Source organism: Atractosteus spatula, chromosome 14 (assembly GCF_055471065.1).
Source record: "Atractosteus spatula isolate fAtrSpa1 chromosome 14, fAtrSpa1.hap1, whole genome shotgun sequence".
Taxonomy (NCBI): Eukaryota; Metazoa; Chordata; class Actinopteri; order Semionotiformes; family Lepisosteidae; genus Atractosteus; species Atractosteus spatula.
Genome location: NC_142719.1, coordinates 34981627 through 35217538, shown reverse-complemented (window position 1 = coordinate 35217538; position 235912 = coordinate 34981627). Strand labels below are relative to the sequence as shown.

General features: G+C 38.8%; 26 protein-coding genes and 8 pseudogenes across 34 annotated transcripts; all 34 read right to left on the bottom strand.

The window, feature by feature from the left end:
* Positions 1–22669: 22669 nt before the first annotated feature.
* Positions 22670–195844, bottom strand: LOC148821226 (protocadherin gamma-C5-like). 4 transcript variants are annotated; one of them, XM_088932528.1, is made up of 4 exons: positions 193319–195844; positions 33627–33685; positions 29099–29187; positions 22670–26220 (listed from the first exon to the last, which is right to left on the bottom strand). In XM_088932528.1, the coding sequence occupies exons 1-4, from the start codon at positions 195734–195736 to the stop codon at positions 25928–25930; spliced, it is 2859 nt and encodes a 952-aa protein (XP_088788654.1). In that variant the 5' UTR covers positions 195737–195844; the 3' UTR covers positions 22670–25927. The 4 variants fall into 4 exon arrangements, with proteins under 4 accessions (XP_088788654.1, XP_088788655.1, XP_088788653.1 ...); XM_088932529.1 differs by lacking the exon at positions 193319–195844 and adding an exon at positions 87959–90545; XM_088932527.1 differs by lacking the exon at positions 193319–195844 and adding an exon at positions 57694–62077.
* LOC148821251 (protocadherin gamma-C5-like) lies at positions 40949–48075 on the bottom strand. The gene is made up of 4 exons (XM_088932367.1): positions 45628–48075; positions 42775–44391; positions 42298–42408; positions 40949–41071 (listed from the first exon to the last, which is right to left on the bottom strand). Exons 1-4 carry the CDS (start codon positions 48073–48075, stop codon positions 40949–40951), a joined length of 4299 nt encoding a protein of 1432 aa, XP_088788493.1.
* On the bottom strand, positions 48306–51953 carry LOC148821250 (protocadherin gamma-C5-like). Its single transcript, XM_088932364.1, has 2 exons — positions 49515–51953; positions 48306–48365 (listed from the first exon to the last, which is right to left on the bottom strand). The coding sequence occupies exons 1-2, from the start codon at positions 51951–51953 to the stop codon at positions 48306–48308; spliced, it is 2499 nt and encodes an 832-aa protein (XP_088788490.1).
* On the bottom strand, positions 52720–57404 carry LOC148821249 (protocadherin gamma-C5 pseudogene; annotated as a pseudogene). Its single transcript, XR_016094111.1, has 2 exons — positions 53928–57404; positions 52720–52854 (listed from the first exon to the last, which is right to left on the bottom strand). The product of XR_016094111.1 is annotated as a protocadherin gamma-C5 pseudogene (transcript).
* Positions 60113–79206, bottom strand: LOC148821248 (uncharacterized). Its single transcript, XM_088932357.1, has 3 exons — positions 77821–79206; positions 65043–67523; positions 60113–63352 (listed from the first exon to the last, which is right to left on the bottom strand). Exons 1-3 carry the CDS (start codon positions 79189–79191, stop codon positions 61439–61441), a joined length of 5766 nt encoding a protein of 1921 aa, XP_088788483.1. The 5' UTR covers positions 79192–79206; the 3' UTR covers positions 60113–61438.
* LOC148821247 (protocadherin gamma-A11 pseudogene) lies at positions 72241–83371 on the bottom strand (annotated as a pseudogene). Its single transcript, XR_016094115.1, has one exon. The product of XR_016094115.1 is annotated as a protocadherin gamma-A11 pseudogene (transcript).
* LOC148821246 (protocadherin gamma-A7-like) lies at positions 84721–87120 on the bottom strand. Its single transcript, XM_088932356.1, has 2 exons — positions 86828–87120; positions 84721–85540 (listed from the first exon to the last, which is right to left on the bottom strand). Exons 1-2 carry the CDS (start codon positions 87118–87120, stop codon positions 84721–84723), a joined length of 1113 nt encoding a protein of 370 aa, XP_088788482.1.
* LOC148821245 (protocadherin gamma-A8-like) lies at positions 91119–94507 on the bottom strand. The gene is made up of 4 exons (XM_088932354.1): positions 94423–94507; positions 93179–93457; positions 93100–93102; positions 91119–91888 (listed from the first exon to the last, which is right to left on the bottom strand). The coding sequence occupies exons 1-4, from the start codon at positions 94505–94507 to the stop codon at positions 91119–91121; spliced, it is 1137 nt and encodes a 378-aa protein (XP_088788480.1).
* Positions 95143–97584, bottom strand: LOC148821244 (protocadherin beta-4-like). The gene is made up of 2 exons (XM_088932353.1): positions 97239–97584; positions 95143–95951 (listed from the first exon to the last, which is right to left on the bottom strand). Exons 1-2 carry the CDS (start codon positions 97582–97584, stop codon positions 95143–95145), a joined length of 1155 nt encoding a protein of 384 aa, XP_088788479.1.
* Positions 98661–101078, bottom strand: LOC148821243 (protocadherin gamma-A11-like). Its single transcript, XM_088932352.1, has one exon. The coding sequence runs from the start codon at positions 101076–101078 to the stop codon at positions 98661–98663; it is 2418 nt and encodes an 805-aa protein (XP_088788478.1).
* Positions 101931–106651, bottom strand: LOC148821242 (protocadherin beta-4-like). Its single transcript, XM_088932351.1, has 3 exons — positions 106612–106651; positions 104048–104320; positions 101931–102763 (listed from the first exon to the last, which is right to left on the bottom strand). The coding sequence occupies exons 1-3, from the start codon at positions 106649–106651 to the stop codon at positions 101931–101933; spliced, it is 1146 nt and encodes a 381-aa protein (XP_088788477.1).
* On the bottom strand, positions 107418–110688 carry LOC148821241 (protocadherin gamma-A8-like). The gene is made up of 3 exons (XM_088932349.1): positions 110364–110688; positions 108301–109076; positions 107418–107555 (listed from the first exon to the last, which is right to left on the bottom strand). The coding sequence occupies exons 1-3, from the start codon at positions 110686–110688 to the stop codon at positions 107418–107420; spliced, it is 1239 nt and encodes a 412-aa protein (XP_088788475.1).
* On the bottom strand, positions 111552–113951 carry LOC148821240 (protocadherin gamma-A8-like). The gene is made up of 2 exons (XM_088932348.1): positions 113627–113951; positions 111552–112339 (listed from the first exon to the last, which is right to left on the bottom strand). The coding sequence occupies exons 1-2, from the start codon at positions 113949–113951 to the stop codon at positions 111552–111554; spliced, it is 1113 nt and encodes a 370-aa protein (XP_088788474.1).
* LOC148821239 (protocadherin gamma-A11 pseudogene) lies at positions 114266–117459 on the bottom strand (annotated as a pseudogene). The gene has a single exon (XR_016094116.1). The product of XR_016094116.1 is annotated as a protocadherin gamma-A11 pseudogene (transcript).
* Positions 117968–120829, bottom strand: LOC148821238 (protocadherin gamma-A11 pseudogene; annotated as a pseudogene). The gene has a single exon (XR_016094113.1). The product of XR_016094113.1 is annotated as a protocadherin gamma-A11 pseudogene (transcript).
* On the bottom strand, positions 121579–131813 carry LOC148821237 (protocadherin gamma-A11-like). Its single transcript, XM_088932347.1, has 7 exons — positions 129399–131813; positions 127500–127790; positions 125720–125841; positions 125242–125323; positions 124378–124719; positions 123961–123999; positions 121579–121725 (listed from the first exon to the last, which is right to left on the bottom strand). The coding sequence occupies exons 1-7, from the start codon at positions 131811–131813 to the stop codon at positions 121579–121581; spliced, it is 3438 nt and encodes a 1145-aa protein (XP_088788473.1).
* On the bottom strand, positions 134855–137314 carry LOC148821236 (protocadherin gamma-A4-like). Its single transcript, XM_088932346.1, has 2 exons — positions 136962–137314; positions 134855–135674 (listed from the first exon to the last, which is right to left on the bottom strand). The coding sequence occupies exons 1-2, from the start codon at positions 137312–137314 to the stop codon at positions 134855–134857; spliced, it is 1173 nt and encodes a 390-aa protein (XP_088788472.1).
* LOC148821235 (protocadherin gamma-A11 pseudogene) lies at positions 137658–141167 on the bottom strand (annotated as a pseudogene).
* LOC148821234 (protocadherin gamma-A11 pseudogene) lies at positions 141316–144675 on the bottom strand (annotated as a pseudogene). Its single transcript, XR_016094114.1, has one exon. The product of XR_016094114.1 is annotated as a protocadherin gamma-A11 pseudogene (transcript).
* Positions 145531–153715, bottom strand: LOC148821233 (protocadherin gamma-A11 pseudogene; annotated as a pseudogene).
* Positions 154405–156891, bottom strand: LOC148821232 (protocadherin beta-15-like). The gene has a single exon (XM_088932345.1). It carries the CDS (start codon positions 156889–156891, stop codon positions 154405–154407), a length of 2487 nt encoding a protein of 828 aa, XP_088788471.1.
* LOC148821231 (protocadherin gamma-A11-like) lies at positions 157013–167274 on the bottom strand. The gene is made up of 4 exons (XM_088932344.1): positions 167109–167274; positions 162858–163025; positions 159037–161225; positions 157013–157060 (listed from the first exon to the last, which is right to left on the bottom strand). The coding sequence occupies exons 1-4, from the start codon at positions 167272–167274 to the stop codon at positions 157013–157015; spliced, it is 2571 nt and encodes an 856-aa protein (XP_088788470.1).
* Positions 168954–173169, bottom strand: LOC148821230 (protocadherin beta-15-like). Its single transcript, XM_088932343.1, has 3 exons — positions 173148–173169; positions 172441–172499; positions 168954–171290 (listed from the first exon to the last, which is right to left on the bottom strand). The coding sequence occupies exons 1-3, from the start codon at positions 173167–173169 to the stop codon at positions 168954–168956; spliced, it is 2418 nt and encodes an 805-aa protein (XP_088788469.1).
* LOC148821229 (protocadherin beta-15-like) lies at positions 171814–175987 on the bottom strand. Its single transcript, XM_088932342.1, has one exon. It carries the CDS (start codon positions 175985–175987, stop codon positions 173543–173545), a length of 2445 nt encoding a protein of 814 aa, XP_088788468.1. The 3' UTR covers positions 171814–173542.
* Positions 176154–185155, bottom strand: LOC148821228 (protocadherin beta-15-like). Its single transcript, XM_088932340.1, has 4 exons — positions 182744–185155; positions 179425–179852; positions 177990–178194; positions 176154–176204 (listed from the first exon to the last, which is right to left on the bottom strand). Exons 1-4 carry the CDS (start codon positions 185153–185155, stop codon positions 176154–176156), a joined length of 3096 nt encoding a protein of 1031 aa, XP_088788466.1.
* On the bottom strand, positions 187336–191616 carry LOC148821227 (protocadherin beta-15-like). Its single transcript, XM_088932339.1, has 2 exons — positions 189205–191616; positions 187336–187470 (listed from the first exon to the last, which is right to left on the bottom strand). Exons 1-2 carry the CDS (start codon positions 191614–191616, stop codon positions 187336–187338), a joined length of 2547 nt encoding a protein of 848 aa, XP_088788465.1.
* A 1354-nt stretch (positions 195845–197198) lies between the features above and the next one.
* LOC148821225 (protocadherin beta-16-like) lies at positions 197199–199655 on the bottom strand. The gene has a single exon (XM_088933448.1). The coding sequence runs from the start codon at positions 199653–199655 to the stop codon at positions 197199–197201; it is 2457 nt and encodes an 818-aa protein (XP_088789574.1).
* A 641-nt stretch (positions 199656–200296) lies between these two features.
* LOC148821224 (protocadherin beta-16-like) lies at positions 200297–202808 on the bottom strand. The gene is made up of 2 exons (XM_088933447.1): positions 200403–202808; positions 200297–200305 (listed from the first exon to the last, which is right to left on the bottom strand). Exons 1-2 carry the CDS (start codon positions 202806–202808, stop codon positions 200297–200299), a joined length of 2415 nt encoding a protein of 804 aa, XP_088789573.1.
* A 1180-nt stretch (positions 202809–203988) lies between these two features.
* LOC148821223 (protocadherin beta-16-like) lies at positions 203989–211001 on the bottom strand. Its single transcript, XM_088933446.1, has 4 exons — positions 210201–211001; positions 206565–206841; positions 204579–205277; positions 203989–204014 (listed from the first exon to the last, which is right to left on the bottom strand). The coding sequence occupies exons 1-4, from the start codon at positions 210999–211001 to the stop codon at positions 203989–203991; spliced, it is 1803 nt and encodes a 600-aa protein (XP_088789572.1).
* Positions 211002–211366: 365 nt separating this feature from the next.
* On the bottom strand, positions 211367–213672 carry LOC148821222 (protocadherin beta-15-like; annotated as a pseudogene).
* A 1802-nt stretch (positions 213673–215474) lies between these two features.
* LOC148821221 (protocadherin beta-16-like) lies at positions 215475–217898 on the bottom strand. Its single transcript, XM_088933444.1, has one exon. The coding sequence runs from the start codon at positions 217896–217898 to the stop codon at positions 215475–215477; it is 2424 nt and encodes an 807-aa protein (XP_088789570.1).
* A 1180-nt stretch (positions 217899–219078) lies between these two features.
* Positions 219079–221554, bottom strand: LOC148821220 (protocadherin gamma-A10-like). The gene is made up of 2 exons (XM_088933443.1): positions 219214–221554; positions 219079–219095 (listed from the first exon to the last, which is right to left on the bottom strand). Exons 1-2 carry the CDS (start codon positions 221552–221554, stop codon positions 219079–219081), a joined length of 2358 nt encoding a protein of 785 aa, XP_088789569.1.
* A 129-nt stretch (positions 221555–221683) lies between these two features.
* On the bottom strand, positions 221684–225179 carry LOC148821219 (protocadherin beta-15-like). Its single transcript, XM_088933441.1, has 2 exons — positions 222759–225179; positions 221684–221764 (listed from the first exon to the last, which is right to left on the bottom strand). Exons 1-2 carry the CDS (start codon positions 225177–225179, stop codon positions 221684–221686), a joined length of 2502 nt encoding a protein of 833 aa, XP_088789567.1.
* Positions 225180–225567: 388 nt separating this feature from the next.
* On the bottom strand, positions 225568–228837 carry LOC148821218 (protocadherin beta-16-like). Its single transcript, XM_088933440.1, has 2 exons — positions 226432–228837; positions 225568–225600 (listed from the first exon to the last, which is right to left on the bottom strand). The coding sequence occupies exons 1-2, from the start codon at positions 228835–228837 to the stop codon at positions 225568–225570; spliced, it is 2439 nt and encodes an 812-aa protein (XP_088789566.1).
* Between the last annotated feature and the right edge of the window lie 7075 nt (positions 228838–235912).

Genomic DNA, 235912 nt, shown 5'->3' with positions numbered 1-235912 from the left:
AGGAAGTGAATAGGTGGCGCTGTAAGACCATGAATGAAAGTTTTCTCTTCCAGTGACCTCTGCCCTGGTAGTGCGTCAACAAAAGTGTCACAAACTCTCTGCAAGGACAAGTCAGGATGTCAATCTCCGATCAGATGTTTTTTTTAATCCGTATTAATGAACAACTCAAGCCGATATTTTTCTATCATCAACAGGCCTTTTCCTGAACATTGTAACATGTTCAGGAAACTGGCCTGTTATAAATATGTGGAATGGGATATTAGTTACTTCTGAAAATACAACAGTCAATGGAATTGCAAGAGAACATCATCATGATGGGTTCACAGTTGGGTTCTTCCCTGATGTCACACGCTCAGTTTGTTGTAGGGATTTGAAGCTTGTCTTCAACCAACCAGGCTTTTTGAAAATGTACAGTATATTATTCTTCATATAGTATATAGACCCCTAATTTCTTACTGCTAGGTATGGGGGATTTTCTGATTCATTTATGACTGATATTCAGTGGAACATGCATACTGTGCATACTGTATAACCAGTCTGGCACAAGGTTTACCATTCAATATTTTGAAATATGTTTATGCTTTGGATTGTAAGTAATCCTGTATAATAGCTTTTATATACTGTATATACAGAGCATTTCAGCCATGATCATACTTATTTGGTAAAATAACACCATATTACCTGTAGAATATGACAGGTGTGCAGTTTCATTGTGTTACAGTACATAAGTGTGTGCTACATTATCATATTGAAGTACATTAAAGACTGTTGTAAGTCTTCTGCCAACTGCATCAGTTTCCATGGTGTGCCAAGTTCTTTGAATTTTACATCAGTCAGGATAAATACTGTATATCATTTAGTCTTGGAACACAAGGTACTGTTGTAGGGATCATGCTTTATGTTAAAATTTCTTAAACAAATGTGGTTTTACATTTTACAATGCTTTTATTTTGTTTGTTTTATTTCCTATAAGTAAGAAGTATTTTCATGCTGTTTTTAGAATGTCATGTTTTCACGTTGCTCAATTTGCTGTTTCGTAAGGCATTCCGACTTTGGCTTTGTTCTTTGTTCAAAATTCTTATGATGTTTTTGTATTTTTTTGGTCTTTCTCAGTCCCAGCATATATATATATATATTGGGATGACATGTGGCCAGAAAATACTGTAATTACATGAACGCTTTGTCCTTTTAAAGCATATGTTGTCTTTGAATATGGTGTGCACTTTGATCACGAATGCTGTTGCATCAGATTGCAGTTGGAATGTTTATTGTAGTAGTGGGAGTTTAATTTTCTGGGCTTTTCATTTGTTGGAATCTGACTCTATGAATAGTTTTTTGGCAGGGAAAACCAGTAACCAAGACAGCTCTGCTCTTCACTTTCAAGTGTCTAAGATGATGTCAGTATAGAATGCAGAGGGAAAGACATTGTCAAAAAAAAAAACAGTGGGGGATAGTGGGAGGGCGCTCGTACTCCAGGATCATGATGTCATGAACCCCACACTGTTGTTATCCATATGTCACAATAGTCTCAGACACCAGATCTCAACCCAGTCAAGGGAATGATTGTTTTCCAGTAGCTAAGCCAAGGCAAGGCAGCCTTTTTATGTTATGAAACAGCTTAGTAGTTATACCTACAGTAAGTTACTGAACAATATGAACAGATCAATAGAATTTAACCTACAGTACATATTATATGTCACTGTGTAAGGATTACAACTATACTAAGAAAGAAGTTCTTTTTTTAAAGTAATAATACACTTTTAGTCTTTCAGCTGTCTAAAACAGCAAAGTACACTATGTGAGTGGATTATCAACCCCATATATGCTCTGTTAGTTCCAAACATTTGAAGGGAGATGAGCTATATTTTTGGGGTCACATGTCCCTGTAAAAGAAGAAAACAGTTCAAATGTGTATGGGTTTTTTTATTGTAAACCAGCAAAAAGAGAAAAGAATCATCTGGAAACCTGGCTGACCTGCAGAGAAGAGAGTAAGAGGGAGATTGAGAACTTTTCAAACAAACTGCATCAACTATTTATGGAAACTTCTTTAGGAATTGTTATTTTTTATTCACTATTTTTACCTTAGAATGGCTGAGCTCTGCCCTTGCCCTAAATAAACCATCCAAACTATTCCTTGACATGCTGTAGGTCTAAGGGATGACTCGATGTAGATTCTCGTGAATAGAATCAAGTCTCTATAGGCCAAGGAGAACCATTTCCATAGAGTTTATGCTTTCAAAAGTGTTCAAAGACCTGGGTTTTGGATACTCCTAAATAATGCTCCAAGGAAAGGGTCCATACCTTAAAAAAAGATGGATGAAATTGGTATATATTTTTATAAAGATCTTTGCAGCCAGTGCATAAAATGTGCCAACCAGCCTGATCACGCAGTACCGAAAAAAAACAATACTTATGTGAGAGAAAATATTCCACAGCAATGTTTTTGATCAAGTGAAAGTGTTCCTATACCATAATTATGCTTACAGTAACTAGTTTTAACCTTCACTTTATAGTTTTTGTTTATGCTACCTGCATGTCCTCTTTTTATTTGCTGTTGCCATTTTGATTTTACTATCTCAATCCACTGGGAAATCCAGAATTGGCCAGAAAATTGGCTGCTGTCTTGTTCCCAGTTATAAAAATAAGTTAAACTGCTGCTATATAAATTATGCGTTGTCGCCGCTTGATATTAAACCTAAAATTTCCATTGTTGATTGCTTCCCTTCATATGCATTTGATTATGGCAGTGAATTTTAAGTTACTGTAGAGTGCTGAAAGGCTGATCACAGTCTCCAGAAGTGGAAAACTGTGTTGTTAAACATTCAAGCGTACACCCCTATTTTAATTAAATCTTGTATTTAAAAATTTGTTGGTATATCTTTGGGTTGGGGTTTTTATGTTCCCTAAAAGTTATTATAGAGCTCTTCAGAATGGTTCAACAGATGAAGCAATGCAACATGTGCATGCTATCTGTGTTTGAGACTGCATGATCTCACTGTCACATGGAATCCATATAACTCACCATAACATTTTGCTTTTCTTGTCACTGGCCCAGCTATAAGTAGAGTTTGGCAGAGAGTATTTTTTTCCTTTCCAGTCCAGATTTAAAAACATATGGAAATGCATTTTAGTTCCCCAGCATGTTTCATCTGATATTAATCACATCGTGGCAGTTTGGAAAACAAATAAATACATTGAAAAACCACCCTATTTATCATTCATCCATTTTCACTACAGATTTTTTTAAAGAAATCCAATATTGTAGATGAATGCCTATTTTTTTCTACACAATCCTAATAGCAGACATATGGTTATGTGAATTAAAAAAATACCTATATAAGTAACAGAGTTACAATGGAATCTTTTAGGCTTCGCATTTTTTCTGCTTCAGATGTGAACCAGCAATGTCCCATGACACCAAGAAAACACACTTCCATTCTTAAGTATTGTCTTACATTCTTAAAGTGAAAAGCACACACGCATTCAGTTTTGTCTCCTTTCAATTATCCCTCATTGCCGCAAGAGAGGAATTTTTAATTAGTAAAATAATAGCCTTATATTAATCTTCCTGCTTGGATATTTAGGACTAAAGGAGTGCGTCACATACCTCACAATAAATACGGTTTTTCTCCCCCAAAACAAACAGGGAGTATCCATAATGAAGCAATTAAATTGCATATGGAAAAGTCATGTGAAGATTAAAGGGTGTGTTAATCTTATTTCCTACTGAGACACCTTGATCAAACCATCCGCTCACGGGAACTCATCAGAATCACATTGCTTGTAAAGCAGCAGGGAGATGCCAAGTGGAAGTGGCTTATGGATCTAAATTGCGACCAAAAATTCAAAAGGGAAAGTCCTGTGTGAAAAACGTGTTTTTAACACTCCCTGTAAAACTATCAGACTGGGAACAAAATGAATTTTCAAATGAATAACAAAGTTATTGAAGCTCAGTGAATACAATCTGTAAGGTTAAAATGTTAATATCTCTTGATTGGATGGACTGAAATATTCAACTCTGTATTAGTGTTCTTCTGTTTCCTTGACTTTGAGAGGTTTGACCTTCTCGCAGAAAACATATTGGATAACATTGCTAGTTCATGCCACTTGTTTATTTGCTTTGTCATATAAATAAGATGAAAATCTAGGAAAACTGATTTGTGAGATATTTGAGGTGGTAAAAATATTTGCAAAAAGGCTTTGTGAAAGACTTGTTCTTGGTCAGCTTTGTGTTTCTCATGTGAATACGTATAAATATAGCTTAATTTTCAAGTTTATCAAAGATGTCATTTGGAATGATAAATATTTTCATCAGGATCTAATTAACAGCTTCGTAATTCAGGTTTGAACAATACTACCCACACTTGAATGCCTTACAGACTCCAACCCAAGGAAAAAAATATAATCGGGCTTCAGATTCAAAACAGTTAGCTATATTGTAGCAAGCTTGCATGATTGTTTCTTCTAAATGGAAAAAAATACTGTAGCAGGGTATTTTAAAAACAAGTCCTTGTGTTATTAAGCTGCTGTTTGTGGAATAGCTGGAGGACAAGTCCTCCCACTTTACTTTTATTTTTCTTCCCCCTATCAGTCAGCAAAGAAGCTGCACATAATTGCCAGCCTAATCATGCCCAGACAACACAATGGGCCCTGAATTTATAAAGTAATGAACTGACTAGTTCAAAGGAGAAATAATTAAAGCAGGCTGTTTTCTCAGGATCTGCTTGGCAAGCTTGTGCTTCTGTGGTCTCCAGGTAGCAGGCTTGTCGACAGCGAATATTTCCACTGTGAACTGTCCATTGTGTACCCTACTGAGAAGAAAGCAGTAGGAAATTCTCTATAAATAGATCCACAGTATCCTACATTTTAAACATTTTAAATCTGATTTTTTTGCTAATATTAAGAAGGTGGACAATCCTCTGTTTTATCGTGGCACTGGTTGTGTTAAATTGTTTTTTTCTCAGTTCTGTCAAAAAGCTGACGTAAATACTGTTGGCTGTAATTAAGCAAATCTCAGTGTTCATGTCATTGACCTGGGTTGTGTCTGAGTTGCTTCCTATTTTGAAGCACTAAGAGTTTCCTTTTCAGGGGGTTCCTCAGTGCTTTAGCTTAGTAAACTGATGGATGACATGAAGCAGGCACAGAGGGCTGGCTTCAGAATTGCTAGTACAAGATGAGCATTAAATTGGAGCCCCATAGTGACTTAAATATTATTTAGGTTTATGGTCAATAGAATTAGCTTTTTTTGTCTCACTATTGCAAAATCATTCTTTGTGACAAGGGAGACCAGACTAGGAATGAACTCTCTTTCCTTTAGATTTTAGTGGCTCATTATCGGCCAATGGTTGAGAAAAAAATTCTAGCAATAGGAATAGGGATAAAGTAACAGATCTGTTCTCAATCAGCCCTTCTCTATAAAAGTATACATTGTTTTAGGAAAAACTGTCATATACACTTTGTTGTGTTCGGAACCACATCTTTTAGCTCATACAGAAATCTGAGAGTCCCCAGAATGGCCACCTGTGTGGGAGAAGGTCTAAGTAAATGAAGTGACTTCAAGTGAAGGTTGTAAAATTGTGAATGAAACTGAGTTTTTCTGCTGGAGATCTGACAATCATGGTGTTCTGCTTATCTAATGGAAAAAATATCTGCAAAGCATTTGTTGCTGCTGAATCTCAGAGCTTATTAAAGGCTGGGTTGATGGTCATTTAAGCAATAAGAATTGTGGTTTCCTAAGATGCTTATCCAAAATAATTATGTACCAACATGTGTAACAAATACTGCAGAAAATCTTGACTCAAGGGTGATTAGCACAGGATGAGGTCAAGTGAACTGATTTGCCACCGTATCATCAGGCAAACAAAATGACATCTTACTCATGTCAAGCTAATGTCAAAACAGCCAAAGAGGGCCAAACCAGCTTAGCGAAAACATATAGTATTGTACTAATGAATGGAACAGCTAATAAGCTAATAAGTGGAATAGCTTAGCGGAAGTGGATAGTGAAAGACATTTATGTAATTCCTTAATTCAATTTTACATTTCCATAAAATCTAGTCTTCTAAGTATTTACAGTATGTCAGCTCTTATTGAAAGAGTTGTACTGTTGCGTCTTTAATAGTTGTATTTGGTAGGTATATCAGCTTCATGTTAGTCACCCTATTCAACACCCAGTAAGGGAGTTACAGTATATGAGAGAAATTCAGTAACTGAGAGAAAGGGAGTCATAAAGTACAGCACAGATGTAAATTAGTCCAATTTATAAGTGAAACCATAGCATGTGTTAGCCTTTTGTGTTCTTAATCTTTAAAAACTAGATTTTTTTTATTTAGAGAGCTGCCTTAGATCTATTTTCTCTGTTAAACAGTATTCCTGTTTTAGCAAAGTTAAAAAATGTTTCCCCTTCACATGAATATTTTGATAAACGGTTTATGATTGTCATGGTGGTTAACAAAGCGTGTGACACTAATGAAATGCAATGGTGCTCTAAAGATAAGAGCTCTTCTGAACTGGATGCTAAAGGAGAATAGCATAAAATGAATTTCACTGTGACTTCCAATTAGAGCTTTATCATAAAACCACTTTGCTGGAAGTCAACTGAACTTGGCCTAGATTTCATTCCAACTTGAGCTATTTCAGATGTTAATCAAAGCACAAAAAAACTGTATACAATTACTGGATAGATCAAACACTTTGATACACAGAATGTTTGAAATTAGGTCCTCACAACTTTTCAGAATTTTTTTAAATTATATATGCAATAAAGAAAGGAAAGAGGCATTTCCTCTATTGTTTCTAGTAGAAGAGAATCAGAAAGTATTTAAAAAGTAAGCAGAGAACCAGTGTTATCCACATGAAATATTATCTGTTCAATTGCATTTTGACCAACAGATTGACTGATTAGATTAACAGACTGATGTAGTTTTAAATTATCAATTGAATTAAATGTATCTGCTAGTGCTTCTCTCGCTTACATAAAATACATCTTTAAAAGAGTTTTTTTTTCCTTTCTTTAAAGAAAATTCAGGAAAACAAAGATTTTGTTGTAGACAGCTACACTGTTCAGTTATCATTTTGTATGAAGAATAGGTTTCATTTAATCCACAAACTAGGTGATTGATTGCAAAAAGTAAATGAGTCATTTTCATTGCACCACAGCCTTGTTTCACTTGGCTGTCTATAAATGAACTGACAAGTGAAGGAGTAGTGCCCTATTATCGGATTGTTTTATTTATGAATAAATCTTTTCTGCAGCAGAAGCAGGTGACGTCGATGAGTAAACCTTTCATTTTTTTCTTTTTACACAGTCTGAAGACTGTGTTTGAAGGAGTTGCTTGTGCATTACCCATACTTGACAATCCTCCCATTGTGTACAATAGAAGACTGCAAAAGATCCTTTAATACAGTACATTTCTATGCTTTGGACTTACATTGAAATGGAATATTAATCTGAAATGGAACCACCATGCCACTAGGGTTAAGAGGGAATGAAGAAAGCCCTCCAAATGTCAGCTGAATTATTTTTTGTCCTTGACAGGCGGGTTACATTCAGCAAGGAGTGGCACAACCACATATATTTTATTTTTCGCTTTGGACTTCAGACATGATCAATTTGATTGTTTTGCATAGCATGCAGTGCATTTGAGCTGCTGGAAAAGGATTGTAAATTAGGTGGCTCTCTAGATAAAGAGTGCCCCCTGATCAGCTTAGGAAGTAGGAACATGTGTAGAATACCAATGACTTTCTTCCTCGCCTGAGAAATCCCCCATCTTTTTTTTCTAAATATGCCGCTTCTAAATATAAAAGAAATGCTTCGGAGTCTCATCATGAAAGTGACCAGCAATGACTCCTACTGCCCTAACAAGGGTATACAGATGGTCTGGATAGTGTGAGTGAGGCTAGTGACAATATTTCGCTGGGTTCTATTTAATTTTGATCCTCTGCTTTGTTTTTACTGAAGGAAGCATTTCGGCTATATTCACAGAAAATGTGCCTGGATCTGATCCAGCTATTTCCTCAGCTCAAATATACCGTGTAGCTCAGCATAATTCTGAAATGCAGTTTGGTTTTTGTTTTGTCTTTATTGCTTTAATCTCTAAGGCATTTTTCCTGTGTGGATAGTACAGATATAGTGGCTTCCTTCCACACTTCCTTCCAGACATTTACACATCTGGATTCAGCTAAATGCATTGTCCATTATACTGATAGTTTCCTTACCACTGTGAGGATACTGTACTGTATGTGCTTTGTTATTCACATATTGATCTCTTCCTCTTGGCCTGAGACAGGTGACTGAATTGTCACTTGAAGGAACTACATGTTTTGAGATATTTCTATGACTGCAGAATGTCTGAAGGAAGTGTACAGCACACAAATGAATGGACATTCCTCTTTTCCCCTATGCAAATGTTTTGGAGACATGCACACTCTGGGTGAAATCCGACACTCATGTGAAAAGTTAGCATGTGGCAGTTCGCTCAGGACCGTTTCCATCTGTCGTGAGTTGCAGCTGATTATGAAAAGAAAAGTTTCAGCTTCTTGCCAGCGATTGCTCATTGCTCATGTTATAACTGAAATGTTCAGGCAACAAACACATGCCGTTGTGTAGTGTAGATCTGCCTGGTGGCTTAAGGGGTGTTTGATTGCTTCCCAGTCTTTTTTTGTATTTGTGGCTTCTTGCTCTTTTTGGTTTGGTTTTGGTTTAGTGGTATGTTCTTACGATAGAATCAGCATTGAGACCACCCCATGTCACTTTCAGTGTGGTCCATATTTTCATCGCACCCATATAAGATGGCAAAATCCCAGATTATTTGATTGAAGTAGTTGTATCTGTGTAAGTAGATAATTGAATTATTGGTTAAAATGTGTAAACATAACCATGCATCTTCCTCAGATGTCTAGAAAAACAAAAATTGCTGACAATTATTCTTGTGTGATGACTTTCTAATCAGCCTCAAATGCATACTTGCAGATGGGTTATAGATATTAGCATAATATCTGCCTACTATCATCCATTGTATAATTCTGAACTATTCATATTGTGCTGAGTTGTAGTTCAAATAACAGCAAAAAGTACACCCTTCCCCACAGTTTACTCCCGTTAAACTCATTTTAAAACAGTTAACATAAACAGAACAAATTTAAATTTTATGTTCATAAGCTTCCTAGAGATTGAACTACGTCTTGGAATGTCAATTTTAACTTGACTGAAAGTTACGTTATACTTATTTTCCCTCAAAAGTATAAGGACTGTACATTCATTCTTATTAATTATTGTTATAATGCTCGGTTTCTTAAAGTTTGCAGTGTGAAAGTACTTTATATGTCCGTTTTACCTTACTACTTAACATTTGAACAAGATATTGAACTAATATATGGTATATAGGCAGAAATGTAACCTATTTTGGATCAGTGAAATTTAACACTACTGCTCTCCAGTTTTTTTTATGATCTTATAACTTTTTAATTTTTGAGAAGGTACGAAGGTATACTGATAGCTAGTGTGTGGGGAGTGTACTGGTGCACTACGGCTGCCTTCACATCATCCAGGTGGGGCTGCACATTGGTGGTGGTAGAGGAAAGTCCCCATTACCTGTAAAGCACTTTCAGCGGAGTGTCCAGAAAAGTAATGTATAAGTGTAAGGAATTATTACTAATTGTTTTCTTCCTGGTTATGCCATTAAATAAACTCAAATACTATTTTAGCTTCTTTGATTACAGAATGAACTTCATTTTACTTCATCAAAGCTGCTGCTGAAGTTCTTTTACATTAAGGATTAGTGTGTGTCAAGGATTGGGGAGATCCAAGTTAAGACTTAGATAAACAGTGCTTTCAGAATAGATTTGAGGATATTAAACAGGCCCTTTCAATGCATGACTCTCTAAAGGTGTACTTTGAACACTGACTTCCTTTTTTGTGTGTTTTTTAGAAGCTGTCTGTCCTGTTTTGATAATGGAAAATATTTAATAGATAATGAAGTGTTCTGAAATGCAATCTCAGAATACATAGTTTGTGAAGCAACTTCACATCAGGAATGCCAGTTCCTTTTTGGATTTGAGTCATTTGAGTTTTAATCGTATAATACAATTGATGATTGATATGCATGGGGACGTGTTTGAAAGCCTTGTTGAGATTTTTCTGGATTTGCTCTATTGGGTTGTATTCTTCTGACATTTCTATTTATGTCAGGGATTAACCTTCATTTACCTTCAAGTCAGCTTCCTCAGACGCTGAATAGCAGAACTCTGGAATGTTGTGGGTGGCAATGAATATGTATGGAAATATATGTACCTGAATGTTTTAAGCCTGTGATTAAAAGCTTAGTGACTTCAAAGCCAAACTTTCAAGGACTGATAAATAAGCAGACAGACCAAAACTGAAAGATTAATTCCAGCTTCATTCCTTTGCAATGCAAAACACACCTTTCTCTATTCATTTTGGTTTTGCAGGGCAGGAGAGGGAGTGCTCAGAGATTTAATATATAATTGTAATGATGATTTAATCAAGGATGTCAACCCCACCCATCCTCATCCCCACTGCTGCTGCAGAACCTCAGCAAAATGGTTTATTAGGTGATTGACAAAGCGGGACATCTCCACTTTGTGTCTGTTACCATAGCAACCACTGCTTTTAACTGGTGATGAGCATCATTCTGCAGTCAGCTTAATATATGGTGGTTATGGGGGTAGCAGAGCTTGGATTAGCTTGTGCAGGAAAATACAGCCCAAAAGCAGAAAAGACTGAGCCTGGAAATCTGCAGCAGTGGTCCTCATTCCAAACCAAAAAGAGATGGAAAATGCAGGGGAAAAAATACCCCTGATATTCATACAGACCACCATACTGCCTTTACCTGTATATCCTATACATTATACTATGTCAGAAATCCCATTGCACAGAGCGAGTTTTAGTTTCTGTTACCGTTTAGTTTGATATGCAGCATTTGCAGTATTGTTCTGTAAAGGATCATGGGGAAAATATCTGCCGAAAGAGTGTTTTCACCAGCTGTATATGCTCGTTTGTGCAAAACCCACCACACAGAACAGAAAGATGACCAAGAGGACCTTTGATGTTCCTTCCACCTCTGATCTTAATTACTTGGTTGAAGTAATTATATGAATAAAAAGTCTAACCACCTTTTTATGCTTTGTTAATTCATTGCTAACTGAAAGTACTTGTAAGACTTGCAGGACTCTGATCCTTCTGGACTGAAGCTGCCTATCCCCAAGCATAGCATGTGAAATAAGCTGCCTATCCCCGAGCATAGCAAGTGAAATAAGAAAGAGTATTGCTGTTAGACATTATTCACCACACTATTCAATGAAGTTTGCTGATTTATAAAGTGTTGAGTATTCAGCTGTCATCAGATCTGTTTCATTCATGTCTCAACAGCTAAAAGGGAAATCTGGATTCTCATACACTGCACGCAGCCATTGTATTTTTCCTTTTACTTTTTAATTAACGAAACAGACAATAAGGACATACTGCATGTTGTTACGCTGGTTTCAAACTTTCAAAACACAAACTTGACAGAGGAAGAATCACTTGTATTTTGCATGTGTGGAGTGTTTTTGCAAGGGCTGCATCACAGTTAATTCAGTATTCAGGTTATTCAAGTTCTTAGGGCATTGTTCTTCTGTGATTTCTGGGTGGACTGTTTCCGATCAATAAAGCCGTCAATGGTTTAGTGACTTATACTTTTTCATTTGTACTGTGTCCGCAAAAAAAGGAAGGAAGAAAGGCATCGAAACAGTGTAATCAACCAAAGTGAGTTGCCCAATCCCTTTTAAGATATAAGCAGATTTTATAGTCTGCTGTGGCACAAACTTGCATTGCTAGATGGTTGGTGCATGTTAGGTGGTTATTGACTCACTTTGTTATTGGGAGAAACAAAGAAATGGTTGAAAGAAAACTAAAGGATTGGTTGATCACAATATGCAAGACAACAAAATTAAACAGCTGTCCCATATCCATTTTGTTGTTTGCATAATACTCCCCCACTGGGCAAGCCAGTAAATCATATTTGTGACAGCCTGTAAACAGCAAATTACTTGTATTCAAACATGCCTGTCTACTACAGTACTGATCATCACCTTCGCTTTTACTGAGGAAAATGATTTCAGGCAATTCAACCAAGAAATAAAGTAGGCTGAAGACTGTTTCTATAGCAACAGGGGCCAAGGGAATACTGGGACATGAACACATCTCCTCGGAAAGTGATGAACTATTTCACATTCCAGAGAGCGTCTGCCCCATAAATATTTGAGCAGGATGAACCAAACTCGAAACTGTTACACATTCATTTCTTTGGGATCGCTAAAGCATAACAAAAAGAGACAAAAACTGGGACATCTTATTCTGGAGGAGACTGTGTGGGTTTAGTGCTGTCACAACAGATCATTTCTTTGCTTGGAGGAAAGTATAATGATTTTGTATTATAAATATCATGTTTTTCTTTTTCCAAATCCATTCAGATTGTTAGGGTTGTTGTAGTCAAGCTGTTCCTTTTTTAGCAATAAAGTTAGAATTGCATTAATGAGTCGTGACTTTCAGCTACTGTCATCTGCAGTCTGAAATTAATGCATTACTTTTATACTAAAGTATTCGTATTTTTCTATGCCCGTAAAACCTTCATTAAAGTTTTTATACAACAATAAAAAAATCCATACCCAGATATATATTAAACATAGGTTGTACTGTAGCTATGATCTGACCTTGACTTGAACAGCTGATTTTATGGTTCTGTTTTTGCATTTCCAGGAAAGAAATTGAATCCATTGAAGTATCTGCTGGTAACAGACCACAATTGTATGGAACAGATTTTAAAATCCAAATTATCTTGCAATGCCTTGTCCAGTTCGCACCGAAGGCTTTTCCCAATTAAGTGCTTTGTCGCATTTTTTTACTTCATAATTTTGAATTTTTGGAGACTTCCAAACAACATTGTAATTTTGCACAACGTTACTCCCCAAAGATGTAAAATGTTGCATTATTTCTGCTGTCTCCAATGGTTCCAGAATTCTGTAACCCTATTTAAGCAGAAGGGCTTCGCACACAGTGGAGCTCTCAGTTCTACTCTAGTGTGGGACTCAGTGAGATCCCTCATATTTCCCACGATGGCCATCCTAGGCAGGAATTTGGCTTGTATATGTTTTTCTTCACATATGGATCAGAGGTTCCAGGCAGACTGACCTCTTTGGGACACATAGTATGACAGAGGTTTAATCACCTCAAGAAAGAAAATAGTGATCAAAGTCATTTATTTGCTTAATGTTTTTGAACTCTCTCTACACATTTCGTGAATGCAGTCTAGGGTTGTTTTTGCTGGGCTGGTGCTTAGGTAAACATTTTTCTGGTGGGAAATGTAGAAGGAATAGTATCAGAGGGAATAATGATGGTTTCCTGAAGGCGATAAATAGTGAAATATATCAGATACCCTCAAACACAACAAACTGCCAATCTAGATGCACAACAGACTGTATTCTAATTGCATTTACCTACTATGAACTGGTTTTCAGCTGAGCTGAGCAGTACAATAGCATGGAGTTACAAAACGATGACAAGTATACAGTATTAAGAATGGTATTGTTTTATTTCAGAAAATTATTTAAAAGTATCAAATGTAAAACATGCTTCATGTTTCTGGATTGACTGAGGACTAGATGAATTACTGAGACAGGAAAGACATTTTGCTCTACAAGCCACAAAACTATGATGTGGGAAAAAAATTGCAAAAGGTGAATAAAGAGGTAGAGCACACTGAGAAAAAAACATTTAAAAAGAATACCACCGTGCATTTGAACTTATAAATTTAACTATAAATATTTTAAGAATTGTTTCCTTTGAAAGTCATTGTGGTTTTCCCAGAAAGATGAAAAGTAGCAATGCACCCCCTCATCGAAGCAAAAGCCGGAAAAGACAGGGAGCTACCCCTCTCTCCAGAAAGCAAAACAAAAGCTATGGTTTGCCCTGGTGTGTCTTTTCATAGTGCTCTCAATACTGATATATAAATAAATATATATAAATATATATTGGAAGCTTTGAGAAAGGTCAAAGTGTGAATTAGCCACAAAACAATCAAACCTTTGCTTGCCTAACTACCTTAAATTCAATCAAACAAACAAAAATGTCTTTAATCTCCTCTTCTAATTCAGAAAATAAAGATTTGCACCATTAAAATTTGATCTTTAATTCATTCTGAAAAAACCTTTTTTTCTATTTTCGTTTTGTTAAAAGAAACAGGAGCAGTAAGTATTGCTAGGATATTTGTAAGAAGCCCGAGTTTTGTATCATAGGCTCTCAGTTTCTATGGCAACCTAAACCAAAGGCAAAGTCGATCTCCTAGACTATGCTGAATCCCTGTTTACCACAGGACTTGGGCTCTGTCCCCTGGAGCTTTGTAAATACGAGTACCAGATGGATATTTTATTCCACAAGAATGGCTGGGTTGAGTGATATTCACCATATCTAATTTTAATTAAGCTGATTCTGACAAGGTCTGAAACAGTTCCTAGAAATAAATATATCTCTTTTGGCCAAGTGGATAATCGAATTCCTTGCAAAAAAAAATGAAAAATCATATTTTTGTTGAGAAAATATGACTCATTTCTCAAGATTTTGGAATTTTCTTGTATAAACATGCACAACTTCTCAGTTTTAAATTATTTTTTAACTGCTAATATGCCTAAGGTTTATTCCAATGTGGAATAAGTAGGTGTATACAAAAGAAATTTAACATAGTGAAGGTTTTTGCTGGGACCTCATTTTGCCAAGTCACAATATGCAATTTCACTTACAGTACCTCATACAGTACATCAGCAGGTCATAAGGAAAGTGACAAGCAGTCATTTGTAAAAAAATAACCAACACTCAATGAGTTTTTGCATTAAAGTGGGAGAAAATGTATATACTGTAGTTCACTGACAGAATATAAGGGATTGTTTTTGCATTTCAATATGGAGTTAAAAGTTTTAACAAACTTCCTACAACAATCAAATTTTTGTGTTTGAGCTGGAAAAATTCAAAGGCAGATAAATATGAGCTACATCTTGCATAATGTGTTTGCCTTCAGGATCTGCTTGTTGTTAATTTACCAAATGCTCTGATTTCAGCAAAAACTGACAATTGTTTAGAAGTGGTTAGTACAAGTAGAACATTCTATCTGCAAGACCTAGATTTCTGAAGTGTATGCTGCTCTTTCCCCCAACATGTTGTGGATGTTCAGTGAAATGAAAATGTGGCACGGCTGAAATAAGATCAAAAAGGTTTGATTTGACTATGTGTAATTGAAATCAGGCCTTTTTAGCTTAGCGTGCAGCATTAGATTGAGGGCCTGTTATTTTTTAGCTGTATAGGAAGCACACGACCCTCTAAGACTCTGTGAACTTTGCTTCCCACCTCTTTTAGGGAGGTTAAATATCCCCATCTGGTAGACCAGAGCCAGAAAGCAGATGGGCCCATGACTCTGAAAGAAGACGCCTGTTTGTCTTTTGGAATGTGGCCACACTTAGGACAATGACACATAGTCACAGTGTCTAAAGAAACATCTGCTGAAACAGTCCATAATAAACAGCTACTGTGCTGCAGATGATGACCATGAATAAAGACTGAACACTCCACTGCTAATCTCAAAACCCTCAGCAACAGAGCAATGAACCTCATTCCCCCAGTCACCATTGCAGACACACAACGAAGTGCATCCTTCCTGGCTTCTCCCCTTGAGCCTGTACTGTACATGGACCAAAACTACAGTCAAAAGACCTCACTTGTTCTTTCATAAAACCACTTGAAATCTGGATACAATAATTTCCTTGTTATTCTGGTTTTAAGTGTCTGTTGATATGAAATTTTGATTTCTGGGGGGGGGGGGGGGAGACGACTGTAGGATTTAATTTTTGCCAGTGAAGTGTTGCCTAAGAAATATGGAAGAAATTAGTATTATACTTCTAGTATAATACCACAATCCAACAATGTCAGACCACACACTGTATTCTATCATATTAGGATATACCAAACTACGATATACCAAGCCAGACAAATCAGTTTGTACTGTTTTTCCTATTTTGAAAAAGACATATACAAAGAATTGTTAATACAGTCGTATTTTCACTTTTTTTTTGTTTTTCTGTCCAGCTTTCCTGTCACAGTTTTGCGACTACCTACAGTAAGTCTATTCTATTTTACTTTTCTACTCTAGTTAATAAAAAAAGATCTCCGTTGATTCACATATTGTTTCCAGTGGTGTTTCTTTTTGTCTTTCATGTGTGTGGTTAACATATGCTCTCCCTGAAGCCTAGTTCAGTGATTGCCTAATTGAGGAACTAAACCATGTTTAATTGTGTCAAGTTAAAATGAGGGCAAATGGCTGTAACTACAAAACAATCCCCCCTTTTAAAAGATGTGAAGCACAGTGCCTCCCCCCCCCCCCCCCCTCCGGCCCTGCAGCTATGCCCCACATCCTGCCATTGGGCTGTGCACCATTAATCGAGAGTGACTGGTGACTCTCGTGGTTTGACACAAGGCTGGGGTTTTGTCTTGGCAGTAAATCCAAGTGGTCTTTTCAGTCTGAGGTTCATGTGCAACTTCCTTTCAAATACTGAATTGGAACAAAAAAAACTATCCACAATATGATCACTTTCTCTTTCGTCACCTCTTTTTAAGTCATGATATCCTTGTGTTCTTTTTCATAAGATTATTGAGGGAACAAGGATGCCAGTTTTATCTGTATTCAATGCTTGTTTTTTTTTTTAGGATACAAATGTAAAAGGGCTATTTTTTAATGTTTGGTAATATGTCACAAAAACTAAAAATGAACTCATTGTTACCTGCTCCTGATTTAGGTACATCAGGCCAAATAATGAGAAAATTAATTATTGTAAAAAATAACTAACAATAAGAATATCTAAGGTTTCATATACATTACAGTACATAAATGCTAGTCTTTCAATTAAATGTAAGTTTCATTCCTCTTACAGCTCTTATAGCAAATATCCTCAGATACTGTAAGTGATACTATTGTATTCATTTTCAAAACTGGTATTATTTTTTTTCTTCTGTTCTTTTTAAACTTAATAAAGAAACATGGTACTGCGTATATCAAATGATATTGAGATTTCTTTTAAAATTCTCTTCTTCTCTGTGGTTTCTGATTATTTTCAGTGGTTTTAAATTTATGTTATGCTGGACTAAATTAATAAGTGAATGGGAATTGCTTTTATATCATGACGTTAATCAATGAAAGATCCCAAGGACTTCCACATATCCTGAGCAACAAATCACCTTGGCAACTGCTGCAGTGCAGACTGCTCTGAAGAGAAAATTGTCAGCCATTTTATATCAGCAGACTCCACAACACCTCAGTTTAGAAACATGGGAACCTGCAAGGGGAAAATGGAGATTTGTGTACAATTTATTTTTCTGGTTTCCTATAGAATTTAAGCCAAATATAATTTAGAACGAATTAAACCAATAACAGTAAGAACTTTCCTTTATATTCCTACATGGTTTTCACCTGCTTGTATAACTTTGCAACTAATATTAAAACAATGATTTTATTTCTCAGTGGAATAAGCAATATTAAGATAAGACTCAGAAAATGTCTGGGAAACAAATGTACATAACTGGGTAATATCCGGCCATATTTGTAACTTACATCTTTTTTTTTTCAATTCAGATAGGTCTTGAGAGTTAGATTCCTGGATAATATTGCCGGAATAGTTTGTCCCCGTGAATGCAGGAAATAATTTTAAAAGTTAGTTTGATTCATAGTCCACAACAGCTTCAGGCGTCAGTCAAGCATTCTGAGCTTTATCACCCAAGCATAGTAGACTGCATTCTCTACATGCATAGGACAACAGGGCAATCAGGCCTCAAAGTGGTATGAAGGTAATAACATATTTTTTTATTTTTATCTGGTGCAACTTTAATGTGGTACACTAACTTCACTAACTTTGCCCCATGTCCCCAGGGGGTCAAATGAAGCTTTAATCTTTCCATTCTAACAGCAGCAGCTGCTCAGCAGCTCATTATAATTGCACTGCCAGGATCATATGATGTGTTCAACTGCTAGACTGCTTGGATTTGTGCAGCAGGAGCTCTGTTTTTTTTCTCACATTATTGGATTGAATTAGCTTCCAACTATTAGTTCATCACTCTTTCCTCATCTGTTTTTCTTCTTACATCAACAGCACTGCTTATACAGGAGGGCCTGAAACATCCTTACAACTGCAGATTGGTTTGCTTAAAAAAAGGATCAAAATAAACCACAGATAATCACACTCAGATTTTATTCCGGTTGTTGCAGAAACTCCCAATCAATAAAAGCTGAGAGTTACAAATTTCAGTCTATGATCTGCCATAGATATGACACCAAGCAAAAGAATAAATACTTTCCCCCAAAAGACTATTCAGAAAGTTAATTCTTTAGTAAAGTTGGCCTCTTTATAGGTTTTTCTATTTTCCTCCCACACAGGATGTACATAATGTTTTTGGCCATCTCCCATCTCCATACCAGATGTCTGGTAAGTGACAAAAAATACTTTTCTGTCATCCGTTTGGAAAGTTGCCCCTAAAAGAAAAAAAAAGCATGGGATCACGGTGCTGCTGCTATAGGAATGGTTTGCAAAATAAAGTTTCTGACTATCGTTCAAAGCACTGAAAGTATCACTAAAAACTTGTATTGTCTTGATAACAAGAACGTACAGTTTCCATTTTACACCTTGTCCCAATTTCACCATCTTCAGATTTTCCAGGAATACTTAAGTCTTTCTTTAATACGTTTCCATGTTAATCCAATAAATTATCATTCTAATAACTTTATTTTTCCAGGTATGAAGCACTTAATAATAATTAGGAGATACAGTATCTACAAAATGGAGTGCTGAAATTAATTGCTTAGGGATTAGAATTACACACTGGTATAACAAAGCATTTTTCCCTCAAAATAGCTGTACAAGCATGAAATCGTAATAGTATCTGCATTTTCATTTGAGTGGGCTTGTGCTGTTATGCTTCACAAGAGCAGTAATCAGCACAGGTACACTATATCTTAATACAGGACTCCACTAAAATCAGAAGTCCAGTCAGATGATTGAATTTTTTCAATGTGCTGCATATATCTTTGCTGTTTGTTTTTTTTCCACGACTATCAAAGGAGGAGTCAATTCCTCAATATTGTAAGATACAACCCGGTTTTGAATTCCCAGACTATTTCGAAAATAATTATTTTTAACTAAGATGTAAGTCAGAATGCCTATTTTTCTTTGAATCAAATAATTGGTTCCCAGTTGATAACTAATGATAAAAGCATTATCTGTGATCAGCATCACATTGGTGTTGTAGCTGTTTAAGACCCTTACATTTCCTTGTATATGACCACTTCTTGTGCTGCACTACCCTTAAAGGCTTCTGTGGTACCAATCATTTTATATGATAACTTTCTCTTGACTTCCATATCATACATTTGAAATACATTAGAGCACCTCTTAGCAATCCAAATGATCATTTCTTCACCCCTGATTACGAATGAATTTAAAATTTGAAAGCTTCTTAGAAAACATTATAAAAAAATAGAAAAGAGTTTTTTAAAAAAAACAACAAAGTTATTCTATGTTTCTTCTGTTCAGGGAGTATAGGAAACCAAGCAAAGAGAGAGCACTGTGACTATAAACCACAGAAACTCCAAATGATTCATTGACAGTTCTTTTCTGCTGAACTGGAGGGCAAAGAAGAAACACAAAAAAGTATTTCTGTCCAATTCAGACACATTGAAATGGCATACAATATCCCCACTGAAAACATGCATTATTGTAAGTTCCTTAAGTGACTTTCCTTCCCTTCATGCTTTATCAACCTTTGATTCAAGGGAAAAGTGTTTGAGGGCTTTTTTTTAGCTGGAGATTTCAGCTCACCATGTCATTCTAAAGTGAGTCATCAGACAACTTACATTTAAAGTACAGTATGTATCCCATTGCGTAGATGTTTATTTTTAATATGCCAGAAACGTGCTAAATACAGAACATATTTGTATCTGTATGTCAGTGTGGATAACACATCAGAATCAAATAGGTTTTTGCCATATTTCTAAAACATGCAATTGCTTGTTTTGGGTTGAAAATGCAGTATGTGCAAAGAAAGGTGAAAATGTTATAATTACAATAATTATATTTACATCACTTTTGGTGTTCAGTATGCCAGGCACTAAAGGGGTTAATGCCCTATTTTTGCAAAGCTCAGAGGCGCCTCTGATTTCCTTTTTATGTTCCAGCATTTCAATTTCTTTCTGAACGCCGTTGAGCTTGCTTGAGATTAATGCAGAAAAAAGTAGGTCATTCCAGAATTAAAATGGTATGGATTTAGAAGTCAACGGTACATAAAACTTCTATTTTTCATAGGCAGGAATTGAATGATTTCTGTTTTATTTTCTGTCAATATGTTCTGCTGGCTGTTGTAGGATACACGTTAGTTGGCCTTTCTTAGCAAATGAATATTACAATTAGAACCTAACTTCTTTTATCCATTAGGCACCCAGAAACACAATAAACAAGGCAAGACAAGACTATACACAGAATGTTATTCCATTGCAGGGTGCACTCACGGACACAATTTGGTGACACAGATTAATCCAGACCACATCATTAACAGAAAACTAGATCACCTGGAAAAAAATCCCCCACACACATTGATATCATGACATTTTATTTTATATAGAACTTTGAAATATAGCATCTAAAAGAGCTTTACAGTAGATTAAAAAATCAGTTAGAAAAAAAGCATTGCAAATTATATACAGTATAAGAAAATAAGAAACACAATAGGTTAGAGGTGCAGCAGGAGATATAAGGTCATTAGAAAATGGAGCAGACATGGGCACTAACTAAAAGCTCTTTTGAAAATAAAATGTAAATGCACTCAGGTCACTCTCGGATGTCCTTGTGGATACAGTTCCAGAGCTTTGGATTGTAGCAGGAGAAGGCCCTGTCACCCATAGAATGTCAATGAGTTTGGGGGACATAGAAGACCAGAGACATACAAATGCAGATTGTGAGGTGAGAGTAGACAGACAATAAAATACTGTAGGTGCTGAGCCATGTACATGAAGGAAGAACATTCAAACTCCACACAGGACTCAAGAGCTGTGAACAATATCCTTTTTGATAGTTTTAATTGTATTTTAAGGAGGGATGGGGGTATGATTTAATTAAGTGCTATTCAACATATTTTCTCCATTTACTTTGTTTCCAAACTTCACTTGGTCATGATTATCATCAGTATGAGGAGAAAAAGAAATTACAATTATATACTGTAAAAATGGGCATGTTGCAGCTAAATTATTTTATTTTTCGACTGTGTGTGTCAAGGGGAATTTGGAAACTTTCAAGACAAATGAATGTAAAACTGAACCACTTTTTGTGATTTTTTTAGAGATCATTTCAAAAGCTTGTCTATAACATTGACAAAATGTATTCTAGTCCAGACAGCATCAATTGTTCACAGTTTATGGTTTCATTCATTGGTAAAAGCCTGCGTTTGGGGCTTTGTAATGATTTTGGTGAAGACCAATTTACACTGTGATGGAAAAACAGGAATCAATTTGAAAGGGCATAGTGTTCTGCAGTGTCACCCTTACGTACTCAGTATAGAGCAGAAAAAATGAAATTTCTTTCCATAAGACTCCATCATTACAGGTCAGATATTACATACAGTATGTGTCAGCCGACAGCAGTCACCACTGAACTGCTATCACCTTTGTAATTGAAATCACCTGTCTCTTTGAACCATTTCAACTGCTTGGACTGGTGCTTTTCTTTTCAAGCTACCCTCAACACTGAATTATTTCATAATCATTACCATTACCAGTACAGCAAATAAGGTGCTAGATCTATTACAGAGCTACAAAGGACTGGAAAGGTGTTGAGGGGCTTTCTTGAATTTGTGCAGCACTTATTTTTCATATAACAGCATCAACAGAATAAAGTATTTCCCTATTCCGAAAATTGAAGAAAAATGCTACTATGTAACTTGAGCTTAAACCTACTGAACTCTTGTTTGGAATCTTCAGTACTGTCCCGTAGTAGTGTATGATAATGACGTTTATAGTTCCCCCTTGTTATTGTACTGGTGTCCCTGGTCTCTCGAGATTCCCATCCACTTTGGCTTTTCAGGTTCATGTTCAGCTTTCCAATAATTTGGCATATACAGTATACTGTATCTTAGATCTTAGAATAAAAACTAGGAGAACCCTATATTGGTCTGGAACCAAGGTTCGGGATCCATATTTAACAGCAGTGCTTGAGGCCTGGGTATCAGCAGCTTTTAAAGATACTCTATTCACATCTGATTAAGACCTAAAACAAAACTGGTGATGTGACATGTAGTCCAAATTTCTAGTTCATAAAGGAAGATGGAATGAAAGTTGGAATGAAAACCAGTGGGCTCATGACTTTCCTGTCCTAGATTTACAAATTTACATTAAAAAATACTTTATTGCGTTACTAATATCTGCTGTATTTTGTTTCAGTAAAGGTCTCAGTAACCTACAGTAACTGAATAAGTTACTAACTTGAGTTAAATAAAAGTATGTGTTTTGCCCGTGAGAATTTCATGTGGATGCTGCAGATTTGCAAATTTTGTACAGCACTAAAAATTACATCAATCACAAGCAAGAGAAGGTCATGAGTTCAGAAGAAACTTTTATTTGAAATGTCAGTGTTCAAAGAGAAAATAAAGCAGCAATATAAATATTAGCATATAAAATATGGGTGTAACACAGAATAGCACTGATCTATGCATTTATAAGAAAGATATTTAGGTATAATATAGAAGTTTAGTTCATCAGCAGACGTATATATATTTATATGGGACAGAAAGGCATTCCATCAGCACAAACACTTATTAATCACAAACACATATAAAAAGTTACAGCTGAATAGAAACACAAAATGTTTTTTTAACATTTTTACCTTTTATGTTTTTTTTAGTATTGGGTGGTAAAACAGAGAAAAAACACTAAAATATGCACATCATCAATCACATTTCTACTCTACTCTTGTGTGTTATTTAAATGTTATGTACACTTGTTATTAATCAGTGATCTTAATGCTCAGTTGCTATACAACTACACTTGAAGACATTTCTGTTTTTTTTTTTCATTTTCTGTTTTTTTCTGAAAAATATGTAAAACATTCCAGTAGTAGCCACATCTGGGGGCTTTTCTCTTTCCTTTTGATTATTTTCTTTTAAGTGGTCCATACAGACAGCTGGTCCTCCAATGACAATCTGGGATTATTTACACAGAAAAATAAGGAATGGAGACAAATTGATGCAATAAAAAGTGACAAATGAAATGTAAATTGGGGGTAGATACAGAGCCTGTGAAGGTATTTTCCATTGTAGTCTTGCTGTTACAAACTTGCTGTCTCCATTACTGGTGCTTTGACTGGTTTGTGCGTTAGCCCAAAATAGGCTGCTCTGCCTTCTTCCCTGAATTTGCAATGCAAACACTGTGGCTTCGCGGGCCTCTTGCATCTGCACTCTGATGACCAATCAAACAAGACAGAGCTCTTATATGTAATCCACATCAGGTGCAGCAAGAGTGACTGGAATCACTGTACAGGCTATGGTAAACTCATCTGGCCTAAAGTGGGAGTGGTGAGGGGGAGGCATTCTCATCCCATGTCAGGAGGTGAAATGTAAAGGGAATGAAACACTGTACACCCTCTTCTTTTTTTTCCCCCCACAAGATATTTGATTTCTAAAGACTCCTAAAAAGAAAGGCATCTACAGAGGCCCCCAGTGTTTTTTCTAATAGCACTGGCCAAATGTGTGTTCGGCAGAGCTGTAAGGCATTGACTGTTAAGCCACAAATATCATGTCTCACCTCTTTCAGGTCAGTATCTGATCACCACATTTGCAACTGTCAGACAAGCTCTTCTCTATCCTTCCACGTGCACATCATCTAAACTGCCCTTACATTTCTGATCCAGTATGTTGCTTTATAAAAACCAATTCTTTACCTTTGACATCATGTCAGTGGCATACACCCAGTATACTGTAGTCAGAATCACAAGCAATAAAGCAAACTGCTAAATAGTGCCAAGTTCTACATTTATTAGGTTAAATGAATTATGGACTTAATTACCACAAATGAGCCTATGCATTGAAGACTTCAATCTCTGTACAAATCTGTAAAAAAATGTCTTTGCCTAGAAGAGTTATTCAAAGAGCAGTTAACATGGACTTTTTGGGGGAGCACAGGGCTGTCTAATAAGGCCTGATATTATTATATCCTTGGCAGTCCACGTTTGGCCTCTTCTAGCTTTCTGGTTTTGAAATCACAATACAGAACATTGAAAACATCTTGTCACTTCTTTGAAATACTCTTTAGGATTGGGCAGCACCTGTGTTTTGTGTTAAGTGATGCAACAGCCCCAATACACAACATTTACTTTTCCCACACTTCCTACTCCTCATAGTCTTTAAGAATTAAACTTCTAGCCCAATCCCTAAACCAAAACAAGATTCATTCAGCAAGCAGTGCTTTAGACTAAGTAGTTGCTTGGGGCCCTAGTGTTAATTTGTGTATCTACAATATCTCAGCCTTCATAACATCCCATTGAGTCCTCCTTCTTCATGCTGTCTACTGAAATCAACCTGTAGGCTCTTGCAGCTTGGTTTAAACATGGGCGTGGCCATCTCATGCAGCGTACTTGTCTCATGCAACACATTGCAGAGTCTTAGTAAAGCGAAGCTGTGTTACAGTGCGTGTAAAATGTGACATGAATGTGATGCATGCAATAAACCGCTGGAAATGCAAAGCTTTATATTGTTATATACTGTAATGATTCCAACAAAAGGTCAATGCAACTTACATCTCAAAGGCTTCTGCCAGGAGATTATCAATGTCAGCATTGGCCGTGCCAGTGGTAAATTTCAATTTTGATTGACATGTGCTCTATATATATATATGCAGTACCACTGTTGTGTGTGAAAATCCCATGGCATGGCACTGATTACCAAAATTACTCTTGCCATGTAATTTTGAAACAGCTCCATTAGGACAGTTTTATATGGCATTCAACACTTCATCTGGTATCTGCAGCAAAATTAGTTTTCAAAAGAACTTGAAATTTGAAGTTTCTGTTAAACAACCTTAGGAGGTCTAAAACAAACCCATATTTTTCTTTATAAGCTATATTATTTTAAGCAACATTATCTATAGTTAATACTACTAATGCATTTTTGAGAAGATATAGCAGTTTCTTCTGCTGGTTTATGACATCTCTTCTTACCTGTCAAACACTGTTTTTTTTTATTTAATGCATAGTTTAACTTCTGTAGTTTAATTCTGTAGTCAAGAAATGGATCATGCAAGCGTCTACTGTATTTTATTTCTAGGAGCTACTGCAAAATTCTTAAAACTGATTCTTTTCTGAAAAAAACTAAATTCAGTTCAAAATAAAGCCACTCCTTTCCCACTAGAAGCATCTACTTTGCATTTTGTCACAGTCAAACAAAATCCATAATGTGGCATATACTTTGTAAATGACTCATATTCACACTAATACTACAACATAGGGCAAAGCCCTGAAGCTCCCATTTTGATTTTATTTACTGTTAACTTCATACCTTTAAATCCATCTGGATTCGTGAATCACTTTTTTTTGTTCCAGGAATAATACCTCTACTATTAAAGAACTTCATGTTATATTCAAATAACGATGAACGCACACTACAGGGAGTCCTACAAATAAAACTGACTAAAAACCCACGGCTTACTAAGCTCCAAGCCACTAATAACAACTGTGTAACATTCAGGTTAAAGAGCGAAAAATACAACAAAAAATGAAGGTGTAGTCTTTTGCCTGTGTGTGTTTATGTGTGTATCTGATTGAAAGAGATCTTTTGTAACCTAAGCTCTGTGTCGGCGGCTCTTCACTTCTTCTCCTTCTTTCCAGACTTCTTCTTGTTGGCCGGGGTCTGGGCAGGTTTAGGTGCCTCTACCGCTGCGGGCTGTGGCTGAGGCAAGGCCTGAACTTGAACCTGCGCCTGGGTCTGGGCCTGTGGATTGTTGCCGGTCAGTGTTGCAGTGCTGCCTGGGATATAGATGTTCTGCCGGTAGTCTGGAACGTGCTGGAGGGTGAACTGGGGGCTGTATCGTGTGCTCAGGCCCATGGTGCCGGGTCCCAGGGTACTTGCTCCCAGAGTGTTTGTGGCTTCACTCACCTCTGAGCAAGAAAAAAAAAAAGCCAAGGAAAATGACATCAGACAAAAAATTTAAAAAAAAACAGGAGAAACAGACAATCAGTTACACTTTTGCAGTTTTATCCATTTGTAGTTCAGTATTTTGATGTTTCCTCCACAATGAGAGTAAAAGTTTCCTTAAATATGCCTCAAGGTTTTATAAGAGAGATGGGTATATTTTGAGGAATTAACCAGGAAGGCAGTCAGTGAATAAACAGAGAATGTGGTCAAAATTTTCCTCCAGCATTGTTTTACTATGCTGTGCAAAAAATGATGGTTGAAACAGCAATTGGAACGTAAAAATGCTGGTAAATGGGGTAAAGGGACAGTCTTTTAAATTCTTTAATTTAGAATTATTGTACTTTCAGTAAAAAATAAATTTGATCAGAGTGGTGAGTATGTTAATACTTAGCAGACATCTTTCTCTCCATTTGTTTTCAGCCTTGTACAAGAGTTAGTGTCATTGTAGAGATTCAGAATGTAAACATAAGATTCCATTAGAGATTCCTTCCATCCTTACCACAAACACACACACTTGACTTTTTCAGCCACTGGCCCTACACCTTCACATCAGGTCTTACCAGTCTTTGAGCCAAGCTTTCAGGTTAGAGATCTTTGTTAGCTCTCCACTTCAATGAAATCCATGCAGCTGAAAGTACTGGGCATGCACCTCTAATGACTATTAAAAAAGGCATGTTGTAACTTTCTCTTCCTGATGTTAAATCTATCAATAATCCAATACCGTTTTATTAGCCCAGATTTTTTTATTGTAGAAGATCTGGACTAGTGAATGATAAGTGATCACCATAATTACAGAACCCTGGTTTTGTGGCTGTTCATACTGTATAGTCCCGTGCTATAAACAGGAGAACTGTAATAAAGCTGTTTTTGTGGTATTGCACTCACAATGTAGGCTAAGCCACTGCAATGCAGCTATGGCTGTTTATTGTGCTGTAAACTGAACAGCTCATGTATGAACTACAGCTAGCAGGAGCCCCTCCTCCACCTCTCCCCTCCCCCACATGTACAGTGTGTAACTACTGCCCAGCAGGAGATGTTATTTTGAGGCTGGGACCACCTTTACCACTACAGAAGACTCTGATTAACATTCTACTTACTGCAGAAAAATAAAATGAATGTAGATATAGAGCATCACCCATGTTAAGTAGATTCCAGAGGTTGACCCTACACAGTGTAACTGTTGCACTAAAAAAATATGATAGGCTATTGAAAAAAACATATAAATTACATAGCAGAGTTTTTAAAATACTCTACTCTATCTTGATTTTAAAAAATTGATACAACCAAGGTACAGCAGATAAGGTATATTAAAGACAATATCAATCTCCTTGACACTATGCCTGTAAAGGGCATTATATATTTGGATATTTGCTCTAAAGCCAGTTGGTTTAAGTAAATGGATTTGTGCATGCATATGTCCTACTATGGCACTTTTATTTCTTTCACATTTCTGAAGTAATTCTATAAATCATAGAGCATATTGGAAAAAAAATAGAAAAGTGAACAGTGATATTCATATAAAAGGAGCAAGAGACCAACAATACAAAGTTTGGAGTCTTTAGCAGAAATAGCAAGCTCCTCTTAAAATGAAATGTTCAATACTGTGACATTTATAACCATTTTTATAAAATGGATAGTTTCGCGTTGGGCACCTTTTAACTGTGACTATATCCACGATATAGCACGGCCTCTCATGCCTTATTGCTTAAATAACAGCTTTACTAGACAGAAGTCTGCTTCTTCTTATGCCTTCCATGTTTTCAAGGTTACCTACACAGGGCCTCTTATAAAATGTATGTTTTCCACAGACGTAAATGGAGAGATGTTGAAACAAATGGCTAAAGAGAGCTGTTTGTTTATGAGGTTTAATTATTTTAGGCAGATGTCCAGTATTGTGTGAGACAGAGTGCTTCATGTTCTCCCCACCCCCTCATATAATTTCACATAATAGCCAATGATTGTTTCTATAGACAGAAGTATAATTAGAATTCAGAGGTGTCTGCTTCTGATCAGCAGTCTACAAAGCTGCTGGCAGAAAAGGTTGTTTGCAAATTATCTGTCTGTTCCCTCCTGCAGTGTATTACAAGACTGAGAAATGCAGCTTCCACTGTGCTCTGTCAAGATCTCGAAACTAAATACACCTTCTCTGTGACAACAGATTGACCACAGCAGGCCTGCTTCACTCAAGGTAGAAACTGAGAAGAAGGATATGGAAGCATTTTATCTTTTGAGTGACAACATATATTTCATGCCTGTTGTAGGTAACCCAAACAAAACACAGGTTTTGTTAGAGTGCAAGGTACTGTATAGAGTGCAAAATTTTCCAAACGAGTTAACTGAGAAATACAAAGAAATCTCACATTTAAAATCAGCAGTTATGTTTTGCTATATTCCAACCCAGTTTGGAGTCACTCTACAGTATATGTCTACATTCTTACTAATAACTCCCTTACCCACACTGTGAGAATGAGCAAGAGCAGACAGGCATCTTAGAACTGCCCACCCATTCAGCCATTCATCCTTTTACACACTACAAGCTCTGCGGTGACTTACAGGATATTCTACACTGACATCACCAGACACCTGCAGGTGTCCAGAAAGTTGCAGGGATTTTCACCGAGGAACCCTGCCCGACCAATCAAACTAGACACTTGCATCATGGAACTCAATGTGTGCTCAGAGAGTGAAGATAGGAAAGGTTAGAAATGAGTGGCTATTTAACCTGTTTGGAAGTTTTGTTCCCAGACCTTTAATTTCTGTGTTTTTTCAGCCTCTATATGTCCTGAACACTGAAACATAGACCTGGACATCTTGCTAGAGTTATCTGAAGAAGCCTCTTACCATTGGCAGCTGCCATAAGAGCCTGGAGTTGCTCTGCTTCGGTTGGAGGGTTGGGCCATGGTCCTGCTTCTTCTGGCCGCTGTGCAGCCCTTAAGAGACAACACCAGACATGGTTTCAGCAGAAGCAAGATGAAGTACAGAAATCTCCCATTAGATACAGCAACATACAGTACAACACTGTGGAGGAGTCTCCCCACATTTGTAGTACGAGAAGGGATTTCACCTCAAAGGTAGAAAACACTGACACCTATTCTGCACTCATTAACTACAATTTAAAAATGAAATTAAAGTAAGGTGGGGTACATTGGGGTTTAGATCTAGCATTTGTTATTAAAGTTCTGTTAAAATAGAAAAAGAAAAGCTACATTTTCTGCCCACAGGGGTCTTGCCTGTGGAATAGAGTTTTACAGAGCATTCATTTTTTGTTCCAGCCAACAATTATTATCTTTATCAGCCCCGGGTGACCTTCATTGTTAAATGCCAGTAACTGATACTCAAGAATATATGTAGCCTGAGGATTTTAGTGTTTTTATGTGTTTAATGTATTATAGTGTTTTAACTGGCACAGTAACAAATTGAAACAGGTGGCTGGTATACAAAAACTAACAAAAAAGAAGCAATTATTTTGTCGAAAGATTACAAAGACACCAAACTAAATACACACAAAATGACAATAAATAAGTAAAGGTTGATTCCGTGCAGAAAAGAGAAGAAAAGAGAAACAACATTTTGGCTGTGGAGCCTTCTTCATGTGTGTTTCTTTTCTTCTCTTTTCAGCATGGAATTAACCTTTACTTGTTCCTTTGCAGTCTACACATGCTGACGCAGCTACCTACTTGAACTAAATGACAATAAAGTTGAATACTTTTGGGGTATACGATATATGTAAAATGAATGTCTATTATGTTTATAGGGAGCGAAACAGTTCCATTACCCAGTTTGCAGTGCTTATTTCATGTTTCCACATTGAATAAATGCTGTATTGGCAAAATATTCAGAGATGTTCCATAAGAGGATTACTGAAATAAGGAACAAGGTCTACAAATTACATTTAGAATTTGACAAAACCGTCTTCTATTTTGTAAAAAAAAAAGGATCCTCTTTCTCCCTCCCTTTCTGTCTTCTCATATATTTTGATATGTACGTACCATGTAATCATTAACAATTAAACAAGTCCATGTGTGTTGTTTTTTTTCCAGCTTGATTCCTTTCTGGCTTTCAGCTCAGATAATTAAATAATGTTAATGCACATGCTTTAGATTTGATTAAAGGCTACTTTTAGTTACCTAAAAGAAGCTTCCAGAGTTTTTTTGCATTGTCAGAAGACCCAGGTTTCTAAAGCATTGTTGCCGTTTTATGCTTCTCCTTACAAGATGAATAGGGCTGCTAACCTTCTTGTAACTATGTTCTTTACTGTTATGAAATATTAAGAAGTTAAAAATGAAGGCCATTCTTCCATTGCATTATTGTTAATGGCAAATCACATAGCATTTAAACTGCAAAGCATCTGCCTCCCTTCAAAGGGATGTGTTTAACTGCATACGTATTTGCGTTCAAGTGGAGAACCAGCGCTGTTTTCTATTATCATCTGTCTCGTTTTCTTTGAGAAGTACAGCACTTATTGGACTATGGAAAGAAATCTGTTCAGTTCATACTGAGGAACTCCCAGGGTGTTATTTGATGCCTGTTTCCACAAGCAGCAGCTAATTTCCTCAGTTAACCCCTTAGCTTCTGCTGTGTATAAAAAGGGTGGGGGAAGAATCTGATGAGGATCACATGCAGGGTTATGGGGATATTGTAGACAGGTCTGTTTCCTGCCTTATATGAGGTGCAGTAAACTCCTTCCTTTGGTGTTGGGTTTTTGAAGTTAATTAACATGGGGCCTGAATGGCTCGGGACAGTCTAGAACATGGGCTCTCACTCACACAGAGAGCTGGAGGAAGAATAAGAAAAACGAAGCGGGAATATGCCGAGCTGCCAAACGCACCTGAATGAAAGCCAAATCCAAAAGGAATGGAAACACCAAATGAAAAGACAAACTAAACCCATGAATATATGGTTCTAATCTGTGACAATACACAAGACAAGATCAAAAATGCAACAAATACAATGTGGTCAAAAGCTCTGGATTGCTTTAGCACATGGTTTAGAAAACGGACTGGGGGAAGGGCATGTATTTCTCTTCACCCCCAGCTTAAACCCCTGGCTGACTACATATCTCTTTTTCCTGACCAGATAATGACCTCCTTTTCACAAATATAAAACGCTGCAGAAATTGATGAGGTAGCTAGTTTTCAACTACAACAAAAGCCCAACATGTCCACTGTTTGCTACTGTATGACAGCTTTGCAACTAGTAATTTTGTGAGTTTTCTTTGTGTGTATTTTCCACAAAATATGTTGTCTTTTATGCTCCAACTATTTTAGATTTTCAAATCTTCAGAAACATTTAATGAATCATTTGTTCAAAATAACTATACACTTATCTTTTATGGTCTTTTATGGCCTTTGTATCCATCTTTTTGGAGCATTTAGATTCCGCTCCAACGCTACAAAGTGTGCTGCTCAAATGGTACCACCATGATTGCCATAAAACCAAATTTATTGCGGTCTGTGGCAGAATGTGCCAAGCAATCACGTTTGATCAATCAAATGAAAATTAGTAATAAAAAATGAATCCTTATATTTAAAGGTGAACAAATAGTTCAATAATTTGTTCAAACAATAACTTGAGTGCTTTTATCATTTTGGAGATTTCCTCTACTTCTAAAAAACAAAAAACAATTCCCCCATGAGACCCCTGCTGGACATTAGTAGAATAGTCATCCTGGCTCATCCATTAGTTGTGGAGAAATCAATTTTGTCCAAGAGTCTTTACACCCTCATAAAGAAAAGTAAAAAGACGATCACCAAAGGGACTATAACACCGTCTGAGAAATAATTTGCTATATTCTTCAAAATTCTGAAGACAAAATATATTACTTAGCTCCAACCACTACCCAAATTGAATACTTTGTTTTCAGAAGACTTTAGTGCATTTGATAGTACATACAGTAACATCCCATATATTCCATTCCCAATTGGATTCCACCAATTGGGTAAAAAGTTCAAGTTTCTTGTCAATATTTTATAATAATAACATTTGTATGATATTTAATGTTCTCATAAATCAAGAAAAACATTTCAGACATTGTCATCATGCCATTACATCAATATCCAAAAGAAACAAACAAGTGTCATAGCCTACATCTGGGGAAAGAGAATCATTCATACAGCTCAGGAAACCTCCTGCATCTTGTGCACATTAGGTAGAAACTAAGCACATCCACGTTTCACTGTTGTGCTTTAAAGACTATCACTCATTTTCCCATATGGAAACAGTCTGAATAGACTTCCTTCCTAATCTGTGTGTAACCTGTCTGAGCTGATGTAAGAGCTGTAGGGCTGTCTTACCAGTCTTAAGTTATCATCTCCAACGGCCATTAAGTTTTAATTAAAATTTAAAAGATTAGACAGAAAAGAGAATTTAACTCTCGGGACACTACAGTCTGTCCCTGCCATAAATCTCTAACAATGCATGAATACATTGTAAGGTAGGAATCATTTAGTATTTTACAGAAAAATCTGAAAATATAGAACAGTGTAAATGAACAAAAAAGTAAAAGTGAATAATATAACGAAAAAAATATTTTATCAAGGTATACCTGGTCATGTGTTATTGAATAAGTGATATTTTACTCACTACAAGGGCTCATGTTTATCCCCCCAGATAAAACATCCCTGTGTACAACTCATTATTGCAAAGTTAATTCTTCACTTATTAATTTTACTTACTGTATATATTTAAGCCACATAGTTCAGTGCTGTATAAGTTTTCAGATTAAATATTCTTATTACGGACATAAAGCCATCTTGGATCAAACACATATATTCACAGGTAGTATTAAATCTTTTAAAAAATGTTACATTCTTTAACCATTATGTTATAAAGAAATATACAGAATAAAGAACAATCACTTGATATTTGAGCAAAGAGGGGCAATCCAATGTTTAACACATTTGCTAAGAAATCATTAAGATGTTTAATACAGTTTTCTGTTACTCCACAATGTAATTGAAATACCAGTGCTAAAACCGATCCATTTTCATTTCAGACAATACAATTCTGTTGAACAATTTAGAAAATTAGAAGCAAAGTGAAGACTTCCTTCAAAGTGCTTTAATATTTGTGTACATGAAGTTGAATGACATTATCAAATGTATCTCATGTAGTTGTTTTCGGCTCCTCTGCGTAGAAAAAGATAGATTTAATGAAGCTTTAAAGCAAATTAGTATGTCCACCTGCTGCTTTGTGGGCAGTGAGACTGCCTTTGGCAATAAAGGTTATTTTGGTAAATTGAATGTACAGTATTTCCAAACAGCTGCACCTATATATGTATTCATGGCCATTGTTTGTTACAGACACCAGCTGCGGGAAATGCACAACAAATTGTAAATCCTTATATGACTGAGCAAACAAATGAACTTACCCACTAGGTCCTGGTCTCTGTCCTTGGGAGAAACGCCAGTCAGTGTTTGGAGGCTTTTGCTGCAAATAAAAAAGAAAAATCATTTGAAGTGTGAGTAGACAGAGGGAATGCAGGGACAATGCACATCCCCAGTCCGTGTATTAATATGTTCCAGGCTTCCTCTGAGTGTAGAGAAGATTCCGGATCTTCAGTCTTCGTTCTAAAATGGAAGGAAAATCTTCCTAGAGAGAAGATGTAGGTCAAATAATACCAAGAGCCTCAGCAGAATAATGCACATTGTTCTTTCCCACTCTAAAGACAAATATAACAGATAAACAAAAGCAGTTACAGTATATGTGTTATATGGGAAGACAGAACATTTGTATTTTTACCAGCCTTAAATAATAAACCTATATTCAACCATTTTGCAGCCATTTCACTACATTATGGCCTTTAAACCATGCTGGTTCATGTAAGAATGTGGAGCTTTGTTTTCCTGTCGCATTGAAAAGAAATGACTGTATGTACTGCTTACATGATTCATGTTTCTCGGTTACAATCAAATTAAGAAAAAAAACATCAACCAAAAGTACACTGAGAGGTTGAAAAATAAAATTTTCACTGGAATGAATGAACAAATGTAGTGACAATTAAATAATGTTTACTTGTGCATTTACACTTACAAAGCAACACATTTTTTTAATGAAGAATAGATCTACTTTAGTTCCTTCACCAGCTAGTTTAAGTTGTTTTGCAAAATAGTCACATCCCACACATGGAACTAAAATTTCCATTTTACAATTGGATTCATCATTAAATCTGAGTATAAAAATTCAAATTGCCTGACAATAACACATAACAGTGGTTCTAAAATGTAATGTTTTTGCCCCTTAATTCTTAAACAAGGTTATATTGTCACAATTGCCTAGATAACATTTGTAAATGAACATGCAGTTGAAAACATTCAGCAAGATACTGTATAAAGTAACAGACTACATCGGCAAACTTTTACATATAGCCTGGTTCAGAACAAAATGAAAATAACTGTAAGGAATAAAACCATGAAGAAAAATATCTGATCTAAAAATGGTACATCCATAGTGACACAGAATTTTACACAAAATCAAAACAACTACAACAGCTTGTGAGCTTCTGTTTCACAGAAGCCAGTGGACAGCTTGCCAAAGCTCTTTAATTTGAGCTTTAAATATGTCTGCCTTAATAATATAAGCCACCTACAGATTTGAAGAGCCATACTAAGCCTTTGCTGTTAGTACATCCAAATGAAGGCCCCAATTAGCATTTATAATTTACCTCCAGCAGTCTCTGTGAAAAACTGAAGTTTTTCTTACAAATTAGGACCTGGACAAACATGGAGGAGAATTAACACTATCTTGACTTATATACACAAATACACAGAGAGTTCAGTAATATACACATAAGCACCCATGACACCCTTGACAAGAGAAAGCACCTGCAGCAAAATGCCATGCACATCAGTGTCTGACAAACCAAGAACCAAGAAACTGGCTCTGGTTATAATGTCTACATACTGTACAACATTCCATTTTCTACTGCTTTTTCCAGTTGAGGGTCACAGGGTAGCTGGAACCTATCCCAGCAAGCAATGGGTCCAATTTAGGATATATCTTGGACTGGACACCAGTCCACCCCAGGAGCAGATGCACATACTGTACATATAAAGTACATACACTGTACGTGCATTAAGCATTTTTATGTTTGAGAGCCATACAAAAATAGACTGAATGCAATGATATTAAGGTTAATTTCTCTCCCATCAGCACACTACCTTTATGTATGCATTTCATGCTAAATATGAAAAGGGACAAAGACTGATCATACAGTGAATAGGTCTTTAGAGCCCTACCCTACTTAACAACAGATTATTGAAAAAGCTTTCTGTGAAAAAAAATAATTACAGACTTGAATTACAGCTTCAAGTAACAAACTACCTGATAATACTAATTTTATTGTTCCAACCCTATAAATCATATTTGTCTTAATGTCAGGGATTTCTCCACCCATTTTTTAATTTCATCTAACTCAATGCTAAGCAATTTCGCAGATAAAAAAAAAGTATGCTCTGTATATCAAAGTGTTAAAATCTGAAACAAAATCTTTGCATAATCCACTGCCTTCCTAGATAAAACAGATCTATTTTGTAGATAAACTAGTATTTTAATACTAGTAACAGTAATACTTTTTTAATACAGTACAGTACACAGCTGTAGGGATATAAGCATTTCCACAGTGCTACTACTACAAAACACAAAAATGTCAAGTTGTCTTTTTGGTGAAATTACAAAGGTATATCCTTTTAATCTACACTTTAACAACGTATCTATAGCTAATATTTATATAACAGTGATGACCCTGTTACTGACATGACTGCTAAGAAAATTATATTGTTAATGGAGAATCAGTACAACACATGTACTGTTTGGCCAGACTTTAGCCTCTGGGATATACACTGTAGCACTGAAACCCTGAAGATGTGATTATATTTACACTTAAGCACTGTGATGTACTAGCTGTTACTCAAAATATCTCAGTTATCAGCACCAGCAAGGTCTTTTAGTATACAGAAGTGTCCATAAACAAGTAGCTCAGTGTACACAGCTTTTGACATAAGAAAGGCACTAATCACTGTGGAAGACTGAAATCCACATCTGGATTGCAAGTCTCCCATCTGTGACTGACTGAAGCAGATTTCCATTCTATCCTCTGAATCAGTGCGGTTAACCCCTTATGTGTCATGTCTGTTAAGACCAGAGTCCTGAAACCAGTTACCAGGTTATTTATACTTTTAGCATTTTTAACTATTAAAATTCAGTTCACTATGCAAAACCTCCACAGGCAACAGTTCACTAGAAGAGAAATGAATTATGCTCCATATTTTTCTCACAAGAGCACAGTAAGTCCTTTGATTTTTATATTTAATTAATCCGATGGAAGAAGCGGTCACAAACTCAGGGATCAATGCACAGCCCCACATGTTGTTTTCAGGTACATTTTTGGGAAGAAATACACAGCAACAGAGATTTTTGGACATTTCAGCAATAGTTACTGAATGCTGACCAGGTTGAAAAATCTGGTTATAGATTTTAAACTATGAAGAAGACAATTGAACCTTACAACTGAGAAGAGGCCATTCAGTCCATCTGGCTCATTTGGTTGCTCGTGGCTAATCGATCCTAGAATTTCTGAAAAGGGTCAGATTATCAGCATTAACAACATGGCTGGGTATCTTATTCCAGACTCCCATAAAATGACGACTGCCTGTTCACAGTGTTACATGCAGTTTCCCATTGTTTCTACTTGTGTCCTCTGGAATTTCATTGTCCATTCTGGAGACATCCATTGGGCTGACTTTGTTAGATGATTTTTTGAAAGTGAATCAGATCCTCTTGTATCATGCTAAAACCGATGGTAACAATCCTACCAGTTACTAATGAAGATGACTCAGTGTTCAGATCAAGAATGTAGCATGTTTTACTACTCAAGCCACTGCAATATAGAATTACAAATCTCACTCACACACTGTTTACATTTTATGTCAATATTAAAAAAACTGGAAGAATCTGAGACATCACAATTTATACCTCCGATAAAGGTTCAATTGAATGAGATCAAGTTACTGTGATCCAAGCTTCCATACAAAGCACAACAACCTGAGAACTATCTCAAAAGACAGTCAAGTTTCACAACAGCAGCAGACTGCAGATCCATCTGCCACAAACAACATATATGTAGCAACAGAAAGATCTGTTTGTGAGGTTTTAAATGTTAGTAAATTTAAATAGGCCAAATGTGTGAAAAGAAGTCAGTGGTTCACATTAAAACCCAATCCTATTTGGTAATGCACTTATTTTAATCAGCATGGGATATCTTTCATTATAAGTGCTTATGATGCACTTCTCTACACTGTTTTTAAAACTCAGATGAAAACATATCTTTATATATACAGTATATTCAAAATTCATCATCAGGTGTGTTCTTCAGAGAAGGAACTACGAATGCTGCTTTGCAATTTCTAGCTCAAGGTGACAAATGCAATGTATTACTGAGCTTCAGAGGAAAACAGGAAGTCAAAGGTCAACTGCTGAACCAAATCCTGTTATTAGGACACCCCCTTGACTTTGTATATGGAATATATGGCTGACTTCCCTGTGAAGCACAATACACTCTTTTATGCACACAAAAGATGTTTCACAGGTACAATCAATAGATTTACCTTAAATACAAAGTACACTTTTTTCAAACCACTTAGATAACAGTGAAAAGAGATGTGAAGTTTAATAGTTGCTACATTGTAGGACTGAATGAATGATTCAATTAAGACTGAGGTAACAAACCTGAGTACATTTTTATTTACTTTAAACTCAATAAACCCACGTATTGCTCTACATGGACTATCAAAAAAACATATTTTGAACAAAACTATGCTTGCAATGTACTACTGGTTATCTCCAAATTACACAAACATGAAGCTATTAAGTACTCTTAAAGGGAACACTCATTATTTCTATTGACGGCATACAAAATACAGCTTTTGTATATCTGCACACACACACACATATATATATATAATACAAAGCATTTTGTAGCCACTTTTGAACTTCAATGAGCAAAGTGTTGTCGGACATGTAAAACCATCGGGAATGCACATCACAGTTGCACAGGGACAGATAGGGTTCTCACCTCATTAGCTGTATTAATTAAGTGTTTTCTAGATAAAGACATGTTCAAGGTGTTGGTTTTGCTCATCATGGGCGTGGCAGGGCTTTTGATGAACACAAAGTCACTTCTGTTTGACAGAGTCGAGTAGCAGGGCCTATAGCCTTGCATATGAGTCTCGGGAGGGCCCCCTACTACCTCCAGGTATTTGATTGGCCCATCAGAGTTTAACTGCAAGTGGAGGTTTTTGTGGGACCTCTGGTAGGTGTGCCTGGACCGCAGCGAGTGCCTGCTATAGCAGCAGCAGCTCTCCAGACAACTGCTGTAATCATCTTTCTGTTTAAGGCACTTAACCATGAGAATCACAAATGTCAGAAAGGAAATGGCAGAAATGCAGGCTAGAGAAATAATTAAATAAAGAGTAATGTCAGACATGCCGCCTTTCTTTGCAGATACGTCCCTTATCTCGGAGGACATCTGTGAGCCCTTTTCCTCCACAGTTATGGTGACAGCCACTGTGGCCGAGAGTGCAGGCTTCCCGTTATCCTTCACTACAACCACAAGATTGTGCACAAACCCTTCCTCCTCCTGTAATTTACGGGTAGTCCTTAATTCCCCCGTGTGGGTAGCAATTTGAAACAGCCCTGTGTCATGGCTTGGGTGGATGTTGTAGGACAGCCAAGCATTGTGACCACTGTCTGCATCAACACCCACTATCTTATTGATGAGGTAGCCTGCACCAGCAGACCGGGGCACTTTCAGCTGCAGAGAAGTCTCTCTGGGAAACACAGGGTAAACGACTACAGGGGCGTTGTCATTTTCATCCACGACAAACACGTGCACGGTCACGTTGGACCTCAGTGGTGGGCTTCCTGCATCTTTCACCTGCACTTCAATCTGGAACACGTTCATTTGCTCGTAGTCCAAAGACCGCATGGTGTAAATGTTTCCGTTCTCTGCGTTAATGTAGATGTAAGATGAAATAGATGTACCCTGGACTTGGCTCTCCAAAATCGAAAAAGAAAGCTGAGAGTTCTTGCCAATGTCGGGATCAAACGCAGAAACTGTCACAATAGGGGTGCCTGGGGCATTGTTTTCTGCTATGTCCACAGTGTAGGATGGCTGTGAAAACACTGGAGCATTGTCATTGACATCTGAAAGACTGACATGGATGACTGTCTCAGAGGAGAGGGGAGGTGAGCCCATGTCAGTGGCTTTAAGGACAATATTGTACTCGGGAACTTCCTCCCTATCAAGTTGACCATCAGTTATTAAGGTATAGTGTTCTTTAAAAGCTGAATTCAATTTGAATGGCAGACCCTGAGGGATCTGTAACAGCACTTCCCCATTCTGCCCAGAGTCCAGATCCCTGACACTAATCAGGGCAATGACAGTGCCAGACACTGCATCCTCCTTAACTGGAGTATGGAGAGATGTTATTATGACGTCTGGGGCATTATCATTCACATCAGTGATTTCAACTTTAATGTTACAAGACCCTTCCATGGCAGGAGTTCCTTTGTCTCTAGCTTGTACAGTAATATCAAAAACGCTGGTCATTTCATAATCGACCACACCATTCACACGGATTTCGCCAGTCTGGGAGTCTATACTAAAAAGCTGCAAAACTGCGGCTGACGTGTACTTGCTAAACAAAAAGAAGATTTCGCCATTCAGGCCATAATCCACGTCAGTAGCGTTGAGTTTCGTCACTAAAGTCCCAGGAGGGGAGTTTTCTAACAAGCTTACCCTTTTCACCTGCTGATCAAACACCGGCGCGTTGTCATTCACATCAAGTATTTTAATAAAGACAGTTGTAGTTCCAGATTTCTCCGGAACCCCTCCATCAACTGCAGTGAGCAGCAGGCGGTATACCGCTTGCCTCTCCCTGTCAAGAGCCTTTTCCAGTACCAACTCGGGGAATTTCGTACCATCGCTTTTTGTTTCTACACTTAAAACAAAACAATGGTTTGGACTAAGAACATAGGTTCGCAAAGAATTCGAGCCAACATCTGGGTCGTGCGCACTTTCGAGGCGGAATTTAGTTCCAGGCGCTGCAGCTTCGGAAATCTCCAGAGTTATATTTTTGGTAGGAAACTGAGGTGCGTTGTCGTTTACATCCAGTATTTCCACTGCAACACGGTGTATGTCCAAGGGGTTTTCAAGCACTAGTTGAAGGTGCACTGAACATGTTACACTTAATCCACATAAGCGTTCTCTGTCCATTTTCTCTTTAATAACTAACATTCCGTTTACCGTGTTCACTTCAAAATACTGAGCACTAGAATCTGAAACCACCCGCAAGTTTCTTCCAGCAATTTTCAGTACGTCGAGTCCCAGATCTTTCATTATATTCCCGACGAATGCCCCTGGTTTTAGTTCTTCAGTGACAGAATACGTAAGCTCAGCCGACGCGAAAATCCAAGTAAAAGAAAAAGACAGACACAGCGTGTGCCAGTCCAAAGCCCGTTTCCTTTTTCTGCATTCCATTGTGAAAACCCCGTACTCGCAAAGAAAAAATAAGTTTACGGTAATAAATCCATCGAAGTGATTAAAAGACACCACCTAGCCATTCTTAGAAAAACCCAATCACACCGAAAACACAAATTAAACGACCCCATGACGCCTTACTTTAGGAAGCGATACTAGAAAAAAAAAGCAATAAAACAAAACTCCATCTCTCTTTGCATGTAGTTCCCAACACTGAAGTGCTGCTCTGCTTTGGCAATGGGCGGAGGGGACTTGGACGCGTCACAGAGGCCAGCACCCTATTGGTGGACCACGTAGCGTATTTTTCCTCCAAAGGACTTCCCAAAAAAGTTAAAAAAGAGACTGCAGTCGTACACACGGCCGGGTCAGGACTTACAGGCATCCTGTTAAACATATACCAAAACCAGACTGCGCTCAAGCTGTTCTGGTCGCAGTGAACTGAACATGAAACCGCATTAAACGCTGCAGAGGAAACGGCCCGTAATAATGGGAATTTGTGTGGAAGAGCGAATTAATGATCTGCAGCTGCTCCCCTTGATATTCATGGTACATATAACAGAAGCTACACTTATTTTAACATACATACAATTATTAGCAAAATAGGTAAGAGTATTAATTAACTATTTGATACACATGTTTAGGTAAATCACAAGAGAACGTGAACTATGTGCTTATGGTTTTTCTGTCATAATTCAACGTACCACAAGGGGTCGTAGTGATTGTATTACTTTCACTAGATTTACGAACTGCGTTTGTAAAATACTCCGGGGCTCTGGTTCTATATTTTATTAGAATAGCTGTTGAATTTGGATTTTGTCCCACATACCTACAGTTATTCCCAGTAAATAGCATGTAATTACATAATACTTATTGAAAAGAATGCATACTAAGACAGCTAAAGCACCAGCTGAGGAAAAAAAGACACCACTATATTAATAATTTACAGTATGTAACATTCAACCCCAGAAACGTTGTAACAACACAATCATAATATTCATTTTGTTATTTTCCTAATTTAAAAAATACCCATAGAAAGAAGCTGGCAGACCTCCAACATCTATAAGAAATGTCCCCGTTTAGTATTTCACACGTTTGTTATTTGGTTCAATTGGACAGCAAACGTTTGTTTCATTTCTCACAAGAATTAAATCAAATACAAAAGAAAAAAAAAGGATACCCGTATATAAATATTAACACACTATATCCAATGAATGTGTGTACGTCTGTGTGTTTGGTGACACTGACTGCTTATTTTCGGTTAGTTTCAATCTTTAGTTTTGTTATATTTTCAATATTATTTCAGCAGAAGTGAAGAATACTAATACAGGTACAGTTCAGTGTTTGGTTCCAGGTGAACGTTTGCTTTACTTTTGTAATTACTCAACTTCACCATTTGAAAGAAACAACACAATGTAAACGCCGTGAGAGTATGATGTGTAAAGTTAAGCAAGTTAAAAAGCAGGACAAAGGTTAGAAATTCTATTAATTCACCATTCTTGCTCACCTGTTGACTTTCAAAAGTCCAGGCATTGTCTGGTAAGGACGCGTCAAGCACGTTTATTATCTCTTTAAAGTCTGTAGTGCTGCTGGGTTTCACGAAGGTGAAATCACTGATCTCGGACATGGGAGAAAAGCAGGATCTAAAGGACTGGCTTTGAGATAACATGTCACCTCCCAGGACCTCTATGTACTTTATAGGCCCGTCAGTGTTCAGCTGTAACTGCAAGTTTCTCTGAGGATTCTTGTCGGCACGTTTGACACAACAACACGCAGCACCTCTGCTGTTCCTAACGCACTTCACTGCTAATATGACAAACGTCAGAAAAGAAATTGCAGACACAGATGCAAGTGAAATTATTAAATAAAAAGTAATTTTGCTCGATTTGTTACTGGGTTCTTTCGATTTCTGTCGGAAATCCAAAATAGGTTCATGGACACCATCTTCTAATGAAATATCTATTGTGACTGTAGCGGACTGTACTGGCTCTCCGTTGTCCTTCATTTCTATAACAAGTCTCTGAGTGGAGTCATCCTGTTCAGAAACACCACGTTTAGTCCTGACCTCTCCAGTATGGAGATTCACACTGAACAGAGTGTAGTCTGTGGCCTCAACAAGCTTATAAGAAATCCAGGCGTTGTGACCAGAGTCAGCGTCCACTGCTGTCACCTTGGTAACGAGATGTCCCGCTTTAGCAGACCGGGGCATCTTCTGATGAGGAAGAGATCCCATATCTGCAGACGGGTAAATGACAGCGGGGATATTGTCGTTCTGATCCAGAATAAAGACATGAACAGTCGCGTTGCTTTTTAGAAATGGAGAGCCTTTATCCTTTGCCTGTACCTGAAACTGGAATACTTTAAGTTTCTCATAGTCGAAAGAATGCATGCTATAGAGGCTGCCATTATCAGGGTTAATGTAAATATAGGAGGAGACAGACACGTCTTGCACCTTTGTATCTAAGATGTTATAAGTGATCTTGGCATTGTCCCCAAGATCTGGATCGGAAGCAGATACCGTACACAGAATTGTACCTGGAGCGCTGTTTTCATTTATATACACAGCATACGAATGACGAGTAAACTGCGGAGCGTTGTCATTGACGTCCTCAACGCTGACAGTCACGGTTTTCTTTGTTGAAAGCGCTGGGGAACCCGAGTCAACAGCATTTATTTCAATATTATACTCAGAGAGGGATTCGCGGTCAAGGTGCGAGTTAGTCACCAAGGCGTAATGGTTTTCTATGGAGGGGGTCAATTTAAAAGGACAATCTGGAGGAATATGTACAGTGACTTTCCCGTTTTCGTGAGAATCTAAGTCTCTGACGTTTATTAAGCCGATTACTGTCCCAATTGCAGCATTTTCAGGAACAGGACTTGTCAAAGATTTCAGTATTATCTCTGGGGTATTATCGTTATCGTCAATAATGTTAACTTGAACACTGCAATGACCCTCCATTTGGGGGCTGCCTTTGTCTTTAGCCACCATGTCAAGTGCATAGAAACTGGTCTGCTCGAAATCCAGTCGCCCCTTTACCATTATTTCACCTGTTTGCGAATTCACACTAAAAGCATTAAGCACCATATCTGAAGTGTGATCACTGAAGGCGTATTGAATTTCTCCATTCAGTCCCTCGTCTAAGTCTGTAGCGTTAAGCTTAATAACAACAGTTCCAGGAAGAACATTTTCATGAAGTGATGTTTGGTAAAATTGTTGATCAAACTGTGGCGCGTTGTCATTTGCGTCTAAAACGTGGATCTTAATCCGCGCTGTCCCAGATTTCACTGGATTGCCCCCATCAACAGCTATCAACAACAGCTCATGAGACGGCTTTTTCTCTCTATCCAAAGATTTTGCCAACGTTAATTCGGGTACTTTCCTGCCATCCTGCAGAGTTTTCACATTCAGGGTGAAATGATCGTTGCTCTTCAGGACATAGGAGCGCAAAGAATTGCTACCAACATCAGGGTCCTGTGCGCTTTCTAGCGGAAAGCGGGCACCAGGAGTTACATGCTCCGCTACCTTTAGCACATGCTCCTTTGTAGTGAAATTGGGAGAATTGTCATTAATATCTTGGATTTCCACCTCAACGCGATGAAGCTGCAATGGCGATTCAATAATTATCTCCAATACCAATAAGCAAGTGGCGCTTTGTCCACAAAGATTTTCCCTGTCGATTCTTTCACTCACAATCAATTCTCCCTTTCCCAAATCCATACTGAAATACTGCTTACCAGACTCAGATGCAATTCGGAGCTTGCGATCCGCAATTTTTGCAGTATCCAAGCCCAAGTCGTTAGCTATATTTCCAACAAGGGAACCTTTAGCTAATTCTTCTGGAATGGTGTAACGAATCTGTCCATTGATTGTACTCCACAAGACAAAGAAATAAAACGACCGCAGTGTCGGCCATTTCACGATCCCTTTTCTGGCACAGCTTTCCATTTCTTTTCAATGCGTTTTATATAAACTTTCATCTGATGTCACTTACGGAAAATGAAATAGCTGAAATAAATTTTAAAATAAAATAACACAATATCGTAACGCATATCTATGCCCATTGTTTGTATCTGTAGATGTGCGTTCATCGGTGTTCATCCCCTGCATTAAGCTTCAGAAGGGTTACTGTGCTGTGGCTGTGGTAAGAGAGTAGATCTCTTTGTACAATTCTGCATTTTCATTGGAGTGCAGCGCCGCACGTTCTCAGCCAATGAGAGCTTAACTGTGCCTTAAAGATACAGCTTGTTCAGTTTATTAAAACACACACAAGAGAATACAGGTAGTAGGATGCAAAAAAGAGAGAATATTCTAAATATTGGGAAAACCTAGTTCCATCCAGGGTTGACATACATATCACAAAAAGTAATCCTCTTCAACTTGTATTATTTCTATATAAACAATGGATTTCAATATCAGTGATTATGCCAAACGTTTCAGGGCGCACATGTGCTGATTCGTCTGGTGGTTTCCTTTCCTTTCTCCTTCAGGTGAGGTTTCATTAAAACCACCAACAAGCTGAAATATTCCAAAACTACATTACGAATATTTCAGACTTTTGTAATGTGCATTACCTACCATATTGTTCTCCCATACCTTAAGGCGTTTTGTGAAACAGTTCCATGTTTGCAACAAAAACACACCTCATAAACCTTCTGATTGGTAAGAAATAAAAACAAAAAGACACTCAATAAACATTCTGAGGAGAAAAAGAAAAAAAAGACTAAAATTCAGATTTACATTTTAACGAAGTTCGACAAGCTGAACTTAAGAAGCCATCGTCAATTGTCTAACAAACTGAAACACGTTAACCACTGATTAATATTAGTCAAAGCTCACCTGCTGACTTTCAAAAGTCCAGGCATTGTCTGGTAAGGATGCGTCAAGCACGTTTATTATCTCTTTAAAGTCTGTAGTGCTGCTGGGTTTCACGAAGGTGAAATCACTGATCTCGGACATGGGAGAAAAGCAGGATCTAAAGGACTGGCTTTGAGATAACATGTCACCTCCCAGGACCTCTATGTACTTTATAGGCCCGTCAGTGTTCAGCTGTAACTGCAAGTTTCTGCTTTGATTTTTATTTCCAGGATCGTGCCCTCTGACACAGGAAAACGAACTGCATTTCCAGTTTCTAATGCACTTTACTCCCAATATAACAAAAGTCAGAAAAGATACAACAGAAACCGATGCAAGAGAAATTATTAAATAAAATGTCAATTTGCTGGATTTGGTATTTGATTCTTTAGATTTCTGTCGAAAATCTAAAATGGCTTCATGGACACCATCTTCTAATGAAATATCAGCTGTTACTGTGGAGGACTGTACCGGCTCCCCGTTGTCCTTCATTTCTATAACAAGTCTCTGAGTGGAGTCATCCTGTTCTAAAACACCACGTTTAGTCCTGACCTCTCCAGTATGGAGATTCACAGTGAAGAGAGTGTCGTCTGTAGCCTCAACAAGCTTATAAGAAATCCAGGCGTTGTGACCAGAGTCAGCGTCCACTGCCGTCACCTTGGTAACGAGATGTCCCGCTTTAGCAGACCGGGGCATCTTCTGATGAGGAAGAGATCCCATATCTGCAGACGGGTAAATGACAGCGGGGACATTGTCGTTCTGATCCAGAATAAAGACATGAACAGTCGCGTTGCTACTCAGAGGAGGAGAACCTTGGTCTTTTGCCTGCACTTGAATCTGAAATACTTTAAGTTTCTCATAGTCAAAGGAATGCATGCTGTAGATACTGCCATTATCGGAGTTAATGTAAACGTAGGACGAAATAGATATATCATTTAGCTGGCTGTCTAAAATGGAATACGATATTTTTGCATTCTCTCCAAAGTCGGGGTCCGACGCTGTCACTGAACAGAGCAGAGTACCCAAAGGATTATTTTCTATCACATATGCGTTATAGGAGGACTCCGAGAAGCTCGGGGGGTTGTCGTTGACGTCCACAATATTAACTGATATTATTTTTTTCGTGGCGAGAGGTGGGGAACCTGAATCATTGGCAATCACTTCTATGTTATACTCTCTGAACCTTTCTCTGTCTAAGACTCCGTTAGTAACCAACGCGTAATGATGGGCAAAGGAAGGATTTAGTTTGAAAGGATAACCGTTTGGCAACTGCAAAATCACCTTCCCATTCTCGCCCGAATCTAAATCCCTTACAGTTATTAAAGCGACAACTGTCCCAACCGGAGCATCTTCACGAACAGGATTTGGCTGAGACGTAAGGACGATTTCTGGAGAATTGTCATTAACATCCACAATATCTATGTGCACGCTACAGTGACCTTCCATTTCAGGATTCCCTTTGTCTCTGGCTCTCACGTCGATTCTGTAAGCACTAGTGCCTTCGTAATCCAGTTCCCCTTTCAGAAATATTTCCCCCGTTTTTGGTTTGATATCAAACTTGTTACGCACCGACTCTGGAGTGTGCTCAACAAATGAGTAATCTATTTCACCGTTTGGACCTTCATCCGAATCCGTGGCAGTGATTTCAATTACGAGGGATCCCGGAAGAGTGTCCTCACTGAGATTTAGCTTATATGTGCTTTTTTCAAATACGGGGATGTTGTCATTAATATCAAGAACAACAACTGTGATTTGCGAGGTGCCAGATCTTGCTGGATTGCCTCCATCTACAGCCGTCAACAGCAGATTATGAACAGACTGCTTCTCTCTGTCAAGTGTCTTTTCTAATACCAGTTCAGGGACTTTTCTTCCGTCTTCGAGATTCTTAACCTTCAACGTGAAACATTCATTTTTGCTTATCGAATAAGACTTTAACGAATTGCTGCCTACATCGGGATCTTGTGCACTTTCCAAAGGAAAGCGTACACCTGGAGCTGTAGACTCGGCGATTTTTAGAGTACGTTCGTTTGTAAGAAACAGGGGCGAGTTGTCATTGATATCCTGGACTTCAATCTCGACGCGGTACAGCTGTAAAGGCATTTCAATAATAACCTCCAAAGGCAACAAGCAAATGGAGCTTTGTCCACACAGATCCTCTCTGTCGAGTCTCTCACTCACTACCAATTTGCCCTCTCCCAAATCCACACTGAAATACTGCTTACCGGCCTCAGAAGCTATCCGCAGTTTGCGTCCCAAAATTTCTGCGACATCCAGCCCCAGGTCTTTAGCTATGTTTCCGACATCAGAACCCACTTTTAATTCCTCCAGAACCGTGTAACGGATCTGCCCGTCTATTGTACTCCAAAGAAGACAGAAAAGCAGCGACCACAGCACCTGCCACCCGCAGCCGCTCTCTCCAGTCCGGCTTTTCATTCCCGGTCCGTTTAATATTTGTTTTCCATCAAACAATGGGGGTTAATTATTGCAATCGAATAACGCAATCCAACGGAAGAGCACGACTATCACACGGATCTAAACTGTGCATTAAGCTTCTGTTTTGTGTGCGTGAATGTACTGTATGTACAGCCTCCTCTTTCTCATGCATAAGCTCCGTAAGGGTTACGGTGCTGTAGCTGGGGGAAGGAGTAGATCTCTTTGTACAGCTAGTGCGCCTCATTGGCGCGTTGCGCGAACTGGATTATCCAATGGGAGGCGTGCTGTACCTTAAAGAAACAGTTTCCTGTCCCGCTTCAAGCTTGATATTTGTTGTGTGTAAAATGTTCCAAAGATACCCATGGAAACTATGTAAAATAGAAATAATCGTATATGTATTGCACATGTATCAGGACTGTACAGAAAAATCACAAGCTAGCTGTGTGACATTGTAGGGATCTCAAAAACTGTTCTCAGTTTTGGGGTTGTTTATTTCGTTGCAAGAAGGCACATGGAAATGATAAATTAACAACAGAAGGTTGTGAACGTGCTTAAATAGGATTTGGGTGTGCTTGTATTATAAACTTTCTAAGAACTGTAACTGTTTCAATCTTTTAAAATAACATACTTCGTTTCAAGTCAATACATCAGTTCCACTCAGCAAATGCAAGAAGTAAACATTGTAATCATTGAAATAATCCACAGTTGAGACTTTATCTCTGGCATTTAATTGCAAATTAATTACGTTTGACGTTCCTGGCGAAGTACACTTTTTTCATGGCTAATAAAAAAACTTTTTAAAGTTTAAGTTATAATATTGGTAGCCTGTAACACACTTTTTTTTCAAATGCCAGGAGGCACATATATGTATATGTAACTGAGAAATATTTTTTTATGTAGTCATAAAAGTTTAGTGATTACAATTGAATAAAAAACATGCTCGTCTAAACAGCTAAAGGACTTTTACAACAGGTTTAGTTGTGAAAAACGTGTGAAAAAGTAATTTCCTTTTGGACTGCTTTATTAGGACATACAGTAGCAGGTCAGTCTCCTGTATTTATATTCATTTGATTTCGGTTAAGGCATAAGCGCTTATAAAAGTGTACTGTATGTGCGCCAGAAAAAGAAAAGGCAAAAGAGGGAGTATATAAGGAAAAAAATAGCAGGAAATGAGATTACGCATTTCAGTTCAGTTACAATATACCTTATACACAATATTTCATATTAGATTAAGCAATATAAAAATATACACAATGTATACAGTGAACCTGATTAATATCTCACTTCCATCTTTGACTAAACATTTTCTCTAACTGTAAGAGGGAAATAAAGTATTTCTGCATATTCTGTTTAAAGATTTATCTCTGGCTTCAGATTGTTTACTCACATAATTGCCTGAGTAACTGAATGAGAACCATCAGTTTCCATCTAGTGCTCACCTGTTGGCTTTCAAAACTCCAGGAGTTGTCAGGGAGCGAGGCGTCAAGCACGTTTATTATCTCTTTAAAGTCTGTAGTGCTGCTGGGTTTCACGAAGGTGAAATCACTGATCTCGGACATGGGAGAAAAGCAGGATCTAAAGGACTGGCTTTGAGATAACATGTCACCTCCCAGGACCTCTATGTACTTTATAGGCCCGTCAGTGTTCAGCTGTAACTGCAAGTTTCTCTGTGGATTCTTGTCGGCACGTTTGACACAACAACACGCAGCACCTCTGCTGTTCCTAACGCACTTCACTGCTAATATGACAAACGTCAGAAAAGAAACTGCAGACACAGAAGCAAGAGCAAGTATTAAATAAAAAGTGATTTTGCTCGATTTGTTACTGGGTTCTTTCGATTTCTGTCGGAAATCCAAAATAGGTTCATGGACACCATCCTCCAATGAAATATCAATTGTGACTGTAGCGGACTGTACTGGCTCTCCGTTGTCCTTCATTTCTATAACAAGTCTCTGAATGGAGTCATCCTGTTCAGAAACACCACGTTTAGTCCTGACCTCTCCAGTATAGAGATTCACAGTGAAGAGAGTGTCATCTGTAGCCTCAACAAGCTTATAAGAAATCCAGGCGTTGTGACCAGAGTCAGCGTCCACTGCCGTCACCTTGGTAACGAGATGTCCCGCTTTAGCAGACCGGGGCATCTTCTGATGAGGAAGAGATCCCATATCTGCAGACGGGTAAATGACAGCGGGGACATTGTCGTTCTGATCCAGAATAAAGACATGAACAGTCGCGTTGCTTTGTAGAGAAGGGGAACCTTGATCCGCAGCGTGTACAGTAATCTGGAAGACTTTTAATTTTTCATAGTCAAAGGAATTCAAGCTAAATATAGTCCCGTTCTCAGAATTAATATAAAAATACGACGAAACATGAATCCCATTTACCACAGAATCCACGATCGAATACGAGATTAAAGAGTTCTTTCCCGAGTCTTTATCGGAGGCGGACACACAACACAGCGACTCGCCCGCTGGGCTGTTTTCTTTCATGTACACGTCGTAGGAAGGCCGTGAGAATAACGGAGAATTGTCATTTACATCTAAAACTTCGACGTGGATGAGTTTCTTCGTCTGAAGGCGAGGTGTACCGGAGTCCGTCGCAACTATTTCTATGTCATAGTCGGATGTGGTTTCGCGATCTAATTGCGAATCGGTTACCAAGGAATAATGGTTTTCGAAAGAGGGCTTCAGTTTGAAAGGGTAGCCCGGGGATACCTGTAGATCCACCTTTCCATTTTCCCCAGAATCCAGATCTCTCGCGTTAATTAAAGCTAACACGGTACCTACTGGAGCATTTTCAAGGACTGGGTTCGGCAATGAAGTGAGAATGACTTCTGGTGGGTTATCATTCACGTCTAAAACATTGACTTGAACAGTACAGTGACCTTCCAGCTCTGGGATACCTCTATCTTTACCTCGAACATCAAAAGTATAAAATTTACTCTCTTCGTAATCCAGGTCTCCTATGACGCTAATCTCACCCGTGTCAGAGTTTATAGCAAACAATTTCTGTACCACATCAGACGTGTGAGTACCGAAAGAGTACTGTATTTGTCCATTTGGTCCTTCATCTAAGTCGGTGGTTTTAAGTGTAACAATAACAGTCCCCGGCGCAGTATTTTCACTAATAGATGCTTTGTAAACTGTTTGATCAAACTGTGGCGCGTTGTCATTACTATCTTGGACGACAACCTGAATCAAAGTGGTACCAGATTTGACTGGATTTCCTCCATCTAAAGCGGTTAATACGAGATGGTGAAAAGCCTGTTTTTCTCTGTCTAAGGATTTCTCCAAAATCAATTCCGGGGAAATTCTGCCATCTTCGAGACTTTTAACATTCAACCGAAAATATTCATTAGCATTTATAGAATAAGAACGCAGGCTATTGGTACCAACATCAGGGTCCTGTGCGCTTTCCAACGGAAATCGCGCCCCTGGTGTCATAGATTCTGCAATTTTTAAAATGTGCTCTTTTGTAAGGAAATTCGGAGCATTGTCATTAACGTCCTGGATTTCAATCTCAACGCGGTGCAGCTGCAAGGGCGATTCAGTAATAAGTTGCAGAGGTAATAAACAGATAGTATTTTGTCCACAGATATTCTCCCTGTCTATTATCTCGCTCACGACCAGTTCGCCCTTTCCCAAATCCACACTGAAATACTGCTTACCAGTCTCAGAAGCTATACGAAGCTTGCGGTCCGAAATTTCGGCAACGCTCAAGCCCAAGTCTTGGGCTATATTCCCGACAACAGAACCCTCTTTTAATTCCTCCGGAATCGTGTAGCGAATCTGTCCGTCTATTGTACTCCACGACGCAAAAAAACAGAGCAACCACAGCGCCTGCCATTCCGAGATCGGATTCCTTGTCCCGCTTTTCATTTCCCAGGGCAAATAAATTGCATTTCTATCAGAGCATCCTTTTAAAACCCACAACAAAATCCTTCCCCCAAGATGTTATGAAAAGGACACTGCTGAAAATAAAAAAGGAGTACTTAAAAAATCCCGATATTTAAGTATTATGTCCATTGATGTGAGCACAGCCCCTACATAAGCAGCAATGAGCATTGTAGGGGGTTATAGTACTGCAGCTGGAGGTGGGGGAAGGGAGTCGATCTCTTTGTACAACTCACCATTTGATTGGTGCAGAACGCAGTACACGTCTATCCAATAGAAATGCTAAAACGTCTTAAAGTCACATTTCGCTGACATTATTCATGCCTACCTATAAGCGAGCTGTGATTAGCATTTACGGGTTACAGTCAAATGTTAATTCAGTGCACAGTGACAAAGATTGAAGAACAAGTTAACACATGTATTTCTTCATAAAAATAGTTCATTAAAATAGACTAAAATAAAAAAAATCACGTTTCTTTCCTTCATAAACGCATTAAGTGCTCCCTGTGAATTTTCTACTTTTGTTTTCAGACATTGTTAATATGAAAACAAAACGTATAAAACATTTCTGATACAAATCCACAGAAGGATCCATTTAATTGCTATTGTGATTAAAGGATAAACTAAATAACTCTCCTTTAGATATTGAATCTTTAAACCCAGGTTGACTGGACGTAAGCCTACACATCGCTTAATAACAGCAGGGTTTTTTTTGTCAGAAAGATTCTCTGTCCTGGAAACCACAGCACTGTCAGATGAGTCCCTGTGTGGAGCTGTCCATCTCAATGGTGCTGAAATTCGGGAACACATCCATGAAACAAATTAGTGCAGTGGACACCTGAGCTCTGTAATTCCCTCCTTTAAGCCCTTGCTGCGTGAGTTGTTGCTGGCACGTGAAACAAAAACTTGAACTTTAGTAGTGTCAACATATAAAACTATTTTTTTTCTACCAAATTGTAAACAGCACCAGTTACTAGTTACACTGAAAGCAACGAGGTTCAATTAACAGAGTATAGAAACTGCATGTGATATCTTTGAATTAATCGACTTAATGAAAAGCTTCATATAATATAATCACTACATTATCAAATATATAAAAAACAATTTCAGACACGACATATTTCTTTTAAAAAAGGCATATACATATATTGGTTTCCTGTTGCAATGGTAATAATGATGATATGATAAAACTTGTAGTTTTTGACTTTAAAGCTTAGTTTCAAAAGTTATTTTCTCAGCTTCTGCTCATTTTAAAGGTCAAAAACATTGAGCCCAACCGAATGTGGGGTGAAAAACACCCGATCTGTTTGTGATCAGACCATGGAATGGAGGAGTGTGGTACCTTCTGCACAAGCAATGACAACGAATGGGCCCAATCGTACAGGTGGTACCAGCTGGCTGGTACCTGCTGAACCATTCAGTAGTCTGGGAGGTGCAGCAGGCCCCTTCCAATTGTACAACCTCACACTGATAATGACCCATTCCCAATTTCTAACATAACCACTTTAATTTCATATCCGTTTTGAAAGCATACTTTTTTCCCCAAAAATACTTATTTGTTATGCTGTAAAATCATTATTTCTTTTAAAAAGCATTGATATATAATTTTTGGTTTAAAAAGACATCAAGAATTTGAACATTGATTACCTTTAACCACCCAGAATAAAACAAAATACAGAAGAATTAATATTAACAACCATTAACACGTAAATTAGTGAAGCTTATTACAGATGGGGGTTCAAATAATAAGACTGATATTAATCATAGTTATTTAACTATGGACACTCAAAACAATTGCCCACACAGAGAGATATATTTTCCCTGTAGTCCTTATTTAATCTCTGAAGGGAAAAAAGAAAACAATCACTATGAGATTATTACAGAATTACCAAAATAGGAAATACTGATTCATTTTCTCATCTGTTCAGAAACAAACTTGGCTATTTAAAGAATTCTTACCTGTTGGCTTTCAAAAGTCCAGGCATTGTCTGGTAAGGACGCGTCAAGCACGTTTATTATCTCTTTAAAGTCTGTAGTGCTGCTGGGTTTCACGAAGGTGAAATCACTGATCTCGGACATGGGAGAAAAGCAGGATCTAAAGGACTGGCTTTGAGATAACATGTCACCTCCCAGGACCTCTATGTACTTTATAGGCCCGTCAGTGTTCAGCTGTAACTGCAAGTTTCTCTGTGGATTCTTGTCGGCACGTTTGACACAACAACACGCAGCACCTCTGCTGTTCCTAACGCACTTCACTGCTAATATGACAAACGTCAGAAAAGAAATTGCAGACACAGATGCAAGTGAAATTATTAAATAAAAAGTAATTTTGCTCGATTTGTTACTGGGTTCTTTTGATTTTTGTCGGAAATCCAAAATAGGTTCATGGACACCATCCTCTAATGAAATATCAATTGTGACTGTAGCGGACTGTACCGGCTCTCCGTTGTCCTTCATTTCTATAACAAGTCTCTGAGTGGAGTCATCCTGTTCAGAAACACCACGTTTAGTCCTGACCTCTCCAGTATGGAGATTCACACTGAACAGAGTGTCATCTGTAGCCTCAACAACTTTATAAGAAATCCAGGCATTATGACCAGAGTCAGCGTCCACTGCCGTCACCTTGGTAACGAGATGTCCCGCTTTAGCAGACCGGGGCATCTTCTGATGAGGAAGAGATCCCATATCTGCAGACGGGTAAATGACAGCGGGGACATTGTCGTTCTGATCCAGAATAAAGACATGAACAGTCGCGTTGCTACTCAGAGGAGGAGAACCTTGGTCTTTTGCTTGCACTTGAATCTGAAATACTTTAAGTTTCTCATAGTCAAAGGAATGCATGCTGTAGATACTGCCATTATCGGAGTTAATGTAAATATGCGAAGAAAGAGATATGTCTTGCACCTTAGTGTCCAAAATAGAATACGAGACTTTGGCATTCTCCCCCAAATCTGAATCAGAAGCTGAAACTGAACAGAGTATTTTACCTGGAGTGGCGTTTTCTTTTACATACGCTGTGTAAGAAGCCTTCGAAAACACCGGGGCATTATCGTTAACATCTAAAATATTAACAGTTATTATTTTTTGCGTCCTAAGAGAAGGTGAACCCGAGTCAGCTGCTTGTATTTCTATGTTATATTCTGGAAACGTTTCACGATCTAAATTAGAATCTGTAACCAGTGCATAATGATTTGCAAAGGAAGGTTTTAATTTAAAAGGATAACCCGGAGACACTAATACGTTTACTTTCCCATTGTCTCCTGAGTCTAAATCTTTGGCGGTGATTAAAGCAACTACAGTTCCGACTGAGGCGTCTTCCCGAACCGGGCTGGGTAATGATGTGAGAACTATCTCCGGGGCATTATCATTCACGTCCAGAATTTCGACGTGCACACTACAATGAGTTTCCATTGCTGGAGTTCCTTTGTCTGTAGCACGGACATCAAATTCAAACGAGCTGGATTCCTCATAATCTATCTGATCAATTATTACTAACTCCCCCGTCTCGGCATTAATATTAAATGTATTGAGAATTTTGTCCGAAGTATGATCAGCAAATGAATACAGAATATCTCCGTTAGATCCTTCATCTAAATCAACGGCTTTAACAGCCGTGATCACTGTACCTTTAGGCGAGTTTTCCTGCACTGGTATTTCATATAGAGCTTTCTCAAAATGAGGCGCATTATCATTGTTATCTAGAACGTGTATAGTTATCTGTGTTGTCCCTGACCTGGCCGGATTTCCACCATCTATAGCCATGAGCACAAGCTGGATAACAGGCTCGTTTTCTCTATCCAGAGCCTTTTCTAAAATCAATTCTGGAACCTTCGCCCCATCCTTGTTAGTTTTAACATTTAAAACAAAATTGCCATTTTTATTTATCCTGTAAGAACTCATTGCATTCGTACCGACGTCGGGATCTCTTGCGTTTTTAAGTGGAAAACGCGCTCCAGGCGCAGTTGATTCTGCGATGTTTAAGACTTGCTCGGTCGTAACAAAAGAAGGTGTGTTGTCATTAATATCTTGGATTTCAACCTCAACACGATACAACTGCAATGGCGATTCAATAATAACTTCCAGCGGTATCAAGCAACTGGCGCTTTGTCCACACAGATTCTCCCTGTCGATTGTTTCGCTCACAACCAATTCGCCCTTTCCCCAATCCACACTGAAATACTGCTTACCAGCCTCGGAAGCTATCCGCAGTTTGCGATCCGAAATTTCTGCAATCTGCAGCCCCAAGTCCTTAGCTATATTTCCGACAATGGAACCCTCATTTAATTCCTCTGGAATCGTGTATCGAATCTGTCCGTATATTGTATTCCACAAGAGAAAGAAACAAAGCGACCATAGCCACCGCCATTCCAAACTCCAAATCCTCGTCCCGTTTCTGTATAAACTGATGAATTGCATTGCCATTAATAAGCTTTTTTTTCCTTCAAAAAGACAAGAGTATTTAAACAAATCATGCTACAAACCATAATAAAAACAACATATTTCCAGTATAAGCACAGAATCTATTCTGAATATCCTTGAATGCGTGTATAGCCTTCTTTCTCCCATATGTGTGCATTGTAAGGGTTACGGTGCTGCGACTCGGGGGAGGGAGTAGATCTCTTTGTACAACTCAGCATTTTATTGGCGCACACTGCCTCACTAGCTTATCCAATAGGAGTTGAGCAGTACCTTAAAGAAACAGTCTTTCCTTTAAAGGAACACGAGATATGACGCTGAAATGCCCAAAGTTAAAGTAAAGAGCAATGCAATCTCATTCATTCGAAACAATTTGTAATACGAAGCAAGTTGTCCAACTGACATTTGTGTCTGATTAAACAATTACATTAGAAAAAATACCTGTATGGCCAAATACTGTAACGTTCTCTCTGACTATTAAGACAGACAGCTTGTATGTCCATATGTCTATTTAAGATCTGGTGAGAGACTCCTTCAAGCTAGGATCTTTGCGCATCCTAACCTGTAGTTCAGCCGTGATCCTCCAGGGGTCCGTGTAGGCACTATAATCTAAGAGATCGTGTGTCAATCAACACAGGGAATGAGGTTAATCATACAATTACAAAGTAATGTGATTAATTTACGTGTGCAAATCATTAAATTGGCGAAATAAGACAAAATGGTGATTTAAATTGAAATTGATTTAAATTTGAAGGCCGAACTATATATATAAAAAAAACATTTAATTGTATAAACCAGAGAAATTACATCCAAATTATATACATGAATGGCATTTGACACTAAAATGAAACAAAATAGAAATCTTTTTTATCAAAACAGATACAAATGAACCATTCTCTCTCATACACAGAAACTCTGCAGTCCTGTCTTAGTGAGCACAGACGTTCTATTGTTCTTGGTGTAGTCCACCAAAATGAAAATTCACACGCAACGAATATAAAACTGGAATATTTTGGCACATTAAGATTTAAGATACCATTTGTTATAAAAAAGGCAATTTACATTATGTCGACATTCGCTGTCGTGAGTTACTATATTATACTATATTAGAAGATACTCCCCTTTGATTGCCATTCTGCTTTAATTAACTACTCTGAAGCTAAAATCCGAAACGTTTTTTAAAATTAATGTATTTATGATTAAAGCTTTCAAAACCATTATGTTAGTAAAAGAGAATAAAAGCCTTTCTATGAATAAATATAAATCATTGCATTATGAAAAGCTCAATAGTTTCATTAGCAATGCTCACCTGTTGGCTTTCAAAACTCCAGGAGTTGTCAGGTAAAGACGCGTCAAGCACGTTTATCATCTCTTTAAAGTCTGTAGTGCTGCTGGGTTTCACGAAGGTGAAATCACTGATCTCGGACATGGGAGAAAAGCAGGATCTAAAGGACTGGCTTTGAGATAACATGTCACCTCCCAGGACCTCTATGTACTTTATAGGCCCGTCAGTGTTCAGCTGTAACTGCAAGTTTCTCTGAGGATTCTTGTCGGCACGTTTGACACAACAACACGCAGCACCTCTGCTGTTCCTAACGCACTTCACTGCTAATATGACAAACGTCAGAAAAGAAATTGCAGACACAGAGGCAAGTGAAATTATTAAATAAAAAGTAATTTTGCTCGATTTGTTACTGGGTTCTTTCGATTTCTGTCGGAAATCCAAAATAGGTTCATGGACACCATCTTCTAATGAAATATCTATTGTGACTGTAGCGGACTGTACCGGCTCTCCGTTGTCCTTCATTTCTATAACAAGTCTCTGAATGGAGTCATCCTGTTCAGAAACACCACGTTTAGTCCTGACCTCTCCAGTATAGAGATTCACACTGAATAGTGTATCGTCTGTAGCCTCAACAAGCTTATAAGAAATCCAGGCGTTGTGACCAGAGTCAGCGTCCACTGCCGTCACCTTGGTAACGAGATGTCCCGCTTTCGCAGACCGGGGCATCTTCTGATGAGGAAGAGATCCCATATCTGCAGACGGGTAAATGACAGCGGGGATATTGTCGTTCTGATCCAGAATAAAGACATGAACAGTCGCGTTGCTGCTTTTTGATGGAGAGCCTTTGTCATTTGCCTGCACCTGAATCTGAAACATTTTTATTTTCTCATAGTCGAAAGAATGCATGCTGTAGATACTACCGTTAGCAGAGTTTATATAAATATATGAGGTTACTGAAACGTCCTGAACTTTGGTGTCCAAAATGGAATAGGAGATCTCGGAATTCTCTCCTATGTCTGGGTCAGAAGCAGATACTGAGCAGAGTATTAAGCCAGGGGGATCATTTTCCTTCACATAAACCGTATAAGAAGATTGTGAGAAGCGCGGCGGGTTGTCATTTACATCTAAAATACGGACTGTAATCACTTTGCTCGACGAGAGAGGAGGCGAGCCCGAATCCGACGCTTCTATCTCTATATTGTATTCTGGAAATTCCTCACGGTCTAACTGCGAATCAGTAACCAATGTGTAATGATTGGAAAAGGAGGGTTTTAATTTGAATGGACATTCCGAAGGCAACGTTAATGTGACTTTAGCATTGTCCTCGGAATCTATGTCTTTGACACTTATTAATGCAACTACAGTACCAATAGGCGCATCTTCTCGAATAGGTTTAGGAAAAGACGTAATTATGATCTCCGGTGCATTGTCATTCACATCTAAAACGTCCACCTGAACGCTGCTGTGTCCTTCAATTGCGGGGACACCTTTGTCTGTGGCGCGAACATCAAATTTGTAGGAAGTACGCGTTTCGTAATCTAACTGCTCATTTACAGTTATCTCACCCGTATGCGGATTTATATGAAAAAGGTTTCGCACTGCCTCTGAAGTATGTGGACCAAAAGAATACACAATTTCACCGTTCTGACCCTCATCCAAATCAATGGCTTTAACAGTCACTACTACAGTACCATTTGACGTGTCTTCCTTCAGCTGAGTTTCATACAAAGCATTGTCAAACACGGGTGCATTATCATTGATGTCTAGAACTTTAACTGTGATCAGTGTAGTCCCAGATTTCGCTGGATTCCCCCCATCTACTGCTGTCAGTACGAGCTGATGAATAGGCTGCTTCTCTCTGTCTAGGGCTTTTTGCAATATCAATTCTGGGACCTTTGTTCCGTCTTTGTTAGTTTTAACGTTCAAAGCAAAGTTTTGGTTTTTATTTAAATTATAGGAACGTAGAGAATTTGTGCCAGCATCGGGGTCTTGTGCAGTTTCCAAAGGAAATGTTACGCCAGGCATAGTGGATTCGGCGACATTAAGAACGTTCTCACTTTTAGAGAATTTCGGAGAATTGTCGTTAATATCTTGGATTTCAACCTCAACTCGGTACAGCTGCAATGGTTCTTCAATAATAATTTCCAAAGGTAACAGGCAACTGCTTTGTCCACACAGACTCTCCCTGTCGATGTTCTCACTCACCACTAATTCTCCCTTTTCCATATCCACACTGAAATATTGCTTACCATCCTCAGAAGCTATCCGCAGCTTGCGATCTGACATTTCGCCAACGCTCAATCCCAAATCGTTAGCTATATTCCCAACAGCTGAACCCTCTTTTAATTCCTCGGGAATTGCGTATCGAATCTGTCCGTATGTTGTATTCCACAACAGACAGGAAAGAAACAAGAATCGCGCCTGCCATTTGAAAATCTTTTTCCTAGTCCGACTCTTCATGTCTCTGTTTTATAATCCTTTAATAAACCGTTTTCTTAAAACATCCAAGTCCTAAATAACAAAAGGAACGTAACGTTATTAATTTATGACGCGTCAAGCTGGATTGTAGTTAAAAATCATCTCGGTATCCGCGAGGGCGAATGCAGCTCTCCGTCTCCCAGCAAAAGCATTGTAAGGGTTACGGTGAGGCTGCTGGGGGAAGGGAATAGATCTCTTTGTACAGTTCTTATCGTTTATTGGTGCAAAGCGCTGCACTAGGCTCCTCCAATAGCAGCTATGCTTTGTTTTAAAGAAACAGTCTTTTCTTTTGCTCACTACAACAGGTATTCTATATGACACAGCCAACATCACTCGCCTAATACAGGTGCTAACGCTTAGCACTGCTGTTCCTAAAAGTTCACTTGTTTTAGTAAATAAAAAAATAATAATCATTATCTACAGAGCTAAATGAAGAAGCATATACCATGTATGTAAACTTGTTTTAAATAAACGTGAGGGAGAAGTAACAACGGAGTTATTTGCTCACACCACATACTTAAATTGAACCACTTAATTCAATAATGAAAGTAATCATGTTTTCACTAAAAGCTTATTATAAGCCTGTGCTAATAGATTAATTCATTCTTCAATTTAATAAAGTGTAGTGATTTGTAAGTTTTCCATAAATCTAATTATCAGCTTTAAAGAGGACTAACAAAAAAAGAAGTGGAAGAAATCGCGTAATGATGTAGTGTACTGTAGCTGTGAGTTATAAACAAAGGGTATTCTAAATCTGGTACTGCATTTGTATTGCTTACCATTCCGGTAATCAGCGACTCACAAATTATAAACGTGCTAAAAGATAGTTTACCAATTGTGAAACAGGATGGTAAGAAAAGGGGCTATGGTAGGGTGGTGTAAACATATTTTCTCTTTCTATATATACTGTACACAAAAGTCAGGATACAAAGGTCATGACCAAAGACGCCAAGTGAGAACGCAATCGATTAAAATATGCATAGAGAGCACCGACCCCTTTTCACGAAGCATGCCAACAAACAAGATATAAATAAAAGTTTATGTATACAGTAAAAGCTCTCCCTCAAGCCCAACAGCATATTAACAGTAAAATGCGCAAACTGACATTGTCGTCGTATATTAGAACAATAAAAACAGTTATTACTTCACCCATATTCAATGCATCACAACAAGGCAACACAAACAAAAGTACATACTGTAGATACAAATGAAAAACGAGCACTGATCCATTTATATTTTTACAATGGAACTGTAAACACTATAAACAGCTACGTTGGCATGTTCCTCTAAATCATTTACTGTACCTAGTGCTCACCTGTTGACTTTCAAAACTCCACGAGTTGTCAGGCAGCGAGGCGTCAAGAACGTTTATTATCTCTTTAAAGTCTGTAGTGCTGCTGGGTTTCACGAAGGTGAAATCACTGATCTCGGACATGGGAGAAAAGCAGGATCTAAAGGACTGGCTTTGAGATAACATGTCACCTCCCAGGACCTCTATGTACTTTATAGGCCCGTCAGTGTTCAGCTGTAACTGCAAGTTTCTCTGAGGATTCTTGTCGGCACGTTTGACACAACAACACGCAGCACCTCTGCTGTTCCTAACGCACTTCACTGCTAATATGACAAACGTCAGAAAAGAAATTGCAGACACAGAGGCAAGTGAAATTATTAAATAAAAAGTAATTTTGCTCGATTTGTTACTGGGTTCTTTCGATTTCTGTCGGAAATCCAAAATAGGTTCATGGACACCATCTTCTAATGAAATATCTATTGTGACTGTAGCGGACTGTACCGGCTCTCCGTTGTCCTTCATTTCTATAACAAGTCTCTGAGTGGAGTCATCCTGTTCAGAAACTCTACGTTTAGTCCTGACCTCTCCAGTATGGAGATTCACACTGAACAGAGTGTCGTCTGTGGCCTCAACAAGCTTATAAGAAATCCAGGCGTTGTGACCAGAGTCAGCGTCCACTGCCGTCACCTTGGTAACTAGATGTCCCGCTTTAGCAGACCGGGGCATCTTCTGATGAGGAAGAGATCCCATATCTGCAGACGGGTAAATGACAGCGGGGACATTGTCGTTCTGATCCAGAATAAAGACATGAACAGTCGCGTTGCTGCTTTCTGACGGTGACCCTTTGTCGGTTGCCTTTACCTGAATCTGAAATACTTTTAATTTCTCATAGTCAAATGATTGCATACTGTAAATGCTGCCATTGTCGGAATTGATATATACATACGAAGAAATAGAAACATCTTGCACCTTTGAATCTAAAATAGTGTAGGATACCTTTGCATTCTCTCCCAGATCGGGATCAGAAGCGGACACTGAGCACAGAACTGCTCCAGGGGCACTGTTTTCCTTCACATACACTGAATAAGAGGGTTGTGAAAAACGAGGCGGGTTGTCATTGACATCCACAACACTGACAGTCACGGTTTTCTTAGTTGAAAGAGGCGGAGAGCCGGAGTCTATTGCAAATATTTCAATATTATACTCCGGAAACATTTCTCGATCTAACGAAGCGTCAGTAACCAAAGCATAATGGTTAGAAAATGACGATTTAAGTTTAAATGGATTACCTGAAGGTAGCTGCAAATTTACGTTGCCGTTTTCCCCAGAATCTAAATCTTTTGTACTGATTAAAGCAACTACTGTTCCAATGGTAGCGTTCTCCAAAACGGGACTTGGTAAGGAAGTAAAAACTATTTCTGGGGCGTTATCGTTTATGTCAGTAATTTCTACATGCACTGTACAGTGCTCTTCCATTTTGGGGTTACCATTGTCTATTGCGCGAACATCAAATTTGTACGACTTAGATAATTCATAATCTATCTGGCCTTTTACGACAATTTCACCCGTGAGGGAATTTACCTCAAAAAGCTTTTGCACAGTTTCCTGTGTGTGATCCCCGAATGAGTATTGAATTTCCCCGTTAGGACCTTCGTCTAAGTCTTTCGCTTTGACTTCAACAGCGACTGTGCCTTTACTGGTGTTTTCACTCAACGCAATTTTGTACACAGGCTTTTCAAATCGTGGAGCATTGTCATTGGTGTCTAACACCTGGACAACGATCTCTGTTGTCCCTGACCTAGCCGGTTTGCCTCCGTCCACCGCAGTCAAAGTCAAGTGGTGAGCAGCTTGCGTCTCTCTATCTAGAGCCTTTTTCAAAATTAGCTCAGGGACCTTCGTACCGTCGTCATGACTCTTTATATTCAAAGAAAAAAAATCGTTAGGGTTCAAAAGATACGAACTCAATGCGTTACTACCAACATCGGGGTCCTGTGCGCTCTCCAATGGAAATCGCGCTCCAGGAGCTACATGCTCACCGATGTTTAAAACGCGCTCCATTGTTTGAAAATCCGGTGCATTGTCATTAATATCCTGGATTTCAACCTCCACACGGTATAACTGCAGTGGTGTTTCAATGATAATTTCCAGCGGTAAAAGGCAACTTGCCTTCTGCCCACAAAGATACTCCCTGTCGATTTTCTCGATCACAACCAATTCGCCTTTGCTCAAATCCACATTGAAATACTGTTTTCCAGCTTCAGAAGCTATCCGCATCTTACGGTCCGAAATTTCAGTAGCACTCAAGCCCAAATCCTTTGCTATATTCCCGACAAGTGAGCCCTCGTTTAATTCCTCTGGAACTGTGTACCTGATCTGTCCGTCTGCTGTTATCCACAAGAGAAAGAAGTGAAACAACCACAGCGCCTGCGATTCCAAAAATATTTTCTTCGCTCGATTCTTCATTTCTCCGAACCCCTCGTTTAAAATCCTGCACCAACGCTGTTTTTATAAAGCATAGTAAATTGCCGATGCATGCCCAAGAGAGATGGACATCACTCTGATGTTTTACATACAAATAATGTTTTTTTTTCTCATTAATAATAACATTTCTACTGTATCTTTTTAAACCAGACGCCATGCATACAACCCTTCTTCATCTTGCTCTGAGCATTGTAAGGGTTACGGTGCTGCGGGTGGTGAGGGGGGAGTAGATCTCTTTGTACAGTTCAAAATGGGATTGGAGGACAACACCACACAGGCTCATCCAATAAGATACATTCTACGTTTTAAAGCAACAGTATCTTTACAGATAGAAGAAAGTGCTTGCTGTATGCTCTAATTGAGGACACGCCGTTTTGGATTTCACAATATTATACAATTTTGAAACACACTGATCAACATAATTCTAAATTCTTGAGACATGGTATTGTAATTTTCTAAACAGCAGCGCAGAAACGTAATACTGATGCTTTCGTACGAATATAATGAAGTCATATAAACACTGGGTTTATATTTTACAAAAGCCGCCTATTTCAATAAATATTCCAGCACCTTTTTTTCGTACTCGCTTCCTGTAATTGGATATTATTTTTAAAATATTTTTTTTTACATTATGACTAAATTTAAACTCGACGAACAGCGGACTAGACGGTATCAATATGTACTGGATTGTAATAGCCAATAGTTCACTTTAGCAGGAAACTTTAAAGTCATTCCATAATAACAGTATCGTGGCTTCATTTTCCCCCACAAATCCACTAGTAATTGGGTATATTATGTGCATTACTTCTTAAACGTGTCACACATCATTACAGCTCAGAATATCACAGATCAAAGATCACCTTCAAAACCAAAACCTTAATTCAAAACAGGTGTGTATAACTGTTTTTTGTATAATATTGAATGTCAACCACAATTCAATCGACGTTGCATACCAATTGTTCTTCCTTTACACCTCTCGCATTTTAAGAAATATTGCAACACGTTTATTTATTATCAATGTCCGCCAAGTTAGCAAAAGGTAAAAGAAAGAACTGTCTTTTGTAAATCATTGCAAATATGACATTTTGTATGAAGCTAAATACGTGCATTATACAGTGCTCACCTGTTGACTTTCAAAACTCCAAGAGTTGTCAGGCAGCGAGGCGTCAAGCACGTTTATAATCTCTTTAAAGTCTGTAGTGCTGCTGGGTTTCACGAAGGTGAAATCACTGATCTCGGACATGGGAGAAAAGCAGGATCTAAAGGACTGGCTTTGAGATAACATGTCACCTCCGAGGACCTCTATGTACTTTATAGGCCCGTCAGTGTTCAGCTGTAACTGCAAGTTTCTCTGTGGATTCTTGTCGGCACGTTTGACACAACACGCAGCACCTCTGCTGTTCCTAACGCACTTCACTGCTAATATGACAAACGTCAGAAAAGAAATTGCAGACACAGAGGCAAGAGCAAGTATTAAATAAAAAGTGATTTTGCTCGATTTGTTACTGGGTTCTTTCGATTTCTGTCGGAAATCCAAAATAGGTTCATGGACACCATCTTCTAATGAAATATCTATTGTGACTGTAGCGGACTGTACCGGCTCTCCGTTGTCCTTCATTTCTATAACAAGTCTCTGAATGGGGTCATCCTGCTCTAAAACTCCACGTTTAGTCCTGACCTCTCCAGTATAGAGATTCACAGTGAAGAGAGTGTCGTCTGTGGCCTCAACAAGCTTATAAGAAATCCAGGCGTTGTGACCAGAGTCAGCGTCCACTGCCGTCACCTTGGTAACGAGATGTCCCGCTTTCGCAGACCGGGGCATCTTCTGATGAGGAAGAGATCCCATATCTGCAGACGTGTAAATGATAGCGGGGACATTGTCGTTCTGATCCAGAATAAAGACATGAACAGTCGCGTTGCTGCTTTGTGACGGTGACCCTTTATCGTTCGCCTGTACCTGAATCTGAAACACTTTTAATTTCTCATAGTCAAAGGAATGCATACTGTAGATACTGCCATTATCACTGTTAATGTAAACGTATGAGGACACTGCTATCCCTTGCACTTTGCAATCCAAAATTGTGTAGGATATCTTGGCATTGTCCCCAAGATCTAAATCAGAAGCAGACACTGAATGCAGTATTGTCCCCGGGATGGCGTTTTCGTTTACATATACTGAATAATGAGATTTTGAGAAGCGAGGTGGGTTATCATTGACATCAGAAATGTTCACTGTTACAGTTTTCTTTGTAGACAGGGGAGGTGAACCCGAGTCACTTGCTTTTAGTTCAATGTTGTATTCTGAGTGAGACTCGCGGTCTAACGGGGCATTTGTTATCAATGTATAGTGATTTGAAAACGAAGACGTTAATTTAAATGGTGAAAACGGGTCAACTTCTATAGCAACCTTTCCATTTTCTCCCGAATCTGCATCTTTTGCACTAATTAATGCTATTACTGTCCCTATTGCGGAGTCTTCCGGGACAGGCGTAGTTAATGAGGTCAGAATGATTTCTGGAGAATTGTCATTCACATCAGTAACTTCTACTTGAATACTACAATGACCCTCCATTTCTGGATTGCCCTTATCTTTAGCAATTATATCAAATTTATACAAATTTGTTTCTTCATAATCCAGTTGCCCCGTTACTATAATTTCACCAGTTTGTGAATTTACCTCAAATAACCTGCGAACGACAGCAGGTGTCTGGTCTCCAAAGTTATAATGTATTTCTCCATTAAGACCTTCGTCTGAGTCAGTGGCCTTGACTTTTAATAACTCCGTGCCCGTGGGTGTATTTTCAACTAAAACGGCTTCATAAAACGTTTTTTCAAAGTGGGGCGCGTTATCGTTATTATCAAGCACCATCACAGTAATTTGTGATGTCCCCGATCTAGCTGGATTCCCTCCATCTACAGCTGTCAGCACAAGCTGGTGAACAGCCTGTTTCTCTCTGTCCAGTGATTTTTCAAGAACCAACTCAGGGATTTTGGTACCATCCCTGTGAGTTTTAACATTCAAAATAAAATTGTCGTTCTGGTTAATATTATACGAACGCAATGTGTTTCTGTCTACATCCGGATCCACAGCGCTTTCTAGAGGAAACCTAGCGCCGGGGGTTATTGACTCCGCAATCTTTAACACACGCTCATTAGTAACAAAACTAGGAGAATTGTCATTAATGTCCTGGATTTCAACATCCACATGGAACAGCTGCAGTGGTGTTTCAATAATAACTTTTAAGGGTAGCAAACAAGGGACGCTTTGTCCACATAGATCTTCCCTGTCTATCCTCTCGCTTACGAGCAATTCGCCTTTTTCGAAATTCACACTAAAATACTGCTTACCACCTTCAGAAGCTATCCGCAGCCTGCGATTAGAAATTTCTGCAATTCCCAATCCCAAATCTTTAGCAATATTTCCAACAACTGAATCTTTATTGAGCTCCTCTGGGATCGTGTAACGAATCTGTCCGTCTATTGTATCCCACAAAAGAAAAAAGTGACACAACCACAGAGCTTGCCATTTGAAGATTCGATTCCATGTCCCGCGTTTCATTGCCCAGTTGCAACAAAAATATTTTTCTTTTACCCACGTGTTTGCCTTAAATCCATTCCAAAACCAAATATGCCTAAATGAAGCTTGTCCGTTTAAATCAACACTTGCCGATTATTCTAAAAGCAATTTTTTCTCACAGTAATTGTGTGCACAGCCCTTCCTCCTTCAGTTATGAGCTTTGCAAGGGTTACGGTGCAGTACACGGGGGGAGGGAGTAGATCTCTTTGTATAGTGCAGAAGTTTATTGGTGCGCACATCGGGCTGGTTCATCCAATCGGCAATGTACAGTGCCTTAAAGGCACAGTTCCACTTCACTCTAAAGGTATGTACCCACACGACATATACAGTATATGCATGCAATTGCTACTGACTTTTTTTCCTGCGGCGCCCACATTACATTTTGTTTTGAATATCATTTGTGTTTGGTAGCATTGTTTGTGCATTGGCATTTGCAACAATTTCTATCAACGTTTTGCTATGTTATTCTACTTTCTCTTACTAATAAACATATTTACGCGTTGTTCCCTTTGTGCCAGCAAATACACTTTTCTAAACACTTTGCACATTAAACAATTTATAATATTCTAATATTTTTTTGAAAAAAGAGATTAACCAGGTCTGTTAAATGCTAGTTCTGCATGCACCTTTTAAAGCCACCTTCTCCTTTCTCATCAATAAGCGCACACTGTTATCTGAATAGAAAAAAGTGACATCATAAAGTGCAGTATTTTATTTTCCACTTAGATTTAGCCTGGTCATTAGTCATTATGGTGATGTCTGGCTAATTAGATGTTTTATATATCAGACAATTCCCTTATGGTATTGGCTTACTGATGGTAATGTTCTGAAAGGAACAGTGCAGCTTCAATTTAAGATACATTTTTTAATACGCTAACATAAATATAATAAATTAAATGGTGTGTTTGGTTTATCAAGTGAAATAGGGAAGGCAGAAAAAAAACAAGCTGATGTGCTAGAAACATCATTCACTGAAGTTTTTTGCCCAGCTTAAGTTCAGACATTATAAACGGAAGCTTAGCTTGTGTGCGTGTTATCATAGCGCCTCACTAGGCTAAGGGTGTAATTATTCTCTCTCATTAATCTGCTATAAATAGCCACAACTCTCTTTCTTTCAGTGCTGAAGACGGAGAGTGAGATCGTACAAGCAGGAATTAAATTTCTCTCTAAATTATGCAGTTAATATAGAAGGACTTACAATTGCTGCAGCACGTACTAATGTATATGTGATTTGTTGATTCTACAGTATATGATTTAACCATTCAAAGCATACACGAAATTTAAGTTTAACAAATCAGCAGCCATATTTTTAATAAATTCCACAAAATGTACTTTTCCATTCACATCTGAGTATATGCATGTGTACACTCACATATAAATATGCATGCATAATTTCAGAAATTTGATTGTAAAAGCTTATTTACTGGAATTAATATAATGAACCTTTTCCAGCTCCTTTGGCTACATAAAATTGAATTTAGTCGTATTAAGACGATAGGCTGTATTTGGCAATTTCTTCATAAAAATATATCTGCAGGGCTAAATAAATGTCAGTGTTCTTATCTTATTGTAGCAAAAGAGATTGCTTGTGATTGCATGAATAAAGAAAGGAAGATTACAGTCATGTAAACCACGGAAATATTGTCGGAGACCGCTATTTACGAACAACAATACATAAATTAAAATAGATATGTATTAAATACAGCAAGTATATAACGAGCCTAAAACTGAATATGTTCTTATAGATCACAGTTTACAATTGATATTTCTTTCACTTATCTGTAATATATATATATTTCAATCGATATAAGTCACTTAGATAAGTAAATAAATCCTAATGTCTGTCGCGCAATGAATCACGGCTTATTAAATCTGTGCTATTTCTGGCAAAATAGAACAGTGATTCCGCCCAGCAGAAGCAAGCAGAGCTCTGTTTCAGCACCAACATGGTGAACAGCGCCACACAGGCGACGACTTCAGCGGGTGCGGCTACATGCTGCACTAGTAAATAAACAGATGGAGAGTACTGTATACCAAGCGGTAGTCCCAGGGAATACGCAAGAGATGCACGTTTTTAGTGTTCGTTCACAAAATTAATATTATAACATCACTTCATTTTCTTTCTTGCAATCCCCCAGTCTCTTCTATAAGCTTAGTCTTACACGCTTTTTACATTTTTTCCCCTTCAAATAAGTCTTTTAACCTTTCGGATATTTGACTGTCGAATAACAAAACATTAAACAAGGCTCACATTGGCACATAGATAAATTTATATACACAGCAAGCACACAGACCTACGGATATGGTGATGGACAAAGCTGTGTTAGAGCGATTCCTGCATCTGATTATTTCTTAGCACACTGAGATGAGATACACAGATAAGACACAGATGCAGACACTACACCGTGTTTAGCAGTACAGAAAGCCTGCATTTATCTGTTTAATCGGACTTGCTTTTTTTTAAATTCCCCTCCCCAGTTTCGCAGTTGTTTCAAGTGTGCTTCTTATTGTTCACATTTGAAAAGACCAGTTAGATGCTTTTGCACACATCTAGAAGTAGCTGAATGAAAAATTTAGAATGCAGATCCTAAATTTGGAAACAAAATGTCTATAGTATGTATTTCATACTACGGTGCTCGAGTGAATGGCATGCAGTTGTGAAAACAGGTGGATGATAACTTTACAGCGTGCCGCTGAATGAAATGTTCAAAGAGCTTAATATGAGTAATTAAAATAGTGGCTCATTCATTTTCCTCACCTCTGTATACTCCTCGTGCACCCTATGCCACAGAAATTCGATTACATGTACATATTAAAAGCACAATTATCTACAAATAAGGCACAAATACCAAACAAGAATATAATTTTAAAGTGATGGTGGCAATTTCTGAGGTTTCCTGTATGTTATCACTCAGTAGTAACATCATTCACCTGCCTCCACATGTGAGAAAAGGGATATACAGGAACTAGTCTTTTCAAATGTGAATGAAAAGAAAAAAAAAACTCTTGATGTAACTTAGAAATTGGTGGAAAAAAAATAAAAAGCAACAATGAAGTCCAATCAAATGGAGAAATACAGCTATTCTGTTATTTAGTTTTCACAACTGTTTAACTAATTATCTCCACATCAGAACAATTAGAATGCAGCTCCCTTTTAGAAACCAAAATATTCTGAAATTTCTTGAAAATGTTCAATAATTAAAAAATTAATGTGGATGTTCTTCAAGACAAAGTTAATGCATTTAAAAGTACATTTTAAATATAAATGTGTGCTGTACGTGAGTAAATCTTGCATTTTTATCACCATTTTACACATGTCATTTAGCAACTATAAATAGTCTTGATCCTATGGTAATTAATATGCACTATATTCTATGAATTCCTAAACTCTTTTGTATGTATAAAACAGTACAATATTTACCATTGTTTTTTTTGTCTAATAATTTAGTTAAGCATTACCAATACACAGAGATAAAACCCCAAGGGCTTCCTTTTGTTGAAATGCTGTCCTAAGGAAGGCTACAATATCACAGCTCATAAGGGGGATGTTTCACCCTGGTTTCATGCTTTCTGGTTACAGCACTGAAGCATGCACTTTTCTGCATCCCCCTGTTATAGTTAGATGGTATAGCCTTCAACATGAGTCAGCCTGTTTCCATGGCAACACATCCCACCTCCTGTTCTGAGGGCTTGCAAAGGAAAAGACAGCACTAGCTGTCTGCAACACACATTCTAGAAAAACAGATCATGCCATAAATATAGATGTACATAAAGATTTATACAAATCAAACATAATAATATCCCTCCAACTGCCTAAAACTCATGGTACTTAGATTAGAATATAATTAAGATAGCCTAAACAGCAATTTTACAAGGTGTCTACTAAAATAAAATATTTCTACATCATATTTCTTCTCCACAATTATGTCCTCCAGCAGAAAGGCATTCTTAACATCTTGCAAAGTACATGAATACCATACCACAAAGTCTGCCCTTTTCATTTAAGTGTTAGTACGGAAAATAGCATGCCCATCAGCAATAATATAATACACCTTTTCCAGCACAAATCAGAGACGAAAACCTTCACTTATTTAAAATATAAATGTTTACACAGTTTAGAAAAAAAAAACTCCTGTCATTGCTGAAGCCAGCATAAAAGGTGAGACAGCAGTATGTGCAGTTTGCAGTCAATGAGTATTATCCCAACACGACTGCAGTGAGGGGATGGGGGAGGGGTCTGAAGCTGAAGAAAGCTGCTTCTGCTCCATGAGCATTGCAGGGGGAAGGTGCACATGGAGCAGACGTTTAAAAATAAAAGGATAAAAAGAGAGTATTCCTTATACTTTTTAAGTGTCTTAGCTGAAAAAAAAGCCGTACTTGACCTAATTCATCCTAAGAGGCTAAGAATGAAGTAATCTGTCATGATGAATATGATGCAAACAAAAATCCATTGTATTCTATAGGCTGATGCATGATACTGAGATTGTACTAAAAACAAAAACATTCAGTAGCTCACCATAACTAGGCCTGCATATACCGTGAGCTCAGACTCCACTGGCTACGGACTACTTTTTGTTGTAAACTTGTGAATTATTGCTTCCAGATGTAATTAACGAGAATGTACACATCATTCCAGAATAACCCCTGACATACTGATATTGTAGCTCACTTGACTGAGCAATGGAACACAAATACAAAGAGCAGTGTTCTTGGGCATAGCAGTACAATGGGATGAAAAAAAGCCTTTTCTTTTTGGTTCTTCACATAATTTAAAGTTATAATCTTGTAAAATTATTGCCACAAATGTATACTAAAGCACATAGATATGTTTTATAATTCATAAATGTAGTGTCATGTATCAAAATGATTTTCCATCCATCACTTCCTAACTGCTGTATTCAATACAAGGTCACAGAAGGGCTGGGGCCTATTCTGGGAAGCAACAGGCACAAGGCAGACACACACTCACACTGGGGACAAATTTCCAGAAGCCAGTTAACCTACCAGTGTGTCTTTGCACTGTGTGTGGAAACCAGAGAACCCAGAACATAGGCTATACAAACTCCACGCAGATATCACCCCAGGAGTTTAACCCAGCTCCCCAGTGCTGCAAGACAGCAATACTAACCACTGCACTACCATGCTGCACCAAAAGGATTAGATTTCAAAAATTGTCTTGCAGAAAATAAAACTACAAAATTTGCAATCTAGGTACTGTGCTGCAGAGGTTACCACACATGCCAGAGAAGGAAATTATTCCTTCTATATTTCTTATATTGCCTGAATGCCAAAATGTTCAGCCTATGTCAGCTTTAATAATGTTTTTAAGATATAAACCAAGATTGGTTCTTTATACAGTACATTCATATTTGGAAACAAGGGCTTTAATTCTGCAATTCGCAACCTGTCAATCAACATTGGTAAAAACTCACATTATAAATGACATGAAACCAATTGCACAGCATAATCACCTACAATATAATGCACTTTAAATGCACACGTTTACAATGTTAAGTGTGACTGTCTTTACATTCATCTGTGTAAATTTCAGGCACATATGGTACATGAATATACTGTATATTAGTGACAACAAGCTTGTATCAGAGTGAATGTACGTGTATTTTAAGGTGGTAGTTTAGAAGCAGTGTATTAATTTTATTCTCCTATTAAACTTTTTGCACCTACAGTATGTTATTTTCAACTGGCATTCAACATTACATTCTGCAAGCTTTAATTAAGTATATAGAAATAGCTGAACCTTCCTGAAGGTTGTTTATAAGCAAAGTTTATTGAAATCACTGCAAGGAAGTATCTAACAGGGCCATTTGAACACCAAGTAATAGAAAATCTCTTTCAATAATATAGATTCTATAAATGAAATTGAATTGAAAAATTACTATACAAACATGACACCAATAGTACACAAGTCATTGCAAGTACATTAAGATAATATACAGTACCAACACATTATATACTGTATACAGTTCTCTTTGTCACTCAAACAATAAAGCTATGGTTAACTTTTAAAAGCTTCAGTTACATGGCATTACTGTATGTTTAGTAAACAAAAATTTAAACATTTTAAGATGCTTGAAAAACTGGAAATTAACTCTCCCTAGCACTCATCTATAAAAAACTTTAGAAATTATCTGCAAAGGTGAAACAACAAACCAGTGTGCCATCTTTTTGGAGTAAGATAGTACAACACCTAGTTTCTGTAATTGCAAGAAATGTATATCAATCTACAGTGGGTCCTAAATCACAGTTAGTTCACTAACTTTTTTGTAGAATCTCTGGGTGAAACATCTGCTCCCTTCCCCCCTACCCCCACAGACATGCTTGCTGTAATGTGACAACCACAGAGTCTATTGCTGGAATTTTACTTTTAATAAGTAACAGAAGACACACTAAACAGCTAAATGATGAAGGCTAGAAAAGCACTGCTATGCGCTACAAAGGGTTATGGTAACAGCACAGAGGATCATAGGATGAGATTTACCATCAAAAACCCAACCATCCCGGCCACAAACTGTTCTCCCCCCTACCCTCTGGCAAGCGGTACCGCACTGTTAAAGCAAGGACCACTACACTTAAGAACAGCTTCTATCCCACTGCAGTGCACATCCTCAACAACTGCTAACTGCAGGGCCTCAGATTCAACCCACATCTGCACTCTGCATTTTTTACATAGTTTACCCTTTTGTTTCTGTCTCACTACTACATATTTATTTTTCCACTGTATATTTATCGTTCCTGTTGTCTACATTGTGTAGTGTTGTCTTTTGTACTGTGTATGACCCGAGAGATCAGAGCGATTAAGAATTCCAATGTATTTGTACATATGGCAATAAACAACCTAACTCTCCCTGTTGCAGTCCTGTTCATGTTGCATTGTATTGTAAATCTGATATACAATGCAACACAGACAGGACTGCAAAAGCAGTGCTTTTTTAGAAGTAAGATATTGATATACTGATGCATGTTTCAAATTGATTCTGTTTGTCTATCTGCAGAGTGTACATTAATGTATTGTAACACAAATGGAACCAGCTCTCAATTACACTACTGTGTCAATTTCCGATCACAGCCTCAAAGGAAATTTCTGTGTTAATCCTAACAACTATTCACTACTGAGATAGAATGACCTGATTTTTTTTTTTTATTATACTGGAACTTAGCACTTCTAGCTGAAATGCAATTCTAAAAATGTTTTTTCTTTCCACTGTGTAATGGTTTTGCTACTTAATTTGTAATAGTGGGTAAACCACTACAAAATCTGCAACAAACTGTATATTTACATCCAACAATTGGAATAATGTATGGGGAGGGAGGATTTAGTGTGTTTTTTGTTTTTGGTTCGATTTTGAAACTTTAAATCAGCAAAAAACAGAAAATCAGTTCCACAATGGTTGATACCTTTCTGAGCCCTGATCTCAGAACCTACACATGCATTCATATCAGTTTCTGGATAGCAGGCCTCTCAGGGAGTTCAGTTTACTTGTGGAATTGCTGCCAGTGGACCAGGAGGTGGCATTATTCTCAATGAGACATAAAATTCAGTCCAATCCCTTAGCATAGTGCCAAAGGGCACTGTGCTAAAGGAAGTATTATCTTTGCAAAGGACATGTTGAATTATGTATCCATGTTCATAGTGTGAGCATTACGTAAGCCATTGTGCTAGCTGTGGTGAAAAATGTATGTTCTTTGGAAAATATCAAGTGAAACCCCAAATCACTAACATTTTCTGATGTTCCAGCTGCTCTGTGGCATGCTGGAAGAAAATGCTGTTGAATGTAGCTATTAAATTAAATCCCAGTTTGCTGCACTTCAGTGTTCTTTATTGCTCTTACATAGGATATAATGCGATAGGATGCAAGTTATTGCCAATTGTGAAAACCAGAGAAAAGAGTTTAATGTGACTTGCTTCACCGATGGCATGGTAGCAGAGTGGTCAGCATTGCTGCCTCACAGCGCTGGGGCCCTACATTCAACTGTGACCTGGGATGCTACCTGCCTGGAGTTATCAAGTTCTGCCTGTGTTACTCTGGGTCTCCTCCAGGCTCTCTGGTTTCCTCCTACGGTCCAAATCCATTCCCACAGGTTAATTTGCTTCTGGCAAAATTGGCCGTGGTGTGAGTGCGTGTATGTTTGTGTCTGTGTGTGCCCTGCGATGGACTGGTGCCCTGTCCATGGTGTACCCCACCTTGAGCCCATTGCTTGCCATGACAGGCTTTGGCTCCCCCATGACCCTAATTTGAAGGAAGGGGTTAGAAAATGGATGGATGGACTTGGTTATCTTTACAACAGTACTGTACCTTTATCTCCACTTTTAAATTGGTGCATTACCAACATTTTATTAAACATTTTCCCTACACATTAATGAATCCTTTTCTTCACTAGAATAAATCATAAATAAAGAAATTGGACCAAAACCAAACAAAACTACAGCAAACCTACCAGCCTCTTTTAAAGCTTTACTTTTTAGCGACATTTGGCCTAAATTAGGTTTTGCCTAAAAATATAAACTACACAGAATACAAATATCTAAATATTTACCAAATTATTCTAATGAACTTATTAATTGATTTTTGGGTTAAATATACCATAACAATTTATCTGATTTAACAGAATGTGGCTTCTGACATGGTCCAAAACCAAATGGCAGTGACGGTATTTAGGATGTACTGTATATAGTTGTAAAGTGACCAACATATTGAACCTGTACTATTTTGAACCAATGCTGACTTGCTTTCCTCAACACAATTTTTATTTCATTTCAGAAGCTATTTTCCTGACCAAACCACTAGTCTGTGTAATGACTATACTGTAGATGCAACACAGAATGACATATACAACAGTATAAGTATTGTAGTAATTTGTACAGGAGATTCATCAAGAATTATATTTACCCGAGGAGAAGAAAACTATGAAACACATTTTTACTGTAATCTATTTTACAAACTAACTTTTGAAAACAGATTTTATCATGCATACAGTATCATAATTTTAGCATTACATCCAATTCACCTTCTGTGCCTGATTCTGTACTGATAAAGGAGATAGAACATACATTGAGAATATATTCCATAGTTTACTGTTTATTAGCAAACTCTATTTGGAAACAAGGGCTTTAATTTTAAAGTTCTGCGATTAACAACCTGTCAACCAACATTGGCAAAAACTCACAGTATAAATGACATGAAACCAATTGCACAGCATAATCACCTACAATATAATGCACTTGAAATGTACACTTTCACAGTGTTAAGTGTGACTGTCTTTACATTAATCTGTGTAGATTTACATGCACATACTGTAGATGAATATACTGTATATTAGTGACAACAGGCTTGTATAAAAGTGGAGGTAAGTGTATTTTAAGGCAGTAGTCTGAGAGCAGTGTATTTATTTTATACTCCTTTCAGTTCAGAAATAAACTTGTGATCACTTGAATTTTGCCCTGAATGTTGTGCATAATTCATGATTTTCACTGCGTGCCCCCTGATGTGCCCATTCATGCATCTGTACTAAAGGCATATATAGTGGTGATTTTCAAAATTTATATAGAATTTTTACAGTTAAAATAAAGGATGAATAAAAATCTTAAGGTCTGATGTTCACATCCTGTTTGTACAAAGAAGCTGTATACAGTATGCATACTGAATGACTGTCTAACTGTCAAAGTAAAAATGTCTTCATTGATTGTCTTTCAAAATAACAATTTATATGTAATGTACTTTAACTCTATGAACTTCACTGACTTTATAATTGAAATAGTTAAAGTACATGTTCTATATACATAAATAATGAATTTGTACTATCTATATCTATGTTAAAAGTGAATATATGATGATCACACAAAGGAGGCCTACACAGGTCCTGGATGGCAAGTGTGTCTACAGGTTTTCTACTGCATGTCTCTTTAAAATTGCCCATGAAGAGTCAAGAGAATCAGTTAAACATGTCACATCAAGAGAGTACCCAGCTGGTTAAGACAGTTAAGAGCTCTATTAACTATCTTACACACACTCACACCTGCACTCCACAATTAAAATTGGGCAAAAATGTAGAAAATTTTCATAACATAAATCACCAAAACTTGGAATCTAATTCCACCTAAATCTGTATCCACTATCTTCAATGGAGTTATTGTTCAGGTTTAAAATGTTTTAAACTAACTTTTTAGAAATGAAATTAAACTGAAAGAAACAAAAGAAAAGAAACAAGAGAACATCAGGATATCAATATACAGAACAAATAAACGTTTTCTTAGCTTTCCTGAAATGAGAATATTTGGTCCACTGAACAATTAGAAATGACTCACCTCTGTGCTAAGGCCTGAGTCTTCCTTCAGATTGTTTTCCCTCTGTACTGTTTCCATGCCACTGGGGGCAACATTAACAGTACTGTCACTACATGGCCGGACACACTTGAAATCACTCTTTCTGGAGTCAGTTGTCAAACACACCTCGTAATTATACATGCGCTGTAGAGTTCCAGTACCACCAATATCTGCATAATAAGGTGGGCAATATGCAGTTGGAATAACAGGGAGATTCCCATTGGATTGATAGAACAGCCTAGTATGTTTCCATCTGTAAAACTTCACAGACAAGAAGACTATGATGGAAACAATGAAAAGAAAGGACACTACTGCCAAAGACAAGACTAAATAAAAAGTCAGGTTGTCATTGTAATCCTTGTCCTGGGAGAAGTCAGTGAATTCCGAGAGCACTTCAGGGAAGCTGTCCGCCACCGCCACGTTCACATTCACTGTAGCTGAACGGGAGGGCTGCCCGTTGTCCTCCACTACAACAACAAGCCTCTGTTTCACAGCATCTTTATCAGTGACCTGACGTGAAGTTCTTATTTCTCCGTTCTGTAATCCCACTTCAAACAGCGCCCTGTCTGTGGCTTTCAGCAGTTTATATGAGAGCCAGGCGTTCTGTCCAGAGTCAGCATCGACAGCTACAACTTTAGTGACAAGGTAGCCAACATCTGCTGAACGAGGCACCATTTCAGCCACCAGAGACCCATCAGTGTGCACTGGGTAGAGGACCTGTGGAGAGTTGTCGTTCTGGTCTTGGACAAAAATATTAACAGTCACGTTGCTGCTAAGAGGAGGAGAGCCACCGTCTTGAGCTTTAACAACAATTTTGAAATCCCTGACCTTTTCGTAATCAAAAGGTCTCACAGCATAGAGTGTTCCACTGTCTATGTTTATTGAAATGTAAGACGACAGTGGTATGTCACTTAAATTGTTTTCTACAATAAAGTATGAAATACGAGCATTGGGTCCCAGATCTGCGTCTTTGGCTTTTAAAGAAAATAAAGATAATGAAGGTGAATTGTTTTCCATCACATATGCGCTAAATACTTCCTGATCAAATTCAGGTGCATTGTCGTTGACGTCAGATATTGTTATGGTTAATGTCTGTTTACTTGTTAGTGATGGAACACCCTCGTCAGCAGCAGTGATTGTAATGTTATATTGTGAGGTCTGCTCCCTATCCAGACTTGTGTCAGTCACCAAACTGTAATAGTTCGTCAAAGACGATTCTATTTTGAATGGCAGATTTCTATCAATGGAACAGGTAACTTGACCGTTCTTTCCCGTGTCAAGATCCTGGACATTAATCATGGCTATTACTGTACCAGGCACTGAATCTTCAGCTATGGTGCTTGAGAATGACATTAGCGTTATTTTAGGCATATTATCGTTAATATCAATAATATCAATTACTACCTCAGTGGAGTCCGTTAAACCGCCCTGATCTTTTGCTTTAATTTTTATCTCATAAAGTTTACATTTCTCGAAGTCTAATTGCCCCACCACTCTTATTTCACCAGTACCGGGATCTATTTCGAAGACTTCTTTGATACTGGGTGAAACGTGCTCAAAATAGTACTGCACATACCCATGGTATTCTTCATCAGCGTCTGTTGCACTTACTGTAGTTACCACTGTACCTTTTACTGCGTCTTCTGGCACTGACGCTTTGTAAACAGACTGGCTAAACAAAGGAGCATTATCGTTGGCATCTAGAACTCTTATATGTATTTTAACCGTGCCAGATCTTTGAGGATTTCCGCCATCGATTGCAGTCAATGTCAAATAATGCTCTTCATGCTTTTCTCTGTCCAGAGCAGTTTGGAGCACCATTTCTACGTTTTTACTACCACCCGAACGACTGTGAATTTTTAAATTGAAATGATCAGTGGGTACAATGGAATAGCTTTGGAGAGAATTAGTTCCCACATCTGGGTCTACGGCACTTTCCAGTGAAAATCGTGCTCCTGGTGATGCGGATTCGCTTATTTCCAGTTCTATTTTACTCTCCGGAAATAGAGGAGCATTGTCATTAACATCCAGTATTTCGACAGTAATACGATGGAGCTCCATCGGATTTTCCAGAATAATCTCGAAACTAAAACTGCATACAGATATTTTTCCGCATAACTGTTCCCTGTCTATTCTCTCTTTAACAATCAAATGTCCGCTTTGCTTGTCCAGTTCCACATACTCACTGCTGCCCGCGGTAAATATCCGAGCTCTTCTGTCCGTTAGCCTTTTAAGATCCAGTCCCAAATCTTTTGCAATATCACCGACGAAAGAACCCACCACCATTTCTTCTGGTATGGAATATCGAACCTGCCCACATATCATGTCAGCCAAAAACGCACAGACAAAAATGAGAGATACTTGCAATTTTAAGGTCCAGCTTTTCTTTCTCATGGCGATATCACGTCGACTAAATACCAAGTTGAGTATACTGCGAAAAGCGAAGTCGTGTAACACTAAAATCCAAAATAAAAACACGAAACCCGGATAAAGGTCCTGAAATGATTATCACGTTTTCTGTGCAGTCTAAAACCGATTTTCGTCACACAGTTTCTGTTCTGTAATTGAAGCACAAAGCATAATGCAAGATGCAGCTACAGTATGTCTGCCTTACACAGCGCAGGGAGATGGGAGGTCCTGTCCTATTAGTTTGCAGAATATCACCACTGATGAACAGCGGCACTTAGGGTACAAATATAGAACTGCACACCTTGTTAGACTAAAACAGTTTTGTATGTTTTTGTTTTTGTGTGTATGTTACGTTCTCTGTTTTAGATAACCCTAAGAACACATACCATTATGAAAAACAGGTATCATGAAAGAAAAAACGAATTTATGTTTATTGCAATTAAAGATGCAAATGAATGCAACTTGTAAAATACCAAATACCGCGAATGATTCAAAGAACTGGCTTATTTAACATTACTGATTTAATTAAACCTATCTTTAATTTGCATGAATGTCTGGCTCGACAATGATATGGTGTAGTGCTAGAGAAAGAGAAAAGACGTGGAAATCTAACACAGAACACTATTAACAAACGATATAAACAGATCAGTTAAGATACGATCCATTTAATACTAACAACTTGTAAAGCACTGCTGAAGAATATTTGTTTAATAATTAAGTGGAGAAAGCTCACCTCTGAACTTAGCTGTATGTCCTGCTTCATGGTTTGTTCCTTCTGTAGTGTCCCTGTGCCACTGGGTTCAACATTAACTGTACTGTCATGACAAGGTCTGACGTATTTGGAATCGCTTTTTCTCGAGTCAGTGGTCAAACACACCTCGTAATTGTACACGTGCTGCAGAGTTCCGGTTGCACCAACATCTGCGTAATGAGGTGGATAGTGCGCGCTTGGAAAAACGGGAAGATTCGCATTGGAATGATAGAACAGCTTGGTATGCCTCCATTTATATAACTTTACGGACAGCAAGACTACGATTGAAACTATAAAAAGAAAGGACACGACAGCCAAAGACAAGACTAAATAAAAAGTCAGGTTGTCGTTGTAATCCTTGTCCTGTGAATAGTCTCCGAATTCCGAAAGCACTTCAGGGAAGCTGTCCGCCACCGCCACGTTCACATTCACTGTAGCTGAACGAGAGGGCTGCCCGTTGTCCTCCACTACAACAACAAGCCTCTGTTTCACAGCGTCTTTATCAGTGACCTGACGTAAAGTTCTTATTTCTCCGTTCTGTAACCCCACTTCAAATAGCGCCCTGTCTGTCGCTTTCTGCAGTTTATATGAGAGCCAGGCGTTCTGTCCAGAGTCAGCATCAACAGCTACAACTTTAGTGACAAGATAGCCAGCATCTGCTGAACGAGGCACCATTTCAGCCACCAGAGAGCCATCAGTGTGCACTGGGTAGAGGACCTGTGGAGCGTTGTCGTTCTGGTCTTGAACAACTATTTGAACAGTTACGTTGTTGCTGAGGGGTGGAGAGCCACCGTCTTGAGCTCTAATGTGAATCTTGAACTCTTTAATTTGCTCATAGTCAAGAGAGCGCACAGCATAGACCATGCCACTTTCTGCGTTTACGGAAATATACGAAGATACCGGAATTCCATTATATTTTGTTTCTTCTAGAAAGTAAGAGATTTTAGCATTATGCCCCCAGTCAGCATCATCTGCTTTGACTGAAAATACCGATAAACCAGGGGAGTTGTTTTCCATCACATAAGAAGTGTATACATTTCTCTCGAAAACTGGTGCATTATCATTCACATCGGATAGTTTCAAACGTATTGTCTTATTGCTCGACAAAGGCGGAGAACCTTCGTCTCTGGCAATGACTGTGATATTATATTCAGAAATCGTTTCTCGGTCCAAAACACGGTCTGTCACAATAGTGTAAAAGTTAAGAGAAGACGATTTAATTTCAAACGGAATATCCTGATTGATGGAACACCGAAGCTTCCCATTGTTTCCTGAATCACTGTCTTCAACATTAAGCATGGCTAAGACGGTGCCAGGCAAGGAGTCTTCTGGAATGGGGCTGGAGAACGACATTAGCGTAATTGTGGGAGCATTGTCATTCACATCTTTGATTTCAATTATTACCTTACTGGAGTCTGTTAGACCTCCGTGGTCCCGTGCTTGGATATTTATTTCACAAGATTTAACAGTTTCATAGTCTATGTCGCCTACAACCAGGATTTCACCAGTATGTGGGTGTATACTGAAAAGCTCTGAAACGCTGTCAGTGGTGTGCGAAAAGGAATAGGTTACTTCACCATTTGAATCCGCGTCTGCATCTGAAGCGCTAACTGTTAGAACAACGGTGCCCTTTGCAGCATTTTCCGAGACAGTTGCCTTATACAAGGCTTGTAAAAATACCGGGGCATTGTCATTGGCATCCAGTACAATAATGTGTATTTTCATTCTACCGGATCTCTGTGGGTCCCCGCCGTCTTTGGCTGTTAAAATCAGATTGTGCTCTTCTTGTTTCTCTCGGTCTAGAGGTGCCTGAAGCATCATCTCCACGTATTTACTTCCATCTGCACGGGCGTGTAACTTTAAAGCAAAATGATCACTCGGTTCAAGAGTATAGCTTTGCAATGTATTTACTCCCACGTCCAGATCCACTGCACTCTCTAATAGGAAACGAGCTCCAGGCACAGCTAACTCAGTCATTTCCAGCCTAATTTCTTTTTTAGGAAAGGTGGGCGCATTGTCGTTTACATCTAGTATTTCCACAATCACTCGGTGTAGCTCCATTGGGTTTTCTAACACAATCTGAAAATTTATACTACAAGGAATTGTTTGTCGGCATATCTGCTCTCGGTCTATTCTGTCTTTGACAACCAATATTCCTTTATCGAGGTTCAGCTCAATATATTCCGTGCTGCCACCAGTAAAAACCCGAGCTTTGCCAGATTTAAGTCTTTTAATATCAACGCCCAAGTCTTGCGCGATATGTCCTACAAACGATCCCTTTGTCATTTCCTCCGGAATAGAATATCTTACCTGACCAAAGACTACATTCGCAATAAAGAAGCAGGAAACAAACAATCGTACTTGCCATTTCATTGTCCGGGGCATATTGCTGCTGACGATTTCACCTCAAGAAAATCCAGTATTTGACACAAAAATCATTGAAATCTGTGCAATACCGCGAGATAGAATAATTAATGATACATTTTCCTTGAACGCACTTCTAAGAAGCAGATTATCCGAAATGGTTTTTATATTCTGTAAACGCGGTTTCTGTTTTGTAATCCAAGCGCTCTAAACGTTGAATTCCCTTTTCAGTCTGTGTTATAGAGTGCAATACTGGGAGGTCCTGCAGGATCGCTACATGCAATGAGCTACCACCACTATTCAACAGCGGCACTTAGAGTTCTAATACAAAATTGCAATCAAGCGCTTAAAAAGTGTGTAATACTGTAAATATTGAAATAGAAAAGCAGGCACAGGCTTCTGTTCGTGGAACAGAAACACAAATTGAAGGGAAGGAAATAAAGGCAAGCGCACTTTGCAGTTAACAGCTCTTAGAAACAACAACAGTGAGCGCATTTTAACTTCAAAATACCATACTGTATATTCACTGAGAAGGAAATCAACGAAAGACAAAAATCCTTAATTCACAACGAATCGCACATAAACTTAATAATACAGTTAAACCCAATTAAAATTACACCACAACTGCCTTAGAACTTTTGAGCCTAATTTCGTCATACTTATTTTAATGAAGGGTACACATTTACTACGTGCCACTTACATACGTGCATGCTGTATAATCCTTCAGCTTCAAGAGAAAATGTACAGTATCACATTTTCTGACTCAAAACTCAGTGCGTGAGAACAATTTGCTCCATAAATAGCACGGATTTGTAATGAGTAGGCGTACAACATGATCTTGTCCTACACCTTTTAAAAGTTAAATTGTCGTAATACCAAAACGTTATATTTTGATGCTGCTTTTATATTTATAATACTATTAATTTGCTAATGGAACTCACGGCTCTGTGAAACAAATTCATTCTCAAAACAATAATAATAATAATAATAATAATAATAATAATAATAATAATAGTGTAAGCTTAGGTCCTGTTATTGTTGTTTTATTCAGTTAAGCAGTTTTAAATGAGCTAAATAGTTTTGAGTTATGTAGAATTATCTATTTCAATTTGTAGCTAGATTAACGTTAATATAACTTCCTGTGTTTCCTGATTGGTTACGGGAAGAACGTGATTGGGAAATAGGATCGAGAGATCAGGAAGAGAGAGAGTGAGAAGGCGGTAGGTGATCAGCAACGAACTGTAAAAAAGAATATCCATCTCCTTCTAGTTCCCATTCATACAGTCAGAGTGTATAACCACCATCTCATGAACCCTACAGTTACAACAGAATACAATTCAATATTAGTTCAATTACATTTAAATTATATATTTAATAAGCACAGCGCTCACCTCTTGGTTAAGAGCTGTGTCCTCATTAGAGTCTCTCTCCTTTTGCATATGCGGGAGCGTTTGCGTAACAAGACTAACGATACTTTGACTACAGGGTCTGGTGCTCTTGGAATCACTCTTTCTCGAGTCAGTGGTCAAACACACCTCGTAATTGTACATGTGCTGCAGCGTTCCGGTTGCACCAACATCTGCGTAAGAAGGTGGATAATACGCAGTTGGAAAAACGGGAAGATTCCGGTTGGATTTATACAGGATGAGAGACTGTCTCCATTTGTAGATCCTTATTGATATCAAAATTATGACGGAGACAATAAAAAGAAAGGAGACAATAGCTAAAGACATAACTAAATAAAAAGTCAGGTTGTCGTTGTAATCCTTGTCCTGTGTGAAGTCTCCGAATTCCGAGAGCACTTCAGGGAAGCTGTCCGCCACCGCCACGTTCACATTCACTGTCGCTGAACGAGAGGGCTGCCCGTTGTCCTCCACTACAACAACAAGCCTCTGTTTCACAGCGTCTTTATCAGTGACCTGACGTAAAGTTCTTATTTCTCCGTTCTGTAATCCCACTTCAAACAGCGCCCTGTCTGTGGCTTTCAGCAGTTTATATGAGAGCCAGGCGTTCTGCCCAGAATCAGCATCAACAGCTACAACTTTAGTGACAAGATAGCCAGCATCTGCTGAACGAGGCACCATTTCAGCCACCAGAGAGCCATCAGTGTGGACTGGGTAGAGGACCTGTGGAACGTTGTCGTTCTGATCCTTAATGAAGATAATTACATCCACAGTACTACTCATTGGCGGAGAACCTCCATCCTGCGCTTTGACTTGAAATTGTAACTCTTTAATTCTCTCATAATCAAAAGAGCGCACCGCATGAATGGAGCCGCTCTCCGAATTCACTGAAAAATATGACGAGACCGAAATTCCACTAATTATTGTGTCCTGCAGGAAGTATGAGATATGAGCATTAGGCCCGGAGTCCGCGTCCACAGCTTTAATTGAAAATATAGATACCCCGGGTGAGTTGTTTTCCATAATATGTGCACTGTATATTTTTTTCTCGAATACAGGAGCATTATCGTTAACATCCGATATTCTGAGAGTCAGGGTTTTGTTACTAGAAAAAGGAGGCGACCCCCCGTCTATTGCAATAATCGTAATATTATACTCTGAGATTTTTTCACGATCCAAGACCTGATTTGTGACCAAACTAAAAAAATTAGAAGACGACGACTTAATTTGAAAAGGTTCATTCTCGCTAATAGAACATCGAAGCTCTCCGTTTTTTCCTGAATCAAAGTCTTTGATATTTAGCATTGCTATGACAGTGTCAGGCAAAGAATCTTCCGGGATAGGGCTGGAAAATGACATTAGCGTTATCACAGGAACATTGTCGTTCACGTCTAGAATTTCAATTAACACTTTACTGGAGTCTGTTAAGCCTCCTTCGTCTCTTGCCTGCACATTTATTTCGTAATGTTTAGATTTCTCGAAATCTAGCTTCCCATACACTTTCACCTCACCAGTAATGGGATTTAACTCAAACAGTTCAGAAGCACTATCCTTTTTTTGAGAAACTATGTAAGTCACTTCTCCGTTAGTTCCATAATCAGCATCAGACGCACTGACCTTCAACACCACTGTACCGATCTCTGCGTTTTCCTTCACGCCTGCTTTGTAAATAGCCTGACTGAAAACAGGGGCATTATCATTTGCGTCTAATACAAATATATTTATCTGAACTGTACCAGACTTCTGAGGGCTTCCGCCATCTACTGCAGTTAAGACTAGTTTGTGCTCTCTTTGTTTTTCTCTATCTAGAGCAGTCTGTAGCATCATTTCTGTGTATTTGCTGCCGTCAGAGCGAGAGTGCAGCTTTAATACAAAATGATTAGTAGGTTTAAGTGAGTAACTCTGGAGAGAATTTAGTCCTACATCAGGGTCGACTGCGCTGTCTAATAAGAAACGCGTTCCGGGAGAAGACGACTCGCTTATTTCCAAATTAATTTCTTTGTTTGGAAAAACGGGAGGATTGTCATTAATATCTAGTATTTCCACATTAATACGGTACAACTCCATTGGGTTTTCAAAGATAATCTGAAAATTTAATGTACATGGAGACGTACTACCACATAATTCTTCCCTATCAATTCTGTCTTTCACTATCAGTGTCCCTCTGTCAGTATTCAGCCCAATATACTCACGGCTATCTTCGGTAAAGATCCGAGCTCTACCCGATTTTAATCGTTTAATATCCAGTCCCAAGTCCTGTATGATATTCCCCACAAAGGAACCTTTCGTCATCTCTTCTGGTATAGAATATTGAACCTGCCCGTATGAAGCTTGTATCGCACACGCAAAAAACATAAGTATCTGTAATCTCCATTCCGATATCCATGCTATTTTTCCGATAGCGGTTTGAAAGTAAAGTAATTCCATGCCTTTCCTCTATTAATTCGGATGCAAAAAAAATTAAATCCACGCTGAGTGGCCCTTGTATTGCCTGTTACAATTTAAATAAAATTAGTAAAATATTGTTCTCCTGGAAGGTGGCGAATTTCTGGTTAGCAGCTCCTCTTTTGTATTCTAAGCGCAGACAACGGTTAGCTTCCCTTTCTGTGTATGCTTTACTGTGCTCTGTTAGGGAGGGCCGAGGGAAGAATATCCTCATATTGATCAACAGCGGCACTTGGAGCTCCGAGGGAAAATTGCAATGCGTTTCTCAATGTTATACTGGAAATATTGCAATTAATGTACAAATGCGTAACAGAACAGCAACTCTTAGACACACAGTATGACTATTAGTCATATAATAATAAAATGATTATTAATCATCATCTTTGTATCGCACGATATACGCGAATACATTGTAAGGAATACAGGGAAATCAAGAGGGAATCAGAAGTTAAGTTATTTTTTAACTTAATTAAATCGCAGGTAAAGATTGCTCCTGCCTCTCCCTGTCACAGTGGAACACGGGGTGTACCCAGTACCTACCTACTGTACAAATGCTTTTTGTAAAAAATACGTTTTGTAGGTTTTCTTTGTATTTTTACTACTTTTGTTTGGCTCTGTTGACAAACACATTACGCATACAACCAGGCTCACAGATCATTCACCTAATGATCGGATACAGTGTACACTCCCACATGCAAATAAAAACACTGGGAATCTATAACAAGAAGCTGCTCTCCCTAGAGCTCACCTGGACCTGGGTATCCTCGTCAGGGTCTTTCTCCTTCTGTGCGTGAGGTATTGTTTGAGTTCCGGCAGGATCAGGATTTAAGATCTCCGGCTCTGGCCAATGACTCTGGCTACACGGTCTGATATATTTGTAATCACTCTTTCTAGAGTCAGTCGTCATGCACACTTCATAATTATACACGCGCTGTAAGGTTCCTGTAGCTCCAGCGTCTGCATAACGGGGAGGGTAAAAGGCACTTGGAATAACAGGGAGATTTACGCTGGACTGGTAAAACAGTCTCCTTTGCCTCCATCTATAAAAAGTCACAGCCAGAATTAGTATTATTGAGGCGATGAAAAGAAAGGAAACTACGGCGAGAGACAAGACTAAATAAAAAGTCAGGTTGTCATTGTAATCCTTGTCCTGTGAGAAGTCACTGAATTCCGAGAGCACTTCAGGGAAGCTGTCCGCCACCGCCACATTCACATTCACTGTAGCTGAACGAGAGGGCTGCCCGTTGTCCTCCACTACAACAACAACCCTCTGTTTCACAGCGTCTTTATCAGTAACCTGACGTAAAGTTCTTATTTCTCCGTTCTGTAATCCCACTTCAAACAGCGCCCTGTCTGTCGCTTTCAGCAGTTTATATGAGAGCCAGGCATTTTGTCCAGAGTCAGCATCAACAGCTACAACTTTAGTGACAAGATAGCCAACATCTGCTGAACGAGGCACCATTTCTGCCACCAGAGAGCCATCAGTGTGCACTGGGTAGAGGACCTGTGGAGAGTTGTCGTTCTGGTCTTGAACAACTATTTGAACAGTCACGTTGCTGCTAAGTGGTGGAGAGCCTCCGTCCTGAGCTCTAACATTAATGTCAAAGGTTTTGATTTGTTCGTAATCTAAGGAGCGCACTACATGAACAACTCCACTGTCAGCGCTGACTGATATATATGAAGAAACAGGCGCCCCGTTAATTTTTGTTTCTTCGAGAACATAAGAAATTTTAGCGTTTTGATTCCAGTCAGCGTCTCTGGCTTTCAAGGTGAATATAGAGATGCCTGGTGTATTATTTTCCGTGATATGTGCCATAAATGAGCTCTTTTCAAAAACCGGTGCATTGTCATTAACATCTGATATTTTTAACGTAATTGTCAGGTTGCTGGAGTGAAAGGGAACCCCATCATCCTTTGCAACAATTGTAATATTATATTCGGGATCTTTTTCGCGGTCTAAAGTATTTTCAGTTACTAAGCTATAGAAACCATTTGAAGACGATGTGATCTTAAAGGGAACGTCTTCGTTGATGGAACATGTGACATGTCCATTATTTTCCGAATCAGGGTCCTGAACATTGATCATAGCAATAACGGTTCCGGGCGGCGCGTCTTCTTGTATTGAACCTGACATCGACATGAGATTTATGACAGGACTATTATCATTTACATCAATAACGCTGACGATTATCTTACTAGAATCAGAAAGACCCCCGTTATCTTTTGCCTGTATATCAATTTGATACAGTTTAGCCTTTTCATAATCAATTTCACCAGTTATCACTACCTCACCGGTGTTTCTATCGATTTCAAAAAAATCCGTCACACCGTCTACAATGTTAGAAATTGAATATGTCACAAGCCCGTTAAAACCTTTATCTGCATCTGATGCACTCACTGTAGTCAGTAGTGTGCCTTTTAAAGCATTCTCTATAACAGTTGTCTTATATACTGCCTGACTAAAAACAGGTGCATTGTCATTGACATCCAGGACAGTAACATGTATTTGAACAGTGCCAGACATGTGAGGGTCCCCACCGTCCATGGCTGTTAGTAATAAAGACAATTCGTCTTGCTTTTCGCGGTCGAGAGCTTTCTGCAGCACCATTTCCACATTTTTACTGCCACCGGGCTGATTTTGTAATTTTAGGTGAAAATGATCGGTTGGTTTTAGCGAGTAACTTTGAAGACTATTAACGCCAACGTCTGGGTCCATGGCTCTTTCGAGCACGAATCTAGCGCCTGTTAAAGCAGACTCACTTATTTCCAGCCTCACTTCGTTTTTTGGAAAAGCAGGAGCATTGTCATTTACATCTGTAATTTCTACTGTAATGCGATAGAATTCCATAGGATTTTCAAGAATGATCTGGAATTGTAAAGAGCACGGTGAAGTCTTTCCACAAAGCTGCTCCCTGTCTATTCTCTCTTTTATGAGAAGTATCCCTTTCTCCTTATTTAGCTCAATGAAATCGTTGCTGTCAGCGGTATATATACGAGCTTTACCGGTTTTCAGTCTTTTTAGATCTAATCCCAAATCTTGGGCAATATTACCTACAAGCGATCCTTTTGTCATTTCCTCCGGTATAGAGTATCTCACCTCCCCGCACACGGCTGCGGTAAAAAGGACAAACAGACAGAACTGTACTTGCCATATCATTGTTCTTTCCCAGATGCTCCTGGCGATCTGAAAGCACGCAAAACCGTTACTGTCCAACACCGTGTGTATTATTTAGGTTTGACTGAAAGGACCGGGAGATATTTTCGCAGGAGTTTCTCTTGATAAAGAAACAGAGGTTAGAATCCACGGTTTCTGTTTTGTAATCCAAGCAGTGCGCACTGAGAGGTGGTCTGTCTCCTACACGCAGAGATTGAATGGGAGGTCCTGCTGGAAAACAGCTAGCAAAATATCATCCCATTGATCAACAGCGGCACTTTGAGTTCAAGTAGAGAACTCCAAGCAATTTCTTTCCACACACCTACCTACTGTACAGTATGTATAACATGTGCATCTTATATCTATAGACAAGTGAGCATCTCCTGCTTTACTGTAATACCAGAGAGGGACATTTTAGTATTTTTCTTTGATGCATACGATTGCTATTATCACCATTACTATTACGCACAATAAGCAATTGAATTGATATATATATATTACACCACCTTCAATATAAATGAATTGTCCTTACTCCTTTATTTCAATGCTAAAATATCTGAGATGAGAAACACGGCATAACGGAGAGAGACATTTTCTAAACTATTTTTTCACTCTTTAAAAACAAAAAATAAATGCACCCCCTATACTTGCAATGTAAAACACATGAAACATACAGTGTAACACCACAGCATTGTTAATTGGAGTAAAAGATATGTTTTTGCACAACCTGATGAAAATGAACGTTTTAAAGATTCTAGAACTGCGGACTCACCTCCTGTGATGAGTCCTGCAGCACAATCTCTGGACCAGTGGCATCAGCGTTTACAATACTTTGACTAACCGGTCTGATATATTTGTATTCGCTTTTCCCAGAGTCTGTTGTCAAACACACCTCGTAATTATACACGCGCTGTAGAGTTCCCGTAGCGCCAACGTCTGCGTAATGAGGAGGATAATATGCGCTTGGAATAACTGGGAAATGTCCGTTGGAATCAGAGAAAAAATGAGATTGTCTCCATTTGTAGAACTTCACTGAGAGAATAACTACAAGTGACGAAATAAAAAGAAAAGAAACTACAGCCAAAGACACAACTAAATAAAAAGTCAGGTTGTCATTGTAATCCTTATCACTTGAGAAATCTCCGAATTCCGAGAGCACTTCAGGGAAGCTGTCCGCCACCGCCACGTTCACATTCACTGTAGCTGAACGAGAGGGCTGCCCGTTGTCCTCCACTACAACAACAAGCCTCTGTTTCACAGCGTCTTTATCAGTAACCTGACGTAAAGTTCTTATTTCTCCGTTCTGTAATCCCACTTCAAACAGCGTCCTGTCTGTGGCTTTCTGCAGTTTATATGAGAGCCAAGCGTTTTGCCCAGAGTCAGCATCAACAGCTACAACTTTAGTGACAAGAAAGCCAGAGTCTGCTGAACGAGGCACCATTTCAGCCACTAGAGAGCCATCAGTGTGCACTGGGTAGAGGACCTGTGGAGAGTTGTCGTTCTGATCTTGCACGAAAATGCTAACTGTCACGTTGCTGCTGAGAGGTGGAGACCCTCCGTCCTGGGCTCTCACGCGAAGATCAAAGCTTTTGAGTTGTTCATAGTCAAAAGAGCGCACTGCATGGATGACTCCGCTGTCAGGGCTGACGGATATATATGAAGAAACAGGTTCTCCGTTAATCTTTGTTTCTTCAAGAATATAAGAAATACGAGCATTCTGGTTCCAATCAGCGTCGTACGATTTCAAAGTTAGAATAGACAGGCCTGGTGTGTTATTTTCTGTTATAGATGTTATAAATGAGCTTTTCTCAAAAACGGGAGCATTATCGTTAATGTCTAATATTTTCAGTGTTAAGGTTATATTGCTTGACAGAGGAGGCACACCTTCATCCGTTGCAATAATAGTAATATTATATTCTGAGTTTGTTTCTCGGTCCAAGATTTTATCAGTCACCAAGTTATAAAAGGTGTTTGAAGATAATGTGATCTTAAACGGAATGTTTTCGTTAATAATACAATGGACGATTCCGTTAGTCCCAGAGTCTTGGTCTTGAATATTGAGCATTGCTATAACAGTGCCAGGCAACGCATTTTCAGGTACTGCATTCGAAAAAGACATGAGGGTAATCTCCGGAGAGTTGTCGTTTACGTCGACAACTTCGAGTAGTATTTTACTTGAATCCGTAAGACTGCCGTCGTCTTTTGCTTGGATGTTTATCTGATAATATTTAGATTTTTCAAAATCTATTTGCCCAGTCACTTTTACTTCCCCACTATGCGGGTCAATTTGGAATAATTTATCTATTCCATCTGCCACGTGTGACATTGAGTATGTGACTATACCATTTGAACCTTCATCAATATCGGTGGCACTCACTGTTGTCACCAACGTGCCTTTCACTGCATTCTCAACGACAACCGCTTTGTAAACTGCCTGTGTAAAAACAGGAGCGTTGTCATTGGCATCAAGCACAGTTATGTGAATTTTAAGCGTGCCAGACATTTGCGGATCCCCACCATCTACAGCTGTTAATAATAAAGTGATTTTGTCTTGCCTTTCTCTGTCTAACGGCTTATTAAGCACCATTTCTACTTGTTTACTGTCATCCGGCTGTGAATGTAATTGTAAAACGAAATTATCGGTGGGTTTTAGCATATAGTTTTGCAGTGTGTTAACACCCACATCAGGATCCACAGCGCTCTCTAGGACAAATTTTGCTCCTGGCTGAGCAGACTCGCTGATTTGTAATGAAATCTCTTCTCTGGTGAAGGAAGGAGCATTATCATTAACATCGGTAATTTCAATGGTGACACGATATAATTCCATTGGATTTTCCAAAATAATCTGAAACGCCAGAGTGCAAAGGGATGTTTTTGCGCACAGCTGCTCTCTGTCTAGTCTTTCTTTTATAACCAGTACTCCCCTCTCTATATTCAGCCCTATGTACTCGCGGTTGTCTCTGGTAAATAAACGAGCCCTCCCCGATTTCAGCCTTTTGAGATCTAATCCCAAATCTTGCACAACATTACCGACAAACGACCCCTTTGCCATTTCTTCTGCTATAGAGTACTGTACTTGCCCCACTGCTGACTCTACGGAAAACAGACACAAAATAAAGAAGTGTACTTGCCATTTCATTACTGTGCTTGACATTCTCCGGTCGATTTGATAACAGACAAATCCTTTTGTTTTTTAATCGTAGATCGAACTATGTAAACCGTGGTAGAAAAAAAAAAGAAACTCCGCTATGATAATTGCACAACCATTCCAATATCTCCACAAAAAGGCAAGGTTTTGTATCCGCCGTTTCTGCTTTGTAATCCCAGACCTGAGCTCATACAGTATATCGCTGCCTTTATCCCTGACTCGCAGAAATATGGGAGGTCCTGAAAACCGTCTAAACCTTCTAGCAAAAAAGAAAAACCCACCATACTGATCAACAGCGGCACTTCGAGTTAAAACTATGAACTGCAAAACCCATTAATATAAAAGCATACAGTAACTTTTGCAGTTCAGAAACAAATTTGCTGACATGTACACAGATTACTATTCAAATACTCGCGAAATCGTGACGTTTGAATGCTCTGCGCAATTTCACATTCTAAAGAGATGGATTTGAAAGCTTGTTTATGGTTTTAAATTTTTTAACAGGAGATAATGAATGATATAATAATTAAGAAATTAATATAAAACAAGGGTTTTCTTAAAAATATATATTTGGCCGGAGTGGTGATCGTAGTAACAACAACAACAACAACAATACTACTACTACTACGAATCACTCAAGATGATAATCCAGTCATTTTCTAAGATTGCTTTAACTAGTATAGCGTTACATGGGTTAGCCAAGCACAAGTAATAATGGGCGCAAAGCAGGATGTACCCTGGATGGTTTGTCAATCCATCGCAGGACACGCACATCAGGACCAATTTTACAGAAGTGATTTAACCTACCAGCATGTACTGTATTTGAACTGTGGGAGGAAATCGGAGCACCCAAAGGAAACCCATGTAAACACGGGGAGAACATACAAACTACACACAGATTGCATCCCACGTTTTGAACTCAGGGCCCCAGAACTGCAAGCAATGATACTCACGACGTCCGGTGCCGCCACAATACTTCTATTAATACTACACATCTTATCTAAAAGACCTACAGGTATCATTTACAAAGTACCGTATTATTTTATTTATTACATCCCCTCATTCTCCATTTTTGTTTTTAATTTAATAATAGTTTAAATTTTTTCAAATTTTGTTTTAACCACCCTAGACAATAATAATATTCAGACATTCCTTATGTTAAATATACAATGCCTGAACCATGCATTGGGTAAACAGTTCTAGAAAATACACCGCGAGAAAGAGATAATGTGGGAATACTGGAAAATTGCTACTTAATACTGGCATTTGAATTCACATGCATACAGTACTAGAATCTCTGCCACAAAAAAAAAAACCCACAAAAAAAGAAAAAAACCTCCAATACACAATCAATGTTCAACATAAATACATACAGTACCTTAATATGGACAGACAGGCAAATAAAAAAAAAATATGATACACAAGAAGAGTAAAAGGCACTAAGGAACTAAGGAAAGGAGTGAAAATCGTGTTAAAATATGCAAAAAATCAATACAAAGAGGTAAGGCTAAATTGTTTCATACGTATGGGGAAAACGCATAATGCAATTGAACTTGTTCTGGAGGAAAATAGAAAGGACAACTGTTTGTGTAAGATCGTGTGTCATAAAAGAATACAGATTAGAGAACATTTAGATGCATTCAGAGCTCACCTCCACTGAAGCGTCTGGGCTCTTTGTTACGGTCTCCTCATTTTGCGCGTGTGGCAATGTTTCTCTACCGCTGGCGTCAACACAATCAAGATTTTGACTAAAGGGCCGAATGTATCTGTATTCACTTTTCCCAGAGTCTGTTGTCAAACACACCTCGTAATTGTACACGTGCTGCAGAGTTCCTGTACCTCCAACGTCTGCGTAACGGGGAGGATAATATGCGCTTGGAATAACAGGGAGATTCCCTTTGGATTCATAGAACAAACGAGTTTGTCTCCATCTGTAGAACTTGACTGAGAGGATAACTACAACTGACGAAATAAAAAGAAAAGAAACTATAGCTAAAGACACAACTAAATAAAAAGTCAGGTTGTCATTGTAATCCTTGTCCTGGGAGAAGTCAGTGAATTCCGAGAGCACTTCAGGGAAGCTGTCCGCCACCGCCACGTTCACATTCACTGTCGCTGAACGAGAGGGCTGCCCGTTGTCCTCCACTACAACAACAAGCCTCTGTTTCACAGCGTCTTTATCAGTGACCTGACGTAAAGTTCTTATTTCTCCGTTCTGTAATCCCACTTCAAACAGCGCCTTGTCTGTCGCTTTCAGTAGTTTATATGAGAGCCAGGCGTTCTGCCCAGAATCAGCATCAACAGCTACAACTTTAGTGACAAGATAGCCAGAATCTGCTGAACGAGGCACCATTTCAGCCACCAGAGAGCCACCAGTGTGTACTGGATATAGAACCTGAGGTGCATTGTCGTTCTGGTCTTGGACAAAAATATGAACAGTCACGTTGCTACTAAGAGGCGGAGAGCCTCCATCCTGAGCTCTGACGAGGATCCGAAAGTTTTTAACTTGTTCATAGTCAAAAGAGCGCACTGCGTGAATAATTCCACTGTCAGAGTTGACCGATATGTATGCAGAAACAGGCGCTCCATTAATTTTTGTTTCTTCAAGAATATAAGAAATACGGGCGTTCTGGTTCCAATCAGCATCACTTGCCGATAATTTAAATATAGAGAGCCCCGGTGTGTTATTTTCTCTTACATATGTCGTAAACGAGGTCTTTTGAAAAACGGGAGAGTTATCATTCACATCTGATATTTTCAAAGTTAAGTTCAAATGGCTCATGAGAGGAGGCACTCCATCATCACTGGCAGTAATGGTGATGTTGTACTCAGCGTCTGTTTCTCGATCCAATAAGCTTTCAATTACCAAGCTAAAGAAATTATTTGAAGATGATTTTACTTTAAGTGGTACGTTTTCGTTTATGGAACAATGGACATTGCCATTATTCCCCGAGTCCGAGTCCTGTACATTAATAACACCTATGACAGTACCAGGTAAGGAGTCTTCAGGTACAGAACTGGAAAATGACATCATGGATATAATCGGAGTGTTGTCATTAATGTCCTTAACCTCGATTATTATTTTACTAGAGTCTATAAGACCACCTCCGTCTTTGGCTTGGACATTCAGCTGATAGTGTTTAGTTTTCTCGAAATCTATTTGCCCAATTACTCTTATTTCACCAGTGGTTGGATTTAATTCGAATATTTCACCTAAGCTCTCAGCACTCTGTGATATTGAATATGTTATATGTCCATTTATTCCTTTGTCGGCGTCAGAGGCACTTACAGTAGTCACTAAGGTACCTTTAGGTGTATGTTCTATGACAGAAGCTTTGTAAATTCCTTGCGTGAAAACAGGAGTGTTGTCGTTAGCATCGAGCACAGTGATAAGTATTTCAACAGTACCTGACATTTGCGGCTCCCCACCATCTATAGCCGTTAAGAGTAAAGAAATCTCTTCCTGTTTTTCTCGATCTAACGACGTTTGAAGCACCATCTCTACATGCTTTGTGCCATCGGTCTGTGAATGTAGTTTTACACTGAAATTATCACTTGGCTTAAGAGCATAGGTTTGGAGTGTGTTTACTCCCACATCAGGATCCACAGCGCTCTCTAGCACAAACCTCGCACCGACCAGCGCAGATTCGCTGATTTCTAGTCTTATTTTATCTATTGGAAAAACGGGGGCATTATCGTTTATATCTAAAATTTCAACTGTAACACGATGAAACTCGATTGGATTATCAAGAACAATCTGAAAATTGACAGCGCAAGGTGATGTTTGCCCACACAGCTCTTCCCTGTCTATCCTCTCTTTGACTGCCAGTATTCCTTTTTCGCGGATAAGCTCAATGTACTCGCCACTGTCTCCGGTAAAGATACGAGCTCGACCGCTGATCAGCCTTTTAACATCTATTCCCAAATCCTGAGCGATATTGCCTACAAACGAACCCCTTGTCATTTCCTCCGGTATAGAAAACCTTACCTGGCTGAAAACTGCCTGAACAGAACACAGACTTATAATGAAGCACCGTACTTGCCATTTCATTGTCCAGCTCATCTTTTTCATTGCGATTTCGAACCAAATTAATCCCATATTTTGAAAATAACAGACGATGCGCTCTATCGTGTCCTTGAAACATTAACGTTCTCCACACCAGTAAAACATCAATTGTTTCAGTATTCAGTCCGAAGCTGTTCTGTTTCACCGATATCTGTTTGGCAATCCAGGCTCTGCACAGAGTACAGTGTAAGCTGCGCTTTTGCAGCGTAATAACATGGGAGGTACTGTGGAGCCTGTATGCACAGTCACCCCAACACACAGTCACTAACCAACAGCGGCACATTGAGTCCAAATTCAGAACTGCAAACATTTCTTTCAAGGTTTTACCGATTTTCACAGCAAAGTTAATCTTAAAGAAGTGTTACTGGTCTTCACTACACGAATTCGTATGCTGTTCAAATGCTACTGGGAAACGAACTAGACAAATCAAAATCAAATCTGAGAAACAAATACATGCCAGTTTCAATTACATAAACGCTACACTACACGAAGTAAATCTAAACTCGAATATGATAATGAAAAGTAATACAGTACATGAATAATAAAACAATGTAAGAACTACTGACGTTCCTGTATACTGTACGTGTGATATTAGTCCACTTTTTAGTCAGGAGTGCAACATTTTAAAAATGTGTATTACGTCTCTCCATTCTGTATATACAGACATCTGTACAGTATATACTGCATATAGGTTATAGTATTTATATAGTATCTACAGTATATAGTTCAGGTGGGTAGCTGCGTCAGCATGCGCAGGCTGCAAAGGAACAAGTAATAGGTTTATTCTATGCTGAAAAGAGAAGAAAGAAAACAACGTTTCGGCTGTGGAACCTTCTTCGGGTGTCTATATAGTCTATATGTCTATACGTCTGTATATACAGTAAGGGCAGTATGCGTTCTGAATCCTGAAGCAGAAAGCCTGCATTCTAATTTGTGAAACACTGGGAGGAACAATTCGTATTCATTTGTAATACTAAGTAAATACAGCATAATTTATTAAACTTATTTAAAGAGACGGATGCACAGAAAGTCAAACGCTCTGACAGCAGCTTCCTATGAAACAAGTCATGAGACTGTTAGTATCACGCTCTCACCTCAGCTGAAGAAAGTGCGCTTCCTGCGGGAGGACAGTCCTGCACGCGAGGCATTCTCTCGGTTTCACTGGTTTCCACGTTCACAAGATTTTGACTAACGGGTCGGATGTATCTGTATTCACTTTTCCCAGAGTCTGTTGTCAAACACACCTCGTAATTGTACACGTGCTGCAGAGTTCCTGTGGCCCCAGCATCTGCGTAACGGGGAGGATAATATGCGCTCGGAATAACAGGGAGATTCCCTTTGGATTCATAGAAAGAACGAGATTGTTTCCATCTATAAATCTTTACAGCTAACAAGGAAATTACTGAGACAATAAAAAGAAAGGAAACTACCGCCAAAGACAAGACTAAATAAAAAGTCAGGTTGTCATTGTAATCCTTGTCCTGTGAAAAGTCACCGAATTCCGAGAGCACTTCAGGGAAGCTGTCCGCCACCGCCACGTTCACATTCACTGTCGCTGAACGAGAGGGCTGCCCGTTGTCCTCCACTACAACAACAAGCCTCTGTTTCACAGCGTCTTTATCAGTGACCTGACGTAAAGTTCTTATTTCTCCGTTCTGTAATCCCACTTCAAATAGCGCCCTGTCTGTCGCTTTCAGTAGTTTATACGAGAGCCAGGCGTTCTGTCCAGAGTCAGCATCAACAGCTACAACTTTAGTGACAAGATAGCCAACATCTGCTGAACGAGGCACCATTTCAGCCACCAGAGAGCCATCAGTGTGCACTGGGTAGAGGACCTGTGGAGAGTTGTCGTTCTGGTCTTGAACGAGTATTTGAACAGTAACGTTGCTGCTAAGAGGTGGAGAACCCCCATCCTGAGCTGTTACGTGAATCTGAAAGCTTTTGACTTGTTCATAGTCGAAAGAGCGCACCGCGTGGATAATTCCACTGTCAAAACTGACAGACACATAAGATGAAACAGGCGCCCCGTTGATCATTGTTCCTTCAAGAATATAAGAAATGCGTGCATTCTGGTTGCAGTCAGCGTCGCTGGCTTTTAAGGAGAATATGGATAGTCCAGGAGTATTATTTTCAGTTACATACGTCATATATGAGCTCTTTTCAAAAACTGGCGCATTGTCATTAACGTCTGATATTTTTACAACTAATGTCATATTGCTGGAGAGAGCTGGCAGTCCTTCATCGGTGGCCGTAATAGTGATATTATATTCTTGTACTGTTTCACGATCTAGCACGCTGTCAGTCACCAGTGTATAAAAGGTATTAGACATTATTAATTTAAAGGGAATATTTTCATTAATTTTACAATGGAAAATGCCGTTGTTCCCGGAGTCTTGATCTTGTACATTTATAATGGCTACCACAGTTCCAGGCTGGGCATTTTCAAGAACTGAGCTTGAGAAAGACATCAGAGTTAATACGGGGTGATTGTCGTTGACGTCGATAACTTCAATTAGTATTTTGCTGGAATCTATAAGGCCACCATCGTCTTTTGCTTGTATGTTGAGCTGATATTTTTTAACTTTTTCAAAATCTATTTTCCCAGTGACTTTGAGCTCTCCGGTGTCTGGATCCAGTTTAAACATTTCACTAATGGCATTGGCCAGGTGTGAAATAGAATAACTCACATGCCCATTAGCGCCCTTATCGATATCAGATGCACTTACTGTTGTTATTAATGTATTTTGGGGTGCATTCTCTACTACAGTGGCTTTGTAAACGGACTGACTGAAAACCGGAGCGTTGTCGTTTGCATCCAGCACTGTAATAATAATCTTAACGGTGCCAGACATCTGCGGATCTCCACCGTCAATGGCCGTTAATAATAAAGATATCTCCTCTTGTTTTTCTCGATCCAATTGCTTATCTAACACCATTTCTACGTGTTTACTGCCGTCGGGTTGTGAAAGCAAATTTAAAACAAAATTATCCGTGGGTATAAGCGTGTAGCTTTGGAGTGTGTTAACACCCACATCAGGGTCCACGGCGCTCTCCAGAACAAACCTGGCGCCAGGAAAGGCAACTTCGCTAATCTCTAACCTCACCTCATCAGATGGAAATGCCGGCGCATTATCATTAACGTCTGTGACTTCCACAATAACACGATACAACTCCATTGGATTGTCCAGAATAATCTGATACGTTAAGGTGCACTGAGGTTTCTGTTCACATAACTGTTCCCTGTCTATTCTCTCTTTCATAAGCAGCACCCCTTTCTCTGTATTCAGCTCAATATACTCGCTGTTCTCTGTGGAAAACAGACGAGCTCTTCCTGATTTTAACCTTTTGAGATTCAATCCTAAATCTTGTAAAACATTGCCAACAAAAGATCCTTTTGTCATTTCCTCAGGTATAGAGTATCGAACCTGCCCGTACACTGCCGGAATTGAGAACAGACAAATAAAGAGCTCTACTTGCCATTGAATTGCCTTGCTTGACATCCTCTCTTGCTAAATTGTGGAGCAACGGAGTCCAGTATTTTACACCATACAGGATAAAACCCCGGTAGCAGCAAATGATGTGGTGGTTGCGCCGATTTACACCTCAAAGTTACGATGTTTCATATGGCTCGTATCCACGGTTTTCCGCTCTATAATCCAAGCTCCCAGTACTGCGAGCTGCTCTTTCTTACACAAAGAAATTAAATGGGAGGTCCTGTTGGAAACCAGCTTGAAAGCAATTCAAACCCCACGATCAACAGCGGCACTTTGAGTTGAAAAAGAGAACTGCAAAACTATTTAATTCAGAACAAAAATGCGTTAAACAGTAATATGTGAGGATTGCTGTAAACCCCAACAGGCTTTTCAGAATATATTCCACCACAAGCACTTGCGGCAATTATATATACTGTATATATTCTTTCTTATGTGTACAATATTCTAAAACCTGCCTGAATAAGTCCCAATATTCATTAAAATACAACCTTAACGACCGCTGCTTCCCGTAGCTTCAGTGACCTTCTATCATTACAAAGCGCGTTTGAAATGAAACAATGCAACAATTACGTCATTTGATTGTATGCATCAATTAACTATTTTTTTAGTACTTGGCTGATCAAGTGAAATCCAGAGTTCAATTACCTTCACGAAAATAAATGAATAAAACTAATTTTAATTGCTTTCTGCATAATCGAAAAACGTTTAAAGAGGTATTAGAACAGAAGTTTTAAGAATGTACTGACGGTAAGAAAAAAACACCGGAGACATACAGTAGAAAAAATAATAAAAGGAAGCCAAGTTAAAAATAAATAAAAACAAAAACAATGAGGACAACAATAAGAAAAACAGTTGCCGTTATGATATCTTTACATTCAACCAGGTATGAAGAACGTAAGTGCTCACCTCTGAATGATCTGCTGAGTCTTTCGGAGTCTTCTCCTTCTGCGAGTGCTGCATTGTTTCATTACCACTTGTGTCTGCATGCACAAGGCTTTGGCTAACGGGTCGGATGTATCTGTATTCACTTTTCCCAGAGTCTGTTGTCAAACACACCTCGTAATTGTACACGTGCTGCAGAGTTCCTGTACCACCAACGTCTGCGTAATGGGGCGGATAATACGCACTGGGAATAATGGGGAGATTCCTATTGGATTCATAAAACAGCCTCGTTTGTCTCCATCTATACAGCTTCACTGACACAACGACAATGATTGACATAATAAAAAAGAAAGAAACTAAAGCCAAAGACAGCACTAAATAAAAAGTTAAATTGTCGTTGTAATCCTTATTCTGTGAAGAGTCACTGAATTCCGAGAGCACTTCAGGGAAGCTGTCCGCCACCGCCACGTTCACATTCACTGTAGCTGAACGAGAGGGTTGCCCGTTGTCCTCCACTACAACAACAAGCCTCTGTTTCACAGCGTCTTTATCAGTAACCTGACGTAAAGTTCTTATTTCTCCGTTCTGTAATCCCACTTCAAACAGCGCCCTGTCTGTCGCTTTCAGCAGTTTATATGAGAGCCAGGCGTTCTGTCCAGAGTCAGCATCAACAGCTACAACTTTAGTGACAAGATAGCCAACATCTGCTGAACGAGGCACCATTTCAGCCACAAGATATCCATTTGTCTGCATAGGATATAGAATCTGAGGAGTGTTGTCGTTCTGGTCTTGGACAAAAATGTTTACAGTCACGTTACTGCTAAGAGGTGGAGATCCCCCGTCCTGAGCTCTGACGTGAATCTGGAAGTTTCTGATTTGTTCGTAGTCGAAAGAGCGCACTGCACTGATGACTCCAGTGTCAGAATTTACAGATATGTAAGACGACAAGAACTCCGCATTGACCTTCCCTTCTTCAAGAATATACGAAATACGAGCGTTCTGGTTCCAGTCGGCGTCTTTGGCTTTTACTGAGAATATTGAGAGCCCAGGTGTGTTATTTTCTGTGACGTGTGCCTTATAAGCGCTCTTCTCGAAAACTGGAGCATTATCGTTAACATCTAAAATTTTCAAATTTAAGATCAAGTGATTTGATAAAGGAGGCACTCCTTCGTCGCTCACAGTAATAGTTATATTATACTCTGGGTCTGTTTCACGATCCAGTACGTTGTCAGTCACTAAGCTATAGAAATTATTTGAAGACGTTATTTTAAACGGGACATTTTCGTTAATAGAGCAATGAACTTGACCGTTGTTACCAGAATCCGAATCTTGTACCTTAACAACAGCTATAACAGTACCAGGTAAGGCATCTTCAGGTACAGAGCTCGAGAAGGACATGACAGATATTGTGGGTGTATTGTCATTAACATCCATAATGTCGATTATTAATTTACTGGAGTCTACAAGGCCACCTCCGTCTTTGGCTTGGATATTTAGTTCATACTGCTGATTTTCCTCGAAATCTAATTGACCAACAACCTTTACTTCACCTGTTGTTCTATTTATGTCAAATACGTCTCCTACACCATCTATATTGTTTGTTACTGAATAGGTTACATGTGCATATGAACCATTATCGGCATCAGACGCAGATACAGTTGTTATTAAGGTATTTATAAGTGCATTTTCTACAACCGAAGCTTTATAGATTCTCTCCGTAAAAACAGGAGCGTTATCATTGGCATCGAGCACAATTATGTGTATTTTAACTGTGCCGGACATCTGCGGATCTCCACCATCGACAGCCGTTAAGACTAGATAAACTTCGTCTTGTTTTTCACGATCTAATTGTGACTGAAGCACCATTTCTACAGATTTTCTACCACCCGACTGTGAATGTAGTTTTAAATTGAAATTATCCGATGGTTTAAGATTATAGCTCTGAAGCGTGTTAATACCTACATCAAGATCCATTGCGCTATCTAACACAAACCTCGCTCCTGGCAAAGATGACTCGCTTATTTCTAAAGTTAACTCATTATTGGGAAAAGCTGGAGCATTGTCGTTTACATCTGTAATTTCCACCGTTACACGATGAAACTCAATTGGATTATCAAGAACAATCTCGAAATCTATAGAGCAAGGAGATGTTTTCTTACACAGCATTTCCCTGTCTATTCTTTCTTTGACTGCCAAAATTCCTTTATCTCGGATCAGCTCAAAATATTCTCCGCTGTCTCCGGTGAAGATCCGAGCTCTCCCACTGACCAGTCTCTTAATATCTAATCCTAAATCCTGAGCAATATTACCCACAAACGACCCCTTTGCCTGCTCCTCTGGTATAGAATATCTAAGCTGGCTGAAAACTGTTTCAATACAACAAAGACTTACAATAAAGCACCGTACTTGCCATTTCTTTGTCCATTTCGCTTTTCGTCCGGTTTTAAAGCTTATTATTTCCATGATTTCAATGCAAATAGAAATGAAGTCTTTTTCAAATCGCAAATACCAAAATCCAACTGAATATAATCCTTAGTCAGATGTGGATTCGATATGTCAGAATCTAAGAGGTTCTATGTCCACAATCGCTCGTTTGTGATCCTTTTTCTGTTGTACACTGGAAACTGCCCCGATCTCTCTTGTACAGCGCAGTAAGATGGGAGGTCCTCCAGATTTTACTCGAACACACCATCACCTCAGTAATCAACAGCGGCTCTCTGAGTCCAAGGACAGAACTGCACATACTTTTCTTCTGTTTATGCTACGGGTTTCGATTATGTTTTAATCCCAACAAAAGTATGATCAAATTATAGAACATACTTCTCTTTTTTTAACTAAATAATGCAACACAAAAGAACGCTAAAATCAATCAAAGTAAGGCGAGCTCACTAGAAAGTAAAAGCAGTAAAATGGAGTTTCTCAACAGAGAGTTTGAGGGTGATGGAAAACACTAAAATAGTTTTGGTTTTGCAAAATGCAACTTACCTTATTTCCATGAGAATTATGACTGCAAATGAATGCACCCACGTGTGGTTTAAAGTTCTCTCACTACCCCTGTAACCTTGATGAATACATTTGTGGATATAGTTACAGCAGAACACATGTTTCTTTACTGTCTAAAGGAAAGAAATATCTGTGCCAATGTCATACATTTCAATCACACATTCTTTATTTAAGCAAACCTCATTTTACAGTTATGAGCTTATTATTATTTTATTATTGACAAAATAAATATTTAGTCTATGAATGAACTAAACATACATATTTAAAAAAAGGATGTGGTGCAGTGTTTCAGTAAAAACTTTGCAGAGTACATTTATTAAAAAACTATTGATTCCATTAATGTACACCCATGCATTTAGTAGTGTTCTGAAAACATATTGGCCTCCTTTCTCTATTTTAAGTTCTAAAAACTGTAACAAATAATATTTTATCAATCTCAACACTTAGACGAGGATCAGAAAGAAGACAAAAATCTCAGTATTAAAATTCACACAAAATGAAATACTGAATTGGTTTTAGAAATTACAGAACTCAGATCTCAGTAACATCTCTGACTGAGTATTGATTTCATTAACAAGTGGCTGTGCCTACAATCCAAGAAGAGGAGATTCTTCTTCTATAGTCACATTGGGTAAATCTGACTGAGCCTCCTCAAGCCTGTGAACACCATTTCTGGCCACGATCTCAATAAAAACAGGCTTATAAGTTACACTGACCAGGCTGCCAGCTCAAAAGAAGCTACAGAAGTTTTAGCAGTAATACTTCAGTAATAATATATCAGTAATAATATAGCAGTATTCCAGTTATTCTCATCTGTATGCAATAAACGGCCAACCTTTGAGACCCCCCTTCCCACCCGATGTGTTTATGATCAGACTAAGGGATGGGGGAGAGTGGTCCTGCCCTTCCTAACTAAAATACCAGAACAACTAGACAACTGTAGAATGTGACAGTTCAGAACAAAACTGTGTACTAAGGACTTCCATAGAAACTGACCCTCCCAGTTCTGTATCACTACAACCACTACAGCTAGGAAGCTACAGTACAGTCCCCCCAGGAACTGTACAGGTGTGATCCCCAGCAAATCTCTCAACAGAAAAGTATTTCTTTTACCCCATTTCAAACAGATGACACCTTCTCAGACATATCCTTGTTCAAACCTGAGTGTGTAAAATCCTGGCGAGCACAGTTACATCATCTGCACAATCCACCAGTTTTAATGACTAAGAAATTTGAAATAGACAAACCATGTAAGTATGATGTATGCTGTTAAATAATTCCCCTGATCACAGAAAATAAAGCATGGTTTAAAACTAGAACTAAAAAAGAGCTAAGAAACTGCAATCGGATCATATACTGTATTAAATTATTATCAACATAGATCAGTCCAGTGCATAAAATGCTTGATTAGGATGCAGAATAAAGGCTAACATGGTCTTCAGTCCATAAATCAGTACCTTGGACAGTGCACTGTAATCTGAGCACAAGAGACTTCCATTAAACCATTTTAATGTAACATGATTCTTGCCTTTTGTGCAACAGAGTCAAAACTGCAGGCTGGCAGTTAATTATTTAGAATGCTCTCCTCAAAAACCTCACAGAGGAATCTCCCATTCAGAAGCCTTGTAGAACTCAACAGACAACACTTCAGTACCTGGCACTTTAGCACTGACAAACACATTCATAGCAGGCATGAAGGTATGAAAGCTCAGTTCTTCCTCAATCAGCTTATTCTGCTCTTCTTAAAAGGGATTTCCAATACCAATATTTATACTACTCTCTCCATCATTTTAAGCATATACATTAATTAACACCCATGTCTTCATCCCCACTCATACCTGACTTAGTAACTATCTTTAAAACACTACAACCACATTAAAAATAATTGGAATAACTTTTTGAACAAATATAATACATACATCTAGTGTAAAATTAAAGTGATCAATGGCTTATGATTGCTGTGCCTTCCTACTCACTAGCCTAGTCTGTGTAAATAGTAACTGTGAGTCAATGTGAATTTCCTACAGAGAGTGACTTACTCTTTTCTGTACAGAAGATACTGTACAGAAGTAAAAGGTACTGTACAGAAAGAGAGCTGCTCTCTTTAATGTATCTCTCTAACCATTTACATTTAAAGGTTATGCATTAGTTTGGTTTGGAAAAGTACACTGACACAATACAGATAACTTCATAGAAAAAAAGAAAACAAAGAATGTGATAGAAAAAAGCCCAATCAAAATATGTAAATGTTTTTACACAAGGATAAACTCCATGCTGTACTCTCCTCACAAGACCTAAACAGGAGAAAGCTCATGAAAAGAGGAATCAATATCACAGTATTACCAACACTTTCCCAATGGAGTTGCTTCATAATACAAAAACCTCATTCCCTTCCCCTTATCACCATTCCATCTCAGTATTTACCATGTTACTCTCCCTCTCCAACTCCTTAGACTTAATTTACCACTCCTCCAGACTGTCAGTGATTCTTTTCTCAATCTGAGACCCCAGCTGCCTCACTCCCAGCCCACGCTGCACTGTTTGCTCAGCAGACATCGCCTCTTTTGAGGGTGTTTCTACTACAGAACTGTGTTTTCCCTGTTACAGATTACAATTTCTAGCTTTATGCCTTTCATAACCACATTCTTAATGAAACGTACATTTCATTTCTTCCAAAGTGACAAAAACAATATTATCACATTAAATTAAGTCATTCTGTATTATAGGATCCTACACAACTGTCTCCTGAATGAAACAACATGTTTCAATTCTAGAGATCTAAAGCGATCATTGAATTCCTGACATGATCTATCCATCTGTGTCCACTGTGTACTCTCACAAGCAGCTCATTCTGAAGAAACAGCAGGATTTTCAACACAATCATTTTCTTTGCCAGTACTGCAAATGGCAAACAAGAGCCCCAACAATTAAAACACCAGCCTGTTCTGCATATTTAAAAATGAAAAAAGCAGACTATACGTTAAACCCCTGTATCCCAATTTTACCTACCTCACCAGCGTGTTTCCACCAGGAAGTAGGAACTCGGATAACTGCAGCTTAACTCTTAACTGAGTTCCATTTGTTGCAATCATAGTGGACAAAAAGTCAGCCAAATCATGTAACAAGCCTCCTCAAAAGAAAAGTTTTATCATTTCAAAACCCTACACCATAGAAAAAGGGAAAAGAAAGAATCTAGAAAAAAAAAGTCCCTCACATCCACACATGAACCCACAGGCCACCATTCACACAAACAGAGAGAACTACAAGTGAGAGGGCAATTTGCATCACATCAACTATTGCTGAGTAAGTACAGTGGAATATGTACAGCACAACTAATGCTCACCTCCGCTGAAGACTCTATTTTCTCTGCGGGGCTCCTGTCCACATGTGGCAATGTCTCTGTGGCATCAACACTCACAAGGTTTTGGCTAACAGGTCGGATGTATCTGTATTCACTTTTCCCAGAATCAGTGGTCAAACAGACTTCATAATTGTACACGTGCTGCAGAGTTCCGGTTGCACCAATGTCTGCGTAACGAGGAGGATAATATGCACTGGGAATAACAGGGAGATTCCCACTGGACTCATAGAACAAACGAGATTGTCTCCATCGATAGATCTTCACTGATAACAGAACGATGATAGAAACAATAAAAAGAAAGGAAACTACAGCCAAAGACAAGACTAAATAAAAAGTCAGGTTGTCATTGTAATCCTTGTCCTGCGAAAAGTCTCCAAATTCCGAGAGCACTTCAGGGAAGCTGTCCGCCACTGCCACATTCACATTCACTGTCGCTGAACGAGAGGGCTGCCCGTTGTCCTCCACTACAACAACAAGCCTCTGTTTCACAGCGTCTTTATCAGTAACCTGGCGTAAAGTTCTTATTTCTCCGTTCTGTAACCCCACTTCAAACAACGCCCTGTCTGTGGCTTTCAGCAGTTTATATGAGAGCCAGGCGTTCTGCCCAGAATCAGCATCAACAGCTACAACTTTAGTGACAAGATAGCCAACATCTGCTGAACGAGGCACCATTTCAGCCACCAGAGAGCCATCAGTGTGTACCGGGTAGAGGACCTGTGGAGAGTTGTCGTTCTGGTCTTGAACGAGTATTTGAACAGTAACGTTGCTGCTTAGAGGTGGAGAGCCCCCATCCTGAGCTCTAACATGAAACTGAAAGGTTTTTATTTGTTCATAATCAAAGGAACGCACTGTGTGGAGGACTCCACTGTCTGAGTTGACAGATATATATGAAGAAACAAGTGCTCCGTTAATCTTTGTGTCTTCAAGTATATAAGAAATGCGCGCATTCTGATTCCAGTCAGCATCCCTGGCTTTTAAAGTAAATATAGAGAGCCCTGGCATGTTATTTTCATTGACATAAGCTGTATAGAAGCTCTTCTCAAAGACAGGGACGTTATCATTAATATCTGTAATTTTTACAGTCAAGCTCAATTCGCTCGACAATGGAGGTACACCTTCATCAGTAGCTGTAATAGTTATATTATATTCTGGGCTTGTTTCTCGATCCAATGTGTTTTCAGTAACAAGACTATAGAAATTATTTGAAGATTGTGTAATTTTGAACGGGATGTTGTCATTTATAGAGCACTGAATTTGTCCGTTAATCCCTGAATCTATGTCCTGTACATTAATAACGGCTATAACTGTACCAGGCAACGCATCTTCGGGAACTGAACTTGAAAATGACATAATGGATATAATCGGGCTGTTATCATTTATATCAATAATCTCAATTAGTATTTTACCAGAGTCTGTGAGCCCGCCTTCATCTTTAGCTTGAATATTGAACTGAAATTGTCTATTCTTCTCGAAGTCGATATGACCAGTCACTTTCACTTCACCAGTGCTTGGATTAATATCAAATATTTCACCTAAACTATCCGCACCATGTGACAATGAATATGTGACATGCGCATTCGACCCTTTGTCTGCATCTGAAGCACTTACTGTTGTCACTAAAGTGCCTTCAGGCGAATTCTCTGTTATTGACGCTTTGTAAATTCCCTGCGTAAACACAGGAGCGTTGTCGTTGGCGTCAAGTACTGTAATGTGTATTTTAACAGTGCCGGACATCTGCGGGTCTCCACCATCAAATGCTGTTAATGTTAAGTAAATCTCCTCTTGCTTTTCGCGGTCTAACTGCTTTTGTAGCAGCATCTCTACATATTTTGTACCATCAGGCTGTGAATGCAACTTTAAATTAAAATTATCCGATGGTTTAAGGCTATAGCTTTGGAGCGCATTCATTCCTACATCAGGATCCACGGCGCTTTCGAGACCAAATCTCACTCCTGGAACAGCTAACTCTGGAATTTCTAAATTAATTTCATTTCGAGGAAATGTAGGAGCGTTGTCGTTTACATCTACGATTTCTATAGTGACACGATAAAATTCTATCGGATTATCTAGGACAATTTGAAAATTTACATTACACAGAGACATCTTTCCACAGAGCTCTTCCCTGTCTATTCTTTCTTTGACTGCTAAAATTCCTTTATCTCGAATCAGCTCAATGTACTCGCCGCTGTCTCCGGTGAAGACACGGGCTCGACCGCTGACCAGCCTTTTAATATCTAAACCTAAATCTTGTGCAATATTGCCTACAAACGAACCCTTCGACGTTTCCTCGGGCACTGAATATCTAACATGGCTGGAAATGGCCTCAATAGAGCAGAGACTTAAAATGAAACACCGTACTTGCCATTTCATTGTCCAGTATATCATTCTCCTTGCGAAACTGAAGTAAAGCAATCCCATATTATGCGCTGAAGTCAATACTGCGCTGTGTCAAAGCATTCCAATGTCGATTCTCCCCACAGATGTTAGTGGATTGTTGTTTTACTCTGTCTAAAACCGAAGTGTTTGTGTGATTCCAGTCTCTTTTTCACAGTACATCCTCAGTATTAACTGTGAGCTGTTCTTTCTGCTCCTCCACAGCTACGCAATATTATGGGAGGTCCCCCCTGAGTCTGTCACCCCACTGATCAACAGCGGCACTTTGAGTCCATATTAAGAATTGCAAATACTTCACTATCTTTTTTTCACGTTTGATCTTAATCTTTCCATATTTTATTCCAACACTAATAATCAAATAATACTTTTATAATATATATTTATGATAAAAGTTCAAAAACTACAGGATAAGAAGTAGTAGATTCTAAACAGTAATAAACATATGGTTACTAAGAATCATAGAAGTATGCCAGACTTGCCAGGGAGAACGAAAATAAGCCTCAAACGCTGTAACATACTGTAGGAAGTATGTGATAAAGCACTTCAAGAAAGCGCGGAAGGAGTAAAATCCAAACATATTACAGTAGCAACAGCAACTATAATAATACTAATAGAGGAGGGTTATTATTATTATTATTATTATTATTATTATTATTATTATTAACAACAACAATAATAATAATAATATTCAGAACTACTTTCTGCATAAAATGTAAAGTCGGATAACCACAATGGCAAATTGACAATTACTGATGCACTCAAAACAATTCGAAAAGAAAATACAGAGATAAAAGATTACAATATCCAAATAGACGAAGCAAGTTTTCAGCAAAAAGGTCTCATCTCACCTCAGTTGAAATGTCAGTGGTGTCTAACGGGGTCTTCTCATTTTGTTCCCGGGGCATTGTCTCTGTGCCACAGTTGACAAGATTTTGACTAACGGGTCGGATGTATCTGTATTCACTTTTCCCAGAGTCTGTTGTCAAGCACACCTCGTAATTGTACACGTGCTGCAGAGTTCCTGTGGCCCCAACATCTGCGTAACAGGGTGGGTAATATGCTCCCGGAATAACAGGAAGATTCCCTTTGGAGTCATAGAAAAAACGAGATTGTCTCCATCTGTAGAACTTCACCGATAACAGAACGATGATAGAAACGATAAAAAGAAAGGACACTACAGCCAAAGACAAGACTAAATAAAAAGTCAGGTTGTCGTTGTAATCCTTGTCCTGAGAGAAGTCACTGAATTCCGAGAGCACTTCAGGGAAGCTGTCCGCCACCGCCACGTTCACATTCACTGTAGCTGAACGAGAGGGCTGCCCGTTGTCCTCCACTACAACAACAAGCCTCTGTTTCACAGCGTCTTTATCAGTGACCTGACGTAAAGTTCTTATTTCTCCGTTCTGTAATCCCACTTCAAACAGCGCCCTGTCTGTCGCTTTCAGCAGTTTATATGAGAGCCAGGCGTTCTGCCCAGAATCAGCATCGACAGCTACAACTTTAGTGACAAGATAGCCAGCATCTGCTGAACGAGGCACCATTTCAGCCACCAGAGAGCCACCAGTGTGAACTGGGTAGAGAATCTGAGGATAGTTGTCGTTCTGATCTTGGACAAGAATGTTTACAGTCACGTTACTAGAAAGTGGAGGAGAGCCCCCGTCTTGAGCCTTAACGCAAATCTGAAAACCTTTTATCTGCTCGTAGTCTAAAGTGCATACTGCATGGATGACTCCACTGTCAGAGTTTATGGATATATATGAAGAAACGGGCACCCCGTTAATTTCCGACTCTTGGAGAAAATAGGAAACACGAGCATTTTGGTTCCAATCAGCATCTCTCGCATTTAAGGACAAAAGAGACATACCCGGCATGTTATTTTCCATTACATATGCCGTATAAGATGCCATTTCGAAAACAGGGGTATTGTCATTAACATCTGATATTTTTAAGAATAACGTTATATTGCTCGACAGAGGAGGCACCCCTTCATCAGTAGCAATAACAGTGATGTTATATTCAGGTTCTGTTTCACGATCTAATAACGTATCGGTCACCAAGCTATAGAACGTGTTTGAAGAAGATATTATTTTAAATGGCACGTTTTCAAGTATAGAACAATGTAGGAGACCGTTATTTCCAGAATCGAAGTCCTGCACATTAATAACAGCTATGACAGTCCCTGGCAACGCGTCTTCGGGTACTGAATTTGAAAATGACATGACAGATATAACCGGACTGTTATCATTTATATCAGTAACTTCAATTATTATTTTGCTGGAGTCAATAAGGCTGCCTCCGTCCTTAGCCTGAATGTTCAGTTGATAGTGCTTCGTTTTCTCAAAATCCAGTTGGCCAATTACTTTTACCTCACCGGATGTTGGGTCTAATTTAAACATTTCACTGACACTATCTGTGCTGTGCGATATCAAATATTCTACTAGCGCGTTTGATCCCTCATCAGCATCAGTGGCGCTTACAGTAGTCACCAAGGTGCCTTTAAGAGCATTCTCTGCGACAGAACATTTATAATTTCTCTGTGTAAAAACAGGAGCGTTGTCATTAGCATCAACCACTGTAATGTGTATTTTAACTGTACCAGACATTTGCGGTTCCCCTCCATCAATAGCTGTTAATAACAGAGAAATCTCTTCTTGGCTTTCACGATCTAGCTGCGTCTGAAGAACCATTTCTACATATTTATTACCATTCGGCTGTGAATGCAGGTTTAAATTAAAATGATCTGAGGGTTTAAGGGTATAGGTCTGGAGAGTATTAACTCCCACGTCAGGATCCACCGCGCTTTCTAGCACAAATCGCGTTCCCGGCAGAGACAGCTCACTTATTTGTAATTTTAATTCGGTATGAGGAAAAACCGGAGCATTATCATTCACATCGATAATTTCGACGGTAACACGATGAAACTCTATAGGGTTATCAAGAACAAGTTGAAAATGTATAGAACAAGGTGACGCTTGTCCACACAGCTGCTCTCTGTCTATTTTTTCTTTGATCACCAATGTTCCTTTATCTCGAATCAGCTCGATGTACTCACTACTGTCTCCGGTGAAAATTCGAGCCTTCCCGCTAACCAGTCTTTTCAAATCTAACCCTAAATCCTGTGCAATGCTGCCAACAAATGAACCCCTTGCCATTTCCTCCGGTATAGAGTATCTGACATGAGTATAAACCGCCTCAATGCAACAGAGACCTATAATGAAGTATCGTACTTGCCATTTCATTGTCCAGTTCGTCTTTCTCCTTGTGTTGCCAAAAAACATTAATCCCACTGTGCATACAGTATAACTAGATGAACGACTCTTCTATTTAATTCCAACAACCGAATCTTTACACGTAGATGACGCAGGAGTGGTTTCGTTGTGATAAAAAATACAGCGGTTATGTGTCATTGATCTCCGTTTTGTAATGCAGGTTCTGCACAGAATGTAAGCTGCTTTTTTTCTGTGTTATAATATGGGAGGGCCTTCTGAGATTGTTAAAACACAATTTCCCTATCGATCAACAGCGGCACTCTGAGTTCATATGCAGAACTACATTTATTTTTCTCTCTTTTTACAAATTCAGAAAGTCTCCTTGCTTTTGTCATCAAATAATTTGTGAAACACGGGTTTTGCAACGTCTTCTGTCTCCTCAGTACTTTCATCTTGATGATATCTACAGTATGATAGTCACAGCAACAACGACCAAAATGCAACCCTCAGTGTTGGGCAAGGGGTGATTATGGAATCTTCAGAGGCACATAATGTCCCGAATATCTGATTTAATCTTTCCAGCTGAATATCAGAGTATAGTATACTTCAGGAGAATAACAGGCCGAACTGTGATTCTAGTCTGTTTTCCCCTTTTTTTGCATGCCTCTCACAATTATTCGGCTAAACACAAAATAGTTGAACTTATTTATATATATAAATATATGGGTAAAATGAACATAATATAATTACGAAAATACGAATATGCGAAGCATGCAAATTATTAAATAAATAAAACTACAACACTGAAGATTAGGAAAACACCAACAATAATTAAAACAACACAACTCAAACTACAGTAGCTGTAGAAACTAAACGATATTGTGAGTTTTTAATGCTTATTTCACAGCCTTTGATGTGTTAACTAATAAATAACTAGGTAATATTAAGAAACTGGAGAATGATAGAAAAGGCCGTGCTGAAAAAGGTGTGGATATGCAATATCGGTCATTTACAAATGATTAACAGTCGATTATGTTGGTCTAATTGCAGTTTCACTTTCATTTGGTTCAGACAGTTAAAAGGTAAAAAGAGCGTATTATAACAAAATCACTCATGAATTGATAATGCAACCAGTGCTCACCTCCATTGCAGTGTCCGTACTCTGAGGCGTGCTTTCTGCCTGCAAGTGCCGAATTGTCTCTGTACCTTTATCATCAACGTTCACAAGACTTTGACTATTAGGTCTCGTGTATCTATATTCAGTTTTCCCAGAGTCAGTGGTCAAACACACCTCGTAATTGTACAGGTGCTGTAAAGTTCCTGTAGCGCCAACATCTGCGTAACAGGGTGGGTAATATGCTCCCGGAATAACAGGAAGATTCCTATTGGCTTCATGGAACAAACGAGATTGTCTCCATCGGTATATCTTCACTGATAACAGAACGATGATAGAAACAATAAACAGAAAGCAAACTACAGCCAAAGACAAGACTAAATAAAAAGTCAGGTTGTCATTGTAATCCTTGTCCTGTGAAAAGTCAGCAAATTCCGAGAGCACTTCAGGGAAGCTGTCCGCCACCGCCACGTTCACATTCACTGTCGCTGAACGAGAGGGCTGCCCGTTGTCCTCCACTACAACAACAAGCCTCTGTTTCACAGCGTCTTTATCAGTGACCTGACGTAAAGTTCTTATTTCTCCGTTCTGTAATCCCACTTCAAACAGCGTCCTGTCTGTCGCTTTCAGCAGTTTATATGAGAGCCAGGCGTTCTGTCCAGAATCAGCATCAACAGCTACAACTTTAGTGACAAGATAGCCAGCATCTGCTGAACGAGGCACCATTTCAGCCACCAGAGAGCCACCAATGTGAACTGGGTAGAGAATCTGGGGATCGTTGTCGTTTTGGTCTTGGACAAAGATATTAACCGTCACGTTGCTGCTAAGAGGTGGAGACCCCCCGTCCTGAGCTTTAACATGAACTTGAAAGGACTTAATCTGCTCATAGTCGAAAGTGCGTATTGCGTGGAGGACTCCACTATCAGAATTGACCGATATATATGAAGATACTGGTGCTCCGTTCAGGTTTGATTCCTCAAGAATATAAGACACCCGAGCATTTTGATTCCAATCAGAGTCTTTGGCTTTAACGGAGAATAAAGACAGGCCTGGTATGTTATTTTCTGTGATATATGCCGTATATGAGGTCATTTCAAAGACCGGGGAGTTATCATTAACATCTGATATTTTCAAAGTCAAAGTCAAAGTGTTTGACAGAGGAGGCAACCCTTCATCATTGGCAGTAATAGTAATGTTATATGCTGAATGTGTTTCACGATCTAACATGGCATCGGTTACTAAACTATAGAAATTATTTGCGGAGGATAATAATTTAAATGGGACGTTTTCATCTATAATGCAATGAACCTGACCATTGCTCCCAGAATCTGAGTCTTGTACATTAACAACAGCTATAACAGTCCCGGGTAAAGTATCTTCAGGTATAATATTAGAAAACGACATAACAGATATTATAGGAGTATTATCATTAATGTCAATAACCTGAATTAGGATTTTACTAGAGTCTATGAGGCCACCTTCGTCTTTGGCTTGGATATTCAATTCATAATGTTTGGTTTTCTCAAAATCTATCTGACCCGTCACACTCACTTCTCCAGTAGCTGGATTTATGCTAAAAATCTCACTGACACCCTCTTTAGTGTGTGAAATAGAATAGGTAATATGCGCGTTTGATCCTTTATCAGCGTCAGACGCGCTAACTCTGGTCACTGCGGTACCTTTAAGTACATTCTCCATCACCGAGGCTTTGTACATTCTCTGAGTAAAAACAGGAGCGTTGTCATTAGCGTCTAGCACATCAATGTATATTTTAATTGTGCCTGTCATTTGTGGATCTCCGCCATCAGCTGCCGTTAACAGCAACGAAATCTTCTCTTCTTTCTCTCGATCTAATGGTTTCTGTAGCACCATTTCTACGTGTTTACTTCCATCAGGCCGTGTGTTTACATTTAAATGAAAATTATCAGATGGTTTAAGCATATAGGTCTGCAGTGTGTTAACACCCACATCAGGATCTACGGCGCTCTCTAGCACAAATCTCGCTCCCTCCACAGCCAGCTCGCTTATTTCCAATTTCACCTCGCCTTTTGGAAAAACTGGAGCGTTGTCGTTCACATCTACGATCTCCACTGTAACACGGTAGAATTCTATTGGATTGTCTAGAACAATCTGAAATTGAAGATTACAAAGCGTCATAGTTTCACAAAGCTCTTCTCTGTCAATTCTTTCTTTCACAACCAATATGCCTTTATCTCGATTCAGCTCAACATATTCGCTACTATCTCCGGTGAAAATACGAGCTCTACCACTGATCATCCTTTTAATACTCAGTCCTAAATCATGAGCAATATTTCCCACAAAGGAGCCCTTTTGCATTTCCTCTGGAATAGAATATGTAACATGGCTGAAAACTGCCTCTACACAACAGAGACTTACAAAGAAACACCGTACTTGCCATTTCATTGTCCAGTTCATTTTTCTCCTTGCGAAAGGAAAGCGCCAATATGCCATATTTCGCATCATGATACTCGGTGTTCTCTATTATATCATTCCAGTGCAGTCAATATACAGAGAAAATATCGGAAGTAAATGCTTTTTCTTTCCAAAAAGCAGCGCCTCTCTGTTTTAGTCCTTCACATGTACTCCAGCCTCCGTGTTCGCTGTGAGCTGTTATGCCTGCCTTTTCCACAGCACTGTAACAGGGGAGGTCCTGGTAAGGCAAAACTAACACAGAGCCGCCCTCCTGATCAACAGCGGCACTTTGAGTTCAAGTTCAGAACTGCGCAATCATTTCCTTGTTTTTTACACTTTAAAATCAATTTCTCAACGTATATTAATAATATCAACAACAACAACAACAATAATAATAATAATAATAATAATTTAACGTGCGTAACCATTACAAAAGAGAAGACAATCGGTAGACAAAAATGTAATTATTACACATTTCTCAGCTACACAAAGATTTTTTTTTTTTACTTTTCATAAAGGAGTTCAAAACGGAATACAATATGATGTTTAGAAAATAAATTTCAGCGTGTTTGGGTAATATATTATTCTCGGTTAATACTGTAAAAAGTTCTTAAAAAAATAAACAAAGATAACATTTCATTTCAGGTAAACAATAACTTAGAGCGTACATGACTGCCTAAAAAATAGAAAGTAGTTAATGAAATCTCGGTTTAATGTCTTAATTCTCACCTCTGACTTTCCGTCGGTGTCTTCTTTTAGACTGTTCTTCCTTTGCGCCATCCGCATCGTCTCTGAATCACTGACATCAACATTCGCAAGATTTTGACTAACGGGTCGGATGAATCTGTATTCACTTTTCCCAGAGTCTGTCGTCAAACACACCTCGTAATTGTACACGTGCTGCAGAGTTCCTGTGGCACCAACGTCTGCGTAACTTGAAGGATAATATGCGCTCGGAATAACAGGGAAATTCCCTTTGGATTCATAGAAAAAACGAGACTGTCTCCATCTATAGAACTTCACTGACAACAGAACTATGATACAGGAAATAAAAAGAAAGGAAACAGCAGCCAAAGACAAAACTAAATAAAAAGTCAGGTTGTCATTGTAATCCTTGTCCTGTGAGAAGTCACCGAATTCCGAGAGCACTTCAGGGAAGCTGTCCGCCACCGCCACGTTCACATTCACTGTCGCTGAACGAGAGGGCTGCCCGTTGTCCTCCACTACAACAACAAGCCTCTGTTTCACAGCGTCTTTATCAGTGACCTGACGTAAAGTTCTTATTTCTCCGTTCTGTAATCCCACTTCAAACAGCGCCTTGTCTGTCGCTTTCAGTAGTTTATATGAGAGCCAGGCGTTCTGCCCAGAATCAGCATCAACAGCTACAACTTTAGTGACAAGATAGCCAGAATCTGCTGAACGAGGCACCATTTCAGCCACCAGAGAGCCATCAGTGTGAACTGGGTAGAGAATTTGAGGAGCATTATCGTTCTGGTCTTGGACAAAAATATTTACCGTAACTTTGGAGCTTAAAGAAGGAGAGCCTCCATCTTGTGCTTTTACACAGATTTGTAACTCCTTAATTTGTTCATAATCAAATGAGCGCACAGTATAGACAACTCCGCTGTCAGAGTTTACAGAAATATAAGAGGATACCGGTGTTCCACTAATTAGAGTGTCTTCTAAAAGGTAGGATATTCGGGCATTCTGATTCCAATCAGAATCTTTAGCTTTTACAGAAAATACAGACAAACCTGGAGAGTTGTTTTCAGCTACATAAGCAGTATATGCAGACTGTTCAAATACAGGAGCATTGTCGTTCACATCTGAGACTTTCAGAGTTAAGATTTTACTGGTCGTAAGAGGTGGAGATCCTGAGTCTGTGGCAATTATTGTTATATTATATTCAGAAGTCGTTTCCCGGTCTAAAACTGCATCAGTTACCAAGGTGTAATAGTTAGTTAACGATGATGTTATTTTAAAAGGAAGATTGCGATTAATGGAACAACTGACCTGGCCGTTTTCGCCCGAATCTAAATCTTTTACGTTGATTATAGCCACTGTAGTTCCAGGTGCTGAGTCCTCGGACACAGGACTAGAGAAGGACATAACAGTTATAACTGGAGCATTATCATTGACATCAATTACCTCCACTACAACTTTACTGGAATCCGCAAGACCGCCGTGGTCTTTTGCTTCTACATTTATCTCGTATTTCTTTTCTTTTTCAAAATCTATCTGACCAACTAAGTAAATCGCACCAGTGTTTTCATCTAAATTAAATATGTCTCTTACATTACCCTCGAGGTCTGAAAACGAATAAGTTACATGTCCGTTTGAACCGGTGTCTGCGTCACTTGCGTTAATAGTGGTGATGAAGGTATTTTTTAAGGCATTTTCTAAGACAGTAGCTTTATACACTGACTGATTAAAGACAGGGGCATTGTCGTTTGCATCTAGAACAATGACATCTATATTAACAGTGCCAGACCTCTGAGGATTTCCACCATCCACAGCAGTTAATGTTAAAGAGAGTCTGGGCTGCTTTTCCCTGTCCAAAGGCTTCTGAAGCACCATTTCCGCATATTTTCCACCATTCGGACGCGCATGTTGCTTCAAAACGAAAATATCAAGAGGAGTTAATATATAATTCTGAAGAGTGTTAACTCCTACATCTGGGTCCTGCGCGCTCCCCAATAAGAAACGCGCTCCCGGAGCAGCTGATTCGCTGATTTCTAATTTAATTTCATTTTTTGGAAATTTTGGAGCATTATCATTAATATCCAAAATTTCAACTGTTACACGATGCAGCTCCATTGGGTTCTCCAGAATCACCTCAAAACTAAAGCTACATGGAGATATTTCACCGCACAGTTGCTCTCGGTCTATCCTTTCTTTAACAACCAAAAGCCCTTTGTCTATCTTTAGCTCGGTATATTGAATGCTGTCTTCAGTCACAATACGAGCCCGGCCGGCTCTCAGTCTGTTCAGATCTATTCCCAGGTCTTGTGCGATATTCCCTACTAACGAGCCTTTCTTCAATTCTTCTGGAATCGAGTACCTAATCTGTCCAGTAACTACCACGGATTTGCACAAACACACAATCAACAGCAGTACTTGCCATTTTAAGGTCCTGTAATTTTTTCTTTCCGCCAGTGCAGATCGAGTTAATCCCATCGTTTCCAAACTCTTCACCCCGATCGATTTCAATTCAGTCTCCAATGGTTTTACCCATCACTCAGATAGGATACGGAAATAGAATAAATGCATGAAAATGTAGGAGATTTTTATAGACTGAATCTGTTTCATCCCAGAGCTGTAAAGCTAGTCTGCGCGTCTTTCTGTATCTGTCTCTCCAGTACAGCGCAATAATATGGGAGGTCCTGCTGGCTTTCTGCTAAGATAATATTGCTCCATTGATCAACAGCGGCACTTAGAGTACAAATAATGTACAACAGAAACTTGAAAATGCCGAAGATGGTTTTAATATTGTGATTTCAATTCCGATTAGCTTGTATTATAAATAGAAGTCGGGGTTTATATATAATATAAATGTTATAAAACAATCAAATTAAACCAGCAATACAGAAATATTAGTACTAATTCACTACACTTTAAAAACTATCTGCAAACCTCATAGAACTTTAAAAGAAAGGGTGAAAAATAGATCTTAAGTTATTGTAACATTAGTCATGGAAGTCTAAAGTATATTGTAGACATTCAATTTGTAAACATTTTCCAAAGCTAAATAATAAAAATAAGATGTCTGAAATAATTTTGCTTTCAATACAGCAGGTTTTCATGTTTTTAGTGCCGTAAAGTGTCGTATAATACAATTAATTTGAATGTACAAACTTACAAACAATATTTAACAATATTTAATTCACTAAAACATTAATTTTAACATCTACATATGCGACAGCAATTCCAAGAAACGGGCGTAATTCATTATGAACTTTTGACTACTCGGTCTAACATACTTAAATGCGCTCTTCTCAGCACCAGTAGTTAAACAAACCTCATTATTTTACACGTGCTTAAATGCTTTAGTTGTGCCAGCGTCTGCGCAACCAGGAACATAATAAGGTCTTGATTAACAGGAATATTCTCTTATTCCTCTGTTTCAACAACAAGCCTCTGTTTCACAGCGTCTTTATCAGTGACCTGACGTAAAGTTCTTATTTCTCCGTTCTGTAATCCCACTTCAAACAGCGCCATGTCTGTCGCTTTCAGCAGTTTATACGAGAGCCAGGCGTTCTGTCCAGAATCGGGATCAACAGCTATAACATTAGTGACAAGATAGCCAACATCTGCTGAACGAGGCACTACTTCATCCACAAGAGAGCCACCAGTGTGTACTAGGTAGAGTATCTGAGAAGGGTTGTCGTTTTGGACTGGGACATACATTTTCATAGTAGCTTTAGTTCTCATCGGTGGAAAGCCACCATCTCGAGCTATAAGCTCAGCTTTGCAGTCTTTCATTTTTTGTTTTGCAATCAAAAGACTGCACAGCATAAATAATACCGCTGTTAGAGTTAACATAGACGATGGAAGAAGAATTGAAAATAATGCCGGTGTTCAACTAATCGTCGATAAAGTAAGAAATACTGGTTGGAATCTCCGTTTGTGGGTTTAAATGAAAATATAGACAATACTGGAGTATTATTGTCTGCAATAAAAAATTGTATCTACTATGTTCAAAGTTGAGTGAATTAACAGGCACATCTATACTGTTACTTTAAGACTTAACCTATTGTTACCGGAGAGAAGCAGCGAGCCTGCGCCTGTAGCAGTTACTTTAATGTCCTACAGTATCTCTATTTACATAGAGAGAATACATTCTCCCTATCTAAAACTGTGGCTGCTGCCAGCATGTGACAGAACAATTAAGGACGATTATTTGGATTAATTAAAGAACTCACCTCGCTATTTCCGCGGAAACTAGGTCTTTTGCTTTAATAACACTGCAGTTATTGTTGTTCCGGTTGAGGAATCAGCAAGCACCGGACTTTTAAAAGACATTGCAGTCATTACTGGCTCATTGTCATTTACACCCCAAACCTCAATGATAACTTTACTTATGTTGTTGAGGCCCTTCAAAACTTTGCTTTCTTCGTCGATCTCATAATATCTGACCAGTGCTATCTTACCAGTGATTTTACCTACGTTGTACGTGAAACACAAACGCAACATCATATTAAAAGTTTAACAACGAATACATGAACAATCCATTCGATGCGGTCTCTGCGTTGCTTGCGACATGGAATACTGCATATTTAAATACATTTCCCATTGGCCCTTACCAATCATGGCTTCCTAATTATTCCATATCCATGAATTGGCTTCATTACTCTGCTCTCCTCCCCACTGAGAGCTGGTGTGTTGAGCGTTCTGGCGCACTATGGCTGCCGTCGCATCATCCAGGTGGATGCTGCACATTGGTGGTGGTGGAGGAGAGTCCCCATTACCTGTAAAGCGCTTTGAGTGGAGTGTCCAGAAAAGCGCTATATAAGTGTAAGCAATTATTATTATTATTGTTCTTAAAACAGAAAGTTCAAAATATTCTAATTTCACTAATACGTTAGATATGATTGGAATCCTTGGAATGTACTGTATTCAGAGTGATACGTAAGAACATGTGTACATTTTTACTGTATTTGTTTTATTATATAAAGGAAAGATATAATAAGTTACATTAATGTTACTAGCTCTGCATCTACTGTAAAACATTAAGACCTGGCCTACTGTGCATTTTGCCTTAGAACAATACGTACTAAAAGAATGATGAATTCATAAAGAAAATAATATTCACGGGTATATGCCTGAACTGAAGTCGATGGAACTTGACGCTAAAAGTTTCAAATTATTATGTCATACCAAATAAAAATAGACCATTTAAGCCATCGGATAACCGTATTAGAAAGAGTCATCACAGGAGGAATTTATACATATCTTGTTTTGAAAGCCAATTAAAATCAAACTTACTGTAAATTCAAACCGATTTGAAATAGTACAACTTTATAGAACTTTAAGTAAAAATATATTATTTCTACTTTAAAAAATTATTAACAACAATCCCTTATGAGAAAGCCATTGCTTGCTTGCAAGGGTGGGCCGATCTTTTTTCGGAGGTAAGTGATTTATAGCTGAACAACAAACTGAGAAGCCAGTCCATAGTAGGAAACACACAGACACAAACAAACAAAAACAAAAAAAACTAGGACGATTCTGAAACAGCATTGGAGACATGTCTTTGAATGTGGGAGGACACTGCTGACCCAAAGAAAATTTAATAGGACCTCAGGGAAAAAAGCACTTAAAAGCGAAAAATTCTGGAATCTAACTCAAAAACAAAGAGGCAGAGCAAAGTACTGTGCTGTCTTGCCTTTTGGAATAACATCATCAATATAAACATATTGTAAAGCTTTAGTTTAATCAATTAAATTAATTGCTGAAATTGGTAGATTTCCTGAATCTTTCAGGAACACTCACCTCTACTGAATCTGTGTCATCTATGAGATTCTTCTCCTTCTGCACATGAGGCAGAGTCGCTGACCCGCTGGCATCAGCGTTAAGAAGACTTTGGCTACATGGTCGGATGTACCTGTATTCACTTTTCCCAGAGTCTGTTGTCAGACATACTTCGTAATTGTACACGTGCTGTAGAGTTCCTGTAGCTCCAACGTCTGCGTAACGGGGAGGATAATATGCGCTTGGAATAACAGGGAGATTCCCATTGGATTGATAGAACAAACGAGATTGTCTCCATCTATAGATCTTCACTGATAACAGAACGATGATAGAAACAATGAAAAGAAAGGAAACTACAGCCAAAGACAAAACTAAATAAAAAGTCAGGTTGTCGTTGTAATCCTTGTCCTGTGTGAAGTCTCCGAATTCTGAGAGCACTTCAGGGAAGCTGTCCGCCACCGCCACGTTCACATTCACTGTCGCTGAACGAGAGGGCTGCCCGTTGTCTTCCACTACAACAACAAGCCTCTGTTTCACAGCGTCTTTATCAGTAACCTGACGTAAAGTTCTTATTTCTCCGTTCTGTAATCCCACTTCAAACAGCGCCCTGTCTGTCGCTTTCAGCAGTTTGTAGGAGAGCCAGGCGTTCTGCCCAGAATCAGCATCAACAGCAACGACTTTAGTGACAAGATAGCCAACATCTGCTGAACGAGGCACCATTTCAGCCACCAGAGAGCCATCAGTGTGGGCTGGGTAGAGAATCTGAGGAGCATTATCGTTCTGGTCTTGGACACAAATATTTACCGTAACTTTGGAGCTTAAAGGCGGAGAGCCTCCATCTTGTGCTTTTATACAAATTTGTAACTCCTTAATTTGTTCATAATCAAAAGAGCGCACAGTATAGACAACTCCGCTGTCTGAGTTAACAGAAATATAAGAGGATACCGGTGTTCCACTAATAAGCGTGTCTTCTAAAAGGTAGGATATTCGGGCATTCTGATTCCAATCAGAATCTTTAGCTTTTACAGAAAATACAGACAAACCTGGAGAGTTGTTTTCAGCTACATAAGCAGTATATGCAGACTGTTCAAATACAGGAGCATTGTCGTTCACATCTGTGACTTTCAGAGTTAAGATTTTACTGGTCGTAAGAGGTGGAGATCCTGAGTCTGTGGCAATTATTGTTATATTATATTCGGAAGTCGTTTCGCGGTCTAAAACTGCATCAGTTACCAAGGTGTAATAGTTAGTTAACGATGATGTTATTTTAAAAGGAAGATTGCGATTAATGGAACAACTGACCTGGCCGTTATCGCCAGAATCTAAATCTTTTACGTTGATTATAGCCACTGTAGTTCCAGGTGCTGAGTCCTCGGACACCGGACTAGAGAAGGACATGACAGTTATAACTGGAGCATTATCATTGACATCAATTACCTCCACTACAACTTTACTGGAATCCGCAAGACCGCCGGGGTCCGTTGCTTCTACATTTATTTCGTATTTCTTTACTTTTTCAAAATCTATCTGACCAACTAAGTAAACTGCACCAGTGTTTTCATCTAAATTAAATGTTTCTCTCACATGACCTTTCAGGTTGGAAAACGAATAAGTTACCTGCCCGTTTGAACCGGTATCTGCGTCACTTGCGTTAACCGTCGTAACTAAAGTATTTTTTAAGGCATTTTCTAAGACAGTAGCTTTGTACACTGACTGATTAAAGACAGGGGCATTGTCGTTTGTGTCTAGAACAATGACATCTATATTAACAGTGCCAGACCTTTGAGGATTTCCACCATCCATAGCAGTTAATGTTAACGAGAGCCTATCCTGCTTTTCCCTGTCCAAAGGCTTCTGAAGCACCATTTCCGCGTACTTGACACCATCCGGACGCGCATGTTGCTTCAAAACGAAAATATCAAGAGGAGATAAAATATAATTCTGAAGAGTGTTAATTCCTACATCAGGGTCCTCCGCGCTTCCCAATAAGAAACGCGCTCCTGGATCAACCGACTCGCTGATTTCTAATTTAATTTCTTTCTTTTGAAACGACGGTGCATTATCATTAATATCCAAGATTTCAACTGTTACACGATGCAGCTCCATTGGGTTTTCCAGAATCACCTCAAAACTAAAGGTGCATGGAGATATATCACCGCACAGTTGCTCTCGGTCTATCCTTTCTTTAACAACCAAAAGCCCTTTGTCTATCTTTAGCTCGGTATATTGAGTGCTGTCTTCAGTCACAATGCGAGCCCGGCCGGCTCTCAGTCTGTTCAGATCTATTCCCAGATCTTGTGCGATATTCCCTACTAACGAGCCTTTCTTCAATTCTTCTGGAATCGAGTACCTAATCTGTCCAGTAACTACCACGGATTTGCACAAACACACAATCAACAGCAGTACTTGCCATTTTAAGGTCCTGTAATTTTTTCTTTCCGCCAGTACAGATCGAGTAAATCCCATCGTTTCCAAACTGTTCACCCCGATCGATTTCAATTCAGGTCTTCAAGGATTTTGCCCATCATAAAGACATGATACGCAAAAACAACAAATGAATCAAAATGTTGGAGAGTGTTATAGATTGAATCTTCTTCATCCCAGAGCTGTAAAGCGAGTCTGCGCGTCTTTCTGTATCTGTCTCTCCAGTACAGCGCAATCATATGGGAGGTCCTGCTGGCTTGCTGCTTAGATAATATTGCTCCATTGATCAACAGCGGCACTTAGAGTACAAATAAAGTACAACAAATATTGAAGAAGCCGAATATGATTGTAAATTGAAATCAATGATTTTTGTATTCTAACGTAATGCAATTCCGCTTACCTCGTATTATGAAAATAAGCAAGGTATTATATGAAACATAAATGTCTGTTATAAAACTATCAACTTTAACTGTCAGTACAGAAAAGATTAGTAGAAAGACACGTCAAAAAGGATCTGCAAACATGAATGCACTATAAAGGCAAGGCTGAACATTTGGTCTTAGATAATATTAACATATATCAACCATGAAAATCTAAAGTATATAGTGGACACTTTTCACTGGACACTTTTCAGACTTTAGTAGTACTTAAAAAAATACTACATTTTATGTAGTAAAAATAAAGTTAATTTTATTTTTATTCAGTATCTTTTTGTGTTTGCATTGTATTAAAATCTCATTCTTTACACTTAATGTGACAGCTCAAACCTGAGTAGATACGATACCTGTCACAATAACAATTCTGCTAAGTTACAAATGTAAATTATAAAACATTTTTAAATGTCGCTCACTTGTAAGGTAGGATCAAAGCGATCTGTTAATGTGTTATGTTCTTTTTTTATATAATGCGGCAACGATTCCGATGAACTGGCATTATGAATTATGAATTATGAATAACTGTACACGTGCTGAAGAGTTCGTGTAGCTGCAGCTTCTGCATATAGGGAAGGATAATAAGCGCTCGCAAAAACAATTAAAATCCCATTTAATTAATAGAACAAACGCGATTGTCACCATCTGTGCAAATTCACTAAGAGCAGGACAACGACGGAGAATTATAAAGAGAAAGGAGACTACCGACAAAGACAAGACTAAATAAAATGTCACGTTGTCATTGTAATCCTTGTCCTGAGAGAAGTCTCCGAATTCCGAGAGCACTTCAGGGAAGCTGTCCGCCACCGCCACGTTCACATTCACTGTAGCTGAACGAGAGGGCTGCCCGTTGTCCTCCACTACAACAACAAGTCTCTGTTTCACAGCATCTTTATCAGCGACCTGACGTAAAACTCTTATTTCTCCGTTCTGTAATCCCACTTCAAACAGCGCCTTGTCTGTCGCTTTCAGCAGTTTATATGAGAGCCAGGCGTCCTGTCCAGAATCAGCATCAACAGCTACAACTTTAGTGACAAGATAGCCAACATGTTCTGCTCTTGGACATATATCTTTAAAGTAGCCATAGTGCTCAGTGGTGGACATCCACCATTTCGAGATAGAAAATTAAATCCCCAGTCTCTCATGTGTTCATAAGAAAAAAAGTCTGCACTGCATAAATAATAACACTGTCATAGTTAAAAGAGATGATGGAAGAAGTGGAAGTCTCATTCACCAATTAATCATCGATAGAGCAAGAAAAGTGAACCTTATGGTTGGTGTTCAAATACGTCGCTCTCAACGAAAATAGGGACAATCCTGGAGAGTTGTTCTCTATAACAAAAACATTAAATCTTCTATGTTCATGAATTATGGTAGCGTCATGCATATCTAATACTTTAAGGTTTAGTTTTTGCTGCAGGAGTGAGAGGGCTAGTATCCATTTGAAGCGATTATTGTAGTGTTCTATTCCGATAAACTCTATCTAAAATTGTATAGGCTACCAGACTGTGATAGAACGATTAAGGGCAATTTAACTTTAAAATGAAGATTTGGGTTAATGGAACAACTCACCTGAATCTAATCTATGTCTTTTACATTAATTATAGCTTTTGTATTGCCGGGTGAGGAATCACGGGATTTTTGAAAGACATTGCAGTTAAAATTGGTTCATTGTCATTTACATCGAAAACTTCAACGATAACTTCACTTGTGTTGTGGAGGCTTTTCAGAACTTTGCATTCTTCGTCGATCTCATAATATCTGACCTTTTCAAAATCATTCTAGATAAAACACACCGTTGACATTATCTTAAAGCTTTGTAAAAGAAAATATTAACAATCCAGTCGATAGGGTGTCTGCGTCGCTTGCGTTATGGATTATATGAAAGACCAACGGATTTCTGCTGTAATCAAATTGATCAACAGCGGCTCTGAGAGATCAAAACAGAAACCGCAAAACCTTGTCATTGCACACATACATTAGACAATATTGTATACGTCGGATTCTATTCCGACTGATACTAATTAACATTTAGAAATATTTAAAATATTTGTGTTATTATATAAAGGGCCTATTCAATAAACTATAAACGTAATGCTAACTCTGGATCTACGACCAAAAACAAGTATTTTTCTCTGCATTTTTTCTACACAACAATAGTAACTTAATTTAAAAAAATGAAGACTAAAATTCACGAGTATACAACTGAATTTCAGCCGACGAAGCTGAACACTAATCATATTTTTGTTTTTCAAATTATGTCATAGCAAATATAAATACACCATTTTAGACACCGGATAACCCTATTAGAAAAAGTCATCACAGCAGGACAGGCAGATACAGACTGGGAGAAATCTGAAACACAAAATGAAAGGTCTTTGGAATGTAGTACGAAACCAGGGCCCCACAGAAAATTCACGACGATACACTTGACGGAGGCAGGTGCAAAACTGAGGAAACGAATGGAGAGGCAGCACTAATTAACAACCTGTCCTGTCTTCCGGAATGACAACAACCACGGAAACATTAAAAACAATACTCTATCAATTAAGCTAATTGCTGAAATGACCAGTTTCGCCACTAAATGTTTCAGAGAACACTCACCTCTACTGAATCTGTGTCATCTATGAGATTCTTCTCCTTCTGCACACGAGGCAGAGTCGCTGACCCGCTGGCATCAGCGTTAAGAAGACTTTGGCTACATGGTCGGATGTATCTGTATTCGCTTTTCCCAGAGTCTGTTGTCAAACACACCTCGTAATTGTACACGTGCTGTAGAGTTCCTGTACCACCAACGTCAGCGTAACGGGGAGGATAATATGCGCTTGGAATAACAGGGAGAGTTACGTTGGATTGATAGAACAAACGAGATTGTCTCCATCTATAGATCTTCACTGATAACAGAACGATGATAGAAACAATGAAAAGAAAGGAAACTACAGCCAAAGACAAAACTAAATAAAAAGTCAGGTTGTCGTTGTAATCCTTGTCCTGTGTGAAGTCTCCGAATTCCGAGAGCACTTCAGGGAAGCTGTCCGCCACCGCCACGTTAACATTCACTGTAGCTGAACGAGAGGGCTGCCCGTTGTCCTCCACTACAACAACAAGCCCCTGTTTCACAGCATCTTTATCAGTGACCTGACGTGAAGTTCTTATTTCTCCGTTCTGTAATCCCACTTCAAACAGCGCCCTGTCTGTCGCTTTCAGTAGTTTGTAGGAGAGCCAGGCGTTCTGTCCAGAGTCAGCATCAACTGCTACGACTTTAGTGACAAGATAGCCAACATCTGCTGAACGAGGCACCATTTCAGCCACCAGAGAGCCATCAGTGTGGACTGGATACAAAATCTGAGGAGCATTGTCGTTCTGGTCTTGGACAAAAATGCTCACCGTAACTTTGGAGCTTAAAGGCGGAGAGCCTCCATCTTGTGCTTTCACGAGGATTTGTAACTCCTTAATTTGTTCATAATCAAAGGAGCGCACAGTATAGACAACTCCGCTGTCAGAGTTTACAGAAATATAAGAGGATACCGGTGTTCCTCTAATAAGTGTGTCTTCTAAAAGGTAGGATATTCGGGCATTCTGATTCCAATCGGAATCTTTAGCTTTTACAGAAAATACAGACAAACCTGGAGAGTTGTTTTCAGCAACATAAGCTGTATATGCAGACTGTTCAAATACAGGAGCATTGTCGTTCACATCTGAGACTTTCAGAGTTAAGATTTTACTGGTCGTAAGAGGGGGAGATCCTAAATCTGTGGCAATTATTGTTATATTATATTCGGAAGTCGTTTCGCGGTCTAAAACTGCATCAGTTACCAAGGTGTAATAGTTAGTTAACGATGATGTTATTTTAAAAGGAAGATTGCGATTAATGGAACAACTGACCTGGCCGTTCTCGCCAGAATCTAAATCTTTTACGTTGATTATAGCCACTGTAGTTCCAGGTGCTGAGTCCTCGGACACCGGACTAGAGAAGGACATGACAGTTATAACTGGAGCATTATCATTGACATCAATTACCTCCACTACAACTTTACTGGAATCCCCAAGACCGCCGTGGTCTTTTGCTTCTACATTTATTTCATATTTCTTTGCTTTCTCAAAATCTATCTGACCAACTAAGTAAACTGCACCAGTGTTTTCATCTAAATTAAATGTTTCTCTCACATGACCTTTCAGGTTGGAAAACGAATAAGTTACCTGCCCGTTTGAACCGGTATCTGCGTCACTTGCGTTAACCGTTGTTATTAAAGTATTTTTTAAGGCATTTTCAAAGACAATCGCTTTGTACACTGACTGATTAAAGACAGGGGCGTTGTCGTTTGCATCTAGAACAATGACATCTATTTTAACAGTACCAGACCTTTGAGGATTTCCACCATCCATAGCAGTTAATGTTAAAGAGAGCCTATCCTGCTTTTCCCTGTCCAAAGACTTCTGAAGCACCATTTCCGCGTACTTGACACCATCCGGACGCGCATGTTGCTTCAAAACGAAATTATCAAGAGGAGATAAAATATAATTCTGAAGAGTGTTAACTCCTACATCAGGGTCTTCCGCGCTCCCCAATACGAAGCGCGCTCCTGGAACAGCTGACTCGCTGATTTCTAATTTAATTTCATTCGTTTGAAATGTCGGGAAATTATCATTAATATCCAAAATTTCAACTGTTACACGATGCAGCTCCATTGGGTTCTCCAGAATCACCTCAAAACTAAAGCTACATGGAGATATTTCACCGCACAGTTGCTCTCGGTCTATCCTTTCTTTAACAACCAAAAGCCCTTTGTCTGTCTTTAGCTCGGTATATTGAGTGCTGTCTTCACTCACAATGCGAGCCCGGCCGGCTCTCAGTCTATTCAGATCTATTCCCAGGTCTTGTGCGATATTCCCTACTAACGAGCCTTTCTTCAATTCTTCTGGAATCGAGTACCTAATCTGTCCAGTAACTACCACGGATTTGCACAAACACACAATCAACAGCAGTACTTGCCATTTTAAGGTCCTGCATTTTTTCATTTCCGCCAGTGCAGATCGAGTAAATCCCATCGTTTCCAAACTCTTTACCCCGATCGATTTCAATTCAGTCTTCAATGGTTTTACCCATCACTCAGATAGGATACGGAAATAGAATAAATGCATGAAAATGTAGGAGATTTTTATAGACTGAATCTGTTTCGGGCCAGAGCTGTAAAGCGAGTCTGCGCGTCTTTCTGTATCTGTCTCTCTAGTACAGCGCAATAATATGGGAGGTCCTGCTGGCTTTCTGCTTAGATAATATTGCTCCATTGATCAACAGCGGCACTTAGAGTACAAATAAAGAACAGCTGAAACATGAATATGCCAAAAATGGTTTTAAGATTGTGATTTCAATTCCGATGAACTTGTATTGTCAACAGAAATAGGGTTTTCTTATGTAATATGTGTCTTTTCTAAAACAATGACATTAAATTGTCAGTACAGAAAGATTACTACAAAGTCACCACACTTCATTAAGTATCTGCAAACCTTATAGCATTGTTAAAGCAAGGCTGAACAATAGATCTTAAATCACATTTACATGGTTTTAACAGTCATGAAAATTTTGTAGTAAATTATAAACACTTTCCCTGCTCAAGTGTTAAAAATAAAAAGTTTAAGATAATTAATTCAACATCTTTTGTTGTCTCCAGTGCAGTAAAGTCTCATACAATACATTTAATCAAACAGCAGTAAAACATCCCAAGTAGACATGACATCTGCCTCTATTTCCAGAATTGGTAGTTAAAGACACCTCGTAATTGTACAGGTTATTTTTGTATGTTTATGTAAGGGGGAAGAGGAATATGGCTTTGGGATAACAGAAAGATTCCCATTGGATTTATAGAACAAATGAGAGTGTTTGCAACATCAGATCTTCACTGACAACTTAACAATGATAGAAACAATAAAAAGAAAGCCACCAGTGTGTATTGGGTTGAGTATCTGGATATTGTCATTCTGGTCTTGTACATATGTCTTTATAGTAGTCTTAGTGGTCAGTAATTGGTTGTAATAAGTAAGTCTGTGTTCCTTAAATAACACCACTGTCAGAGCTAATAGAGAGGATGGAAGAAGTGGAAGTCTCATTCATCAAATTCTCTGCAATAAACAATATCACCAGTCTGGATGGAACCTAAATCTGTGGCTATCATTGAAAATAAGGACATCCTGGAGAATAGTTCTCTTTAACAAAAGTATTTTACCTACTAAATTCAAAAATAGGGCATTGTCATTTGTATGTGATAATATATCATTTCAGTTTTTGCTGCTGGAGAAGGCCAGTGAGTCTGCGTCTGCAGTAATTAACATAATATTGTATTCTTATACAGCCTGTCTATCTAAAACTTAGGAGTTACAAGCATCTAATAATGACGTAAGGAAAATTTTTGTTCTAAAAGATAGATTTGGGTTAACTGAACAGCTCGCCTGACCATTGTCCCCTGACTCTAAGTCTTTTACATTAATTATAGCTATTGTAGTTCACATTAAGGGGTTAAGGTGTCCTCGGACAGCAGACTTTTTGTCAGCTTAAGTAGAAAAGAAATATAGACCCTGTGCAGGGGCTCAAAGAGAAAACCTTAGGAGGAGCCGCAAAAGACAAATTTATGGCAAAAGGACCTAAATACAAAGCCAAGAATCCAAAAACCAACCAAATAAAGCAAGCGACAAGTCTGCACCGGGCAAAAGCAGTTAATACCGAGAGTAACCAATCTGAACCACAAGGCCAGGGAACGAGCACAAAGTCAGGCAGCGAGCAATTGCAGGGAGAGAAAAGAGGAGAACAGAACACACATTAAGAGCTCCAGGACAGAATCTGCAATCATGAGTGAGGACATGAGAAAGAGGAGAACTAAGATAGTGCCGGGAGTGAAAGGTGATAGGAAAACTAGTTGCGGCATGAGCATTCGTTTGACTCAGTGTGCGTGGGAATGTGAGGGCATGGAATGCGCAACACTTTTAAAAGACATTTCATTCATTACTGTTGCTTCCACTGTATGTCAATGTCATTATGTCTGATCTTTTCAAATCTATTGGATTCAGTACTGAAATCTCAACAGTAATTTCATCAAGGTGAAAAGCCCTTACTTCACTTTTAAGGTGTGAAAGCAAATATACAGTATTAACAATTCATTCAATCCAGTGTTTGCATTTATTGCTGTGACAAAAGTCACTTTCAATTAATTTTCATAAAGAAATGCTTTGTACACAGACTGATTAAATACAGGACCATTGACATTCTCATGCAGAACAACAACATGTATTGCAACTGTGCCAAACCTCTGTGGACACCCACTATCAACAGCTGTTGGTAAGAAAGTTCTGTCTCCATTTCCCTGTCTAGAGGTTTCTCAAGTAGATATAGAAATCAAGTACCACATGGCCCATCCAATTGGCTGACCTCACACTGATAACCACCCATTCAGTGGTCTGATTGCAAGCACATCAACTGAAAATCTCATCAAAAATACCTCATAATTCCATTGGCTTTTCAAGAATAACATTGAAACTAAAGCTACACAGGGATATTTGGCTGCACGTTTTCTATCACTTTATTCTTTCTTTAACAACCAAAAGCTTTCAATGCAAATATTCAAAACCAACCATAATAATAATAATTTATATAATAATTATTTAAGTTGTAATGTTTGTCTCTTGTTATATTGCATAAAACAGACCGAGTTTTTCTATATGCAACAGTCAACCTGCTCCTCAATAGCGGATATTCTCAATACAAACAGTAGAGTTCTGAGAATCAGATCCCAAGACCATAAGCTGTCACTTGTTTTCTCTGTCACAGAAAGTCGCTGTCCAGCGATATGGTGCTGAATGAGTCACAGTCGTAATACCACTGGTGTTCTGTACTTGAAATCATGACATACAAAAATTGAAATAATGCAAAGTTATTCTTTAACTACATTACAATTGGGTGATAATGATGATGATGTTGATAATTTTGTTTGCAATTTGTTAAAATATTTAATTTCTGATAGACAATAATCTGTGCTAGAACGAGAGTCTAGCTAAACGTGCGGTAGACATTAGCTAATGAAATCTCGGCTAAATGCATTAATTCTCACCTCTGCCGTTCCGTCAGCATCTTCTTTTACACAGTTCTCCCTTTGCACGTGCGGTATCGTCTCTGAATCACTGACTTCGACGTTCACAAGAGTTTGACTAACGGGTCTGATGTATCTGTATTCACTTTTCCCAGAGTCTGTTGTCAAGCACACCTCGTAATTGTACACGTGCTGCAGAGTTCCTGTGGCCCCAGCATCTGCGTAACGGGGAGGATAATATGCGCTTGGAATAACAGGGAGATTCCCTTTGGATTCATAGAACAAACGAGATTGTCGCCATCTATAGAACTTCGCTGACAAAATAACTATGATACATGAAATAAAAAGAAAAGAAACTATAGCTAAAGACACAACTAAATAAAAAGTCAGGTTGTCACTGTAATCCTTGTCCTGAGAGAAGTCTCCGAATTCCGAGAGCACTTCAGGGAAGCTGTCCGCCACCGCCACGTTCACATTCACTGTAGCTGAACGGGAGGGCTGCCCGTTGTCCTCCACTACAACAACAAGCCTCTGTTTCACAGCATCTTTATCAGTAACTTGACGTAAAGTTCTTATTTCTCCGTTCTGTAATCCCACTTCAAACAGCGTCCTGTCTGTCGCTTTCAGCAGTTTATATGAGAGCCAGGCGTTCTGTCCAGAGTCAGCATCAACAGCTACAACTTTAGTGACAAGATAGCCAGCATCTGCTGAACGAGGCACCATTTCAGCCACCAAAGAACTTTCAGAATATACTGGATAGAGAATCTGCGGAATGTTGTCGTTTTGGTCTTGGATAAAAATATTAACAGTGACGACGCTACTTAGGGGTGGGGAACCGCCATCTTGAGCTTTAACAACAACTTGACAATCCCTGATCTGTTCATAGTCAAAGTGACGCAAAGCGTAGATCACACCTGTCTCCGAATTAATAGATAGGAAAGAAGTTAAAGTCGCCCCGTCAACTCGACCTTCTTCAAGAACATAGGTGATATGAGCATTCTGGTTACAGTCTGCATCTTCCGCGTGTACTGTAACTATTGAAACGCCGGGGGAATTATTCTCAGCAACATATGCTGTGTAAATTGTTTCACTAAATTTGGGTGGATTATCATTAACATCGGCCACGTTCAGCACAAGTGTTTTCTTGCTGGTTAGAGGCGGGGACCCTTCATCACTAGCAGTAACAGTTATATTATATTCAGATAACGTCTCCCTGTCCAGAGGCCCGTCGGTGAGAAGAGTGTAATAGTTTTTTAAAGAGGCCTTAATCGTAAAAGGGATGTTTTGGTTGATTTTACAGTTAACTTTCCCATATTGTCCAGAATCTAAATCTTTTACGTTTATAATGGCTACGGTAGTACCAGCTAATGAATCTTCTGAAATTAGACTCGTGAACGATGTTAAGGTAATTAAAGGAAAATTATCATTTACATCAATTATTTCTATTACTACCTTTGTGGAATCTGTATACCCACCTTGATCTTTTGCTTGGATGTCTAGCTCATAGTGCTTTTCTTTTTCATAATCTAAATGTCCTGTAAGTCTAATTTCTCCTGTTTTTTCGTTCAGATTAAAAAGGTCTGCAACGCTATCTGCAATTTGTGTATAAACGTATGTAACTTGCCCATTTAATCCTTTATCTGCATCAGTAGCACTGACTGTTGTCACTACGGTATCTTTTAATGCATTTTCCGCGACGGCCGCTTTATAAACTGACTGGCTGAAAATAGGATAGTTATCGTTTGCATCTAAAATATTAATGTTTATTATTACTGTACCAGACCTCTTTGGGTCCCCGCCATCGACAGCAGTTAATAATAAAGACATCTCATCTTGTTTCTCTCGATCTAGAGGTGTACGTAACACCATGTCTACATATTTACTGCCATCAGGACGACTGTGCATCTTTAAATCAAAGTTTTCGGTAGGTTTTAAATAGTAACTCTGGAGGCTATTAAGGCCTATGTCAGGATCCACCGCGCGGTCTAATAAAAACCGAGAACCAGGCAGAGCTGACTCGATAATGTCTAGTTTAATTTTCTTTCTGGGAAACGAAGGGGCATTGTCATTAATATCTAGAATTTCTACAGTTACACTATGCAATTGCATCGGATTTTCGAGGATAATTTCAAAGCTAAAACTGCACTGAGTGGTTTGCCCGCACATCTCTTCCCTGTCTATTCTTTCCTTAACAATCAGTATCCCCTTGTCTGTGTTCAGCTCAAAGAACCGACCACTGTCGCCGTTAACGATACGAGCTCTGGCGGATTTAATTATTTTAGCATCTATTCCTAAATCCTGTGCGATATTTCCAACAAACGACCCTTTCATCATTTCTTCTGGAATGGAATATCGGATTTGTGCAGACACTTCCACTGAAAATAGCAAACAAACAAAGATGCGGTGTACTTGCCATTTCACAGAAGAGGTGAGGTTTATCATTGCAAATGCAGCACGTTCAAATCCACAATTTACCAAGAGTATTACTGTAATCAAAGTGGATAACAGATACCCTAAATGCCCAAGTTAAATCACAGTAAATTCCCTTCCGTTATGAGGAAACTGAAATTTCCAATTCAAAGAGGTTTGCGTTTCTGTTCTATAATCCAAGCACTGTAAAACAGACTGCTCTCCGTCCTTGCCTCTGAAATACGGCGCAAGAATATGGGAGGTCCTACTAAAAGTGTATTACCACAATGTCACCTCCTTGATGAACAGCGGCACTTTGCGTTCAGGTCGTGAACTACTCATACCAGAAATGCCAAAGGAAACTCTGTTAGCCTACTTATTTTAAAGTGTTCCTTTCAAACAAAGCCTAAGAATAAAGAAAAAAAATATTTTACAAGAGCTTTGAGGATATAGATTGCACTGCATAATTATTTACTGTATACTTATGAATGGAAAACGGTAATACTGAGCCATAAAATAAAATAAACTGATGCAAAGAGAATGAAAGCCTAAAATTAACATTTTATGTTTTATAACACTAAGATATGCTTATAGAGAGTGAAGTGACGGTAGGTATTATTTAAGCAATTTACACGTTTAAAGTTACAATTGTGTTGAATCTAAAAAATGGGGCTTTAAAAAACTAAAATCAACAATCCCTTTCCTGGTGCAAAAGTCCTGTTAAACAGTATATCACAAAGAAATGCTAATGATTTAGTAGAGATAAAACTGTAGGCCAAGGGATACGGCATATGTTTTTCTGTTTTTCAGAATAAATACAATTCATCAGAATATCGATGTGTCAGTGAAAGTCAAGTTATCTATGATTTTTTATAATTCAATTAATATTCAGTTCATATACAGGTAAGACGCGCTGATGAACTACAACCAGTGCAAATCAGCCGTGCTTAGTTGTTTTCTTTGACTTAAAATACACGGAGGAGAATAAGAAGACTAAATTAGATCAACACGCCCAATAATTCATATCATACATCCCAAGATAAAGATTTAGGCACTGAGCTTAATCACCATTTTTTCCCCCACAAATGCTGCCATCAATGCTACTTTCCATCATACTTCGCCAACTGGAAGATCACTAAAACACCAAAACCATTTTTCAATGTGCAAGTACACACATACCGGATTAAGAATGGATTAAGCATAAAATATTACCTTATATATATTAATATATTATGTTGCATTCAGTTAATGTACTGATCACTTTTCTTAATAAGAAAAAGACGTTTCGTATACGAAGAGGACTGACATCACAAAGCATCGCGAAATTCAACTGCTATTACAGTATATAAAACTTAAAACACTCACTGACTTAACTGACTGACACATTTATTTAATTTTAATGTTACAATAATCTGTTTATATCTATAGAAGGAAAATGAAAATCTAAAATAAAACTTGGTAGGCACGGAGCAATCAAAACTCTCACCTCTGACGTCTCGTCAACGTCTTCCATTAAACTCTTCTCCTTTTCAACGTGCGGCATTGTCCCTGTTTCGTTGGGATAAACGTTCACAAGAGTTTGACTAACGGGTCGGATGTATCTGTATTCACTTTTCCCAGAGTCTGTTGTCAAACACACCTCGTAATTGTACACGTGCTGCAGAGTTCCTGTGCCACCAACGTCTGCGTAACGGGGAGGATAATATGCGCTTGGAATAACGGGGAGAGTTACGTTGGATTTATAAAGAAAGCGAGATTGTCTCCATCTGTAGAATTTAAGTGAAATAATGACTATTATTGAGGCCATAAAAAGAAATGAAACTAAACTCAAAGACAAGATTAAATAAAAAGTCAGGTTGTCATTGTAATCCTTGTCATGTGAGAAGTCACCGAATTCCGAGAGCACTTCAGGGAAGCTGTCGGCCACCGCCACGTTTACATTCACTGTCGCTGAACGAGAGGGCTGCCCGTTGTCCTCCACTACAACAACAAGCCTCTGTTTCACAGCGTCTTTATCAGTGACCTGACGTAAAGTTCTTATTTCTCCGTTCTGTAATCCCACTTCAAACAGCGCCCTGTCTGTGGCTTTCAGCAGTTTATATGAGAGCCAGGCGTTTTGCCCAGAGTCAGCATCAACAGCTACAACTTTAGTGACAAGATAGCCAACATCTGCTGAACGAGGCACCATTTCAGCCACCAGAGAACCATCAGTGTGGACTGGATAAAGAATCTGAGGAGAGTTGTCATTTTGGTCTTGGATAAAAATATTTACAGCAGCCTTACTGATCAGTGGTGGTGAACCACCATCTCGAGCTATAACCTTAATTTCAATGGATTTTATTTGTTCATAATCGAAAGAGCGCACAGTATATACAACTCCGCTTTCAGAGTTCACTGAGATAAGCGAAGCCACCGGGGTCCCATTGATGAGCTCGTCTTCGAGTAAGTAAGAAATGCGTGCGTTCTTGTTCCAGTCCGCGTCCTTGGCTTTTAAAGACAAGACAGAAAATCCCGGAGTGTTGTTCTCCACGATAAAGGCAGAATATGAACCCTGATCAAACACAGGAGCATTGTCGTTAACATCTGAAATCTTTAGTGTCAGTGTTGTGTAACTGGATAGAGGTGGCGTGCCTTCGTCTGTAGCAGTAATTGTAATATTATATTCCGAAACCTGTTCTCTATCTAAAGTGCCATCGGTAATGAGAGTGTAATAGTTTTTTATTGATGATTTTATTTTGAAAAGAGTCGTATTTGTGGCCGTGCATCGAACTTGTCCATTTATTCCAGAGTCCAAGTCCTGTACGTTAAAAATTGCTACAGTAGTCCCAGAAACTGAGTCTTCTGAAACAGGATTAGAAAAAGACATTACAGTAATGACTGGGATGTTGTCATTAACATCGATAATTTCAATGAGTACTTTAGTCGTGTCACTGAGCCCTCCGTAATCTTTTGCTTCTACATTTATTTTATAGTTTGTCGTCATTTCAAAATCCAATTCTCCCGCAACTGTAATTTTACCAGTCTGCTCGTCCAATTCAAAAAGTTTTTCAACTGTATTAGACAAATGGGAGAATGAATAGGTTATATCTCCATATGATCCAGTATCTAAATCACTTGCATTTACTTTTGAAACCAGGGTGCCTTTTAAAGAATTCTCACGAACAGATGCTTTGTAAACCGACTGACTGAACACCGGAGCATTGTCGTTTGCATCTAAAACCATTACGTGTATTTTAACAGTGCTTGACTTCCGCGGAGTTCCGCCATCTACAGCTGTTAAAACTAAATTAAGTTCAGGTTGTTTCTCCCGATCTAATGGAGCCTGAAGCACCATCTCTGCATACTTGCTACCGTCAGGGCTAGTATGTTGTTTCAAAATTAAATTTTCAGAAGGGCTTAAGATGTAGCTTTGAAGAGCGTTAACTCCCACATCCGCGTCCTCCGCACTCCCCAAGTAGAAACGAGCTCCAGGCGCGGCTGACTCGCTGATTTCTATTTTAATTTCATTCTTTGAAAAAGTGGGGGCATTGTCGTTAACATCCAAAATTTCTACGATAATGTGGTGTAATTCCATAGGATTTTCAATAATGAGCTCGAAGCTGATTGTGCAGGGAGAATTTTGCCCACAAAGCTGCTCCCTGTCTATCCTCTTCTTTACAACCAATACGCCTTTTTCCAGGTTTAGCTCAATATGCTCCCCAGATTTGGCTGTGACTATACGAGCCTTACCACTAACGAGTCTTTTTACATCTGTTCCTAAATCGTTTACGATATCACCAACAAACGAACCCGGTTTCATTTCTTCTGGGATAGAATAACGAATCTGGCCATGAAGTCCTCCTACAACACATACACAAAGGATGAAGAGCTGTACTTGCCGTCTCATTGTCCTCGTCGTTTCTTTTCTCGCTAGTAATCCCGACAAATCTTACCATTTGAAAAACAGATTATTTTAAACTGAATTTCAAGACACCCAATTTTAGAAGGCCACACAGATAAAACAAAAACACAAAATGCAGTATTCGCGAAAGCGGTTTTGTATTCCAAGGACGCTGTGCAGTGTGAACTGCTCTCTCTGTCGGTGTCTGTGCTACAGCGCAATAAAATGGGAGGTTCGTTTTATTTTTGCTTTATTGATCAACAGCGGCACTTAGAGCCCATATAAAGAACAGTAAAATTATTCTTTGGAGGCTCAATAAGTTAAATTTACTCTTCTCCACACTTCTGGTGACAATGGTTGTCATACAAAATGAATGAAGACTAAGCCGACTGTTTAAAATAAGCTGCATCTCGAAATAAAGGAAATTCACCTTTATTATTTTTCCCTGCGTGACTTTATGATTGGGCTGTATTAATTTGTTCTGAGCTTATTGTCATTAAAATAAGAGAAAACGAATGGAAGAAAGTACTAATTGGAAAGCTTAGCATTGCAAATAAGATATTACAAGTGAATCTTTCCAAAATGTGACATTTCTTAAAAATAATGATGTTATAAATGCACTATAAAGGTATTATTGCAATACATATTTGCATTCTTCCGCAGCACACAACCGCGCCTCCTACGTTTTCCCTCTGTAATCTAAGAATCTTCAAATGAATGTTTTCATGAATATATTCCTATGTAATATAACGTTTGTATTTACCAGCAAAAAAAGCTGCAACTCATTGTTGATTGAAAGTGTTAAACAAACTGGCAGCGAAATAGTTAAAGGCTTTAACTGATATGAGACCTTCAGAATTTAAAACACACAATATATTAAAAGTAGGGACTTAGGACAAAATCTACAGCATGTAAATAAACTTACCTCTACTGATAGCTCAGCATTCCCAACTGCAGCTTTCTCCTGCGCTTTAGGCATTGTATCCGTGCCACTTGCATCAATACCCACGAGATTTTGGCTAACTGGTCTGATATATCTGCTTTCACTTTTACGAGAGTCAGAAGTCAAACACACCTCATAATTGTACACCTGTCGTAGAGTTCCAGTTTCACCAACGTCTGCGTAACAGGGTGGAAAATACGCACTTGGAAGGACAGGGCCATTCTCGTTGTACTTAAGGAAAAAACGACTTTGTCTCCTTCTGTAGAATTTCAATGCCAAAAGGATTACAATTGAGATGATAAAAAGAAAAGACACAACAGCCAGAGCCAAGACTAAATAAAACGTCAAGTTCCCATTACTATCCTGAGAGAAGTCAGTGAATTCCGAGAGCACTTCAGGGAAGCTGTCCGCCACCGCCACGTTCACATTCACTGTAGCTGAACGAGAGGGCTGCCCGTTGTCCTCCACTACAACAACAAGCCTCTGTTTCACAGCGTCTTTATCAGTAACCTGACGTAAAGTTCTTATTTCTCCGTTCTGTAATCCCACTTCAAACAGCGCCCTGTCTGTGGCTTTCAGTAGTTTATATGAGAGCCAGGCGTTTTGCCCAGAGTCAACATCAACAGCTACAACTTTAGTGACAAGATAGCCAACATCTGCTGAACGAGGCACCATTTCAGCCACCAGAGACCCATCAGTGTGGACTGGATAGAGAATTTGAGGAGCGTTGTCGTTCTGATCCAAAACAAATATTTTTACAGTCACCTTGTTGCTAAGGGGTGGAGAGCCCCCGTCCTGGGCTTTTACTTGTATGTGAAACTCTTTAATTTGTTCATAATCAAATGAACGAACAGCGTATATGGCACCACTTTCTGAATTAACAGAAATATAGGATGATAAGGGGACCCCATCCAAATTAGATTCTACCAACAGGTAGGAGACACGAGCATTCTGATTCCAGTCAGAATCTTTGGCCTGTAAAGAAAATACGGACAATCCGGGAGAATTGTTTTCCATCACGCTGGCTGAATACGTGCTCTGATCGAAAACAGGAGCATTGTCATTCACGTCGGAAATTTTAAGAGAGATCATTTTACTACTTGAAAGCGGGGGTGAACCTTCGTCGACAGCTGTAAAGGTTATATTATATTCTGCATCTCGCTCCCTGTCTAATGGACCGTCAGTCAGTAACGTGTAGTAATTTTTTAAAGACGATCTGATTTTAAAAGGAATTTTTTCATTAACTGAGCAATTGACTTTTCCATTTTTCCCAGAATCCAAGTCCTTGACATTAACAATCGCGACTGTGGTACCGCTTTCCGAATCTTCTGAAATCGTGCTGGAGAATGAGGTTAAGGTTATTACAGGAACGTTATCATTGACGTCGATAACCTCAATAATCACTTTGGTTGAGTCCATGTGTCCACCGTAATCCTTGGCTTGCACGTTCAGTTCATAATTTCTACTTTTTTCGTAGTCAATGTTCCCAATCACAACAATTTCACCGGTGTTTTCATTTAAAGCAAAGAGATTTGCGACATCGTCTGCAATACCACTGAAAGAGTAAGTTACTTGCCTATTAACTCCTTCATCATTATCAGTCGCGCTTACTTTCGTCACTAAAGTTCCTTTCATTGAATTTTCAATTACTTCAGCCTTGTACATTACTTGTGTGAAGACGGGAGCATTGTCGTTTGCATCCAGCACTATTATGTGTATTTTGAGAGTTGCGGACCTCTGGGGTTCCCCACCATCAACAGCAGTTAAAGTTAAAAATAGATTATCTTCCTTCTCTCTGTCTAGGGGAACCTGCAGAAAAACCTCTGCAGATTTGCTACCATCAGGCCGAACTTGTACTTTTAGGTTAAATTTATCTGCCGGATTTAAAAAATAGCTATGGAGTGTGTTTACGCCGACATCGGGATCCGTCGCACTCTCCAGCAGTATGCGAGTCCCTGGCAGAGCTGACTCGATGATTTCTAGTTTAATTTCTTTTTCACTAAATGCAGGAGCGTTGTCATTAACATCCAATATTTCCACCACGACACTGTGCAATTCCATCGGATGTGAAATAATTACTTCAAAGCTTAAGATGCAGGGTGATATTTGCCCACATATTTCTTCTCTGTCTATCCTTTCGTTCACAACAAGTATCCCTTTGTCCATATTTAGCTCTAGATATGCGCTATTATCACCACTGACAATTCGAGCCCCGCCAGATTTCATTCTTTTGAGATCTATTCCTAAATCATTTGCTATATTACCCACAAACGACCCTTTCCTCATTTCTTCTGGGATTGAATAACGAATTTCTCCAAGAACCATTCCGACGAACCACAGAACAATAAAAATGTGTACTTGCCGTTTCGTGAAAGAGCTTGCCTTTGCAGAAGAAATTTTCGCACGCCCAGTTATAGAAATCCACATAGTAAACAATGGAATATAAACACAAACGCTGTTCCAATGTATTTGAGAAATCAGATCTTTACATTAAGCCCGTCTCCCTATCCGATTAGATAAAAATATAATCGTCACCGGCGGTCCGATTCTTTTCCAAGCGCAGATGAATGTGATGTCTCTCTCTTACACCGCATAAGCATGGGAGGTCTGTAGTGTATTATTTTGGCAACTCTGCCTTCTTGATCAACAGCGGCACTTAGAGCTCAAATAAAGAAAGTGCAAAAATGTATCTGACACATACACACGTATCTCTGCTTCAGTGTACAGTACTTTCAAACACCACACAGTAAAAATCGAACAGTCCAAAGCTTAAGTCATTTGCTAATGATTTTAAACAGTTATATCTGAAAGTGGGTAGCATCAAGAAAATATGGATGTCATAGAAACAAAGAATAACCTGCACTTTGAAAAACAAATTAAGCTGGCAATACAAATATAGCACAACACATACAGTACACATGAAAGAAGGATGCTATCACCTAAATTCTCCTGCTGTAGCAGGCGCCACCATTCAGATGAGACATTAAACCTGTACTAAAGGGTATGGCTGTAATTTCAATTTATTAGCTAAATTAAACTTAATTACAAGACATTATACTTTTGTCTTGAATCTGGTAACCTTACATATCTTTACATATACTGTAACTTACTACACAACCTCCCCTTTGATTCAACTGGTGAAATAATTTATCCCTGCACCGCCTCTTCTCTACCCAGTTGGGTGCTACGCTTGAGTGGGGAAGAAAGCTCTCCCCCTCCTATGTGCAAAACGCTTTGGGATTTTTTGGGGGTGAAGGGTGTTATAATTAAAATCGATGATTATGATCAATTATACTTACAATCAGCAAAGACATAAAAGTAACGAAAGAGCGTTACGGAAAGGAGAAACAAAACTAGGGTAATTTTGTCAAAGAAACATATAAACACACACAGATACAGACTCAAGTTGATCTAATTATTATGAAATCACATCTGTAACAAAAACGTCAGAGGAAAAGATCACATATGAGCAACCGATCTCGACTGCATAAGTCTTTTATTTTTAGGTAAACACAGATTTAAGAAGGGAGGGAAATAAAGGCTCACCGCAATATCTGGATCAGTACCATCCTTTTGCTCATGCTCCATTGTTTCTGTTGAACTGGGGTCCACAATTAAAAGGTTCTGGCTGCAAGGTCGGACGCACTTAGAATCATTCTTTCTCGAGTCTGTGGTTAAACACACCTCGTAATTATACACGTGCTGTAGAGTTCCTGTTGCCCCAACGTCTGCGTAGCGGGGTGGGTAAAACGCACTGGGAAAAACGGGGAGGCTCACATTGGATTCATAGAAATAACGGGACTGTCGCCATCTGTAGTACTTCACTGCCAAGATGAGTATTACTGAGACAATGAAAAGAAAGGAAACTACAGCCAAAGACAAGACTAAATAAAAAGTCAGGTTGTCATTGTAATCCTTGTCCTGTGAAAAGTCACCGAATTCCGAGAGCACTTCAGGGAAGCTGTCCGCCACCGCCACGTTCACATTCACTGTCGCTGAACGAGAGGGCTGCCCGTTGTCCTCCACTACAACAACAAGCCTCTGTTTCACAGCGTCTTTATCAGTGACCTGACGTAAAGTTCTTATTTCTCCGTTCTGTAATCCCACTTCAAACAGCGCCCTGTCTGTGGCTTTCAGCAGTTTATATGAGAGCCAGGCGTTCTGCCCAGAGTCAGCATCAACAGCTACAACTTTAGTGACAAGATAGCCAGCATCCGACGAACGTGGTACGATTTCTGCCACCAGTAAGCCGTCATTCCATACCGGATAGAGAACCTGAGGAGTGTTGTCGTTTTGGTCTTGTACTATTATAGCTATAGTCACGCTGCTGCTAAGGGGCGGGGAACCGCCATCGCGAGCAATGATTTCTACCTGGAAGTTATTCACTTGCTCATAATCAAAAGAGCGCACTGCATAAACAACACCGCTGTCAGAGTTAATGGAGATAAAGGCAGCCGTGGATGTTCCATTGATCAATTTGTCCTCGATAAAGTAAGAAACTCGAGCATTCTGATTCCAGTCTAAATCTGTGGCTGTCAATGAAATTATAGACACACCCGGAGTGTTATTTTCTATGACATAAGCAGAGTATGAGTTCTTTTCGAATATAGGAGCATTATCATTAACGTCAGAAATATTCAGCAGGATAACCTTTGTATTTGACAGAGGAGGGGAACCTTGATCTCTTGCAGTAATAGTAATATTGTACATGGCTATGCTTTCCCTGTCTAAAACAGAATCGGTGACTATACTGTAATACTTCGCTAGGGAAGATTGTATTTTAAATGGTACATTTTGATTGATAGCACATTGTATCTGGCCGTTCCTCCCTGAATCGGCATCTTCGACATTTATAACCGCGACAGTGGTGCCAACCTCCACATTTTCAGACACCGTGCCGGAAAACGACATCACATCTATGACAGGAATATTATCATTTATGTCCTTCACCTCGATTATTACCTTACTTGAATCAATGAGTCCCCCGTCATCTTTTACCTGGACATTAATCTCATAATGTTTCGTCTTTTCAAAATCTAACGATCCCGCCACTGTGATTTTCCCTGTATTCTGTTCCAATTGAAAGAGATCCAACGCGTTGTCTGTAATCCGAGAAAGAAAGTAAGTCACGCGTCCATTTGAGCCCTTATCTGCGTCTGTTGCAGTAACAGTAGTGACCAGAGTCCCCTTGATTGCATCCTCGAAAACAGAGGCTCTGTAGAGGGACTGAGTGAAAACTGGAGGGTTATCATTTGCGTCCAGAACCACAATGTTGATTTTTAATGTCCCCGACTTCTGTGGATTTCCCCCGTCTGCAGCGGTTAACACCAGGGAGAGCTCCTCTTGCTTTTCTCTGTCCAGAGGGGTTTGCAGTACCATCTCCACGTATTTGCTACCATCAGCGCGATTCTGTAACTTTAAATTGAAATAATCCAAGGGTTTTAAGGTGTAGCTTTGAAGAGCATTAACTCCCACATCAGGGTCATCTGCACTCTCTAACAAGAAGCGTGAGCCTGGCAGAGACGATTCACTGATTTCTAATTTAACCTCTTTCACTGGAAAAGTCGGGGCGTTGTCGTTAATGTCTAATATTTCCACTGCTACGGGGTGTAGTTCAATAGGATTTTCCAGAATAATTTCAAAACTCAGCGTGCACAATGGTATCTGCCCGCACAAACTCTCTCTGTCAATTTTTTCTTTTACAACCAAAATCCCCGTCTGTATATTTAGCTCGAAGTACTGGTTACTACCTCTTGTAACAATACGGGTTCTGCCGGCTACTAACCTTTTATGATCTAGTCCCAGGTCTTGTTCGATATTTCCTACAAAGGATCCTTTTACCATTTCTTCAGGGATAGAATATCGCAATTCCCCTCGCACGCTTTCAGCAGCACACAGACAGAGAATCGCGAAATGTATTGGCCACTGAGCAGAACAACAGTCTCTTCTAGACCTCATTTCAACAAGGTAATATTAAACATTCAGCAGCAGAAAGAGGAGAAAATACAGATCATTACCATTGAATGGCTTCCGAGAACAATTAAAAACACATGCAAAAATAAAAGCCGTTTTTCCTTTAATTCCGACAGCAAAATATTTCGTGTTTCAAGGCTGCAGCTCCCGGTTAGTAATCCCAGCAACGCACATAATGAAATCTTTCCCGTCTGTGTCTGTGTTACACAGCAATAATATGGGAGGTTCTTTTTCAGCAGCTTACAGTCATGCTAATCAACAGCGGCACTTTGAGCTGAAGTGAAGAATTACACATTTTAAAGATAGAAAAAAAGTGTTTGGAGGAACACACCTACAAATGGCAAGTTTTTATATTTCAACACGATATACTGTATAGAAATAACTAGTATATAGAAAACACTATTTTTGACACGAAACGATACTACGAGTACCCTAAAGTTTAGAAAAACCATTACGTTATTTAATCAACTAGCGTTTTTTTAAAATGGATATTAAGCTACTACAATATTTACCCTTTGCTACTGTAGCTGTTACCACTACCAGCGCTCTTAGTTACGCTCTTAACGATCTGTGCGTCATTGCTACTAGTAAGTTGAAAAATAGGTAGCTGTAATAGCAATAGTGGAATCCAATTTTAATGTAAGTACTCTGGAAAAGCATTTTGACAGATCGATAATCAATGTAATTTTTATCGTTGCCCTTTGATTTTCTTTTTTGACGCAATCGATTTTCATTACTAAATTCGACATGATAAAAAAATACTGCATTTTTAACAAAGTGAAAACAAACGAAATCACTGAAAGTGAATTCTAACTCCTCATATTAAACCTTATGCTTTAAAAAGCTTATGCATCTTACGAAAACATGTCAGTAACAAATTAAAGCAGCGTTTTCTTTTTTGTTGAACGGAGAATTTTAAATGTGGCTAATATTTGCTCGAAACAAACATGATGAGAAAGACATTTAGATTTCACACTAAAAGATTAATTTACTGTTATTCTGAATTTGCTTGCAAAGTGACAGCTCTCTCGATCAAGCGCATCGTCTTATTATACCAAAACATAAGATTAAGAAAGATATTCAGGAAACAATTTAATGACACTTACTTAATGACACATACTAAACGAGTTAAACATTCGTAATTTGTTTTTCTCTGTTGTTTGTTGAAATTTAATTTGCTTGACTTTAGATACGTATTCACAACAGAATGAATATTAATCATCTCGTTCAGTTGCTTAATGCACGGTTTGCGTACTATATGTAAAGACAACGTGAGCCACGGCCATGGAGACTGAGCTTAAAGAGGGCACTAATGAAAAAGAACATCATTGACATCTTCACAAGTTTGAGAAACAATACAAAGGTCAATTTTGGTACTTATCCGTGAAAGGGTGGAATTTAAATAAAGAGATATTATGTTCAAGCTATGCAATGACCTAATAATTCCTAATGTAGAAAATTGTGCACAATCAGAGAGTAGAAGCGCAAGCAAATATGCTCCTGGGCATAAGGCATTCATCTGCATTGACAGGCTGCAGAAACTGAATTATTCTTAAAAAGATAAGGTTACGAGGGGACTGGACCCAAGCGCCAAAATCCTCAAAGACACTGACAAAGTCATCCTAGTGCACTTCTTCCAAATAAACAATGAAATCTGAACCAAAGACAGCAAGTGGAAACTATGCAGGAATGCATTTAAAGCAGAGGACAGGCAGTACATCTTTATGCAAAGGGTTGTAGGAGCATTGAACAAGCTAAAAAATGGCTGGATGGGATCCTTGGATTAATGAGCTACTATCCACCAATGGACTGAGTAGTCTTTTCTCATTTGTAACCTTGTTTATGTTCTTATTAGAACACATCAGTGAGACATAGCAAACTTTGTTCCGAGACTCACATTGTGAAAGATCTAGAGCTAATTAATAACCTTTAATTCATAGACACTGCTTGTTCTTTAAATACACCATAAACCTGAAAGGTGCTCATTGTGAGTTACAAATAAAATATCACCTATAAACAGTATAAAAGAAAACCTGTATTCTTGCTTTTGCACAGTGACAAATAACATGAACCAACATGAGATACAATTGGAATAATCCATGATATTAATAAATGATGTTACCATTACTGAAAAAAAAACATAGAATACTTGGAATATTTGTTGTTTGTGAAGTAGGGGTTACTAAAATAGTCTTTTTCAATGTGATTTGTTATTCATCTGACATCTACGCATAATGCAAGATAATAAAACATTATCAAGCATGAAAACTACTTTTAAACTTATTCTTCATTCAACACTATTCTACAACCATACTGTTCTATCCCTTCATAGAATCGTATCAGATGAAACTGAATAACTACATTGGTGAAATACTGTCTTTAAATCCCTCATGGAGTAAAGATTAACCAATAAATAAATATCTTTCAAGCATCCCTGGGGCTAAAATCACATGGTTTCAGATACTGTAACTAACCCAGCCAGTTCTTTACCATGGATATAAAAAAGGTATTTGATGAAATTCCAACATCAAAGCAGTTGCTTGATCATTTTTAAATTGGTGCTTCAACTTAAGGAAATGTAATTTTCACAATCAAAAAAAACTTCAGCACTCTGTTAATAATGTCATACAATAGAGAACGTTTTGTTTACAGTTTATAAAACCAATAACACTTAAAGAGTTGAATCCTAAAATGCTAAACCCTGAAGCATTAATTTACGGTTTTAGCTTTGTTTTTTCACACAAAAAAGGAGAAGAGGCACACTCACCTCAGCTACAGCATCGTCATCTTCTAGAAGGTTAGTTTCCTTATGAACATTTGGGGCTGTTTCTGTAGAGCTGGGGTCCACAATTAAAATATTCTGGCTACAGGGTCTAATGTGTTTAATGCCACTTTTTCTTGAGTCAGTGGTCAGACACACTTCGTAATTGTACATGTGCTGCAGAGTTCCTGTAGCCCCAACATCTGCATAATGAGGCGGATAACATGCACTGGGAAAAACGGGGAAATGTCCGTTGGATGTACAAAATAAACGAGACTGTCTCCATCTGTACAACTTAACTGACAACAAGACTGTGATTGAGACAATAAAAAGAAATGAAACCACAGCCAAGGACAGGACTAAATAAAAAGTCAAGTTGTCATTGTAGTTTTTATCTTGAGAAAAATCTCCGAATTCCGAGAGCACTTCAGGGAAGCTGTCCGCCACCGCCACGTTCACATTCACTGTTGCTGAACAAGAGGGCTGCCCGTTGTCCTCCACTACAACAACAAGCCTCTGTTTCACAGCGTCTTTATCAGTGACCTGACGTAAAGTTCTTATTTCTCCGTTCTGTAATCCCACTTCAAACAGCGCCCTGTCTGTCGCTTTCAGTAGTTTATATGAGAGCCAGGCGTTCTGTCCAGAGTCAGCATCAACAGCTACAACTTTAGTGACAAGATAGCCAACATCTGCTGAACAAGGCACCATTTCAGCCACCAGAGAGCCATCAGTTTGGACTGGGTAGAGAATCTGAGGAGTGTTGTCGTTTTGGTCTTGCACTATTATAGTTATAGTCACGCTGCTACTAAGGGGTGGAGAGCCACCATCACGCCCAATAACCTCTACCTGGAAGTTATTCACTTGCTCATAATCAAAAGAGCGCACTGCATAAACAACACCACTGTCAGAGTTAATGGAAATAAAGGCAGCCGTGGATGTTCCATTGATCAATTTGTCCTCGATAAAGTAAGAAACTCGAGCATTCTGATTTGAGTCTAAATCTGTGGCTGTCAATGAAATTATAGACACACCCGGAGTGTTATTTTCTATAACATGAGCAGTATAAGAGTTTTTATCAAATTTAGGAACATTGTCATTAACATCAGCTACATTCAGCATGATTGTTTTATTACTGAAAAGAGATGGGGAGCCTTCATCTGTTGCTGTAATGGTAATATTATAGTTAGGAACTTGTTCCCTGTCTAAAGGTGCATCAGTCACAATTGTGTAATAATTCTTTAAAGAAGACTTTATCTTGAAGGGGATATTTAGGTTGATGGCACACTGAACCTGACCATTCTTTCCAGAATCTAAGTCTTCAACACTAACAACAGCTACTGTCCTTCCAATCTCTGCATCTTCAGGGATATTGCCCGAGAATGACATCACACTTATTAAAGGCACATTGTCATTTACATCAATGACGTCAATTAGTATTTTACATGAGTCAATAAGACCTCCACCATCTTTTGCCTGAACATTGAGCTCATATTTGTTTGTGTTTTCAAAGTCGATATGTCCCGACACAGTAATTATCCCTGTATTACCGTCTATCTGAAACAAGTCAAAAGTGCTCTCGGTGATTTGGGTAAACGAATAAATAACTTGCCCGTATGACCCTTTATCTGCATCAGCAGCGGTCACTATAGTTACAACAGTGCCCTTCACTGCATTCTCAATCACAGAAGCTTTGTAGAGTTCTTGGCTGAAGACGGGGGAATTATCATTAGCATCCGAAACACAAATGTTGATTTTCAGTGTGCCAGACTTCTGCGGATCCCCGCCGTCTGTGGCCGTTAGAGCCAGGATGAGCTGATCTCGCTTTTCTCTGTCCAGAGCGGTATGCAGCACCATCTCCACGTATTTACTGCCATCGGAGCGACTGTGCAATTTTAAATTAAAATGATCCGTAGGCTTTAATGTATAACTTTGAAGAGCGTTTACACCTACATCGGGGTCAACAGCGCTCTGCAAAGGGAAGCGTGTCCCAGGAAGAGACGATTCGGAAATATCTAAATTGATTTCTTTCCTTGGGAAAACGGGAGCATTGTCGTTAATATCTTGGATTGCTACCTCTACAGGATGCAACTCTATTGGAGATTCTAAAATAAGCTCAAAATTTAAATTGCACGGAGACAGAAGGCCGCATAACTGCTCCCTGTCTATTCTTTCTTTCACAATCAAGATTCCTTTATTCACATCCAAATCAATGTACTGAGTGCTGCCTCTACTTACAATGCGAGCTCGGCCAGTTATCAATCTTTTTATATCCAATCCTAAATCTCTTGCAATATTACCTACAAATGATCCTTTTACCATTTCCTCTGGAATCGTATAGCGTACTTGTCCAGCAACCAGTGCTACATAATGCAAACAAAGAATGGCGAAATGTACTTGCCATTTTACCGTCCGACCGTCCACAATGAAAAGCATCATTATCCCTTTAAAAGACAGATCCACAAATGTGACCAATTGATTTATTTTCTCAGTAGCGATGCACAAAGTCCACGTAAATAATCCTTTGAAAGTGAACAGTTAAGACTATCCCGATGATTAACAGGCAACGCGCCGTACAGTGTACAGATCAAGCTGCTGTTTGTGTCTAGTGCAAAAGCACAGAAATTGTGGGAGGTCCAGTTCAATATTTTCTCACACACTGTCGTGTTGACCAACAGCGGCACTAAGAGAAATAATAAAGAATTACAGTACATTAAATTTTTTTGCTGTAGTATAAATGTCAAAATAGCATGGTGCATGTTGACATTAAATACTTTTCTTTAACTGTATTCTTCTTTCGTTCCGTACGATACATTTTAGAAAGCTACACATTTTACTTCTTCTAAGCTGTAAACAGTCCGATGATCAGTTTAGCACTAGAACACTGCATTCCAGATTTTCTTAATCATAGCTTTAACAATTAATGAAAACTACCTGTTTTGGCAAATAAGTGAATAAAAAAATGCCAACAAAAGGATCAGAAAATGAAAATATTATCTTATTTTAGAGACAAAGATTAGATACATTGCTTTGTGTCACGAATTAAAAAAAAAACATTCACAGAAGAAAACAGAGTCTGTCCTTTGAACAGGCTCCCCCCCAAACTTCGGTAAATTTTACGTTCAAAGAGATTAAAATGAAAGGTGTGGAGCGTTTTAGTTTTCAAACTCACATTTTTACATTAAGCGACGTGTATACAAAATAAATATTCCATAAAACGATGTTGAAAAAATAATAAAAATAAACTACAGCCATTTACTATAGCCACTAACTTCAAGAGCATGATTCATCATCATATACAAGAAATCAAGACCTAACAGTCATAAATCCGCTATACTTTATTAATCCAATGCCAGTTATATGAAACAGTAAATACTAATGAATAATAGCCTTAGTTTAATACAGAGAGTAAAATTTTACCTCAATACGTCTGCGTTGCTACCACACAAAATAAGTTAATCAATTTACGGTAATATGCTTCTTTATAATAGGATTATCGTTTTTAAAGTTAAAATTGCAGTAAGAAGAGATACAAACGTATCCATTCAAAAACGACTACATGTTCAGCACTATTTTAAGTAATGAAAAATGCATAGGCCGCTCACCTCTGTTGAAGGATCACGATCTTCTAAATCGTTCTTTAGATTTTGTTCATGCTCCATCGTTTCTGAAGAGCTGGGATCCACAATTAAAACGTTCTGGCTAAAAGGTCTGACGTGTTTAAAATCACTCTTTCTCGAGTCAGTGGTCAAGCACACCTCGTAGTTGTACATGTGCCGCAAAGTTCCAGTTGCCCCAACGTCAGCATAATTGGGAGGATAACATGGAATAACAGGCAAGTTTCCATTCGGCTCACAGAAGAAGCGAGACTGTCTCCATTTGTACAGTTTCACTGACAAAATGAGAATGATTGAAACAATAAAAAGAAACGATACGACAGCCAAAGACAGAACTAAATAAAAAGTCAGGTTGTCATTGTAATCCTTGTCCTGTGAGAAGTCACCGAATTCCGAGAGCACTTCAGGGAAGCTGTCTGCCACCGCCACGTTCACATTCACTGTCGCTGAACGGGAGGGCTGCCCGTTGTCCTCCACTACAACAACAAGCCTCTGTTTCACAGCGTCTTTATCAGTGACCTGACGTAAAGTTCTTATTTCTCCGTTCTGTAATCCCACTTCAAACAGCGCCCTGTCTGTGGCTTTCTGCAGTTTATATGAGAGCCAGGCGTTCTGTCCAGAATCAGCATCAACAGCTACAACTTTAGTGACAAGATAGCCAACATCTGCTGAACGAGGCACCATTTCAGCTACCAGAGAGCCTCCTGTTTGCACTGGATAGAGAACGTGAGGATCGTTATCATTCTGGTCTTGGACAGTAATAATTATGACTGCACTGGAACTGAGAGGCGGAGTGCCTCCATCTCGAGCTACAATATTGAACTCCAAATTTCTGATTATCTCATAATCAAAGGAACGCACAGCATAAATAACGCCACTGTCGGAGTTGACGGAAACGTATGAAGACACAAGTGTCCAATTGAGCTGTTTCTTGTCGAGGAAGTAAGAGATGCGTGCATTTTGTCCCCAGTCTGCGTCCTCAGCTTTTACAGTAAAAATGGAAACTCCTGGTAAATTATTTTCCACTATAAACGTTTTAGATATCATTTGATTGAAGACAGGAGCGTTATCATTAACGTCAGACACTTTCACCAGTATCGTTTTACTAGTTGAAAGAGGCGGTGTGCCTCCGTCTGAAACACTGATCGTTACGTTGTAATCCGAAACGTATTCCCTATCAAGTATACTCTCAGTAACCAGTGTATAGTAGTCAGTCAATGATGATTCAATTTTAAAAGGGAGATCTTGACCAATTGAACATTGGACTTTTCCATTTTCACCGGAGTCAGCGTCCCCTACATTGATAACTGCTATGGTAGTTCCAGGTAAAGAATCCTCCGAAATTGGATTTGAAAAAGACATTAGGTTTACAGTAGGTATATTATCATTGACGTCAGTAATCCGAATCACGACTTTACACGTGTCAGTGAGACCACCATAATCTTTTGCAATGACGTTTATCTGATAATTTCTAGTTTTCTCAAAATCTAGTTCGCCGGCAACTTTAATTTCACCACTGTCTGCATTTAACTCAAACAGTTCCTTAATTTCGCTACTGATATGCGCAAAAGAGTAGGTAACCTCTCCATTTGACCCTTTATCTGCATCCGTAGCGCTAACTGTAGTAACTAATGTCCCCCTTTCTGAATTTTCTCTTATTTCGGCTTTATAAATAGCCCGCGTACAAACTGGAGAATTGTCATTGGCGTCCAGTACACTGATGTGTATGCGAACCGTGCCAGACCTCTGAGGGTCGCCACCATCAGATGCAGTCAGTATTAAAGAAACAGAATCCTGTTTTTCTCTGTCAAGTGGTGTCTGCAATATCATCTCCACGTATTTACTGCCGTCGGGCTGGCTATGCAGTTCTAACATAAAATTATCTGTAGGTTTAAGCGAATAGCTTTGGAGACTGTTAACACCGACATCAGGATCCGCAGCGCTCTCCAGTAAGAAGCGCGCTCCAGACGGAGCCGATTCGCTTATTTGTAAATTGATTTCATTTTTCGGAAATACCGGTGCGTTATCGTTAATATCCCGAACTTCGATAGTAACACGATGCAGTTCTATGGGGTTCTCTATAATTACTTCAAAACTGAAGCTGCAAGGAGTGATCTGTCCGCACAGCTCCTCTCTGTCTATTCTTTCTTTAACAACCAGTATTCCTTTGTCCATATTGAGCTCCACGTATTGAGTGCCACCCTTTGTTATAATACGAGCTTTCCCAGATATAAGTCTTTTAATGTCTAACGCCAGATCTTGTGCGATGTTTCCTACGAAGGAACCCGGTACCATTTCTTCTGGTATTGAATACCGCGCCTGTCCATGCGATAGCTCAACCACACAAACGCAAATAATAAAAAACTGTACTTGCCATTTGAAAAAGCAGCCTACCGTCGGCAAGGCAATGCCCCCAGGAAATAATCCAAAATTTAGCATGATATACTTAATTCTAATATATTCATCAGCAGGTATTTGCAAATCCCTATATTGTTATTTTCTAGTTTTACCTCAGGACCTCACAATGGCCCTTATATCTGCAGACGGCGTTTCTGTTCCGTTATCCAGAGTGTGTACATGTATGAGGGGCTGCTTTCTCTTCCTCTGCCTGATACAGTGAAACGACATGGGAGGTACTGACTCACTCACTGCTTCTAAACTATCGTCTCATTGATCAACAGCGGCACTTAGAGTTCAATAAAGAAAATGCATTATAAGATTTCCAAGGCATACTGTACATAAGGTCTGGACCAAGTCATGTTATCAAATACAATTCCAATATATTGTGAGCAACAACTATTTTAATCTTATACGAGTCCAAATAGTTATAAGAAACAAAGAATTATATCTAAAACCCCTGTACTATGTAATGTGAAGTCTGATCTCATAATGTTTTACTCAAATGATAAAGAATAGAAAAGCTTACATTGAATGTATTGACAGCATCACCAAGTGTTTTAAAACTAGAGAACATCAAAGGAGAATGATGTGATTAAAGTACTAAATGTGCAAATTCTGTGCATAATCTTAATGACAGTTTTGTTCACTATATACAGTAAGAGCACTTGGAATTACAATTAAGATTAAACACTTTTTTTAAGCATTTTCATAGAATGTATCCCAATGTAAAATACCTGGTTTGCTAATGTTGGTTTGAAGAGCATTTTAATTGTTTTTTTTTCATAATTGTAACTACTGTAAGTACTATATGAAAATAACCCACTACTATTACCAATAATAATAAAGCAATTTTAGAATAACTTTGTATAGAAGTGATTTATTTGATTCCCAATTTTATTATATCACTATATTTGGAAACTGTAACCATTATAAATTATTTTCTTAAAAGTGGAATTGCATCAATCGCACCAAATTTTATATAAAAGATTTTGAAACCCTTCTTCTATTGAAGAGAATATTATAATACAGCATGGAGCTATCTTTGAATATTAGCAGCAGAAGAGGAAATTGAAGAATGTTAAAGAGTTTTAGTGAAATATTAAATGAAAGTTTTGGGTTCCTTTTTAAAACTCAGTCATGAAAATTACTTGCTTGAAACACTGTCCATAATCTGATTACTTTTCTCATCACACATGTGTGGAAATGTCTTAATGTTCATAAGGCATCTATAGCACTGACATCTGAATAATAAAAGATTAATACATGCTTTTTTCACCATCTATGACATTTAATAGATCAAATTGATTATGGCCAAAACAAACAAAATTAATTAGCTAAAATGTTAAATTGTCATGTCACTGAATTCTGAATGTAAGTACTGTCCATTTTCATCTACTACAACACTGGATGAATTATTGGCAACATTCTGAATACTTACTGAAAGATACAGTATATATTTCCATAAAAAACAAGTACAAAATATGATCTTCCTAGGAGGTAATAGTACTAATAGACACACCCAAAGCTGAAATGTTTTTCTTTTCTTCTCTTTTCAGCATGGAATAAACCTTTACTTGTTCCTTTACATTTAAAATAACAATGTAAAATACTTTACAGTAAACCAAATAGTTGTAGATCATAGAAAAACTCAATTGTATTAAACAATCAGTGATTTCTGTATTGTCTTCCTCCACAGCTGGTATTATTTCAGAATGAATTGCATGAGCAGTTAACCAAACATTGACTACAAGTTCTGATACCTGAACTGACTCTTCCAAGAATCAGTTATTAAACAAAGTTTGTTGTCTTTTTGATATGGTGAAAAACAGGCAATTCCAATTAATGGGAGATTTCCTTTAAATGCAAAGAGCACACTATTTTTGCATTCACTTAATTTAAATGCCTGTCACGTTAATATACCATGGCAGTATGACTCTAGGATACAATAAACATGAATTCAGCAAGTTAAGTCTTGCTTATTTAAGTTGTTAGATTCCTTTGAACAGGCAACCTACAATATATTTATAATGTACTATTTCTGTATTTTCTTCACATCATACATATACAGTATACAAAGAACTGCTGTCAATAAAAAAACAGATGAAATACATCAGTATGTGTAAATACAAATTCACACACATTAAATAATATGACAGATAATGAAATCCACATAGAAAGACTCACCTCTAGTGGAACATCTGAGTCCAGGTTTATACCTTTCTCCTGCTGTTCCTGTGTCATGGCACCTGTGGTACCTTGATCAGCAGATAATATCTCTTCACTACAGGGTCTGGCTATTTTAAATTCACTCTTTCTAGAATCAGTTGTCAGACATGTCTCATAGTTGTACACACGCTGCAGAGTACTAGAAGATCCAATGTCTGCAAAATGAGGTGGATAATATGCACTTGGAATAACAGGGAGATTCCCATGGGATTTATGAAACAGTCTAGTCTGTCTCCATTTATACATTTTCACAGTTATGATAAAAATGATTGATGCAATGAAAAGCAACGTTATGACAGCCAAAGACAGAATCAAATAAAAAGTCAGGTTGTCACTGTCTCCTTTGTCCTGAGAGAAGTCTCCAAATTCCGAGAGCACTTCAGGGAAGCTGTCCGCCACCGCCACGTTCACATTCACTGTCGCTGAACGAGAGGGCTGCCCGTTGTCCTCCACTACAACAACAAGCCTCTGTTTCACAGCGTCTTTATCAGTAACTTGACGTAAAGTTCTTATTTCTCCGTTCTGTAATCCCACTTCAAACAGTGTCTTGTCTGTGGCTTTCAGTAGTTTATATGAGAGCCAGGCGTTCTGTCCAGAGTCAGCATCAACAGCTACAACTTTAGTGACAAGATAGCCAACATCTGCTGAACGAGGCACCATTTCTGCCACCAGAGAGCCATCAGTGTGGACTGGATAGAGAATTTGAGGAGTGTTATCATTTTGGTCTTGGACAAAAATTCTTAATGTCACGTTACTACTCATTGGTGGATAGCCCCCATCTTTAGCTATGATTGTAACCTGAAGAACTTTGATTTGTTCATAATCAAGTGCACGAACTGCATGAACGGTTCCACTATCAGAATGAACAGAAACATATGCTGAGGCAGAGATTCCATCTATGTTCACATCATTGATATAATAGGATACACGGGCATTCTGATTCCAGTCCAAGTCCCTGGCATGTACAGTACATATTAACAACCCAGGAAAATTATTTTCTATTATGTTTGCTGCGTATGCATCATTGTCAAAATGTGGTGCGTTATCATTTATGTCAGAGACTTTAAGGAGAACAGTTTTATTAGTGGAGAGAGGGGGTGAACCTTCATCCCTGGCAATAATTACTATGCTATATTCAGAGATTTCTTCCCGATCTAAGACTGTGTCTGTTAACAAAGTATAATAGTTTCGTATGGAAGATTTTATTTTAAAAGGAATAGCTGGATCTATGCTACAGCTAGTTTGTCCATTTTTGCCACTATCTGCATCCTGAACATTTATTAGAGCTACCACTGTTCCAGCTACGGCATCTTTAGGAATAGCTCCTGAAAAGGAAGTTAGAGTTATCTGGGGGCTGTTATCATTTGCATCAATAACTTCAATTACTAATGTGCAGGCATCTGTAAGACCTCCTTGGTCTCTTGCCTGTATATTAACTTCATAAGCTCCAGCTGTTTCATAATCTACATTTCCTATTACCTTAATTTCACCAGTTTTGGCATCTATTTGAAACATTTCCACGGAACTCCCGGGGATATGCGTAAACGAGTAAGTAACTTCACCATAAGAGCCTTCATCCACATCAGTCGCATTTACTTTTGCTATCAGTGTGCCTTTTACTGAATTCTCTAGCACCGCAGCTTTGTAAATCGATTGGGTGAAAACCGGTGCATTGTCATTTACGTCTTGTACTATTATGTTTATTTTAAGGATACCGGATTTTTGCGGTCTCCCTCCATCAACAGCAGTCAGTATTAATGTATGCTTACTTTGTTTTTCACGATCAAGAGGTGTCTGCAACACCATTTCTACATATTTTCTTCCATCGGGTCGATTATGCACCTTTAAATGGAAATTGTCGGTAGGTTTGAGAGAATAACTTTGAAGGCCATTTGCTCCCACGTCTAAATCCACAGCGCTTTCTAGTAAGAATCGCGTTCCCGAGGATGCAGACTCCATTATTTCAATTTGAATTTCGTTCTTGGGAAAACTGGGAGCATTGTCGTTAATATCAATAATTTCCACTAAAACACTGTAGAGCTCGAGCGGGTTTTCTAGAACAATCTCAAAACCGAAACTGCAAGGAGAAAGCTGTGCGCATAGTTGTTCTCTGTCTATTCTTTCTTTAACTAGTAAAATCCCTTTGTCTACATCCAACTCAATACAGTGCCTTGCGAAAGTATTCGGCCCCCTTGAACTTTTCAACCTTTTGCCACATTTCAGGCTTCAAACATAAAGATATAAATTTTTTATTTTATGTGAAGAATCACCAACAAGTGGGACACAATTGTGAAGTGGAACGAAATCTATTGGATTTTTGAAACTTTTTTAACTAATAAAAAAATGAAAAGTGGGGCGTGCAAAATTATTCGGCCCCCTTGCGTTAATACTTTGTAGAGCCACCTTTTGCTGCGATTACAGCTGCAAGTCGCTTGGGGTATGTCTCTATCAGTTTTGCACATCGAGAGACTGAAATTCTTGCCCATTCTTCCTTGCAAAACAGCTCGAGCTCAGTGAGGTTGGATGGAGAGCGTTTGTGAACAGCAGTTTTCAGCTCTTTCCACAGATTCTCGATTGGATTCAGGTCTGGACTTTGACTTGGCCATTCAAACACCTGGATACGTTTATTTGTGAACCATTCCTTTGTAGATTTTGCTGTATGTTTGGGATCATTGTCTTGTTGGAAGATAAATCTCCGTCCCAGTTTCAGGTCTTTTGCAGACTCCAACAGGTTTTCATCCAGAATGGTCCTGTATTTGGCTGCATCCATCTTCCCCTCAATTTTAACCATCTTCCCTGTCCCTGCTGAAGAAAAGCAGGCCCAAACCATGATGCTGCCACCACCATGTTTGACAGTGGGGATGGTGTGTTGAGGGTGATGAGCTGTGTTGCTTTTACGCCAAACATATCGTTTTGCATTGTGGCCAAAAAGTTCGATTTTGGTTTCATCTGACCAGAGCACCTTCTTCCACATGTTTGGGGTGTCTCCCAGGTGGCTTGTGGCAAACTTTAGACGAGACTTTTTATGGATATCTTTGAGAAATGGCTTTCTTCTTGCCACTCTTCCATAAAGGCCAGATTTGTGCAGTGTAAGACTGATTGTTGTCCTATGGACAGACTCTCCCACCTCAGCTGTAGTTCTCTGCAGTTCATCCAGAGTGATCATGGGCCTCTTGGCTGCATCTCTGATCAGTCTTCTCCTTGTCTGAGCTGAAAGTTTAGAGGGACGGCCAGGTCTTGGTAGATTTGCAGTGGTCTGATACTCCTTCCATTTCAAGATGATCGCTTGCACAGTGCTCCTTGGGATGTTTGAAGCTTGGGAAATCTTTTTGTATCCAAATCCGGCTTTAAACTTCTCCACAACAGTATTACGGACCTGCCTGGTGTGTTCCTTGGTCTTCATGATGCTCTCTGCACTTTCAACAGAACCTTGAGACTATCACAGAGCAGGTGCATTTATACAGAGACTTGATTACACACAGGTGGATTCTATTTATCACCATCAGTCATTTAGGACAACATTGGATCATTCAGAGATCCTCGCTGAACTTCTGGAGTGAGTTTGCTGCACTGAAAGTAAAGGGGCCGAATAATTTTGCACGCCCCACTTTTCATTTTTTTATTAGTTAAAAAAGTTTCAAAAATCCAATAGATTTCGTTCCACTTCACAATTGTGTCCCACTTTTTGGTGATTCTTCACATAAAATAAAAAATTTATATCTTTATGTTTGAAGCCTGAAATGTGGCAAAAGGTTGAAAAGTTCAAGGGGGCCGAATACTTTCGCAAGGCACTGTATATTGCGCGCTGCCCTCAGTAACAAACCGACCTTTTCCGGATACCAATCTATCAGAATTTAATCCCAAATCCTGTACAATATTACCTACAAACGACCCCCTCGGCATTTCCTCTTCAATAGAGTAACGAACGTCTCCTAAAGCCTTCTCTGCTACGTAGAGACAAACAATTAAGAATCGTACTTGCCATTTCAGAATCCACTCATTCTTTATAAAGGAACAGCTGCAATGATCACTCCTCATTCTCAAATCGATAAATTAAAAAAAAAAGTTATCGCCCTCGGCACAAAGCATCCAGCAATGAAGCGTCTTAGTTTAGAGGTAATATGTCAGATATCCTGATGTAATCAAACACGATATTGCCCAGATATGCTAAGCGTTGCTGAAGTGCAGGCTCTGCCTCTCATCTGATTTATATTCTGCATCACTAGAGAAGGTAGTGCTGGATTTCTACACTACAAACCGTCGCTACATTAACCAACAGCGGCACTTACAGTTGTAATATAAAATTACACTTAGGTGTATTAATACCATATCTGACACTATCTATTTAACCTTACCCATATTTCATTACCTGCTGTAAATATACACCTCTAGTACTGTATATGTGCACATTTGAACAAAACTATAAAAGTTTCAAGTCTGACATACAGTATACTGTATGATCTTCACTGAATATGAAAGAAACTATTTTGAAGTGTAAATAAAATACTTATTTTTGTAATTCTAATATCGAACACTGTTGTGTCTCATTTCAATACTATTCCCGAGTTCATCAATGACAAGTACTTCCTATGTAAGTTGCACTTCTTATGTAAGGGAAAAAGTACTTTATCATATATATATATGCATTTTAAAAATCATATCCTAATATTTCTTATGCCTGGAGCTCGTTTCCACAAATGCAACGTCCTATCGGGCAAGAACGATGTTGATAGATGTTTGTTACTATAGTAGCATACCGATCCCATTTTGTTTTTGCTGTGTAAAAATGGGAAAGACTCGAAGTGTTTTCTTTAAATTATCTCAGGCCTCACACTCATATATACTGTACATACAGAATGAAAACAAGAAATGAAAAGTTTAGGTATGTGTGCAGTATTGTATAGTGCTGACGGAAAAATAAATAAATGGGCAAAATACGGGGTTGTATTTGCAATTAAAATCACAGGATATACAAACGAGGCAACAGTGCTTTAAAAATAAACTGAAAGAAACAATTTTTAAACCTCACTCACGATACGAAAAAGAAATGCTGCTTTAAAGCCAGGAAACGGCACTAACTGCACCACATTCAGCACGTTTGCCCTCATGTGTCGCTGTTCACCAGTGAGGTGCTGAAACTGCTCACCAGGCAGCTCTCCCTGCTAAAAGCACCAAACTGAACACACACTAAACATGCTATTAGCACTGCTGCTATAACCTTTACTTACAGTGACATAGACAAGAAGAAGAGAACTTATTAAATTATTAACAACCTAAATCCTGACAAATTAGAATCTTATATATGATACTCTATACACAGTATACTGTATACAGTATATAGCCCAAGCACACGTGAACTCCATTGATTGATCAATCTTCTTTTCATTTTTCTCTTTGCCCTTATGAGGGGTAGTCTTTGTATTACTTGAATCACCAATAAATATGTATTCACTGCCATATGTAAATTCACTTTTGCCAGAGTCAGTTATCAAACACACTTTGTACAGTAGTTCCATGCCCACAGAATCAGTGTAATTAGGTGGATAACAGGATACTCATCCAGGATAACAGGGAGATTCCCATGTGTTTAACAACCTATAGCATTTCCATCTGCAGATCCTCACAGGCAAGAGAGCAACAATAAGCAAAAGAAAAACAAAAGGAAACAAAAGCCATAGAAAAAAACTAGATAAAATGTTAAGTTGTCAACGCAATTTGTATCATGTGAGAAGCTAATGAATTCTGAGCACACTTTAGACCACTATAGCCAGTACAGTACAGTAATATAAATAAAAAACAAATATTTGAATGAATATTATTACAATTTGCATCAGTAATAATCATATAAATACTTAAATTAATGTAATTTGGGATCCTACTGATTTCAATGGTTATAAAGTTTAGAAATTATATTGCTGCTCTGGAATCAAGTCCAGAGAAAAGTGACCCAATAAATTCCCAGATCTAAAGGAATATATTGAACTACCAGGCTAAATTAACTGAATCATGTTAACCTCGAAAATGAAAGAGTGCAAGAGGACCGGATACAATTATTCAAAATCACCCAAGGCATTGACAAAGTCAAGCCAACAGACCATTCAACACAGACACATGAATCAGAAGACTCAAGTCAGAACTATGGTGAGCAACATCTGAAACTACAACACGAAGGATGAATTTAGTATGGAAGTTAATACACTGTTTTTTTTTCAAGAAAAGTTTGAATGAGATCCTCAGATCAGCAAGCCACTAGGAACCAAATAAGATAAATAGGCCAAATGACCTCCTGTCATTTATGATCTTCACTTTTCCTATGACTAAAGCAATATACTTACATACTGAACTAATATCCAGTATCATAAATGGCTTTCCACCTTGTGTAATTAGGGTACAATAAATACATTTTCTTAGTTAAGAAAAAGGCCTTGGATGGATGAAGTTTCTTTTTGTTTTGGGAATGTGATATAGTCTGGAGTGTAAAGGGACATTTCTGCATTTCATTGTTTATGTTATGATAGGCACCTCTTATCATAATAGTACTGTGATTTCAGTTTAAGCTACATCAAATATCATACCACACTGTTGCTTACAGTCTAAAGTTTTAAATATGACAAATAGATGTGACAACTCATTTTTGTGACAAAAATATTGTAATATTGTATACTCCTGATGCAAATGCTGAATATAAATTTTGCAATAGGAATAAACACGTTGCCCTGAAATACCATGTATGAGACGTCAGACTTTCACCTGCTCCAGTCAGTAAACTAACAATATAAACAGACAAACAAGGTAATCATTTTTGAAGCAAAGACCAGACCAGATAGACCAATGAAGTAAGTATGATTTTGACATTTTGAGTGCTTTGGTTTTTACCTTAAGTACATTATGTACCATTGCACATTATGGCTTAACCTAACTATAACAGATGTGATACAGTAAAGGTTATGTCTTAAATTCATATCTTGAATTATAATTTATGACATTGATTACATTAAAACTGATGTACATTCAGCATGCTCATCATATTACATCAAACTGTTTGCAACTTACTTTTTTCCAGATATAATTGACAAATGAATATAATTTTAATTATAAAAGAAATTCTATTTCTTTTCAATCCTTACTCATACTTATTGCTTGCCAGCATGAATGATGTCACATAAAGCAATCCTTATAGTTTTCACTGGATTCCATTGAACTTTGTAAAATGACATAACCTGTGCTTCCTACCTGATGTCAATAAATTGGTAACCAACCAATGACCCCATCTGCACTTGCCCAGGTACAACTTCTAAGACAATGCTAACTACAAAAAACAATTCTTAATAAATGAACATCATGCTGTAGCAGCAATGCTTATTAATAAGATAGAATTAAGTGTTGGTGGGCTTTCCTAAATGAGGCCCCATCTCTCATCCTCATCTCTGTGGTGCAGCCACAGAGAAGCTATTCATGCAATCTTTTTCTCCCAAATGGGGATGCACCCAGCCATACCCGGCTATCATGATCAGTGGCTATTCCTGGCGCTTATCTGTCCATGAGATTCTTGCAAACATCTGGATTGCAGTCTTAGATGTCAGAGGTCATTGTTACTCATCTCTCACCTTGACCTCAGGAATCTGCAGGGCATGGTAACCCCACATGAGTCTCAAATGCCCGCCAAACATTCAACCAATCATCACCTGTCTTGGTTCTGGTTTAAAAGACACTGCACAGCTCAGAACTTTGCTTCTCCGGCCATTTTTGCACCCTCAGAGACAATCACGTGACAGCCAGTGTTGTCTGTATAGGCACTGGAACCTTGCTTGCGCAAAGCGTCGGCAGAGGGAATGCCCGTACGTAAATCGCTAGCCAATGCAAACATGGACGCTTCACTTAATCACCGAAGAATTTATTTGGACTCTTGTCGACAATCGGATTAAGTTATTATTCAGCAGTAGCACTATGCTAGAATCAAACTAAGTTTCTTCTCACTAAAGAGTAACTTGCTCAGACTCGCAGTCACTACTAGTCAGCCTAGTAGGTACCTGAGAGAGACACTGTTGGGCGCATTGCCACAGCAGAAATCTCTCCCCCTTTCTCTCCTGCAACTCCGGCCTGCACCCCGACTGGTTGGCTGGGAGACAGAGGATGCTGATTGGACGCAGCCACCAGGCTGGTCTTTGGTGTCAGTGCAGGAAAATATGAATCCATATCTGGATAAGTAACCCAATGTTCTACATGGCATCTCAAGAATTCAATTGTTACCTCAACACAAGTTGATTTCAATTTAATTCATATGAGCAATGTATTTACTTTTGAGTATCTAATGTAGAAGTGGTATTAATGAGACTGATTAACGATACTATAGCCAAATGGTATACTGAAGTATATTCTTTGTTTTGTATTCTTTGTGTTTTGCATCTTTTCATGATTATATACCTTGCATTTTGATAACCTTCACAGTGAGCTCTGCCATCTGCATCCAGGCAGACGGTTATATGTTTTATATGCACAATTTATGTATTAATAAATGTATCTTGTGCATTGAATCCATGTGTGTGCATCGCTGATCGATTGATTTTCTAAAAGCCATATAAGAATCACCCTGTGGTTACTGCTACAGTTAATAAATCACCCCAGTAAATTCACAAAACCCCTACAATGCCTTGCTTTTGCAACAAAATCACCCTTTTCATGATTTTCTTCTTTCAACATCCTCATTATTTCTGATACTCACTAAAACATTGCCAAACAAATCTTGGTGAAAATGACATTAAGTAGATTTTAAAACTTTCAATAAAAGAACAACACATTACACATTATACAAAGCATCACTATCTCAGGTAGATGTTAAAGTTCTATTTCCATTTCCTTCCTTCAATGTCACTTGTGATGGAGTCTGATGATTTTTTTTGTTTGCTACTGATGAAATGTTGTAGTCTATAAGTGCTCTACTGATTGATGCTTACTGTTTGTGTATAGTACCTGTCTTTCTCTTCTCTTGTGTGTCTAGAGAAGTTTCTATTGATGCTGATAGTTTATATTATTCATATCTAGCAATCTTTGAGTATGTAACACACAATAAATGTAGAGATTCCTATAGTGTGAATCTCTATTCACATTATAGAAATGTTTTATCTAAAGGGTCGTTTTGTTTTTGTAAGGTGACACTTAGTAGATTTTTTATAGGTGGGTGGGGAGGGAGGTGTTATAATTGATATTCCTTTTTTTAAATGGTGTACAATGTGTTTTTAAAATGCTTGAAAAAATGTGTAACACTACCAAAGTAGAATATCTTTCCAAGGACAAAAATAATCAAATTACACAAAGACAATGCAATTCTATGAAAATGTAGGTACAGTGACCAAAAGCGTGGTCATTGTACCATCCAGCAAAAACATTAAAATTGAAGTGTTTGACAGAATAAGTTGTATGCTCACTTTGATATTGGACCGTGAAGACAGAAGTACTTCCTGTTAACCTGACCTAAATTAATATAATACAAAACCTACTCCTCACAATCTGGAGTCAGAAAATACAACTCACACATGTTCAAGACTCAATGGGTTCCCCTGAAATAATGCATCAGAGCCCCAGTACAAAGTGGAAGAACTATGCAATAAAGATGGAAGAATGTTGAACTGCACTGTACTGCACTATTGAAATGTGCCATGTTCTACAGTACTATACTAAACAGTACAATACCTCTCTTTATCATAATGTGCTGCAGCAATGTACGCTATAAATATTTTGCAATACTGTGAGAAAATCCTGCTTGAAGAGAAGCGTAAGACATCTGTCACTCATGCCAAAAACGTTTATACTATATACACAGATAAATATATTATAATGGAGTTGTGTAAATATGAAACCATCGATAAATAAGAATTTTACAGCATTACCTGAAAGGATGCATCTTTGCTATTAGCACTCATTGTTCCCTGTTCAGAGCCACTATTTCCATTTGTTTTCATATTGGAATCAACGGGGAGCGTGTTTCCATTGAAGGATCTCACAAACTTGAAGTCGCTCGTGGTGGAGCCCGTTGTTAGGTAAGTGTCATAAACATAAGAATGACGCAGAGTTCCAGAACCCTCGACTTCCGCATAGTTGGGTGGGAAAAACGCACCGGGAATGGCGACGGCACTGTCAAGAAACATCCTGGGTTTTCCTCTTCGACAAAATCGGATAGTCAGAATTACACCAATGAAAATGAGAAAAAAGAGGGAAACTACAACCAATGAAATAATCAGATACACGGTCAGGTTGGTATTCTGTGGCATGGTAGACATATCTTTCAGTTCTGGGATTTCTGCCACGCTGTCTGATATAATTAAAAATACAGAACAAGTCGTTGAATATGAAGGCTGTCCATTGTCCTTCACCACGATGATGAGATTTTGTTTTATTGTATCAGTTTCAGCTATATCTCTCTTTGTCCTGATTTCTCCATTGTGCAGATCAATGACAAACAGTCCCGGATCAGTCGACTTCACTATCTGATATGAGAGCCACGCGTTCTGTCCAGAGTCGGCGTCTACTGCTACTACTTTAGAAATCAAAGATCCCGTATGAGCACCTTTGGGTACCATTTCAGTCATGAAAGAGTTTCCTGACTGAGAAGGGTACAATATCTGTGGAAAATTATCATTTTGATCTATGATGAAAACACACACTGTCACGTTACTGCTTAGCTGTGGAGAGCCGTTGTCTTTTGCGACAACGAGCACCTTCAATTCTCTGAACTGCTCATAATCAAACGCTCTGACAGCGTGTATCACCCCAGTGTCCCGGTTAATTGATACAAACGACAATACTGGAATTCCATTGACTTCACTTGAAAACAAAGAATATGAGACGGTGCCATTCTGTTTCCAGTCAGAGTCTCTTGCTGTTACAGAACTAATGGACGAGCCTGGAGTGTTGTTTTCAGTCACATAGGCAGTATACGACTGTTGGACAAACTCTGGTGCGTTGTCATTGATATCAGTTATGTACAACTGTATAGTTGTAGAGGAAGAAAGAGGAGGAGAACCCTCGTCGGTGGCAGTAATTGTTATGTTGTATTCTGAAACTTTCTCTCGGTCCAGTTCACCGTCAGTTACGAGAGAATAATAGTTTTTAATAGACGGGACTAACTTGAAAGGAACAGTCTGCTGAATAGAACAGCGAACTTGACTGTTGGCTTCAGAATCTCTGTCCTGTACGTTTATGATGCCGACTTCTGTACCAGGTGAAGTGTTCTCGGGAATGGAGGTGCTTAAAGATTTGAGAAATATAACAGGTGCGTTATCATTTATGTCAGTAATTTCAATTATAACTTTCGTCTGAGCAGCTAAGCCACCTCCGTCTTTAGCCTGAATTCGAATTTCATAATAGGATTCGTCCTCGAAATCGATAGGCCCGGTTACTTTAATTTCTCCTGTTTTATTATCGATACCAAACAGTTTCGTAGCTTTATTAGAAATACGACTAAATGCATAAGTCACTTCCCCATTTGCCCCCTCGTCTTCATCGCTGGCGCTAACTCTGACCACTACAGTATCCACGGGGGAATTTTCTTCAACACTAACTTTATAAACACTTTGGCTAAACACAGGGATATTGTCATTAGCATCGAGCACGGTGACTTGGATAGTTACAGTCCCAGATCTCTGAGGGATTCCTCCATCTGCGGCAGTTAACAGTAAAGTAACTTCCTGTTGCCTTTCACGATCCAGCTCTTTTTCTAACACTAGCTCAACGTGTTTACCTTCATCAGGGTTTCTCTGAACAGCCAAAACAAAATTGTCATTGTCCCCGAGTGTGTAACTTTGAACTGAGTTCTGTCCTATATCAGGGTCGTGCGCCTCGTTCACTGGGAACCGAGCCCCTATACCCGCTGACTCTAAAATCTCTAGTTTTACGAAATCATTTGAAAATTTGGGTGAATTGTCGTTGATATCTTGTACTTGAACACCTACACGGTGTACTTCCAGCGGATTTTCAAGCACAAGCTCAAAATTTAAAACACATGTAGCCTTCTGAGCGCAAAACTCCTCTCTGTCTATCTTTCCCGCAACAATCAAATCGCCGGTGTCCAGATTAAAATCACAGTACTGTCTGTTCCCTTGAAAATCCACACGAGCTTTGCGGGCTGCAATTTGCTTAACATCGAGTCCTAAATCGTGCATGAGATTTCCAATCACAGACCCGCGTTTCATTTCCTCTGGAATAGAATAGCTTACGTCTCCAAAACTGCTATGCAGGGTTAAGAAAAAGAAAAAACAATGTACCTGCCTTGAGAAAGAGAGGCCTTTGTATTCCATCGCCATATTGAACCGAGAGAAAATACTGTAGCTCCAATGTAATCCAAACTCGTATAAACACACAAATTTCCCGTAGAAACTGTAGGCGCTTTTGATTAAAATCTTGCTAAACCGAGATGAAACCTTATATAGAATTCGAATGATTCACAGCTGTTCTCGTCTGCAGCAGATTGCAGTCTCCTTGAAATGGTTATATCAGTAGGAGGGGTGTTACTGGACCCTACCTCCCCTGCTTAGTGAATAGCGACACCTTGAGGGATTTTGTAAAACAACAGCAATTAAAAGTAGTGTATAAATGAAATACACTAATAGCAATTATTTCATAACTGAATATATTATTTTAATAAGAATGAAAGTAATTCTACAATTGTATAATTGGTGTAATTGCAAATATAAAATAGTAATACCAGTTTCTCAACCAGGGCACTGACAAATATATTTTTTTTTATTTAGGATTTTAGAGGGGTATCTTAAGCATAAATGCTCGATTTCTTATTTCCTAGTTGTTTCTTTATAATGCAATCAAAAACAATCAAATTGCTGGTGCATGTTGGAAAACAACGCAAGACAAATGCATTAATGCTAGGTCAAAACTTTAAAAAATAAAATTCTTCAAAATCTTTCTTACTTCAGTTTCCAAGAAGTAACATATACTGTAGGAAATTAATCCCATCATGTATACAGTAAACTCCTCCATCAAGCATACCTATGCAGCTGTTTTCCTTTCCTAATGGTAATTTACAATTTCTTCGGTTTCAATTATTAACACTCTTGGGATATGTTAGAAAATTGCATTACCTATAGGTTAATACAACTATTAAAAATCATAATTAACGATTATAGTTAAATATACATATTCCCTGTTTTTAGTAAGAACGGATGTACTATACGAGTCTAGGACCCAGATGACTGCTGTAAAGGATAATTTTAAGAGTATTCACCTGCAACAGAAATATGTGATATACTACTGATTTTTTTTACAAAAAAATAAATTAAAACATGCTCTTTATAATGTAAATGATGTTATAACTAAATCGCAGACAAAGGAATGCCTCAACCGCCCATGCATTTCAGCACCATTATTGCGGACAGCGACCGAGAAACAGGAGTCACTGGGCGTCTTGGATACTGGCAACACAAGATGCGATTTATTTTGATAAATAAGCCCCTGCTTTAGAATAGAATAAAAAGAGCAGTTCGTCCTTGAGGACATTAATTTGTTGTCAAAACTGACATGAATACTATGTTCTGAATCATCTTTTTAACAGTCTTAATTAACTAATGAATGCCTTCATTTACTAAATTGTATACACCCTTAAGACATTAGGGAAGAAATGCAGTAGCATGTGTACAAGTTAATGAAACGTAATTAATCCAAGGAAAAAATAGCAATCTATTTTATCTAATCAAGATTTGGTGTAAACAATGATGATCCCAAATAGGTTGTTTCAGGAAGAAAAAAAAAATAGATTAAAGTACTTATAATGATTCGATGTCATTCAGTGTCTCAAAAATAAAACTTAATTCAAAGGGTGTTCAAATCCTGTGGTGAAAAAATCGCACGAGATACAGTATACACGAATCCTTAAACAAAGTTTAGCCCTTTGCAGCTCCTGACTAAAAAATAGCAGAGAAAAACTGTAGAAAAGAATGTGAAAATAAACGTTTGACTAATCTAACAACTTTCATCTATCCCATTATATGGTATGTACATGAAAGGCTCAACTAGGAAAGGAAGACACATTGGAATTCAAATTTTACAGAAATAATCTGTACTGGGATTGAAACTTGAAAACATCAAAAGTCTTCCAAGAAGAGCAAAAAATGCACTGATTTACTGTACAGCAATAATGTGCTAACAATGATTATCTGAACCTCATATCTGGAAAAAAACAACTTTATACTAAACAACAAAAGAATAGAAACATATTTAATGTGTCTTCAGGCGTGGAACATACTTTGGGCCTGTGCATAAAAATTAACAGCACAAAAATGTTTCAATTCATGTAAAAATATTGCATAGTATTTGCGTTATAATTACAAGACGTGCGGTTTTATAGCCCACTACATACGGTTATAAAACTTTACAGCACAATAAAATAGAGGAGAAAAGGACAGGATAATTTGAACATTTACGTTTCTATATGCAGAGTAATTCTGAATATTAATAATCATATAAACAATGTAATTGCACTTTTTTTTACCTGGGAAGATACTTCTTCGGTATTATTTCTGACTTCTTGATTAGTTGTGTCATTCTCAGGACATCTAAAACCATGTTCGGCTGGCAGAGTGTTTCCATTGTAAGATTTCACAAACTTGAAATCGCTCGTGGTGGAGCCCGTCGTTAGATAAGCGTCATAGATATAAGAATGACGCAGAGTTCCAGAACCCTCGACTTCCGCATAGCTGGGTGGGAAAAACGCACCGGGAATGGCGACGGCACCGTCCAGCAACATTCTAGGTTTTCTGCTTCGGCAAATTCGTATTGTCAGAATTACACCAATGAAAATGAGAAACAACAAGGATACAACAACCAATGAAATAATTAGATACACTGTCAGGTTGGTATTCTGTTCTATGGTAGACATATCTTTCAGTTCTGGTATTTCTGCGACATTATCTGAAATAATTAAAACTACAGAACATGTTGTTGAACGAGAAGGTTGTCCATTGTCCTTCACCATTATTATGAGATTTTGTTTTATTATATCAGTGTCAGTAACGTCTCTCTTTGTCCTGATTTCTCCATTGTGCAGATCAATAACGAAAAGTCCCGGATCAGTCGATTTCACTATCTGATAGGAGAGCCACGCGTTCTGTCCAGAGTCGGCGTCCACTGCTACTACTTTAGAAATTAGAGACCCCGCATTAGCACCTTTGGGTACCATTTCAGTCATGAAAGAGTTCCCTGACTGAGTAGGATACAATATCTGTGGAGAATTATCATTTTGATCTGTGATGAAAACACACAGAGTCGCGTTACTACTGAACTGTGGAGAGCCGTTGTCTTTTGCGACAACGAGCACTTTGAATTCTCTGAACTGCTCATAATCAAACGCTCTGACAGCGTGTATCACCCCAGTGTCCCGGTTAATGGATAAAAACGACGATACTGGCGCTCCATTGATATCACTTGAAAACAAAGAATATGAGACGGTGCCGTTCTGTTTCCAGTCAGAGTCTCTTGCTGTTACAGTACAAATGGACGAGCCTGGAGTGTTGTTTTCAGTCAAATAGGCAGTATACGACTGTTGGACAAACTCTGGTGCGTTGTCATTGATATCCGATATGTACAACTGTATAATTTTAGAGGAAGAAAGAGGAGGAGAACCCTCGTCGGTGGCAGTAATTGTTATGTTGTATTCTGAAACTTTCTCTCGGTCCAGTTCACCTTCAGTTACCAGAGAATAATAGTTTTTAACAGACGGGACTAACTTGAAAGGAACAGTCTGCTGAATAGAACAGCGAACTTGACTGTTGGCTTCAGAATCTCTGTCCTGTACGTTTATGATGCCGACTTCTGTACCAGGTGAAGTGTTCTCGGGAATGGAGGTGCTCAAATATTTGAGAAATATAACAGGTGCGTTATCATTTATGTCAGTAATTTCTATTATAACTTTCGTCTGAGCAGCTAAGCCACCTCCATCCTTAGCCTGAATTCGAATTTCATAATAGGATTCGTCCTCGAAATCGACAGGTCCGGTTACTTTAATTTCTCCGCTTTTGTGATCAAGAGCAAACAGTTTCGCACCTTTGTCGGAAATACGAATAATTTCGTAAGTCACTTCCCCATTTGCACCCTCGTCTTCATCGCTGGCGCTAACTGTGACCACTACAGTTTCAAGGGCGGAATTTTCTGGAATACTAACTTTATACATGCCTTGGCTAAACACAGGGATATTGTCATTAGCATCGAGCACGGTGATTTGTATAGTTACAGTCCCAGATCTCTGAGGGATTCCTCCGTCAGCAGCAGTTAACAGTAAAGTAACTTCCTGATGCCTTTCACGATCCAGCTCTTTTTCTAACACTAGCTCAACGTGTTTACCTTCATCAGGGTTTCTCTGAACAGCCAAAACAAAATTGTCATTATCCTGAAGTGTATAGCTTTGAACTGAGTTCTGTCCTATATCAGGGTCGTGGGCCTCGTTCACTGGGAACCGAGCTCCGATAACTGCTGACTCTCGAATTTCCAGCTTTATAAGATCCTTTGGATATTTGGGTGAATTGTCGTTGATATCTTGGATTTTAACGCCTACATGGTGTAATTCGAATGGATTTTGAAGCACAAGCTCAAAATTTAAAACACATGTAGCCTTTTGAGCACAAAGCTCCTCTCTGTCTATTCTTCCTGCAATAATCAAATCGCCGGTGTCCAGATTAAAGTCACAATACTGTCTGCTTACTTCAGAATCTACACGAGCTTTGCGGGCTGCAATTTGTTTAACATCGAGCCCTAAATCGTGCATGAGATTTCCAATCACAGACCCGCGTTTCATTTCCTCTGGAATAGAATAGCTTACGTCTCCAAAGCTGCTATGCAGGGTAAAGAAAAAGAAAACAAAAAAATGTACCTGCCTTGAGAAAGAGAAGTCTTTGTATTCCATCGCCATTTTGACTCCGAGAGAAAATACGTTTGAACCAGGTTAATCCACCCGTTTATTGAACATGTACATTCCACTTGTCAGTCGCCTGTACTTCTGTTTTACATCTGTCCGAATCAGGAAGAAAGTGTAAAAAGAATCCGAGCTGCTCAGGGTTTTTATGTTTTGCAGCACCTCACAGGGTGCGTGTAGGAGGAGGCTGGTTGGGAATCTTACTGTTCATCCCCTTGTTAATGAATAGCGACACCATGTGACATTACTGAAAACGACAGTAGTTTATACATATGCTGTATCTATAAAACACACTAAACAATGAACTAATGATTGCACAGAGCAGTTTGATAAATTTAGCGTAATTACAAGTGAAAATAATACAACGATTTCCCAACAACTGTGTTCATAAGTATCAATGATATTTTCTAAGGTCTTTAGGGAGTTACTTAAGTTTCATGTCATATCTCATCGAGATTACAAACGGACTTTAACATGTAAAATGAAAAACGATGAATGCCATGCCACAGATTTGCAAACAACGCAAAAAAAAAAAAGAACCGCAAAGGAAGGAGGAAACATTGAAAGTTGCAAACTGAAAATCAACGTAACACTTCTCCCTTGGTTTCCGAACAGTAATATCGTTAACATGAAACCAAGCTTCAACAGACTATTCTTTGTAACGCATCGCTTTTATGCCCTGAAAACTACAGCAGTAAGGAAAAATTGTCACCCCTATCATTCTAGTCAAAAACAAATTCTTGTACTTCAAAATACTACATTACTACTACATATATAAATAATTAAATCACAACAAATATTAGTATTAAAACACATGTATTTCACCTTTTTTCAGCAGACATCTACCTGTATGTATGAGTCTAGGACCTACTGTATGTCTTTACTCGATAAATAATCGTATTCAGATATAACACTTTAAAATGCCTAATTTCTTCTTACATTTCTCTTTTAGACAGAAAAAATAAAAATATGTTCGTATTCATGTACTTCATAATATTACCTAATCGCCGATAACTGAATAACACACCCGTCCGTGCTTTTCAGCACCATTTTCTTCTGAACAGTTACCTAAAAACGTAAGAGATTCCAAGTCTTTTAATCATTGACTCCGCAAGATTATATTTCCTTCAATGAATATGTTTAAGTTTTTAAAATACAGCAACATAATATAATAATAAAACGATTAATCAACGAGCACTCTCTTTCACTCTATTAAAACGTAAGTGAAAAATGTCTACAATCTCTCTCTAATTAACATATTTGCATAATTAATGAATATTTTAATCACTAAATTCTGACGACATTTTAAGAAATAAGAAGAAGAGGGAGAATAAAAATGTTATGCTAAATATGCAACTGAATAAAGGCTAAACAAAAATATCCAAGGGGGAGAAACAAGTTGTTTCTGTGTACAACTTTGTACAAGCAATGATGATGACAACACACAGGGTTTTAGAAAAATACAATTAGAGTATTAAGGATGTTTCACTATTCTTAATGTGCAAAACGTTTAAAAGTAAAATAACAAAAAACAACAACTTTATACTCAAAGATATAAGATCCAATGTACAAAAGCGTTAAGCAAGGGAAATAAAACCACAGTCCGAAAATAATATTAAAGCACAATCGACCAACTACAGGTGTAATCTTATTCCTCAATATAATTTCATAAACACTAAGATAAATGCAACACTCTTACAAAAAACGCTTCACATCTAGCAGTTAAATACAAACAAATATATTTAACTTTAGAGCAAGTAATTCTACAGTGATGAAAATACACATGCCTTTCAAACAACGAACTAGGAAGCGTTTCCAAATTTACAGGGTTGCTGTGATGTGCAAACAATAATTATCTGAACTTTTAGTAAGGAAAAGTAACGCTCGAAAGTTCATGAAAACGCAATGGATAAATCACACAGATAGTAGGGCTTTCCGTTTGTAAATGCATAGTGCAATGTTAAGAAGCATATAAGAAATGTCATTTCAAAATATTTACCTGCGAAGACAGTTCTTTGGCATCATCTTTAACTTCTTGTTTGGTCGCTTCATTCTCAGGAGTTTTAAAAGCCTGTTCGGCTGGCAGAGTGTTTCCATTGTAAGATCTCACAAACTTGAAGTCGCTCGTGGTGGAGCCCGTCGTTAGATAAGCGTCATAGATATAAGAATGACGCAGTGTTCCAGAACCCTCGACTTCCGCATAGCTGGGTGGGAAAAACGCACCGGGAATGGCGACGGCACCGTCCAGCAACATTCTCGGTTTTCCTCTTCGGCAAATTCGTATTGTCACAATTACACCGATGAAAACAAAAAACAACAAGGATACAACAACCAATGAAATAATCAGATACACTGTCAGGTTGCTATTCTGTTGTTTGGTAGACATATCTTTTAGTTCTGGTATTTCTGCGACATTATCCGAAATAATTAAAACTACAGAACAAGTCGTTGAATATGAAGGTTGTCCATTGTCTTTCACCATGATCATGAGATTTTGTTTTACTGTATCACTTTCAGCTATATCTCGCTTTGTCCTGATTTCTCCATTGTGCAGATCAATAACAAAAAGTCCTGGATCAGTCGATTTCACTATCTGATATGAGAGCCACGCGTTCTGTCCAGAGTCGGCGTCCACTGCTACTACTTTAGAAATTAGAGACCCCGCATTAGCACCTTTGGGTACCATTTCAGTCATGAAAGAGTTCCCTGACTGAGTAGGATACAATATCTGTGGAGAATTATCATTTTGATCTGTGATGAAAACACACAGAGTCGCGTTACTACTAAACTGTGGAGAGCCGTTGTCTTTTGCGACAACGAGCACTTTGAATTCTCTGAACTGTTCATAATCAAACGCTCTGACAGCATGTATCACCCCAGTGTCCCGGTTAATGGATAAAAACGACGATACTGGCGCCCCTTTGATATCACTTGAAAACAAAGAATATGAGACGGTGCCGTTCTGTTTCCAATCGGGGTCTCTTGCTGTTACAGAACTAATGGACGAGCCTGGAGTGTTGTTTTCAGTCACATAGGCAGTATACGACTGTTGGACAAAATCTGGTGCGTTGTCATTGATATCCGATATGTACAACTGTATGATTTTTGAAGACGAAAGAGGAGGGGAACCCTCGTCGGTGGCAGTAATTGTTATGTTGTATTCTGAAACTTTCTCTCGGTCCAGATCACCCTCTGTTACCAGAGAATAATAGTTTTTAATAGACGGGACTAACTTGAAAGGAACAGACTGCTGAATAGAACAGCGAACTTGACTGTTGGCTTCAGAATCTCTGTCCTGTACGTTTATGATGCCGACTTCTGTACCAGGTGAAGCGTTCTCTGGAATGGAGGTGCTTAATGATTTGAGAAATATAACAGGTGCGTTATCATTTACGTCAGTAATTTCAATTATAACTTTCGCCTGAGAAGCTAACCCAGCTCCATCCTTGGCCTGAATTCGAATTTCAAAAAAGGATTCGTCTTCGAAATCGATAGGCCCGGTTACTTTAATTTCTCCGCTTTTGTGGTCAAGAGCAAACAGTTTCTCAGCTTTATTAGAAATACGAATAATTTCGTAAGCCACTTCCCCATTTGCACCCTCGTCTTCATCGCTGGCGCTAACTGTGACCACTACAGTTTCAAGGGCGGAATTTTCTGGAATACTAACTTTATAAACACCTTGGCTAAACACAGGGATATTGTCATTAGCATCGAGCACGGTGACTTGGATAGTTACAGTCCCAGATCTCTGAGGGATTCCTCCATCTGTGGCAGTTAACAGTAAAGTAACTTCGTGTTGTCTTTCACGATCCAGCTCTTTTTCTAACACTAGCTCAACGTGTTTACCTCCATCAAGGTTTCTCTGAACAGCCAAAACAAAATTGTCATTATCCTGAAGTGTATAGCTTTGAACTGAGTTCTGTCCTATATCAGGGTCGTGGGCCTCGTTCACTGAGAACCGAGCACCTTTGACAGCAGACTCTTGAATTTCTATCCTTATATGATCCTTTGGAAATGTGGGTGAATTGTCGTTAATATCTTGCACTCGCACACCTACGCGATGTAATTCCAGCGGATTTTCAAGCACAAGCTCAAAATTTAAAACACATGTAGCCTTCTGAGCGCAAAGCTCCTCTCTGTCTATTCTTCCTGCAACAACCAAATCGCCGGTGTCCAGATTAAAATCACAGTACTGTCTGTTCCCTTGAAAGTCTACACGAGCTTTACGGGCAGCAATTTGTTTAACATCGAGTCCTAAGTCATGCATTAGATTCCCAATCACAGACCCGCGTTTCATTTCTTCTGGTACAGAATAGCTAACATCTCCAAAACTGATATGCAGCGTTAGGAAAAAGAAAACAATACAAAGTACCTGCCTTGATTCGGAGAAGTATTTGTATTCCATCGCCATGTTGTCACCGAAAGAAAATATTTTTGTTCCACTTTAGTGCAACCATTTATTGAACATTTACATTCCACATCCCTGTCGTCTGTACTTTTGCTGAAAACGTCGTCGAAGCAAGACAAAACAGTGAATAAAATCCGAGTGGTTCAGAGGTTTTCTGATGTGCAGCACCTTACAGTATGCTTGAGGATATTAAATACGTAGGAGGAGTGGTTGGGAATCTACATCCCCTAGTAGTTATTGAATAGCGACACCATGTGACATTGCTGAAAACTACAGTAGTTTATGCACATACTGTACTGTGTCAATGAAATGTGCTTAACAATGAATTTGTGATTTCACAGAGTAACTTGATAAATTTAGCACAATTACAAGTGAAAATATAATACAACGATTTTTCAACAACTGTGATCATAGGTATCAATGATATTTGATAAGATTTATAGGGAGTTTTTATTAAGAATTGTGTTGATTTCATTGATATTACAGTCGGATTTAAGATATAAAATGAACATCCATGAATGCAATGTCATAGATTGGCAAACGACGCAAAAGAAACAATGAAACGTAGATTTACATCCTGAAAATCAGGATGATAATACTTTTCACTTGGTATCCAAACAGTAACATCCTTAACATGAAACCAAGCTTCTAATGACTACTGTATTCTTTGCAACGCATCGCAGTCATGTGCTGAAAACTATAGCAGTGAGGAGCAATTTCCATCTCCTTTCCTTTTAGTTAAAATCCACACTCCGGGAATACTGTTTTAAAGCACTACATTATTACTACATATATAAATAAATCACAAAAAATATTATTTAAACATACGCATTTCACGTTTTTTTCCAGCAGGCCCCTGTCCGTATGTGTGACTCTAGGACCTGTACTACATGTTAATTACGGGAAGCAAACTTTTTTACCGGAGTATAAATAGTTTTCAGCTGTGACCCTTAAGAATGTCTGATTTCTTCTTGTACCCCATGATACTTCCTAATCTCTGATAACTGAATAACACACTCGTGTGTTTCAGCCCCATTTTATTCCGAACGATTACGTAAAACGTAAGAAATTCCAAACCTCTCGTAAGACATAATTTGGTAAATGTTAAGAGTTTCGAGTTTTAAAAATAATTAAGTTTCGGATGTGAGAGGGTGAAAGATCGTGGTGACCACACAGCAAGGGGATGAGAGAGGCGGGCGGCTCAGGGGTGAACTGTGTTAAGCAAGGAGAAGAGTTAAGATCATAACGACAAAGCCGACAATAAACACGCCGAGGGAAAAGAGTAGACTGCTTCCGTCTTTTATGCTTCTCCATTGTAACAGCACCTAAATCGTGAGGAGGCGCCGGCGGTGGACAGTTGTGCTACCGAAACGTCCTGGTGAGTGGCTATTACGCACCTGCGTACCCGAAAGAAAAAAGTGCGCCCCCTACGGCTATACGGTATGAATACCTAGAAAATTAGCCGCTTACACTTGAAATTATGGGCTCCGCAAGATTATATTTCTTTCAATGAATAGGTCTCTTCCTTTAATATATAATATATATATATATTACACCAATATAATAATAAAAAGCCACAAGCACCCTTACTTTCTGTCAAAATGTACATGAAAGTTATATACGATCTCTCCCTGATTAACATATTGGATTAATTAATTAATGTTTTAATTACATAATTTTGAAAACCCTCCTACAAATAAAAGTATAAGAAGAAACGGGAGAAGAAAAAAAGGTTATGCTAGATGTACAACTGAAGAAGGAATAAACAAAAACATATATATCAAAGGGGGAAAAAACCTGTCCCTATATACTACTTTGTGCAATCAATAATGATAACACCACATAGGGCTTCAGAAAAAGCAAACTACAGTATTAAGGATTCGACGATGAAAGATCCAGTTAACAACAGCATCAACCAAGGGAGATAAAACCACATTGCAAAAATAATATGAAAGCAAAAACTACCGAATGACGGTGTAATCTTACTCTTCAATATAATTTCATAGACACTAAGCTGTGCTACACTCTTACAAAAAATACTCCCAACAAACCGATAATTAGAGACATCTACGTATATTCTAACTTTAGAGCGAGGTATTCTACTGCGACGAAAATACACGTGCGTAACAGCTTTCAAACACAACAAACTAGGAAGCGTTACCAAATTTACTGGGCTGCTGGGATGTGAAAACAACAATAATCTGAACTTTTATTTTTGGAAAAGTAACCCTCTAAAGTCCAGGGAAACGCAATGAATAAATCACACAGATAGTAGGGTTTTCCGTGTGTAAATGCATAGTGCAGTGTTAAGAAGCATAAAAGTAATCACATTTCAAAACAGTTACCTTGGACGACAGTTCTTCGGCATTATCTTCGGCTTCTTGTTTGGTTGCCTCATTCTCAGGAGCTTTAAAAGCGTGTTCGGCTGGCAGCGTGTTTCCATTGTAAGATCTCACAAACTTGAAGTCGCTCGTGGTGGAGCCCGTCGTTAGATAAGCGTCATAGATATAAGAATGACGCAGAGTTCCAGAACCCTCGACTTCCGCATAGCTGGGTGGGAAAAACGCACCGGGAATGGCGACGGCACCGTCCAGCAACATTCTCGGTTTTCCTCTTCGGCAAATTCGTATTGTCACAATTACACCGATGAAAACGAGAAACAACAAGGATACAACCACCAATGAAATAATTAGATACACTGTCAGGTTGGTATTCTGTCGTATGGTAGACATATCTTTTAGTTCTGGTATTTCAGCCACATTGTCAGAAATGATTAAAACTACAGAACACGTCGTTGAATATGAAGGCTGTCCATTGTCTTTCACCATGATCATGAGATTTTGTTTTATTGTATCACTTTCAGCTATGTCTCTCTTTGTCCTGATTTCTCCATTGTGCAGATCAATAACGAAAAGTCCCGGATCAGTCGATTTCACTATCTGATATGAGAGCCACGCGTTTTGGCCGGAGTCGGCGTCCACTGCTACTACTTTAGAAATCAAAGACCCCGCATGAGCTCCTTTAGGTACCATTTCAGTCATTAACGAGTTCCCTGACTGAACAGGATACAATATTTGTGGAGAATTATCATTTTTATCTGTGATGAAAACACACACTGTCACGTTACTGCTTAGCTGTGGAGATCCGTTGTCTTTTGCGACAACGAGCACCTTCAATTCTCTGAACTGCTCATAATCAAACGCTCTGACAGCATGTATCACCCCAGTCTCCCGGTTAATGGATAAAAACGACGAAACTGGCGCCCCGTTGATATCACTTGAAAACAAAGAATATGAGACGGTGCCATTCTGTTTCCAATCGGGGTCTCTTGCTGTTACAGAACTAATGGACGAGCCTGGAGTGTTGTTTTCAGTCACATAGGCAGTATACGACTGTTGGACAAACTTTGGTGCGTTGTCATTGATATCCGATATGTACAGCTGTATGATTTTTGAAGACGAAAGAGGAGGGGAACCCTCGTCGGTGGCAGTTATTGTTATGTTGTATTCTGAAACTTTCTCTCGGTCCAGTTCGCCTTCAGTTACGAGCGAATAATAGGTTTGAATAGACGGGACTAACTTGAAAGGAACAGACTGCTGAATAGAACAGCGAACTTGACTGTTGTCTTGGGAATCATTGTCCTGTATGTTTATGATGCCAACTTCAGTACCAGGTGAAGTGTTCTCGGGAATGGAATCACTTAATGATTTGAGAAATATAACAGGTGCGTTATCATTTACGTCAGTAATTTCAATTATAACTTTCGTCTGAGAAGCTAACCCAGCTCCGTCTTTGGCCTGAATTCGAATTTCATAATACGATTCGTCTTCGAAATCGATGGCCCCGGTTACTTCAATTTTACCGGTTTTGTGATCAAGAGCAAACAGTTTCTCAGCTTTATTAGAAATCCGACTGTATTCATAAGTCACTTCCCCATTTGCACCCTCGTCTTCATCGCTGGCACTTACTGTGACCACTACAGTATCCACGGGGGAATTCTCAGGCAGATCAGCCTTGTAGACGGCCTGGCTAAACACAGGGATATTGTCATTAGCATCGAGCACAGAGATTTGTATAGTTAGAGTTCCAGATCTCTGAGGGATTCCTCCATCAACAGCAGTTAACAGTAAAGTAACTTCCTGTTGTCTTTCACGATCCAGCTCTTTTTCTAACACTAGCTCAACGTGTTTACCTCCATCTGGGTTTTTCTGAACAGTCAAAACAAAATTGTCATTATTCTGAAGGGTATAGCTTTGAACTGAGTTCTGTCCTATATCAGGATCATGGGCCTCGTTCACTGGGAACCGAGCACCTATATCAGCAGACTCTTGAATTTCTAGCTTTATGAAATTCCTTGTGAATGTCGGCGGATTGTCATTGATGTCTTGTATTTGCACAGTAATACGATGTAACTCCAAGGGATTTTCAAGTACAAGCTCAAAATTTAAAACACATGCAGATTTCTGAGCGCATAGCTCCTCTCTGTCTATTCTTTCTGCAACAGTCAAATCGCCGGTGTCCAGATTAAAGTCACAATACTGTCTGCTCCTTTTAAAATCTACACGGGCTTTGCGGGCTGCAATTTGTTTAACATCGAGTCCTAAATCTGACATTAGGCTTCCAATCACAGACCCGCGTTTCATTTCCTCTGGAATCGAATAGCTTACATCTCCGGATATGATACGCGGTGTTAAGAATATGAAAACAAAACAATGTACCTGCCTTAATACGGAGGAGTATTTGTATTCCATCGCCATGTTGAATCGAGGGGAAATACGTTTGTTCCAGTTTAGTCCAACCGTTTAATGGATACACATTTCCATTAAGAAATCAACTGCAAACGTGCCTACGACTTTGCTAAACAGAATGAAACCGGGAACAGAATCCGAACGGTTTACAGCTTCTCTGATGTGCAGCAGCTTGCATCTTGCTTCGTGGGTAATATGTCAGTGGGAGTGGTGCTGGGGAATTATACATCCCCCACTTGGTGAATAGCGACACCTTGAGCATTTAATTAAAAGTATTTGCCAGGCTCAAATAATATGATTACATTGATACAGTTTAAAGTACACTAACAGTACCTTCGTCATGATTGAACATTGATTTATAAGAAGAACGATCACAATCTTATAATTACAGAAATAGCGCAATTTCAAGTAAAAAACGGTAATACAGTTTTTTGTATTCACGATTGTGAAGATGAATAGCAAAGATATCTTAAAAAGAATTTAAGAGCTACGTTATTTAGAATTGATTTACTAAATTTCGTGTTTCATAGATATACCGGTCTGACTTTTAAAATAAAAAATAACAATTAATATTGTGTCATATATTGGCCACAAATGCCAGAAAACGAATGAATGTGAAGTATATTCTTCAAAATTCATCAGAGTGTTTCTCAACTCTGTTTACGTAATGTATTAAACAAAGAATGCATTGAAGTCTAGCACATTAATTTTGTATTTAAAACTTACATTAAATACAAATTATTTTTTTTCTATGAAGCTTCTCTTTTTAATAGACTCCAATAATTTAATAGACTTCATTTATTATATTAAAGAAACGTAATTCTGGCCAAAAGTAAAGGGATCATTCCTAAATTTAGATTACACCGAATGAAGAATTATCACCTTATATACAAAGTCCTGGTGGTAATAATGATAAGAGCTCTAAAGTTTTGTAAAAGCCAAAAGCATTAAGAATGTTTCACTAAAGAACATGATGCCTTAAAACTTTTTCAGGTGAAATTTTAAAGATAATTTATTTCCAAAACTAAGAGCCCTCACGGGACACTACATATGAAAATACACATTTACCTCAGCTGTAAAAGTGTTTCAAATACTACACAATTACACATAGCATTACATATGAAAAGCACAATGAAAAAGTAAAAGTAGGTCTAACCTAAAATACTAAATCTACTACGATGAACATGAATACAAGTTTCATATGAAATATCTTCTTACACAACGTCCATTAACAGAGACAACAATAGTTTAATTTGAGACACTATACTACTGTATAATGAAATACTCACACACCAGAAGACTTTCAGCAAAAGGCAATGAACAAGCCACTATTTCGAAATATCTAATCCTTTAAAAAAACAAGACTATCCGCAAAAGCGCAATCAAAATAAAGCAATTTGTGTTTTGTAATAAAACACCCAATTTTATGTGTTAGCTCAAATCAGTACATGGAAAAACAAAATGTTCTCAAAAAAAAATTAAAGACACATTCTACTTTTAAATTAACACATTCACTCATATACTTATATTGACCCATTTGACTGCCCACTCATTTTGGTTTAAATATACTACTTTATAATGATATAGAAGTTAACAGCAAAATGTATGTATTTTATACTAGTATTCCTACTATGGAGGGAAATGTTGAATATCTTGTAAGTAAATTAATCACACAATGTTTACCTAAGAACGGACTTCTTCCACAGAATCTTTGACTTCTTCGCATGTATAGGCTACATTCTCAGGACTTTTAAAAGATTTCTCAACTGGTAGCGTGTTCTCTTTGTAAGATCTTACAAACTTGAAGTCGCTTGTGGCAGAACCTGTTGTTAAGAAAGCATCATAGTTGTAGGAATGATGAAGTGTTTCAAAATTTGTCAGAAAATATGCACCGGGAATGGCAATGGCACCATCCAGCAATAACCTCGGTTTTCCTCTTGAGCAGAATCTGATTGTGACAATCAGAACGATGAAAGTGAAGAAGAAGAGGGAAACTGTAGCCATTGAAATAATCAAATAAACTGTTAAATATGAATCTCTCTCTCTGGATAGTAGACTATTCTTTGAGTTATCTTTTCCTAAAATGACAAGGTTTTGCTTCACTGCATCAGAATAAAAAATGTCTCGCTTTGCCCCGATTTCTCCATTGTGGAGAGCAATAGTGAAAAGTCCCAGATCAGTCGACTTCACTATCTGATATGAGAGCCACGTGTTTTGACCGAATCAACATCTACAGCGATCAACATGGAAACCAGGGATCCCTGAGCACCTCTGGGGACAGCCTTGGCCATGAAAGAGTTTCCCAACTGAACAGGGTACAATATCTGTGGAGAATTATCATTTTGATCTGTTATAAAGACACTCACAGTGACATTGCTGCTGAGTGAAGGATAACCATTGTCTGCAGCGACAACGAGCACCTTGAATTCTCTGAACTGCTCATAATCAAACGCTCTGACAGCGTGTATCACCCCAGTGTCCCGGTTAATGGATAAAAACAATGATACTGGAATCCCATTTACATCACTTGAAAACAAAGAATATGACACAGTGCCATTCTGTTTCCAGTCAGAGTCTCTTGCTGTTACAGTACAAATGGACGAGCCTGGAGTGTTGTTTCCAGTCACACAGGCAGTAGATGATTGTTGGACAAACTCTTGTAAAGTAATTTACAGGATCTACCGTTATATTTAATTAAGATACTCCTGGGATACTTAAAATAATACATTTCTACTGGATATATACATTAAATCAAAGCAACTGTTATTATTAAAAATACACATACTTCACATTTTTCAACAGACACCCATGTCTGAGTCTAGGACCTAGTAGTATACAATATCTCAATTTTGTAAGTCAAATATATTCAACTGTAATCACTTTGGGACATCCGATTTCTCATTACAATTCCCTTTTAGCCGAAAAAAATAGATCTTAATCGTGTATTTCATGTTATTACTTAATCTCAAATGACTGATTAACGTGCACGTCCATTTATTTCAGCACTATTTTTCCGAACAGCAACCGAAAAACTACTATGATTACAAATATTTCAGTCATGGGCTCTAGAAGAAGATTTTTTTTTTCTTTAAATTAACGTGTCTCTGTTTATAATAAAATATAAGACCCGTGAGGGACTGGAGTCACGACATGGGTGTACACGGTCTTTTGAGCCTGTTGCTTGCCTTGATAGACGGTGAGAAAATGTATGGTGATGAATTAGATCACACGAAAAAGCGATTGATCCTCGAGCATATTACCGTTATGTCAAAACTGATATGAAAGCTATCTACAGACTCCATCTTATTAATAAAATTAATTCATAAATTTCCGATTTACTCAAATTTGAGGCCACCTTTAATGATATAAAGATAATAAGAGCGAGATGAAAAATGTGGTCCCAGATGTGCTCAGTAAAAGCTAAACAAAAATGATCCAAGATGGAATAACAATATATTTTTGTGTAAAATGTGTGTAAGCAATAATGATACGACAGTTAGGGTTTCAGAAAATGCAAACTAGAGTACAAGGAACGTTTCAAGATTACACAGTATGTCCTAAGCGTTTTAAAGTCATTAAATTAAAAAAAACTTCATTTACAAACGTGAAAGATCCAATGAACAAGAGCAGCAAGCAAAGGAAATAAAAGCCACAATGCGAAAATAATATTAAAGCAAAAACGACCAATAGCGGGTGCAATTTTACTCTTCAATATCATTTCATAGACACTAAGCTAAATGCTAAACTCTCACAAAAACGTTTCTTTTAACACCTGACCGTTTAATAGAGATATCTATATTCTAACTTTAGAGAAAGGAATTCTAATGTGCTGAAACGTAACACGCCTCTCAAACACAACAAACTACAAAATTAGTTACCAAATGTACTGGGCTGCTGCGATGTGCAAACAATAATAATCTAAACTTTTAGTCTGGAAAAACAACCCTATAAAGACCAGGAAGACGCGATTAATACATCACACAGAGAGTAGGGTTTTCCGTTGGTAAATGCATAGCAAAATGTTAAAAAAATAAGCTATTTAATTTCACAATATTTACCTGTGAAGACAGTTCTTCTGCATTATCTTTAACTTCCTGCTTAGTAGTTTCTTTCTCAGGAGCTTTAAAACCATGTTCGGCTGGCAGCGTGTTTCCATTGTAAGATCTCACAAACTTGAAATCGCTCGTGGTGGAGCCCGTCGTTAGATAAGCGTCATAGATATAAGAATGACGCAGAGTTCCAGAACCCTCGACTTCCGCATAGCTGGGTGGGAAAAACGCACCGGGAATGGCGACGGCACCGTCCAGCAACATTCTCGGTTTTCTGCTTCGGCAAATTCGTATTGTCACAATTACACCGATGAAAACGAGAAACAACAAGGATACAACAACCAATGAAATAATCAGATACACTGTCAGGTTGGTATTCTGTTGTATGGTAGACATATCTTTCAGTTCTGGTATTTCTGCGACATTATCCGAAATGATTAAAACTACAGAACACGTCGTTGAATATGAAGGTTGTCCATTGTCTTTCACCATGATCATGAGATTTTGTTTTACTGTATCAGTTTCAGCTATGTCTCTCTTTGTCCTGATTTCTCCATTGTGCAGATCAATAACGAAAAGTCCCGGATCAGTCGATTTCACTATCTGATAGGAGAGCCACGCGTTCTGTCCAGAGTCGGCGTCCACTGCTACTACTTTAGAAATTAAAGACCCCGCATGAGCACCTTTGGGTACCATTTCAGTCATGAAAGAGTTCCCTGGCTGAGCAGGATACAATATCTGTGGAGAATTATCATTTTGATCTGTGATGAAAACACACACTGTCACGTTACTGCTTAACTGTGGAGATCCGTTGTCTTTTGCGACAACGAGCACTTTGAATTCTCTGAACTGCTCATAATCAAACGCTCTGACAGCGTGTATCACCCCAGTGTCCCGGTTAATGGATAAAAACGACGATACTGGAGCCCCTTTGATATCACTTGAAAACAAAGAATATGACACAGTGCCGTTCTGTTTCCAGTCATGGTCTCTTGCTGTTACAGAACTAATGGACGAGCCTGGAGTGTTGTTTTCAGTCACATAGGCAGTATAAGACTGCTGGACAAACTCTGGTGCGTTGTCATTTATATCCGATATGTACAACTGTATGATTTTTGAAGACGAAAGAGGAGGGGAACCCTCGTCGGTGGCAGTAATTGTTATGTTGTATTCTGAAACTTTCTCTCGGTCCAGTTCACCATCAGTTACCAGAGAATAATAGCTTTGAATAGACGGAACTAACTTGAAAGGAACAGACTGCTGAATAGAACAGCGAACTTGACTGTTGTCTTGGGAATCATTGTCCTGTATGTTTATGATGCCAACTTCAGTACCAGGTGAAGTGTTCTCGGGAATGGAATCACTTAATGATTTGAGAAATATAACAGGTGCGTTATCATTTACGTCAGTAATTTCAATTATAACTTTCGTCTGAGAAGCTAACCCAGCTCCATCTTTGGCCTGAATTCGAATTTCATAATAGGATTCGTCCTCGAAATCGATAGGCCCGGTTACTTTAATTTCTCCGGTTTTGTGATCAAGAACAAACAGTTTCTCAGCTTTATTAGAAATCCGACTGAATTCATAAGTCACTTCCCCGTTTTCACCCTCGTCTTCATCTCTGGCGCTAACTCTGACCACTGTAGTATCCACGGGGGAATTTTCTGCAAGACTCACTTTATAAACACTTTGGCTAAACACAGGGATATTGTCGTTAGCATCGAGCACGGATATTTGTATAGTTACAGTCCCAGATCTCTGAGGGATTCCTCCGTCAGCGGCAGTTAACAGTAAAGTAACTTCCTGTTGCCTTTCACGATCCAGCTCTTTTTCTAGAACTAGCTCCACATGATTACCTCCATCTGGGTTTCTCTGAACATCGAGAACAAAATTGTCATTATCCTGAAGGGTATAGCTCTGAACTGAATTCTGTCCTATATCAGGATCGTGGGCCTCGTTCACTGGGAACCGAGCACCTTTAACAGCAGACTCTCGAATTTCTAGCTTTATGAAATTCCTTGTGAATGTCGGCGGATTGTCATTGATGTCTTGTATTTGCACAGTAATACGATGTAACTCCAAGGGATTTTCAAGTACAAGCTCAAAATTTAAAACACATGCAGATTTCTGAGCGCATAGCTCCTCTCTGTCTATTCTTTCTGCAACAGTCAAATCGCCGGTGTCCAGATTAAAGTCACAATACTGTCTGCTCCTTTTAAAATCTACACGGGCTTTGCGGGCTGCAATTTGTTTTACATCAAGTCCTAAATCTGACATTAGGCTTCCAATCACAGACCCGCGTTTCATTTCCTCTGGAATCGAATAGCTTACATCTCCGGATATGATACGCGGTGTTAAGAATATGAAAACAAAACAATGTACCTGCCTTAACACGGAGGAGTATTTGTATTCCATCGCCATGTTGAATCGAGGGGAAATACGTTTGTTCCAGTTTAGTCCAACCGTTTAATGGATACACATTTCCATTAAGAAATCAACTGCAAATGTGCCTAAGACTTTGCTAAACAGAATGAAACCGGGAAGAGAATCCGAACGGTTTACAGCTTCTCTGATGTGCAGCAGCTTGCATCTTGCTTGTGGGTAGTATGTCAGTGGGAGTGGTGCTGGGGAATTATACATCCCCCACTTGGTGAATAGCGACACCTTGAGGATTTAATTGAAAGTATGAGACATCACAAAAACTGTAAAAATATGTACAGTGTAAAATACACTAACATTATCTGCACAATGATTGAAAACATTGATTTTTAAGAAAATGGAACACAATCTTATGATTACAGATTAAGTGTAATTTCCTGCGAAAAGGGGTAACATTTTTTCAACAGCTGTAAAGTTAAATATAAATTATATGTACAACAGATTTTCAGAGGTGAGTTAATTTTAATTTATCCCGTATTTCACTGATATCACGTTCTGCGTTTAAAGTAAAATTAAAATCAATTACTGTTGTGTCATATGTCGGCCAACAATGACCATAAAATAATGAATGTGAGGTCCAATCTTAAAAAGTCAACAGAATGTTTCTAACCTCTGTTCGATACTGTATTAAGCAGAAAGAATGGTTTGCTTTCGAGCACATTGATTTTTGAAGTTTCTATACATGTTATCTAGGTGGTATCTCTTTTGATAGACTTCATTAATGTATTTAATTAAAGACATGTAAATTAAAGACATTGCTGGCAGAAAGAAAAAGGAATACAACCTAATTCTAAATTACTCCAAATGAAAAACTGTGATCTTATATACAAGTACACGTTAGCGATAACGATAACAGTTGTATTGCTTCAAAAAGAAGCCGGAAGTATTAAGAATATTTCAGTCTAGCACATAATATCTTAAAACTTTTAAAGTAAAAAATTAAAGGGAATTAATATCCAAAAATTGAGAGTTTCGCAAGGGACACTACTTAAGAAAAAAAAAATTAAATTCCCCCCCTACGCCCAGAACTGAAACCCAGCCACAAAACTGTATCAAATAGCACATAACATTGACAGAAGACATTGGAGATGGAAAAACACAAAGACAAAATAAAAGTAGGTTTAACCTAAATTACTAACACTGTCTCGAAGAACACGAACTGCAAAATTCAATATATAATATATTCTTACACAACGCCGATTTACAGAAACAAGAACATAATAATTTGAGGGCAAAACACTATACAGTACGAAAATACACACCAAAAGCCTTTCACCAAAAGTCAACGAACAAGGAATTGTTGCCAAATTGATTATATTGCTATGATGTGCAGACAATGATTATCTAAACCTTTTAAAAACAAGACTACAGTATATCAGGAAAAGGGTCAGCAAATTAAAGCAATTTGTGTTCTGTAATTAAACACATGCAATATTTCTATGAGTTTCTTAAAATCAATACACAGAAATACAGAAAGTTGTCAATAAAACGCAAAGACACATTGTAGAATTATTTGAATACTTTAAATCGAGACATGCCTTTTAAGAGCCCACTTATTTTGATTTAAAAATAATACTTTACACTACCATAAGAAGAGCAGCAAGACCCACAAAAGCAGAGCGTTTTTCTCCTACGTGGGGAAATGTTACATATCATGTAAGTGAATTAATTGCACATGGTTTACCTGGGAAGAGACGTCTTCTGCAGAATCTTTGACTTGTTCTTGTTTACAGGCTTCATTCTGGGGACTTTTAAAAGCATGATCGACTGGTAGCGTGTTCTCATTGTAAGATCTTACAAACTTGAAGTCGCTTGTGGCAGAACCTGTTGTTAAGAAAGCGTCATAGTTGTAGGAATGACGAAGTGTTCCCGAGCCCTCAACCTCGGCGAAATTTGTCGGAAAATATGCACCGGGAATGGCAACGGCACCGTCCAGCAATAACCTCGGTTTTCCTCTTCGGCAAAATTTGATTGTGACAATCAGAACGATGAAAGTGAAGAAAAAGAGCGAAACTGCAGCCAATGAAATTATCAAATAAACTGTTAAGTTTGAATCTCTCTCCTGAACAGCAGACATGTCTTTGAGTTCTGGTACTGCTGCCAAGTCGTCTGAAATGATTAAATATACAGAACAGGTTGTCGAATATGAAGGCTGTCCGTTATCCTTCACTAAAATGATAAGGTTTTGCTTCATTGCGTCAGATTCAGAAATATCTCGCTTTGCCCTGATTTCTCCATTGTGGAGACCAATGGTAAAAATTCCGGGATCAGTCGATTTCACTATCTGATATGACAGCCACGCGTTTTGACCCGAATCCGCATCTACAGCGATCACCTTGGAAACCAGAGAGCCCGCGTGAACAGCTCTGGGGACAACCTCGGTCATGAAAGAGCTCCCCGACTGAACAGGGTACAATATCTGTGGAGAATTATCGTTTTGATCTGTTATGAAGACACTCAGAGTGGCATTGCTGCTGAGTGAAGGATAACCATTGTCTGCAGCGACAACGAGCACCTTGAATTCTCTGAACTGTTCATAATCAAACGCTCTGACAGCGTGTATCACCCCAGTGTCCCGGTTAATGGATAACAACGACGATACTGGCGCCCCTTTGATATCACTTGAAAATAAAGAATATGAGACGGTGCCGTTCTGCTTCCAGTCAGGGTCTCTTGCTGTTACAGAACTAATGGACGAGCCTGGAGTGTTGTTTTCAGTCACATAGGCAGTATACGACTGTTGGACAAACTCTGGTGCGTTGTCATTGATATCGGAAATAAACAACTGAATAGTTTTAGAGGAAGAAAGAGGAGGAGAACCCTCGTCGGTGGCAGTAATTGTTATGTTGTATTCTGAAACTTTCTCTCGGTCCAGTTCACCCTCAGTTACCAGAGAATAATAGTTTTTAATAGACGGGACTAACTTGAAAGGAACAGTCTGCTGAATAGAACAGCGAACTTGACTGTTGGCTTCTGAATCTCTGTCCTGTACGTTTATGATGCCGACTTCTGTACCAGGTGAAGTGTTTTCGGGAATGGAGGAAATTGAAGATTTGAAAAAAATAATAGGTGCGTTATCATTTACATCAGTAATTTCTAATATAACTTTCGTTTGAGAAGCTAACCCAGCTCCATCTTTGGCCTGAATTCGAATTTCATAATACGATTCGTCTTCGAAATCGACCGCTCCGGTTACTTTAATTTCTCCGGTTTTGTGATCAAGAGCAAACAGTTTCTCAGCTTTATTAGAAATCCGACTGAATTCATAAGTCACTTCCCCATTAGCTCCCTCGTCTTCATCGTTGGCTCTTACTGTGACCACTACAGTATCCACGGGGGAATTTTCTGCAAGACTCACTTTATAAACACTTTGGCTAAATACAGGGATATTGTCATTAGCATCGAGCACGGTGATTTGTATAGTTACAGTCCCAGATCTCTGAGGGATTCCTCCGTCAGCGGCAGTTAACAGTAAAGTAACCTCCTGATGCCTTTCACGATCCAGTTCTTTTTCTAGTACTAGCTCCACATGCTTACCTCCATCAGGGTTTCTCTGAACAGCCAAAACAAAATTGTCATTATCCTGAAGTGTGTAGCTTTGAACTGAGTTCTGTCCTATATCAGGATCGTGGGCCTCGTTCACTGGGAACCGAGCACCTTTATCAGCAGACTCTCGAATTTCTAGCTTTATGAAATTCCTTGTGAATGTCGGCGGATTGTCATTGATGTCTTGTATTTGCACAGTAATACGATGTAACTCCAAGGGATTTTCAAGTACAAGCTCAAAATTTAAAACACATGCAGATTTCTGAGCGCATAGCTCCTCTCTGTCTATTCTTTCTGCAACAGTCAAATCGCCGGTGTCCAGATTAAAGTCACAATACTGTCTGCTCCCTTGAAAATCTACACGGGCATTGCGGGCTGCAATTTGTTTAACATCGAGTCCTAAATCTGACATTAGGCTTCCAATCACAGACCCGCGTTTCATTTCCTCTGGAATCGAATAGCTTACATCTCCGGATATGATACGCGGTGTTAAGAATATGAATACAAAACAATGTACCTGCCTTAATACGGAGAAGTATTTGTATTCCATCGCCATGTTCAACCGAGAGGAAATACTTTTGTTCCAGTTTAGTCCAACCGTTTAATGGATAGACATTTCCATTAAGAAATCAACTGCAAACGTGCCTACGACTTTGCTAAACAGAATGAAACCGGGAACAGAATCCGAACGGTTTACAGCTTCTCTGATGTGCAGCAGCTTGCATCTTGCTTGTGGGTAGTATGTCAGTGGGAGTGGTGCTGGGGAATTATACATCCCCCACTTGGTGAATAGCGACACCTTGAGGATTTAATGAATTGTACGTGCCAGGCTCAAAGAAACTGAAAAAATCCATACATTATGAATACAGTAACATCACCTGCATCATGATGGAATATACTGATTATGAAACATGAACACAGTATTATGGTGACCAATTTAGTGCAATTTCAAGTGAAAAACATGAACATACATTTTCAACAGAAGTAACGATAAATGTCAATGAAATGTGAAAAAATATGAATACTGTGTCATATGATGGCAGGAAACGAATACATTTCAGATCCAGTCTTAAACATTCAATCAGAATGTTTCTCACCTCTGTTCATGTAAAATATTAAACGCAAACAATAGATTGTCGTCAAACACATTCATTTTGTAATTAAAGTTTACACGAATGTTATCTATGGGATTTCACTTTTTAATAGACTATACTAATTTATTTTTTAAAATCTGATCGTGGAAGAAAGAATGAATTGACCAAAACATACATTTCTCACAATGAAAAACTATGATTTTGCATCTATATTAGCATTGATAATAACGATAAGAGCTCTATGGTTTCATTAAAAATCCAAAATCATTTGTATGTATCAGTAAAGCACATAACGTTTTAAACTTCTTAGGGTATCATTTTAAATGGGATTTAATGCCAAAAACTGATAGCTCAACATCTCCCGCAATGCCACACACTGAAAAAAAAGCCAAAAAAGTGTCTTGGATAGTACTTAACGACAGAAAGCATAACGAATAAAAAACACTATGACATCATAAAAGTAGATCTGAAATAAAATGCTAAATCTGCTACAAAAAAATGAAGTACAACAGTAATATAAAATATATCCCTACACAACATTGTTCAGTAGAAACAACATTCTAAATTGTGAGCAAGACACTGTAAAGAAAATACATAACAAAACCCTTTCACCAAAAGTCAACGAACAAAGGAACCGTTCCCTAATTCACTGTATTGCTATGATGTGCAAGCATTATCTAAACCTTTTAAAACCAAAATAAAACGATTTCAGTTCTGTAATGAAACATATCTCGGCACACAGAACATCAAGACGTTTTCAATAAATGGTAAAGACATACTACAGTATTATTTTGACTCATTTGCTCAAAACATGCTGTTTAATAGCCCACTTATTTTGGTTAAATAAAACACTTTACAGTGACATTAAGAGAGCAGCAAGACGCAAAAGCGGAGCGTTTTACTCCTACTGTACGTGGGGAAATGTTACATATCATGTAAGTGAATTAATTGCACGACATTTACCTGGGAAGAGACGTCTTCTGCAGAATCCTTGACTTGTTCTTGTTTACAGGCTTCATTCTGGGGACTTTTAAAAGCATGATCGACTGGTAGCGTGTTCTCATTGTAAGATCTTACGAACTTGAAGTCGCTTGTGGCAGAACCTGTTGTTAAGAAAGCGTCATAGTTGTAGGAATGACGAAGTGTTCCCGAGCCCTCAACCTCGGCGAAATTTGTCGGAAAATATGCACCGGGAATGGCAACGGCACCGTCCAGCAATAACCTCGGTTTTCCTCTTCGGCAAAATCTGATTGTGACAATCAGAACGATGAAAGTGAAGAAAAAGAGCGAAACTGCAGCCAATGAAATTATCAAATAAACTGTTAAGTTTGAATCTCTCTCCTGAACAGCAGACATGTCTTTGAGTTCTGGTACTGCTGCCAAGTCGTCTGAAATGATTAAATATACAGAACAGGTTGTCGAATATGAAGGCTGTCCGTTATCCTTCACTAAAATGATAAGGTTTTGCTTCATTGCGTCAGATTCAGAAATATCTCGCTTTGCCCTGATTTCTCCATTGTGGAGACCAATGGTAAAAATTCCGGGATCAGTCGATTTCACTATCTGATATGACAGCCACGCGTTTTGACCCGAATCCGCATCTACAGCGATCACCTTGGAAACCAGAGAGCCCGCGTGAACAGCTCTGGGGACAACCTCGGTCATGAAAGAGCTCCCCGACTGAACAGGGTACAATATCTGTGGAGAATTATCGTTTTGATCTGTTATGAAGACACTCAGAGTGGCATTGCTGCTGAGTGAAGGATAACCATTGTCTGCAGCGACAACGAGCACCTTGAATTCTCTGAACTGTTCATAATCAAACGCTCTGACAGCGTGTATCACCCCAGTGTCCCGGTTAATGGATAAAAACGACGATACTGGCGCCCCTTTGATATCACTTGAAAATAAAGAATATGAGACGGTGCCGTTCTGCTTCCAGTCAGGGTCTCTTGCTGTTACAGAACTAATGGACGAGCCTGGAGTGTTGTTTTCAGTCACATAGGCAGTATACGACTGTTGGACAAACTCTGGTGCGTTGTCATTGATATCGGAAATAAACAACTGAATAGTTTTAGAGGAGGAAAGAGGAGGAGAACCCTCGTCGGTGGCAGTAATTGTTATGTTGTATTCTGAAACTTTCTCTCGGTCCAGTTCACCCTCAGTTACCAGAGAATAATAGTTTTTAATAGACGGGACTAACTTGAAAGGAACAGACTGCTGAATAGAACAGCGAACTTGACTGTTGGCTTCAGAATCTCTGTCCTGTACGTTTATGATGCCGACTTCTGTACCAGGTGAAGTGTTCTCGGGAATGGAGGTGCTTAAAGATTTGAGAAATATAACAGGTGCGTTATCATTTACGTCAGTAATTTCAATTATAACCTTCGCCTGAGAAGCTAACCCAGCTCCGTCTTCAGCCTGAATTCGAATTTCATAATATAATTCGTCTTCGAAATCGATAGGGCCAGTTACTTTAATTTCTCCGGTTTTGTGATCAAGATCAAACAGTTTCGCTGCTTTATCAGAAATACGAATAAATTCATAAGTCACTTCTCCATTTGTTCCCTCGTCTAAATCTCTTGCGCTAACTTTTGCTACGATTGTATCCAAGGGTGAATTTTCGGCAAGATTGACTTTATATATACCCTGGCTAAACACAGGGATATTGTCATTAATATCCACCACTATGACCTGTATAACTACAGTACCGGTCTTCTGTGGAGTTCCTCCGTCTGATGCAATAAGTAACAAAGTAATCTCCTGCTGCTTCTCTCTGTCCAGTTCTTTCTCTAATACCAGTTCACCGTATTTACCTCCGTCTGGACTGGTATGAACAGCAAAAGCAAAGTTTTCATTTTTATTAAGTGTATAGCTTTGAACTGAATTCAGTCCTATATCAGGGTCATGGGCCTCGTTCACTGGGTAGCGAGTCCCTATATCTGCTGACTCCGTAATGTCTAGCTTTATGAGATCCTTAGGAAATCTCGGTGAATTATCATTTATATCTTGGATTTGAACAACTATACGATGCAATTCCAGTGGATTTTCCAGTACAAGCTCAAAATTTAAAACACATGTAGCCTTCTGAGCGCATAGCTCCTCTCTGTCTATTCTTCCTGCAACAGTCAAATCGCCGGTGTCCAGATTAAAGTCACAGTACTGTCGGCTCCCTTTAAAATCTACACGGGCTTTGCGGGCTTTAATTTGCTTAACATCGAGTCCTAAGTCATGCATTAGATTCCCAATCACAGACCCGCGTTTCATTTCTTCTGGAATAGAATAGTTTACATCTCCAGAACTGATATGCAAGATTACGAAAAAGAAAACAAAACAATGTACCTGCCTTGAAACAGAGAATCCTTTGTATTCCAGCCCCATATTGAATCGATAGGAGATGCTTATGTTTCACTTTATTCCAATTGCATATTTGTCATACGTATTTCCCTTATAGAATCGCGTCGGTCTTGACTTACAACGATGTCCGGAATGTATAAAACGTTAATAGAATCCGACTGGTTCAGAGGTTTGCGCTGTTAATCGGGTAAGGCGTCTGCTACTGTACCATGTATCTTTGCAGTGGGAGCGAATGTGGATTTTACTCCCCCTTGTTGGTGAATAGCGACACCATGAGTTGTACTATAAAGCTACAGAAACTGTATTTACAATTACTGCAAGAGTATTAGTAGCAGAAGTAATAGTAATTTAATAAAACATAAGTATAGTAATAACTAGTAATTGACCTAACAGGCGATTAAAGTTCTTCACAACACGTGGAATCTTGAAAACAGCCTTATGAAATCGGTTTTCATAGGAAAAAACACCGCATAGCTAAGTAACATGAGCATTGCACCTTGAAACGCTTAGCGAAGTGTTTGCGTAGAAAAACTTTAAAAAATGGTCTAATAACCACATAACATACATTTTCTTATTGTTTAGTTGTTATACCCCTTTTCACAATATTGGTAATATCAAAAAATGATGATGGTGATGATGCTGACTCAGTATATACTACCTTTTATTTAGTAAGACTATCAAAAAGTAAAGAACCACGAATTCATCATTAAATGTTCTGAAATTATCGATAACAAAAGAAACGGTTACATAAGTGAAGCTAATGTTTCCTACCTGACATGCCACTTCAGTTCCATCATTTATCATCCCTTTCCCATCTCCCTCTTCGTTTCCCTTCATTTTGATTGCATGATCAACCGGTAAAGTGTTCTCAGTGTAAGAGCTGACGAACTTGAAGTCGCTCGTGGCAGAGCCCGTTGTTAAGAAAGCGTCATAGTTGTAAGAATGACGCAGAGTTCCAGAGCTCTCGACTTCCGCATAGTTGGGTGGGAAAAACGCACCGGGAATGGCGACTGCACTGTCAAGAAACATCCTGGGCTTTCCTCCACTGCAAAACCTGACCGCCAGAATAATTGTAATGAAAATCAGAAAAAGAAAAGAAACTGCAGCCAGAGCGATAATCAAATACACTGTTAATTTTGAATTGCTGTTCTCGGCGGGTAAATCTCTCATTTCATGTAATTCTGCCAAGTTATCTGAAATGATTAAATAAACAGAGCACGTAGTAGAATAAGAGGGTTGTCCATTGTCCTTCACCAGGATGACGAGGTTTTGCTTCACTGCTTCAGATTCATAAAGATCACGTTTTATCCTGATTTCTCCATTGTGCAGATCAATAACGAAAAGTCCCGGATCCGTCGATTTCACTATCTGATATGACAGCCACGCGTTTTGTCCAGAGTCGGCATCGACTGCGATTACCTTGGACACTAGGGACCCCACATTAGCAGTTTTGGGGACCAAGTCAGTCATAAAAGAGGTCCCCGACTGAACAGGGTATAATATCTGTGGAGGATTATCGTTTAGATCTGTAATGAAGACACTCAAAGTTACATTGCTGCTTAGCTGTGGTGAGCCATTGTCCTGGGCAACTACTTTAACTTTGAAATTTCTTAACTGCTCATAATCAAATGACCTGACAGCATGTATCACCCCACTGTCCCGGTTAATGGATAAAAAAGAAGTTACTGGCATCCCGTTGACCTCACTGGGAAATATCGAATAGGAGACTGTACCGTTCTGATTCCAGTCCGGATCTACAGCTATAACAGAGCAAATGGAAGACCCTGGGATATTATTTTCCGAAACATAAGCAACGTATGATTGTTGATTGAATGTCGGATGATTGTCATTAACATCAGAAACTGAAAACTGAAGCATCTTAAAAGAAGAAAGAGACAAGGTTCCCTCGTCGGTTGCAGTAATTGTGATATTGTATTCTGAAACTGTTTCACGGTCCAGTTCCGTTTCAGTAACCAAAGAATAATAATTTTTAATTGATGGGACTAGTCTGAACGGAATATGTTGAGGAATAGAACATGTAACCTTGCTGTTTTCCTCAGAGTCCCGGTCTTGTACATTTATAATAGCAACTTCTGTGCCAGGTGAAACGTTTTCGGGAATTGGATTGATCAGAGATTTTACATAAATAACTGGAGGATTGTCGTTTAAGTCAGTAATTTGAATAATGACTTTGCTTTGTGAGGCCAGTCCAGCTCCGTCTTTGGCTTGAATGCGAATTTCAAAGACTGAACTCTCTTCAAAATCAATCGGTCCTTTTACAAAAATCTCTCCCGTTCTGCGATCAATCCGAAATAATTGTTTAGCTTTGTCAGAGATATGACTAAATGCATAATTTACCTCTCCATTTGCGCCCTCGTCTTTATCCGTGGCACTAACTCTCACAACAAATGTGTCTTCTGGTGAATTTTCGGTGAGACTGACTTTATAGACGGCCTGTGTAAACACGGGGACATTGTCATTTGAATCTAACACAGTAACTTGTATAACCGCAGTACCAGACCTCTGAGGATTGCCTCCGTCTACAGCAGTCAGCAACAAAGACAGTTCGTGCTGCTTTTCTCGATCCAATTCATTCTCCAATACGATTTCGCCGTATTTACCTCCGTCAGGGCTAGACTGAACAGCTAAAACGAAATGATCATTTGAACTAAGTACATAACTCTGCAGCGAATTGATTCCAATGTCTGAATCGTGGGCCTCATCCACAGGAAAACGAGTTCCTTTGACTGCCGATTCCCTTATTTCCAGTTTTATAGTGTCCATAGGAAATGTTGGTGCATTGTCATTTATGTCTTGAATTTCGACTACAATACGATGCAGCTCCAAAGGATTTTCTAGGACAAACTCAAAATCTAGAGCACATGAAGCCTTTTGTCCACACAGCTCTTCCCTGTCTATCCTTTCATTCACAAGCAAATCTCCTGCGTCCATGCTAATATCACAGTACCTTTTGCCCCCTTGAAAATCTATGCGGGCTTTCCGAGCTGCGGCTTTTTTGCTATCCAGTCCCAGATCTCGAGCTAGACTTCCAATAAGAGATCCGATTTTCATTTCCTCCGGTACAGAGTATCTAACGTCAGCAAGAGACCCGAGCACGGCCACAAAAGACAAGATGAAACAATGTACCTGCCAGGAACCGAAGACTTTATATCCCATCCCTACTCCTTGTCGACTCTCCTTTTTCTATTGTATTCCTTTTCGGATTTTCGGCACGATTCGACGCTTTTGCGGTCTTCAGACTTCAGTTTTACGCGATGACAGAACGAATAAGGAAAACGGGTAAGAAGCATAGAGGAACTATGGTGATGTGAGCCCTGTGCTGTGGTGTGGTGTAACAGCGGGAGTGTTTGAGTTCTGGTGCCTGCTTGGTAAATAGTGACACAGTGCGTTATAATCGAGAATTGCGTCCTTATATGTTAAATACATTGTTTTGCTATTATATTTATCACTAACTGATGTGTCTTTTTAGGATTTTAAAGTTTTAGAACAACCGGGTGCATTAAATAATAAGGTCTCATAAGTTCCGAAACTTCTTAGGACATCATTTCAGAAACGCAATAATAATCATTTAAAACGGCTTGTTTCACATTGTAAAACACATCTAAAAAGTTAAGCATGCACACTAATCGACTGTTTTAGGGGCACATTGCTTATTCGTATACTCATAATTCAAACTATTTTATATTGCGAACATTAAAGCGTAACTTAAAATGCACAAATCGATTAATAACGAAAATCAACAATTCAGTTGCAAAAAAAAACAAAGAAATAGGCTCCACGCAATATTTATTTCCGATAATCTCGTACAAATCTTGAAAAAATAGCTCTATTAGAAAAAAAACAGCTTTCTGTCAAAAACAAGAGGTTATTTATTATATATGTATTCAATCCCAGTGCCTGGAGAAAGATATCCTCTACGTTTGCATATTGTAGCCTTGTCTTTATTATAGTTCAAACTCCCACAAAGTGAACAGCAACAAAGGATATCTTATTAAATAGTGAAATACTCAAATGGAATTTATTTAAATTGATTACTTTAACTTCAAAAAGAAATTCAACTGTGAACATATTACATATTATATGTACTGTTCAGTACGCACAAAGCGATCAAACTCTCGTTATCTCTCAGTTCTTAGATACTATACACAATCTTGTTTACGTTGTACGTGTACACTATACTATACACTTACAATCTTGTTTACGTTGCCCCTGAGTTTCTCTTCCAGTATGTGCTATTTTTATTGTTATTTTCTTAAATTAGTTTATTTTTTACATTACTGTAGCTTCGCAATCGTTCCTTGACGCACGCATGCATGTACGTTTTATACAGTAAACTCTATGTCGCCGCCCGGATAATGAAGTCTGTAAGCGAAGCATAATAATGCACACAGTACATAATGCCAAACCTACCTTATTGACCTTACGCACGATCCAGCTACAGTGTACTGTAAGTTACAACAAATTTCTGACAACACAGAACAAAACTGATTTAAGATTGCAAAACAATTGATTTGTAAATGCATAACCGTACACAGACAAAGGTGAGAAGCGATCACAATAAAGATCTCAGATATCTTTAAAACGTAGCTTTAAAAGTTTCATTCCTTTTGTTTCCTCATAAACCAAAAATATCGTTTAAAAAAGGAATCACAAATAGGGAGAATTATTGAATTCCATACAAAATAAATGTAAACGAGCAATTTGTGATACAGCGAATCAATGCTCCATGCCGATTTATAACGATAAATTTAATTATTGACGTATCACATTACGAAAATGAATAATAAAAGAGTAAATTTTTAACATATTAGTGGAGACATAACCTGTAAATACACAATACAAAAAATAAAAGGATAACTACCTGTAATGACTCTTCAGTTCCATTCTGCACATCCAGCTCAGGGGATTCATTTTTATTTATTTTACAATCTGCAGGCAAAGTGTTCTCATTGTATGATCTGACGAACTTGAAGTCGCTTGTGTTGGAGCCGGTTGTTAAGAAAGCGTCATAGTTGTATGAATGACGCAGCGTTCCCGTCCCCACAACGTCTGCATAGTTGGTTGGGAAATATGCGCTGGGGATAGCAACTGCACCGTCCAGCAACAACCTGCGTTTTCCCCTTTGACAAAATCTGACTGCAATGATTACTACAATAAAAGTGAGGAAAAAGAATGAAACTGCAGCCAATGAAATAATCAAAATTACTGTCAAGTGCGTATTGTTCTCCCGAGTGGATATATCTTTCAGTTCTGGCACTTCAGCCAAATTATCTGAAATTAATAAATGAACAGAACATGTTGTCGAATGAGAGGGTTGTCCATTGTCCTTCACCAGGATGACGAGGTTTTGCTTCATTGCGTCAGAATCAGAAATATCTCGCTTTGCCCTGATTTCTCCATTGTGGAGACCAATAGTGAAAATTCCGGGATCAGTCGACTTCACTATCTGATATGAGAGCCACGCGTTTTGTCCAGAATCTGCATCGACAGCGATCACCTTGGAAACCAGAGAGCCCGCGCGGGCTGCTTTGGGGACAACCTCAGTCATGAAAGAGCTCCCCGACTGAACAGGGTACAATATCTGAGGAGAATTATCGTTTTGATCCGTTACAAAAACATTCACAGTCACATTGCTGCTTAGCTGTGGAGAACCACTGTCTTTGGCAACAACTTGTACTTTGAAGTTTCTCAGCTTCTCGTAGTCAAATGGTTTGACAGCATGTATCACCCCACTGTCTCTATTAATAGATAAAATTGACGCTACTGGCGCCCCATTGATGTCTCCAGACAACAAGGAGTATGAAACAGTGCCATTCTGTAGCCAATCAGGGTCACTTGCAATAACAGAACATATGGATATTCCTGGAGTGTTATTTTCAGTCACAAAAGTACTGTATGATTGTTGACTAAAAATCGGCGCATTGTCATTTGTATCTGAAATTTGTAACTGTAAGGTTTTTGAAGAGGAAAGTGGAGGGATACCCTCGTCTGTAACGGTAATTGTAATGTTGTATTCTGAAACGTCTTCACGATCTAGTATGCCTTCAGTTACCAAGGAGTAATAATTTTTAATAGATGGTTTTAATCTGAATGGTGCGTTTTCCTGAATGGAGCAACTAACTTTACTATTGGTGCCAGAGTCTTTGTCTTGTATATTTATGATAGCGACTTCCGTGCCGGATGGAGAGTTCTCGGGAATAGGAGTGTTCAGAGATTTAATCAATACTGCTGGTGCGTTGTCATTTATGTCAGTAATGTGAACAAGCACTTTGCAATGTGCTGCCTGTCCAGCTCCATCTTCTGCTCTAATGCGAAATTCAAAGAATGGAGCCTCTTCAAAATCTATAGGTCCTGTCACTTTAATTTCCCCTGTTATGTTATCAATAGCGAAGGAATGTCTAGCTTTGTCTGGTACGTGAGTAAATTCATATGTTACCTCACCATATGGGCCCTCGTCTTTATCGTTCGCAGTTACTTGGACTACAACTGTATCCAAGGGAGCGTTTTCATCCAGACTGACTTTATAGACGGCCTGTGTAAACACGGGCACATTGTCATTGGCGTCCAGCACGGTGACTTGGATAACTGCAGTACCAGATCGCTGCGGTGTGCCCCCATCGTACGCAGTCAGGATTAAGGAAACCTCTGCCTGCTTTTCGCGGTCCAATTCGTTTTCTAATACTATCTCACAGTATTTACCCCTTTCAGCGCTCGTGTGTACAGCCAGAACAAAATGGTCATTTGCGGCCAGCGCGTAGCTCTTCACCGAATTGATTCCTATATCTGAATCGTGGGCCTCATCGATTGAGAATCGAGCTCCTCTTACTGCAGATTCGCTTATCTCCCGTTTTAAAACATCTCTGGGAAAAACGGGTGAGTTATCGTTAATGTCTTGAATTTCCAGTATTATACGATGCAATTCGAAAGGATTTTCAAGAAACAGCTCAAAATTCAGAGCACACGAAGGCCTTTGCCCGCAACGTTGCTCCCTGTCTATCCTTTCATTCACAATCAGTTCGCCGGTTTCCAGTTTGATATCGCAATGCCGTTTACTCTCTTGAAAATCAATGCGGGCTCTCCGAGCCCTCAAAGCTTCAACATTGAGTCCCAGATCCTCTGTAAGCTTTCCGATCACGAATCCGCGCTTCATTTCCTCCAGAACAGAGTAGCTAATATCTCCTAAACATAGCTGAATGATAACAGTAAAGAAGGCAAGACAGTATACCTGCTGTGGTAGGAAGTCCCTTTTGTTTTCCATCTTCATCTCCAGGTTTGTTGCTCTTCTCTATAACTGCCCTTCTATTTTATTCATGGATTGTTCTCCTTTATTTTCGAGCGATTAGTTTCTTTTCCAGCAAACACAAAGAAAGAGAACAAACCAGCCGTCTCACCGACTTGATTACTATCCGGCCGAGCGCTTACGAACGGAGAAGTGGGAGGATTTTCATTTTTATGTCCCTTGTTGTTAAATAGCGACACGTTGCGTTGCACTTGAAAACAGCAGACAATCCGTGCTGTTCAACTCCACTCTAACATGACACACAGCGCGGGAGATAATATTTCACACGGCTGGCGGAAACACTTAACAGGGCATGTGGTTTTACCCCTCTGAAAATACGCTTCATTCGTAAAAAACAATGTACGAATTACCCTCCTATTAAATATTTGTTTATTGTTTTGAAACATCCATACCTGTTTATTTCCTAAACATGCCAACATATAAAAATACAGACAATACAATGTAAATCAATATCCTGTTGTACAGCTTTGACTGGTTCAGTATAGAAGCATATTAAAATCAGTATATCGGTATACTCTGTATATCTTTGTTATAAGACTTAACAGGGTTGGAGGTTATCGCCCTTTGGCGTGTATTTGTATTTCCTAACGGAATTAGCGCCGAGGTACTGAACAGGACAGCAACATCAAAGGTTGACTATACCTTTCGTGTTCAAACAGGAAATTAGACATGTTTTGTTAAAAACAAAACAAAAAGCACGCTTAACCCTCCATCTACCCTTTTCAGTAACTGCTTTACGCTTACATTGTATCAGTGCGCCTGATCCCAGTGTGGGAGATACAGAACGAAAGCGGGATTCCATTCAACAGGACGCTAGCCCGACGCAGGGCACACATACTGTACATCAGTCACACCGGTGCAAACGGGCCGCATTCCAGAGACGCCAGTTAACCAAGACACCCTGTCTTTGGGCTGGGAGAGAAAACCGAACCACTCCTAAATGAGCAAACTCCGACACGGGGAGTAACGGCAGACACAAACAAAAGGCGTTCCAGGCCGAAATAGACGCCTGGACCCAGCTGTGAGGCGGCACAACCCAAACTACCACGCAACTCTGCCGCCCTACAGAAAGAAAAAAAAAACCACGGAGAAAGCTAATACCGCAAAATGAGACTAAAACCATTATACTGTAATACTTTGCGAAAGCAGCACCGTTCTTGTACATACTTTGAGGAAATCTGATTCTTAGCCCAATCTCCAGCACACTGTCAAATGCATTGACTTCCTCTTTCAGAAGACTGGCAGTTAGGCACCAAAAGACTACTACATTATGACTAAGCTATGAATAAAGCTTCTGTTGTTGAAAATGTACGATGATTTCTGACTCCTGTCTGCACCTACTAGAACACCGAACCTTATGTACAGCTTCCATTGTTCTATTTAGTAAATATTTAAAAACAAACTTATTTTCATTTGAAATTACAGGCTCGCTGTCCCTTTCTTGTATATTACTTTCTTTAGTACGAAAACCGAGGCACGTGTTAACAGTATATTTGCACTAAAATATGTGATTAAATTAATTTACAACTAAAAAGGTCCGATATATGAAATAAAGTATTATTGTTAACGGTAGTAACAGTTGTAGTAATATGGAAAAATAAGAAAGAAAAAGCATTAGGAAATCCAGTAATAATTACAAATCAAAATTAAAAAAACTACAGACGATAAAAACATTAAATGACGCATTGAATTTACAATTAAATTATATAAGATAAATTACTCAATATTACATACGATACATTTTTAACTGATTATTACAGTAAACAGCTTATTCATAAAGAACTCTGAGTAACTTTATTAAATACTGTTCCTCGATTTAAAAAAAATCAATGTGTATAATAAACAAAATTAAAGATAAATACCTGTGACGATTCTTCTGATAGTTTTCCAGAATTACATTGCTGTTCATTCGGTATCTTTTCACCTGTTTTGTAAGTTTGCTCAACGGGTAAAGTGTTCTCATTGTAAGACCTGGCGAATTTGAAGTCGCTCGTGGCAGAGCCTGTTGTTAAGAAAGCGTCATAGTTGTAAGAATGACGCAGAGTTCCAGAACCCTCGACTTCCGCATAGTTGGGTGGGAAAAACGCACCGGGAATGGCGACTGCACTGTCAAGAAACATCCTGGGCTTCTCTCCCCGGCAAAATCTGACCGCCAGAATAATTGTAATGAAAATCAAAAAAAGGGATGTAACTGCAGCCAGAGCGATAATCAAATACGTAGTTGTGTTTGACATTTTCTCTGAGTGGGTATTGAGATTATTCAGTTCTGAATTAAAGTCTAACACGTCATCAGAAATCAATAAATTCATAACACACGTGGACGAATGAGGGGGTTGTCCATTGTCCTTCACCAATACAACAACATTCTGCTTTATTTTATCAGACTCAGAGATATCCCGCTGTGTCCTAATTTCTCCATTGTTGAGACCAATGCTGAAAAGTCCGGGGTCAGTCGATTTCACTATCTGATATGACAGCCACGCGTTTTGTCCAGAGTCGGCGTCCACCGCTATTATTTTGGAAACCAGGGATCTCGCTTGGGCAGATCTAGGTACCATTTCAGTCATAAAAGAGTTTCCTGACTGACTGGGATATAAAATCTGAGGAGAATTGTCATTCTGATCTAAAATGAAAACAGTCACAAATACATTGCTGCTGAGCTGCGGTGAACCATTATCTTTGGCTTCAACGTGTACATTGAAGTCTCTGAACTGCTCATAATCAAATGATCTGACAGCGTGTATCACCCCAGTGTCTCCGTTAATAGATACAAACGAGGATATCGGCAGTCCATTCAGCTCGCTGGGTATCAAAAAATACGAGACAGTCCCGTTTTGTTTCCAGTCTCTATCTTTTGCCATAACAGAACAAATTGAAGAACCAGGAGTGTTATTTTCACTGACAAAGGCGCTGTATGATCGCCGATCAAATTGTGGAGGATTGTCATTCACATCGGAAATTGTAATTTGTAGGTTTTGAGAAGCTGAAAGGGGGGGTGAACCCTCGTCAGTGACAACAATTGTGATGTTGTATTCTGACACGGCCTCTCGGTCCAGATGCTCATCAGTTAACAAGGAGAAATAATTTTTAACTGAAGGCTTTAATTTAAACGGGACGTTCTGCTGAATGGAACATTGAGTCTTGCTACTGCTCCCAGAGTCCTTGTCTTGAATGTTTATGATGGCTACCTCTGTACCAGGTGGAGAGTTTTCAGCAATAGGTGTGTTCAGAGATTTAATCAATATTACTGGAGCGTTGTCGTTCACATCGCCAACTTCCACGAGAACTTTGCAATGAGCTGCCTGTCCGGCTCCGTCTTTGGCTTTGATACGGATTTCAAAAAAGGAAGATTCCTCAAAATCTAAAGGTCCTTTCACCTTAATTTCACCGCTAATCGGATCTATTCCAAACACAGTTTTATCTTTGCCTGAAATATGACTAATTTCATATGTTACTTCCCCATTTGCGCCCTCGTCTTCATCGTTCGCAGTTACTTGGACTACAGCTGTATCCAAGGGAGCGTTTTCATCCAGACTGACTTTATAGACGGCCTGTGTAAACACGGGCACATTGTCATTGGCGTCCAGCACCTTGACTTGGATAACTGCAGTACCAGATCGCTGTGGTGTGCCCCCATCGTACGCAGTCAGGATTAAGGAAAGCTCTGCCTGCTTTTCGCGGTCCAGTTCGTTTTCTAATACTATCTCACAGTATTTACCCCTGTCCGCGCTCGTGTGTACAGCCAGGACAAAATGTTCATTTGCGGCCAGCGCGTAGCTCTTCACTGAATTTATTCCTATATCGGGGTCGTGGGCGTCATCGACTGAGAAGCGAGCTCCTCTGACTGCTGATTCTCCTATTTCCAGTTTTATAAAATCACTGGGAAATGCTGGTGCGTTGTCATTGATATCTTGCACTTCCACCACAATACGATGCAATTCCAAAGGGTGTTCAAGAAATAATTCAAAGATAATAGGACAGGAAGGCTTTTGACCGCATAGCTCCTCCCTATCTATCCTTTCATTCACGATGAATTCACCCGTTTCCATTCTGATATCACAATACCGTCTACTTTCTTGAAAATCTAAGCGAGCTTTCCGAGCAGATAGTTGTTTAAGATCGAGCCCCAGATCCTGTGCAAGTCTTCCAATCACGGCACCGCGTTTCATTTCCTCTGGAACAGAGTAACTAACATCTCCCTTACTGAAGTGAACCATAACAACAAGGAAGGAGAAACAGCGTACCTGCCACAATACGGAGACCCCTTGTTTTGCCATTCCGTTTTCTAGGCCGACTGGATAAATTCCTGTAAAATGTTATCTTTGTATCCGTCACAGCTGGTTTTCATGCGCAAATACCTGATATTTAGAAGGATAACGACCGTACTTCAGATGACACAAAGAAGAAAGCAATCTTAGCGCTTCTCAAACTAGAATAAGAGGAGCAGCTACTAACACACAGCTTTGAATAAAGGGAACAGTGGGAGTATTAGTAAGTTGAAATGTCCAGCTGGTGAACAGCGACACATCGTGTTTTAAGAGAAAAATGATCACAATTTGCCGATGTGCAATGCTTGGCACTCATGTAAGAGATACATGTAGCAGTAGAGTTTCATAGCATGCATAAGTGGAAAACGGAACTGAAATATGTCACAGAATTGGTTCAAATGGGTAACAACGTCAGAGTGCGGACTACAAAGAAGCTAGCAGAGCCTAATTAGTTGAAAGGTTAAAAAGTTGAAAGCAAAACTCAACATTACAGTTGTTCAATGGCTTTGTTTTCTCTTTTTTTGCTCTGTGTGGGATTAATCTCTTCTTATAATTTATAATGTATGCCTTGGGTTGCTATTTAGAACCATGCCTCATTTGAAAAGGTTGAAAACAGTTGTACTACATATAAAAAATATGTTTTCGTATGTACATGCATACTGTATGCATATACAGGCATGTGCATCTTATATTGTATTCCGAATGCACAGTGCAAGTTTTAAAATTTATTTAAAGTTTCTGCGGTTACCCTTCGTGAAAAACACCTGGCTAAATATGTACAAGGTAGCCGCAAAATATATAAAGAATACGTGCTTACCTCAACTGATTCATTTGATTCGCATCCAGTTCTACCTTCCGGGTCCATCGGTGAGTCTTCTGTAGTTCTGCTTGGCTTATCAACTGGTAAAGTGTGCTCATTGTAAGACTTCACGAACTTGAAGTCGCTCGTGGCAGAGCCCGTTGTTAAGAAAGCGTCATAGTTGTAAGAATGACGCAGAGTTCCAGAACCCTCGACTTCCGCATAGTTGGGTGGGAAAAACGCACCGGGAATGGCGACTGCACTGTCAAGAAACATCCTGGGCTTTCCTCCGCGGCAAAACCTGACTGCCAGTATACTTATTATAAAGATAAGGAAAAGGAAAGAAACGACAGCCAATGCGATAACCAAATACGCGGTCATGTTCGAAACATTCTCGGATTCTGTACTGTGACCTTTCATTTCTGAAGTGTAATCCAATATATTATCAGAGATAATAAAATTTAATAATAAGTAAATTTACAGCACATGTCGAAGAAAGAGATGGTTTTCCATTGTCCTTCACCAAGATAACAAGGTTTTGCTTCATGGTGTCAGAGTCAGAAATGTCCCGCTGTGTCCTGATTTCTCCATTGTGGAGACCAATAGTGAAAAGTCCCGGATCAGTCGACTTCACTATCTGATATGAGAGCCACTCGTTTTGTCCAGAGTCGGCGTCCACCGCTATTACTTTGGAAACCAGGGACCTCGCGTGAGCAAATCTGGGAACCATCTCCGTAATAAACGTTTTCCCTGATTGAACAGGATACAAAATCTGTGGAGAATTATCATTCTGATCTGATATAAATATACTCACAGTAACGTTGTTACTGAGTTGGGGAGTGCCGTTGTCTTTGGCTATAACCTGCAATTTGAACTCTCTGAACTGCTCATAATCAAATGATCTGAGCGCATGTATCACCCCAGTGTCTCGGTTAATGGACAATAAGGAGGAAGTCGGCAGGCCACTGACTTCACTGGGAAACAGAAAATAGGAAACACTGCCGTTCTGTTTCCAGTCACTGTCTCTTGCCCTTACAGCACAAATGGACGAGCCAGGAGTGTTATTTTCACTGACAAAGGCACTGTACGATGGCTGATCAAATACTGGTGGATTGTCATTCACATCTGAAATTGAGATCTGTAAGGCTTTGGAATCAGAAAGAGGCGGCGAGCCCTCGTCTGTAACGATAATTGTGAAGTTGTATTCTGAAACTACTTCACGATCCAGTTCCCCTTCAGTCACCAAGGAGTAAAAATTTTTAACAGAAGGTATTAACTTGAAAGGAACGTCTTGTTGAATGGAGCACACGACTTTGTTGTTGGTATCTGCATCCTTGTCTTCAATGTTTATGATCGCAACCTCTGTACCGGGTGGCGAGTTTTCAGCAATAGGTGTGTTCAATGAACTAATAAAAATAATTGGAGCGTTGTCATTTACATCTGTGATTTCCACAAGAACCTTACAATGAGCTCCCTGTCCGGCTCCGTCTTTGGCCTTGATACGGATTTCATAAAAGGAAGATTCCTCAAAATCTAAAGGTTCTTTCACTTTAATTTCACCGCTAACCGGATCTATTCTAAACAAAGTTTTATCTTTGCCAGAAATGTGGCTAATTTCATATGTTACTTCCCCATTTGCTCCTTCATCTTCATCGTTTGCAGTTACTTGGACTACAACTGTATCCAACGGAGCGTCTCTCCTCTATCTGCAGATTCTCTTATTTCCAGCTTCATGAAATCATTGGGAAATGCCGGTGCGTTGTCATTGATATCCTGAATTTCCACAGTAATACGATGTAATTCCAAAGGCGTTTCAAGTAAAAGTTCAAAATTTAAAGCACACGACGGCTTTTGCCCGCAAAGCTCTTCCCTGTCTATTCGTTCATTCACAATCAGTTCACCGGTTTCCATTTTGATATCACAATACCGCCTGTTCTTTTGTAAATGTATTCTTGCTCTGCGGGCTGATAGCTGTTTAATATCCAGCCCCAGATCTTGCGTAAGTCTTCCAATAACAGACCCGCGTTTCATTTCCTCTGGAACAGAGTAATGAATATCGCCTAAACACACGCCAAAGATGAGAATGAGGAAGCAGAAACAATGTACCTGCCATGCTTCAGAACTCCCTTTGTATTTCATCCTCGTTTTGCCACAAGTTTGGTGAATGCCTGTCCTATGGCTCCGTTCCTGTATCCAGAGCTGATATTCTCGTGCTAATCCTTTCGATGGAATGGATGGAATATTTTAGCAGACGCAAACAAGCCCAAAACAAGTAAATGCTTTACAAAACTGAAATCTAACGGGAAGATACCAGCTGACTGATTTTACATACTGAAGCGGTGGGAGTGATACGCATTTGAAAGCCCTGTGTGGTGAACAGCGACACAATGCGTTTATATTAGAAAACTCTCAATATTTAACACTGAGCAATACTTGTACCCTCAGCATGTGGAAGAGCTACATCGCGGTGCAAAATTTGTTGAACAAAATCCGCAGTGACTGTGTAATTGCGCTCATTTACGCATCTTAAGTGTTACACCAGTTTTTAAAAATCATTTTATATACTTAGGAACAACCAGGGGTTAATACCTAGTTGAATCTAAAAATTCAAGTGGAAACGCCAAACATTTTAAGCTTTACAGCCCGCTTATTCATGCTTTTCATTTTCAGGGTTCGAATTGAAATTCTTCTTTCTCATCTTACCATGACACACCAACACCGTTACAAATTCTATCCTATATATTGCAAATTTCTAGACGTATATAACGTACTTTGTATACAGACCATACATATGTATAAAATCGTGTATCATTTAAAACAAAAAAAAAACACTCAGATAATCCTACTGCGCGACCATCAACCGTGGTCGCATTGAATATTTTCACAAGAACGTCGATTGGATTTATTTCAAATACCCTGCAATTATATACAGTATATATATATATTAAACATCCGTAATCTATACAGGCCTGGTTTTAATATTTTTATTTCTCCTATACCTTAACGTCACTATAGGATTTACAATACCTCTCTGTTGGATAGTATAATCTACAATTTTTCCATCGTTGGTACAGCAAAAATCATTCAAATGGGAGATGAGAAACGACATTAAAATCCTAAAATGTCCAGATGAAGTCAGATAGTTTTGAAGACATTAAATCAATATATATCTTGTATCCGGAAGCTGTAAAAGCACATTCCATAAAGGGATTAAAATGATCACGTCATTATGCCAACTTCTATTTGCAAATAACCAAACGGTATTCATCACAACCTTTCTGACTCGACAGAGAAATAGGTAGAAACACCGGCACGTCGGATATTTACTTTCTCCTTCTTACTAGTAATGGAATACAGGAATGTTAAATCGATCAAAGTGATGGAAAAAAAAACTTTAATCACACGAACGTAAAATTACAAAATAGCCTACTGAAAAGTTTAACTTTTAAAAATATTTAAATCATGATAAATACCTGACACGATTCTTCTGTTTCCTTCACCCGTTGCTCTTCTTGATCTTTGCTTGTGGGTTGATGAATCTGGTCAAGTGGTAAGGTGTTCTCGTTGTACGATTTTATAAATTTGAAGTCGCTCGTGGCAGAGCCCGTTGTTAAGAAAGCGTCATAGTTGTAAGAATGACGCAGAGTTCCAGAACCCTCGACTTCCGCATAGTTGGGTGGGAAAAACGCACCGGGAATGGCGACTGCACTGTCAAGAAACATCCTGGGCTTTCCTCCGCGGCAAAACCTGACTGCCAGTATACTTATTATAAAGATAAGGAAAAGGAAAGAAACGACAGCCAATGCGATAACCAAATACGCGGTCATGTTCGAAACATTCTCGGATTCTGTACTGTGACCTTTCACTTCTGAAGTGTAATCCAATATATTATCAGAGATAAGTAAATTCACAGCACACGTCGAAGAAAGAGGAGGTTTTCCATTGTCCTTTACCAAGATAACAAGGTTTTGCTTCATTTTATCAGATTCAGAAATGTCCTGCTGTGTCCTGATCTCTCCATTGTGGAGACCAATAGTGAAAAGTCCCGGATCAGTCGACTTCACTATCTGATATGAGAGCCACGCGTTTTGTCCAGAGTCGGCGTCCACCGCTATTACTTTGGAAACCAGGGACCTCGCGTGAGCAAATCTAGGAACCATCTCCGTCATAAAAGTTTTCCCTGATTGAACAGGATACAAAATCTGTGGAGAATTATCATTCTGATCTGATATAAATATACTCACAGTAACGTTGTTACTGAGTTGGGGAGTGCCGTTGTCTTTGGCTATAACCTGCAATTTGAACTCTCTGAACTGCTCATAATCAAATGATATGAGCGCATGTATCACCCCAGTGTCTCGGTTAATAGACACTAAGGAGGAAGTCGGCAGCCCACTGACTTCACTGGGAAACAGAAAATAGGAAACACTGCCGTTCTGTTTCCAGTCACTGTCTCTTGCCCTTACAGCACAAATGGACGAGCCAGGAGTGTTATTTTCACTGACAAAGGCACTGTACGAGGGCTGATCAAATACTGGTGGATTGTCATTCACATCTGAAATTGAGATCTGTAAGGTTTTGGAATCGGAAAGAGGCGGCGAGCCCTCGTCTGTAACGACAATTGTGAAGTTGTATTCTGAAACTGCTTCACGATCCAGTTCCCCTTCAGTCACCAAGGAGTAAAAATTTTTAACAGAAGGTATTAACTTGAAAGGAACGTCTTGTTGAATGGAGCACACGACTTTGTTGTTGGTATCTGCATCCTTGTCTTCAATGTTTATGATCGCAACCTCTGTACCGGGTGGCGAGTTTTCAGCAATAGGTGTGTTCAATGAACTAATAAAAATAATTGGAGCGTTGTCATTTACATCTGTGATTTCCACAAGAACCTTACAATGAGCTCCCTGTCCGGCTCCGTCTTTGGCCTTGATACGGATTTCATAAAAGGAAGATTCCTCAAAATCTAAAGGTCCTTTCACTTTAATTTCACCGCTAACCGGATCTATTCTAAACAAAGTTTTATCTTTGCCAGAAATGTGGCTAATTTCATATGTTACTTCCCCATTTGCGCCCTCGTCTTCATCGTTTGCAGTTACTTGGACTACAACTGTATCCAAGGGAGCGTTTTCATCCAGACTGACTTTATAGACGGCCTGTGTAAACACGGGCACATTGTCATTGGCGTCCAGCACGGTGACTTGGATAACTGCTGTACCAGAGCGCTGCGGTGTGCCCCCATCGTACGCAGTCAGGATTAAGGAAACCTCTGCCTGCTTTTCGCGGTCCAATTCGTTTTCTAATACTATCTCGCAGTATTTACCCCCGTCAGCGCTCGTGTGTACAGCCAGAACAAAATGATCATTTGCGGCCAGCGCGTAGCTCTTCACCGAATTGCTTCCTATGTCCGGGTCGTGGGCCTCATCCACTGAGAAGCGAGCTCCTCTAACTGCAGATTCTCTTATTTCTAGTTTTATAAAATCATTGGAAAACTCTGGTGCGTTGTCATTGATATCCTGAATTTCCACAATGATACGATGTAATTCCAAAGGCGTCTCAAGTAAAAGTTCAAAATTTAAAGCACACGACGGCCTTTGCCCGCAAAGCTCTTCCCTGTCTATTCGTTCATTTACAATCAGTTCACCGGTTTCCATTTTGATATCACAATACCGTGTTCTGTCCTGTAAATGTATTCTGGCTTTACGGGCTGATAGCTGTTTAATATCCAGCCCCAAATCCTTTGTAAGTCTTCCAATAACAGACCCTCTTTTCATTTCCTCTGGAACAGAGTAATGAATATCGCCTAAACACACGCCAAAGATGACAATGAAGAAGCAGAAACAATGTACCTGCCATGATTTAGAAACGCCTTCGTATTCCATCCCCGTTTATTGACGAGCTGGATAAATGCCTGTCTTGTTCTCCCGTTCCTGTATCCACAGCCGATATTCCTGTGAAAATCCTTTCGACGCGGAGGGAAAAACTATATGAAAAACCTCAAACAAGAAATCAAGTCAAAGCCGAAGAAACTTGAAAAATGAGCAGCGGCCAGCCGAGTGATTTTAAACACAAATGCAGTGGGAGCATGAAGGAGTGCACACCCCTGTGTGGTGAACAGCGACACACTGAGTTTTGCTAGAAAATTGGTCATCATTTAATTTTGTTCATTTCCTCTTTCCTCACATATGGTTATAGCGCAGGGTATTGATGACGGAAATGTGCTATACACCTAGACTGATTCATTTTTGTTATTTGTCTTAACAATTGATAAATCAGTCAATATTATATATATATATATCAGTTTACCCCTAGAGAACTAGGTTAATGCCACGCTGGTAAGCAGAACTAATGAAGAAGACATTCAGAATGAAACTTTTGCCTTTTCTGTATGTTAAGGGCATGGTTACACACTTGCTCACTCATCTTCTTTAAGTTATATATATACACACACATTAGGGTCAGTATTCAACATATATTGATACAACGGCTTTATAAGCAGAATCATACATGCGTGAAAAAGAAAGAAAATCAATCATATATATATATAGATGTTTCCACCATGAATCATATTGAATTGTATATTTTTGAAAGAGCATCCCTATTAGATGCATTTCAACTGTCCTCTGTATATTATGCATTTTCCTAAGTCAGGCGGCCTTCCTGTTATCCTTTTGTCCTTAATGTTTCCCCAGCTTTACTAGAAGGGTTTCAATTGCTCACTGCTAGATAGCGTTTGGACAGCTTCTTCATTGTGTTCACAGCAGCATCACTCAAATGCAATGGAAAAATGACACTAACATGCCAGCATAAAGTGATGAATTTTCATGACACGCGCTGCACACACATTAGTACAAAGAAGCCATCTTGTCTCCCGCAGAACCTTCAAACACGCCTCAGAAAAGGCGGTAAAAATGATCATGTTATTGTGCACAGTTGTGTTCCAATTCCATCACGTAAAATACGATAGAAACATAGAACCACCAGGAAGTAAAAACAATAATTTCCCTGTTACTTCCAGAGGACTCTTAATTCCATCCCAGGACAAAAAAATATCTTTTCTCACTAGTAGTTGACCACATCTGTTGAAAAATATAAAATGCAACTTAAAAAAAACAACATAAAAAGGGATAAATACCTGAGATGAATCTTCGACTTCTTTCCCAGTTTTTTCTTCCTGAGCTTTAGGTGTGCCCTTACTCAACTGGTCAGCCGGCAAAGTGTTCTCATTGTAGGACCTGATAAATCTGAAGTCGCTTGTGGCGGAACCGGTCGTTAAGAAAGCGTCGTAGTTGAAAGAATTGCGCAGAGTTCCAGAGCCCTCGATGTCTGCGTAGTTGGGTGGAAAACACACACCGGGAATTGTAACGGTATCATCTAACAAGATCTTGCGCTTTCCATCTCGGCAAAACCTGACTGCCAGAAGAATTGTAATGAACGCCAAAAAAAGGATAGAAACTGCAGCTAATGCGATCACCAGATACATGGTGGTGTTTGCATTTTTGTCGGATTCTGTACTGGAGCCTTTCATTTCTGATGTATAATCCAAAATACTATCAGAAATAAGTAAATTCACAGCACACGTCGAAGAAAGAGAAGGTTTTCCATTGTCCTTTATCAAGATAACAAGGTTTTGCTTCATTTTATCAGAGTCAGAAATGTCCCGCTGTGTCCTGATTTCTCCATTGTGGAGACCAATAGTGAAAAGTCCCGGATCAGTCGACTTCACTATCTGGTATGAGAGCCACGCGTTTTGTCCACAGTCGGCGTCCACCGCTATTACCTTGGAAACCAGAGTCCTGGCGTGAGCAAATCTGGGCACCATCCCGGTAACAGAAGTTTTCCCTGATTGAACCGGATACAAAATCTGGGGAGAATTATCATTCTGATCTGATATGAAAATACTCACAGTTACGTTGTTACTGAGCTGTGGAGAGCCGTTGTCTTTGGCTATAACTTGCAATTTGAAGTCTCTGAACTGCTCATAATCAAATGATCTGAGCGCATGTATCACCCCAGTGTCTCGGTTAATAGATACAAACGAGAATATCGGCACTCCATTCAGCTCGCTAGGCAACAAGAAATACGAGACAGTACCGTTTTGTTTCCAGTCGCTGTCTTTTGCCATAACAGAACAAATTGAGGAACCGGGGGTGTTATTTTCACTGACAAAGGCGCTGTATGATCGCCGATCAAATTGTGGAGGATTGTCATTCACATCGGAAATTGTAATTTGTAGGTTTTGAGAAGCTGAAAGGGGGGGTGAACCCTCGTCAGTGACAACAATTGTGATGTTGTATTCTGACACGACCTCTCGGTCGAGGTCTCCTTCCGTCACCATGGAGTAGTAATCTTTCACTGAAGGCACTAATTTGAAAGGGACTTTTTGCTTAACCGAACACCGAACTCTGCCGTTCACCTCAGAGTCTTTGTCTTGGATGTTTATAATCGCAACCTCTGTGCCCGGTGGAGAGTTTTCAGCAACAGGTGTTTTCAAAGATTTAATAAATATTAGGGGAGCATTATCGTTTACATCGCTAATTTCTAAAAGAACTTTACAGCGAGCTTCCTGCCCAGCTCCATCTTTGGCTTTGATACGGATTTCATAAAAGGCAGATTCCTCAAAATCTAAAGGCCCCGTCACTTTAATTTCACCGCTAATCGGATCTATACCAAACAAAGTTTTGTCTTTGCCTGAAATATGGCTAATTTCATATGTTACTTCCCCATTTGCGCCCTCGTCTTCATCGTTCGCAGTTACTTGGACTACAACTGTATCCAAGGGAGCGTTTTCATCCAGACTGACTTTATAGACGGCCTGTGTAAACACGGGCGCATTGTCATTGGCGTCCAGCACCGTGACTTGGATAACTGCAGTACCAGATCGCTGTGGTGTGCCCCCATCGTACGCAGTCAGGATTAAGGAAAGCTCTGCCTGCTTTTCACGGTCCAGTTCGTTTTCTAATACTATCTCACAGTATTTACCCCTGTCCGCGCTCGTGTGTACAGCCAACACAAAATGGTCATTTGCGGCCAGCGCGTAGCTGTTCACCGTATTGATTCCTATGTCCGGGTCGTGGGCCTCATCAACTGAGAAGCGAGCTCCTCTGCCTGCAGTTTCCGTTATCTCCAGCTTTATAAAACCATTAGGAAATGCCGGTGAGTTGTCGTTAATATCCTGTACTTCCACCACAATCCGGTGTAATTCAAATGGATTTTCAAGGAATAAATCAAAGGTTAAAGCACAAGAAGTCCTTTGGCCACAGAGCTCTTCCCTGTCTATTCTGTCATTCACGATTAATTCACCAGTGTCCAGTTTGATCTCACAGTACCGTCTGCTATCCTGGAAATCTAACCGGACCTTACGAGATGACAGTTGTTTAATATCGAGCCCCAGATCATGCGTGAGTCTTCCAATCACGGATCCCCGTCTCATTTCCTCTGGAACAGAATAACTAACATCTCCTGTACATAGCTGAGCCATAACAATGAAGAAGAAACAGTGTACCTGCCATAAAACGGAGCTGCCTTTGTATCCCATCCCGTTTTCTAGAGATCTTGGAGAAAATCCCCGCAGTACCCCTTTTGTTCTTTCCGCAAATGATTTAACTGCGCAGGTTCCTTATATTTGGAAGAAGTACTCCAAAATACGCAGCGAAGAAAACAACGTTTAGGCGTCAGAAACTTGAGTTAGAGGAACAGCTACGGGTATATAGCTCTGCACAATAGCAGTGTAAGTGAATTTAAACCCCTAGTTGGTGAACAGCGACACATGGCGCTTTTATTAGGAAAATTAACAATATGCTACTTGCATTGCTGCTGCACATTAAAGAATTTCAATGTGCATAATTTATATACTGAAATGAACTATTGTACGCTTATGTCCTGTGTTATTGTTGTTTCAGTCACACAAACCCCGCAGTTACACACTATTTCAGGCATTGCGTTATATCCGGTAAAATTCAAACTGCAAATTTAAGCTTGTGTTAACTGATATAGCTAGATAATTGATCTTCGGTTAAAACTGAAGCAAAATGAAGTGTATATACTGTATTATAGATTAGCGTTCCAGTTTTTCCATATTATATAGGTAATCCAAATTTTGTTTGGTTACATACATTTCTAATACATTTTGTGCGTTTTCTAACTCCTTCAAGAGACGTCCTTTATTTTCCAAAGCCAAACTTTCCCATTTGACATTGTATTCAGTCGTTACACTTTCATTGTTTCTGGATTTTTGATTTTCCATTGTGCCCACAACACATACTTTTCCAAGAGAAAAAAAAGTTAAAATATGCAACACTAACTCTGGCAGCTCTAAAACTACGATACATAAAAGTGTCTTATACTGTAAGAACTCGATAACTTTCGCTAGTCGCCATGAGGTAGTTTACCACTCGTCAGAAAATTCATCAATAAAAATGTTACAGTACTAGTAATCGCCTGGCCAAAAAAAATGGGTTTACGATTTGTTATCTCACAAAACATAGTACATTATTAAAAACTCACTACAAACACAATAATGCCAGGAAAAATGTATGTGTCTTTCATTGGTTTAGACATTACATTCATCCATTTTCTGGAAGATACATATCTCTGCCAATTGTCTAGGCAACACAGAGCCGGTGCAGGAAATTAAATGCGCTATATAAATTTGTTTGGCAGTGAATGACAGGAAACTTCCGAAACGCAAAACTACAATGTGAAATACCTAGACCCAGAATACACAAAAAAAACATGATTACCTCACATGACTCCTTTGGTTCCTTTTCTGTAGCACTCTTCAGGTCTTTGGATGTTTCTGCGATACTTCTATTTGTTGGGTCAAGTGGCAAAGTGTTCTCATTATATGATCTGACGAACTTGAAGTCGCTCGTGGCAGAGCCCGTTGTTAAGAAAGCGTCATAGTTGTAAGAATGACGCAGAGTTCCAGAGCCCTCGACTTCCGCATAGTTGGGTGGGAAAAACGCACCAGGAATGGCGACGGCACCGTCCAGCAACATTCTAGGCTTCTGTCCCCGGCAAAACCTGACTGCCAGTATACTGATTATAAAGATAAGGAAAAGGAAAGAAACGACAGCCAATGCGATAACCAAATACGCGGTCATGTTCGAAACATTCTCGGATTCTGTACTGTGACCTTTCACTTCTGAAGTGTAATCCAATATATTATCAGAGATAAGTAAATTCACAGCACACGTTGAAGAAAGAGATGGTTTTCCATTGTCCTTTACCAGTATCACGAGGTTTTGCTTCATGGCATCAGATTCGGAAATGTCCCGCTTTGTCCTGATTTCTCCATTGTGCAGATCAATAACGAAAAGTCCCGGATCAGTCGACTTCACTATCTGATATGACAGCCACGCGTTTTGTCCAGAATCTGTATCAACAGCGATCACCTTGGAAACCAGCGATCCCGTGTGACAAGATCTGGGAACCATTTCAGTTGGGAAGAAGCTTCTTGACTGAGCGGGATACAATATCTGTGGTGAATTATCATTCTGATCCGTTATGAATACACTTAAAGTAACGTTGCTACTGAGCTGAGGAGAACCATTGTCTTTGGCAACAACGTACACTTGGAAGTCTCTGAACTCTTCATAATCAAACGATCGAACAGCGTGTATCACCCCAGTGTCTCGGTTAATAGATAAAAATGCTGATACCGGCATCCCTTTAATTTCAATAGGCAACAAAAAATAGGAAACAGTGCCATTCTGCTTCCAGTCACTGTCTGTTGCAGTCACAGAACCAACGGATGACCCAGCAGAATTGTTTTCTACCACATAGGCGCTGTACGACTGATGCTCAAACACTGGCGGATTGTCGTTTACATCGGAAATAGCCAACTGTATAATTGTTTGAGTCGACAGTTGTGGGAACCCTTCATCTTTAGCTGTAATTGTGATATTATATTCCCAGACTGTTTCGCGATCCAGTTCATTTTCTGTTACTAAAGAGTAGTAGTTTTTGACAGAGGGCACTAATTTGAACGGTACGAATAGCTCAATTGAACAGTGGATCTTACCATTTGCTTCCGCGTCTCGGTCTTGAATGTTTATAATAGCCACCTCACTGCCCACTGGTGTGTTTTCAGGTATTGGGGTAGTCAGTGATTTAATAAATATAACAGGGGCATTGTCATTTATATCAGTGACTTGAATGATAAGTTTGCAATATGCTGACTGGCCAGCTCCATCCTTAGCTTGGATGCGAATTTCGTAGAGTGTTACGTCTTCAAAATCGACCGGCCCTGTTACCGTTATATCGCCGGTTGCGTGGTCAATAGTAAACAGGCTTTTTGCTCTCGGGGGGATATGTCTAAATTCATATGTAACCTCCCCATAAATTCCTTCGTCTTTGTCAACTGCACTGACTTTAACTACTGTCGTGCCTACAGGTGAATTTTCAGCCAGATCGGCTTTATAGACGGTCTCTGTAAAAACTGGAACGTTATCATTTGCATCCAGCACTGTGACTTGTATTACCGCGGTGCCCGATAGCTGTGGATTTCCCCCATCAAAAGCAGTAAGTACAAAAGATACCTCATGTTCCCTTTCTCTATCTAACTCATATTCCAATACTAACTCCCCATATTTACCCCGCTCAGCACTAACATGGACAGCCAAACTGAAATATTCATTAGGTTCGAGCACGTAGCTTTGCAGTGAATTCACACCTATATCAGAGTCATGGGCATCTTCTATTGGGAAGCGAGCCCCTTTCGCCGTTAATTCGCTTATTTCTAATTTTATCAGATTCATGGGAAATTTAGGCGCATTGTCGTTGATGTCTAGAATTTCAACTGCAATGCGATGCAGTTCCAGTGGAATTTCGAGAACAAACTCGAAATGAATAGTGCAAGAAACACTTTGACCACATTGTTCTTCCCTGTCTATTCTTCCTGCAACAACCAAATCTCCGGTTTTCATATCAATGTCACAAAAGCGTCTACTGCCCTGCAAATCTAAGCGGGCTCTCCTAGCAGATAGCGTGTTTACACTGAGCCCTAAGTCATGTGTTAGACTTCCAATTACAGACCCGCTTTTCATTTCTTCTGGAATAGAATATCTAGCATCTCCGAAACACTGATGGAGTATCACGAGAAACAAAATGAAAGAACGTACTTGCCGTTTTAAAGAGAAACATTTCTGTCCCGTATCCATTATCAACGGTTTAAAACCACATATACGAATGCAATCCCGTAGTTGTCCTGATGACTGAAATCCAAATACAATTGTCTCTGTATCCGATATTTGTAGTAACCAGACACTGACAGATCCTGCATAAAATTCGACAAACGACGGGGAGATAAGAGTGTAATGTGAAGCAGCATTTATGCTTACAATAGTGTAATAGTGGGAGGGCTGCTGTGCTCCCAGCTCCTTAGTTGGTAAATAGCGACACACTGAGATGTCAACGAAAACTACACAAGTCTTAAACCATATTCATATTTCAATGTGAATAAACACGATCTGACCGCTTACACCAAAACCGCTGAGTAAAGAAACATCCATACATGACTATTTGAATTAGGTAACCATCAAACGATTCTCAGCAGGTGATGCTGTTACTCCTCTTGACTAGCTGAGAAATTATTGCAACAACTTCAGCAAATAGAGAAACAACTGATACGATTTAATCAAGGCGCCAAGGCCGTGTTTCTTTTTAATTGATGAAAAAAGTATAGTGCTTACAAAAGCGCCAATTAATTTCAGCTATGCAATGTATCGGTATAATACAAATATTACGAAACTATTTAATTGTTCAGTCTAATGTGCATGGAATTCACAAAAACATTTGCAAAGAACGCCACCATAATTCGCATACCACTCCACTAATGCTTGGCTAAATGAGATGGAAGCGATTTGCTTAAAAGCTCCGGTCACTCTTCAGCCCAGCTGAGCTTCAGGACCATGGATAGTACCCAGAAAACTTTAAAGCAGGATGGACTCAATGCCTGTTACAGGCGTTCATATACGTACACGCATAATGAGAATGAGATCTTTATACGTCGTGGAAAGAACTTACAGCCAGGGATCACAAGACACATTTGGGTATTCAATATTTCAGGAAATACGTGAAATAGCCGATTAAATGTTTAGGTTAAATATTACGGATTAAGGAATCCCTTGTGCTTTTTTACATACAGCTTCCACAAAATAAATCATACCTGCTGTGGTAGTTTTTCATTGCACCCTTCTGATGTTTTTTTTACAAAATCCTGTCGGTATTAGTGAATGTGATGTACATTTGAAAAATAAAGATAGTTGCAATACAAAAAAAAAACACTGAACATACTGTAATCTACCCAGTCATACTAACAGATAAAACTATTTCAATACCATATTTAATCAATACAAGTAAATACAAAATCAAGTAATTTCTGCTTATTTTATGTACAGAAAGGAGTCTCACCTCACTGTTCGCGTCTTCTGGTTTGCCAGGATTGTCATCTTGTCCCCGAGAAACATTTTCATTCTTTCTTAACGTACTTTCACGAGGCAATGTGTTTCCATTGAAAGATTTCACGAATTTGAAGTCGCTCGTGGCGGATCCTGTTGTTAAAAACGCGTCATAGTTGTAAGAATGACGCAGAGTTCCGGAATCCTCGACCTCTGCGTAGTTAGGAGGGAAATACACACCGGGGACAGCGACTGCAGCATCGAACAACTTCCTGGGTTTTTCTCTTCTGCAAAATCTTATTGTCAGAATGAGAACAATGAAAGTGAGGAAAAAGAAAGAAACTGCAGCTAGCGAAATAATCAAATATGTTGTCAATTGTGTATTATTATTCTGTTGGGACATATCTTTCAGTTCCGGTACTTCCGCTAAATTATCAGAAATGAATAAATATACAGAACATGTTGTCGAATGAGAGGGTTGTCCATTGTCCTTCACCAGGATGACGAGGTTTTGCTTTATTGCGTCAGAATCAGAAATATCTCGCTTTGCCCTGATTTCTCCATTGTGGAGACCAATAGTGAAAAGTCCGGGATCAGTCGACTTCACTATCTGATATGAGAGCCACGCGTTTTGTCCAGAATCTGCATCGACAGCGATCACCTTGGAAACCAGAGAGCCCGCGCGGGCTGCTTTGGGGACAACCTCAGTCATGAAAGAGCTCCCCGACTGAACAGGGTACAATATCTGAGGAGAATTATCGTTTTGATCCGTTACAAAAACACTCACAGTCACATTGCCGTTAAGCTGTGGAGAACCTCTGTCTTTAGCAATAACGTGTACTTTGAAGTCTCTGAACTGTTCATAGTCAAATGATCTGAGAGCGTGTATCACCCCAGTGTCTCGGTTAATGGACAGAAACGTGGATATTGCCATTCCGTTGATGTCACCAGGCAGTAAAAAATAGATAACTGTGCCATTTTCTCTCCAGTCCGGGTCTCTCGCCACAACTGAAAGTATAGACGATCCTGGGATGTTATTTTCAGCCACATAGGCACTGTATGATTGTTGAATAAAGACTGGTGGATTATCATTGATATCCCCGACTATCAAATGCAAATTTTTACTAGCAGAGAGCGATGGAGTCCCTCCATCTGTCACAGTAATAGTTAGATTGTATTCAGAACATTCTTCGCGGTCCAAAACGTTTTTCGTAATTAAAGTGAAGTAGTTTCTGATTGACGACTTCAAAGTGAACGGAAGATTTTCAGGAATGGATGAACTGACTTTGCCGTTTTCGCCAGAATCGTGGTCTATGACACTTATGACAGCTACTTCAGTCCCTGGAGGTATGTTCTCTGGAATTGGGCTGCGTACAGAATTTACAGACATTGCAGGGGCATTGTCGTTCACATCTATAACCTGAACAAGAACTTTGCAAAGTCCGGTCTGGCCACCACCATCCTCTGCTTGGATTTCGATTTCATAGGAGCTGGCCTCCTCATAATCAATTTTTCCTTTTGTTGTAATTTCCCCGGTTTTTTTATCTATCTCAAATAAATGTCTGTTGTTCTCAGAAACATGGTTAAAATTATAACTGATTTCACCATTCGCGCCTTCGTCTTTATCTGAGGCCCTAACTTTTATCATAAAAGTGCCTTGAGGTGAATTTTCAGGAATGCTAACTTTGTAAAGTGTTTGCAAAAACAGAGGAGAATTATCATTGACATCGACAACTATAACATTAATTATCATAGTCCCTGTTCTGGATGGGTTACCTCCATCGATAGCCGTCAATACTAAAGAATGCTCTTTCTCCTTTTCTCGATCAAGTGTATTTCTTAAGACGATCTCCCCGTATTTCCCTCTTTCTGCACTCGTGTGAACATCCAGCCCGAATTCTTCACTGGCCCTGAGCACGTACTTTTGAACTGAATTAACTCCGACATCAAGATCCCGGGCACTAGCTATTTGAAAGCGACTTCCTTTTGGCGTTGCTTCGCTGATTTCAAGTTTAATCACATCCTTTGGAAAACTAGGAGCGTTGTCGTTAATATCTTGAATTTCCAGCACAATATTATGCAGCTCCAACGGGTTTTCAAGGATAAATTCAAAATTGATAAGACAAGGGGACGTGTAGCCACAGAGCTTTTCTCTGTCTATTCTTTCAATAACAATAAAATCCCCCTTTTCTACATCGATTCCACAATAGCGTCTGTTGCCCTGATAAACAACACGGGCCCTCCGAGATCTCAATTGTTTTAAATCCAGGTTTAAATCATCAGTGAGGCTTCCAATGATGAAATTATTTTTTGTTTCCTCTGGAACTGAATAACGAAAATCTCCAGCTGAAACGTGCAAGAAAGCGAGAAAGAATAAAACATTTACCTTAAACTCGATTGTGTACCGTTGTTTTCCCATGATCACTCGGCCGATGTGTTTGCTATCGGACAATTGAATACCAGTCACATGAATCCGCCCTTTTAAGATGCCGTCCTTTTGTGATCCGGTTGTATTATCCCGTTATATTTTCTAGCAGAGATGTGCAAAGAAATAAAGGCAGTATTTGGTAATCCGTTAAGTACAGTGGTGGGATATGCGCTGCCCGGTCCTGGTCTGCCTTACAGCACCGCCTCAATAGTAACAGTGCGTGTACTGTATTCTACTAACTAGGTGGTCAGTAGCGACACTCCAAGACAAAAATATACAGTTGCAATTCTGTACTTCAGAATGATCTAACCTTATTTGTGAAATACCACACCAGTAGAATCTTCAACAACCACCTAATAATAATAATTTCTATATCTTTGTATTATCTTTGACACATACGTTATGAGCCTATTAATTATCAAGGACATTTAAGTTTTTCAATGCACCGGCCTTAAGAATTACTTCTTCTTTTTTACCATTATTATAGCATTTGTACATTTACATTCGTGGAATATTCCATTAATTTTAGCAACAACATATCTTGGTTCGAGAAACAACATATATGACTTAATTTCTTCAGAAAGTCAAGTATATGAAATTACCAATCCCCTATCATTCATGAAACACGGGTGAGTTTAAATACAGAGCACTTTTTATTTTATTTCCCTCAAAGGATAAGCAAGCACCAACGGGCTCCGAGGCGCCCTCCACGCTAGGAGTGGTTTGTGAGTTACACAGACCTGGACGAGACGGATTCCCTGTTTTATCTATCTCCTGCAGTACAGAAGAGGAGCTGTTCTGCGGAGAGGAGCACTTTAATTCCTTGCTTCAGTTAGTCTCTTGTGTTATACAGCGGCACACAGAGTATCAGACATGAACTGCAAAGAGAATGAGACAAAGTACGCTCTCATACACTACATTCGGACTTAAAATCATTCTATCCAACACGTTCAGCTCTTTAGCAAGATGCTGATGTGAGACGACATGCTACCGTTTGATGTAATAATAATAAGGTTTAGTAAATCAGCTACATCGCTAACTTCAGATAAAGACAAATAAGTTATTTGAGGTATATGACTGTTTGCTTTATTTTAACGATACTCGTTAAAGGACACGATCCTTGGGAACAAGCCTAACACACATCTCGTTGCTCAAGGAATCATGACACTCGGTGATATTTTAAAGAGCTGGTCTTAACGCAAACAGTAGAAAGACGGCTTTCTAAAAATAAGTTTTACCCTTTTTCTTTGCTTTCAAAACTTTTTTTATTTTCAAAGGCTGTATTTTAACCGAAGATGTCGGTTAACCGCATGCATATTTAAACGAAGGTTAACGAACCGCGATTTTGCTCCAATCTCGTGTTAATGTCACTTCCTTGTGTGAAATTCATCTCAATGTAACAAACATATTACAGTACGAGCCCAGTTCCAGCTTCAGCACTTGGTGTGGACAGCGCCAATTCGTCCTCTTTCTCCTCGGAAATTCGAAACGTTTTTATCGGCTAAATTAAAACAGGAGCCAAATTCCATTTAAAGAATAAAAACCCAGAAAAAACATACTTTGTTGGTTGTTGGGAAACATATACCGAATCTTTCTAAAATATATTTAAAACAAATTATCCAGGATTAAAAACGAAACGTGACGAACATTTCGGAGATACACCATAAGAAGCATAAAAGCATACGATTTGTTGATAAAGATGCTAGCAAACGTGTATTTTAATTGTATAAATTATGCATATTTACAGTTCATACTGTATGTCGAAATTAACGTCTATACTAAACATAACTGTCTAGCTATTTCTATACTAAAAAATGTAAGGAAGAAATAAATAAGGCAAACAGGATGTTTGAATACAGTATACAGCTAAATGCACGCAATTCAGGTCAAGCAACATCATGTTAAAATGTGCTATGTACTGAGAAGACCTCGTTCAAAATATTGTTTACAACTTTGTTCACCACATTATAAAAATACTTTTTTACACTTGAAAATCAGTCAAGAGAAAAGAGACCAGAGACATTCCCGGGTTAAGGGAATGTTCTACTCTGAGGTGTGGAACCTTTTCAGTCTTAGATATAATCATAAGGGGACCTGATCTCTGCTTCCAAATATTCAAAATCCTCAAAAGCCCTGACAGAGTCAGCCTGGTTGATTTTTTCTCCCAAAGAAATAAACAGTAAACCTCAAAGGACACAACAGGACACTCTGTGGAATTACACTGAAAACCAAGAATAGAAGCTGCTTCTTCATGCAAAGGGTTGTGGGATGCTGTTGCAGCAGCTCCTTTCAAGAAACAGTTGGTGAGAGCCTTGGATCGATTAGCTTCTACTAAATGAGATAGATGGGCCAAAAGGCTTGCTTTCATTTGTAACCTGTTCTTATGTTCTTCTAAAGTCAGATTAAATTATGCAAAATATAGTATTCTGGCATATAGGATAAACTACTATAGTATGACAGGGGGTAGTAGTTCAAAAACTTGACTTAAACACACCTGAAGAAACCAAAAGAATTAACACCAACTAACTCATGTGTGTATTACTTCTTACAAATTATTGGAAGTATGCTACCACTAACATCGGAGTTAAAAAAAATGTGCATGCAACATAGTGCACATGCAATTATGTCACATACACATACAAGTGTTTGAGACCAAAAGCCTTATTAAAAACTGAACAACCGGAAAGATTACTGTTCTAGATGCACTGCAGATTATTTGTCGACGCATAATATAGATATTGGTTTTATTATATTATTTTTGAAAAAGTTTAATATATTTTTAAATATATCGGTGATTCAGTTTATTTAACTGATTGATTATTCAACTGGATTAGAGACATGCTGGGTTTTATTACTGCTGAGACAGCTGCGTCTAATCGCAAGTCAATTATATGAGTGCGTAATAGTTTTCAAGGTTCTGGCTAATGGAATGTTAATTTAAGTATCTTGAAAAGGCTTCATGGTAAATTGAGAAAAACCTAGCCCTATAAAAATTGTTCTTAAAAAGAATATGAACAGTAAAGAAAAACTTTTGCTTAAATATTGTTTTTTGTATCTACTACTACCTACAACTGCATTCAAGCTCACTGAAAGCAATACATCAGTTCCTGACGAATCCCATTGTTCAGTATGCAGATTCTGTGCCCTCTTTTCTCGTTAGATTTTATACTGTGCGTATCTGCGTGTACAGTGCATGAGTGTGTTTGAAGATATCGAACCTAACACTTGACTTAGATTTTTTTTTGTGCCTCGAAATCAACCCATAAACTTCAGTGATAATTGATAACGCAATAAGGACGCAGTCTTGTCTTGGAACATATCGATAAGTTTTCTTTAATTATGGAAAAAGGGATGAATGCTCATAATTACCTTACGGGGAAAGATGAGGTCTATGCCGCTGTTACTTTGAGGGCTTCATTTTAATAATCACTTTTTAATTCATTCAACTCATTATTGTAACAACAGCATTCTGCGTCAGTTTTTACAAGTAGACTAACCGAATGATTAGTGAGCGAGTTGCATATTTACCAGATTTTCCCTATATTTCCACTGTTTACCTGTAAACCAGCGACAAACTAGCCGTTTTGAAAGGAAACATTGCGCATTGATTTTACGATCAACAACGTCCTCAGAACATCATCACTAAACGCTCTCTGCGCTTGCCATCTTTGTGCCGCGCCTATTTTGAGTCTAGGCATAACAAATCAATCGCCATTCCAGGGAGAACACAAGGTAAAAACACGAAGTGGATTTTGGAATTTGGAGTTCAGAAAGACTAAACCTGAGATGCTTATTTTGAATTATTCTACAAACGAGCAGAACTTCTTGTTATTTCTCCCTATACATGCAATGTTTTCTATGATTAAATCCAGTATTCTCCATTTTGCTTATCAGCTGAATGCAAATAAATATTAATTACACCATCAGTAACTTTGGTACTGACTACGGTTCAAAACAGAAGTTAAGAGAAATGATTCCACCTCTGGCAATACCTGTTTATTTTAGTTGTTATAAGTATTGATTTTTCTTGTTACTTAGTTCATTCTTGTCTGCAGACTGCAGACATGGCTCCTGTGTTTTTCAGATAATGGTAATGTTCGCCCAAGTGACAGGATGAGCACCTATAGCTCAGGTATTACTGGTTTGAACTTTGGGCTACAGTATGTCTTTAGTAAGCTGTATCAGTGATTTTCCAAGTGTGGGGAAAATCGATAAGCTTGAGCTTTCCCTGGTTCACTTGTCTTGCTGTGAGACAGTGGATCCTGGGACCTGTTGGATACTGTGAGCTCACAGTGATGTCAGTGAGAGACCAAATACTCCCCAGATTGCTACTAAGCCTTATGAACTAATTTTGCAGCTCACAGATTTCAAACAAGCGATAGCTGACAGCCTGTCATGTCATAGGAGTGTGTTCACAGGATTTCCTCCTTCTTGAATTGTACAAATCCCAAGGCTGATAAACAATTTGCAGTACAAAATTTAAAATATGGAATTGTCCTTAAACAGAAAAAAATGCTTCATTAGATGCACTTTATGTTTCATGGATTCAGTAATGTCAGTACCTGAAGAATGCCCCTCATCAGTCAACTATCTGTTCTTAGGATTATTAAAATTATCCAAAACAATTTTAATTATCCAAAAACCTGGCATCCTATCTTTTAAAAAGAATACTAGCTCTCCTGAAGACGTTTCCCTTTAAAAGCTGAAATCATACTTTTTTCTAGCATTTTTCAGTTCACCAGTAGCAGTTGCATGACAACTTTATTTGATGTCATAGATGAAAACAAGGACTTCTGAAAGACCATCATCCTCTGAAAATAATTTCTCTCTGTAACAGGAAAACAAATGCTATAGTGGATTTGTGTTCACAAAAATCTATACTCTGGTAAAGATATTTGCTGCAGGTGAAAGCAACTTCATGGTCTCAACTATGTTGATCTTTTTTCTCATGATAACCTGATGGTATGAACATACCATGTACAGTAAAAGTATTCAAATCCTTGAAGAGGTTTGACATTGTTTCTATAAAGTCTGCAGTCATGACTCTTTAAAGCGAGCAATTTTTGCAATGAATATTTGTTCTATATACAATCTACTCCACACATTCCAAGAAAAAAACTAAGAAAGAAGTAAATAGATAATCAATATGAAAGAAAAATGGAAAAGTCATGATTGTATATGTATTGAAACCACTAGCTGTAGCAAACCTAAGTTAATTTAGGCACAGCAAATTATCATAAAGAGTCACAAAATTAGTAGAGTGGTCTCTTTGTGCAACAACAGTGGTTCACATGATTTAAGAATAAATATACCTATGTCTGTAAAGTCCCTCAGTCAGGTAGAGAATTACAAGCAAAGATTCAACCACAAAGAGCAAAGAGATCTCAGGTCAACTCAGGGCTAATGCTGTATAAAAAGAGATCTGGAAAAGGGTGTAAAACAATTTCGAAGACCTTTAATATCTCTTTGAGCATGGTGAGGTTGATCATCAAGAAGTGAATGGAACCCAGACACTGCCTCGATCAGGCTGTTGTTCCAGACTCAGCAGCCAGGCAAGGAGAGGACTGTCAGGGATGTCACTTTTATGCCACTGCTACTGGCTAAAGAGTTACAGAGCTCACTGGCTGAGACAGGAGAACACTTCCATAGGTCGACAGTATCTCAGTCGCTCCACAAAGGGGGTTTGTATGGAAACTCCTCAATTCCCACATGGGGTTTCCCCACTAAACACCCGAGTGATCCTGCAAATATGTGCCAAAAGGTTTTGTTGTCAGACAAGACAAATTTGAAACTCAATGGTCTTAGCGCATTACATCAAAACTGATATAATACATCACTCAGCCACTGCTATCCCTAATGCCAAGCACGGAGTTGGCACTATTATACTACAGTTCTGTTTCTCATCAGCAAGGACTAGAAAGCTTGTCAAGACTGATGGAGACATAGCTGGAGCAAAGTACTTACAAATCTTACAGAAAAACAGCATCAGACAGATAACGGAGAGAAAAAAACAACTTTCATTAAGGCAGTAACCCACAGCACAAGGTGTGGACTTGACTTGAATGTTTCAATATTTTTACCCATGATTTTCTAATAACTAGTGTCTGACTTGGAGGCATTGTGGTTAGCACTGCTCCCATGCTGTCTGTGTGGAATTTGTCTATCCTCCCTGTATTCATGAATGATTCACCAGGTGCTTTCATCTCCTTTCGCTTGACTGTTCTAAATTGTCTCTATCTCTGTGACCCTGCAGGAGACTGGTGCGCTGTCCAGGGACAGGATAAAAATATTATCCTATAGCCTATTCTTCCAAAAACCTTCTGCTCTCCCTCACCAGAATAAGGACTTTCTGAAGATTGTTGGATTATCCTATCATTACTATTATTTTACGTCTTGAAGGAGTTACTGTAGTAATCCCAATACAGATACCAACAACTTCTTAATGTAACAGAATATTAGTTCTACAGATAGATGCTACACAGTTTGTTACCAGACAACTTTATTACTTTAATGTTTTAACAAGTAAATGATAGAGCGTTTAAAAGGGACACAGATTCATTGAGCTCTTCACCGTTAGAAATGTTGATGTTCTGTGGCAGTCATTTAATTTCCTTAATTTCTTGCCTCCCTGTTTCTCTATGAAAGTCAAGCTGGTTATAAAGAATTGATTTATCGCGCTCATTAAGTTTGCTATTTCATCTCATCTTTCTGTTTCAACTGCAGCATCAGAATGACTCAGTGATTTTTGGGCTGTACAGACCAGGGTTCTTGTTTTTATAGATATTTACATTTCAGTCCTGCAAAGAAATAAAAATGCATAATATGTTCTTAAAAATATATTTAAAAGGTGATTCAAATATGTTCTGAACACTAAGTTTAAAATAACTATTATAAATGTGGACTGAGTGAAAATAATTTCTGATGAAATCTAATTGCAATTAATTACTTTTCTTTTTGATTTGCTAATGTACATTTATTGAGAAAATAATAGACTTTATCTGGGAAATAAAAAAAAAAGTTTGTTTTTCATTTTTGTTTTCCTGTAAGAGCACATTGAAGGCTTTTT

Coding starts and splice junctions, on each gene's coding strand:
- LOC148821226 (XM_088932526.1), bottom strand. CDS start 40,793: ATGGAATGCAGAAAAAGGAAACGGGCTTTGGACTGGCACACGCTGTGT. Junction 33,686..38,327: donor TAATTAATACAGCTAATGAG/GTGAGAACCCTA, acceptor TTTTATTTGCAG/CAAAAGCCTCCAAACACTGA. Junction 29,188..33,626: donor CAGAGACCAGGACCTAGTGG/GTAAGTTCATTT, acceptor TTGTCTCTTAAG/GGCTGCACAGCGGCCAGAAG.
- LOC148821251 (XM_088932367.1), bottom strand. CDS start 48,075: ATGAAAAGCCGGACTGGAGAGAGCGGCTGCGGGTGGCAGGTGCTGTGG. Junction 44,392..45,627: donor GGACTTTTGAAAGTCAGCAG/GTGAGCTTTGAC, acceptor TCGCCATTGCAG/CTTCATCGCGTTGAGGTGGA. Junction 42,409..42,774: donor TGAAGGACAACGGAGAGCCA/GTACAGTCCGCT, acceptor CCCATGTCCGAG/ATCAGTGATTTCACCTTCGT.
- LOC148821250 (XM_088932364.1), bottom strand. CDS start 51,953: ATGAAAAGCGGGACAAGGAATCCGATCTCGGAATGGCAGGCGCTGTGG. Junction 48,366..49,514: donor GGAGTTTTGAAAGCCAACAG/GTGAGCACTAGA, acceptor TGTTTCTTTAAG/GTACAGCACGCCTCCCATTG.
- LOC148821248 (XM_088932357.1), bottom strand. CDS start 79,191: ATGTCATTCTCAAGCACCATAGCTGAAGATTCAGTGCCTGGTACAGTA. Junction 67,524..77,820: donor ACTCAGGCCTTAGCACAGAG/GTGAGTCATTTC, acceptor AATGGATTTAAG/GCAAACACGTGGGTAAAAGA. Junction 63,353..65,042: donor GGAGTTTTGAAAGTCAACAG/GTGAGCACTGTA, acceptor TTGAATATAAAG/AGTCATGACGACGGTACGAA.
- LOC148821246 (XM_088932356.1), bottom strand. CDS start 87,120: ATGTTTTTTGCGTGTGCGATACAAGCTTCATACGGGCAGGTTCAATAT. Junction 85,541..86,827: donor ATCTTTGAAAACCCAATGGA/GTTGTACCGTAT, acceptor GCCAATGAGTAG/TACTGTGGATGTAATTATCT.
- LOC148821245 (XM_088932354.1), bottom strand. CDS start 94,507: ATGTGTAGTATTAATAGAAGTATTGTGGCGGCACCGGACGTCGTGAGT. Junction 93,458..94,422: donor TGGGGCCCTGAGTTCAAAAC/GTGGGATGCAAT, acceptor TGTTTTCCGTAG/AGTCAGCAGTGGGGCAAGTA.
- LOC148821244 (XM_088932353.1), bottom strand. CDS start 97,584: ATGAAAAAGATGAGCTGGACAATGAAATGGCAAGTACGGTGCTTCATT. Junction 95,952..97,238: donor TAATCCAATCGAGTTTCATC/GTGTTACAGTTG, acceptor GTAGCAACGTGA/CTGTTCATATTTTTGTCCAA.
- LOC148821243 (XM_088932352.1), bottom strand. CDS start 101,078: ATGTCAAGCAAGGCAATTCAATGGCAAGTAGAGCTCTTTATTTGTCTG.
- LOC148821242 (XM_088932351.1), bottom strand. CDS start 106,651: ATGCCTGCTATGAATGTGTTTGTCAGTGCTAAAGTGCCAG. Junction 104,321..106,611: donor TGTCAGTGCTAAAGTGCCAG/GTACTGAAGTGT, acceptor GTATTGAAACAG/TTTTCAGCCAGCTTAGATAT. Junction 102,764..104,047: donor TAATCCAATTGAGTTTCATC/GTGTAACGGTGG, acceptor GCAGTAACGTGA/CTGTAAACATTTTTGTCCAA.
- LOC148821241 (XM_088932349.1), bottom strand. CDS start 110,688: ATGAAATGGCAAGTACGGTGTTTCATTTTAAGTCTCTGCTCTATTGAG. Junction 109,077..110,363: donor TAATCCGATAGAATTTTATC/GTGTCACTATAG, acceptor GCAGCAACGTTA/CTGTTCAAATACTCGTTCAA. Junction 107,556..108,300: donor AAATAGAGTCTTCAGCGGAG/GTGAGCATTAGT, acceptor AATCTGTAACAG/GGAAAACACAGTTCTGTAGT.
- LOC148821240 (XM_088932348.1), bottom strand. CDS start 113,951: ATGAAATGGCAAGTACGATACTTCATTATAGGTCTCTGTTGCATTGAG. Junction 112,340..113,626: donor TAACCCTATAGAGTTTCATC/GTGTTACCGTCG, acceptor CTAGTAACGTGA/CTGTAAACATTCTTGTCCAA.
- LOC148821237 (XM_088932347.1), bottom strand. CDS start 131,813: ATGAAAAAATGCAGGACCTTAAAATGGCAAGTACTGCTGTTGATTGTG. Junction 125,842..127,499: donor ATTTAGTCTTGTCTTTGTCG/GTAGTCTCCTTT, acceptor TTCGTTTTGAAG/CAACATGCGCGTCCGGATGG. Junction 125,324..125,719: donor GATGGTGGAAATCCTCAAAG/GTCTGGCACTGT, acceptor GTCCTTCTCTAG/TCCGGTGTCCGAGGACTCAG.
- LOC148821236 (XM_088932346.1), bottom strand. CDS start 137,314: ATGATAAACCTCACCTCTTCTGTGAAATGGCAAGTACACCGCATCTTT. Junction 135,675..136,961: donor ATGCAATTGCATAGTGTAAC/TGTAGAAATTCT, acceptor CGTCACTGTTAA/TATTTTTATCCAAGACCAAA.
- LOC148821232 (XM_088932345.1), bottom strand. CDS start 156,891: ATGCTAAATTTTGGATTATTTCCTGGGGGCATTGCCTTGCCGACGGTA.
- LOC148821231 (XM_088932344.1), bottom strand. CDS start 167,274: ATGGATTCATATTTTCCTGCACTGACACCAAAGACCAGCCTGGTGGCT. Junction 163,026..167,108: donor CCCAACAGTGTCTCTCTCAG/GTACCTACTAGG, acceptor GTCTCTACGTAG/CAGAGAAGGCTTTAGGAGAC. Junction 157,061..159,036: donor ACTCAGATGTTCCACTAGAG/GTGAGTCTTTCT, acceptor TCACTGTATCAG/GCAGAGGAAGAGAAAGCAGC.
- LOC148821230 (XM_088932343.1), bottom strand. CDS start 173,169: ATGTTTTCAAGTTTCAATCCCA. Junction 172,500..173,147: donor GTTTTCAAGTTTCAATCCCA/GTACAGATTATT, acceptor TTGTGTTGCCAG/TATCCAAGACGCCCAGTGAC. Junction 171,291..172,440: donor TCCGCAATAATGGTGCTGAA/ATGCATGGGCGG, acceptor AGTTTTGGAGAC/GTAAGCTATTCTATTCCAGA.
- LOC148821229 (XM_088932342.1), bottom strand. CDS start 175,987: ATGGCGATGGAATACAAAGACTTCTCTTTCTCAAGGCAGGTACATTTT.
- LOC148821228 (XM_088932340.1), bottom strand. CDS start 185,155: ATGGCGATGGAATACAAATACTCCTCCGTATTAAGGCAGGTACATTGT. Junction 178,195..179,424: donor CAGGCCAAGGATGGAGCTGG/GTTAGCTTCTCA, acceptor TTTCCCACCCAG/CTATGCGGAAGTCGAGGGTT. Junction 176,205..177,989: donor CCAAAGAACTGTCTTCGCAG/GTAAATATTTTG, acceptor TTCATTAACAAG/GGGATGAACAGTAAGATTCC.
- LOC148821227 (XM_088932339.1), bottom strand. CDS start 191,616: ATGGCGATGGAATACAAATACTCCTCCGTGTTAAGGCAGGTACATTGT. Junction 187,471..189,204: donor CAGAAGAACTGTCTTCACAG/GTAAATATTGTG, acceptor AATTCTCCACAG/ATATTGTACCCTGTTCAGTT.
- LOC148821225 (XM_088933448.1), bottom strand. CDS start 199,655: ATGGGGCTGGAATACAAAGGATTCTCTGTTTCAAGGCAGGTACATTGT.
- LOC148821224 (XM_088933447.1), bottom strand. CDS start 202,808: ATGGGATATAAAGTCTTCGGTTCCTGGCAGGTACATTGTTTCATCTTG.
- LOC148821223 (XM_088933446.1), bottom strand. CDS start 211,001: ATGGAAACGGGTGAATTCATCGTGAATGAAAGGATAGATAGGGAGGAG. Junction 206,842..210,200: donor ATGTGAACGACAACGCTCCA/GTAATATTGATT, acceptor GTTATCATTCAG/CTATGTTTAGGAGATATTAG. Junction 205,278..206,564: donor AAATCCTTTCGAATTGCATC/GTATAATACTGG, acceptor GCAGCAATGTGA/CTGTGAATGTTTTTGTAACG.
- LOC148821221 (XM_088933444.1), bottom strand. CDS start 217,898: ATGGAATACGAAGGCGTTTCTAAATCATGGCAGGTACATTGTTTCTGC.
- LOC148821220 (XM_088933443.1), bottom strand. CDS start 221,554: ATGGGATACAAAGGCAGCTCCGTTTTATGGCAGGTACACTGTTTCTTC.
- LOC148821219 (XM_088933441.1), bottom strand. CDS start 225,179: ATGGATACGGGACAGAAATGTTTCTCTTTAAAACGGCAAGTACGTTCT. Junction 221,765..222,758: donor AACCAAAGGAGTCATGTGAG/GTAATCATGTTT, acceptor TTCACCAACTAG/GGGTTTAAATTCACTTACAC.
- LOC148821218 (XM_088933440.1), bottom strand. CDS start 228,837: ATGGGAAAACAACGGTACACAATCGAGTTTAAGGTAAATGTTTTATTC. Junction 225,601..226,431: donor CAGAAGACGCGAACAGTGAG/GTGAGACTCCTT, acceptor ATAATTTCTCAG/CTAGTCAAGAGGAGTAACAG.